The sequence below is a fragment of the Gopherus evgoodei genome, chromosome 7 (assembly GCF_007399415.2).
Source record: "Gopherus evgoodei ecotype Sinaloan lineage chromosome 7, rGopEvg1_v1.p, whole genome shotgun sequence".
Taxonomy (NCBI): Eukaryota; Metazoa; Chordata; order Testudines; family Testudinidae; genus Gopherus; species Gopherus evgoodei.
In genome coordinates this window covers 4,151,347-4,381,324 of record NC_044328.1, presented here as the reverse complement: position 1 = coordinate 4,381,324, position 229,978 = coordinate 4,151,347, and the positions used below count along the sequence as shown (strand labels likewise).

At 46.3% G+C, this 229,978-nt stretch overlaps 3 protein-coding genes across 4 annotated transcripts; 1 reads left to right on the top strand and 2 right to left on the bottom strand.

The window, feature by feature from the left end:
* Positions 1 to 56,490: 56,490 nt before the first annotated feature.
* On the bottom strand, positions 56,491 to 174,694 carry SUFU (SUFU negative regulator of hedgehog signaling). Its single transcript, XM_030568507.1, is given in 13 exon segments — positions 56,491 to 61,906; positions 65,699 to 65,767; positions 75,543 to 75,681; positions 77,556 to 77,690; positions 93,472 to 93,539; positions 93,541 to 93,584; positions 100,478 to 100,634; positions 108,602 to 108,674; positions 111,830 to 111,915; positions 113,641 to 113,783; positions 141,510 to 141,646; positions 169,515 to 169,649; positions 174,537 to 174,694. Coding segments are annotated over 13 exon segments (1,434 nt in total). The 3' UTR covers positions 56,491 to 61,816.
* Positions 174,695 to 179,980: 5,286 nt separating this feature from the next.
* Positions 179,981 to 199,324, top strand: ACTR1A (actin related protein 1A). The gene is made up of 11 exons (XM_030569060.1): positions 179,981 to 180,110; positions 186,634 to 186,698; positions 187,431 to 187,506; positions 188,960 to 189,085; positions 190,040 to 190,164; positions 191,680 to 191,896; positions 194,424 to 194,516; positions 195,479 to 195,653; positions 197,359 to 197,420; positions 197,830 to 197,870; positions 198,691 to 199,324. Exons 1-11 carry the CDS (start codon positions 180,063 to 180,065, stop codon positions 198,791 to 198,793), a joined length of 1,131 nt encoding a protein of 376 aa, XP_030424920.1. The 5' UTR covers positions 179,981 to 180,062; the 3' UTR covers positions 198,794 to 199,324.
* An 8,600-nt stretch (positions 199,325 to 207,924) lies between these two features.
* MFSD13A (major facilitator superfamily domain containing 13A) lies at positions 207,925 to 227,638 on the bottom strand. Of its 2 annotated transcripts, none has more exons than XM_030569238.1 (9): positions 227,536 to 227,638; positions 218,585 to 218,857; positions 217,757 to 217,836; positions 216,566 to 217,009; positions 214,871 to 214,988; positions 213,789 to 213,885; positions 212,724 to 212,895; positions 211,597 to 211,790; positions 207,925 to 210,934 (listed from the first exon to the last, which is right to left on the bottom strand). In XM_030569238.1, the coding sequence occupies exons 2-9, from the start codon at positions 218,747 to 218,749 to the stop codon at positions 210,681 to 210,683; spliced, it is 1,524 nt and encodes a 507-aa protein (XP_030425098.1). In that variant the 5' UTR covers positions 218,750 to 218,857; positions 227,536 to 227,638; the 3' UTR covers positions 207,925 to 210,680. The 2 variants fall into 2 exon arrangements, with proteins under 2 accessions (XP_030425098.1, XP_030425099.1); XM_030569239.1 differs by lacking the exon at positions 227,536 to 227,638 and adding an exon at positions 219,785 to 220,633.
* Between the last annotated feature and the right edge of the window lie 2,340 nt (positions 227,639 to 229,978).

Genomic DNA, 229,978 nt, shown 5'->3' with positions numbered 1-229,978 from the left:
TCCAATGTAAACATGTTTCCCATAAGGAGAACTGAAAAGGCAGAACTCAAGAGTGGCTTAAAAACAGAACATTTAGATTAAAAAATCCATGTAGTGCTTTCTGCCGAATCAAGATACTGCTGTAATGCATGTTAACAGAAGGAAGCACTACCTTGTGGTTAAAGCCCAGGACTGGGAGCCAGGACTCCTGAGTTCTATTCCTGACTCACTGTGTGACCTCAGGTAGGCCATGTGACCTCTCGTTGCCCATCTGTAAGATGGAGATACCAGTGATTTACCTCTCAGTGGGTTGTGAGATTTAATTTGTCACTGTTTGTAAAAATGCTTTGAGCTCCTTGGAGAGAGGAAACTAGAGCACAGCAAAGCAAAGTACACTCATTATTATAGTGCCCTGCTAGCTTCTTTAGCATCACAAAACACAGCCATCAGGCTGGCAGATGGCCCAGCACAATATAAATACAACCGGACCAAGTGCTCATCTGCCCCGACGGACGTGTAATTCAGTGCTGAATTCACTCCAATGGCAGTGCGGGATGTGAAATCTTCTGCCTTTGCTAACTTGACTGTCTTTGGAAGTGCCTGCAAGTCATTGCAACCTTGCCCCTTGCGTTGTGCACTGGTCGGGCTGAATCCAATCCCTAGTGGACAGGAGTCTGCACTGCAGAAGCCACCAAAACCCCTGGCCCCATTGCTGGCAATTTGGGCACAGAAGCCAAGCTCTGAATAAACCCTGCAGACTGACCCCTCTTTACACTTCTAGAAATGGTCAAGCCAGAATGGGCAGCGCTGTCACTGCCACCCTACCTGGTCTGTGGATAAACAGGAGACGCTGGTCCCCAGCACTGTCAAACTGGCACAAAATGACTGAATATATTTCCAAATTCACTGAATGCAGCTGGCAGATGAAACTCTTGCCCAAGACTTACAGGGTCCGTCTACACTTGCAGCTGGGAGTGTGCTTCCCAGTGTGGGTCAACAGACTCGCGCTGTGCTCAAAACATCACGGCAGCAGCTTGGGCTAGCCACCCAAGCCCAAAGCTGCCCAAGCCCCTGAGTATGTACTCAGGAGGCTTGCCTGGGATGCATTCACTCGAGCAGAGTTGGCGTGTGTCGGTCTGGGGGGCCTGCAACCCATGCTCCCAGCTGCTGTGTAGGCACCCCCAAAGATCCACACCATCCACACCTCTTTTTTAGCTGGGTTAAGTAAATACGGTATGTAATCTAGTTATACTTCCCATCCAAAGATCTCAAAGTACTTTGCACATATCAGTGAAGCAGGTAATTATTCCTGTTTTACAGATGAGGAAAATGAAACCCAGCGAGTCTGGCTGGCATTTTCAAGAGCAGTCCCTGCTTTTGTGTACCTGGCTTGCGACACCTGATTTCCAGAATGGCTGAGCGCTTACACCTCCTGTTGAAACCAGTGGCTCAGTCCCTCTGCAAAATCCAGCCCGAGGTGTCCACCTGAAAATCAGTGACCCCTCTGGAAACTTGACTTTAGCTGAGTTTCCCAAGGTCAGGGAGGATCAAATCTGACCTGCCTGACCTCCAGTCATGTGCCTGAACCACAAGACCAACTTTCCTCTTTAAGCAGAGTCTATTTGGGCAGCAAAGACACTCGGGCTCCGTGAGCCGTAGTTGAAGCTGTACTTGAGTTCAATCATTCGTGAATGAAATTGGTTTGCTGGGTTCTTTCCACACTTCCCCATTTCATAACTTTATGTAAAACTTCGGTGCGGTTGTGTGAGAGCCAGCGAGCAGGGGCTAAAACCCAGTCAGGACGTCCCTCTGTGGGCCTGAGACAAACAGCCTGTTTCCTTCCCAAAGAGCCCCTTCTGTAACAGGATCCCCAGACATAGGGTAACATCACCGAAGATTTGTATGCACCATGAGGTTCTGAGAACCAAGCTCATGGTTAATGAGAAGAATCTCACTATTTGCCTAGCAAATAATGACCGAAAGAAGAGCTCTGTGTAGCTCAAAGGCTTGTCTCTCTCAGCATCAGAAGTTTGTCCAATAAAAGATATTACCTCATCCACCTTCTCTCTCGAATATCCTGGGACCTACCCAGCTACACCACCGCTGCATACATATTTACCTAGCAGTCATTTATGCTACAGATCTACCCTAATGCAAACTCTCTCCTGCTTCCCACCCAAGCTCGTTAAAATCGGGAATGACTGAGGATGGTTCGGATTTTTTTTCAGGTAAATCAGGAGGGGATTGAGTGGAAACAAATAAAACAAATTTTATTTTTTAAAACAAATAAAAGGAAGTTCTTCTTCACGCAGCGCACATTCAACTTGTGGAAATCCTTGCCTGAGGAGGTTGTGAAGGCTGGACTATAACAGCGTTTAAAAGAGAACAGGATAAATTCATGGTGGTGAAGTCCATAAATGGCTATTAGCCAGGATGGGTAAAGAATGGTGTCCCTAGCCTCTGTTCACTAGAGGATGGAGATGGATGGCAGGAGAGAGATCACTTGATCATTGCCTGTTAGGTTCACTCCCTCTGGGGCACCTGGCATTGGCCACTGTCGGTAGACAGATACTGGGCTAGATGGACCCTTTGGTCTGACCCGGTACGGCCGTTCTTATGTTCTTATGAAAGGCAAGGTGAGGAAACCCAGCTTGGATGGCCCCCGAATGGGAGTCACTAGAAGTGGCAGAGTCAGTCCAGACAGCTGCTCATGCAGTTCACGCCTTTCCCAGGTGGAAATCTGACGTAAGGGATGATGCTGTCCTTAAGAAGGGACTTATGAACATGGTGAAGAATAGCTGAGACTTTACCGTGGCGTGCAACCACTCTCACTCTTTATGTTCCTCCCCAAAGAGCTCTCTGCCCTAAGCTCCCTGCACCTCAATGCAGCTCTCAAGGGGCGGATCTGGTGCTCTCGTTACCCTTGTAAATACCAATCCTCCTTGCACGGCTCTCGCCCAGGGGGCTGGCAATAGGGTTGCCAACTTTCTAATCCCAGGAAACCAAACACCCTTGCCCCACCTCCTGCCCCACCCCTCCCCCAATGCCCTGCCCAGGCTCAGGGCTGAGGCAGAGGATTGAGATGCGGGAGGAGGTGTGGGCTCCGGGAAGGGGCTCCAGGAAGGGGCAGGGGGTTGGGGTGCAGGCTCTGGGAAGGAGTTCGAGTGCAGGAGGGAGTTCTGATCTGGGACTGGGGGTTGGGGTACGGGAGGTGGTTTGGGGTGCAGAAGGGAGTGCAGGCTCTGGGAGGGAGTTTGGATGTGGGAGGGAGCTCAGGGCTGAGGCAAAGGGTTGAGATGCGGGAGGAGGTGTGAGCTCCGAGAAGGGGCTTCAGGAAGGGGGAGGGGGCTGGGGTGCAGGCTTTGGGAGGGAGTTAGAGTGCAGGATGGGGTTCTGATCTGGGACTGGGGGTTGGGGTACGGGAGGTGGTTTGGGGTGCAGAAGGGAGTGCAGGCTCGGGGAGGGAGTTTGGATGTGGGAGGGAGCTCAGGGTTGAGGCAGAGGGTTGAGATGCGGGAGGAGGTGTGGGCTCTGAGAAGGGGCTCCAGGAAGGGGGAGGGGGTTGGGGTGCAGGCTCTGGGAGGGAGTTAGAGTGCAGGATGGGGTTCTGATCTGGGACTGGGGGTTGGGGTACGGGAGGTGGTTTGGGGTGCAGAAGGGAGTGCAAGCTCGGGGAGGGTGTTTGGGTGCAGAAGGGAGCTCAGGGCTGGGAGCTGGAATGTGGCAGGGGGTGAGGGGTGCAGGCTCTGGGAGGGTGTTTGGGTGCAGGAGGGAGCTTGGGGATGGGCAGGGAGTTGGAATGCAGGAGGGAGTGAGGGGTGCAGGCTCCAGCCGGGCAGCACTGACCTCAGGCGGCTCCCAGTTGGCAGCACAGCAGATCTAAGGCAGGCTCCCTACATGCCCTGGCTCTCTTGGCTCCTAGAAGTGGCTGGCATGTCCAGCCCAGTTCCTAGGTGCAGGGGCGGCCAGGCAGCTCTGTGCCCACAGGTGCCGCCCCTGCAACTCCCATTGGCTACTGTTACTGGTCAATGGGAGCTGTGGAGCCGGTGCTCGGGGCGGGGGCAGCATGCAGAGCTTCCCTGATCACCCCTGTGGCTAAGGGCCTCAGGGAAATGCCAGCTGCTTCTGGGAGCTGCACAGACCCAGGGCAGGCAGGGAGCTTGCCTTAGCCTCGCTGCACCATTGATCTTTCTGACCAGGGGTTCCAGTCGAAAACCGGATGCCTGGCAACCCTAGGCTAGGCCAGAGGTTGGAGAAGCAGCTGCAGCACATAAGCCTTTGCACCAGTTCCCTTGATGAGCAGCAAGAAAACAAACATTGATGGATTTCTGACTGTGCTACAAGACACGCTCCAACATGCATGTATTTGCTTTGCCCAGGCTATTGAAACAGGCAGGCAGACTCCTTGAGCACACAGAAGACACATTATCCAGAAGGCCCAGCTGGGACCGTGACCCAGCAAGAGCTCACGATGAACTAGTAAATCTAGTTGCAGCAGAAAACTAGATAAAGTGGGTAGCAGTTGAATTGGCATCGTTCTAACAAGCCTGGCACACATTTAACCTCTGTGCTCTGGGAAGCTCTGGTGTGCAATGAAGCTAGTCTATGGGCAGACTCTATTAGGCCTTGTGTTGGGTGTGGCCCCCTAACGATCTCTTATCCCATCTTAAATGAAGGGCGTGTTCACATATCAGTTTGAACAAGATTTTGTCTCCACCCACGACAAGGATTCACCTGGTCAGGAGCGGTGCAAGCACCCTAAAGGTGGGGGGCCAGAAGTGAAAATCAGTGACCCCTCTGGAAACCTCCTAGAGCCCAAACTGTGGCCCTACCCCGTTCCGGCACCCCTGCACTCAGTTCATAACAATATCTTTAAACATGAGGACAGATTCTTGGCCCTCTGCCACTCAGGCACTATAGAAACAGGTTGCAAACCATGTTGGAGCATAGAATCATAGGACTGGAAGGGACCTCGAGAGGTCATCTAGTCCAGTCCCTGCACTCAAGGCAGGACTAAGTATTATCTAGATTATCCCTGACAGGTGTTTGTCCAACCTGCTCTTAAAAATCCCCAATGATGGACATTCCACAACCCCCCTAGGCAATTTATTCCAGTGCTTAACCACTCTGACAGTTAGGAAATTTTTCCTAATGTCCAACCTAAACTGCCTTGATGCAATTTAAGCCCATTGCTTCTTGCCCCATCTTCAGGAGGTAAAGAAGAACAATTTTTCTCCTTCCTCCTTGTAACAACATTTTATGTACTTGAAAACTGTTATTATGTCCCCTCTCAGTCTTCTCTTCTCCAGTCTAAACAAACCCAGTTTTTTCAATTTTCCCTCACAGGTCATGTTTTCTAGACCTTTAACCATTTTTGTTGCTCTTCTCTGGACTTTGTCCAATTTTGTCCACATCTTTCCTGAAATGTAGTGCCCAGAACTGCACACAATCCTCCAGCTGAGGCCTAATCAGCATGGAGTAGAGCAGAAGAATTACTTCTCGTGTCTTGCTTACAACACTCCTGCTAATACAGCCATGTTCACTTTTTTTTGCAACAGTGTTACACTGTTTACTCATATTTAGCTTGTGATCCACTATGACCCCCAGATCCCTTTCTGCAGTACTCCTTTCTAGGCCATCGTTTCCCTTTCTGTATGTATGCAACGGATTGTTCCTTCCTAAGTGGAGCACTTTGCATTTGTCCTTATTGAATTTCATCCTATTTACTTCAGACCATTTCTCCAGTTTGTCCAGATCAATTTGAATTTTAATCCTATCCTCCGAAGCACTTGCAACTCCTCCCAGCTTGGTATCATCCGCAGACTTTATAAGTGTACTCTCTCTGCCATTATCTAAATCATTGATTAAGATATTTAACAGAACCAGACCCGGAACCGATCCCTGCGGGACCCCACTCGTTATGCCTTTCCAGCATGACTGTGAACCACTGAAAACTACTCTCTGGGAATGATTTTCCAACCAGTTATGCACCCACCTTATAGTAGCCCCATCTAGGTTGTATTTCCCTAGTTTGTTTATGAGAAGGTCATACAAGACAGTATGAAAAGCCTTATTAAAGTCAAGATATACCACATCTACCTCTTCCCTCCATCCACAAGGCTTGTTACCCTGTCAAAGAAAGCCATCAGGTTGGTTTGAAATGATTTGTTCTTCACAAATCCATGCTGACTGTTAATTATCACCTCATTATCTTCAAATGTTTGCAAATTGATTTCTTAATTATTTGCTCTATTATCTTTTCAGGTACAGAAGTTAAGCTGACTGGTCTGTAATTCCCCAGGTTGTCCTTATTTCCCTTTTTATAGATAGGCACTAGATTTCCCCTTTTCCAGTCTTCTGGAACGTCTCCCATCTTCCATGACTTTTCAAAGATAATTGCTAATAGCTCAGATTATCCTCAGTCAGCTCCTTGAATATTCTAGGATGCATTTCATCAGGCCCTGGTGATTTGAACACATCTAACTTGTCTTTAATTTAATAATAACTGGAGCTATATCTATCTCCTAGAATTGAAAGGTCATTGAGTCCAGCCCCCTGCCTTCACTAGCAGAACTGAGTACTGATTTCTGCCCCAGATCCCTAAGTGGCCCCCTCAAGGATTGAACTCACAACCCTGGGTTTAGCAAGCTAATGCTCAAACCACTGAGCTATCCCTCCCTCCTAAGTAATGTTTGACTTGTTCTTTCCCTATTTTAGACTCTGATCCTACCTCATTTTTCACTGGCATTCACTATGTTAGACATCCAATCGCCACCAAACTTCTTGGTGAAAACCAAAACAAAGAAGTCATTAAGCACCTCTGCCCTTTCCACATTTTCTGTTATTGTCTTTCCCCCCTCATTGAGTAACAGGCCTACTCTGTCCTTGGTCTTCCTCTTGCTTCTAATGTATTTGTAGAATGTTTTCTTGTTACCCTTTATGTCTCTAGCTAGTTTGATCTTGTTTTGGGCCTTGGCCTTTCTAATTTTGTCCCTTCGTACTTGTGTTATTTGTTTATATTCATCCTTTGCAATTTGACCAAGTTTCCACTTTTTGTAGGACTTTTTTTTTGAGTTTTAGATCATTGAAGATCTCCTGGTTAAGCCAGGATGGTCTCTTGCCAGACTTCCTATCTTTCCTATGCAGTGGGATAGTTTGCTCTTGTACCCTTAATAATGTCTCTTTGAAAAGCTGCCACCTGTCTTCAATTGGTTTTCCCCTTAGACTTGCCTCCTGTGGGATTTTACCTACCAACTCCCTGAGTTTGCTAAAGTCGCCTTCTTGAAATCCATGGTCTTTATTGTGCTGGTCTTCCGCCTACCATTCCTTAGAATCATGAACTCTACCATTTCGTGATCACTCTCACTCAAGCTGCCTTCCGCTTTCAAATTCTCAACCAGTTCCTCCCTATTTGTCAAAATCAGATCTAGAACAGCCTTTCCCCTAGTAACTTTCTCCACCTTCTGAAATAAAAAATTGTCTCCAATACATTCCAAGAACTTGTTGGATAATCTGTGCTCTGCTGTTATTTTCCCAGCAGATGTCTGGTTGGTTGAAGACCCCATCACCACCAAGTCCTGTGCTTTGGATGATTTTGTTGGTTGTTTAAAAAAAGCCTCATCCTCCTCTTCTTCCTGGCTAGGTGGTCTGTAGTAGACCCCCTACCATGACATCACCCTTGTTTTTTATCCCTTTTATCCATACACAGAGACTTTCAACAAGTCTGTCTCCTATTTCCATCTCAACCTCAGTCCAAGAGTGTACATTTTTAATATATAAGGCAACACCTCTTCCCTTTTTTCCCCTGCCTGTTCTTCCTGAGCAAGCTGTATCCTTCTATACCAATATTCCAGACGTGTGTGTTTTCCCACCTAGTCTCCATGATGCCAACTATGTCATAGTTGTGTTTATTTACTAGCATTTCGAGTTCTTCCTGCTTATTCTCCATACTTCTCACATTAATATACAGACATCTAAGATACTGATTTGATCCCCCCACGAATTCTGTCTTGTCTCTCCCTTATTTCTGCTATAACAGCCCATGCTCCCGCCACATTCTGACCCTTCTCCCAGGTCTCCATGTTTCTGACTTACCTGTGGGCTTTAATCTCTTGCCCCAGTTGAACCTACTTTAAAGCCCTCCTCACGAAATTAGCCAGTCTGTAGCCAAATATGCTCTTCTCCTTCCTCGATAGGTGGACTCCATCTCTGCTTAGCAGTCCTTCTTCCTGGAACAGCATCCCACGGTCAAAGAAGCCAAAGACCTCCTGGCGACACCATCCTCACAGCCAAGCATTCACCTCCAGGATAGTTCCAGAGGAATGCGTTCTACTTATAAAACCCATAGGACCATTCCAGGATTTCATTGGAGGGCTCTTACCCAAGAACTGACCAGGCCAGAAGCTGCTGAGAGCTCACTGCTTGAGATCCGGGGCTGAAAGGCACTGTAGAAAGCGGAAGTGCACTTGTTATTATTAAGACAGATACCAACTGCCATTTAGAATCTCGTTGCTGGGCCTCTGAAGAGGGTGTTAACTCTCTTTTGCAATGCTAGATACCAACTGCCAGTTAGAATTTCTTTGCAGGGCATCTGAAGTGGGAGTTAACTCTCCTTTGCCATGATGGCTACAGAAAAATTGACAAGGATTAGGCAGTGAGATGGCTCAGACCACTGCCTGTCATGCGGACCAATATTGTCTCATTGTGCTCCCCCCTTCTGTCTGTCTGTCTCTCTCTGTTGTCTCCTACTTTGATTGTAAATTCCTTAGTGCAGGGACTGTCTTTTTGTTTTGTGTTTGTACAGTGCCTAGCACAATGGGGTCCTGGCCCTTGATCCATGTAATGACGAGTAGAAATACAGAAGTTATTTTCCCTCTGCATTTGGCACCGGTGTGACCGCTGCTGGAATAATATGTGCCACAATTCAAGAAGGATGTTGATCAGTTGGAGAGGGTTCAGAGAAGAGCCAGGAGAATGGTTAAAGGATTAGAAAACCTGCCTTACAGTGATCGACTCAAGGAGCTCAATCTAGTTAGCTTAACAAGGAGACGGTTAAGGGGTGACTCGCTCCCCGTCTGTAAATACCGTCATGGAGAACAAATATTGGATAATGGGCTCTTCAGAGAAAGGGAGATCCACAGCCTAGAAGTTGAAGTTAGACAAATTCAGACTGGAATTAAATAAGATGTAAATTTTTAACAGTGAAAGTAATTAACCATTGGAACAATTTACCAAGGAGAGTGGTGGATTCTCCATCACTGGCAGTTTTTAAATCAAGATGGGATGTTTTTTGAAAAGTTCTGCTCTAGGAATTATTTGGGAGAAGTTGTCTGGCCTGTTAGGCAGGGGGTCAGTCTGGATGATCACAGTGGTCCCTTCTGGCCTTGGAATCGCTGAAGCTACAACTTGGAATCCTGTGCGTTACGGTAACACAAATAATTCATAGTAATGATGTTAGGATTCTAGCACATACCTGGTACAGTAGCTAGCTGTCGGGAGGCTGACTGGCTGAGCTGGCTACCACACGTTAAGGCTGTAAGCTCTGTCACCTCGCCCCTCTTTGCAGCCAAAATCTACACCTGGAAGGGGGATGCTGGACGATGCTTGGTTAAGAATTCCTCTGGACTGAGTGATGAAGTTTTTGTTCTGTATGTTAAAAACACATCTAACCATATACACCCCATTTCAGATGAGGCAAAGCAGATGACCTGACTACTTGTGGTTAGTAAGGGCCTGATTTTTACCCCAGCATCCATTTCTGAGGGTGCAAAATTATACCCAGAAACAACTGTGCCTTCATTGTTGTGGACACAACTGTAATAATAATACTTGTTTGTACATTCGCTAGGGTAGCGAGTGTCATCTTTGTTAGTGGTCTGTACAGCACCTGATACAACAGGGCCTTGATCCTTGACTGGGGACCCTCTCACTGCTATTAAACAGCCCCTTAGCCCAAGCCCTGCCAGGCTGAGTCACTCAGCAAGCACGGACCAGCCATGGGTTTTTAATAGAAATTATAAGAAGCAGAGGGTAGAAGCAACCCTGAGCCAGCTAAAATTTCATCGCTGTTGAGTAGGTTCAATCTTTGGATAAGGAGCTCTGATTGCTGCTCACCCTCTACTCCATACATACCAGTCAGGCTGTTTAAAGGGCCATTAATACAGATCATGACAGGGCTCCATGTCAGAATTTCACAGCCTTACTCATTCCATACGGCACTCACTACCTACACTCTGTGGACACCGTTCCCTGAGAATCCTCTGTGCCAGTCCCTCTAGCACGTCCAAGAAGAAGCCACAAGTATTGACCCATGGGTTCCTGGTACTTGGGGTAGCTGGTGACTGAGTAAAGATCAGAAATGGACAAGAGGGCACAGGATCACCTCTGTGGTGTATTGAAAATTCTGTTAAAATTGTCATCTGACACTTTAAATTGCAGGGGGTTTTCCTGGTCCTGCTTGCAGTCTAGGTGGCTCTGTACAGATGTGTGCAATTTGGACCTAGCAGCAATCACTCTGCAGAGAACCAGTCTCGAAAAAGGAAGGGTGAGTTGTGTCACTCCATTTTTAGGGAGCAGCCTGCTTTCTCTCTCTCTGTTTTTCAGTTCTTGTGTGTTATTGTTCCAAATTCTAAGATATAAAGTCATGTTACATTACAACCTTCCAGCAAGAGTATTTTGTTTTTATCTAACTTCTGTGTGTGTGTGGGCCTGTGAACCAAACAACTTCCTGGCAGAAAACTGCTGTGATCCCTTAAGAGGTCATGCCCCAACAGCACAGAGTTGCTGCTCTGTGTGTGGTACATCATTCGTCTTTAGCATTAGAATGCAGGAAAACAAGGTGTGGCTGCAACCAGACTCCTTTTACTGAGAACTTTTCAGTGCACAGGCTGTGCAGAATTTGGCTTCGTCTACAGGTGGATGAGACCCCGTAAGAAAACCCATGATAGTACAGGAAAGGATGCTAGCAATGCAGTAGATCGCACTCGTCCCTCTGAATGCAACATGGTATTAAAGGGTGCTGAGGTTCTGCCAGCTAAATAATACTTAAAGCCAAAGTTCTGCGACTTTGCTTTCATTACATTTTTCTTTCTTTTTTTTTTTTTTTTTTTTTTTTGAAAAAGTAAGGGTACTGCCCAAGTGTGCTGGCCAAATCTTAACTCCAGTATTGCCTTCCTGGGCACCTTAAATTTAGCCCTGCTGTTTGACTTGGATATGGCATTTTTCACTTCTTGTCCTGAACGCCTGCATAATGTTGCTTTGTGGCATTAAACAGCTGCCATGTACCACCTCAGAGGTGGCTGCATTCCAGTGATGGATGACATGATCCCTCTCTAGTACCTTTACTTACTTCTCAGGGTGGTGTGAGACTTAATTAAGGTCTCTAAAGTTCTTTGAGCCCCTTGGATGATTTTTGTTTTATTTTAAAGGGAGCAGGCCGACTGAAAGAATCCGTCTATTTAAACAGCGGAAAGTAATTTCTTGTACAGCACTGGAAGCCTGGGGCTGTACTCCTCCTCCTGGATTTTACAAGCTTTCTTAAGACTCAGATCTGTGGGAGCTGGGCAGGGTGGAGGGTGCTGTGTCACAGGCTCTGTCAGCCAGACAGATTATTAATAAGGAAAACCTCCCCTTGGAAAAGCTCAGCTCAAAACTATTCATGACTCTTGCTTCTATATAAACTCCTGCACTCCCTGGCAATCGTGAGTGACAGCCGACCGGCTCCACCCTGGAAACCGCACAAGTCACTCCCCGGCAATCCCCACTGTGTCCAGAGGGCATGGGGCTGCGTCAGTGGCTTGCAGAAGAAAATGCTCAACCTTGATTCTAGCTTTGAAAGTGCAGGGCGTTCATTCTGGGGGAGGGGAACCTACAGGGAGGGCTTGTAAAAGTGATAGGCGAATAGCACTGGTGTAAGGGAAGCGCTGAGCAAGCGTCTTCCACGCAGGTCTGCCAATGCTGACCGGATTAGCCCATCCTCGGCACAGCGCTGCATGTGCATTTCAGCTTGGGCCTGCCCTGCAGCCCCTCCCACTAGTCCTTATGAAGTTCTACCAAATACGTCAACCTTGACACGCAGCCCCACTGTTGTTCCAGTCCTGGGCCTCCCGCTCTGTAACACAGATCAGTCCACTGCAGTTTTGTCTTGGGGCCACTCCTCTCTCCAGCTCTTCCTATGCACCACTCCCCAACACACAGCAACCCTGCTATCTAATATAACTTTCCAGAGTGCGCTGCTTTAAATGTAAGGCCGTAAGTACCTAGATCCTGTGTGTCACCTTATAAATACCTACGGTGAGACACAGACAAACAGGCCATGGCAGCATCCATGTGTGTGTTTCAGGAACAGTTGGTGCTAAGTCATTAGATATGTGCTTTGACCCATGTTATATTTTAGACTGGTAACAAGAATGTTAATTATCTCAGCATGTATGAACAAGGAGTAAACTGGAGTCTGTGAAATCTGCTGCTTTCTTATTGGCTACAGGTGCTGCAGACAAAAAAAAATCATCATTGTTTCAACAAATGTTCTAGCCGGCACCTGCTGCGTTTGTGTACTTAGTCTGAAGACACAGCTCTGTGTACAACAGCAACTGAGAGTGGGGGCTGCAGCTTCTGGAAGCTGGTTAAAGGGCTGCTTTGATCAATCTCACACATCAGAAAAATGTGTGCGTAATACAAGCAAAATATTTTCATAAGGAAATTCAAGCGGGTCATTGTCATTCTTCAACCACACAACATGGCCCTTCCTTGGATTTTTATATGAAGAAGTGGCTTGTTCTTTCTTACTGCTCCCACCTAGACACCACTGTAAGTTGTGCTCACAGCTCCGCGCCCATGGGCTAGTAGAGATGGACCAGACTCAGTACTGAGAGGAGAGAGCTCAGAAAAGAAAAGAACCCAGCATGCAGCAGAAAGTGGTGCTCATGATTTGGGGGTGGGGGCGCTCTGCCCTCTGATTCAGTATTAAACCCAGTATCCCACCATGGTGCTGGGGGTGCTAAGCTGCTACAGAGGCTATCTTTGGGCAAGAGTCCCAATTTAACCACAGGCATGTCACTGAGCTGCTCCGTGCCTCAGTTTCCCCATATGCAAAAAGAGGACATTAGCAGCTCCCAAACTCCCATGGGATGCTGTAGAGCCAAAAGTATTACCCTTTGTAGAGTGCTTTGTGAGCCTGAGTTAGGACTGCAGAATTAATTGGTAACAAATGGTGTCCACTTGGGCATTCATGGGTGTCATTATGTGGCACACATGGAATGTCCCAGCAGCAGTGGTAACCAACTCTGATCCTGCTCAAAGGGGATGTGGATACAGAGCTGGGAGTGGGGGTGGGATTTTCAGCTCCAGGAGACACTCTAGCAGCCAGGGCTAACTGCATCCAGTACGTGCCAGTATTTCGCCTCAAGTTGGGAATCTCACCCTCAGCTCCAAGTGTACCTGCACTGTAAAGCACTGGCACCCATCCACTTCAACTAAAGGAGAATCCCCATGTGCTAGCAACAGTATAGGGCCATGACACATGGGACAGCTGTTCTGATTTCACACAGTGGGAGGCAGTAGTAAATACACACACTCACAGCTATGAGTTTGATCCCAAATGAAGTTGCGACTCACAGGATTTAGAGGCTGGGGCTCAAGAGGCTAACACAATAGTCTCATTCCTGAGAGGCAGCCTGCAGCTGTGCTCTCTAATGTCTTGACATCCTGGGTCTGTCTACACAGAAGACAGCTGGTTCAGGATTCCATTCTACACAGGTCTAGATTGCCTTCCTCGCCGCCCCCTTGGGAGCAGGGAGACTACAAATAGCAACCAGGAAATGGCGCAAACAGAAGCCAAAAATGACCCCACTCTGCAATCGTTAAATAGCTTGTAAGGCTATAAGAGACTATGAGGATCACCTAGTCTGAGCTTTGCTTAACACAGGCCAGAGAGCCTCACTCAGTAACTGCTCCCTCAAGCCAAGACCTTCTGTTTGCGCATGTAGCATCTCTCTTAAAAAGGCACCTACACAATTGCAGTGTAGAGGTTCTGGCTGCAGCCCCCAAGCTCTGGGACCCTGCCACCTCCCCGGGTCCTAGAGGGACTTAAAATCTTCCAGTGATGAAGGATCCACTCCACCCTTACGTCAATCTGGCTGCTTTGTGGGAAGAGATGCTTTAGCCAAATCCCAGAGGCTGGGCTCAATACAGGGGGAACCGGGTGAAATCCTCTGGCCTGTGATACATAGGACGGCAGTATTCCATCAGACAGTCCCTTCCGGCCTTAAAAGCTGTCCTGATGGTTAATTACCCTCACTGTTAACATAAGAATAATATTAGAAAAGCTTTAAAAACAAACAGACAACTCAATTTGTTCACTGAACTTGAAGCCTTTCGTATGTTTAATTGCTGATAACTCTTTTTACTGGGGCTTCCTAGCCAGCTGAATTAGAATTCCCCTCTCACCCTCGATTCCTTTCCTACACAAGGAGCAAGGACTATAAAGGATAGAAAGGGTTAATCTGTGTCTGGGAGCCTCTAAAACTTCATGGCTCCAGTGTGTGGAACGCAAAGTCCTTTACCATCATTCAGAGTGGTAGCCGTGTTCGTCTGTATCAATGAGGAGTGCTTCTGGCACCTTTGAGACTAACATTTATTTGGGCCTAAGTCCACAAAAGCTTATCCCAAATAAATGTGTTAGTCTCTAAGGTGCCACGAGGACTCCTCCTTGTTTTTACAATAATTAATGGCCATTGCCGCACACGGGGAATCCAAAAGATAGCGATCAAGTTGCACATGGCAAGGCCCCCAGTATAGAACTCAGATCCTTCCAACTAAACAAGGAAGTGCTCTCACCCTCTCCTTGCGGCCCCTCAGTGCCACACTTCATGTTCAGGATGCTGCAGAAAAGGATTTATTTATACTAAACAGAGGTGTGGTTAAAGGCAGTAGGTCAGGGCGGCTTTGCTATGCATGTGGCACTATATGCATCAGGGGATATAACCCTAACCCTGGTTGCATGCAACAGGCCGTGCATCAGAGCTTGAGGGGTCACTGCACCTGTCTGCTTCCTAATTTCCCCTGCAGTGACAGATGATCTTAAAGGCACCCGGCTCGCTGATAAATTGACCACTCTCACCTATGTCCTGCTGCCCTGCCACTGGGAGCCACCTTGCCGCTTTCAGTTCTGATGGGGAGGGACCACCACAGAGATAAGAAAGGAATTCAGTCTCTATGGCCCTTTAAATCATTGGCTTCTCCGCTGAGGCGGCCAGTTAGAGCTATTGGCTCTGGGAGGTATTGGATACCTGCCCATTTCGAACCGATGGGAGTCCAGCAGTTTATTTCACTTACAGTCACAGGCCACCAAAATGCCCATCGGCCAGTAACAGCTTTCTTCACTAATGACCTATTTTGGACTCAAACAGGCATCCTAGCAGCAAAAGGTTCCACAGCCCAAGGCATCTCAATCCCCCAAACCAGCTTTTATGTGCTGTAAACGTCTCCGGCACTGTAGGAAAAAATTGCTTCACATCCAGGAAGCGAAGGTCGCTTTGTCACTTGGCATGCATGAAAATGCTGTTTCATGCTGTCTACAAAGAAGGCTGATGTACTTGTGCCTGGTGGATCGCATTAAGAACTTGCCTCTGCTTCCCACAGCTACTTGACTATATTTCATCAGCCCACAGAGGTACAGAGCCGATGTTTGCTATGTAGGGCCGCAGACCCTTATAATCTGATTGGAGAATGGAGCTGTTTGCACAGATTTATTGAGTGACGGTTTATTAAAGCGACAGATCCCTTCACCACCACTGCCCAGGACGATGGTCACTGGCTCTGAGCAGAGGGTTCACTTTAGTTTGCCAGAAATCTACTCTTGTAAAAATCTGTGGCCTTTTGAAAAAAGGTTTATAACTAAACTAAACAGGCCGGGGCAAGGCTGACAGCCCTGACTCAGACCTGGCTCCCACGGCTAAACCCCCGTTAAAGCCAAAGCGGATGGCTACTGTGGAACAAACTTCTCCCCCTGTGGCAAGTAATACGGTCAAGGCTTCAACTGAAGTTTTAAGACTGGGTTGAAGGTTTATGGATTAAGTGAACTCACAGGGTGGTAGGATCCAGGATTCAAATGGTTGCAGCCATAAATACATCTGCTTAATGGCAGCCCCTGGAACATGCTATGAGAGAGTGTCATAGACTAGAAATGACTTAACACTTGTCATTTCACAGCCCCGGCCTGGAGGGGGTACACACATCTCTTTGTCCCTCACAAACACACCCCCCCACAACAATCACACAGATATACACCATGTAGACATACAGGTCTACACATACATCACAGAGACACACTGCAGTACACCATACCGACACACACACACACACCACTCATGCTGACACACATATTTAGACAGTCACACACTTGACACACATATACACACACACACCACACAGACATACACCCCAGTCACACACCAGTTACCTTCCAGACACACACCAACATGCACCATACAGACTCATACATACACCCCCCAAGACATACATGTGTGCACACACCACTTTCCCATGATCACACACGCACACCCACACACCCCAATCTGTGTCTCACACCCCAATCACACAGACACGCACAATTCACCCTCATGCACAACTGCACCAGTGCACAGAAGTGTGTATGCCTTCCTGCTGGCGAAGGTTTGTGCCATGTACATGTGTGCTACACACACAGGCCAATCTAGTGGGTTTCTCTCCAGCAGCCTCCCACCTGCCCTGGTGCCTGAGGCATGGGTGGCTTTGCCCTTTTAAGAGCCAGCGCTGCCATTTGAAGGGACAGGCGCCTGTCCTTAATGATTAATAAAAGCTAGCAATCCACCCGCTACCAACATCTAAACACACAAAGCGAGCCCCTTACCCCTCCTGTTCCCCCCAGCCCCGTCCCCACTGCTGGCTGGGTCCAGCGCAAGAGACAAATAAATCCCTTTGCAGCTAGGAACCGGTGCAGACAATGGCTCTGATGCTGAACCAGTTATGTCTGTATCATCCCCTCAGTAGAGCTTTGTCCTTGTGCAACGAGCAGGCCAGCGGGGCTTAGCAGGGCCCCCAACAACTTCCCCCTGGCCTGGCCCGGCCCAAACTGGGGCACAAGGGGCCAGAGCCTTTCCTGCCCTAGCAAAGGGGTTGCTTTGGTTTGGCTTTAAATAGAGGCTGCTGTGTTGACATGGTAGGAGGTCTTCCCCTCCCCCCAAGCTTGGAGAAACAATCAAGGATGGACAGATGGATCCAGCTAGATAACCCCCTTGCACCTCAGACTGAGTTAAAGCTCCAAGGGATGGTGTCAATTTCCCCTTAGCTGGTGAGGTTTCTTTCTATGCAAATGCCTGCCTGAGAGCAGAGCAGCTGCCCCAGTGGAGTGACTCATTTCCTGCTCTTGTGTCACGTTCTGGTCAGGCCAGTTTGGCAAAATCTTTGCTCGTTTTCCCCAGCTCTCTGCTCCTCCTCCGAGATCAGGGGGCTGCGTTCGCTCAGGCCCTGGCAGAATGAGGCAGGGTTTTCAGGAAACTGTGTCAAAGCCGCACACAGAAGAAGAAGGGGAAAAAAGTACAATCAAGTGTGTTGTTGGAAGAGAGAGACAAGTTCAAACTCCTCCTCTTCCACGCACCTTCTGTTTCTCCAGGGGAGATGAGCCAATCCAGAGGCAATGGGGGAGCCCAAGGGCTAGGAGGACAAGAACAGGAAAAGTTCACTGCACTGGCTCCTGCACAACACTAGAAAATCCAAAACTACAGATAAAAAGCAACAGAGTCCTGTGGCACCTTTAAGTTTAACAGATGTATTGGAGCATGAGCTTTCGTGGGTGAAGACAGACAGCTGTGACTCTGGTGCTTATTGTAACGCCTGTCTCCCGCAGTCCAGATATTTAACAGTAGTACTGTTGCTTGTCTCCACTAGGATTTGGATGGTGTTTGCCGACATGCGTCAGCAGCCCAGTATAGTCAAGCCAGCGTTCCTTTAACATGCATTAAACTGGTCAAGTTAAAGCCTAGACCACCTCAGCCTTAGCACCTGTTAAACTGGCTGAGTTGATTTGTCTAAGGCAGTGGTTCTTGCCACCGAGTCAGCACACAGCTATGGCCCATGTGACGTCCTCAGGGCCATGCAGGTAGTGTATATACTGTGTTAGTCTACACTCTGAAACCTGACACTGTATATATTGTGTGGACGCAGCCCACAAAACACAGAGAGAGCTGCACATACAGCCCACAATGGTCAATAGGTTGAGAACCACTGATCTACACGAATAGATGTTAATCGCTTAGCAAACACCTTCCAAACCCGAGTGCAGACAAGGCCTGTGTAATACACTCCGGCGTGGTGTGAAAGCTCCGATATCTCGCAACCCTTGAGGGCTAGAAGTGGGCTCTTTATACTGTTGGAAAGAGAAGATTTTCTATCGCCCAGGCCGGTCCAGCTGTATCAGCTCAGAAAGCTGAGATAAGTAGAGATAAGTTACACCTCTACCTCGGTATAATGCTGTCCTCGGGAGCCAAAAAATCTTACCGTGTTATAGGTAAAACCGCATTATATTGCACTTGCTTTGATCCGCCAGAGTGCGCAGCCCTGCCCCCCCGGAGCGCTGCTTTACCGCGTTATATCCGAATTCGTGTTATAGCGGGTCGTTTTATATCAGGTAGAGGTGTATTTGAGGGATATTTCCTCAAATGTCATTAGTTCAGTTTTCCTCTCCCTTCCAGGCCTGCCTCTGCAGGTGGAGCAATTAAAAATGGGTTTAATCATTAGATAGGGAGTGCGGTTTATTTGAACGGTTTTTCTATTCGATGTGGCATTTCTAGAAAGTGTGTTGGAGCTGGGGGAAGGGAAGGGGATAAAGGTTTTATCAGCACCTGTTTGGCAGGATTTGCCTAATTCACTCATGCTGACAGAACCACATCATTCTGGATCTGCACACGGCCCTAGATGCCTAGACACCATGGGGATGTGAACGTGGGAAATACTGAGAGGCCTTCTTCGCTGCTTTACTCCCCACGGGATCCTGCCAGCAGCAGGGGGCACAGCAGGCACCCCCTCGTGCTGGGGTGTCTAGAGTGTATTGGGAGTGTGTGAGGCAGTCAAAGCTGTGATTACAGGGCCATGGTCCAATTCCAGCCCTCCTGAACTCTGTTCCCAGGGGCTGTCCATGCTCGCCTGGATGAGCCTGAACTTTTTGTCTGAGCTGTTTATGACATCTCAGCACTTTTTGGGTACGGAGGTTTGTTGAGGAACAGCATGTTCAGTTAGCAATATACCCTCACAATAGTACTCTGATGAATTTGGTGCCTTGCATATATAACAACTCATATTTCTAGAGGGCTTAAACTACATACTCAGGGATCACTTCATCCACCAGTGAAATGCAGCCACTTCTGGGCAGAACACAGCAGCCATTGAACAGCACATGGCAATGCTGCACAAATCTTTAGAACGTGGAAGTAATGGCTTCTTGCTGGCTGCCTCAGCTGAGAGCTGACTGGACCATGGAAAATGAACTCTCCTTTTGGTCAAAACGGGTCTAGCTGTTACAATGGTAGCTGTGTCTGAGCCTGCTAATGGGCTCATTCTCACCAGGGGATGCACCAGGGTTAGTGCAGTGGGGAGAGGTTTGCTAGCGCAGACCATACTCTTTCCAGGGTCAAAGTCACAGCTCCTTCAAAGCCAAAGGTGCATCAGGATTGATGATTTAGTTGGGAATTGGTCCTGCTTTGAGCAGGGGGTTGGACTCGATACCTTCTGAGGTCCCTTCCAACTAGGGTGACCAGATGTCCTGATTTTACAGGGACAATCCCGATTTTTGGGTCTTTTTATTATATAGGCTCCTATTACCCCCCACCCTGATTCCAATTTTTCACCTTTGCTGTCTGGTCACACTATTTCCAACACTGAGATTCTATGGTTCAGGATGATGCTGTTAAGGCATGTCTGTTTCATAACCAAAGGGACACAAGAGAGTGGCCAGCACTGATTACCTTCGAGTGTCCTAACCTGGTGGCTCGGGTACCCATTTTACAGCTGGGGGAACTAGAGGCAGCCTTTCAGCGTGAGATCAAATGAGATTCAAACCCACAGCCTTCAGGGTTGTAGTCAAGTCTTAACCACTCATGGTACGTCTATATATACAGCAGTTAAACACCCACCGCTGGCACAGGTCAGCCAACCTGGGTTTGCGGGTCTCAGGCTGCAGGGCTGTAAAATTGTTGTATAGACATTCAGGCTCAGACTGGGCTCTGGAACTTGCATCCGGGGAGGGTCCCAGAGCCTGGCCTCCAGCCCAAGCCAGCTAACCCAGCCCAGCCACGACAGGCCCCCACATCTTTTATCCCAGTGTAAATGTGCCTTAGCCATAGCACCTCAGGTCTCTCCAGCCTGGGAGATAGCGGGAGAATGTGTATGTGCAGAAGTCATCCACAACGTACCTGTTCTGAGGGCACAGAGAAGCCTTCAGTCTGCAAAGCTCCTGATCGATCCATCCATCACTCTTCACCTGCACCCAATTTACTGAAAAGAAACCAAGCAAAGACGCTGTCAGTTTCTCTGGCATTTGAAATCCTCAGCAGTTCAGTCACCTTATCATGAGAGTGACTTTTGGAGGCTGTGACAGTCTGTGCCTGGTCGAGACATTCTGTAACCTTTGCAACCTGTATTTATGCTTTTTAAGGATCTATTTCTCTGCTGTTCCTTCCTCTTCTATGTGTGTCACACAGTTAAACCCTGCTGCATCCAAACAACCAGGGCCGGCTTTAGGAAGTGCGAGGCCCAATTCGAACAGTTTCGACGGGGCCCCGACAGGGATGACTTAAAAAAACAACAACAACAAAAAACACCTGTAAAAAAAAAAAAAAAACACGTGGGGATTGTATTCACTGGGCGGTGCTCTGAGTCTTCAGTGGCACTTCGGCAGTGGGTCCTTCACTTGCTCCAGGTCTTTGGCGGCACTGAAGGACCCGCCACCGAAGACCCAGAGCAAGCAAAGGACCCGCCGCCGAAGTGCCACTGGAGACCCGAAGCGCCGCCAGGTGAGTAAAAATTAAAAAGGCGCCTCTAGCCGGGGAAGGGATTCTCAGTGGGTGCGGGGCCCTCTTAGGCACAGGGCCTGATTCGGGGGAATTGGTGGAATTGGCCTAAAGCCAGCCCTGCAAACAACTAGCATCATGTGCTTGTTAATCAACCCACCGCCCAGGAAGTTACTGAATGCTCCAACAAAATACTATTAATGCTTCAGACTTATAGAGCACCTTCCACCTACCCATCCCAGCACGCTTTGCAAACATCCATTTAGCCTCACAGCACCCCTGCGTGGTAGAGAAGTGAAGCTACTTCCCCCTGCCCTTTTACAGATAGGGAAACTGAGACATGGAAAGGTGAGGTAACTTGCCCAAAGGAGTAGAGCTGGGAATAGAATCCAGACCCCCTGATTGCCAGTCCAGCGCCCTAACCACAAAATCAACTCTCCTCGCCAAAGACCAAAAGTTTTGTTTGCCCAAAAGCAATGTGAAAAGCCCTTTAAAAGCACAAAGCTATCGATGTAAAATAGGCCAGGAATGCCTGTTAGTCAAATGTCAGTGCTGGTTGTGTACCGGGAGCAATTATACATCTGGACCTCTGTATATTTGGAAAGGACATGACCAAAAAACTCTGTCCTTTCAGGGCAACTCCTTGAGATCAAAGACAGAGGATGGTCTACTGACAGAGGGCCAAGCAATGTCTCTTACCACCTTCAGCTTGCTAGGAGATTCAGACCAGCGTTGAAGCACGTGCCAGGTGATTTATGCACATATGTAAGCGCCTTTTCTGAATAGGGATGCTTTCCTGACGCCAGCCCTTTGCCAGCTGAGCCACTATTCCACTCTCGGGATGGGTCCCACAGCCAGAACCTACGCCCTTCCTTCTCCTGCAACACAGCAGGCAGCCAGCAGGGGCGCTGCAGAGCAGTTGCCGTAGGACAGTAGTTGTTTTCTGCTCTTGGCTCACAGCTTTAACATTGCGGGGTCTGCCTTAGGGACACATTTTCTATTCATAATCCAACACACTTTTTCCTAATACAGTCACTCCCCCACCGCACCCCACCCCAGGAGGTCACAACATTGGCTCCAAGGTTTTGTTTTTTTTAAATTAATGGAGATATCCTATCTCCTAGAACTGGAAGGGACCTTGAAAGGTCATTAAGTCAAGCCCCCTTCCTTCACTAGCAGGACCAAGTACTCATTTTGCCCCAGATCCCTAAGTGGCTCCCTCAAGGATTGAACTCTCAACTCTGGGTTTAGCAGGCCAATGCTCAAACCACTGAGCTATCCCTCCCACCCTTGGGTGTCACCATTCTATAATGTCCACTGTATTAATCTGATTAATGCGCTCTCTTCCTATATGAGGGATCAGACTGAAATCTACCCTTGGGTCAAGTGTTTCTAAGGTGCCCATCACCTTGGTATCTGACACCTGCAGCACAAGCATTTATTCCTTAGCTATAGTCAGGGTGGCCAAATCAACATTCCCCAGTTGGGCCCCCTGCCACCACTAACGCCTCTGAGCCCCACCCAGCCGACTTCCCCTCAGCCACCTGCCCCCGTTTCCCTTCAGTATCCTAAGACTTACATTCTCTCTCCCTACCCATTTTCCTGGCCCCCATCTGCCCCACACCCACATTTCTCTGGTCCCCCTTTACCTCCTGCATTGCCTCGCAGTCTGCCCCTCCAGTCCCCAGATTTCCCACTCATCCCCTCAGTCTACCCTGCCCTCCCCAAATCCTTTGCAAACCTTCCCACAAGGCTGCTCCCAGTCTCCCTTGCATTTTCCTTGCCAGTTTTCTAACCACTGAACCCAGAGGGCAGCCTGGCTTCAGTCCCATTGGGAGATAATGGGAGATGGCAGCCATCTTGAGTAGGAGCAGTTTGCGTCCACAGGCCTGAGGAGAAATGGTAGCCATCTCCGCCGAGGGCAGCTTGCCGTCATTTTGGATGAGAGCAAAAATCCACACAAAAGGCTGGGTTAGAGCTCAGCTAAAAAACAACCTCCTCTCGGAGAGAGAGCATGTGGAATTAACTTCGGCGGAGCCAGGGGGACTCCCCTGTACTTGACTGTATGGGACAGACTTAGTCAGGTCTTTGGGAGACACACTATTGTATCCTCCCTCCAACCTGAAGCCAACAGCTGATGGTCAAAGTACATGCGGAGCCTAACAGCGCAAGGAAAGATTCCCTCAACGCTTCTACTGACAAACAAAAGCCAGATGGGGCCCTTTGTGGGTCGCGTCTCGCAGATCATTGAGTGCTGGCCCATTGGTGCTCTCCAGAGGACAGAATCCTGAACGCTGGCAGGAAAGCCAAAGAGACACTGATTTCTAAACAGCTGGCTTTGCAAGTGGCCTTGTAGACTCCCTTGTTGGCTGCTTCAGCAGAACGGCCAAGGACTGAATGGAGACCGAATGCAATGAGCGACTGGAATTCTGACGCAGAATTTCCTGGCGTGGGTGTGGGTTTGGTCCCCTTACAGCCGAATAAGATAGCTTTCCTCTTGTAATCACTTGATCCAGGCCAGGCCCTGGGGGCTCTGAGTCAGGCTCGTCAGATACCAAATCCGCATATCGCAGCAGGGTGTGTGACATGCTGGCTATTTTGCTGGGGCGTGACTTACTAAGGGGAAAACACATGACCATCGGAAGCCACAAAATGGTCCCATTGTTCTCAGCTGCCTTTTAAAAATCATCCACAGGTTAACCCAGCCATTAAATACCAAACACCCCGCTAACGGACCAGAAAAGTGACAAACGGGCCCGAACTGGAACACTGGAACCTTGTGGAATTTGAATCTGGGTCCATCTTGTGCAGTCGGCCCCATTCACCATCACAGGACACCTCAAAACCTGGATCCAAACACATTGCGAGTCACAGATCGGGGTCATCTCTAGGAGCAAACATCTCTCATTTTAAATAGGTCCCAACCAGGAGCAGGGTGCTGTACAACACATGCAGCAACACAAAGCACACAAGTGACATATGAAGGGCGGTAAGATGGTGATACAAGATGGGCCACATGTGTATAATTTTCTTTTAGGGTGCGTCACTTAGCCCCATCTCCCCGCAATGGAGCCATGATGAATGGGCTGGTGTCCTAGGAAGAGGTGGTCCTAGGCACCGACTCTGTGGGTGCTCTGGGGCTGAAGCACCCACAGAAAAATTGCTTGGGGGAAGGCAGAGAGAAGTGAGCAGCTGGCATTCAGGGGCCTTGGAGAGAGGGTGGAGCAGGGGCAGGAAGAGGTGGAGCAAGGGCATGGCCTTGGGGAGGGGTGGAGTGGGGCAGGGCTTTGGGGCAGTGCAGGGAGCAGAGCACCCCTGGGAAAAGCAAAACTCAGCGCCTATGGCGGATGGGTCTTGAGATAGGGTTTGAAGGCGACGTACAGCTGATGTCTGGAGCAGTGCTCTGTGTATAAAGGGCAGCAGAGAAAAATGGGGTGATACAACTGTGATGAACTGATGGACAGGCAGGCTTGTAGTTGCTGTCTGAGATGCATAGGGCCAAAGGCATCATTTCAGATCTGCGCTCACATGCGCTCTTGCCCCCATGACTGTCATACTGGCGCATCTCACAATCTTTAGTGTATCTAGACTCATGGCACCGCGGTGAGGGAGGGCTGTGTCCTCATCTGCGTTGGACAGGCAGAGAACCAAGACGCAACCAGACTAAGGCTCAAATCCTCAAAGGTCTCGCAGTTCCTGCTTAATGGAAGTTAGAAGCCTAAATACATCTGTGGAGCTGAGCTTAAGTCACTTGCCCCCAATCACACAAGAAGTCAGGTGTGGGGCCAGGAACCAAACCCTGGTCACTTGAGTCCTACGTTAGCGCCCCAACCATTGACCCAGACTTTCTTTTCTGAAAGCAAAAATGCAGAAAGAAGGAAAATTCTTGTGGTTTTAATTTAAAAAAGTCTCACTTTAGATAAAGTTCCAATGATAGTTTATAAAGAGTTAATATTAGATGTTTTAATAGATGGTTGATCAAATACAGTCCAGACAACAGGTGTCTTATTGCCAATTCTCCACCAATACACTTCTAATCCTCCATGACACATCATGTGCATGGACGTGACACGCTTATCACCTCTGTGAATTGTGTATTAACTCTTTACAAGCCATTTATGAATGGAACCTTGACAGCAAATGTGATAAAAATACAAGGGTCAACGTTTAAAGAGAGTCTGGGCGGATGGGCAGTTGGGACTTTCCCTATGGAAATCTCTGTCTCACTCTCTCTCATCAGGAAACGTGTGTCTCATCATCCATGTCCGTGTTAACCACCTGCAGTCTAGCCATGTCGGGTCCCTCAAAGCGAGGAGTCATTGCACCGGTTGGAAGCCAGACAACGCCAAACAGAAATCAAACACGTTTTTAACCACTGGAACAAACTACCAAGGGAAGTGCTGGATTTATCACCTCCTGAAGTCTTCTTCTCAAGACTTTCTGGACCATATGCTTGAGTCAAACATCATTTATTGGGCTGAAACACAGGTGTGACTGGATGAAATTCTCTGGTCTGTGCTATACAGAAGGTCAAACTAGATGATCACAATGGTCCCTTCCGACCTTAAATGCTATGACTCTCTGAAAACATCCTCTGCCACTGTTTTGAAGTCTGTCGGGTGCCTCCCTAAAGCCCTCTTGTCGAGTTTCATCTTGTTATTTGCAACCCAATTTCCAATCAAAGCACCCTGCTGGCTCCTTTGAAGGCAATGACTGGAATTCCCATTGCTGATCACATTCTCAGTGCCTCTTGTTCCTGCTCCATTGCCTGTAAATCATCAAGGCAGCCTCCCATGCATCAGAGAAGACCAAGCAGCGACTCGTTGGCTGGCTCAGAGGCCTAGGACGCAGCTATTTGCCAGGCGTCTACGAATTCATTCTGGTTTTGATTATTTTCCTTTTGCTCTTTAAAGGACTCTCAAGGTATTCTTCATATTAAAACAAGTCTTCTCCCAGCTCATTTCATGGGAAATGCCGGACTGGATCAGCCCCAGAGTCCATATAGTCCAGTGGCCTGGCTCTGGCTGGAGTCAGCGATGTTTCACAGGAAAGTGAAAGGATTTCTGACGCACACAATTATGGAAGAAACTGCTCATAGGAGAAGCTTCATCCAAACCCCAACCAATTAATGACTGGTTTAGGCTCTGCTGTAGGAGGTTTCAATATCCCTGTTATTCATTTTAATCCAGTCTGGTTAATCTCATTCTCCAGATAAAAAGATTATTCGCTTCTGAACCCTAGCAAGCTCTTGACTTCAGCATCCAGTAGCAATGAGTTCCACAGGTCAGCTGTAAGATTTCCCCATACTCATTTGCTAGGGTTGCCCACGAGGACTGAATTACATGCTTTGGATTGTTATTGTAGAATCTCTCACAAGCACTGGGTTTTACACAACTGTTTGTTGTACAGTGGCTCACAAATGCACAGTTGAGCACGCAGTGTGTCACTGGAGGGTGTTTCATGTGGGCTAGGCCTGCACACTCCAGGGTGTTATCAGCAGGTCACTCCTGCATACTGGGCTGCTGGCCCTGGGGTACGGGAGGAAAAAAAATGGTTTTAGTTTTCTAAAAACCACCAGCTACATGAAATTTGCAAACTAATCTAAGAACAAATATGAAGCACGTTACCATTTAAAGTGCCCGCTCCAGCTCAGAAATACCTCACCCCAAAGATGTCTTTGTGAACCCTGGCACTTCTCCTCCAATTTGTATTTGCAGAATTTTTTTGTCCGTGTGTTGATTAGCGTTTTCCTCCATCATGAGGTGTCCTGACTCCGAGCTGCCCTTCCAAGCCGTCGTCCAGAAGGCAAGCGGAGATAAAGCAGGAGCAATTGGAACGGCCTTTGAGTTTCAGTTTGTGTGTGGCAGTGGAGGGGGTGGGGTGAGGCTTAATTAGCTGCCGTTTGTCTGAAAAAAAATGTCAGGCACTACATGAATGCCGAGGAGTGTAACAAACACGCACACTGTTCGCTTGGAACGTCATTGCAGGAAGGGGGCTGGAACACCAATCGTCTTGTTCCAAAATCCCAAGCTACTGCTATTTGAGCCATAGGAAAATCTCCATGAATGTCTACCAGTATGGAGCTTACGAGACACAGCTGAGTAAAAAAAATATATATATATAAATGGAAATATATCTATCTCCTAGAACTGGAAGGGACTTTGAAAGGTCATGGAGTCCAGCCCCCCTGCCTTCACTAGCAGGACCAAGTACTAATTTTTGCCCCAGATCCTTAAGTGGCCCCCTCAAGGATTGAACTCACAACCCTGGCTTTAGCAGGCCAGTGCTTAAACCACTGAACTATCCCTCCCACTTGTACCCAGCACCAAGCTGTGCCACAGATGCAAGTGCATTATCATGTTATCTTAACTACTATTAGGACAATTCCCCTTTATAAACTGGTTGTCGGCTAAATCTACAGGAGCGAGTTGGGCAAAGGAGGGAGCACATGCCAGGAGAGAACCAACGTTTTTATCAGGTGTCCTGGACGCTGAGAGATTATGGGAAGAACGATATACCACAGCATGCTGCTCTTCCCCTTAGTCTGGGTCTGAGATCTGGGCAAGGGGTTTTCATAAGAAGAATTCCTTGTCCCTCACCATGTGCAGTGGAACTGCTGAATTTAACGGCCGCTCCCCCGAATCCTCTGGTTTGCTGTGCAGCTCCCACCAGGACAATGAGATTTCGCCTTTAACCGTTTATTTTCATTGCTGGTTGTACTTAGTAGCAGTGATGTATTGGCCCAAAAGCCGCAGTAGGCACCGAGCAGCTCTAACTTCACCGAACAACATACCTCGGCCCTGACCCGAAGGGACCAGCTCCAAGGAGGAGAAAATAGTTTTCTGCTTGGCAGATCTGCCTGAAAGTGACAAGTCTGGAACAAGCAGGAGAGGGTGATGAGGACAGCTGCTCACTAGGATCTGGACTGAGGAACGACCAGCCACCTTCCCACAAAAATACTCTGATTTAGTCTATTGAAATAAACATAGATTCCCCCCGCCGTCTGAGTAGGGACCAACAGGAGATGTTTGTAGCTATTAGTTTCTCTCTAAAGTATGAAATACACTTGGGTCTCAGCAGTGTATTAAGCAGTGAGTTGTAAAGTTTTCAGAGCAGTAATCATGCTAATGGGGCTCACGACTGCTCTAAAAATAGATAAAATGGTGGCAATTGAAGTGCACTGGGATATGGCATGCAATGCCTCTGGATGATATCACATCTATTAGTACAGCGCGGTGAACTCTGTACGCTACACGTCGCAACCTGCGGAGTGGGAGGATTTTCTTCCTGCAGGTGAGGCAGACAAGGTAGATGAGATCAGAGAAATTTGAGAGAGAAAAACAAAAATCTTCCAGTTCACCATCTGCACCCTCTCTCCGTTGGGTCAGGATTGTTCCCTCCGGTTCAGAGGCAGTGTCATCTCCGCTAGACAGAGACTCGGGAGACCAGGGTGCTATGCCGAGCTGTGCAAACATTGACCTTCAACCTTTCTTCTGCCGCTCCTTTCCTTGTCTTGCGCAGAGCAGGCCTCTAGCAGTATAAATAATCACACAGTCTCTTCTCCAGTGCTTTGATCAGTCTACGTTTAAATGACTCAAGCCGCTTGCTTTAGGCAGCTGTTCAGCAGCCTAAGAGATCTCACTGCTAGGAATTATCCCTAAGCGTCACCCTTCATTTTTCATTTTGTTCCTCTTGTTCCCTTTGAGCTGCCTTTGGACCAATTCCTGGCTGGGATGTTCAGACTGTATTGGCAGAGCCGTTTCTATGTCACGCTCCCGTATACACCTGCTCTCACCCACTCACCTTTTGGCCTCGGCGTCCGCCCCAAGGTGAATGATTTGTGGTTCGGGTGTGGTAAGTTTGAGAAAGCGAGAGTTATGGGAAAGCAAATTACAAATACTGTTCCCACACGGCGAAAAGATGATCACCTCTTTTGGAAAACGGTTGCAGCACAGACAGCTGCCGTTTGAAATCCGAGGCAGTTAGTGTTGTCCTCGGGCACAGCTGGAATGGGACAAGGAGGATGTGTTATCTTCTACTGGGCCACCCCCACTTGATTTACCGGAAACTGTAGCATAAACAGACACAAGCGTTTTCATCCCCATATCTTCTAAGCCGGGCTTTCTCACACTGGGGGATATGAGGTTATTATGGGAGAGTCGCAAGCTGTCAGCCCCCATGCATGCCGGGGCTCCAGCTGTCAGCCATGCATAGGGCTGACAGCCGGAACCTTTCAGAGCTGGGCAGCTGGAGAGCAGCAACTGCTGGTCAGCTCTGAACGCAGCGCTGCCCTAGCAGCAGCACAGAAGTAAGTGTGGCCTGGTATGGGGGGATCGTCACTTTGGGGGGGCGGTCCTCACAGCCTGACATATTTTCAAAATGGGGTCCCAGCAAAAAAAGTTTGAGAGCCCCCGTTCAAAGAATAGTAAGAGAGGAAGCTGCACAGGCTAACAGATAGTGCATTGAGCTGGGACTCTGGAGATCTGGGTTTGGTTTCTGGTTCTGTACCCTTGGGCGAGTCATTTCCCTCTCCTTGCCTCTGCCTAGCTTGGAATCCCTTCAGACGCAGAGACCATCGCTCATGACAAATGTACAGTCCTAGCACAACAGGGCCTCTAAGAGCTACTGTCGAACACATTCATAATATAAACAAAACCACTTTCCCCCTCTTTATATTATAGCTTCTACCTTTGGTAGCACAGAGTGCTGCCCTGGTGCACAAATATGCATCCAAGTTTCTCTTGTGTCAACAGGGCCTTTGAGGCCGAGTGTCTCAGTTTGGTTGGAAAAAAAACTGGTTTTGATTTCATAAAAGCTATGAGTGTTTGTGAATGACTTTTTACTTTACTTTTGCAAGTAAAAAGTTCCATGAAATCTACAACGAGGCCCTTAACAATGGACGGCGGGCACACGCCTTCTCACCTCGCTGCACGCATGCTGCTTAGATCGTGGAATGACAAACTCCCCTGATCAAAGGCCCCTACATTTCAGATAGTAAGATCTGCAAATGTATTTTCTCTTTTGTTTTTAAAGCTAAGAAATCAGATGCAAAATACTGTATTAATGGAATGCCACCAGCTGCACAATTAAAACGAGAAATTTATTCTGGAAAGACCAAAGATAATTCATAAGCTGACAGATTTTAAGGCCAGACAGGATCATTAAATCATCTGGTCCAGGGATAGTCCATAGGCAGACTGTGGGCAGTCCAGACCACCAGACACTTTTGAACGGATCTCAAAATCTTTTTATTCACTTATTATCATCATGATTGTTCTTTGTTAATTATTCTTTTCTCCAGAGTCTGGACCTTGACTAAAAAATAATTAACTACCCTGATCTCCCGCATAACACAGGCCCAAGAATTTCACTGAGTCACCCCTGACTTGAGTCCAATAACTTGGGTTTGACTCAAGCATATATTTCGGAAAGGCATCCAGTCTGATCTCTCTGAAGGACAATCCACCCCTGCAATGGTAAATCACCTATACACAGGAAGCAATTTTATTTGTTTTCCTCATTAACTGGGTAAAATAGATTCACAGATTCATCTACTACCAGTGAGTTTGTTAAATCAGCCGCAGTAACTCATGAAAGGAGATGTCAGATAAGAAACAAAGCTAACGCTATTTGGCATTTCTGTAGCGTCAAAGGCTCACAAAGTGGTTTACAACAAAGACACACAAGAATGGCCTCACCCACCTCTGAAATGCAGCCAGCTCTAGGGTGGATCATTGCAGCTGTTTCAAAGCACACAGACACCACAGGTGAGTGAAGAATACATTCTCCGGTGACTAGTGCTGGATGAATTTGAGAGAGGAACAATATTGAGCTCTTATATTGGATTGTCTATCTGGAAAGCTCAAAGAGCTTTAAAGCGGGTAAAGAAGAATGAGAAACAAAGGATACAGAAAAACAAGGGGACCTGCTCAAAGTCACAGAGCAAGTCAGTGGTAAAACCCAGCTCTCTCGTTTCCCAGTTCAGTATCTTCTCTGCTGCCTCTAGGTTTAATGCTGCTTAAAGGCCCGAATCAAAGTCCTGGATCCAAAGAGCCTCAAAAGTTTGGTGAAATATTAATCTCCCCACTCAGACTACCCTGGAAGAATGGTGAATTTGACCTCTGGCTACCAACATGGCAATATGGACCATGTGTAGACTTGGCAGAATTAATTGTTTTAAACATTAGGACCAATAATATTGATGGTTAGTTTGAAGCATTTTTTTTCAATTTTTATCGATTTAAATGTTCACGGTTGTGGGCAATTATGGGGGAGTCAGACACCAGGGCAGATCAGGCAATAATTATTCCATGACAATAACGCCTTTGAGCAGGGGGGTGGACTAGATGACTACCTGAGGTCCCTTCCAGCCCTGATATTCTATGATTCTATGACAGCAGAAACTGATTTCAAAAAGGGAAAGCTTCAGAACCGTTACAGCACAAATCGCCGCCACCACATGTCAAAATATACAAAGTAAATATCCTTAAATCAAACTCTACTAAGTTCTCAAGCAGCAGTTCTCTTACTTTGCCTCTCTGTATATTTTGATTATTATCGATGGAAATATTTTTCGTCAGTTTTTGCATGGGCAGTGAAATCAATGTTTACCAATAAAAATCCAAGCCTTTGTGTATGCATCACCTGTGGAGGGTGAGAGAGGAGTGCGTCTGGTGAACTAACCCCAAGGTAGGTTTTCAGTGAGGTATTACATTTTTCGTATGAAGTATCAGAGGGGGAGTCGTGTTAGTCTGGATCTGTAAAAGCTTTTACAGATCCAGACTAACACGGCTAGCCCTCTGACACTTGACACCATGCAAGGCACTGCAATTAGCCGTATGGAGTGGAAGTCCATCAACCTCATGAAGAAACTTGCAAAAGCACAGACTAATACGTCTGTTAGTCTATAAGGTGCCACTGGACATTTTTCGTATGGTATCTTTAGACAAATTCTGAACAGCAATACACTAACTAAGGGCTAGTTCAGGGGCATAGCCCTTCATAGCACATGACAGCTGAGCCGTGATACTATCAACCCCCAAAAGCTACTATTGGTCAGAAGTTTGGAACACACAATGAGAATCCCTTGACTGACAAGCCCTTCTGACCAATCATTGCCAGAACTCGGACTATAGCCACTAAATTGTTTATTTTTTCATTGTGGAAAAATGAGCATATCAAGAGAAGAAAACAATGCAATTTACTCAAGGGGCAGCATGGCCTCATGGCCTATGCAAGGGGCACTGGGCCTGTGGAAGGCCTGGATTCTAATCCCACTTCTGCCTCTCACTCCTGCAACCTCAGCCAACACTGTGCCACAGGACCTTTCTAAACGTAACCCGTGCTCCCACGACCAGTCAAGCTGCAGGATTCATCAAGACTTATGCAGCGAAAGAGGCAGCAGCCGGTATATTTCAATCCACACTTGGTGAAACTCACCCTGATCTGCCTCCAGCCCAAAAGCCAGGCAGCAGTTGCTGCTGCCTGCCTGCTTTCCGTTTCCCTCTTCCTTAGGCTACTGATATGGGCGAGGTCAGCAGGTGCCTGACCCTGTTTTCATAACAGTCTAATCAATTCAAACTACTGTCCTCATCCAAGCTGGGACCTTTCAGGAGTGGATCAATTACAAGTCAAGTTAAATCGTTAATCATCTGTGTTTGCATATGCTCAGAGGCAGGCTATATGCTGGCATGGGTAGGAAGGCGTGGTTAAGGAGATGGGCTCCTGTTTCATGAGGCGTGCAAAGCTCTGGGATTTGGTGCTGTCAGAAATGGAATTAACATAATCATTTTGTTCATTACTATCAGCAGCATTTCTGGCTCCGTATCACGCAGTGGATACTCACAGGGCACAGGCGATTGGAATAGACAGCTCCCAGGGATGGGGGCCATGCTGGAACGTGCCACATTTCAGTCTCGTATAAAGCGAGATCTCCCAAATTATCAAATGCAACGCTCGAGAGTATTAAGGGCGAATAATCCTGATTGCCATTGCATAAACCTCGGCTGGGATGCCACCTTCAGTTCTGGCTGCCTCACCTCAAAAAGAATAGAGCAGAAAGCAAAAGGCTATTAAAATTACTAAGGGGCTCAGAAATGTTTCCATCAGAGCAGAGAGTGAAAAGATTAGGTTAGTGAGACAAATAATGAATGGGAAAGATTGAAGGCTCCTCTTCAGTCCCTCATCAGGTTAGAAAAAAGGAGACTGCCAGCCAGTTACATTAAAAGGTAACACATGTAAAAGACAGCACACTGTGAGCCTGTGGAACTCACTGCCACAAGAAGGCAATAATGTAGTATTGGATTAAGACTGCTGAGATGCGCAGGAATCACTGGCTGAAAATCTCTGGCCTTCAGTACACCAGAGGTGAGAGAGTGGGTAAACACAATGGTCGCTTCTGGCCTCACAGTCAATGTACAGGGATACCAAGAATAGCTCCGGTTGTACTAGCTGGAATAAAAACATAAAATAAATACAAACCTCATGCTTCAGGGCACAAAATAAGCCCTGGCAGGAGTAAGGAAGGCAGGTGCTTTCCCAGACTGCATAACCCTCCATTGGGGTGCTCGCACACTTCCTCTCGTTCCATAGCGCTACTGGGGACAGGACACTGGACTCTGATCCACGAGCTGCACCAGGGGCCTGACGTTCACTCAAATCTCTCTGGCTGATGTTTGCTCTTCTCTTCTCTCCTTGGTTTCCTGCCCTGCCGCCTGTGCATGGCCAGCTGGCTGGAGAAGGGCTGCACTGGTTGGAGCGTGGCTCTGGCAAAGCCGGCGTTTGACGCTATCCAGCACTGCACCCCAGGGCTAGCAGGTCACTAGGGAAGATGCACTGCAGGGGAGGGAAACCAGCATGCAGTAAGAAAAGAATGCAAGCAGGCCCGGGGCAAGCAGTGCGGCCTAGTGGCCAGGCTGCGTGCAGTGCAGTCAAGAAACCCCATACTGAGCAGTGGCAGAAGCGGGAGGGGAGCCTCTCCTGCCTACAGGCAAGCAGCCTGGCCACACCCCTGTGCAGCTGCCAATCATGGAGGCAGGCACTCACAGGGGCAGCCAATAGGGGAAAACAAGGCCTGCTATAAAAGGAGAGGGCTCAAAGCCAGAAGAGATGGAGAAAGGCCTGGGAGAGCAAAGGGGTAACACTCCAGCACCAGGCTGCCTCCAGAAACAGCCCAAGGGGACTGACACACACCACTAGGCCTAATTAGGGGCCTGGGCCAAGAACTGTTCTGACCAGGGGCTTACCAGAGAAAGCCAGTCGGGGGTAATAGATACCCCCTGAAAGACCACATCAAGGACCAGTGTCACTGCTGAATTAGGCCTCAGGAGACCTGGGGTTGTAGTTCTAGCTGTGCGCCCTTGAGCAAGACACATCTTCTGTGCCTCAGTTTCCCTGCCAACTTTTGTCTGTCTAGTTGATTTTGCTTGGAAGCTCTTTGGGGCAGAGACCCTGGATCACACTCTGTGTAATGCACCTAGCCCAATGGGTCCCGGGAGCTCTTTTGGGATTTCTACGCCCTCCTTTAACACAAACCATCATCCGCTCAAGTGCCAAGTTCAGACCGCAAGGCCTGCTGATGCTCCTGGCTGGATTTTCAAGAGAATTTGGCATCCACTGTGCAGAGCTATTCTGCAAATCTAACCGTGTACTCTGGTGCTCTTGAAAGGCGGGTGCCTAGTGTGGGTGTCAAGCTCAACCAAACATCCTGGTCGATGTGTGTCTGTTCTGTTCAGAGCAAGGTGGGAATTCCCCTTACTTCCAGGCCAGGTATGGAATGGACCAGAGAACCTGAAATCAAGGAGCGGGGAATCTCTCCCATGTGACACACTCTTTGTCAAGGCTTCAGCCTTCGGGCCTATCCAAGCAGCTCCTGAACTGAGCTAAAATCACCCCTTGCCCCGCGCCCCAGCTGATTTTGTGCAAATCTTGAAGTGTGGCAGCCCACTCCTGCTTTCTGAAGTATTGTCCTTGGGATGAGGCAGGTGAACTGAAGCGGGCTGGGGCCAGGAGGTAAATAACAGGAAACAAAGAAAGCATTGGAGCTGACCCCAGCAGCTCAGCCTTCGCCTGTCTCTCGCGCTGTTTGAGTTAGAGTGACTGATGAGGTGTTGTGGCAAGACAGAGCCATTTTTTATCCAACACAAACTTTGCTGGACAGATGGAGCCGTTGTTATGAAAGATATTTGGAGAATTCGTAATTGCTCTAGCTTTTGGGCATATCGACGTCTCCAGGAAAGGTTTCAGTGCCTCGGCAGCAGAGCAGGGGGGAAGGGCACCAAGCCCTCGGTTCAGGAGGGCGGCTTTGTATGGTTGTTTCATATGCAAAGCCAACGGTCAGGCCAGGGCTCGGTCTGGGTTCCAGGTGCCCCCCCCGGGTCACTCCCTTTCAGAGGCGATTGGCCCTGCAGAAAGGAAGGAGAGGGATCCCGCATTCAGCAGTCACAACACAGGCCCTGACTTCTGTATTTGCAGGTGGGTGCTCCTCTCTGCCCCCCCCCCCGTACTATGTGAGCAGTGGATGTGGTCTCAGGGAAAAGCAGCCACGTGGGGGTGAGGCCTCAGGGCAGAACATGGGCAGGGCCTTGGGTGGGTGGGGGAGGCTGAGCATGGGAAGGGCGGGGTGCAGGGGGCGGGGCCACGGTCCAGGCACTGGGGCACACAAAAGATTAATCCAGCCCTGTGGGTGCGGAGCACCCTCTATTTTTTTTCAGTGGGTGCTTGAGGCCCAGAGCACCCAGAGAGTCAGCGCCGATGGTCAAAAGAGAGAGAATAGGGCAAAGGGGCTCGGTGCAAGAAGCAGGGGCCTAACGAGATTGTCCCCACCCTTCAGTCACTTTGGTCCCCTACCTTCAGTGGGTCTAATCCTGCAAGGTGCAGGACACCCCCCATTGGTGACTGAGTCCCACTGAGTCCATAGGAGTTGAGGACGCCGGGCGCCTCAATTCCTATGGACTCAGTCACCAATAGGAGGGATCCTGCCCTACAAGCAGGATTGGATCCCAAGATTGTAATATTTACTGAGCAGGGACTTGGACTTCTTCATGTCCATACAGCGCCTGGCACCCTGCTGGGGCTACATGGACACGCCGGGGACTCAGACTGTGGGCTGCATAACCCTGGCTGGTGATCCCACAGGCAGTTGGCTCTTCCTCCTCCTCGTTCCCAGCTGCTTCATCGCTAAAACTGCACGAACACCTTTCTCAACAAACGGCTGCCATGCAAGCAGTTACTGCAGCTGGCACGGGGACGTGATACGACGGGGTGCCCACGAAACAGACTCCCACATTAAAACGTGGCCAGGCTGTGAGATAAAGATTCCCTTGCAAAGACGACGTGGCTGCTACTTCGGCCTCCCGCTGATTTACCCCGGGACGGACGATGGGCCAAAGGGATGGGGATCTGCACTGGGATTTTCCTAGGAGAATTAAATGCCCAGCTCCTTAACAGGCAATCCTAGGCCTTCTCTAGCACCTCCTGTCTGAGACCGCTCTCCTAAGAGGAGAGATGAAAGGGACGTAAAGGGAGGGGCGAGCTCTGTGTAATGGGGAGGAGCTCTGGGTTTATTTGATCCGATTGGTGTGGAGCAGTTTGGGGCCAAACGTGACCAGCTGTCCTGATATTAGGGGGGTTGTATTATATAGGCCCCTATTCCCCCCACCCTCCATCCCAATTTTTCACACTTGCTACCTGGTCACCCTAGCACCCACAGCAAGATGTGGGAGCATTTTTAGAACATGGGGCGAAAAGAAATGTAATATGCACTTTGCAAAGCTCTGCACAAACCTTGGCTGACCCTCCCCATGGCAGGGAGCATAAGCCCCACCAAGCAGAGTAGACGGGGGGTGTGTGATGTGCCCCAGGCCACATACTGAGCCAGGGGGTGGGCCAGATTTAAAACTCAGGAGGCCCTGGGCTTCCAGCCTTGTGCTGTGGTCACTACACCGTGACCAAGCTGCCTTTAGACACAGAACAAGGGCAAGTTAGGAAGCACTGCCCAGCGCACGTGTCCCAGCCCTTACCTGGACAGATCTGGGGATGAGAGCTTGGTCCACGTGTGAGGAGCAGCAGAGGGGGAGGCCGTGAGGTGAAAGCTGAGCGTGGGGTGGGTGGGACGTCTCGAGGGAGGGGGTTTGGAGCCCCGAAAGCAGGCAGAGAGATCCTGGGATCTGTATGGCAGTTTTAAGGCCCTGTACATGCCTCCTTTGCCTGCAGAGAGACCCTGGGAGGTTTCCTGTCTCTTCTTCCCAGAGACCATAATGTCACCTGCAAAACAAGCGAGTGGAAAAGGGGGCCAGGGCAGAGGCCAGGGTGAAAGCAGAACAAATGAGTGAGAACGGGCATCCCACAGAGGTCACCTGACAGGGAAATAAATTCGGTAGAAGCCTGCACTTGTCCTGAGCAAACCCAGCAAGGACTAGAGCTGCCGGGGGCGAGTAACCAGGATTTCAGGAGTGGTTCCCCAGGAGCTGCTTGGCCACAGGGACGTTGAAAACTCTCTGTGCTCAGGGACAGCGACAGGACACCCTGAATCCTCTGCACCAGCCTGGGTCACACCGCTACTTCTACACATGTTCAAACAGGAGCCCGCAAGTGCTCACAGACAGCACATGGGTGCCGGTGCGTACACCCAGGGCCATGGCCATGTGCACACAAGCAGGTGTGAAGGTAGCCTGGTGCAAACAAACACACACAGAACGGTACACACAAGAATGTATCAGTGACCAAAGCAAGGCCTCGCACGCTGAGATCCAGCCACAAAGAGGCACGGGCATGTGACAGCAGCCATGTTGGATGACACACCAAGGACCTGCTGCAGCTGGAGCTAAAAATGCCAGGCTGCTTAGCCAAGGTGGGACCAGGCTCATCTCTTCTGTGGGTCAGTCACAGAGAGGCCCCCATCACACAGACCCCAGCGGAGGCAGACGGTATCATCTCCCTCTCACACACAGGGTTTTGCAGCCTCCTGTAGGCCGGCCGGTGATTTACCCATCACCTCTGCAGGATCCTGCAGCTTCCAGCACCGCCTGGGATGACAGTTCAGAGCAAACCCAAGTCAGGTTATTTCTAGGTTCCAAGGTCCCAATCATCATGTTCTTCCTTAAGGCAAACCAAGGGAAACTCCACCTCCCTGGACAGCGAACAGCCTCCTGGCGCTGCCAGTCCTGCCTTTATCCGCCACATGGCCAGAGATCTCCTGTCCCGGTGGGCAATATCTGCCCCAAACATAACCCGCTGTGTACCTGTCGGATCCTGGTCGGGAAATACCATCTTGGCTGGAAATAGCAGCCGTTCCTCCCTCTTCCAGCCACCTCCTCCTCCCCCGTTTCTCCCCCCAGGACCGCCCCCCAGGCCTCCCATGACTGTCACCATCTTGCCATGGACGGGATGGGTATCTACGTTTGGAGCCAAGGTTGTTCTGCCAGCCAGCTAAGGGATCGCACTGAGTGACAGGACAGAGGACTCCCTTCCCCCACCAAGTCCCAAGGCTCGGAGGTACGATCGGCGAGCCCTGTGGCATCAGTGAATCAGAGCTAGGGAGGGGGACTTGAAAGAGGCTCTTCAAAGCACACGTCAGACAGTAAGCTCTTCGGGGCAGGGAACTGCACCTTCCTTCGGTTTGTGCAGCACCTGGCACATTGCGGGCACTGCCAGAAATGAATAACAAAGCCAAACTAAGCCCAGAGCTCGACCTCCTAAGCTACTCCACAGTCCTGTCATGAGCGTTTAACAAACAAACGCTGACGTTTACATAGGGCCTACACCAAATCAGTGTCTCCAGAAGCAAAGAGCTAGTTGTCTGCTGAGGCCGGTGATCACTTGGATCACTTCAGGATGACCAGGAAACCAGCCCAGCTTGTTCGTTAGTGTCAGAAGTTCATCTCTGGTGAAGGGGCCCTGGAGATCTCAGGAACTCTGGAATATCCTTAGAGGAGGAACAACGGCAGGACAAGCCTTTCCTGCCACACCATGCCGCAGCCCTGGGCCGGAGGGGCCATGGATCAGATCTGGGAGAAGTCGGTCTCCGTGGCCTATTCAAATCCATGCTGAGGCTGCCAGCAAAGGGGCTGGTTAGCGAAAGCTCCTCAGACACCGAACCACCATCACACTCTGGCTCTGGGCTGGGAACCGGCAGCCTGCAGGGGAAACGCTCCCTATGCCATGGCCAGTCCCTGGACCAGCCCGATGCCCCACCCTCTTCTGTTCTTTCCAAGGCAATCTTGGGGGGAGAGAGGGGAGCAAAAATCCCATAGCCTGGGGCCAGTCAGAGAAGGGAGATGGCTCACTGCTATCCCTCCGCCCTGTGGGCTGGGAGAGCTGCTGAGAAACCGGGAGGGCCCCTCCTTTGGCACCAGTGCCAGGGTGGGGAAGGAGCGCTGCCCTGTTCCCAGCTGGGTGACTCTGCATCTCCTGTTATGGTGGCGATGGTGTGACTCAGAGCCCTGCAGGAGTTCAGGGTGTTAATGTGTCAGCTCCTGCACGGGCGGGGAGGCATTCCTGAGAGCTGAGCCGCCGCCAGGGCAGACCCTGATGCAGGCCTCTCACGGTCATAAAAAGCACAGCACACCAACTGCGCAGCAGAGCCAGCAAGGCCTCCACCACCTGCGCTGAGCAGCACATCACCTGTCCTGGGCCGAGGGCTGGCGTGTGGCCCCAGGACACCACAGAGCGAGTCCGACTACCTCTTCTGCCCGCCTCTGGCCCCAGTTACGTCCAAGCCTGAATTTCGATCTCTGACCCAGGACAACAGCCGGACTCCTCAGAGACAGTACAGACCTCAAAGCCCAGGACGAAGTGGGTGAGAGCTGGGGACAAAGGGTCTTCCGTCGAGGGGCTCCAGCTACAGGACAACCTTCCAGAGGAGATCAGGCCTATTCAGAGCCTGACCCTACTTAGGAAGTATTGCCTTCCCACCATAGCAAGAATGACACTCAGCACTGGCACCCTCCTCCCCAAAACCGAAACAAACAAATCCACCAACAATCCCCACCCTGCCCCAACAGGAGAAGAGCCAGAGACAGGACTATGTCCTCTAGGGACTTGGCTACTCTTCTTATCCCATCACCTGGCTTGGGGTCCTCATGCCAGCGTCCACTATCTTTGCCTGACGTGGCGATAAGACCCACCTGTTTGCCATCCTTTTTGGTGCAATCCATCCATCACTTCCTCTGCTTTCCGCAGGGTCTCTTCCTTAACACTAGTCTCCTGCCATGCTGTCTTCACCAGGTCCCCTCTATTCACCTTCTGCCTGTGTCCAAATCAGAAAAGTCAGGCTTCTTGGATTTTGCCAGCCACATCACAGACTTTGGACGTCCCTCCCAATGCACCAGGGCCTTTGCTATTGCTGTTGATTTGATATGGAGGGTGCACATACTCTACAACAATGGGTGATTTCCAGCTCCTGACTCCTGCTCCCACCATGAGGCACGACTGCCCACCTCCCAGTCACTGACACGGGTGGGGCTTGGCCTGGCCCGCCCCCTCCCCAGCCTGACTGCGGTGGCGCTGGGGCAGTTGTGCGGCAGGATTCTGCCCGCACACCCCCGAAGAGAGGCCTGGGGATCCCTGTGCGCAGGGCCGAGAGGCTGGTGTAGATTCACTGGCTATTCCCTATGCCCACACCAGGAGGATAAGCGGGGCAGGGGGGAATGCAGGAGCAGCATGGGGGGTGCCTGCCCACTGAGCTCCCTTCCAGCACACAGCCCTTGTCATTCAGGCCTCAGCCTGTCCTATGGGGCAGGGAATAAAGCGCCGGCTGGTCTGTTTGCCAGTCAATCTAGTTCCTTCTTCTCCTCCTCCGCTCCCTGCTGTCTCCCATGCTTCAGCGGGGCAGCCCCATAGCACGAGGGGCAGTTCAGAGCAGGCCTCTAACGTCCAGCACCAGAGCAGCCGGTGGAGGGTTTCCTGCCATGAAAATGGGGGAAGCGGACAGCCCCCTCCCCGCTCTAAAAAAGTACACAGCCCCCAGGGAGCCAACTCTTAATTCCGCCCCATAGGTGGCTTATCCCAGCCCATTGCTATTTACATTCCACAGATAGGAATATTTATTTTGCTGATTTAAAAAAAAAATGAGTCACATGGCGGGGGGCTGGGGAGGAGGAGAAGGACCTCTCCATCCCAGCTTGGCAGCTGCTCTGAGCCATTATTAATTAGAAGGGCCCAACCGCTCCTAATGAAGATCAGAGCCAGGAGGGGATCTCAGACTCCTTTGTTAGAAACCTTAATTAAATTCGCAGCCCAGAGGTGGCTGTCTCTGGCCAGAGGAGCCCCTCAGGAAGGCAGCGGGCAGCTTAGACTGACTCAGAGAAAGGGAACTTTTCACTCAGGGAGGGGAGGGGAAACCCTCAAATTCATTCTGGTTTGGGGGTGGGATTCCTCCCTCGGCATCGGACCTCCTGCCGAGGCAATGCCAGCTGTGAACCTCCTGGTGGCGAAGGCTAGCACTTAAGCGACTCATCGGGGAACACGTGCTAATGCAGAGGAATCTACGAGGTTGCAGCAGGGCCTTCCACAGGACGCCAACGAATGGGCGAGACCCCCCCATCTATGCTGGGACAATGGTTGTCATCAACGGGCCCTCCCCTCCCCATCCAGGATCGCACTCATGCTTTGTAGGGTGGCACAGGAAATATTCTGGACCAGGGCAGTGAGGGGGTGGGGCAGAGGCAGCCATCTGCCAGCGGTCCACTTCCTAGCATGGATGGATGCTTGTGCGTGGACGAGGATTGTGGCCACTGCAGGACCGGAGATGCTTGGTAGGTCCCCCAGGGTTAGTGCAGGGTGGAGTCAGCTCAGCCAGGCTTCCTGCCGTGGGGCTGGGAAGGGTTTGGGCCAATTGCCAGGCCATGACCCTATGTTACGACAGGAAAGGGCCCCGTTATTCCCCTCCCAAAGAGGTAGGACATGACCCCTGAGCTAGACAGAAGGCGAGGGAGGGTGGTCCCAACCCTGGGGGCATGGGATGCCAAGGCTTGAGAACTCTATGGGTTAAACTAATCACATTAGTTGTGAAGGGTCTAATGATCATTATCAGTAATATGTTCATTTCTTTCCCTAGTCAAGGTAAAGAGAAAGGGGGATTAAATAGCCAGGGATCGCAGAAATCTTCATTTCCCCGCCTCTTAGTCGCTGCTGTTAACAAAATTCCTTGCTCCCTTCCCATATCTTCACTGTGGGGCTGTGTAAGGGGAAGCCCATAATAGAAGATGTTTTCAATAAGCATTGAGTGTTTGTGCTTTTAAGCCACATACTGCGGCCAAGATTTTGGAAATAAACTCTGGTGGCGAATGATGCAGTAGCAAGGTATAGGGCAGATAAAACTAATAAACTAGGAGTTGTGTAAGAAAGATTATTAGATGGCCCCAAGCCCCACAGTTCCTGAATCAAGATTAAAAAAAGGCTTTAGAGGGTTAAAAAAAAACACACACACTCTGATTAAGATGGGAAGTGAAAGCAGCAATAAAAAAACATTTAAATCAATGAATAAAGGAGGACATTTATAAAAATGGCTAAATTAGCAGTCATAAAATGCAGACAATTGATAAGGGAAGCTAAATTTATTAATGAAAAAAAACTAAGGCCAGTAAGTTTGAGGAGGAGAGCTAATGTGCCAGCATTTTAAAAAAGTTAACAAGATAACCTGGGTAACCCTGGCCCAGTTGCCTGACATCAGTCTCAGACAAAATAATTGGAAAGGTACCACAGGATTCAATGCGTGAAGAATGAAAGGATGAAGCATAAATAATTCCAATCAATGTGGTTTCATGGAATAAAGTTCTTCTCAAGTAAACTTGATAAAGTATTCAGATGAGATCACAAGTTTGGTTGACAAAAGGTAACTGTGTTGACATAATATACTTGAATAGTGTGTCCAGTTCTGGTTGCCCCATCTCAAAAAAGATATATTAGAACTGGAAAAAGTACAGAAGGTGGCAACAAAAATGATAAGGGGTATGGAACAGCTTCTGTATTAGGAGAGATTAAAAAGACAAACTGTTCAGCTTAGAAAAGTGACAATTTGGGGGGACTATGAGAGAGATCTATAGAATCATGACTGGTGTGGAGAAAGTGAATAAGGAAGTGTTATTTATCCTTCACATAAAAACAAGAACCAAGGGTCAACCAGTGACATTAGTAGGCAGCAAGTTTAAAAAAATAAACATAAGGAAGTACCTTCCTCACACAATGCACAGTCACCCTGTGGAACTCTTTGCCAGGGGATGTTGTGAAGGCCAAAAGTATGACTAGATTAAAACAAATTAGTTGAGTTCATGGAGGATAGGTCCATCAACAGCTATTAGCCAGGATGGTCAGGGATGCAACCCCATGCTGTGGCTATCCCTGAACCTCCCAGAAGCTAGGACTGGAGATCAGACAGGACTAACCTGAAAGAAGTGAAACCTCCTTTGTTCAGCCTGGGCAATAATTTGCCCTATTCTGTTCATTCCCTCTGAAGCATCTGGCACTGGCCACTGGTGGAAAACAGGATACCAGGCTAGATGGACCATTGGTCTGATCCAGTATGTTCCTACGTGTCGGGAAGTGTGATTACTACTGTATACGGCATTACTGAGATGATAACTAAGAGACTGCGGCCAGTTCTGGTGTCCATGCTTCTAAACGGAGGTTGACAAATTGGAAAGAGTTCAGAAAAGAGCTACAAAAATGATGAAAGCACGGGAAGACGTGAGAGGCTAAAGAAACTCAATCTATTTAATTTAACAAAGAGAAGGTTAAGAGGTGACTTGATCACAGTTGGCAAGTACCGATCTGGGGAGAATATTCTGATAGTAGAGACGAGAGCACTACTCTACAGCTACCCTCATCTTTTCAAATGAGCAGGGGCAGGGCTTAGTCTAATGCCTGTTGACACGCTCACGGTTGAGGCACAGTAGGTGTCAGGCATCTGTACTCACGTGAACACAGCCCACAAAATCCAGCGTGAGAGAGCAAGGAAGGTATTTGTAAATGTACGTGTTACTGCAGTGGTGGTGTATCCGTGCTGGTCCCAGGATATAGGAGCGATCACGTCACTGAAGAAGAGCTTGAAAGCTCGTCTCTTTCACCAACAGAAGTTGGGCCAATAAAAGGTATCACCTCCCCCGCCTTGCTCTCTCATGTACATTAGGCAGTTCACCACCTATGTATGGTGCACAGCTGGATTAGATCAGAGCAGAGTCGGCGCATGCACCTCTCGGAGAACATCTGTACGTTACAAGGCCATTCACTGATTCACAGATAAGAGCAGTCCCCACAGAACACGGGATCTTCTCTGTAGGCACCTCCCTCTCACCTTTCTTAGCTGAAGTCATCAGACAAGCTCACTGGCCAAAGTCATGTGGCTGCTTCTCCCCATCACGTCTCTATAGCCTTCACATGGTTGTCTGGCTGTGCAGAACTGGGTTTTAACTGTGTATTTTGCAGAAGCAATAGGGGATCCAGGCACCCTGGGGTGGGAGATGGGAGGCTCTCTTGTTCTCCAGTTTGCTCTGTTACTCTACTGGTCACTTCCAAGCAGAGGAGACACTTGGGACTGAAATTCAAAGGGATCATATGAGACCCCCACAACTCAGTGGAGAGGCACAATGGCTGGGGAAAGATGACAACAGAAAAGTAAACAAGGGGGAAATATGCATCCAATTAAATTTCCAGCAGGATACAGCAGCCAGCGGTGCCCAGTGCAGTTAAATGTACCCAGGCCAGGCTGATGAAGAACCCACCATCCATGAAGCATGTGGCTGGGTATGTCCTATTAAATGCTCTCTGTGGATATTTACATACACAAGGAGAAGGCAGAGAGCTGCAGGATTCATGACAATAGGACTCAGCATCCCCAGGGCCTGCAGCTCAAGGAGGAACCACAGGTCCATTGGGCTGGGCGCCTGTGCTGATATTGTTAATTAGCCTACTGACCCGTTGTGTTTGGAGATCAGACAGAACTAACCTGAAAGAAGTGAAACCTCCTTTGTTCAGCCTGGGCAATTAAGGGAGCTGTTTTTTCTCCCCAATTTTACTAACAGAAACCATCCAAGTCCAAACTGAGCCTCGCAGTACAGCCTCCAATCTGAATACCAAGGCGAGCGACCTCTGCGAGGATTTCCTCTCCTACATTTTTGAGATGCCTTGTCCAATGATCCACCTCTTCCCAGGCACAGGGCATCACCATCAATGGTTCCTTCCTCTTTCTCAGTGGATCTTGGCTTACGGCTTGAATTTCTTCTCTCTTGGCAGGGGCTGGAGCTGGAATTGGTGTCCCAGTTTAACAGTTTGTTTTCTCTTTAAGGATCTTACCAAAACAGGCTTTCTACCCATAACTAACCAACCACAGCAAGCTATTCGAGACAGCAAAGCTCCTGCTTTTCAGCATCACCAGGCATTTTCATTCACTGAAATAAGTGAATGATCAGCTTCTGGCTTCTCGACGGGGGGTTGCAAGCAGGTTCCATCAGCTTGCCACAACCCTCTTTATCTTGATGACTAGATGGGAGGGAAAAGGATCTCAAAACATCTGTTGTATCAAGGCCAAGAATCACTGGACTAGCTCATTCATCTGGTCCACTCCTGGCAAACCCGGATCGAGCATGCTGCCTCCGGATGGAAGTGGGATTGCGTTCCCTACCTTCTGTCAACGTGATGTAGCAAGCCAGTTGCTACATGAGACTCCCTTAGGATCCTTGGGGATAAGGTGTTCTGTGGCTGCTACGTATAATGGCATATTCCGCCTTAATTTGGGAACTCAGTCTACATACAATTGATTAATTCTGTTTATTATGAGCTCTCTGTAGGTTTAAGCTCTTATGAGTCTGTCCTGTGTTCTCGCCTCGTTTTCCTTGTGCTAAGGAGACAGGCAACGGTGCTTGTGTGTCTCTTGGGTGTGGACTGAATCATCCCAGTTATGATCCACATGGTTGAGTGTCGTTGTGTGTCACCCAATTTGAAGTGAGATGATTGGAACCAGACCAGAGGACAGTGGTCTGCTGCAGAGTACCAGAGGGCTAATGGCTGGCGAGTTTGAGTGTTTGCTCCCCGTGAAGTCCCAGGCAATTTGCGTAGAAGGTTGTGACACAACCTCACCTTAGCTGCTGTTTTCCTCAGTTGGTTAAGATATATGAATGATCTATCGACGGCAATGGTTTTCAACTTTTTTTTCCATTTGCAGACTCCTAAAAAATGTCAAATGGAGGTGTAGGTCCCTTTGGAAATCTGCGTCCACAGACCCCCAGGGTTGAAAGCCACTGGTCTAGGGTTACTCCAAGGTAGGCTGGGTGGGATTTGTGTTTCAAGTGATATCTATTGAGAAAGATACTCAGCTCGTGGGCTGTTCTGGCACTGTCAGATACTCAAAACCATCTTGGTCACGTTTGGTTTTATATACCACTGACTACAGTTTTCAGCCATCTTAATCAAGTCAGCGTTTTTGTGTGTAGCCTCTGAAAAGGGGTGGCCAATCTGAGCCTTAGAAGGAGCCAGAATTTAAATTAAAAAAATTAAATTAAAAATAAGGCACAAAAATGCGAGTGGATAACCACTGCAATAAACTACCCAGGGAAGTGGTGGATTCTTCATCTCATGATGTCTTCCGATCAAGACCGGGTGCCTTTCATAGAATCATAAAATCACAGGACTGGAAGGGACCTTGAGAGGTCATCTGGCCCAGCCCCATGGCAGGACTAAGTATTATCTAGACCAGGGGTGGCCAACCTGACCCTGAGAAAGAGCCAAAATTTACCAATGTACATTGGCAAAGAGCCACAGTAATAAGTCACAGCAGCCCCTCATCAGCTCTCTGCCTCCCCCAATCCCAGAGCCTCACACCCACCGGCAGCTCCAGTCATCAGCACCTCCCCTTCTCTCCTCGCAACTCCCGATCAGCTGTTTCATGGCATGCAGGAGGCGGGGGGGGGGAAGGGGGAGGAGCGAGGGCATAGCAGGGTCAGGGTCAGGGGTGGAAAGGGGTGGAGTGGGGGCAGGGCCCGTGGCAGAGCCAGGTGTTGAGCAGTGAGCCCCACCCCCAGCACACTGGAAAGTTGGTGCCTTTCGCTCCAGCCCTGGAGTCGGTGCCTGTACAAGGAGCCGCATATTAACTTCTGAAGAGCCACATGTGGCTCTGGAGCCCCACGTTGGCCACCCCTGGTTTAGGGCATCTTCAAGTTCTGGGCATGTCCATGCTTGGATCCCTAACCAAATGTCTTCTGCAGACGTGAATTTGCAAGACTGGATGAGAGGAAGGTTGTTTGTGTACAGGTTGAGAATCGCCTGTACAGAGCCTTGGGATAGATTGGTGGCTTGTCTTTTCCATGCACGGTCTCCCACGTACGCTCGGAAAGGTCTGTTGCAGAGGAGATGGTCAACCACGTTGACTACCCAGGCTGAGTGCTCCTGACAATTTAACTCAGAGCCCCGTGCGCCAGTCCATGTCATATCCTGCTGCCAGGACCAGAATACGGCTCCCTTCTTCAAGTTTGTGTGAAAACCTTTTTTCGATGAATGCTGTCAAATCTAGCACTGATTGACGGTGCTCTGAGCTCTCTGAAAGCCTGCTTACTCAATGCTGAGTATTGACTCCAGTTCTGAGGAGATGCACTGAAGGACCCCTCTCCAGCACCTTAAATAGCACAGACAACAGGGAAATCGGTGGATAGCTTGCAACATTATATAGGTCTTTCTCCAGTGTCAGGAGAACAAGGAGTTTTGACATTCGCCATGTCTTCGGAAGTCATTCTTCATCGACCACTTGCGTGAAGAACCGTGCCAGCCATTAATGAGCACAAGTTCCAAGGTGCTTCAAGAGCTCTGGTGATATGTTGTCATAGCTAGCAGCAGCACCGCTCCTATCATCACTCAGAATTTTGTCTAACGCTGCGGCTGTGAACAGCTCTCGGAGTGGCGTTTCTCTGATGGAACCGACGCATTTGTCATGGACATTTTCGTCTGACATGTTACTCATTGGGGGCCTTTGACACATTCAGCAGACAGCTGGCCGCTTGGCTTGGCATGACAGGTGGTCGGTTTAGGACTGATGGTTGCTGAGCTGTGCCGAGATGATGAATCAAATCCCAGCATTTCCTGCTTTCCATTGTGCCCATCTAGCAGCATCTAGCACAGGGGTTCTCAAACTGGGGGTTGGGAGGTTATTACATGGGGGTCGTGAGCTGTCGGCCTCCACCCCAAATCCCGCTTTACCTCCAGCATATATAACGGTGTTAGAGATATAAAAAAGTGTTTTTAGTGTATAAGAAGATCACACTCAGAGGCTTGCTGTGTGAAACGGGTCACCAGTACAAAAGTTTGAGAACCACTGAGCTAGCGACTCGATTAGGTGATCAGCAATGTCTGGATCACCAGAGGATTCAGACTGGCTGAGCAGTTTAGCACGTTCACCATCAAGGCCCAGCGTGTAGACCGGATGGTGGCTGCGCAGTATGGATGCAGAGACAGCTTTGAAGATGGCTCCAAACGCAGCATCACCATCAACAAAGAGACGAGATGTGGGGGCGGCCCTTGAAAAACACAAAGCCTGGGTCGGTCAGATGGACAAAATAAGCTTGGGGCAGTGGACACAAGGTTTTGTCGCAGAGGGGACCTTTTGACTGCTGAACCAGCCAGGAAGTGGAGGATACTGACCGCTGGAGTCAAATAAAGAGACTCCCTATTCCCGAGGAAAAGCTCTTAATAAGATGGTGTCGTGGGGTAGAAACACTCCATTGTGGGATGCCAGGTTGAGGCAGGCAAAGGGGTAGCTACAGCTCAAGCAGCCAGAGTCTGCAGGGCCCGCCCTTGCCCTTGCCCTTGGGGTGGTGCAGCCTAGAGACCAGAGTCCTTAGAGCTGCCCTTGAGAAGTTGTGTCCACCGTACGGGAAGTGACTGCACCTAGTGGTAGGTGCAGAGGTGGGTAGGGGGCCCGGGCCCACCCTACTCCACTAGGTCCCCACCCAGGGCCTTGTTCAACCAGGAGTTCTGGGTTCAGGCTCCGTTTCCTGTTTCAATCTTCGTGTTCCCCGGGCCGCTTTCTATCCTCAATTCCTGCTCTGTCAGTTCCCTTGCGGGTAGCTCCTGTCGCTCTCGGCCTCCGCGGCAAGGGGAGTTCCGGCTTAGATTCCTTCAGCCTCAGCAGTCTGCAGCTCCAGCAGCTCCCTGGTAGGAGCCTGCAGTGTACATCCACTCTCCTCCTCAGTCAGTCCAGACTGAGCTGAGCAGCGGCTCTCAACCAGGAGTACGCGTACCAGTGGGGGCACATCATCTCATCTAGGTATTTGCCGAGTTTTACAACAGGATACAGGAAAAGCAGTAGTGAAATCTGTACAGACTAAAATGTCATGCAGACACTGACTTGTCTATACAACTCTATATACTACAGACTGAAAAGTAAGCACAATATTAATATTCCAATTCATTTATTTTATAATTATATGGTAGAAATGAGAAAGTCAGCAATTTCTCAGTAATTGCGTGCTGGGACATTTTTGTATTTTTATGTCCAATTTTGCAAGCAAGTCATTTTGAAGTGAGGTAAAACTTGGGGGTACACAAGACAAATCAGACTCCTGAAAGGGGGACAGTTGTCCAGAAAGGTTGAGAACCACTGAGTTGAAGCATGCCCAGCAGGGACGAGGGGACGTGGTCTCTTCAGCTGACAGTGTGTGGTCAATCTTAGGTAGGCCAGTGGGGGGTAGATACACCCTGTCGCAGATGGCTAAGAATTGTCATTATTAAATGTAAAGGAACCCAGGTCAGAGGAGGGTGTAAAGTGACCAGAATGACCAACCAGAGGGCAGCATCAAGCATAAAGATTCTTGTCAGGATGAATCACAAGGAATTTTTCTAGCCCCTCTTTAAGGGCAGCAAGGCTCTACCAGACTGAGCACAGGGCTGGATGGAAGTCAGGAGACCCAAGCTATCTTCCCAAATCTGTCACTGATTTACTACAGCCTTGGACAATTGTTTAATTCTCCCCTGAAGAAATGGGATGGTGATGTTCACCCCATCTCTGTGTTGTGCTTTGAGGTCTATAGATAAAAGGTCGGATTGTCAGTTCCAAGCCGTAGTAGAGCAGGAAGGTTGGAGTGAAGGGGATTAATCAGGGAATCCGTGTGACCTCTTCCATCTTTTGAATCCTTTGTTACCACCTGAGGAACATAAGAACAGCCAGACTGGGTCAGACCAAAGTTCCATCTAGCCCAGTATCCTGTCTTCCAACAGTGGCCAGTGCCAGGTGCCCCATAGGGAATGAACAGAACATGGAATCATCAAGTGATCCATCCCATCACCCATTCCCAGCTTCTGGCAAACAGAGGCTAGGGACACCATCCCTGCCCATTCTGGCTAATAGCCACCGATGGACCTCTCCTCCATGAATTTATCTAGTTCTTTTTTTGAACCTTGTTATAGTCTTGGCCTTCACAACATCCTCTGGCAAAGAGTGCCACTAGTTGACTGGGCGTTGTGTGAAGAAATACTGCCTTCTGTTTGTTTTAAACCTGCTGCCTATTCATTTCATTTGGTAGCCCCTAGTTCTTGAGTTATGAAAAGGAGTAATACTTCCCTTATTTACTTTCTCCACACCAGTCATGATTTTATATCCTATCCCCCCCTCAGTCGTCTCTTTTCCAAGCTGAAAAATCCCAGTCTTATTAATCTCTCCTAATACGGCAGCCATTCCATACCCCTAACCATTTTTGTTGCCCTTTTCTGAACCTTTTCCAAGTCCAATGTATCTTTTCTGACATGGGCCGACCACATCTGCACACAGTATTCAAGCTGTGGGCGTATCATGGATTTATGTAGAGGCAATATGATATTTTCTGTCTTATCTACCCATTATCTATCTAACATGCCACGGTTGGGCCTTACTGAGGGGTTAATAGGAAGCAGCAGATCTGTTGCTTCTGGCTTGTCTTCACTGGAGGCCGCCCAGAAGCAGCAGTTGCGTTTCCTCGCAGCACAGAGAGGTTTCTCCCTTAAAACATCCAGTTGGCAGCAAGGCAATGAGGGCCCTCTCCCACCTCCCCGAGGAGCCGAATGTCATGCCAGATGCTAACCTCGTCGGAAGGAGACCAGGCCAAATTCTCTGTGCTGCCCAGAGCAGTTTATATGTAATTAATTAGTCTATGGCACTGGCTGAGCTTTGCTAACAAGGCAGCAGAGGGTAAACGGCCATCGAACAAGTGACTTGCTCGTCAGCTCTAGGGTGCCAATGGTCTTTAGCCGCACCACCCGAGTGCTCCACAGACAGTGGCTCCTGGAGGGCAGCACTTTGTACAAAATAGATCCCAAAGGGGCAAAAAGACTCCGGCTCCCTATGTCTTGGGAGACAGAAACCCCGCCCCGTGGAGGAACCCGAGCCCAGCAGCTTGGTTTTAGTTAATCGACATGTAAACTCCTACTGGGTTTAAAACGAGCCTAAGCAGGAAACCAAAGAATGTGTGGGGGCCCAGCAGTGCTTGTCATAGGTTCCAGGAAGTGTTACTGACTAATCTGGTTAAGTCCACACTCAAACAAAACTTGTGTAGGCAGAGTTCAGCGAGCAGCTGAAAGGGAAGAAAGCAGCTGCTGCCGCTGCCTGGCTCAGAGGCCGTCCCAAAAGCTAGAACACAAGTGGGTGTGGAGATGATCTTGACAATTCCTCCCTGCCCCCCCAAGAAGCCAAGTCAGAGGCTTGGGGTTTTTCGGGCTTGATCTAAGGCTGCAACCAAAGCAGCACATGGATGGCCTCCCCTATGCCAACTCCCCCCATCCAAAGGCAGGTTTTGGTGACACAGGCAGGCTTTCCCTTTCTGGCCTGCTACCTTCCGCCAGTGTTTGCACCTTCCCCACTCGCTGCTATGGAAGGGTAGATCATAGCGTCACCTCCACCATGCTACCAACCCATCGTTGCTCTTACCTTGTCTTATATTTAAGCAGAAAACTCTGAGGCAGGGCGCATCTTGTCACGTGCCTACACCCACACTGGACTGAGCACAAGGGAGCCCTGAATGCTGCTTCGGGCCTCTGGGTGCCCCCCAATACCAGTAACTTCCTTGGGGTCCCCAGTTTATTGGCAGGGCTCTCCAACAGAAACAAAACCCAGGCATGCCTCCGGGCACATCCTCTCCTGCAGCGTCTCAGCCTGAAATCCAGCCAACCTGATAGGAGCCAGACTAGTCGCAAGTCTTCAGAGCCACCTGCCCTGGCTTCTGGTCAGCACCTCGTTCTCTCCCAGATTAGCCCAGCTCCATGAAAGCTGAGGCTTTGCGGTGCTCAGCGCTACCTTATACCCCAGCTCACAGACATTAACCACTGGGGCATCAAACCCCGATCGGATTAAACCCCCAAATCCTAATACCATTCAGGATGAGCAGTGGAAAGAGTGTAGTCAATTTCAGTTTCACTTGCTGGTTTCTCTCCCAGTAGCAGGATGCTGTACTGTTTATAGGACGAAGGTTATTCCTGTGGAAATGAATGGTTTCCAAGCTCAGACTTCAAAAATAACCTCATGGAACCATTTCTGCTGACAACAGGATATTTGTTTCCATTTAAATTAAAGAGTGGGTGGGAGGTGGGGGGGATGATGTGACCCAACGGTATCTCTCCAAGGAGAGAGAGAGAGAGAGAGAGAGAGAGAATATCTAGACCGAAAGTGGATTTCTTCTCCTCATCCATCTTTCTCCCTTCTTTTGTAGGCTGTCATTTCCCCTCTCCCAGCTCAGATATTCCACCCTCCCTTGCTCTGACCTTAAAAGAATTTATTACTGAAGAGTGTAAAAAGATGACGACTGCAAAATCATTCTGCATTACTGGGAAATCATTGCAACATTAGCTCAGTAATATGTTTTTCATAAGTGTTCTCTGTGCTGCCTCTGCTGTGCTCCCCCGCCCTCGATTTACTTGTTCCCTGCAAGCATACCTGCAAATTCCCCCTGCAGCCAAGGGGCTGACGTCCCTGAGGACAGAAACTGGCCCTGAAGTACTTAAGTTCTCTTCTCCTTTCTAACTTCTGAGCTGCCCTAGCAGTTCAGAACAGGAGCCCCCCCCCCCACGTAAGACCTATAGTCTAGCTAATTGTAAGACTAAGGAGAGACTGGTTGATAAGCAAGGATCGAACTGCAGCTCTGATAACGAACATGAATCAATCCATCCCACTTTCTTTTGCAACCACGCACAAAAGAACACAACCAATTATGCCAATATGTTTAATGCACTTAGAATACACGTGAGAAAAACTGTTTAGTGATTCACAAAAATATTACAAAAGTCACGTGCAGGTGGACTGCACTGGTACTCCAATAACAAAGTAAGAATTTACATTAGGAACTAATATAAAATATTTAAAAACCTCTGCTAGTTTAGCTTTCCATTTTTAATTTTTTTTTTTTTTTTTTGGTTAAAAAAAGTCCAACTACAAAGTACTGACAGACTGACTGCAGGAACCCAGGCTCCTTGCAGATCGATTCTGTAGTGTCCTTAGAATTCTAATAAGAAAAATACACACACACACACGCAAAAGAAAACAGATGAACTACAGAAATGCTCACCTCTGCTGATGGCTGCAAAAGCAACCACAGCAGTCAGGGTTCTGTCCATTTTATGTAACTCACAGATAAATGCTTATTTTCTCCTAGGTTATCCAGCTCAACAGCCTTCCAACAGTTAGTGTCGTCAACAACAGAAACAAAAGTTCTATCTCTTTACAAAAATATTTATAGGTAAGGAAAAGGACTTGGTACCCAACCCTGGCCCTGTGGATATAAAAGAGTTTTGAAAAAGCAAGTAAATCCCTTCGTTGTGAATATGGCTAATCATTCCTTTAAACATCTCCTCCTCTGCTTCTGACTACAGCTGAATCCAAGCCCACTGGGACTTTAAGGGAGGGCGGGAGCTGGATTTGAATGCATTTGGGCCAGTTAAGAATCCTGCATTTGAAATGGCAGGTTCCTAAGCACAGGAAACAGTCTGGTGCCATTGAGCTGTAAATTGCTGCTTCAAGGAAAGGCAAAAGGACAAAATCCTCAGATTCTGTGATCAGTCACTGCTTGAAGGACACAGTCGTTTAAACTCACTTCCCCTGTCTTCTGTCCCCAGTGGGCTTGACATTCTGTAAGGCAGGTGGTATCTTGAAATTCTGTATGTTGTTACAGAGGAAACCGGCAAAGGCATCTTGGGCCTAATCTGGACCTACTGGTACCAAGAGACTATTATACTGTGGAATATTCCCTGGATTCTAAACCACTCCATTGTCAAGAAACAACCAACAGCCACAACTGTTTATGTAGGACCTTCATCGAGGCAACGTTTTGCCCCCTCCACTGGTTCTGCAGAAGAGCATTTACAGAGCCGTGCTGTAGTTGGGCCTTGGGGAAGAGAACAAAAACCATGTTGCTTTAACAGCCCCCTTAGCAGAGAAGTGCAGAGAAGGGAAAAAAAAAAATCAGTGTTTGCAAAATAGAACAATCAGCGACAAAGGAAATTTTACTCCTGCTTTTAAGAGGGTGTTGAAAAAAAAAAGGAGAAAAAATTATTTAAGTCATTTAAAAAATAAAAAAGCATTTGACAGTGTCCTTTTACCATCTACCACATAGTGATTTCTATATTTGTGTAACAGTTATCAGGGACCTAAAATTTCAACCGTGAATAATGAGGCACACAAGATTATTTAACACTTTTACCATCTCCCATTATCTCATGGAGGGAAGGAAATAGGCACCTTTATGGCAGACTTGAAATGACATTTCTAAGCTAATATGCCACTTTTTATGATTTTATGGTCTGTGAGCAATTTTAGGCGAACTAGAATGGTACTAGAAATGAATAAGTGGTGACGTGTATTACACGACAGGTTAATTGCCTGAGAGATACAGGTCAATATGGGGGCTCGGTTTAAAACACACTGCCTGCCACAGGCTTATTCTCGGTTTGAAATTTTGGACTCGCACGGAACGGAAGCTTTCCAAAAAAGGAAAGAACGAGCATATCCCATTATGCTATGGAAGTGTCACAAAAATAACAAGCTGCTACAGATCTCGCTGGAAACTGCAATAGTATCAGAGACCTAAATTAGGCTTAAAACGTTAGGACGTGATGACTCGGAACAAAAACGTGCAATCCGGATAGATTCCTATTCAAACATTTGCTCACCACTCATCCCTCACGTCCCTTGCTTTTATTAAGCAGGGAGGAGATCTCTGCTGCTTAACAATTAGTCTGCTCCTGTCGTTTAACAAACTAGAAATAAGGTGCATTATATACAAGTGAGGGTGATTAGCCATTGCAAAATCTACCAAGGGAACGAGCGGATTCTCCATCTAACGTCATCCGGCTAAAAGATGCTTTAGACAAATTCAGGTTATTGGGCTCAGTCATGGGTGACTGGGTGAAATTCTGTGGCCTGGGTTATACATGAAGGCAGACTAGAGCAGGGGTGGCCAACCTATGGCCCTGGAGCCACGTGTGGCTCTTCAGAAGTTAATACGTGGTTCCTTGTACGGGCACCGACTCTGGGGCTGGAGTGACAGGCGCCAACTTTCCAGTGTGCTGGGAGGAAGGGGGGGGACTCACTGCTCACACCCGGCTCTGCTGCGGGTCCTGCCACCACTCCACCCCTTTCCGCCCCTGACCCTGCCGTGCCCTTGCTCCTCCCCCCAAGCCTCCTGCATGCCACGGGAGCAGGGGTGAAAGTAGAAATAGGGACTCTCCAGTATGGGGCTGGGTTGGGGCCGTCTCTGGCCCCCAGAAGGGGTGGGGATGGGGGGGGAGGGGTCAGAGCCAGCTCCAGCCTGCTCTGTACCAGTAAGTGCCCTCCCCTCCCCCACCGGGGTAGCAGCAGCAGCAGCCGGGGGCTCCAGCAGCAGTTTAAAGGGCCCAAGGCTCAGCCGCCCGTACCGCCCCAGGCCCTTTAAACCACTGCCGGTGCCCCCGGCTGCCGCTGCTACCCCAGGGCTCCGGCAGCAGTGCTCTGGGGACTATTTAAAGGGTCCACAGGACTCCCCTGCTTCGACCGCCCTGGCCCTTTAAAGAGCCCCCAGAGCCCTGGGGTACCAGCAGCAGGACTCTGGGGGCTCTTTAAAGGGCCCAGGGCAGTAGAAGCAGTGGGAGCCCCGGCCCTTTAGATAACCCCTGGAGCCTCGCTGCTGCTACCCCAGGGCTCCAGTAATGGGGCTCTGGCAGCAATTAAAAAGGCTTGGGGCTCCACTCACTGCTGGGAGCTCCAGGCCCTTTAAATTGCCACCTGGGGAAGCCGGGCTGCCCTGGTACAGTGCACTGGCTCTTGCCGGTACGACGCACCGGGGTGCACCAGCTTACTTTCACCTCTGCACGGGAGGTGTGGGGAGGGAGGGGCAGGTGCTGATTGGTGGGGCTGCCAGTGTGTGGGAGGTGCTGGGAGCGGCGGGGCTGCTGATGTATGACTGTGGCTCTGTGGCAATGTACATTAGTAAATTCTGGCTCCTTCTCAGACTCAGGTTGGCCACCCTTGGGCTAGATGACCTAACAGCCTGTACTATTTCCCGCCCCTGAAGTTGCAAGAGCAATCCTTGCTAGCAGCTAGTTACAAGGCAACAAAACTGGGGTTACGACTTTGGACGTGAACATGTGAGGCAGGAATAACCAGCAGCTGCAGGACGAGCTGTTAAGCAACAAAGATTCCTTTTCCACATAGGCCTTTCGTAGTAATAAAAAGGCCAGAGAGAAGGAAGAGACGATGTCGCTCGTGCCCACCACCGGAGAAAAATGTGAGCAGCAGCCATGTTTTTCTAGATGGAGCATCTGAAAGCGTTTTCCTTGGAGGTGCTGCTGACTAGTCTCGTAAATGCACAGCACATGAGTAATGATAACGCAGCTCATTCAATTAAAGTCACACAAGGGGATTGAGAGAGAAGCAGCAGTAACTTCTGTAAACTGTTAATGATTAAAACAGAATAAGAAGCAGCCACGTCATAATTTCACCTTCCATTTGCTAACAAGACAGCCATTTGTGGACAATGTCAGAGAAAACAAATATGACCTTTTGCTCTCTCTATTATAAATGACACTATTGTAGATTTAAACATTCTCAACTTGCTGTTTATGTCAAGTGGTTACGCTTTGCGCGGACAATCAGCACGGACCGAGGGCCAGTCTCCATGTGAGCAGATCCTGTGTGCCTCACTCACGTCAGCAGGACTGAGCACTGGAACGAGGATTTGCTCACACGAATCCCTTCGCAGAACTGGGTCCTAAGTCAGATTCATTTTCGTTTTAGTGAATTTCACCGCCAGGTTTGCTTGCAATAGCGCAATTTGCAACACTTGGGTCACGGACACTGCAGGTCAATGTCTAACAAACTATGCATCAATTCATTATGATGTTTAAATTCCATCCTCTAGTACTTCTACTGGTATCAAGTTTTGTAAGAAAAAAAAAGTTTATTTCCTCAAAGACAATCGTGTACCCTGTGACCATTCAGGGGCTACAGATTATTTAAAATGTAGGGCTTTAGCATGTTATCTCAAATCATTCTTGGCAAATCTGTGTACAATCAAACCAACCTACCGCTGTTCTCAAAGCCATTACACAGCAGATATCCTAGATCTAAGCCACAGAAAATATTACAATAGGTCATACCAGTTGCAAGGGCTCTCTGGTTTGCTGAGAGCTTAGTTTCTTTAATACTGTAACTTTTTTTTAAACAGTGTGTGAGGGGAAGAGTGTTTACAGCTCTTGTTTGAAGGTGGCTGTCCCCATGATAGACTTTCAAGTCATCACAGGTCTGCCATAAGGAAGTATTCCTATCTATCTGCATTGGGAGATTTCTCTCTTTTTGGAGGAGTAGGGGGAAGAGAACCGTCTACACACTTCTTTTAAAGTACAATTTACATTCAGACCGCAGCTTCCAGCCAACGCAAATTGCATGGCTTGTGTTTTTGTATAATCCCTGTTCAAATCTCCGCCAGCCTGAACAAATCTAAAAGCAGCATGAGTGGAACTGCCATTCTCAGCAAGACTGGCCTGGAAAACCACCTTGGAATTAACACTTATGCATTTCCCTTTTCAAGCCATTTACTCATTTAAAAATATATATATATTCAAAAGTTCTCTTTTTTCCATGTCACCCCTCCTCCCAAGACAAAAACAACTAGAAAAGTATCAAAACTCAAGATCTCGTTTAGCTGCCAACTGAATAGTCTTCGGCACGACTACAAACTTCAACTGCATGCAGGGAAAAATGTTACGGGAGACGAGTTCTCTAAATATTGATTAATGTGCAACTTTCTTGTTCTAAAAGAACGGAGACAGGAGTGGGACAGAGTCAATAGGTTTCCTTTCACCAGTGAATCCCTTGCAGAGAGGCTGGTAATAAGCCGGAGATTGCTATTTTAGCAGTGATTTGTTTAATTGGTTTTTTATTTATTTTACTTGCTAAACTAATTAGGAAGACCTGACTTCCTTTCCTTGACACAAACTGTAATCTGGCAGCCTGCAAGGCTTTAAGAATAGGGTTTGTGAAAAAGTGTCTTACAAATAAAAGGTACCTATCTTGCCAACTGTTCATAACTCAAATACTGATGACTGTATATAAATACATGACATATAAACAAAAACACATGGATAACAGCTGGGATTTCCAAAGCACTCAGGTCACGTCTACACTACAAAATTATGTCAACCTAATTTTTTACGACATACAGCCACCGGAGTTATTAAATCGCTCGTGCACTTGGCTCCTTGTGTTGGCAGCACACATCCTCCCCAGGAGTGCCTGTATAGATTGTATTGTCAGCGTTGGCCATTGCAGGATGGCTCCTGAAAGCCAATAACAGTCGACATAAGCATCATAGTGTCTACACTGACATTAGGTCAACCTAATTACATTGACTGTGACGCTACCCTGCTTGGGGAGGTGGCATTACTAAATGGGTGGAGACAGGCACTTACGTCGTCAGGAGCCAAACTGGACAGAAGACACTTCCACAGCTAGGTTGACACAAGGCAGCTTACATTGACCTAACCATGTAGTGTAGGCCAAGCCTCAGTGTGCTCCCTTCCTATCCCCCTCTGAAGCCAATGAACATCCAACCCACAGCATCAAACAGGCGTGAATGCAGAACGGAAGAACAAACGTGGGAGAGGCAGATTTGGAAAATCCTGCAGAGAGAAGGTATTTTACCTACAATCCAGTACTCGCTCACGTGTCTCGTGGAAAGGTTTCAAAGAGTCTCAATTCGAGTTAGGGCAGAGACACAGAACTCAGAGATGGCCTCCTGGTCTCTGCCCCTTTGTGACTTCTGTGGGAACAGCAGCAATTGCTGACATGGACAAATCACCCTAGGAAAGTCCTGTTCTTTCAGCTTCTCTTAATGAGACTTTGCAGCTGGAAAGACGGAGGAGGAGCCAGCCCTGTGGCAATCAGCCAGTTCTCCAAACACCACTGGCAAGTGTTTGCCATTCTACAATGGTTCATGGGCCACTTTTTGAAATCTGTGGATTTAAGGCAAAGTCTTCATTGTCCACTTTCCCTCTTTTCTGATTGGTATGATGCCACTATTTCTTCACAGTGAGGTGGGGAGGGGAGTCTATTTTGTGCCTGGGTTGGTAGATTTGCATGTCAATTTTCAGTCTCTCTCTAGTCCACTGGCCCCTGGAAATGCATCTACAGCTCCCACTAACGTTAAGGAACAGAACAAACCGGCACCGCGTACACATTTCATACTAAATGAGACGCTGAAAGCCAGCCCAAGATTCTCCTGGATAAATGCAGACTGCCACAACACAAAAATCACTCTGACTGGCCCTGAGATTCGAAACGCTGCTCTTTAAAAATATGATTTCAAGATGACCCTTTGAATTCAGACAAAATTACAGACTCATTTACATCTAAATTGCTTTCATAGATTTGTAAAAAGGAAGCTGATAAGCAACGTAGGATCTGGATTTGGCTTGACTTAAATAATGATAAAAATAATGGTACTTGTACCTCCCTCTGAGAATCTTGGTCCACTTCACAGATGCTAATGGTCTAGGCATCCCAAACCCCCCAGGAATATTATCCTCATTTGCAGAGGAGGAAGTGAAGTGATTTGCCTACACTCACACAGGAAATCCAGAGCAGAGCCAGACCCCTCGGCTCCTAGATACAGGCCTCCACCACAGGACTATACATCCAACAGCAACCAGCTCCAAAATATATTTTTAAAATGTTGACAAAATCCCAGTTTGTTGGGAAGAAATTAAGACAACCACCACCACCAGCTTCTGTGAGGTATGGGCCAGTTTTAGCCATTGTGGTTTGATCAAAGGCAGTCAGTTGTTAAAAGTTGTTGCCACAGCCATGTTAAGACCACTGTATTATGTACAACCAGAGACAAAGAAACGGCCATGTTAGCTTGTGAGTGAAAAAGGGTGGGGGAGAAATCTGCACCCACAGAATTAGAAGTGACTGTATTCCAGTGTGAATCTGCTTTAGAGAACAATCCAGGATTGGCAGGGGAAGGACTCAAGCATAGGGTAGCCTGCAGCCCATCTGTAATGCACCCACCAACGGCCTGCTCTTTGGTACCAGGATGCAACCTGCAGAGACAAAAGCTCTCAGCACGCATGCTCCATCTTGGTCTAAGGGAGGCCGCTGGGACCAAGAGGGAGTTGCATGTTGGAAGCAGAGCTTGAAGCTTATACTACAATACAGCTGGGGGGGGGGCCTGGATACAGCCTGCTCGTCCCCCAATCGTTAAAGCAAGGTTTAAGGCCTTAACACATGGCTACGGTCCCATGTGCACCAAGAAAAAGCAGCAGGTAGTCAGAGTCTGGTAAGATAGAACTGCGCTAAGGACAACTGTGCTGTAAGCGAGTCCCTAGCAGGGTTTATTTTGTGGTGCAGGTAGGGCTTTCTTCCAGGACTCCGCTGGTGGCTGCTCTCTGTTGATGGGGAGGGTGGACAATTTAGAGCAGCCCCCTGGTTCCTGGAGCGTGGCCCCTCTGAACACACAGGTCCTTTCCCACTTCTAGGATTCAAAGGGATTCTGTACAATAGCAAGGAAGAAGTACTTGACAGCATCCCTTGAAAGATAAACATTCTGTAAACAGGAGATCTCCTCCTCTGCCCCGGTAGTCTCTCTTCCTCCTGCTCGTGCAAAAGCAGAGGTCACAACCTTCTCTGGGGCTCATGCATACATTCATACACTAGGACAGGATGTGCAAGAAGAAAGTTCCCTCTGTTTGCAGCGATACCAGAGCTAATCAGACTGAGCTCAATGCTCAGACCTTTCCTAATTCTAGCAGCAGGGAGGGTTTCAGTTTGTTTTTTGACTAAATTTGATTTAAATGAAGCATGCGAGCTTCTGGCCTCGTTAACACCATTCTGTTTCTGAAAAGACAAAACAGCCCCTGGAGGAACAGTTCTGCAGTCAGTAAAAGTTTGGCTAACCAAAAGGATTCTAAAGTCACGTAGAGAACATTTAATCCATGTGCTTGCACCTGGCAGAGCGCGTATGTAAATAAAGGCGTACAAGGTATCGACACCCTGGGCGAAGACTGCAGGTATATTTGTAGCCCCAGCTAGAACAGGGAAAAAATTCTTACCACTACTTTTCATAGTTAAATATTTCTCACTTGCACTCAAACACACGCAGGTTGTTCCTGGAGAGCTCAGCCCAGGAAAGGATGGGAAGAAAGGGCCCAGCACTGTCCAGTTCTGTCTGGGTTGGTGTTGTGTAACTCCTCTTCTGTTTGCAGCGGTTGTGCAGCAATCTCCTTTATTTGAAGGCCTAGTTCTTACTGCATTAATTATCCTGTGAGTCACTGAGCAATGTACAGTCACTCGGCTCTCCCAGATGTCAGAAGGGTGTAATTCGGCTCTAATGCAGAGGGTTGTCAAACACAGCATCTGGTAAGATGGAGACTTTCAGTTTCTTTTCAGGCCAGCTGTACTCTTTTGGAAGTTTAAACTACGAGGCAATAAAGGGACTCAGTTAATGTATTTCCCTGCAGCCTAAACCGCATTCACCCAAAGCTATTCTGAAAGCAGGCAGCCCTCCGTTTAGGAGCTACGTTTTATTTTATTTTAAAGCAAAGGGCCACTAAGAAAACGTTCCTTCCTCCCCCATCAGTATGTTTTGGACAGCAGTGGACATTAGATAATGTGGTTTGTGTCTCTGCTGCCAAAATAAAGTTACGAGATTCCAGCCCAAGCGTTGTTCATTTCATTCGGTGAATTCTGCCAGGGTTCCTGTTCCCACCACCATTTTCCCTCCCCTCCCGCATCTCAGTGAAAGTCTGCAACTTGCAAGAGTATTTCCCTTTCCACTTCACTGTTTCCTCCAACTACCCCCAGGCCCCACGAGCCCCCTTTGTTTGCTTTAAAGCAAGAATCGGACAGCAGCTTTAAGATTCTCTGTGTCATGTGATATACGTGAGGCTGTATGGTTCTGTATGTAGCAGGCAGAAAGTGGCGCAATGATTCACATGGCCAGCAGCTAGTCATGCTGTCCTGGCGGAGGAGAGCCAGTGTTTCTGAATACCGTCTTTGGGCCACTTTATTTATGGCAAAAAAACCTCAAACCAAACCTCTGGAACAAACCCCTTGACTTTGCAGTGACTGTACCCTGGCTCATGTCCACACACACAGCTGCCCTGACTATTAAGAAAGTGTTGGTTGCAATACCCAGCATAGGAACTTGAGCTCAAGTCTGATTTTACATACCACTGCTTCCAATGGCTACTTCTTCATGTGGAAGGGAAGCCACAAATATTGCAGCTGCTCTGGTTCATCCAGTCCTAGCTCCACCCCACCACAAAGACCCTCCTGTTGGAAAGCAACCCCAAAACTCCTGCTCCCAGAACCGGCGTTGGGCAATCTTGGACAGCTGTCTGAGTAGTCCTTAGAATGTACTGGTCTGACCGTGACTAACATGCACGTGCCAGAACAGCTCCGTCAAAAACAGTTTTTCTGTGGGATGTACTGAACTGCCGGCCCGCTCAGAGAAACAAGATGACTGGCCCGCTCAGAGAGTCAGTGCCCCTGCATCAGTTCGTTTGAGCAGGAAGCAAATGGAAGGGTGTCTGCACTAAGGGTAAGCCCAGGCATAGCCATGCTGGGTGGCAACAGGGTTTGGGGCTATCATGGAGTTACAGGATAAGCGTCTCAGAGGAGGAAAAAGATCCTAACTCCATTTCATTTTTGCTTCCCGCTGCTGGTTCTGCAGAGGAAAGTCAGAGTGGAAAAAGATGTCAAGAATAGAAGCGGGGGGGGGGGGGGGGGGGGGAGAGATGCAGGGCTGATTAACATGATAAATTCCTAGATGTGTACAATGGCAGCCTATTTATTTAAAGCTGGCTCTAGTGTTTTAGGGCTTGTCCAGACTACACATTTGCCCCATTCATAAACATGCAATGAGCTGATCTTGAAAGCTGTTCCAGGGAATAGGATTGTCCCAGTCACCCCCAGCTTGTGCAGACAAAGCACGGGAATTTCTGGAAAATGAATTGCTTTGTTTTTAAAATTTTGCTGCATGCACAGCCTAGCCCCAGCTGACAGAAGGATTTTACCTGGTATTTGAACAGGGGCCTCTACCCAGGATTCTGCCTTGACTAAGGAGGACCATCTAAACGAGAGATGCTAAATTCAGAACTAGTGCAGTGAGTTCCTTTCCCACGAAAGTTCTTGGGCCAAATTCAGAGGGGACACAGGCGCCCATGTAAACTATGGCTGTGTCTACACTGCAGCCAGGTGTGAGTGGTGGCTCCCACAGATGTACCCACAGTAGCTGTACTTCTGCTAGCCCGCGACAATGAGATGCAAGAACGCCGTGGAGTGAGCTTCAGCGTCAGCTGCACAAGCAATTGCTTGTCTATGAAAACATGAGCTGCCATTCACCCCACCACCACAGCGTAGACTTGCCTCTGTTTGGTACAAGGGTGTTGGAGAGTGGGCATAAGCAGTAAAGCACCCCAAAATTAACCTTCCACCATTCCAGTAATTGTATTTTTGGGGCTATCTGCCCTCTCAGTTCCTAAGTGGACACTCAAATTCACTCCTCTAGTGAATAAAAACTGGTACAAGTTACACTACTTGGCCAACCATTTTACAAACCTCTGTATAACCTGCACCCTTATTTTTGGTCACTATCTGATTTCGCCTATGGGCCCCTGTTCCAGCTCTAACTTCTCATGCACTTAACAGACAACCATTCTAACGTTAACAAAGAGACACAAAGACACAGCATGAGTTTCTGAGGTGCTCAGCCAGACTTGTGTGGTGTTGCAGTTGGTATTCATTTCACTTTCACCTGGCTCATTACACCATGAAGGAGAGGTTCTTTTCCTAGAACCCCAAATTGGATTTTCATTCTACCTGGTTGGATACCGGCAACAGCCAAAGGCTTATGAAATCTGGTGGGATTTTGGGTGATGAAAGATCATAACAACCTAAAGTATCCCCCACCCCTTTTCTTTTAAGCTGGCAAGGTTCCAAAATGATAATGTCAGAGAAGAATATGTCAGAAAACATTTTAAAATGAGTAATGTCAAAGCAATGTGGAAGCCAGTGTCTCATCCTTTGTCTGGCACTACAGAACCACCCTACGTACAGCATTAGCTTCCCAGTAAAGCTAGGGAACACTAGCCCTAGCAAAGGGACTCCAAAATGGTCACTTCTGTGCTAGCAAGTCCCTGGCACAAATGATCTTTGGCTTAGGTTTAAATGGATAAGAGCTGGCCTGGTAATTCACTACACTGCTAGCGAGGTGCTTGATCCACTGCTGCGCTCGTTCACAGGGCATATATAACCCTGGCATTACGTCAGCTCAGGGTTAAACAACTAGAGCACTGAGGTTTTTCTGGGAGGAGAAGCAGGGAGGGACAGAGGGACAGGAGGGCTACTTTACAAGCCTAGAAAAGTTTCTTTAGAGTCCGCAGGGAGCTGTAAAAAATGGGATAAAAATATTACATGTCATTGCTGCCACTGCTCTTTGAAGGGAGGCAGGATATTTATGTGGAGTGCAGGGAAGAGCTGGTGTTAAATGCTCTTGAAGACTGGGTCACACGATAGGGAAAGTCCGTCACCGTGGTGCGTCCCCTGCTGCTGCAGCTCAGCACTGCTGGCTGGCCGTGTGTGTCTGTGCGCCACACGCAAACTTCACAGAGTTTGGGAGGGAAGGGAACTAATGAGGGACAAGCAGCAGGTATTAAATAGCCCCTCCCTCCCCACCCATAAGAGGTTCTGAAGTGCAATATGAAGTGGCAGCAAATATGCTGGGTGTTCCGCATTGCTCTGCAGGCCCCAGCACGAAGTGTAGTTAGCGCCACAGCTGCACAGAGAACGTACAAAGGGGTCATTCAGCCATGCTGCTGCAGGGGTGCAGTGGCCAGGGCTGCCACACAGCTCTGCTCCATTGGGGCTTTGGCTGGGGGACGGCAGCATCCCAACTGCTGTCGGGACCCCTGCCAGTGAAGGCTACCTGGGGAAGCGTGCCGAATCAGTGCATTTTGCAGCAGCGGTGGCCATGGCCTCGCTAGCCAACACCCCCCACTTTTGGGGCGGTGTTGGATGAGCTGCAGGTCCCCAATTGCCTCCGCAGTGCCTCCTCTTCCGGGTGGCCTGGTTTATGCCAGCAGGTTCAAAGGGTGGCTGAGCCCTGAAGCTGTGGGAAGGGCTGGAAGCTGCCAGACTCCAAAACTAACAAAACAAGCGAACTGGGCAGCTTTTCTCTCGGCCAGATATGGGAGCAACGCAGCCTTACTTCCTCTGGAGAAGTCAGATCTTCTAAGTCTTCCAGCATTCTTTCCACGAACTCTTCAGTCAACAGGATCTGCAAGGGGAAGACACTAGTTTACTCTTTTACACTCCAAGCTTTATGTAATTGCCAAGCAACAGACGCCTTTCTTCTGCACAGAGGGGAGACTGTACATACTTTTCTTTGGCGACACAAAGGTTTGAGGTCTCTAGCTCCTGGCTTTACTCCCCCCCGACAACCCCAACCACTGCAAAAAATGCTAAGATTACAAGGCAATCTTTTGCTACCATCAATTATCTCCCTATGTCTAAAATTAGAGGCTCAGCTTCAGAGAGGAAGGGGGGAGGGAGGCAGGGGAGGGCAAAAAGGGGTCAAGCGAACAATTGCAAAGGAAGGCAGTGGGAAACAGAGACATTTTCATTGTCACAGTGGAGTTAAGTCTCTAGTATAATTGGGCTACAGCTGGTGGAGGGGGACAGCCTGGAACCTGCACAGAGTCTGCATTTTGGGCACCTCGAGGACTCTGATCTGGAGACCTGGCTTGTTAAATGGTGTATCATTTAGAAAAAACACAGATTCAGCAGGGGAGGCATTCAGAGAGGTGCCCAAGCCAGGAGCGGGAGAGTGCGGGATACGCAGCCTGGCTCTCGGACTTGGCTCAGAAAACCAGTCCTTGGTCCTTCCCAAATGTGCAACTCCCCTGACTCCCAGTCAGAATTGCTCCCCTCTCCCCCCAGCCGTGCTAGTCTGTGTGAGAGTTTAGGGGAGTGGTAGAAGGAGGAAGGCTCAGGCTTTTTCCAGGAGAGGACTAGCAAATGTGAAGTTCCTTGGACAATAACTTCTGACTACACGCCCCCAAAAACAGAAGGCCAGACCCTAGCGGGTGTAAGTCAACATAGCTCCACTGAAGTCAGATATGCTCACTGATATCAGTGGGTCCCGAGCAGTAAGTGCGGAACCAGGACCCTCCCTCGCCCTTTTCTTAAAAAGAAACAGGCTGTATCAGAAGGTGCCCGCACACACAGCTTCTCTTCAGCATGGCTTCTGGAGGGCCAGAGCTGCTGATGTGGGGTAGCATGAAGGAGAAGGAAATCACCACCACACCTGGGTCCGGTGAGGGGTGCTGGGTGTGGTGCTGCAGGGTTTGGGTATACAGCAGACTATTCATTTTGCAACTTGCAGCTCACAGCTCTGTTCTTTCTCTGCTTCTCCTTGTGTTCCTTTTTCCTCCCTTCATTCCACCCTTTCCTTTTACAGTCTGTCTCCAGCACCTCTCCATCCTGTAGTGACCAGCATTCCCGCTTCGCTTCTCTGCTATGCCTGTATTGCACTGCATTGCATTCTCCCTCCTCCTCTGCTCACTCCTTACTCATCCTCTCCAAATCCACTCATGGGTCCCCCACTTCCTTCCCTCTGGCCCCTCAGCTCTGCATTCCCTGTCCAAGAGCTCAGGCAACTCTCCCCAGCTCCCAGTGCTGAAAGGGAGCAAGGCCCACCCCCAGTTCCACCCCTTTTCTGCTCCCCTCCAGCTCCAAACTGGAGATCATCTCAGTGCTGGGTGCTGACAGCCTCCCTTGCAGCACGGAGTTCGCTAGGGGAAGTGCGTAACAGCGCTGATGCTGCAGATTCCCTCGTAAGTTCTGATCTATATACTAGGAGCCCAAGGCCCACACTCTGAGAACCCCTGAATCGGCTAGATGGACAGAAAAGGCACTGGCCACTCAAGCTACTATCATACATGGCAGTGGCACTGGACAAAAAGGAAGACCTTGTCTCTGCTCCAAAGAGCTTTCAGTTCAACTTAGAGTTTAGATTCAGTACCCAGTTTGTGGTGTGGTGTGGAGCCACTCCTGAAGCCCAGTGGAAGCTGTGGCAACAGAGTCAGCGGCATCACATCACAGACCCACATGCTCCATGAGGCTTTTTGGCTACAATCAGATGATTCCGTGTCTATTATTGTCTGTGCTGGGCCTTAGACGGTCATCTCTTTGGTTGGCACACTAAACCCAAACATCTATGAGCACTATAGCAGGGCTGGTTTATACTGCTGTGGGCAAGTTCTTTGGTGGAGATGGTAGCCCTGGCGCACGCTGAACTGGAAATACCTGCACATCCCAAATTCCCCCCACTCCCTCTTCTCATGCCACTACCTCCTCCCACCAATCCCCAATTCCCCCACCTCACCTTATATGTGCGTCTTCTCCAGAGTCCAGGCACCTAATTAGTGAAGCCATGCCTACGCAGTTCCACTAAATAGGTGGGTGCCCTTCATTCTCTTGTGTGCGACCATCCAGGCACGCACTTTAGAGGAAACTATCCGCGGACCACCTGAATGGAGCTTGCGGACCACAGATGGTCCACAGACCAGCCTGAGAACCTCTGCTTTAGAGGTTAGCCTCAGCAACTATAATAGTCTGCTACTTACTAAACTAATGGAATTACTCCCATAGCTCAGGTGGGAGGAGGTTTGTACTCTCCATACTGAATGTCCAAGGGTTGATCCCCACTGATGACAGACACCTACACTGTTAGCATGATTTTTTTGTACTTAACCAGTGATGGTATGCACAAACTGTATATAGTGTGTGTGACTTGGTGCCCAATATCAAGATTCAGTCTATTAACCACATCTGTCAAGTTGTAGATCAACCTACATATTACGATGACTGGCACTCAAAAACCACATCAGGCTAATCTAAGGCTATGATTTTAAGTCTACAGGTGCAACTGCACGACTAATGCACGATCTCTCACTTCTGGGGTTCAAAGCTATTGAAAGGGCTTGAAATTCTTAACTTGAAACAGGCTGGCTCTGACCCCAGGCTACAATAGTACATTTCACACAGCTGTTTATAGTCTGCCACAGTTGGTAAATCTCCGATCAGGAAAGAGTCCCCCAAATTCAGCTGGCAAGCAGACCACAGCACCTTTCATCTTCAGAATGCCTGGCTTGTAAAATGGTATAATATACCCCAAAGTAAGTTATACAGCAAGCCCTTAAGAAATCCTCCATCCATAAAGCTGATGCTTCTAGACTGGATGAGCCAGCAGATCCAAAGTTTGTGACCTGCTTCCTTTCATCAACAACATGTCTAATTTCCTGCAACTCTTGGGAGCAGATAGCACGGAAAGTGTTCCTGCTGAATTCCTGCCGTTAATACTGTACAGCAGAAGAAGGAATTCCTTTAATTCAAAATGCACCTAATCAAACTCCTTGTAAATAGTGCTCTGTGCCATGAGCAGACCCCCCTGCTCTCTCATCTACCCTCCCCGTTTCATTGTGTTGTCTCTCATTTAGATTGCAAGCAGCTCAGGACGGAAGCCTTGTCATTTTCTGTGATGCAACGGCACTATGTGAAAAAGGACATGAGTTCTAAACAGACACCCTGCTGTATGATTTCCACGATAGTTTTCACCAGCGTGTCACACATACAAGTACTGTGAACAAACAAGGGGGGCGTTTCTCTGGGGGGGTGGAATCCCATTGCTATACTCCAAGGAAACTACCAGACCTTCCTTGTAAAGGAGAAGATAATTACACCTGCCTCAGGCACCATATTGCAGCATTCAGGGATCTTACATGAGGATTCGAAATGCTATCTACCAGGAGGGTCTCTATGTGCACTAAGGAACTGCTAGGACTCCCCAACTCTGTTTCATCAGTTTTAAAACTCCACCTGGACTGGCCCTGGGGAAGGGTACTTTTTGGAGCCTGTAAACATTGTTCTACTGCTCTTCTGGATAGGATCACTGCTGTGTGACTATGTACAGCTTGGCTCAGCGCTGACAAGGGTCTGAAGGGAGACAAGCTAACAGTGCATGGATTTTAAGGGGGCAAGTGTTAAGGAGGGAGAGGACTTCTCTAGGGTGCTACCAGAGGCTGGGAGTAAAGCTAGGCAGTAAAGATCGGACCTTAATGGATAATTTAGACTGATTAGCAGGAAAAGCTTCCCGACAGTAAGATGCATTACGCTAAGGGATAGTCAGTTTCTCAGGAAGCGGTAGAAGCATTTGAGTCATCCAAAATGAGACTGGATGAAGCACTAGAAAATGTATCATTGGCCTCTAGGGGAGGATCTAGATCAGTGGTTCTCAAACTTTTGTACTGGTGACCCCTTTCAAATAGCAAGCCTCTGAGTGTGACCCACTCTCCCATAAATTAAATACACATTTAACACCATTATAAATGCTGGATGCAAAGCAGGGTTTGGGGTGGAGGCTGACAGCTTGTGACCCCCCCCCCACGTAATAACCTCGCTGACTCCGAGGGGTCCCGACCCCCAGTTTGAGAACCCCTGGACTAGATGACCTAATAGCTTCTTCCATCTTTAATGTACGATCTTAACACAGTCTCATTAAACAACGGGAGGTGATAATACAATGTGCTTCCTGGTTTGCTTGTACGATGTTATCACTTCTATAGTACTAGCATGATGGATGCTCTAGCCACAGTGCTATATTACAGATACAGCTGGTAGCCGTGCTGAGGGTTAAGGTTTCCTAATACTCATAAAGACCCTGTTTTCACCTGTTTATAACTTGGCCACTCTAAACATTCAGACTGAAATTTCCCATGCCAGTATCTGTGCCTCACTGGAAAGGTTCCAGTAAGAATGATGCCGTCATTCCAGAGAACAAAGTTTAGGAAAAATATTTTTTGACAAAAGTTAAAAAATTCTTACCCTCGTTATGCTGAGAAGCCCTACTGATTCCACGCTTTGGAGGAAGGACTAGAAATTTAGCAGAAGGTCTCAATGGGTTCAAGGATGTGCCTTTGCTGACCCCATGAAGATGAACCCAAATTGGTGGCTTTATAAGCCTCTGAAAATTGCCATATGCATGTTTCAAAGAAGTTTATTAGTCGCTAGTAACAAAATTCTCTGAAGATTCCATCTTCACTTAGCATGTTCCAGCCCCACAGATCATGCTTCAGCCCAAGGATACTGGGGCTGAGCAGTACTTTTCTTGCCATTATACCTCCCTGCTGTGGGGGCCACGGTGGCACCAGAGTTGCCCACACAATATTAATTCGGACCTCTTTTGCGTACACATTATGACGCTGTCTTCAATTACAGCAGAACCTCAGAGTTATGAACTCACTGGTCAACTATGTAATCATCAGCAGCAGAGAGACAAACAAAAAAGCAAATACAGTACAGTACTGTGTTTAATGTAAACCTAACAACAAAATAAGGCGAAAGTTTAAAGAAAGATGTGACAAGGTAAGGAAACCGTTTCTGTGCTTGTTCCATTTAAATTAAGATCATTAAAAGCAACATTTTTCTTCTGCACAGTAAAGTTTCAAAGCTGTATTAAATCAATGCTCAGCTGTAAACGTTTGAAAGAAAGAACCACCATAATATTTTGGTTTGGTGCGTTGCCTGGCCCTTTATTTTTTACTGCACACCATCTAAACCTTGCACTGAATCTCTCTCTTAGACAAGCAGATAGCCCCTAGCACCAAAGCACTGCAGCACCTCACCATCCGATGCATTTATCCTATGAAGTAGGGCAGTGTTGTTATTCCCCCTTTTACAGATGGGAAACTGAAGCACGGAGGTACTAAGGCCAAAATTGTCAGAAGTGTCCACTAATTTTAGGTGCCCAACTTGAGAATCTTTTAGGACCTGATTTTCCAAAGAACTTAGCATTATATAGCACTTTATATATTCAGAGGACAGCTCCCATGGACCTCAGGTGCAGGCTGGGATGCTAAGTGCTTTTGCAAATCAGATCCCAAGAAAATTAGGAACATATAATTAGTGACCACATGTGAAGGTTTTAGTTTAAGTGACTCGCCCAGCACCACACAGGAAGTCTTTGGCAGAGGTAGGGACAGACTCCAATTCTCCAGGGCAGTGTTCATCTGCCTTCACCATGAGACCATCCTCTCTCTCTGCCTGCAACCCTGCTTCATTCACTACATACCTTCCAATTTGCGGAAACAAATGCTGCACAGGTCCTATAGAAAACAGCTGCCTTCACAACACAGCCCTACTTCATTCCCAGAGCCTGGTCCACGAGGTGCAGTGAGTGAGATGTAGTCCAGTGGAGAAAACCTGATCATGTAATTGAAGATTGTAGCATAGTGTACATGCATAAGGGAGTCAAATTAAGGTTGTACAGGCAGTCTTCAGGCAATTCCTAACTTCCGGGTGCTTGACTGTGCAACCTAATGGACAATTGTACCATATAGTTGTTTTTTTTTTTAAATGTGCTACGTAGATTGGCTTGTATGTTTAACAGATACTGCAGTAAACACTGATGGGTAACATCTACAACGTGCACAATCAAAGCCTCCCACCTCTCTTTCCTAGAACAATGACTGCCCAGAGCAGCAGGAGCAGAAATTATCCCCATCACTCACCATCTCTCTGGAGAGAGTAAGTGCTCCAAGTAAGCAAGATGGGGTCAGGAAGAGTGTGCCTTGTGTTGGGCAGGTAGGGAATGCCACGTTAAAGCAGAAATGTTTTGCATAAGCTAGTCCTGACTCCCAGCGTTTGAGAGCTAAAGATGGCAATTCCCAGCGGCTGACGCATGCATGTTAACTACCTTTGACACAAGCTACCCTAGGATAACATTAATATGTAGTAAAGGTTTGGCCAAACGTTATTGGGACAGATTAATTTCAACGGTAAATCTCCACACATACTGTCTAAACATGCTCAAGTAAAGGGTTGGGGGGAGCATATGTCACTCTCACTCACCTTGAGCAGGTTTAAAGATAGACAAGTGAGATTTCCAATGAGAGGTTCAGCACATCCAGACAATTTGTCCCAAGAACTTTTAATATATATCAACACCATCCCACATTAATTGTGTTGAAGCCGTTGGGAATTACCAGCCTTAACTCTCTAACCCTGGCAGTCAGGATGGGCACCTCTTCCTTATCGTTTCTTTGCTTACCTGGAGCATTTACTCTCCCCAGAAGGGGAAGAGAGGTTTTGCTCAGCATTGTGGTCAGGCTGTTGCCTGGGGACAGCCAGTGTTCTGGGGAAAGGGGAAGGGTCAAAAGCCTTGTGGAAGTCTTTGGTCATGCACAATGTTAGAGACTGGCACAGTAGTTAACACATAGCCAAAACTCTAGTGTTAACAAGTAGGACTTCGGGAATATGTCTGTACCTTTGTGAATCAAAGTAATTTTTGTATTCAATAATACAAGAGAGAGTGCAAGAAGCTAAGAAATAACCCAGCCTGACATGACAGACCTTTATGAGAATTTAGCTTTTATAAATAATTAAAAAGTTACTTTCAGGACAAATATGCCAAGTATTTGGGAAAGGTTCCAGTTCGACAGCTTGGGGAGAATGAAATAACCTCAACATCCCCAGAGTGTGGACAGCAGCAGGGCAAGCTTCCTCATGTATGCCTTCGCTACTATGCCTTAAACCTGAGCTGGAAGGACGACTTATAGGAATGGGGTGTTCTGTCTCCATGGTCTGTAGTCAGTCCTTGATCCGTCTGCTGAGACTGCAAAAAATGATACCGAATAGTGCCAGCTGCGGTGGTGTTTTGGTGGTATGAACACCTATCTATTAGGAATGGCACTAGGACTGGACCTACCAAACTCAAGCCATATAAGCTAAACATCCATCAGATGCTAGTGACTTTCAGTCTGCTGTGGAGGTAGGCAAGCCAGAGCCAGAAGTCCATATAGCATACTACTTTGCCAATCCCACCTTTGAAACCTGGTGCCAGAGCACTCCACTCTGGCCATATCTGTAAACAGTGGATGCTGCGTTTAGTCTGCAGCTTTGGGTTTTCACTGTAGCAAGGCTCTGCATCAATAGAAGCTAGTAGTCTGGGGCTACTGCACAGACTCGTAATCAGGGCTTCTCAAGACTCTCATAAACTGTTCCTTCCCCATGGTATGGAAAAAAGTCTACATCAGCAGAGGCTTGCAGCTTCCCTTCCTCTGCACAACTGCCCAGTTTATACGCCTTCACAACAAGCCGTCACACCACAGTGATCTGCTTTCAGCCAGGGAACGATCCCCTCTGGAGCCCATCAATGCCTTTGTGTGGCTGGGGTCTTGGCAGAGTGATGTGAGGATTCCCTTCCAGGCTTTACTTTGATGACACCAGTGCTCACAGGCCCTGCTACTCCAAAAGCTAAGAGGAGAAACCAGACTTGGGAATTGCCACTACATCTCTTGCATACCACAACTTCTCTTGCCCCTTAGGCTGAAGCCGATGGACTTGGCTTTAGGACCTCGCATCTTCAATCCCAACCCCTCAGCTGCTGCTCATTCAAAAAGTGATCCCTCCTTCTTTACATTAAGGCAAGAGTCTCAGGCACCCCACCAGCTCTACACAATGTTGGTGCGCCTGCTAGTGTTCTCTGCTGGGCCCTGCCTATCTGCAGTCTGAGCACCTTACCTCTGCTGGCACTAAACTAAGAGACAGGGCAATGGCCAGCAGCAAGAGGAGCAGGTCCCAGAAGAAGTGAAGACCAAAGAAGTTCCCCAGTGTAAGAAGCAAGGTGGGGACTTGCTTCTGCAAAGAGCTGCATCCTACCTCCCAGCCACCAGAAACCTTTCTTCCTTCCCAGCAACCCCATGTGGCCCCAGTAAATCTGCAGATCCTAGTAACAGATGTTTGGGAATTAGCTCATTCCATAAGGGTTAATATTAGTTATATGCCTGAATGAAGGCATAATTATTGCCGTTCTCTACCCTTTAGAGGCTACCCGGCAGCTCTACACATTAATACATTTCAGGAAGTGGTGTAAACTCAAACAAACAAATACTGTTATGTTTGGAGTTAACACAGTCACAAGATCTTGTGTGTCATGTGTTGGTGAGCACAAATACCAAACAGTGAATGATCCACCCTTAAACCGACTGTTCCCTGTCAACCATTGTAAGAGTGCTGTGCTACACAATCAGCTCCTTTAGGAGTTACAGATTTGCATGTATGGTTTCCTGCACATTTGTGAACATACACACTGTGATGCCTTGAATACTAGCCATGGCCAACTTAATGGTGATACTGGAACAGTGGGATTCTAAATAGTGTTCAAACAATAGTGCACCTTGGAGGAACAGTGTACAATAGAGAGAGATAGAGCGCGTGCACCACGCGTCTAATTCTTTAGAAATCGAGCTTTCCTCCCAAAGCTATTTTATTGTTGCTTGGCCATAAACAAGACTAGGAAATGGCTATGACATCCCACCATTGGTGGTCTTAAGCTAACCAGGGTTGACCCTTGTTAACATGTGGATGGGGAAACTCCAAGGGAAATCCAGGGTGCTGGTGCAGGAAGTTGTGTGGTGATCTGAGGTGGTGATGGTGCTATAGGATGACGTGCAGCGGTTAGTGCCCTGTTTTGGGGTCAACACAAGACAGGGTTCCTGAACACTTCCAATCACTAAAGAGCCCATAACTTTTCCCAAGGATTAAGCTGTTAACCCTGATGGCCCCGGCTAACTATTAGTTTAGGTAACTCCATTCTGCCTCCCTAAATTCCCCTATTAGGTTTCACCCCTAAGGTATTTACACTGTAGTGGCAGGAGGCAGGAACCAAAATATGTAGAATTTCTAAAGGGATCCAGGCCTCTGAGAGATGAAAATTGCTGTATTCATTTAAGATATTAGAAAATGCCAACCAATGTTTTATATTTCAAATTCCATTCACCTAATGAGGAATAGTTCTACATTTTTAATAATTTCTGGAACTACTGAGAGTATCATATAACAACCAGGTGTTGGTTGTCAGAGAAGCTGCAGCAGGATGTATAGCTTTGTTATAAGATTTGTAGGTCAGAGAAACCTGCACACAGGGACTGCTTTTTGAAGGAACTGAAAAGGAAGGAGGTAAAAGAGGAAGAAGGAAAAAAAGAGGCTCTTACTTGTAACCAAGGCCCATGTGCTGCATAAGGATGCTCCTCTGTAGCAAAGGCTCCTTCTACTCCTGTCGATACAAATGTGATTGCTGTATCCCCTGTAATACTTTTATATGTAAAGTGCCGTCCATGTAACAGCCTGCCCCTGGAGAATAGAACAAACATATATATACGGAGGTCATAAGCAGGTCAGTACAGACCCACTCACAAGATATACACTGGAGCATCTGTGATCACTTTTAGGAATACATCACACTCCAGTAACCACTAATTCTCAGTGAATGTACGAAGAACTTTCACAGCCTTGTCCCTTAGTGCAGGTCACAAGTCTCTTCTGGAACTCTGGAAGTGCACATGTGCTCTCACATCCTCAGACCCAAAGCCCCACTTCCCAATGCTTCTAGCCCAGGAAGACTGAATGGGACTTTATTCACATCCCATTTGCACCAGTCCCTGCCACTGATGCATAAGGCACAGTACTCCCAACTCCATCATCTCAGAGAACACTAGCAGAACCGACTCCAGAATTCACATCTCTTCTGTGATGGTGCAAAGCAGTTCCACTAGGATAACTCCTACACATTAATAGCTCATGTTATATATTAATCCATTACCTTGTAACTTATTAAATTTAGTCTGTGCCAGTTGAGTCATGTTAAATAAAATGTTTAGGAGAAGAGATACATGTTTGTTCATCTATAATAAATAATACTTAATTACGACGGTGCTTTCCGTGTGGGAATCTCAAGTCACACCAAAGGCATTAAAGTTCACAACCTCAGGGAGATGTGAATATGTTATCCCCATTTTACAGATGGAGCTAATTAAGGCACAGAGGAGTTAAGTGACTTCCCATGTGACCTGGTATAAACAACTAGGGATAGAATCCAGATACTATTCCCAGCCCTGTGAATTAGCCACAAGTCTATCTTTTCTGGAAATCCAGGAAAAATAACCTGAATTAACAAAAGGTGTGAATTTGAAGTGGATTAGTTAAATTGTATTAAATCCCTGCATGGATGCTATTAATTAGAATTAAAATGGCCTTAATTCTGAATGAGGGTGTTCACACAGGTATTTAATGCGGTTTAACTAATCCTCTGCAAATTCACACTTTTTGTCATTTGGATTAACCTTCCTGGATGCACCCATGTAGACAAGCCCTTAATTTATGATGTTGCACAATTCAAATCATAAATATCTAGTGATATCCGGCTGACCAGTACATCTGAGAGAAAAGAGTTAAGAGGCAAGTTACTGCATCCTTCATTGCATTTTTAATTTTAAAGTACTCCACAAAAATTATTATTGGTAACTCAATAAGAATTAGTGGCCTTCAGTTTATTCAAAGATCAGAACTCTCTTACAATTTCTGTCAAAAGCATTTAAACAAAAAGGTCATTAGCTGAATTTTCTGGAGATTTAGACAGGTCATTAACTGGCCAAAACCCTGATCCCCTCCTTAGGTGCAACTTCTCAAGATACAACCTTTACAGTGTATGTGCAGTGCAACATGTGCATTTAGGGATACAAATGACACAATTTACATATATAAAACTGTGTGCACAACTGATGGCAAATGTTTAACTTTAGCTTGTGCAGTTATAGGCAATGTCTTAAGGGATTTATGTGACAGGACCGTAGGAGCCATCCCTTAGTTTGATAAGATACTTAGCAGCATTGGTCTGATCAAAAAACTCTGTTGTTTCAAACCCCAACATAAAACATGGGAAACACTTTTGGCATGATGAACTTATGTGCACAACAGAAAGACAAGGTGGATGAAGTAATATCTTTCACTGGACCAACTTCTGTTGATGAAAGAGACAAGCTTTTGAGCTACACAGAGCTCTTCCTCAGGTCTGTGGATAGTGTCATCGGTTTCTAATGTTTCTGGCAAAGTATCTCAGCTGTTGTTTTTTTTAAATCTATACAGGATCATCTGTAGGAAGAAACAAGGCCACAAGGCAGAATTGCAGCCATTAAAGCAGAGCTCAGAAAGAAACCATCTCCTCTCACCTTAGACAAAGTGGAATCAGTGCTCCAGACTCCTGATTGAATTTCAGGTGCACGCTCTCAAGCTGTCTTGTGCGGATCAGCTCATGAGGAATGATAGCTGCTGAGCTCTCACTCTCTAAACTATCCTTACGGCTTCTAAGAGAAAAAACAGAGTGTACCTATTTAGAACCTGAGACCCACATTCCAACTATTGTCAGCCTTGTGAAAAGATAGCAGAAAAATTCAATGATTATTTAGAGCAGTTCCATGACAGCTGTCTAATGGAAGGACACAACAGCAGCTTGCCAGAAGGACACAGCTAATTTGCAAGTCACCTGTGTCTGCATTTTACAAGTGTGACCCACAGACTACTGATCCTACATGCAATGCTTCATCTTGATCTAGTGACCTTAAAAGTTCTGGAAATAAAGTTTAATAAAGAATGGGAGTAAAATTATACCGTGAAGCCAGAAGCACGACAAAATGTTCTGTAAGGTACAATGCTGTATGGGCAGAGACAAAGCCTGTGGGATCTAGCAGGTCACCCCACACCCCATTTCTAGTATTCTTGAAGAAACGGTGCTATCTGGAAAGCTCTGTGCTGTCCCGACTCACTGCTATAGAAGCTTAGCGTTAAGAGACCTATGGTAAAGAGACAATCTGAATCAACCCAACCCTTTTCCTTTATCAGACCAACCAAAGGCTTTAGATGTTGCATAACCAGTTCTTAAACACTCTTAACTTCTGCTAGTATTAAGTACAATATTCAAAGTACAAAAGCCACACACAATTTACAGAATATTTGTAGACCGTTTTCCCTTTGAAGTAGAGCTGCTTTAAAACAATGCAGTCTTTATACTATAGTTTACAAGGGCAGTACATTACACAAGGTAATGTTGTTTAACTTAGAGGTTACCTTCTGCAATTACGAACTTCACAAGCCAGAATCTTCAGTACAATCAGGAAGATATCTCAAAATATCGGATCATAAACTAAAATACTTTATAAGTTCAAACAGTAGCATTATAATTCCTTGTGTGTTTGTAGAGAACACAGGAAAAGATGGTGCTTCATCCAACAATCTTACATGCAATAGGAAAACCCCTCCCTCCAAAACACATCAAACGAAAAGCACTGAGTGATCAGAAGGACTGGAGACAGCAAAGAGGCCAACTGGCTGGAAAGGGAGGCACATATAGAATGCCATCAACATATATGATGTCAGAAGAGACAGGGTTTACATTTCTCTAATCTGTCAATCTTGGTTTAATAGAGGTAACACATTGCTAGGGTCTCATCTACACTACACAATCATTGTATTTGGTTGGGGAGAGGAGAGGAGAGAGGAAGGAGCCTGGCTGACAACACTCCAAGCACCTGTCCCCTGACAGTTAAAACATGCTTCTAATTTCATTCTGCAGGGCAGACCAAACAAACCATGTTACCATGTCACAGCACAGTTCAGGATCATCATTAAAATATGACTTGACCCCTTCTATGTTGCAAGATGGAGCCTTGTCTCAGATGCACAGTGTGAGAATCATGATGTAACAGCTTGTCCACCACTGTTGATTCAGGGTGTGTCTTCACTGCAGAGTTCCCCAGGGCTCTCACTCCCCTCCCCATCCACATCCCTCTCACCTGAGTTTGATGATACTTTAAACTAGGGCTAGCTGGCTTAACTAAGGCTATCAGCTAAAACCTAAGTGAGGCTTTCAGGAGGGCTGGTTCTGCAGTGAGGAAACAAGCTAACCCACTCGAGTGCTGACAATCTTCCAATGCCTTTCCAAAATTCCAACCCGCCCTCTTGTGCCCAGAAGGGCAGACATGTTCTCCCAGTTGATTGGAAAACAAGCAGAGCAGCACAAGAGACCATGGTATGTGTCCCCTGCAGCCCTAGTGACACACATGGCTGAGTGCAGAACTGGTGAGGACACACTGGTGAGGACACACAGTAACTCCCATCTGGGCTAGGCTAACCCGGGTGCTGAGCACCTGAATGCCAGTCACCAGGTTAACTCTACAGCGAAGACAAATCCCTTTGTAGTCTACCTGGCATCTAAACCTGGGAGTTTAAACTGGTTCAGCAAACACATTTTACAGCTCCACATAGGTGGGGCCTTAAAGCAGTGGAATGGGCCAGACACTGAAGAAAATATTTTACAGTTTGATTACCCAAGAAGTGCATGGTTGATTAATGATCAATTGACCTTAACCTAAGGTTTACCTGAACTCCCTTATCAGATCTTATATACACATGACGCTGTGGGAACGTTAGGCTTTGTCTACATTGCCAATTGAACCACAAAACTTTTGTCATTCACAGGTGCTTTAAAAAGCACTCCCCCATGCCCCCAAAAGAAAAGTTTTGCTGTAGCAAATGGCAGTATAAATAGCTCGTTGTGCACAGGAGAGTGCTCCTGCCCACAACGTGAACCCCGCATGGGCGGTGGGGGGAACAACTTTTGTTTACACTGCCTGACAAAGCCTTAGCCTGTCACCTAGAGTTCCCAATTATTCGTTACCAAGCCCCCCAACGGGATGTCAGCCACCAGAAACATTAGAGATGTTAGACTTTAAGTTTATCAACTAATATGTGCAAACTGCAGAATTTGTGTATATGTGGGCATATCCAGAGTTATTCAGCAATTTAGTTAGTAAAGATGAGAGATTGGATATTGGCCCTTTTCTACTCAGACTGGTTAATGTTTTGAGCAGCTTCTGCCAGGAAATTTGAGTTTAGACTAGGTAAGCATTTACAGAATCGAATTCCATAGCATTTGCCACAAACCTAAAGCATGCAAGCTCTCTGGGGTTGGGGCCGTTTTTTTGTTTTGTTTTTAATTCACTAGTCTGTACAATGCCTAGCACAATGGGACTCGGATTCCTGATTAGCCCCCACAGGCTCCAATATAACAAACATCACAACACTGTGAAGGCAAGGGCTGGGCTTTGTAGGTCATATTAAAAAACTCTTGTTTTTAAATGGCAAATGCTGCTTGTGCTTTATGTGCTCACCAGATGACACTAACGCACGCAGGGGTCGGCAACCTTTCAGCAGTGCCGAGTCTTCATTCATTCACTTTAATTTAAGGTTCTGCGTGCCGGTAATACATTTTAATGTTCTTAGAAGGTCTCTTTCTATAAGTCTATAACATATAACTAAACTATTGTTGTATGTAAAGTAAATAAGGTTTTAAAAATGTTTTACGATGCTTCATTTAAAATTAATAAAAATGCAGAGCCCCCCGGACTAGTGGCCAGGACTCAGGCAGTGTGAGTGCCACTAAAAATTAGCTCACGGGCTGTCTTCAGCACCTGTGCCATAGGTTGCCTACCCTGAACTAACGTATAACTTTGAAATACAACGAACAGGTTTTGTCAGACCCTAAATAGTTAAGACTTTACATTAATCAGTAACCAGCCATTCCATTAAAAAGGTGAAGGTGTGAAGCAATATGGCAGTTAACACTTAAGTAATATCAAATAATCAGCAATCCCTTCAGCTAAAAACCTTTCCCAAATAGTTAACACCCCCATGTTTATTGTTGTTGTTTTTTTTTAAATGTGGGTTGTTCCTCTGATTGTGGTCTGGGGTGGGATCTGTTTATGTGAACAAGAGTAAAGCTGGGGTAGCTGAATCGAGGTTTAGGCCCTGTCTACACTGAAACTTTCTGAACACTTTGTGACATAGGTCGTTCTAGACATGTGTGTCCACACATGATGTAGTTAATACAAGTCACTAGCCACAGTAGCTATGTAGCCTACATCACTGTATTCCTATAATCAGGTTGTAACATGCCTTTTGCTGTCTAGATGTAAACCCACAATTATGAATGTGTAGCAGAGCTGGCCTATTCCCATCCTTGCATAATAGGCACCCCCAAGTGCATTGCCCCCAGTGTGGATACTGCTGTGGCTCTGTGCACACATCCCCAGGGCACATGCTCCTCTGCTGAGGTAATGGGGACAGTCGCCCAGGTTTTCCCAAAATGCATGGATATGAACACAGGTAGGCAGCATGATGGGTGCAGACATTGTGGGGGCTGGGTGACAAGACAGCTACACTGAGGACACAACTCAACCACAGTTTGTTGTAACTGGGTCAGATGAAAGTCACAGCCTGTTTACAACGCACTGGGCCTCTACACTAGGAAGACCATATGCATTTCTAGCAACGGTGCAGCTGCCCCAATGTAGTGCTTCTAATGTAGACCTGCCTGCAGTTCTCTCAGTGTGAAAACCTAGCGGATGCACAAGTAGTTTTTACCTTGATAATAGCTAGTAGGAGTAAAAAACTATCCATGTCTCATCTCTGCTAGGATTTTACCTCGACATAGCTAACTCGAGGTACAAAACACCTCACCTTTTTTTGCAGTGAAAACAAAGCCTTGGACTTCTTTTTAAATTCTGTCTCGGTTTTCCCATCTGAGAAGTGGAGCTACTTCCCTCGATTGCAATAATTAACAGAGTGGCGTTTATAAAGTGTTTTGAGATGCTCCGATGGAAGGCGCTACAGAAAAGCCAAGAATTAGATCTGACTTTCAGATTATCGCGTGTGCACTGGACACAACTCTGCAAGAGACATTAACATTCTTTCAGCAGGAATGGAAATCTTTGTTCTGGCCTGTAGAAAGGGTGACGGTCCAGATGAGGGGTTGATGGAATTGCTGGGGCGTTATTAATCAGAAGCTGACGGTGTGGCTTTCCCTGCCATGTCTAGCTTGTAGTTTCAATTTTAAAGGAGAGTTAGAAACACTTTGGTTTCTAGCACCAAGATATCCATTTTATGATTTTGTTTACCCATAACCTTTCATTTCCCCACCCATCACCAAATAAATCAGGAGCAAAGGCTGGTGTAATTTTTAGTGTTATGACTTAGATCAAGCTGACTATGAGGTACATCGTTGCAAACTTTGTCTATTCCAGATTTAATACTTCATCCAGCCCACATAAATAATTCTTGTTTCTCTTTGTCCAGAAAAAACAAGTTGGCAAAAGCCAGGGCTGCAGTGTTTGGAAAGGCAGTACATTTAAATGTAAGCAGGATACCGGAAATGCCCCAGTTTGAGGACTGCACATCTAGCATTTTATAAAATTGGAGGGGAGTTGGAGGAGATTAAAGCACATTTCCAAGTGATTGAAGACTTGTGGGAGGTGTAAGTGTGGGCAGTTGTCAGATTAATTCTTTAGATGATTAAATTCTTTTTGTTTCTTTAAAGCTGTTTGTAGCTGGGTTTGATGTCTCCTTGTTCTGGGCAAGTGCATTGCAGCAGTTACCAAGGTGACTTTAGCTGCTTTTAACTATTTTTTTTCCTCCAGCTTCAGTTTCTAGCAACAGCCTGAATCTGTTTTTTTCTTTTTAAATCTTGTGAATGAAGATTAACAGCAATAGTTGGCCAAAGCCACATCAGATTTCTAAAGCTGGGCTTCTATAGCACGAGTGGCCATACATGGATTGCAGCCTCATCCTGCTTCAAGCAGGGAGAAGAGGCCTTGGGGAGACTATAGGCTCCATCTTGATCTGAGTGGCCAAGAGCTGGGAACTGTAGTCGCCCCAGGCCCTCAGTCCAAATTAAAAGGTGAGGGTGACTGCAATCTGCTTCAATTTATGCCAATTAGCAACTGCTCTTCAGGCTCCCAGAAAATTGCCAGTATAATGTTGGTTGCACAAGTTGGACATCTCTTCTTTATGAAACAAGTCATGTTTACAGCAACCTCTTCCAAAGCTGTCCAAATAGCTATTTTATAGGTTTGGTTGGGGTAAGGGGACTTTCTCTGTGAACAGCAATGCCAGTGGATAGGGTGCTGACCCAGGACTCATTTGTGACTCTGTTACTGACCTATTCTCTGACCTTGGGTATGTCCCCTCAGCTCTGGGCTTCCAGTGCCCCTCCAACCCTTTGTATGTCTTGTCTATTTACACTAAGCTCCAGGACTGGGACTACCTTAGTATGGCTTTGCATAGTTCCTAGCATAGTGGGGCCCTGAGGACATCAACTGAATGCAGCACAAGTAGCAACAAGCCACCCCAGCCCCCAAATCCATTTTGAAAATTGTATGATAACTTAATACACTGAGGGTCACTGATTCTTCCTGTAGCTAAAACTGGATTGGAATCAGGAGATCCGAGTTGTATTCCTGGTTCTGCCACTGACTCCCTGAGGGTTCCTGAGCAAATCACACAACTTCTGTATGCCTCAGTTTCCCCATCTGTATAACTGAGATAGTGCTTCCCACACACGGATGTCATAAGGATTGGCTACTTAACGCTTGACAAGCAGTTTTTGATTCTCAGATGGAGTGAGCTACAGAAGAACAAACTATTATATCAGTGACAGCAATATAGTACAAAAGGCAGTGCATTTCCAGGTGTTCGCTACACTATGTTGCTGACTAGTCAGTCAATCTTCAGGCCTATGCCTGATGAGATCCCTGAAATGTATTAACACCCTAAAATGCACCTGCTTCTGATCTGCACTGCATTTGTTACTCAGGCAAGACTCCCACTGAAACTGATGGGAGTTGGCTTATGTAAGATAGTAGATTGAGAAATAAGCTGGGAGATCATGGAGGACTTCAATCTGAGTGACGTGCTAGAGGATTCATATTGCCAATACTAAAACATCCTTGGAATGCTTAAATATCAGAGATGACAGTTTCCTAACTCAAAAATGTTCCAGCCAACATAGGGGAATCCTGTATTAGATCTCCCATGGACAACCAAAGAGGAACTGATCACAGCACTAAAACACTAATGGTAGTGTAGGTACAAGCGATTACAACTTGATCACATTGATAACGTGCAAACAGAACGGAGTCCAGACCAGTAAATTCACACACAAACAGTGCTGTAAAAATTCCACAAAGCTGAAAACAATCAGCTGGAGGGACAATTTAATCAGAAAAATATGAATGGTGATTGGGTATTGTTTAATAACACTTTATTAGAAGCACCAAAAGTCTCAAGCAAGGGAAAAGGTCATGCTAGTTAAAAAAAAGTGCAGGTTACCAGCTGTAACTGGAAGTTCTTAGGGCTGTTGGGTCCCTATCCATATTCCACACATGCATGCCATGCGCCAAAGTCCAGAAATTCTTCAAAGCAGTGTCCATTGTCCCGCACATGCACAGTAGCTCCCCTCATGCTCCCAACCCAGGCTAGAGGAGGCAGTGTGGGTCAACACTGCTCCAGTTCCTTCTATCACTGCAAATCCAACGGATCTGAAGTATAGGGATGGAAGGCAGGTAGTGGATAGATATAGGGATGATATCTTGAAAAACCTCCACTTCTTTGAGTGCTGGCCCCTAGGTGTATTCCACACATGGGTGACTGGATTGGCAAGCACTGTTCAGATTGGAAGTGGGCATGTGGAAGATGGCAATAAAAAGGTATTTGCAATACTGCCATTCCTATCACTGCATCCACAGCCAATGTTGCAAACGTGTGGACAGAACTCCAACTTGCTGCCTTGAAAATGTCCCGCGGTGGGTGTCAGATAGCGATACCATGCAGGCAGCCTCTGCTCATGTGGCGTAAACTGTGATACCTGCAGGGGGAAAGATTCTTGCTATTTTCTAGCTCTCTGGGGCCTACTCTACACTAAGACTGGGGGGAGGGGAGAATATAAATTACACAACTTCAGTTCTGTGAATAATGTCGCTGAAATCAACACACCGTAGGGTCTTCACTGCAGGGAGTTGACTGCTGCCGCTCCCCTGCCGACTCCGCCTGCACCTCTCGTGGCAGTGGAGTACGGGAATCAATGGGAGAGCACTCAGAGCTGGACGTATCAGGTCTAGTGTAGACGTGATAATAGACCCCCACTGGATCGATCGCTGCCTGCCAATCCAGCAGGTAGTGTAGACATACCTAAGATGCACCCCGAAACCCATTCAGAAATCCTCTGGGAGGATAGGGCTTGCCCACCTGACCTTTCTGCTATGGCAATAGAAAGTCTCAGATCTCCTAATGGGATTGGTTCTTTGCAGGTAGAATGCCAGGGCACCGGACGTCAAGGGAGTGAAGCCTCTTGTCTTTGGAGGAAGCACAGGGTTTCAAGAAACACACAAGTAAGTATCATTTGATTGATGTGGAACTCAAAACATCCTCGGGTGAAATTGGGGATGTAAAATGAAGATAAAACTCTTTGTGGAATACTATACAGTGGGTCTGCCCTGAGGGCACCTAGCTCACTAAACCCTCCTAGAAGAAGTGACGGCCACTAAGAATGAAACCTTCATGGATAGGTGGGCCATGTCACATGTCACCATATGTTCAAAAGGTGGACCTATGAGTGTTGACAGAACAAGGGTAAGGTCCCATTGAGGCATAGGTATAAGGATTGGCGGGAAGGTCCCAATCAAGCCTTTCATAAACCATACAGTAGTTAGGTGGATAAAGATGGAATGTCTTTCCACTAGAGGAAGGAAGGCATTAATCACTGCTAGGTGTACCCATAGCGAACTAAGAGTGAGACCTGAAGCCTTCAGGGACAAGAGATAGTCTGCAGAATATGGAGAATGTTGGTGGAGTCGTGCCCAGGCCAAAAATCATCTCCATGTGGTTGGGCAGCAGATTCTAGTAGAATCCTTTCTAACTTGGTTAAGGTTTCCTAAATAGGAACAGAACATGAGCATTCTAGTTCTGATGCCCATCCAAACACCAGGTCCCGAGGTGGAGTAAGCCCAGACTGGGATGTTTGATTTTACCCCCGTCCTGGGTTAGGAGATCCAGAAATGGCCAGATCCTGATTGGTGGGTGGGCAGACATTGTTAGTCATTCCATGAACCAGATCTGTCTGGACCAGAGGGGTAAGCAATGTAATGATGAGTAAGTGAATATACAAACGGTTTTTCAAAGTCAAAGATACATGAAGAGCGTACTTTTCCTGCTGCAGGGAGTACTGCTGCTCTAATTCTTTATGCTATTTAAGGTCTCTGGGTGAAGAGAGCTAACCCCAATACTAAGGAGTAGTACAGTCAGTCAATATTGTATTTTGCCAAAGTAATTCAGTCTCAGTAACAGGAGGCCTCACTCAGTTGCTTACACTTTTTCTGAGAAAAGGGTCAGATCACTGGGGAATTGGGTGAAAGGTATTGGAGCACTGGCACAGAAAGTTGTAGCCAGCAGTATTTTTAATCTTAGTTTGTACATTTCACGAGCTGTAGATTTATATTCTATCCCTTAGTTGATGACTTCAGCCAGTTTACTGATATAGTGTTTACAAATACCATTGCCCTCTGTGATGAGATGTTCATCCCACACTAGCCCTGGAAGGGTTAATATAGGCAAGAGGTGCCAATTAGCTGTTGGCTGCACCTGGAGGGAAGCTAGGATGAAATGAGGCTTAATTGGGGATGAAGCTCATCTGGTCACAAACAGGTGGGAGCTTCTATCAAGCCAGGGAGCTGGCAACAGAGAGGGCTGCAGTGGGAAACCCTGCAGACATTCCCTGATATATGAGGGGGCGGGGGAGAAGAGCAGGAAGCAGTCCAGGGATGGAGCAGAAAGGACTGGGAGAATAGACCTGAACTGCTGGTTCAGGTGTCTCTGAACTGGAACCTGGAGTAGGAGGAGACCGGTAGGAGTGTTGAAGTCAGCGCAGGAGACAGGGAGACTGCCTGACACTGTGTGGAGAGTGACTCTGGTGAGACCCCAGAAGGGGAAAATGATTGTGGCTCAGGAGAGGAGCGAGAGAGGGGCCGCAGAACGAGTGATTGAGGCCAGGGGCTGAGTGACCCCTGGACAGGGCACAGACAGCAGTGAGTGAATTCCCCAGAGGAGCCACAAGAAGGTGCTGCCGAGCAGTGAGTAGCTGACCCTGTTACACCCTCACAGAAGGAGAGTTTTCTAGAGGGTTCAGGAAGGGGGCTAGGAATTAACAACTCCCAGGTTCCAATTTTGGCTCTGCTTAGAACTTCTGGCCTTGGGCAAGTTAGTTACCCTCCATTTCCTCATCTGTAAAGTGGAGAGAACACTTACCTACCTTCAGGTGGTGGTGTGAGGATTAATTGCCAGTGCTGTGAAGATCTCTGCCCAGGATCTATTACATTAAGAAATTAAAATAGAGAACAAAGCTTGACTCTACGAGTGCCACTGATCTTTTACATCAGGAGTCTGAACAGTATCTGGCTCCAACACGGATTCCTTGCAGCTTAGACTGCGAGCTTCATGGTGCGGGGACCATCCCTTATCTGTCTGGAAAGCACTTTCGATGCTGCAGGTCCTACCCAGCAAATAATGCACACTAATGAATATATTTATGCATATAAGCCTCATTTTCCCCAAGCAGTGAAGCAGAGTATTATGTTTTCATGGTCCAAATGACAAAACATTTCCAAAGATTACCAGACATGTTTTTATTTAATTTCTATGAACTGATTAATAGGTGTTTATGAATGGAACGAACAGTCATTCTGAGAAACAATTGTCCAATGCACTTTTAAACCTCGGGAGTGTTTTCAGTCATATCTTCAGAAGAGGAACTGCACTGTCTACAGTAGTAACTACAAAAGAAAGTCCAGTCTTGTGACTCGTGCTACAGCTGCTCTGAAGAGTTTAGACCGAAAACAATTTTCCTCAAGGAAGCTTTTCTTAGGACTTGGGACAAACTGAACTGGTATTAAATCAGTGGAATTACTTACATACTTACAATTAAGCACGTGCTGTGCTGGACTAGGGCCAGAGTGCTGAGCACACTGCAGGACTGAGCCCTCTCAGCAACCAAAAAAAAGGTTACTGTTTCTGTAACTGGTGTTCTTCAAGATGTGCTGCTCACGTCCATTCTGTAATAAGCGTGTGCACTCGCACACATGCACCGGTGCCGGAAGTTTTTCCCTCAACCGTATCCGCAGCGGCTAGCTCTGGCGCCCCCTAGACTGGCACACGCATGGTGCGGTACAAGGGACACCGCTGGCTCCTCCCACCCTCAATTCCTTCTTGCCACTTACACACTGGGGCTGGGACAGACCCCCCCAGGGTTTTTAGGGTGGTGTAGGAGTCCTTGAGACCATGCAACTTGCTGTCTGTTTGCTCCTCAATAGGGCCCCACTGTCGAAGGGCAGGTCCTGCAAAGACTGCTGGGCCCTCGGTGGATGGATGGTACCAGGAGACCAGGATTGGGCTGAGTGGTGGCTCTTGTCTGACTGGTGACTGTCACTGCAACCCAAAGCCAACCTGTCCGAGCAAGATCGTCTTGGTTGGGCTCTCGGGGAACGACAGCGTTCAGTAGATCTGGTCAGATACAGCTACTTGGACCGGTACCAGGACATTGAATAGGACCGGGAGTTACTACAGGCTGGTTACCGGGAGGATCGTCCTAAGCAGGGCAATGACAGCCCCGGCGATCAGCAGTCTCTGGCATCGGTACTGGGCCCTTGGAGATGGTCGGGGGCTGGTCTCGGAGCTCTTGCTGGGTGGCACATGCCCCAGAGGGTCTGCACCAATCTACTGGCAAATTACGCCTCCAGTTCCTCGATTGGTGCCCCTGTGCAGGAACTGAAGAGGGCTCAGCTGAGCCTGCCTCCTAGTCCTGAGGCATGATGGCTTCAGGCGAGTGAGCAATGGCAGGATGTCCCTCTCGATGGAGAATGGTACCACTGAGACTGGGACACACAAATAGGTCCCAACGCAGGTTTCCTCGAGACCGGGTTACTGCTGAAACTGGTGTGGGTGGCACCGGGAGTGTCAGGATCTCCTGAGCTGCTAGAAGGGCATTGTGCATTTACGGCACCTGATGCTGGCCTGGCCCGCACCACTATCCAGGGTCACAGGCAAACCATTGGATGGGCTGCACCACTCGACCAAATTCCCAATGGGGGCGTTGTGCTGCCCGGCACAGGTCATGGCTCACCCCTAATCCTCTCCTTTTCCTTGCACGAGGTAGGAGATCTTCCTCTCTGTCTTTTTTGGCTTCTCCAGAGCCGTGGCAGGGGACCGGTGCTGGCTCGTGGACTGCGCCGGCGGAGCACTGCGCACAGAGGCCATGGTGCTCGGTGAGAAGTCGGATTGCTGCTCCGGTGCCGAAGTGAGTGCCGACTCCATCAAGAGCGCTTTCAGATGGATATTGCGCTCCTTCCTCATCTTAGGTTTGAAGGACTTGCAGATACAGCATTTGTCACGTGTGTCCTTTGCCTAAGCACCTTAGGCAGCTGGTATGTGGATCACTGACGGGCACAGGCTGTTTGCAGCAATCACAGGGCTTAAAGCTTGGGGATAGGAGCATGCCCCATCCCCTGGCTGAGTCCCGTCCAGGACTAACGCAGAGTTGAGAACTACTGCTAAGAACTACTAACTATATACAACTCTATTACAGGTTTTCAAAGTTTGCATGAACTGAGCATGAAACAACGCTAGCCGAAGCAGCAGAAGTTCAGCACCATCACTGGCGGCAAGAAGGAACTGAGGGTGTGGGGAGTCAGTGGCACCCCTTATACCGCACCATGTGGGCGCCATTCCAGGGGGCACCACAGCTGGTCCCCTACAGATATTGCTGAGGGAAAAACTTCCAGCACCAGTTCATGTGGTGAGCACACACACCTCATGTGGAATGGACATGAGCAAGCACTCAAAGAAGAAATATGGGTCTTAGAATACAAATGCTTCAGTTGCAATGATGCAGGGTTAGCAAATTACACCCAGGTCTGCATCCCTTCTGCACAGTTTTATGCATAGAACTATTAGAAAACTATGTTTTGCTGATTTAAACACTGACGGATTATTGAAGGAAGGAAAGACAGTGGTCAGCAACTGCAAGTCTTTGGAATAAACAGCACACACTTTTTAACTGCATAAGCTATTGGAGTTTGCCTGTGTGTCAGATTTTAATATTTTACTCTCAGCTAGGTGCAAATGTTATAATCTTAAATTCTGTGGACTTCCAACATGCAAAGTGGATGAGATATACTTTACCCTGGCTGAGAGAATACTTCTGTCATGTTCCTGAATAGCCCCCCTAAAGCACTTATTCACACGGCTTTCAAAAATAGCCACAACTTGATATTTTACGGTCTGGAATAAACAGTGCAGTGTATGATCACACACTAGGTCACATCAGTGTAGTTTTTGAGGACTCTCACAATAGTCAATATATCTAGCCTCACAACACCTTGCAAGGGAGGGCAGAGCTACTATTCCCATTTTACAGATGTGGAAACTGAGGCACTGAGAGGCTAAGGGTATATCTACATAGAAAAAAACCTGCAGCTGGCCTGGGCCAGCCAACTCAGGGCTGTGGGGCTGTTTCATTGCTGCGTAGACCTTCTGAGAGGAGGCTCTCCCACTCTGCAGGGTCCTAGAACCCATGCTTCCAGCCTGAGCCTGGAAGTCTATATGCAATGAAACAGCCCCGGACCCTGAGCCCCACAAGCCCAAGGCAACTGGTGTCTAGTTGCTGCATAGACATACCATAAGTGACCTGCCCAAGGTCACACAGGAAATCTGCAGAGACCCATGCACCCTGTCTTTCAACCTTGCTGTTTGTCACTTTAGATACTTGCATAAAGACTGGAGATTTGATTTCATCTAGACATGCTAAAAATGCCACCAGTTGTAGCAGTTTTATATCAGTGGTGCTGAAGCTCTTCCCCCATTTGATCTAACACGCTCAGAGTCCAAGGATACTTTGTGATGGTCTCTTAGGGCAGGAAGCTGCTTAATCAGGTTGAATTCTTTAGCCTTGTCTATACTGGGAAAATGCGTTAACTAATACGTTTTAACTAGCACACACAACTGCCCATGTCTTAAATGAGATTACCGTGGCACTAGTTAAAATGTATTAGTTAACACATTTTCCAGCATGAGTCATTTTCCCAGGACAGAGAAGGCCTAGTCGAGATTTCACTGCACTTTCTTCCATGAACATGGTGATTCGGGAAAAGGCATCAGCATGAAGTGAAAGCTTCTCTTATAAACCAACGTCTAAGGTAGCAGAAAGAACGCAAGACATGGGGGGAGCATATGGCTGTTTGATTTCAGGGGTGGAGAGCTCTTTTAGCACTAGAGGGGTGCTAGCTATCAGAGTGACTTCCAGGAAAAGACACAGCCTTGTAGACGCTGTCTTCCCCTATGAGATCTGCTATTATGGAGAAACAGGGTAGCTATCTGTTTCCAAAGTGGTAAACCGTAGACTGAGCAAAGCAACTTATTGATCTTTCAGCAAGCAAATACTGGGAAGCAATCATTCCCCATCTTTTTCGCTTAGGGGAATACTGATAAGATAAGGAAATGAGATATGTTCATTACAATAGGCACTGTCAAGGTCAGGAGGGTTCCATATTTGATTCACCTTCCTCCTTGCCTTGAGCTGTTAAAAAAACAGACATGTCAATATTTATGCAGGTGTTCTGCCTTTCACCCTTGCTGAAGTCTCCCTCCAACGCTTCAGTGCTCTGTCTTCAGTAGAGACCTGTTTATCTGATCCCTGAATGCCTGTCTTGTCTGAATTATAGCTGCCGTTCCGGTACTAGTGCTTGTATGTCAAACTGACAGTGACCCCAAATGTTTTGCTGTCCCTGAAAAGTTGTGAACATAGGAGATGTACTGCCTATTTAATTCCACACCAGTAGCACAGTACTCAGGAGCAATCCTGTAACAGATCAGCAGACATGCATCATAAAAAAAAGATTTTGGGTAAATTTCAACCTTCCAAGGAACAGATGTGATAGCCAAATAGTATCTTAGCCAACAAGCAGTTTTTTAAAAAAATTAAAATTTCCATGGGACCACCCTTCATGGAGCAAGATGTTACTCAATATCAATAGAGATGTCAGAATCTGGCCCCACAGTATTATTATACTGAATCTAAGAATGATTTTTAAAATGATGAAAAAATCTCAAGTGCCTTTTTAAATACAGCCACGCCACATCTATTTCATGTTACTTGATATTTATATAGCATCATGAATTAAGAGACCCTGTGACCCAAAAGATTTGACCAGCCGAACAGTGAACAGAGAGGAAGAAACAGGAGAAAGGATGAGAGGACTATAACAAGTACTAAGAATGATATTTCTTGGCTATGATGTGTCAGTTACGAATGAACTAGCACAGGAAAGGCAGCGAACAGTGGGAGGTGAAGGGAAAGGAGCAGTTTGAAGGACAGCGAGCATTTCTGACCACTGAAAAAAGGAAGAATTTCACGCTGACCTCTACTCTTTGGACAAAAGCACAAGGCTGAAGGAGAAGGAAAAAAAAAATTGTAGCAAAAAGATGAGAACCGTGCAGTAAAGATTAAGTGTAGATGACAATCCCCTCCCATATTTACTGCTTTTAATAGCTGCTTTAGAAATCCACCGCCCACCAGCCATGCCCTGTCGCCATCCCCCTAAGAGAAAACATGCACTGGGTCCAGAAAGCGAGACGCTCCAGATACAACCATTCAAGGTAGGTAAACTGTGGTGCTGACAGCATTGCTCAACAGTCTTCCTCCACTGCTCTCTCTCAGGGCAAAACAGTGCCACTGGTAACTGAAAATGAGGTCTCACGTTCAGTGGGTGGGGAAGCCCTCAAAGGAAAAAATGATCAGACATGTGCGCATGTGCAAGTAGGCCATTTGCCATGCACTCACCAACTCAGAAGTTACGTAGGAAAAAGATCTACATTGTCATCTAGTCCAGCTAACTCTCTGGATGATACTGGCAGCTATTTTCCCTACAATACATTCTCCAGTGCTTTTTCCATTCCAACTTCAAACAACTTAAGCGAAGGGGCTTCTTTTGGAACACTATCGCACAGTACAAGATCGATCTCTATTTACTATTGCCATTAAACCACCCTGAAAATTCATCTCCCTCTGTGTTTCCTAGACAGCAAGTACCCACTGTACCCTTTCCCCTACTCCCCATGCAATGGTCCCGCCAAGCCATAATCTCATTTTCACTCTCAACTCTTCTACTCTTTCCCTTTCCCCAAATCTGAAGAGCATGGGATCCTACTTACGGTGCTCGATCATAGTTCAACCCATTCTGTCTTTGGGCGTTTATTGGAGGTAGAACCGGTTTGCTGTATAATCTCAAGCCCTCTCCGCAAAGTCTCCCTGATTTGCTCTGTATCTGCAAAAGAGAGTTTGTTTGAACGTGATTTATACACACACATCCCCCAGCCCCGCAACATCTGCTAATGAGAACCTGAGGAGGTCAGCTTCTTTTGGCGTCTGTTTCCATAACAGGTATTCAACTGAGCCTCACCCCTTTTGCCTGGGTGCAGAAAGAGGTGCTCTCCATGACACCTAAGGCTTATGAAGTTATTTCACTGCAGTTCATTTCAGTTTCGTCCATTTTGGTGCCCCCAATGTATATCCAACCTTCCAGCAAGGAAGGATGGAGCCTTTGGTAAGAAGTCATCCAGAGGGGGCAAATATTAAGCAATTAGGTATCTCATCCACCCCTTTTCATAGGGGAAAAAGTTCTCCCTGAACCGCCTGAATTCAAGACATATCCATGTCTATACTATGAAATTAGGTCGAATTTACAGAAGTCGAATTTTTAGAAATCGATTTTATACAGTCGATTGTGTGTGGTCCCCACTTAAGACCATTAAGAACATTTACTCAGCGGAGTGTCCCACAGTACTGAGGCTAGCATTGACTTCTGGAGCATTGCACCTGTGGGTAGCTATCCCACAGTTCCCGCAGTCTCCGCAGCCTACTGGAATTCTGGGTTGAGTTCCCAATGCCTGATGGGGCAAAAAACATTGTTGCAGGTGGTTCTGGGTAAATGTCATCAGGCCTCCCCCATGAAAGCAACGGCAATAAATAGTTCTTCCTCCGCCTTTTTTCCTGGGTTACCTGTGCAACCACATACCATGGCAAGCATGGAGCCCTGCTCAGCTTCATCACCGTATGTCGCCTGGGTGCTGCCAGACATGGTACTGCATTGCTAGCACAGCAGCAGCTGATTTGCCTTTTGGCAGCAGAGAGTGCATTACGACTGGTAGCCTTCGTCATCGTCTCCTGAGTGCTCTTTTAGCTGATCTCGGTGAGGTCGGTTGGGGGCGCCTGGGCAGATATGCGTGCTCCTGGCAGGCCTCGGTGAGGTCGGCCGGGGACGCCTGGACATAAATGGGAGACGACGATGCCAGCAGTCATACTGCACCGTCTTCTGGCAAGCAGCCAGGAGACGACAGTGGCTAGCAATTGTACTGCACCGTCTGTATAAGAGAGATGGAATGGATCAAAACAATAAAGAGATCAGATTTGTTTTGTATTCATTTGCTCCCTCCTCCCTCTGTGAATAGTGGGGGGAGGGATCGCTCAATGGTTTGAGCATTGGCCTGCTAAACTCAGGGTTGTGAGTTTAATACTTGAGGGGGCCATTCTGTGTGACAACCCTGTAAGCCAAGTCATCATTCACCCCTCCCTCCGTCAGAGCAACAGCAGACAATCGTTTCACGCCTTTTTTCAGCGCAGATGCCATAGCACGGCAAGCATGGAGCTCACTCAGATCACCACTGCAATTATGAGCACTATAAACACCACACACATTATCCTGCAGTATATGCAGAACCATAACCTGCAAAAACAAAACCAGGAGAGGAGGCGACGGCAGTGCGGTGAGGAGAGTGATGAGGACATGGACACAGACTTCTCTCAAATTACAGGCCCTGGCAGCGTGGACATCATGGTGTTAATGGGGCAGGCTCATGCTGTGGAACGCCGATTCTGGGCCTGGGAAACAAGCACAGACTGGTGGGACCGCATAGTGTTGCAGGTCTGGGATGATTCCCAGTGGCTGCAAAACTTTCGCATGCGTAAGGGCACTTTCATGGAACTTTGTGACATGCTTTCCTCTTCCCTGAACTGCAAGAATATCACAATGAGCAGCCTCACAGTTCACAAGCGAGTGGTGATAGCCCTGTGGAAACTTGCAACACCAGACAGCTGCTGGTCAGTTGGGCATCAATTTGGAGAGGGCAAATCTACTGTGGGGGCTGCTGTGATCCAAGGAGCCAACACAATCAAAGAGCTGCTGCTATCAAGGGTAATGACTGAGAAATGTGCAGGTCATAGTGGATGGTTTTGCTGCAATGGGATTCTCTAACTGTGGTGGGGCAATAGACAGAACCCATATCCCTATCTTGGCACCCTATCTTGGCACCGGAGCACCAAGCCACCAAGTACATAAACCGAAAGGGGTACTTTTCCATGGTGCTGCAAGCACTGGTGGATCACAAGGGACATTTCATCAACATCAGTGTGGGATGGCTGGGAAAGGAATATGATGCTTGCACCTTCAGGAACTCTGGTCTGTTTCAAAAGCTGCAGCAAGGGCCTTTCTTTCCAGACCAGAAAATAACCACTGGGGAAGTTGAAAAGCCTATGGTTATCCTGGGGGACCCAGCCTACCCCTCAATGCCATGGCTCATGAAGCCGTACACAGGCAGCCTGGACAGTGGTCAGGAGCTGTTCAACGACAGGCTGAGCAAGTGCAGAATGGTAATAGAATGTGCATTTGGATGTTTAAAAGCACGTTGGCGCAGTTTACTGACTCGGATAGACCTCAGCGAAACCAATATTCCCATTATTATTACTGCTTGCTGTGCGCTCCACAATATCTGCAAGAGTGAGGGGCAGATGTTTATGGCAAGGTGGGAAGCTGAGGCAAATCGCCTGGCCACTGATTATGCATAGCCAGACACCAGGGCGGTTAGCAGCGTACAGGAGGGTGCGCTGCGCATCAGAGAAGCTTTGAAAATCAGTTTCATGACTGGACAGGCTACGGTGTGAAAGTTCTGTTTGTTTCTCCTTGATGAACCCCTTCCCCCCTTGGTTCACTCTACTTCCTTGTAAGCTAACCACCCTCTCCTCCCCCCTTCGACCACCGCTTGCAGAGGCAATAAAGTCATTGCTGTTTCACATTCATGCATTCTTTATTAATTCATCACACAAATGGGGGATAACTGCCAAGGTAGCCTGGGGCGGGGGAGGAGGGAAGGACAAGGCCACACTGCACTTCAAAAATTATTGAATGCCAGCTTTCTGTTGCATGGGTAGTGCTCTGGGGTGGAGTGGTTGGCTGCCTGGAGGCCCGCCCACTGTGTTCTTGGGCATCTGGGTGAGGCTATGGAACTTGGGGAGGAGGGTGGTTGGTTATACAGGGACTGTAGCGGCGGTCTGTGCTCAAGCTGCCTTTCCTGAACCTCAACCATACCCCGGAGCATATCAGTTTGTTTCTCCAGCAGCCTCAGCATTGCCTCTTGCCTTCTGTCAGCAAGCTGATGCCACCTATCATCTTCAGCCCATCACCTGTCCTCGCATTCATATTGTGCTTTCTTGGACTGACATTGTCTGCCTCCATGCATTCTGCTGGGCTCTCTCAGTGTGGGAGGACTGCATGAGCGCAGAGAACATTTCATTGTGAGTACGTTTTTTTAGCCTTCTAATCTTCACTAGCCTCTGGGAAGGAGAAGATAGTGTGAGCGTTGAAACATTTGCAGCTGGTGGAGGAAAAAAAAAGGAGAGTAGTGTCTTTTTAATTACATTTTAGAGAAAAATGGGCAGACTTTCAGGGTAAACCTTGCTGTTAACATTACATAGCACATGTGCTTTCACTACAAGGTCACATTTTGACTCTAATTGAGAGTATGCTGGTTTGGTGTGAGAGATCTTTCACGCAGGGCCAGGCAACAGAATTTGACTTGCAGGCACCCATGGTAAGACACAGTCTTTTGGCTTCTTTAACCTTCATAACATGTGGGAATGGTTTCAAACAGCAGTGCTCTCATTTCCCATACCAAGCAGCCATTGGATTGGCCATTTAAAAGGAGGAGGGGCTGCGGTTTTCAGGTTAGAGTGCAGCAAAATCCAACTTACCCCCTCACACACCCAATTCTCTGGGATGATCGCTTCACCCTTCCCCCCACCGCGTGGCTAACAGCAGAGGACATTTCTGTTCAGCCACAGGAAAACAGCCAAGCAGGAACAGCTACCTCTGAATGTCCCCTTAATAAAATCACCCTATTTCAACTAAGTGACCAGGAATGATATCACTCTCCTGAGGATAACAGAGAAAAATAAGGAACGGGATGCTGTTTGAATGCCAGAAAACACCGGGACCACACACTGCCATGCTGTTATGAAATGATTCCAGACCACATGCTACTGGCCTGGGGTGGTAAAGTGTCCTACCATGGAGGACGGAATAAGGCTGCCCTGCCCAGAAACCTTCTGCAAAGGTTTTGGGAGTACATCCAGGAGAGCTTTATGGAGATGTCCCTGGAGGATTTCCGCTCCATCCCCAGACATGTTAACAGACTTTTCCAGTAGCTGTATTGGCCGTAAATGCCAGGGCAAATTAATCATTGAACACATTTGCTTTTAAATCATGTATAATATTTACAAGGGTACACTCACCAGAGGTCCCTTCTCCGCCTGGTGGGTCCAGGAGGCAGAAACAGTTCCTGGCTGTCGGGGAGAATGGCTTCTCTGCTTCCTTGCTGTGAGCGATCTTCCTCGTTCTCAAAACCCGCATCCCCGTTGCGTGCTACTCCACTGACGGAGTTAAAGCACACGGGTGGGGCAGTGGCGGCTGCACCTCCTAGAATGGCATGCAGCTCATCATAGGAGTGGCATGTCTGGGGCTCTGACCTGGAGCAGCCATTTGCCTCTCTGTTTTTTTGATAGGCTTGCCTCAGCTCCTTAAGTTTCACGTGGCACTGCTGTGGGTCCCCTTATAGACTCTGTCCGTCATGCCCTTTGAGATTTTTTCAAATGTCTGGGCATTTCGTCTTTTGGAACAGAGTTCTGATAGCACTGATTCATCTCCCCATACAGCGATCAGATCCCGTGCCTCCCGTTTGGTCCATGCTGGAGCTCTTTTGCTATTCTGGGACTCCATCATGGTCAACTCTGCTGATGAGATGTGCACTCACCTGCAGATCGCCATGCTGGCCAAACAGGAAATGAGATTCAAAAGTTCACAGGCCTTTCCCTGTCTACCTGGCCAGTGTATCGGAGTTGAGAGCACTGTCCACAGCGGTCACAATGGACCACTCTGGGATAGCTCCCGGAGGCCAAAACCATAGAATTGAGACCACATTACCCCAAATTCGACCCAGCAGGGTCGATTTCAGCGCTAATCCCCTCGTCGGGGGGAGAAGTACCAAAATCTATTTGAACAGCCCTTTAAGTCGAAAATAACAGCTTCATGGTGTGGATGAGTGCAAGTTAAACTGATCTAACGCTGCTAAATTTGACCTAAATTCATAGTATAGACCAGGGCTAACCCTTTGACGCTGTAAAAGCAGCAAAGAGTCCTGTGGCACCTTATAGACTAACAGACGTTTTGGAGCATGAGCTTTCGTGGGTGAATACACACTTCCTCAGATGCATGTAGTGGAAATTTCCAGGGGCAGGTATAAACATGCTAGCAAGCTAGAGATAACGAGGTTAGTTCAATCAGGGAGGATGAGGCCCTGTTCTAGCAGTTGAGGTGTGAAAACCAAGAGAGAAGAAACTGGTTTTGTAGTTGGCAAGCCATTCACAGTCTTTGTTTTATCCTTTGATGCTGAGAATCAGGGCCGGCTCCAGGGGTTTTGCCTCCCTAAGCAGCCATAAATAAATAAATAAATAAATAAAAAAGCCGCGATCGCGATCTGCAGCAATTCAGTGGGAGGTCCTTCGCTCTGAGTGGGAGTGAGGGACCCTCCGCTGAATTGCCATTGAATACCTTAAAGTGCTGCCCTGCTCCAGAGTTGCCGCCTCAAGCACCTGCTTGGTAAGCTGGTGCCTGGAGCCGGCCCTGCTGAGAATTTTCCAAACCAGGTGACACAATGGAACTTTGTCCCTTTATCAGATTAAAAATGACTCCCTAAACTTCTACACTTGGCTTTGCAAGTCTGTCAGTTAATTTAAACACATTCATGTGAGTGCGCTCCACGAAAGAAAGGAACTGAACAGAATTTTACATAGGGCAAAAGTTCATCCTGAAACTTAATTTTCACATTTAGCTTCAAATACACATTCAATGCAGTCCTTAACCTTTTTTCAATAATGTCTGATAGACAAATATATTACAGGGAAATTTGCATGCAAGCCTTCCTAAGAAGCTCCCTCTACTTTTGTGAAAGGTTGGAGTGAAATATTCTATATAAAGCATTTCAGAATCATTGGAAGGGCATAACAAATATGACTTTGTATAGATCTTCTAGATTTTTCATTTGGGAGAGCGGGGGGAGAGGCGGGAATTGGTGTCTTATGTACTATGACTTACATGTCCCCAAGACTTCATTTCTCAGTTAAAAAGAAAGGAAGACAAGAAAAATATTAATTGATTATCTACAAAAATCATCATTACTTGTTTTTAATGTCAACTCCTCCTATAAATCAGACTTCCACACATTTTATTGTAATAAATCTACAAATGAGATCTTTCAAATCCATAAACAGGACTTAAATTACACATACTCATGTGTGCACCACATCCACCCCATGTGTAACCCAAAATGCCACTCACTATAAGGTCTCCAGTGTTCTCAGCCTGTTCTCCAGAGCCCCTTATTTACAGGTATCATTTGAGTTATTGTTGCAACAAGCAATGTCAGTCCAAGTTGACAGCCAATACTTGGAAATATTATATTAGAATTAGAGCCGGGTGGGGGAAACAACTATTGTGCACAGGTGTCTGATGAACCTTTTTGGTTTCACATCACATGGGCTTGCTTCCTAAGTTTTACTCTGGACCTTCCGATTGGCATTAACCCCAAACAAAGCTAAACTCGGACAGTCACCTGAAACAATAAATTCCCTCCTTCCCTGAAGAGGGTGAAGTTGAGCAGGGTTGGGCTTTGCAATGAACCCCAAGATTGGGCACAACTTTAATGTGAACTTTCAAGCTCTATAGAACAGTCCTAAGGCTATGCAAACCAAATGCTTCAAATACATGGGGAATATCTCTGGGAAGGAGGATGGGGGAAGAGAAGGGGACTGACTCAGTCAAGTCCCTCTTACCTTTCCCAGACAGCCGTCGTGGCTGCGTTCCAATGCAAATGCTTCTACTATCTTCGTCATCCTCTGGGGGCCGGCTCAGATCATCCCAGGCACATTTGGCGCTCACTCCACTCAGGTTCGAACCATCTGTCTCAATCCCTTTATCGACTCTCTCCTGCTTGAAAAGATCCCAAGAGCCATGACTTTTTTGGGTGTGGTTTGGATCTAAGCAGCTGTCAGAAGCACAATCTTGCAGTGCACCTGTTACCAGCTGAGTGTAAAACAGCTGCTTTCCAAATCAGCTCCTGGGTGACCAAAGCTATGATCTCTGACATGCTTCTAAAAGACCCAAAGCACAAGAAGCATGAATATACTATCTCTGCAAAATGACCAGATTACTTCCGCTCTTCATTCAATTCTTAACCGTGTATCAATGTTACAAACCACAGATAAACTCAATGAATGTAGCAATGAGCAATTACTGTTTGTGCAATGTTCTGAGGTTTTGCGTAACACTCCCTTTAATTACAAGCACATGAATGTCTTGCACCTCTGGAGTTAGAATTTCCCAGCATACAAGAGACTACTCTGGTGAGGCTTACACCATGGGTATGTCCACACCTGACTTTTTGGACATCAGATAATAAGTGCTGACTAACACTACTGTATGTTCTTAGACACCACAAGTTTTCCAGGACACACACATTTGTTGCTAGCAACGTTCAGACTTTGAGCCGCAGCCAAAAATTTAAGTGCAGGCCTACCTAGTGAAGGAACTATTTTTAGTCTGGATTTCCAGCTTTTACCACTAGGAGATGCTGTTGAGCCCAAACCACTTGAGGTTTCAGAGTGGTAGCCGTGTAGCAAAAACAACAAGCAGTCCTTGTGGCACCTTAGAGACTAACAAATTTATTGAATTGGCCTCATTAGCCCTGACCTCCCACTTGGTAAGGCAACACCCATCTTTTTATGTACTGTATACACACACACACACACACACACACACTGCCTACTGTATTTGTCACTCCAGGCATCTGATGAAGTGGGCTTTAGCCTGCAAAAGCTTATGCCCAAATAAATGTGTTAGTCTCTAAGGTGCCACATGGACTCTTCGCTGTTTTCATTTTAAGGTTGAAATACAGAGATGAACTCAGCTTCTATTCATTGTATGCATTTGAATGCAAGTGTGGAACTTTCTTCCTGGTTTCAATTTGTACATAGTAAACAAAGTGACCGTTTTGTCAGCACCACCCACATTTTAAATAGAGTTCTTGCTTCAGTGTACTGACTCAAGCATGCTTGCATGTTAGATGCTCTGAACTTTGTTTTTCAGCCATCAGATTTTAATGGAAACTTACACGCAGTACTTGTATCCTCAGAGTTTCCAGATTGCCAGTGCAAGCCTAACTGCAGTGGTTTAAAAGGGGCTGGTTTTGTTCAATAACTTTATTAATGATTTGGATGATGGGATTAATTGCACCCTCAGCAAGTTTGCAGATGACACTAAACTGCGGGGAGAGGTAGATATGCTGGAGGGTACTGATAGGATCCAAAGTGACCTAGACAAATTGGAGGACTGGGCCAAAAGAAATCTGATGAGGTTCAACAAGGAGAAGTGCAGAGTCCTGCACTTAGGATGGAAGAATCCCATTACTGCTACAGGCTGGGGACCGACTGGCTAAACAGCAGTTCTGCAGAAAAGGACCTGGGGATTACAGTGGAAGAGAAGCTGGATATGAATCAGCAGTGTGCCCTTGTTGCCGGGAAGGCTAATGGCACATTGGGCTGTATTAATAGGGGCACTGCCAGCAGATCGCGGGAAGTGATTATTCCCCTCCATTTGGCACTGGTGAGGCCACACCTGGAGTACTGCATCCAGTTTTGGCCCCTCACTACAGAAGGGATGTGGACAAATTGGAGAGAGTCCAGCGGAGGGAAACGGAAATGATTAGGGGTCTGGAGCACATGATTTATGAGGAGAGGCTGAGGGAACTGGGGTTATTTAGTCTGCAGAAGAGAAGAGTGAAGGGGGATTTGATAGGAGCCTTCAACTACCTGAAGGGGGGTTCCAGAGAGGATGGAGCTTGGCTGTTCTCAGTGGTGGCAGATGACAGAACACAAAGCGATGGTCTCAAGTTGCAGTGGGGGAGGTTTAGGCTGGATATTAGGAAACACTATTTCCCTAGGAGGTGGTGAAGCACTGGAATGGGTTACCTAGGGGAGGTGGTGGAATCTCCATCCTTAGAGGTTTTTAAGGTCAGGCTTGACAAAGCCCTGGCTGGGATGATTTAGTTGGGATTGGTCCTGCTTTGAGCAGGGGGTTGGACTAGATGACCTCCTGAGCTCTCTTCCAACCCTGATATTCTACGATTCTATGAAAAGGCTGACTCCAAGCTAAAGTAAACATCAACCACAAGCGTTTCTATCCAGTTTTACATTGCTTTACTTATGTACCCCATGCTCACCTTCAGAGGTATCTCAAGTTCAATGTCTGCAATTACCAAATTTGTGCTTATGTTGCGAGGTCCCTGCATGCTCTGGACTGGTGACATAAGGATCAGGGCTACGAGTCAGCTCAATAGGGGGAAACTCATTCTATTTATAGGCAAAACTGAAGCCATCTCTAAAAGTTCCACTAAACTAGTACAAATTACTCAGCACTGAATAAAGTCAGGTTCCCCCTTCCCTTGCTAGCATCCTTCAGTGGTCTATGCTTCTATGCATTCCTCAAGGACATCTCAATAAGAGCAAGAAGCCTAGCAAACTGTGAAGCAGCAACTTCAGGCATTCAGTTAAAGAATGGTTCTTCAAGTGGTACATACACACTCCAGTATCAGCAATGACGATTCCTTATCTCTACCTTAGAGCTCTACCCTACTAGGTGCTTAGCGTACTCATCTCCCATTGACTTCCGTGGGAAACTTGGAAGCACTCAGCATTTTGCAAGATCAGTCCCATAACAAGAAGCATCTCTGCTAATCCCTGATGTACCTCTGTCACCCACACTCAGCTGCATATGCTGTAACCCACAAAGCAGCGTGGACTGTTCTGGTGATTGTGAGATGGATTCAGAGCAGTCCAAGATCCACACAACTCAGTTGGAGGCAACCAACGCTGCTGAGTATATATATAGCTGTCCTCTTAGGACCTAAGTTCAGCCCTGGCTTACCTGGGCACAATTCTCAATAATTTCAGACATGCTTGCTGTTTTGCTTATGCCCGGGCTGCATTTGGTCCCAAGCCTGGCTAACACATAGTTGTATGGAAGAGGTTGGGAACCACTGTGCTGAAGACAAACCTCCCCTTCCACACAAGACAATGCAATCTAAACACAGGCTAGACCCCTCATTAGTTACTGGGCAGCTGGGCATTACCAGCTCTCAGGAAAGTGGCGAGGTTTTCTCCTGAGAAACATTTCCAATCACTGTCAACACCCAATGCAACTTCAGCCTCCACACCCCCATTCTGAGCATGCAGCTCACTAAGGCCCACCACTTGCTGTATGTGTCATAGAATCATAAAATATCAGGGTTGGAAGGGACCTCAGGAAGTCATCTAGTCCAATCCCCTGCTCAAAGCAGGGCCAACACCAACTAAATTCCCAGCCAGGGCTTTGTCAAGCCTGACCTTAAAAAACTCTAAGGAAGGAGATTCTATTACCTCCCTAGGTAACCCATTCCAGTGCTTCACCACACTCCTTGTAAAAAAGTTTTTCCTAATATCCAACCTAAACCTCCCCCACTGCAACTTGAGACCATTGCTCCTTGTTCTGTCATCTGGTACCACTGAGAACAGTCTAGATCCATCCTCTTTGGAACCCCCTTTCAAGTAGTTGAAAGCAGCTATCAAATCCCCCCTCATTCTTCTCATCTGTAGATTAAACAATCCAAGTTCCCTCAGCCTCTCCTCATAAGTCATGTGCTCCAGCCCCCTATCATTTTTGTTGCCCTCTAATTTTTCCACATCCTTCTTGTAGTGTGGGGCCCAAAACTGGACACAATACTTCAGATGAGGTCTCACCAATGTTGAATAGAGGGGAATGATCACATCCCTCGATCTGCTAGCAATGCCCCTACTTATACAACCCAAAATGCCGTTAGCCTTCTTGGCAACAAGGGCACCTGTTGACTCATATCCAGCTTCTCGTCCACTGTAACCCCTAGGTCCTTTTCTGCAGAACTGCTGCCCAGCCATTTGGTCCCTAGTCTGTGGCAGTGCATGGGATTCTTCCATCCTAAGTGCAGGGCTCTGCACTTCTCCTTGTTGAACCTTATCAGATTTCTTTTGGCTCAACCCTCGAATTTGTCTAAGTCCCTCTGTAACCTATCCCTACTCTCTGGCATATCCTACCATTCCTCCCAATTTAGTGTTATCTGCAAATTTGCTGAGGATGCAGTCCACGTCACCCACCAGATCATTAATAAGATATTGAACAAAAACGGCCCCAGGACTGACCCTTGGGCACTCCACTTGATACCTGCTGCCAACAAGACATGGAGTCATTGATCACAACCCGTTGAGCCTAAAAATCTAGCCAGCTTTCTATCCACCTTATAGTCCATACTTCTTTAACTTGACACACATTAAACATGGGCCTGGCACGGTACTCAACACAGCAGCAGCCGCTTATGCCTGCACAGCCCTCTGCTGAGTCTCTGTTCTGCAGCACGGCAGGAAACATACATTCATCTGCTTCTGTATGCACCTGGACAGGACAGGGGCAGGAAATGCCGAGGATGTAGACTGTTTATACCCAAATAGATCAATGACCCAAACAGATAAGGGAAAGCACAGTTAGAGCCTGATGGGAAAAAAGTAGTACTTCTACACCTCAGCTTGTCATGGCTGACTTGCGTGTCAGGAAGTTTGGTTCCCACCCCGAGACACACTTTTACTTTGAACCTCTATGAACAAAAATGTGGGCACTAGGGGGCACCATTGTGCAAAGAACAGTCTAGCACTGTCTCGGCATGGAAAGCACTGAGAGGCAGAAACTAAATATTACAGACAATCTTTTAAAAGTAGTAATCAAATCTTGCTAGCTGGAGTGGAAGAACAAAAACAATACCGAGGTAGAACTACACTCCCATACCTCAGGCTGTGACCTTTTCAGATCTTGTCAGCCCTGATCAGCACTTCATGGGAGGCCAGGATAAAAGGGTGCTGGGAGAAGCTGAGCTTGTGACTCAGTAAAGTGGCATCCTACCCCTCACCCTACCAAGTTAATACTGAACCAACACTCCAGCTTGGGGTTAACCATGATGAGCTGCTGGTAGTGCTGTGGAATATACAAAATGTAAAACTGAAGTTCACTTGGGCTCATTCAACATCCTATGGCATTTCCCGTATGAGTAGGGGTGTTAATCAGGCCCGATTCCTGTTCGGTTCATTTCATCCTGCCTCTATTCTCTATAGATTCTAACGAAAAGGATTCTTTACAATCTGCCATAAGCTTCTGTGTAGTGTTGCTTCCACTGTTAAACATCCATGTTTCAGCCATGCATTTCCATGGTAGGAGATCATGTATCTTTCAAGGTTTTGTATTAGTGCCTACTACTGTCAAATCTGAGCACAAAACCCCCACACATTTGTTGGATTTGTGGAACTACGTTTCTGTCAGGTTTTGATTAGGGTTTTCAATGTACATGCCCCGGGGAAAAAAAAAAGGAATATAATTTGGTTTTAATATACAAGCTTTCACATTAAAGATATTCAATAGCTACGTAGGACAATTAGACACAGATGTATGGACCATAAGACAGATGGAATAGCTAACGTAAAACTTGTTACATTGGGCCAAATCTGGAGTTCTTTACTAAGACAAAATTCTTACTGATGTCAGAGAAGCACATAATTGTTATAATGAATCTTATCTATGGCGCAGCTAGTCCAGTATCATGTCTCTGACAATGGCCAGTAACAGATGCTCCAGAGGAAGGTGCATCAGGGTCTTTTCCTGATCTTTAGTAGTTAGACTGGCTTAAACCCTAACGCCTGAGGTTTAATATCCTTTCAAATTTTGTTTTATAACAAACTTTCTTGATAGCCTTGAAATCCATGCATCAGAGGGGTAGCTATGTTAGTCTGTATCCACAAAACCAATGAGAAGTCCAGTGGCACCTTAAAAGACTAACAGATTTATTTGGTCATAAGCTTTCGTGAGTAAAAAACCCACTTCTTCAGCTGCATGGAGTGAAAATTGGAGATACAGGCACAAATATATATTGGCACATGAAGAGAAGGGAGTTACCTTACAAGTGGAGAACCAGTGTTGAAGGCCAATTTGGTCAGGGTGGATGTGGTCCACTTCCAATAATTGATGAGGAGGTGTCAATACCAAGAGAGGGAAAACTGCTTTTGTAATGAGCCAGCTACTCCCAGTCCCTATTCAAGCCCAAATTAATGGTGTTAAGTTTGCAAATGAATTGTAACTCTGCAGTATCTCTTTGAAGTCTGTTTTTGAAGTTTTTGTTTTTGAAGAATAGCAGGATTTTGAAAGTAGCTATTGAATGTCCAGGGAGATTAAAATGTTCTCCTACTTCCTATTGTATGTTACCATTCCTGATGTCTGATTCATGTCCATTAATCCTTTTATGTAGAGACTGTCCAATGTACATGGCAGAGGGACATTGCTGGCACATGATGGCATATATCACATTAGTAGATGTGCAGGTGAATGAGCCCCTGATGGTGTGGCTGGGTCCTATGACGGTGTCGCTAGAGTAGATATGGGGACAGAGAAGGCAATGGGGTTTGTTACAGGGATGGGTTCCTGGGTTAGTATTTCTGTGGTGTGTAGTTGTTGGTGAGTATTTGCTTCAGGTTGGGGAGCTGTCTGTAAGCGAGGACTGGCCTGCCTCCCAAGGTCTGTGAGAGCGAGGGATCGTTTTTCAGGATCGGTTATATATCACTGATGATGTACTGGAGAGGTTTTAGCTGGGGGCTATACATGATGGCCAGTGTTCTGTTATTTTCCTTGTTGGGCCTGTCCTGTAGTAGGTGACTTCTGGGGACCCGTCTTGCTCTGTCAATCTGTTTCCTCACTTCCCCAGGTGAGTACTGTAGTTCTAAGAATGCTTGAAATCCACATCCAGTTTTGTTTTGAATCTTTCTAAATTCTCAATGACTTCCTGCAGCGATGAGTTCCACAACCAATCACACGTGTGAGAGAGTTTTTTTAATTGGTTTTGAATGTCTGACATTGAAACGTAATTGAACATCCCCTTGTTCTTGAGTTACAAAACAGAGATAAGTTCCCCATCCATGTTCTCTATACCACGTGGATTATATACCTAGATCCCCTCGTATCATCCCCTTACTAAGATAAAAAGCCCCAATTTTTCAATTTCTTCACATACGAGTTTCTCTACGCCCTTGATCTCTCTTATCTTTCTTTGAACCCTTTTCTAGCTCTGCAATACCCTTTCTGAGATGGGATGACAGTACTATCCACTCTATTCCAGACAAGTCCACACCATTGATTCACATCAAGGCATTGTAAAATTGTCCACTCTTTTCCTTAGGTACCCTAACATCTTGCTCGCTCTTCCCTCTAAAAAAAGCTGTACATGCAGCAGAGGACTTCAATGAGCTGTCTACAATGACACCCTTTCCTCAGCTGACAACTTAATTTAAAATCCTGTAAGGTGGGAGAAATTTTTACCAAGACAGTATTTGGACAAACTGAGTAAGGACTTCAGGATTTGGCCCTTCATCAACAACTGTAGCACCCTTTATCTTGAAGGATCCTAGAGCAGTGTTTCTCAACAACCAGCCCGTGAAGCAGCACTGGTCTCTGAGATCTCCCTGATACAGTTTAGGAAGGTAGCAAGCCGGTCCCTGGTATCAAAAAGAAACACCGTCCTAGAGCATTTTACAGCAATACTTAAAGGAATCAATCCATTCATGGCTGAAATGCAGACATCTCTAACGTGGAATGCAGTAGTTCAACAATGCACAGCAACAGTAAACAGATATATTCAATTTTGTGCCTGGCAACAGTTGATCATGAGAACTACTCTTCCTCAGAGAGAATGTTAATGGAGGACACAGGAATTATCCCTAACCAGGAAGGGCTGTGGGAGGATCCACTTGAACGAGTAGTTCAACTTCACAGAAAATGGGAGGGGCTAACTAAAGACATACTTGCAGATGCGGATCAATCTCAAATATGGTCTCTCCTCTTCGCATATCTGTTATCAGCCACAGGCCTCCAGCACTACAAAGAAAGAAAGGCAGTGAACCAAAGTTACTCATCCTGACCAGGAGCTCCCACCATTATGGTGCTTAATCAGAACAGGTGCCTGGACAAAACAGGTAATGGACGGACTTCTTGTAAGACCCAGAGTGCCCCGTGACCCTTTAAATCCACGATTACATAATGAAAGTGCATTATACTGCATGGTTGTGCTCAACACTACTCAGCCTTGCATTGGAGACTCTCTCCTATTCTTGAATCCTGCTTAAGTTTTCCAAAGTTCAGAGCTGCTGCACAGCTCAGGAAGACAGTTCATATGGTTTGATCCCATTTACTTTGCAAGACTGAATTAAGTTTTAGCCTTGCTAGGCACTGAGCTGTAACCAAAGTAAAATTTCAGAGTTTACATTTAGGCTAAATTTAATAAGATCATTGCCCATATTGACAAAAATATTTAGGTTAAATACCTTTGTCAATCCATCCTAGATCAGCAGAGTCACATTCAGTATCATAACTAGCTTTCTATCATGGCTAATGTTCTTACATTTTGCCTGGTTAGTATCCACAGTGCACATAAATGGTTCAGAGCAGCCTCAGCTTTTGTTAGAAATGAGGGTTGAAAGGCTCAACACCTCTCCTAGCAGAGGTGAAGGGAGAGTTTATTGCAAAAAGAGGAATCCTGAATTTTCACTTTGGGTCACAAGCAGCATAGATAGTCTACGTCAGTTTAGAGCTGTATTTTTGAACTGATTTACTAGAATTGCTGCGAAAGCTCATTTGCTCATCGAATATGTTATTGAAATCAAACACCTCTTCTTGCCTTAAATGTTCACCTTACACTTTCCTTCTACACTAGATGTTAAAATGGTAAAAATTAGTATTCCATATTTTCTGATATGTATTCATGATCACTGGTTTATCATATCATTTTGGGATTGGCAATTGTTAACTACAAGATGCTATTCACTGCAATCTCTGAAAAATGCAATACTACAGATGCAATTCCTGGTTACCTAAAATCAAGGCAGCTTTTGGCTTCAAAACACAGGTATTTCTTGGTTTTTGGCCTATCCCTGGAGATACAGTTGAAAGAAATGCCCATTCTAGTAGAGCTGGTCAAAGAATTGCACTCTTTGTTTTGTCTTTTTGAGCATTTAACAAGGAGAATGAAATGGCTCTACACAGACTTTAAGCAGTCAGGGTCAGACACTGTTTCAGTGTCTTGGGGTCATAGGAAAAAGGCTTGCATCCATGCTAAAGTTTTCCTCCCTGGGGCATCCTCAAGGACTGTCTGCCCTTGTGCTGAGAGGAAAGGTTCAGAGTGAAACAGAGATATCAGCTTAAATCTGGACTGTCCCAGATATCTAGCCTGGACTTTTGAAAATAAAGCACTTTGTTGGGGCTAGAAAAGCCTGAGAAGTTTAATGGAGCCTTGGCATGTGCATGCAAAAACATTTAATATAAAACCTTTTGATCTATTACTGTACCACAACACCTTCCTCACCTTTAAAGATATGAAAAAAACATGTGAATAAAATGTCCAATGATGTGTAGCCTAGCCAGCAAATACGGTAACAGTGACCTGCTGCTAATTCTTATATCTTTAAAACCACATCTTTCTTTGCCCAACACTGACTTGGATTTTTGCAAGATGGAAATTACACAAAACCAGTCTTACTAGGAAATAAGTACCATTCCTCATGTGAATTAGCCCACCTGATCGGACTCAATAGTTCATTTATAGAGATGCGGTCCAAACTTTGCTAGTACTCTAACAAACTAGGCTCCTTCCCTCTTATTTTGAGCTGTATTGAAAGGTCACCTCAGTAAATTATTCTGGCTTAGCATCTGGTTCCTTTAGGAAGAACTCATGAGAAAATGCCACAGGCATAAGACGAAGGAAATTAAAAGTCGAATGTCTAATTCTACAGTAACTCTCCACTTAACGTCCTCTCGCTTAACGTTGTTTCGATCTTATGCCCCTGCTCAGTTACAGAACATGCTCCATTTAAAGTTGTGCAATGCTTTGCTATAACATCGTTTGACTGCCTGCTTTGTACACAGTTGGCAACCCCTCTATCAGCTCCCCCACGCCTAGGGTGACCAGACAGCAAATGTGAAAAATTGGGATGGGGGTGGTGGGTAATAGGAGCCTATATAAGAAAAAGACCGAAAAATCAGGACTGTCCCTATAAAATCGGGATGTCTGGTCACCCTACCTATGCCCCCCTCATAGCACCTCCCAACCGCCGGCAGACTCCATGGATCAGCGCCTTCTCCCTCTGCAATCAGCTGTGGCAATCAGCTGGCTTGCCACGTTCAGGAGGGAGGGGGAAGGAGAGAGGACTTGGCGCGAAGGCTCCCACTCCCTCTCCGCCTATCAAACGCCGCATACCACCTGATTGCTGTGGGCAGGAGGCAGGGGGGAGAAGTGAGGACTTGGCGCACCTCCCCTCTCCCTCCTCTTCCTCCTGCCCCTGGCAAGCAGCTGGCTTGCAGTGTTCAGGAGGCAGGGGAGTGAAGGGGGGAGGAGCAAGGACACAGCATGCAGAGTAAAGGGGAGGGGGAGGCGAAGAAGAGATGGGTTAAGGGTGGGGGTTTGGGGGAAGGGGTAGCGTGGATGGGCCAAGGATTGAGTCTCCTGCCCCTGGTGCTTGCAGAGCAGGGGAAGCTGCCGCTGCTGCTGTGCAACATGCTTCTCCTAACCTACAGCACCTTCAGCCTCCTTGTCTGCCTCATTGTCTCCAGTGCCAGTGGACTGTCCCTGTGTGGGGTAAGGCAGGGGCACCTCCCAACTATAGTACTGTATGGGAAAAAATATTTCCCTGGAACCTAAGCCCCCCATTTACATTCATTCTTATGGGAAATTGGATTCGCTTAACATTGTTTCACTTAAAGTCGCATTTTTCAGGAACAGAACTACAACGTCAAGTGAGGAGTTACTGTACTCTATTCTGAACAAGTGGATTCCCACATCTCAGTCTCTGTAGGTAAGGAAAGAGTTGCAGTGAGCTCCCACCTTCCACAAAGCAAGTTTAAATAAACAATCTACACATTACAAATAAAAAACAAATGACAACATTGCCTCCTGTTAGGCACCATTTCTGCCAGGCTGCTTGGGGTGATAAGCATTTATGAGCACTTGCTTCAGAAGTCAGGTGGGGTGCTGTACTTACACGGGCACAGTCCGAAGCAGCTCCAAGATCCCCTGTCCGTTCCACTGCTGTGCTGCATGCAGCTCCTCAGTGCAAACCCCAACGATCTACAGCAAGAACAAATGGACTAAACACAACGCAACAGGTGCAAACGTACCGAGTGCCAATGGAGTGAGTGTTGGCTGGGTAAGATTCGGGGGCGCGAGGCTGTTCCTTTAAGCTAGTTGGAGATATAAAACAAGCCTGGGCTTGTGCAGAAGAGCTATTATCCAGCCTTCAAGCTGTCGTTCACATGAACCCTCATGGCCCCCGCCCCTCTGTTTCAACTTGCCCCTCCTACATGCCCTACAACAATCAAACTTTAAAATAGGAAAGTATCTCATTAATTTCTTCATTTTCATGATAATTTTTTCTTAGGGATCAAAACAAAACCACAACAATAAACCATCATACAAATGAAGAGGAAAAATAAATGTTCTCCCTGGGAATAGGGTTGGAGGGCTAGGATCCATGAACGCAGGGAGGTGGGCTATGCACAACAGAGGGATAGGGGCTGCAGAGTTGTGAAGAGCAGGGAGTCAGCTAGGAGCTCTATTGCTTAGCCTTGCTCCCCGGTCCCCATCTCACCCAGGACCACCTTACTGATCCCCCCATTATCTATCCCTTCCCCAGTCAGTCTTCCTCTTATACAGTAAAGCCCAAAAGTCAAGTTTTAATCTGACAGACTTCCTCAGGCCCACCACATGGGGACTCCCTGCTGATGAACTTTGCAGCAGAGTTGCAAGCTGTGGGTCTCTGATTACATGGGCTTCAACTTTAGGCTTCGCTTGGTCTCATCCCTGACCCCCTCCCCATTAGTAGCAGGGGATATGGACAGGAAGGAAAAGAGCTGTTCCTACAGGAGAAGCTGCTCCCTGTAGCATGGGAAAAATCAAAGCAGCTGGTGGATCCAAGCAGCAGCTAGTTTTACTGGCATAGCTCAGTTAGGATCTCCTGAATAAGGGGAAGAACCGTTTCAATTTAAAAAATTTAATAAGTGACCTAAGATGTGAGCGAGAGACGTTTGCTGAAGGGGGAAGACAGTCGATTAGCTAGAACCCAAAGAAATGAGATTCAGGGCTATGTTTCAAGGAGTCTTTTTAAAAAAAAATGTTTCTTTTGGACATTAATACTTTTCTTAAACATTAGCTTGTTAGATGGAAAATTTCACTGGCCTCCGAAGAGTTTTTTGGATCAAATTTGCAGACTAAAATTCAACCATTAAATATGCAATTAAAATTCAACCAATAAGTGTTTCCTGCTCTAGGTGCAAATCTCAATGCAACCTTAACTATGGTGCCACCTACTGATGCTCCTATAATATTTTAGATATAATTTAGGTCAACAGCATAAGTATTTTTGCTCACTGTATTTTATTTTCCCACTGATTATCCAAGTTTTATTGGACCAAATACATATTATAGTTCGTTAAATACCTGGCTGCATATTTCAGTGGGTCAAATTACTTTTCTGTCAGCCCCAGAAAGGATACAGCTCCATTCCTGATCTGAGAACTAGAGCGCAGGGGATGATACCTCCTGGTTATAAGCAAAAGAAGAGTGAAAACCCAGGTAAATCCCATCTAAAAACCTGCTGTGACTCCTCAGTGACAAAACCTCTTGATCATCAAAAAAGCTGCAGGAAGAAAGGTGGAAATCAGACAAATAATTATTAAGCCGAAAATGCTGCAGAATGCTGCTATTTATCATCAGGGAAGAATGTGATGTCAGCTCTGTACGGTAAGTATTACTTCCCAGAAAACGATGACCAGCCCAGCCATTACTTTTCTATACCTGTAGGAAATTAACAATCCCAAAAGGGGTCTGTACTGGTTGCATTTGAGGATCTTCAGTCAGCAGCATATGCTGGATTCTGGATTCACTGTTGTCCAAAGGACTGTGCCAGGATACATGGTCGCCACTACAGAAGGTATTTTCTGTGAAAGAGGAAAAAAACAAAGATATTTAGCAATAAAACTGCAGCCAGTATCCACCCATGCTGGGTCTTTGAATTGTCTGCAGGAACTCATCCTTAGAGAAGGAAGGTTATCTAGCTAACATTAAGACACTTGAATTTACACTTAAAATGCATCTGTTTCTGATCACAGACCTGCTATAAGCACAGAGCTCTGGACTGACCACCACCACCACTGGAAGCCAGGCTAAGAGCATTTGTCTTGCTTCCATCTATTATTATAACCCATTTAATTTCTCTTGGAGGGACATGCTAATGAGACTATAATGAGACAAAGGCATCTAGCTATATTGTATGATTACTGAATTGCAAATCATGGCCATAATGAACAAAAAGATGCCAAGTGGCAGATGAAGTTTATCATCTGCAGAAGTTCATAGCTAGGCTTTTACAAGTCTGGCAAGAAAGCTAAAATCATTTTCTCCTGCAACTACATGTTTTAACTACTCTGGTACTGCAATTTGAATTGCAGAGTGCCCTCTCATCTCACTCCACAATGATGGAAAAGCCTCTCGATGGCTATAAACGTCACTGTATGCTGGGATAACTGCAACAGATTAGGATCCAGAAATTCCTCCTTACACTTCCCTGCTATGAGTGTGTGACAATTTCTCTCCTCTCCTGCTCAGACAGAAGAGGAGGAAGAGAGAAGATTAGCTCCATGCACTGTATCTGATGGCTGTTAGGCAAGGTATTCAGGGGAGTGGCACAATGGAACCTGTTTATATAGGAGAGAAAACTTCACAGTAAAGATATGACGCTTGCTACAATCAGAGTGAAGTATCCTGAAACGCAATGACACAACTCAGACATTTTCACTTCAATATAAGCAGGTTCCCCTGTGAATGCCACCAGAGTTAATTCTGTACATTTTGTAAATTGAGAACCCTGTGTTTGGTTCTCATCCCATGCTTGTAGTTCTTGGTACTTTGACAGTAGGTACTAATTAACATTCCAGAGACCAAGTTCCGTCCTCTAACGCAAATTTGGGGTTTCCAATCTAGTCAGTGGATATGGGCACTGTGTGCATGCCTGTGAAATCACAGTCCATCACACTGCCTTCCCTTTCTCTAGGAATGTTTTATAAAGCCAGCAGTGTCTCAAAGGTAGGGAGCCTGCTGTCCTCACAATGGAATGTTCTAATGTCACAGTTGTACCAGAGGTGAGAGGAAACATTTTCCTTTAAAATTAAAAATCACCCAGAACACTATCCTGGCATGTGAATGGTTACTTTAAAGTACTGTTCCATCTGGAATACTGCCTATGGGATCAGAGCATGAGCCCGTTCAGAATAGGGACGTTGTCTGCTCTGAAGTTCTCTCACCCTCACTATTCACACACACATACCCCCACACCTTTTTGTACCATTAGTGGTATCCCTTCCCTACAGCACCCTCCAGCTGCATGACCACCATTCTGAACATTTCCTTTGAAATAAATATCTGCGTGGCTGACCTCTCAGTTCTTATTCACTGAGCAGTCCTGCCGACTTCTATGGCACTCTTTGGGTGGGCATGAATTAATCCTGTTGAGTAAAGGATGTTTGCCTGTAATTGTGTCATCAGCTAACATTAGACAATGATGGATTAAAGAGCTCTGGACTAATTTACTGTGGCAATTCTTAGTTTCTCCACTAGATGTCCCCACTGTTTATTCAAAAGTTTAGAAGTCATCTTTTACAGTTGCGTTTATTGGAGAGCTGATTTATTTATTTTTTTTTAATCAAATCAAAGTGAACTCCAAGTACCAAAGGCAACTTGGCCAGAGAGGTTGGGTGTGGAACAGAAGTGTTGTCATAAGTAAGGGAAAAGATTTCACATGTTCAAACTAGAGAAGAAAAAAAGCATCAGATAAGAGCTGCTTAAAACAGTTTAACCACTGTACATAATAAATTAAATGCCCTGAACTCTTCAACTGAAGGGAATGAGGGATACACATTTTAGTGCACGGCTCTCTCACCCCTTTCTTTTAGGGTTACTGAGACAACAACAAGATTGTAAAATAAAATTAAGTAAGATTTCCAAGTATCAAAATTCAATACATTTATTTTTAACTACAGCTTGAAATAGTGTTTACAATTTCATGAAAGATCCTTCCAATATTTTCCAGTGAGCCAGACGATTAACTGAGATCTGGCCGATTAACAATTTTTTTTAATGATAAAAGCCTTTTAGTCACAGTTTTCAGGCATTAAACAAAGCCACAAAAGAGCTCATTCTTGGGCCCTGTCTTTATGCCACAGATTTTGCACATCAAATGCTCACTCAATTCTATGCTGATCGGATCGCTAAGTTTCACTGCTGGTACTGCTTCTCCTGGGAAATCCCAGTCCATTTAGAGCAGGTTTTCAAATGCAAATGTCTCTGCTGGAAACCCACCTGTTTATGTCTATTCGAACTCTGAACACTTGGAAAATGTTTTTCTCTTTCTCTTCCCCCTCACCCCCTACCACAAAATTCACACTGACTGCTTAATTAAACCACAAAAAACCTAATGTGCAAATAACATGATCCCCAATTTAAACCCACAAGAGCCAGGAAATTCAGAGTTCAGCCTTGAAACTCCGCTCTTAATTTACTGCACTGTAATTGTAGCCCATGCAAGACGAACTCTTGTACAGAAACCATCGCTATACCTACTCAAGTCTGAATTAGAGAAGTTTCAACAGCGTGAGCCAAGAAATTATAGGAACAAAAGAGGGCCAGATACATCATCTAGGTCCATTTCCTTGTGTGGAGGTAACAGCTGACATGACCGACCGTCTTCCCTGGCTGGCCCCCTTCAAACTTACCACATTATGAAAAAAGTGCAAGAACAATGGAAGTCTTTATTTGTGAGAGTTTAAGATGGAGAAGATTAAAAAAAAAAAAAAAAAGCCCCACACCACACCTAGAAACTCCAAAGCTTGATTCTCCAATCAAAAGTTAAATTAGAGTCAAACAAACAAAGTTTTGGCACAGTCACAGTCGCATCAGAGCGCTCCCTACCACCCAAACCTTAAAAGTATGGAAATAAGAAGTTAAAGGAAAAGCCCCCTGCATCGTTTGCCCCCTTCAAATGGCCTATACCACCACTGATGAGACACTCCAACACTTCATAAACCTTCTCTCCCCTCTCCAAAGGCATGCCAAAAATGTGGTATGTACGCCAGCTTCACGAAGTGCGCATACTCACACAAACCCAAGCAGGAATAGGCCACGGGCACTACATCAGGTAAATGGGAAACACATGAGGTGCGGTGGGAGAAATACCTTTCCTGCCCAAACGTGAAGTGTTGCATGCTCGAGGGGTCTGCCTCACAGAATCAGAAACCTTCAGGAAGGGACCTTGGAAAGGTCATCTACTCCAGCCTCCCGCACTGAGGCAGGACCAAGTAAAAGTGTAAGGGAGCTGACCAGATACCTGCTCCTTTGGACCAAACAGCATTTTTCTGTTACAGTGCACTTCCATTGTTCCCATACTATGGGAATCATCGTAAAGATGCAGCAATTCATCATCTCCAAACTCATTTTTACAATCTTTGCTTTGTACTCAACTACATCTCTAAGATTGTTTCTCAAGCTGGCTCTCACTAGACTCTGCCAATTTTTGTGATTTTGCAGCCACCACTTCCTATTCTTCACACATTTCTCTCCATAATAGTGTGTGACAGAGTTACAGAGCGGGACACCAGCTATATAGGAAGCTCTGACAGATGTATAGAATAATACTGCAAGAGAAAGATTTTCATAGGTGTTAGATGCGACAGCAGGCAAATTTTCAGAAATATGCGAGTTGTTTGGTAAAGCATTGATACCTCTTAGGCAGGGGTTGCCACTCCTTGCAGCTTTTCTGGAAGCTTCCATAGGGTCGAAATAGTGATTATACTGCACCCACTGGCATGATATCTAGCCCCTCTAATGTCCTCTGTCATGGCTCCCTCTTAGTCATTGACAGGCTATGCAGATTAGCATTACTTAGATCAGCGGTTCTCACACTTTTGTATTGGTGACCCCTTTCACATAGCAAGCCTCTGAGTGCAACCCCCCTTATAAATTGAAAACATTTTAATATATTTAACAACATTATAAATGCTGGATGCAAAGCGGGGCTTAGGGTGGAGGCTGACAGCTCATGAACCCCCCCCCGATGTAATAACCTTGTGACCCCCAATTTGAGAACCCCTGATTTAGATATACTTTTTCCTATTTGGGTGGTTTCACATTTTTTTTGCAACTGCTGACTACAACATACCCTAAGGGGTTCTTTCTTGCATCTTGCAGTTTTGTTTACACATGCTTCCTAACAACGCAAAATGTAAGAAATATTTATATGGGGCTGGAACCTAAATGATAGATGGTGGGGTTTATAATAAAAGTGGAGAGATGCCATTAGTTACCACAAAGCAAACACCTCCTTGACTACCACCACAAGAGAGGAAGCCACCAATCACAGGACAGTCATGCTAGGATCATGATGGGATTGAAAGCTAGGATCATGATGGGATTGCCCTTTCTTCTTCCATCTTCCACTTTAACTCTCTCCCTACACGAAGCTAGCAGGAGCCCGTTTTGCCCAGAGGAAATAATTTTATATAGCAGGTGAGGAATTTAATCTGCACTTGCAGTAAGGGGGCGGGGGAGAAATAGTTCAGTGGTTTGAGCATTGGCCTACTAAACCCAGGGTTGTGAGTTCAATCCTTGAGGGGGCCACTTAGGGATCTGGGGCAAAAATCTGTCTGGGGATTGGTCCTGCTTTGAGCAGGGGGTTGGACTAGATGCCCTTCAGAGGTCCCTTCCAACCCTGACATTCTATGATTGTCCTGGCAGTTGGGAAGAAGCCAGTTGGGGTGTTTGTGCCCCAGGAGATTTTATGGAGGTTTTTTTGGGGGGGAGGGGGGAGGTTAAATGGAGGAAAGCATCATTGGTTGGCACAACAGTGTGAGGTGTGCCAATTGTGTGGAATGGGAGGTATGAGACACAGATGGGAAGGAGGGCAGGGGGATGGGACTCAAAACAGATCAAGCTTTAAAGCAAGGGGCTTTTGCTCTCAGTAATTCAAATTGTACATGCAACACACCAGAGATTTACCTTGGGTACAAGTAAAGAAGGATGGGGATGGAGGAGTGTTCCAAATGCTCTGTTCTCTGCCAGCACTAAATGTTTTAAGCATGTTATACAACTCCACCGACACATCAAAAACAGCTACTTTACAAAAGAAAATTTAACTTAAAAAAAATAAAATAAAGCCAAGTAACTAGAAAAAGTTAGAAGCGTCTCTTTAAGGACGTATCAAATCTGCGCACTTAGAACAAAGCACAGAAAGGGTGCTGGGAGTTGGCTAAATGGAAAGCTGTGGTGAAGACCCAAAATACTTTGCACTGGCAGGTGGATTTGAATAATGAATGGGGACTGGAAAGAAAACATTTGTTTAAAACTGAAAACCAACATTTAATGTTGTGCTTTGGGGAATCTTGGAAATTCCTGAGAAACCATTTAACATAATTTTTATACCAAACTGGAATGTGCTCAATTTCTATTAGGTATTTGTATTGACTAGAGCTGGTTGAAAGCGTTTGATGCAACATTTACTCTGACAAAAAACATTGATTCTATGGAGATCAAAACACTTTCTATCAATTCCAAAATTTTTGATGGGAAATTACCAAAACATTTCATTTCAATAAGGTCAAAACATTTCATTTCAACTTTATAATACAAAAATCAAACCATTTTCATTACATTATAGCTTGAATGTTTCAATTTTTTTTTTATCATCAATATTGACAAGTTAGAAACATTTCAATATGGTAGAAACAAACTATTTCATTTCACAAAAAATTCAGATACACCTCTACCCCGCTAAAAACATCCTTACAGCATTATAGCTGAAACCCTGTTATATCGGGGTAGGGGTGGCAGGGCTCCAGCGGCGATTTAACGGGCCCGGGGCTCCCCACAGCAGCCAGAGCCCTGGACCCTTTAAAGCACTGCTGGAGCCCCGCTGCTACCACACTATGCATGAACCCGTGCTATATCAGGTCGCATTATAGCGGGGTAGAAGTGTAATTCTACTTTTCATCCCAACTGGGAAATAACAACATTTTTGAAATCTCTATTTCCTGTGAGATGGGAATTCCCTTTTTTGACCAGCTCAGTGTTCATGTTTTGCAATGTCTTTAAGACAGTAATACCAGATCTACCCCACTTTTCTCTATATCAGCGGTTTTAACTTATCAGTACCAAACTTGGTTTTACAGCCCACATTAAGCAACTGAGCCCCCTTTTTTGGAACGGGGTCATAATTCAGGGGCTTGGTCTGTCATAGTGACACCATCCAACAGCTCCACAACTAGAGCTGGGAACATAATTCACAGTGATGTTCCACACCTTTGTTTTTTGCCTTTGGTCATTAGTTGTCCTTGAAGAAAATTGTGATTTTTCTCCAATATATGTTACTTGCAATTAGCCACAATTTTACAGGCAATATTAATGCCAGGAGAAACAATAATTCAAAGTCACAACTGTGGCCTGGTGATATTTTGCCAACAGTTTGTTGAACATATTCAACATTTAACAGGTGCCAGTTCTAAATAAGAAACAGGTCACGTCATTTCAAGTTTGCTTTTCCACACCCATTCTTCAAGATCTGCTTTAAAAACCTGCCATTTCCACAAACATTCCAGTTAGTAAACCTTTTTCACTAGAATATTCACATGAAGTAAGTAAAAAAGGAGAACAAACTCAGCTGGTGCAAAACAAGTGAATAGAAAACTTTTCAGCCTAATTTAACAAAAAGCTTTAGAACAAGTGTGGTGCTTTACACAGAGAAAGTTTCAATCCAGGGAAATAGATTTCTACCCTGCCCTCCCTCCCACTCTCTTCTCAACCGCCACCTCTTAGGAGTTTTAGACTGAGAGCTGCAACATGATTAGTAGCTAGGCACTAAGGATATACAAAATCTCTCACTGCAATTAGATGAGCTGTCCGTTGCATTCAAATCAGTACCTCCCTCCTGCCAAGTCAATGTAATAATGCCAGCCTTGTAGTACTGCTTGTCATCAGGTGATACTACTGCAAGGAGACTAAAAAGTTCCCTTTACACAAGTGTAATTGGCAGTTAGATCTTGGAAAAGCTGCTGGGATAGTTTATAACATAGTTCTTTTAAGCAGCTGGTGCTCAGACGCAAGTCAAATGTTTGTCCGCTACCTGAACTTTTTTCACCGCAATAACTTTTCTGGTCAAAGCTACTGCTTATCAGATATAAAATAGAAATGTCACATTCTGCATTTTCTTGTTCCTCTATGACAGTCCTCTGTTGTGGGGCTGATACACCCCGTCACTCTCTGTGGGCGGGGGAGAGGTGCATTACAGCCCCCGGTCTCGGGCTGCATGGCCCTTTGGCCTTAGTTCGTGACCTGGCCCTTGCACTCAGAGCAGTGCAGCCCAGTGGCCAGAATCAATAGTGCAGGGGAGCTGGGCCGCCACCCCCCCGGGGTGGGCAGTGACCAGAATAGGGGGACCCGGAACTACCCTCTCCACCAGGTCCCAACCCATGGCCTTGTCGGTGGCAGGGTTGCCCACCACCAGCCGGAAGGGGATCCTACTGAAATGTGCAGAGCCTATCTCCAGTTCTGCAACCGTTTCCTCACAGTTTCCCTGGGTCGCTTCCTACCCGATTCTTTGCAGTTTGCCACCTCCAGGTCTCCACAGTCTTTCCCCTCTCTGCAGTGTCCCGAGCCTGTAGTTGGGGTCTGTCTCTGGCAGGCTGGCCTCTGCGTCCTGCAGTGCAGATGTTCCTTCCCAAGGAGTCAGCAGTGCACCTCCTTCCTCACCAGTGGCCAGCCCAGACTGAGCTGCTCTGCTGCTTTTTATATCCTGTGTCCAGTTGGAGCATGCCCAGCAGAGCCGAGGAGGCGTGGCCTCCTTGGCTAAGAGAGAAGGGTTAATCTGTGCTGTACCAGTGTGGGTCTGATACACCCTGTTACTCCCCCACACCTGCATGCCCCTCAGTATCACCACTGCCTAATCTCTTCTAGTCTCCTGCGCTCATATCCTTCATTCACCATGGGCATGTTTCACAAAGACATGAGAAGAATGGAGAAAGTTTAATTTAAATTTAAAACTTTAAAACTACAAACAAAGTGTATACAAACCAGAGACATCAAGGTGAAAACCAGTTACCCAACTGCACAATCTTACACTGCTCTTTAGACTCCTTTCTCCCTTCCGCCGTTCTCTCTCATCATGCTTACTCTAAATGTAGACTAAATTCTGCAGGACAGTGTATCTTTCATTAGTCTAGAAAGTCCTGTGCACAGTTTTGGTGCTGAATAGGTGTTGCTCAATTAGTCACTCTTTGCTTTTATTCAAAATTGATGGAAGTTGGTTGAAGGGCAAAAACATTCCCATCCCTTTTCTACAGGCAGCGAGTCGTTTCTCCATGTACTTGACAGGGTTAAGGATTGTCTATTCTCCTTCTACTTTCCTTTTTCAAACTCTGTATAGGGTCTTGGTCATAGTTGTGATGGATGGGACTTTTTTGAAAATAATCAAACCACACTTAGAGTTTCATAGGGACTGTCGCTGAGTTGCACAGAACATGATCGCTCGTCAGGTCCTGAAAATCTTTGAATTTTCAGCAACACAGGCCAATGATAAATTTGTCTTTTATATTTTGATCCCTAGATCGAATATTACTTAGGTAGAGTTTAGTATCCTGCATTTCTTGGTTGTCTTAATCTTGGTATAAGACATTTATAATAAAAATATGTGATGGGATGTGGTAGCGATGGTTACAAGATTACCACATTCCTCCCAGGGGCCAGATAAACACTGTCTGTATCACAGGAAAGTCTGGAATCTCATCTCTCCAAAGTGGAAAAAAACAACAACAAAAAACCACGTTTCTAGTTCTGAGTTGGGACATTTCACTGGGGACTAGTCAGGAACCTGAAGCCAATGTCACTTTGGGAGAAAGTCCATCTTTAGGGAGTGTGGAGGAGGAAGTATTGTGGCAAGATTTTACGTAGTCTGAGGCTAAGATATTGTGGAATGTGAGATGGATCCCTGATAAATTACAGAGCAGAATGCAGATGATGCAGCCAAAACTTTAAATTAAATGCAGTTTATCATATAGTTGCAGAAATAAAGGAATTTTTCACATTGATCTCACCACCACTACCACCCAGTATGTGTAATTTATCTCCATATAAATAGCTTTTCTTCAGCATGGTTTTAATATTCAGGCTTTTTTTGTTTTGTTTTTAAATGTGGCAGTTCATCTATAAAGTAGATTTATTGTAGATTTTCAGTAGCGATTTGCCGTTTTGAACAGCTACCACCATTTGGGAAGAATTAAGTACAGATGAAGGGCGCAACTCTGTAATATGTTAGCCATAATTTTTTTTTAAAAACCCTCACTGTATTTCCAAGTATGATCACTAATAGATTAAGGATAGTCTTATGACCACACCTGATATATGAATTAGGCACCCAAAATTAAGTCTAAAACACTTTAGCAAATAGTCATAAGAAACTGTTACTCAAAGGTAAATAAAACCGTAGAATAAAGAATAAAATCTCTTTCAAATCCATCTGATGGCCACACTAATTTAAAATAATCTAAGGATGACGAAATTACCATAATTAGGGTAACAATGTATACGAGGCTGTCCAGCATTTAACAGATGGACTGCAAAGAGGGAAAGCAACAATGATGTCATCTGCAGGGTTTGCTGGCAGCATTGGTCTAATTCCATTTTCAGCTTGAGTTGAATGTATTTTGGGAACAGCTCCCACAAGGAATTAATAGAATTTAAAAAACACGATATATGTGCATTACGTAAAAAATAATTAGAGCTCTCCTTCCTGTGTTTCTCTTCTGCAGTTTGGTTTTGCACTCACTTACCTTCTGTCTGGAAAATGGAAACAGTAGGGAACTGCCATAGCCTCGGGAATATAAAGTGGTACAAAACTGCAGAATACGTCACATTGTGCTGCCCGCCAAAGACATGCACCGTAGACAAGATGCCTTAGGAAGAATTAAATCCCAGGAGCACAATTAAACAATGCCTCCGCTGCAGGGATTCAAATTGGGCTCTTAGAAAGAAGGGGGCCTAGACAGAAGGTTCTCTAAGAAAAATGTGTGAAAAAACTGATCAGCAGTACCATAAGTACTGCTGGGCCTTTGTGGTTTGAAAACTGAGTTCCTAAGGACAGAACAGTGACCGATCTTGTATTTTCAATCTGCCAGTCAACTGAAAAAAAAAAAAAAAAGTTCTTTATTGCACAGCTCAAGCTTAATGACTTCAAAAGTCCAGTCTGTTTTTACATCCAAATTATTTTAAATGAGCCTTTCAATAGAATCCAACCAATTCATACAAGTTAAAGATTATAAAGACCTTGCTGATCATCCAGTTCACCCTGACAGCAGGCTCAGGGGGCAATGGGTGTGGCCTGTAATACTCTACCAGCAGAAAGAGGATTCAGGCTTTCCCTCAGCATTAAACACTGTCATTCAATTCTACTCAGAGTAGGGTTAGACAACATGGGAAAGCGACCGAGGCCGATTTATATTATAGCTTCCATGGGCAGACAATTAAAGATACTAGTTTTTTTTAGTGCAGAGTAAGCTCTAGATAATACGACGAATAGCAGCGATAAGAGTGCAGCTAATATATTCCAGCATTCACATCTATTTTATTGTAGAATTTTAACTATTTCCTAAATATATTAAAAGTAACTGTCTTTGCCTCTGTACCTCCTTTACCCCTTCTCCTGCCTGTCAGATTGTTTATTTCTTTGTTTGGCATCTTGGTCTCTTTGCTGGTTCCTTCAACCCTGTTTCTCTTTCCTGGCTTGTGTTTTCTTCCTCTTTCTATGCATGGTCTATCTAGGGGCTTCTACAATCCTACATCACTGTAGCATCTGAGCACCTCTCATTTCTGGATTTATCTTCACAACACCCAAGTGAGGGAAGAAAGCATTACCTCGTTTTACAGATGAGGAAACTGAGGCACTGAGAAGGGTAATGGCTTGCCTGAAATCTCAGAGCAAGTGTGACAGAGCCTGGAACAGAACTGGTGGCTAGGCTGGAAACCAGAAACTGAAGACTGTTACAGGAATACCAAACATCTGCTGACTGGAACACTGCAACGTCCCTACAAGAGCCACTGAATTTACCGTGCCATCAAAGATGGATTGACATAGTGGAAACTGTGGACTTTACTCACTCACGTATGTATTGGCTATTATTGTGACAGCTTGGGGCTGCTAACCCAGTGAGACACTGAAACCATCAAGTCTCAGCTGAGACGACTGCAAGAGCACTTTATATGAACTCAACAGCATCACCCCACTAACCTTCCTTCACCTTCTGCCCTGTTCCCAATCACCACCTCCATGCTCTGTCTTCTACCACAAGCCTCAAACGCCACTCAGCTTTACTCCTACAGGTGCCTCTGAGTTTGTCTGCTCAAGTGTCCTTTGCGTCCTACCATCCAGGCTTGGAGATATTCTCTTATCACACAGCTCTCCCTAAAATAATCAGGTGAAAGGGGTTGCAGAAACACCAGCCACTCTCCTTTCCATGGACAGAAAGCAAGGAGTCTGGCATGGCAGCAGTTAATAGGAGTCCTACTAAGGTCTCAGACTCAGACAGCACTTGGCTCCACACTCTCAGGCAGTGCTAGTCATGCTTATTTGACTATGTGTCCTGCAGTGCATCAGCACTACAGCAGATCCATAGGATTTCCCACAGGAAAGCCTACAGAAAACAGCTGCGCATTGTACAGTTAACAAGGCAATATACTGTGGTAATGCCATTGCTTTTTGTATACCACTTTACCTAACACTGGACCTAGCACCCACTGACCAGCTATGTAGCTGCAGGCATTTTGCATCTGCACTATTTGGAGAAAGAATGGAACATGTTTTAGAGAGTTACCCCTAAAAGGATAGTATTTTAATGTACTAATTAAGACGTAATGACTAAACCGCCTCAGCTGGGGTGGGAGAAAAAAGGGTAATCCCACATGAATCCCCTTAAAAGACTATTCAAGTTTAAATTTTTTTTCTAGTTTTTTAAATAGATTTCTTTGGATCACACGGATCAGTCTCTCTTATGTCTGCAGCTTAGATCTGAAGGAACATTCACCTTTTTTCTGAGCTAGGGTAGCCAGTGTTGAAAGTTATGAAGCGAGTTATAAAGCAGGCTGCCTGGACACTTTCCAAAGACACCATAACTGAGGCACAATTTAAATGTATACCCCAAATTAAAAAACACAGTAAAAGACCTAAAAAAGAGCCATGGTGGCTTAACAACCATGTAAAAGAAGCAGTGGGAGATAAAAAGGCATCTTTTAAAAAGTGGAAGTCAAATCCTAGTGAGGTAAATAGAAAGGAGCATAAACACCGCCAAATTTAAAGTGTAAAAATGTAATTAGAAAAGCCAAAAAGGAGTTTGAAGAACAGCTAGCCAAAAACTCAGAAAGGTAATAACAAAATACATCCATACATTGGAAGCAGGAAGCCTGCTAAAACAACCAGTGGGACCCCCGGACGATCGAGATACAAAAGGAGCTCTTAAAGACGATAAAGTCATTGCGGAGAAACTGAATTCTTTGCTTCAGTCTTCACAGCTGAAGATGTTAGGGAAATTCCCAAACCTGAGCCAGCCTTTGTAGGTGACAAATCTGAGGATGTGTCACAAATTGAGGTGTCACTAGAGGTTTTAGAATTGATAAACTTAACAGTAACAAGTCACCAGGACCAGATGGCATTCACACAAGTTCTAAAAACTCAAATGTGAAATTGCGGAACAACTAACTATGGTTTGTAACCTTTCCTTTAAATCAGCTTCTGTACCCAATGACTGGAAGATCGCTAATGTAACCCCAATATTTAAAAAGGGCTCTAGAGCTGATCCCGGCAATTACAGACCAGTAAATCTAATGTCAGTACCAGGCAAATTAGTTGAAACAACCATAAAGAATAAAATTGTCAGATACATAGAAGAACAAATTGTTGGGCAAAAGTCAACATGGTTTCTGTAAAGGGAAATCGTGTCTTACTAATCTATTAGAGTTCTTTGAAGGGGTCAAACAAACATGTGGACAAGGGGGATCCAGTGGACATAGTGTACTTAGATTTCCAGAAAGCCTTTGATAAGGTCCCTCAAAGGCTCTTACTTAAAGTTGTCATGGGTTAAGAGGGAAGATCCTTTCATGGACTGAGAACTGGTTAAAACACAGGGAACATCTATTCTTATAGATAAACTAGGAAAGTACAATTTAGATGGGGCTACTACAAGGTGGGTGCATAACTGGCTGGATAACTGTACTCAGAGAGTAGTTGTTAATGGCTCCCAATCCTGCTGGAAAGGTATAACAAGTGGGGTTCCGCAGGGGTCTGTTTTGGGACCGGTTCTGTTCAATATCTTCATCAACGATTTAGATGTTGGCATAGAAAGTATGCTTATTAAGTTTGCGGACAATACCAAACTGGGAGGGATTGCAACTGCTTTGGAGGACAGGGTCAAAATTCAAAACGATCTGGACAAATTGGAGAAATGGTCTGAGGTAAACAGGATGAAGTTCAATAAAAGATAAATGCAAAGTGCTCCACCTAGGAAGGAACAATCAGTTTCACACATACAGAATGGGAAGAGACAGTCTAGGAAGGAGTATGGCAGAAAGAGATCTAGGGGTCATAGTAGACCACAAGCTTAATGTGAGTCAACAGTGTGATACTGTTGCAAAAAAAGCAAACATGATTCTGGGATGCATTGACAGGTGTGTTGTAAACAAGACATGAGAAGTCATTCTTCCGCTTTACTCTGTGCTGGTCAGGCCTCAGCTGGAGTATTGTGTCCAGTTCTGGGCACCGCATTTCAAGAAAGATGTGGAGAAATTGGAGAGGGTCCAGAGAAGAGCAACGAGAATGATTAAAGGTCTTGAGAACATGACCTATGAAGGAAGGCTGAAGGAATTGGGTTTGTTTAGTTTGGAAAAGAGAAGACAGAGGGGACATGATAGCAGTTTTCAGGTATCTAAAAGGGTGTCATCATGAGGAGGGAGAAAACTTGTTCACCTTAGCCTCCAATGATAGAACAAGAAGCAATGGGCTTAAACTGCAGCAAGGGAGATTTAGGTTGGACATTAGGAAAAAGTTTCTAACTGTCAGGGTAGTTAAACACTGGAATAGATTGCCTAGGGAAGTTGTGGAATCTTCATCTCTGGAGATATTTAAGAGTAGGTTAGATAAATGTCTATTAGGGATGGTCTAGACAATATTTGGTCCTTCCATGAGGGGACTGGACTGGCAGGGGACTGGACTCGATGACTTCTCGAGGTCCCTTCCAATCCTAGAGTCTATGAATCTATGAACAAAGGATAGGAATAAATGGCAAATTTTCAGAATGGAGAGGAGTAACTAGTGGTATTCCCCAAGGGTCAGTCCTAGGACCAATCCTATTTAATGTATTCATAAATGATCTGGAGAAAGGGGTAAAAAGTGAGGCGGCAAAGTTTGCAGATGATACTAAACTGCTCAAGATAGTTAGGACCAAAGCAGACTGTGAAGAACTTTAAGATCTCTCAAAACTAAGTGATTGGGAAACAAAATGGCAAATGAAATTTAAAAGTGGATAAATGTAAAGTAATGCACATTGGGAAAAATAACCCCAATGATGGGGGCTAATTTAGCTACAACTAATCAGGAAAGATCTTGGAGTCATCATGGATAGTTCTCTGAAGATGTCCACGCAGTGTGCAGCGGCAGTCAAAAAAGCAAACAGAATGTTAGGAATCATTAAAAAGGGCACAGAGAATAAGATGGAGAATATCTTATTGCCCTTCTATAAATCCATAGTACACCCACATCTTGAATACTGCATACAGATGTGGTCTCCTCATCTCAAAAAGGATATACTGGCATTAGAAAAGATTCAGAGAAGGGCAACTAAAATGATTTGGGGTTTGGAACGGGTCCCACAGGAGGAGAGATTAAAGAGGCTAGGACTTAGTTTGGAAAAGAGGAGACTAAGGGGGGCTATAACAGACGTATATAAAACCATGAGTGATGTGGAGAAAGTGAATAAGGAAAAGTTATTTACTGGTTCCCTTAATATAAGAAGTAGGGGCCACCAAAATAAATTAATGGACAGCAAGTTTAAAAACAAACAAAAGGAAGTTCTTCACACATCGCACAGTCAACTTGTGGAACTCCTTGCCTGAGGAGGTTGTGAAGGTTAGGACTAACAGGGTTTAAAAGAGAACTGGATACATTCATGGAGGTTAAGTCCATTAATGGCTATTAGCCAGGATGGGTAAGGAATGGTGTCCCTAGGCTCTGTTTGTCAAAGAGTGGAGATGCATGGCAGGAGAGAGATCACTTGATCATTACCTGTTAGGTTCACTCCCTCTGGGGCACCTGGCATTGGTCACTGTCGGCAGACAGGATACTGGGCTGCATGGACCTTTGGTCTGACCCAGGATGACCATTCTGCTCCCTTATTAACATTAAGAAAGGCCTGAGAGCCCCCAGAAGCGGCATCAAACATGTTCAATCCACTTCTGTTCCCTTTGCACATGATGCCTCTTCAGTTTCAGCTTTGCTGTTACAGATCCAGGGAAGAACACACACAAACTGAGCATGAGACAGGAAGTGCGAGTGACTCAACTAGGGCTGGTTAACAAAATTAGGTTTTCAATTAAAATAAAATATTTTGACCCAAAATCCAAAGTATTTTTATGTGGAAATGCTTCCCTGGCCCATCATGGGAGCTGTAGTTTGGTTACCAAATGTCCCTACTCTCCACTGTGTGTCAGGCTTCCCAGATTGAGAACATTTTCCATGATGTACCATGGCAAGACACTCCCACTATATACTGTGGAAGTAGAACAAGAACTGAAAGGGATTTCAATGCATGACAGTCTCTGTTAGCAAGAGTCAGGCCAGCTGTAACCCTAACAATGCAAGATTTGTAGAAGCGAGGATTGTGTGAGGCAAGTGGGAAAGAACTGTGTGAGAAGTTGTTGCGACCTTGTGTCGATATAAGGAATACAGACTGGTGTCTAAATAGAAGTGAGAAAAATAAGATATCAGGATGGCCTATGTATAAACAAAATGCAGCTGTTATTATTGTATGTAACAAAAAGTATAAATGCTTGCTGTAATTGTTTACCTGGAGAGAGACCTGCCTAGGACTGGGGAAACCCTGTGTCCTAGGGCACTCCCTCCCTCTATACAATTGTAAAAAGAGAAAAAGTATCTGACTCTGCTGCACCAACCACAAAGTGAGAACTAAGTTTTTCTCCGACAATATGAATTGCCCTTTCTAAGAGGGGAGACCATGGTGCATCATGGGAACTATAGCGCAACCAGGGACTGCAGGGGAACATGGCCTGACACACCCAAACTACAACTCTTACAAGGCATCACAGCAGCCTTTCCAAAAAAATAAATATTTTTGGTTTGGGCCAAAATGTTTGTGATTTCAAGTTTCCACAGAAAAATTGAAGACTTCCAAGGGAAGACAACAAAAACATTTTTTAACCAGCTCTATCATCAAACCAGAGTGTAGCTGTCTTCACATCAAATTCTGTCAAAAAAAATTCTAAATATTCGAGATAAATTTTTCTAACTTTTAGTCAGAAATGTTTTTAAAATGGCACACGGTGAAGGTTCATTACTGCAGAAATCAAAAGAAATAATTCTTGAGCCTCCCTTGAAGAGTAATCGAGCAGATTTAGGATTTTGCTCATTGTTAAAGTCAATAAAGATGTTTGCATGCAATTATAAACGTTAAATGAAGACAGATTTAAACAATTCTGTGCAACAATGTTCTGCCATTAGGCTTGTGCATAAAAACCTGAAGTTACCTAAGGAATGAGAAACTATAAACAAAGGTGCAAGTGTAAGAGGAAATACAAGAAGTCAGTAGATGTGTCAGTGAGATCTAATTTTTTCCTGTTAATCTAGTTGATATGTAAAAATGATTAACCTGACCACAAAGTGTCCTTTGAGAGTCTGTCCCAAGTGTCCTAAAATTATGTCCACAAGTCCCCATTAAAAAAGAAAGCAGAAAAGTCCAGTTTCATTAACTCTGTGGTTATAACCTCAGAAGACAAACTATTGCAGTTTCTCTCTGGATGACCAAAAAGAACAGGAGTACTTGTGACACCTTAGAGACTAACACATTTATTTGAGCACATTTATTTTGTGGGCTAAAACCCACTTCATCGGCTGCATGAGGCTGGAGAAAGGGTGTCAATGCAGACGAGCAGTTTTTCAGAGCTGCTGCTGCTGCCACCATTTGTTCAGTCCCTCAGTTTCCTGGTGTCCCGGAGTCACCGGGCAATGTTCTGGAACTACTCCATACGAAGCAAGTCAGGACTCTGGGGAAAGCATGCCTCCTCTCTGTGAGCAGGGCAAGAAGCTTACACAGTCAACCTTCCTTGGCCTGACCTCGGAGCATTCAGCGCTGCCTCCTCACACTGTGCGCTTCCCACAGTGAGTCCGCACAGGCAGGGCTCCTGGGGAAGCCAGCGGGCCCTGCGCCCCCAACTCTGCAGTCAGATGTGACTCTCAGCCAGACAGGAAAAGAGGTTTATTAGACCAGTGGTCTCCAAACATTTTAGACCGCACACCCCATCAGTAAAAATATTTTGAGTACGTGCCCCCTGCTCCTGGCCAAACTGTCGAAGCAAAAAAAACCAAAAACAAAACAAAAAAAGCCGCTCAGACTCCCGGCCGTACTGCCGCCGGGAGGGGGGGGGGCGGGGGAATAAGGGGATGTGACTGTTGCAGAGGGCTAGTGTGTCGGCCATTTTCCATGCAGATACCACCTAGATACTTAAGAAAGGCATAGGGGAAACTGAGGCACCCACACAGTATTCAGAGAAAACATTAAGAACATTCCCACTTCGTCACACCTGGCTTCTTGCTTCCTGATGGAAGGAAAATTCTTCCTTGGATAAAGGCTCTGTCCTTCCTTGGGTTGCAGGAAACAGGCCTCTACAATGTCCTCTGGCATTATCTGCAGTTCAGACTGTCTGGGCCTTTGCTATTAAAGCTGGCTGCTCCTGCTTCCTGGAGGGCAAAGCTAGCTGGACAAAGGACACAGGCCCCAGACAGCCTGAGCTGCAGATAATACCAGAGCACGTTGCAGAGGCTGGTTTCCAGTAACCCATGTCCCTCTTCAAATCAAGGGACAGAGTCTTTATCCAAGGCAGAGTGAGCTTCTGCAACATTCTCTTCCACTTCCTTATCCTAATAGAAGGGCTACAGAGGCCTCTGAGGTACTCATCCAGTGAGTGGAGGAAAGGAGAAAGGGTTTAAACTAAGGCTGTCGATTAATTGCAGTTAACTCACATAATTAACTAAAAAAAATTAATCACAATTTAAAAACTTAATCGCAATTAATTGCAGTTTTAATTGCACTGTTAAACAATAGACTATCAATTGAAATGTATTAACTATTTTTGGATATTTTTCCTACATTTTCAAATATATTGATTTAAATTACAACACAGACTACCAAGTATACAGTGCTCACTTTATATTATTTATTAGAAATATTTGCACTGAAAAAACAAACTAAAGAAATAATATTTTTCAATTCACCTCATACAAGTATCGTAGTGCAATCTCTTTATTGTGAAAGTGCAACTTAAAAAAAAAATCTACATTCGTGTTACATAACCACATTCAAAACCAAAACAATGTAAAACTTTAGAGCATACAAGTCCACTCAGTCCTACTTCTTATTCGGCCAGTTGCGAAGACAAACAAGTTAGTTTACATTTGCAGGAGATAATGCTGCCCGCTTCTTGTTTATGTCACCTGAAAGTGAGAACAGGTGTTCGCATGGCACTTTCATAGCCGCCATTGCAAGGTATTTACATGTCAGATATGCTAAACATTTGTATGCCCCTTCATGCTTCGACTTCCATTCCAGAGAACATGCTCCCATGCTGATGACACTCGTTAAAAAAACAATGCATTAATTACATTTTGACTTAACTCCTTGGGGGAGAATAATATGTCTCCTCCTCTGTTCTACCTGCATTCTGCCATGTATTTCATATTACAGCAGTCTCAGACGATGACTCAGCAGATGATCTTTTTAAGAATACTTTCACAGCAGATTTGACAAAAAATGCAAAGATGGTACCAATGTGAGATTTCTAAAGATAGCTACAGCACTCAACTGAAGGTTTAAGAATCTGAAGTGCCTTCCAAAATCTGAGAGGGACAAGGCATGGAGAAGGCTTTCAGAAGTCTTAAAAGAGCAACACTCCAATGCAGAAACTACAGAACCCAAATCATTAAAAAAGAAAATCAACCTTCTGCTAGTGGCATCTGACTCAGATGATGAAAGGGAACATGCATCAGTCCTCATTGCTTTCGATTGTTATTGAGCAAAACCCATCATCAGCATGTACGATGTCCTCTGGAATGATGATTGAAGATGAAGGGACACATGAATCTTATAGCGCATCTGGCATTTAAATATCTTGCAATGCTAGCTACAACAGTGCCATGCAAATGTCTGTTCTCACTGTCAGGTGACATTGTAAACAAGAAGCAGGCAGAATTATCTCCGCAAAAGTAAACAAACTTGTTCCGCTGAGTGACTGGCTGAACAAGAAGTAGAACTGAGTGGACTTGTAGGCTCTAAAGTTCTACATTGTTTTATTTTTGAATGCAGTTTTTTTTGTACATAGTTCTACATTTGTATGCTCAACTTTCATGATAATGAGCTTGCATTACATTATTTGTATGAAGTGAATTGAAAAACACTATCTCTTGTTTTTGATAGCACAAATATTTGTAATCAAAAATATAAAGTGAGCACTGCACACTGTATTCTGTGTTGTAACCGAAATCAATATATTTGAAAATGTGGAAAACATCCAAAAATATTTAAATAAATTGTAGTCTATTAGAAAAATTAATGGCGCGATTAAACAGTATTCACTTGCCAGCCCTAGTTTAAACCCTGTTTTTACACAGCTCACTCATTAACAATATGATCTATTCTACACCCTTAAGAAGGGTAGAAGTGCTTGCTTTTTTTGGACCTGCGGCTTTTGGAGTTTGCTACATTTACCCCAAGCAGGCTGTGAGCGGTTCTTATCTGCTTGGGAACCATTATGCTCCTAGTCAATCCTTCCCACAGCTGAGTTGTGGATTTGAGTGGCTGGCAAAGCCTCAACACACCAGTTCAACTCAAAGTCCCATGTACTGACAGAATGAAGGTCGGTAGCTTGTGGCAACAATGCTCAATTCACTCAATAATGCTCCTGAAAAGCTGATCCTACTGCCTCTTGGACTTGCCTTTATGCTTGCAGGGCTTCTCTACTGTTGAGGCAGAGAGAACTCCCTAGAAAGGTGCGGTAGTGGAGGACCCAGAGGGTCGGAGCTTCAATGCTCAGCTGATTCCTGAGGTGAGAATGGGAGGGGCAGAGCCAGAAGATGACAGGACGTTGCTACTGCACAAAAACAAATAAAAGTTAAAGCTATAAAACCAAGTGGTCAAGAGAAGCTTAACTGCCAACTTGTTCTACCAATGGAGGTAGAACTACTGGTTTTCTGAGCTGAAAGGTGGGTTTAGAGTCTTGGATCTTCAGGCAACAAGACTGGTGCCCCCTGGGTGACAGGCATTACCCACTTACTAGGAACGAGAGAAGCTGTGCAGCAGAAAGTGAACTTAACAATCCAAAATTCTTGATAGTTTAATTCAGAGGTCCCTAAACTGTGGGGCACACCCCCATAGGAGGGCACTGAGGAGTGTTGGGGGGTGGCACGCAGTAGGGCCCGGGCGCTCCACTCCCAGCTCTGCTTTGGCCCCACCCCCAACTCAGTCCCCCGCCTCAGCCCCAGATCGTGACCCAGCCATGGCTCTGCACCTATCCCTGGCCTGGTCCCAGCCCCACCTCCAGCCTAGGCCATGGCTCTGTTCCCGGCCCAGGCCCAATCCCAGTTGTGGTCCCAGCCTCGTCCCCCTTACTCCTGTCCATGTCCTGTCCTGCCCCACCCCCCACGAGCCATGGCCCCGCTACCGGCATGGTGTGGACAGGGGTGAGAAGGCACGTGAGCCTGAAAATTTCCAGGACCACTGGTTTAATTGCATTTATGCTCTCAAGAACAGCAAAAGTGGTAATATTGCATGAATTTCAAAATTCTGTGAAGCAACATTTTCTGTGTAATCTTACACAGTGTTTAAATTTATGCTTGTTTGTGATTTCCTGATTAGCTCTGACTAAAGTCTTTGAGATGTATCATCAAAAATCAATATGCTGCTGCAAAGTAGTCATACTAAATGAAACAAGGAGGACGGCCCAGCGGCTAGGGCGCTAACCTGGACTTGTGGGTCCTGGGTTCTAAGTCTCAGCTCCACCACAGTCTGAGACCCCTTTGACAAATTGCTTAGTGTCTCTCTGCCTCAGTGCCCCATCTGCAAAATTGGGGATCAGCATTTCTTTACCGCCCGCGGCGTTCAGACGATAATTACAGATTGGGATGTCTTCAGAGAGTGAATTGCTTCATGTATCTTATCTAGCGATAACTCAGAAGCAGTTCCTGATATTGTATTTGCAGTTCCATGCATGACCGTTACTATTGCCTGTATTATGGTAGTGCCCAGAATGTGCTATGTGCTGGCTGCACAAAGAAACAGTCTTTACCCTGAAGAGTTCACAGACTAGGAAGGAAATCTGACAGTTGTCACTGCCATTTGCACCTTCTTATCTGCCTTCTCTTCATCGACAATGAGACCAAAAAAAGCTAGAAGAGTACAATTGCATGAGGAAAGGGAGAGGGGAAAAAAATAAAAAGCAAGCAGAGCTGTAATAAAAACCCCTTCGGTGCGCTCTGCCCAGAAAATTCACAATGTCAAAACAGTAGAGAAAAGTGTTTGATAAGTGTTGATCAAAGACTAAACGCAACAGCAATAACGCTTCATGAGAGCCCTTTAGTAATTATATCAGGGAAGCAGATAAGTGTTTAGCCCCCTCCCCAACTCGGATCATTAGTTAGTCAGTTAGTAAGTAAATAAATAAGGTATGCAGAACTGAATCCTGAGACCAAAATAGACACCCTACGGCTTTACCTACTCTCAACTTCCTGTTTCCCCATCATTACTTCTGCAGGGCCAGCTCCGCTGGTGGGAATATTAACGTAGCTAAGCCTGTGGTGTTTTGACCACCATCTCATCTAGACTACCTTGAGCAGGGTTAGATGTTAGTTAAAATGCCAACAGGTAGTCTAGAGTTACGTTTTCATCCCTGGAGCTTCATGGGTAGTTGAACCAGTGGGAAATTAAGAGAAAAAGCTTAGCACAGACCTAGTGTAAGTGTATTGCGTGTGTAACTCTTGGAATCGTTTATTTCAAGAGTGCATATATCCATCCCTACAAAATTTAGACTCGGAATCATTCTACATATAGCCAAATAATTTTTCTTTAGTCTTTTTAATGCTGACTGTCTGACTGAACTCTGGAGGCAGAAACGCTCTATTCTAGATCACTGGCAACATTAGCACAAGCTTCTCCTATACTACCACACAAGCGTTCTCTCATATATGCAGGGAGTGAGAGGGTAGTTCTATCTGCACACAATCAGTGTTTGGCCATCTCTCCTGCGAGTCTGGACAATGATGTCAATACAGGGCTTTGGGGGGGGGGGTGTAAAATGATCCCTCTTACAGGAACTGGGCTTAGACCCAAATGATTTCACATGGACCACTACACAGCTAATCATTAGGGCAGCCTATGCAGGGGTTCCAGTCCCCACTCCCCACCCAATAGTCAGCAGGGGCACAGAAGTAGCTCTCTCGCTCTTCGCGATGCAGCCAAGTCCTTGTGCATACATTTGTTGAGATGGCTCCACGGCCCATGGTTTTTAACTGAAATGGTGAGTGTACTGCTGTTTACTTCTATGCATATGACGTGATGCATGTGCGAGTGTTGATATGGTTTAATGTGTATTGTGTGTAGTGTGTGTGTACACACATGTACCATGCCCCTCCAAAAGCAGTCAAATTTAAATTCCTGTGCACGCTCCTTGATCATGATCGGTTTTGGCCATCACCACCTTGGCCTAAATTGGAAACAGGGACTTGAACTTAGGTTTCCACACCCCTTCACAGAACTGAACCATGCAGTCTACTTACACAGCTGAACGCTACTCACCTAAGGCAAACAACTGGCCCACAGTATATTTTATAAGCACTTCACTGTGTAGAAGTTCCAATGTTTACATGCAGCAAAGTTAACTGCATAACTGGTTTGTTAAAACAAATTTATGAAGTAAATTTATTCTTTTGTGGAGTTGAAACGCAGCTAATCCCCTCCATTTCTAATCTAAAATACTGCAGGGAATCCAGGGCCAGTTCTACACTGGAAACGGAACACATGTTTCAGAACCATAGCAACCAGTAAAAAAAAAAAATAATAATAATGATAAATGAGTCTGGGATTTAAAAACAAAGCATATATAGAGTCAGAAAAATAATATGAACAACTAGGCAACTCTTTGGCTTTATTCATCCTACTGGGAGGAAATAAGGAACATTTTATACAAGCTAGACAAAACTCATTTGTATTCAGGGAAGCACCATTTTACAGAAGAAGATGCCTACATAAAAAAGCATTTACAAACATGCATGTAAGGACACAGTCATTTGGACAGAGCACAGACTTGTAGATACTAGTGACTATGAGGGGACGTGTCTAGTGATTAGAGCAGGACTCTAGGAGTCAAGAACTTATGAAGTCTGACTGCTTTAGGTTGTATGACCTTAGTCAAAATTACTTAACCTAAATGAGTCTCTCTTTCAACAGTAAAAATTAACATGCTCACCATAAAGCAGGTTGAGATAGTCAAGTGCTGTTACTACTCATTGGAATTGGGATGAAGATGAATTTGGGCAATCCTCGTTTTAGTTGTGTTTGTTGTTTTTAAAGAGATACTGAAACAGCTCCCATTGACTTTAACACAGTTGTTCGAGTTCTGCACCTCTGGGGAAAAAAGAGCACCTTACATTATGCCTAAATAGTCACTATATTCAGATCCAAGTAACAGTGATAACGTCTTAAATCAGTTACAGGCACAGAAGCAAAATTCTCCAACTTGCTAGTATGAAGCATGTTCTGCCAGGCAGGTAAGTGCCATGGAAGCTCTGTCAGTTCCTCACATCGCAACATTTGTTACCCGCAGCTCAGAGACACTCAAAGCTGTGAAATTCTTTCCTACGGTCACTTTGGAAAAGGAGAATCTAATAAGTTATTTCTTAATCTTTAAAAAAAACAAAAAACAAAACACTAAAAAAGATGAACTTCTCACTGATCACTAGAAACAAGGGCCAAGACGTGTCAATAGGGTTTTCTGAATCTGAATGTCTTTGCATTAATTTTTGTGGTAGTCCGGATGACACTTATTGACGTGTGTGAATGGTACTGGTAAAATCATGTACTATGTAGTACATTTTAAGAAATGTGACAGTTTAATACATATCAAAGAATAATTCAGTAACAATAATCTAAGAGACTTGAGCTCTACTTACAAAAGCAACTTCCCTCCATGCGGTAAAGTAACAACCAAAATCCACATTAAGCTTCAGCACAGGAGCACAGGCTGCCCTACTTAATCAAAGTCTTCCTTTTTATCTTCACTTGTATTAGCCTAGGAGCCCCATGCATGGGCCAGGGCTGCAAAGTGCTAGCCATTGTACAAACGCAGAAAAGACGGTCCCTGTCCCAAAGACTTACAACCTAGTGTTTATTGCAACGAAGAGCTTGTACAAAGAGGGATACTTTGTCCATCACATGAATGACTAGACACATTACAAGTCTTAAATACTAGCGTTCAATATTTAAAATAATTATTTTAAAACGGTCATTTACAGATATCAATTTTCAAACAATTTGCAAGTAGGAAAACTACAGGGAAAGTTTAAGTGTGCTTAATCCATAGCAGGTCTCCCTTCTAAAAACCTGATTTCCTGCTAATATTTTTGAAGTCAGTGTTTGATTTAAGAAACTGACAAACATTCATTGTTATAAGCTTCACAGACAACTAGTATGATGCATGCTCTCCCTTGCTGTTTTTGTGTTGTGTTTATCATGTACCATTTACTAGCAAATCTCTCCAAAATCCAACTGCTTGCATGCTGTAGGACTATCAATGGTTTTCTCAAGCCAAGAAACATGGAAACTGTACAAGTTCTCAGATACCCAATAGGTTAATCTTTGTGCTACACAAATACAGTGCTACATGAATACAGTACTACTTTCATGTGGCAATTAGGTAGATTATTGAAAACAATTAGACTTGAGAATGAAGGTATTGCATAGTTTCATTTAAAAAACAAAAACTTTCAAAACTGGTAAACTATTTTATAACTGCAGCACAGAGTTAACCACAAACCTGAAAGGCCTTGAACAGATTTTCCATTGGAGCAGTGTTCCCTCCCCTACACCCCCTCAGCTTGGACTGAGGCATAAATCTGTTCTACCATGAGATATTCCCAATGAAGCCATGAACCATGGCAAGTTAAGGTCACCTAATGGTGAACAGTTTCATTTAAAAAACAAAAAATCGTAGAAACTTTGAAACTAAAAATAACAGAGTTGGAATTTGTGGTCATGGTCAAACAGTGATAAAATCAAGAACAGATAAAGCTACAAACAAAACAAAGATTTGCAGACTTGGTTTTGTTGAAGCACAGGAGCCAGTGCTATTTAATCAAAAGCACAAAGCATCAAGTGTTTGTTACAGTGAACAGAAAAGCCAAAGCTTGAAGAATTCTAAAATTCAGTGCAGAAGAGAGATTGTCTAAAGTAAAGCAGCAACGCAGAAAAAGTAAGAGAAACAGAGAAGTGCGACACTTGTGTGCTTAAAAGTGTTCATCACAAAATCTAATGCAACTGGGGTGAGAGCACAGGTACCACCTGTGATACGCGTTCTAGAATCATGGGTAATGTGGTACTGCAATTTTAAACAGTAGTTGGTTGAATTTTGCCCCCACTCTCCTTCATATGAAACTACTCAGTAACAGTGAGGGTATAACATCATCCCACGCCCCCACCACTATAGGATGTGGTAAATACCTAACACAACAAAAAAATGACTTATTCACAGGTACGATTTAGAGTTGTGCACTAACAGGCCCGTGGGGATCCTATTGGGATCCACAAAGTTCCCTAGTGTGGGTCTGAAACATGACTACGTGCACAAGGGCCAGTTAGCGTGCACTAAAATTTACATCCCTCTAGTGCAGACTAGTGCACTGTGTAGACAAGCCCTAATTCATTAACTGGACCAATAGATTTGGAGCCCATTACCAGATGTGGCTTTGAGACCACCATCAATACCCTGGGCCAGTTTTATCTTTTCTACTTGTTCAGAGTGTGAAGGACGGAGCATTAATCAAGTTGTTTTGGTTCAGCAAATGCTTTAAAGATCTTTTGTAAATAGTAAAACCTCCATAGGTTTACAAAGTACTATTGATTTGATATCCAGGTCCTTACCCATGCTGATTGCAGTGGTATTTAACAGCCACACCATGCAACTGGGTGGGCAAAGAGTTCTGAGTAGGAAACATCTGAGCATAAAATAAAATGCTGTTAGTACCATAACGTGCCTTGGGCAGATTGTGTTTCAAGGAGAAAGAACCTACTTTCTTTCTGAGCCTCCCCACTCTCCCGCCCCCCCCCCCCAACATGCTATAAAAACTCCACAGCCCACCTGTACTACAATAACTGTTTTTCTCATATCCAGTAGATTAAAAGACAGTGCCGGCATTAGGGGCAGCGAACAGGGAATTGATGGGGGCCCCACAAAGCTAAGTTGGTTGGGCTTTGGCTTTCTACCCAGGGCACCAGTAAGTCTGATGCCAGTCCTGCTTTCTTGTTTATTTTGGTGGACCTCCTGAAACCTGCTTGCGGCTCCACAGGGGCCATGGACCCCCTGGTTGAGAATCGGTAATCTAGACCATCCCTGACAGATGTTTGTCTAACCTACTCTTAAAAATCGCCAATGATGGAGATTCTACAACCTCCTGAGGCAATTTATTCCAGTGCTTAATCACTTCAACCATTGGGAACCATGTGCAACCTACACCGCCCTTGCTACAATTTAAGCCCATTGCCTCTTGTCCTATCCTCAGAGGATAAGGAGAACAATTTTTCTCCCTCCACCTTGTAACCACCTTTTATGTTAAGTTCAGTTATATTGTACAACATGGGAAAGTTGACATTTCCTCGGAGATCTTCTATATCACTGACACAACCCTGAGGCTTTCCATTTGTCTCAGCTTTAACCCCTCCTCCGTAAGATCTCATATCACAGCCATCTTCTTCCACCACTGAGCAGCTCCTCATTTGTCTAGAGGAGTAACTAACAGGTAATCTCAAAGACTCCCTTTCCTATCGAGGCCTAACCATTCTGTACCTTCAAGCAGCTTACGGTAGGGGGAACCTAGATCACCTATATAGTAGCACAGAGATCTACCAATAGGCTGGCGAAAGCAACACATTTATTTTGACCAAACAGCATTTTCACACAAGACAGATCTCAAGACTAAAACAGCAGAGATTTAATTGAATAAATACAAGATTCAAATCCAGCACTTTGACATTCACGTAACCCATCAGAGTTAGACTGATAGAAAACAAGGCAGCAATTGTTTAATGTTACAGTACCTGACTGGAAGACGTATCTGGCTAAGCCTTGCATTAACTCTGCCGGCCACGTAGGTGGTGCTGACTCCCCCGTTTCTCTCTTTAGTCGAAACGTCAACTCGAATCCAAAACCACTTGGCCCATCCGTTCCTGTAAATCTGGAGGGAAGGAAAAGCAAAAAGATCACATATTTCACCTTAACAAGGGTGGACCTAAGGATTATGTAGATGTGAGCAGCAGCAGTTATGCTTGGCATTGGTTTTCAAGAGGTTATGCCTTTTCTTCCTTGGACGAATGAGGAGTTCAGAGTTTCTCTAGTTGTGTTTAAATCTACGTGCATCCAAATGGCACAGAATCATTAGGTTAGCTAGCTAGTTTCTGCATAAAACTAATACAGTAATTCAGAAATTAAAAAAATCTAAACACAGTTTTCTGGGATATGGCATGGAATATTCTGTACTGGAGACAGGTCAATGGAAAAAGGTGAAAAAGTCTTACTATAAGCACTGATTTAATCCCTTCAGCTACTTCAGTGTGTGTTGTGGATGTTAGCAGTCCACTGGAACTAGCATTACAGGACCATTTTGTCCAGAGTATCCAGGTAAGGTAGGCAGCACTAAAAGTGTTAAACAAGAAACTGACTACAGAAGAAACAGGGTGAATGCTTGGTTAACTACTTTAGTAGAAATTAGGCGGCAGGTTTATTGGATTGTATTTTGCAAGCTCTACTCAGGAGAGTAAGGCCACATTGGCAGAGGTGGGGAGATCAAGTCTGAAATGTAGGCAAGACTGTCCAGTGGAAAATTAGTAAGGCTTCTGATATTGTCTCACATGACCTTCTCAGAAACAAACTGGGGAAATACAACCTAGACGGAGCTACTATGAGGTGGGTGCATAACTGGTTGGAAAAAACTGTTCCACAAAGGTAGTTATCAGTGGTTCACAGTCAAGCTGGAAGGGTATATTGAGTGGGGTCCTGCATGGAGAAGTTCTGGGTCCAGTTCTGTTCAATATCTTCATCAATTGTTTAGATAATGGCATAGAGAGTACACTTATAAAGTTTGTGGACAATACCAAGCTGGAGGGTGTTGCAAGTGCTTTGGAGGATAGGATTAAAATTCAGAATGATCTGGACAAACAGGAGAAACATTTTGACATAAACAGGATGAAATCCAATAAAGGACAAATGCAAACTACTCCACTTGGGAAGGAACAATCAGTTGTACATATACAAAATGGAAAATGACTTCCTAGGAAGGAGTACTGCAGAAAGGATTCTAGGGTCAGTGGATCACAAGCTAAATATGAGTCAGTAACACTGTTGGCAACAAACAAACAAACAAACAAACAAAAAGCAAGCAAACAAAACATTCTGTGACATATTAGTAGGAGTGCTGTAAGCAAGACAAGAAGTAATTCTTCCACTCTACTCTACGCTGATTAGGCCTCAACTTGAATATTGTGTCCAGTTGTGGGCACTACATTTCAGGAAAGATGTGGACAAACTGGAGAGTCTCCAAAGGAGAGCACAAAAATGATTAAAGGTCTAAAAATCATGACCTATAAGGAAAGACTGAAAAAACTGGATTTGTTCAGTCTGGAGAAGAGACGACTGAGGGGGGCAAAATGATAACGGTTTTCAAGTACATAAAAAGTTGTTATAAGGAGGAAGGGAAAAAAATCGTTCTCCTTAACCTCTGAGCATAGGACAAGCAATGGGCTTAAATTGCAGCAAGTGTGGTTTAGGCTGTGGAATTTCCATCATCGGAGGTTTTTAAGAGCGGTTATAAAAAACCTGTCATGGATGGTCTAGATAATATTTAGCCCTGCCTTGAGTGCAGGGGACTGGACTGGGAGACCTCTCCTTGTCCCTTCCAGTCCTATGATTTCTGGCTTTAATATCATTAGTCCTTCATTCTGAGTTCTACATTTCACTCACACAGAAAGGAAAATGTCTGCTCTCACAGATGCCGAAGACTGACAAAACGTCAGACTTGCTCTGAAATTTCTAAGTCAGACGTACAAATATTTAAGTCCACAAAATTTGAGACTAGTTAGTGACTCTAGCCTCCTTCATACTAATGCCATTACATCTTTTATTTGCTTGTTATGGCTGTGCCAGGAAGTTCAAAGCAGGCATATCACAGAAACAACCCTTCATAAGCCAATACCATTCTGTAAAATGAATAAATTTGCAAGAAACTTTAACTGGCAAAGTTCACGGAAAAAGTGAATTTTTTGGATCCAGGTCCCTTGCTGACATCTATGAAAGACAGAATGTTAACACCTTCTGCATTATATTTATACTAAAAACACACAAACAGGGCAGTTAAAAAGCTGACCAGAGTATTTCCCAGTTGTGGTGCAGGGACCACCCGTGATGTTCAGAGCACTTCCAGGTGCCATAATGGCAAAGAATGTGTCCCTTCACATAGAGATACTTCCCAGAAATTCTGGGATGGACAACAGCTCTCAGGATTTTGAGACTAACAAAAAACCCCAAAACTCAAGTACTACTGTGTACTCTTTAGAGCTGCTGCATCATCATTAGGCTTGGCAGAATTTTTGTTTGTTTGTTAGTTTTGTAATTGCAACAGATTGATTTTTTATTACTAAGCCCTTTTTTAATTTTTATCAATTTAAATTTACAGTTGTAGGAAATTACAGGGGAGTCAAACAGTAGAGTATCAGAAAATTTAATGATAGCAGATGGTTATAAAGCTTTAACTTTTTGAATCTAAACATTAAAAACAAATTGTCAACATCACATCAAAATATACAACATGAATATCCTTAAACCACACTAAGTTCTTAAGCAGCCTTAAATTTCTTTCCTTGCCTATCTGTAAAGTTCGATTATTGATAGAAATATTTTTCATGGGTTTGTTGTACAGTGAAATCGATATTTACCAACATTTACAGATAAAAGTCAAATCATGCCAAGCCTAATCATAACGATCTTTGTCGGGGTTTCTTTGATGCAAGTTTCATCCAATTTGCAGATGATAAAAATGGAGAGGAAGCAATATACCCAAGGACAGGGCCAAGCTATGAAATAACTTGGAGATTAGAGTAGCTGTAACTGTAATGAGAGACTAAGCACAGGGGAGAAAAGAAACAGAAAAGAAAAATGTGATATCTAACTAATCGGCTCTACTCTCCACATTCAAGCATGTTCGTTTTCATCTTGACTACTTAATACACTCCATCACTGGCATAGAGAAAAAGCATATCTGCTACAAACAAGACAGATCTGGTATTCAAGAATGGCTAGTCAAGGGGTGCAAATACATAATTCCAAGAAACTAATGTAGCTTGCAGTAAGCCACAATAAACGCACAATTACAGACTGTGCATAAACCATGGAAGTGCTTATTGGTTACCCAGACAGATTGGGTGTGGAATTGAATTTTGATTAGCAGAGCCTGTCTGAAGTGAGCACTTATGAGGACCAACCAAAAAGGCTGCTTTAGGGAAAGTGGGCGAGGTAATATCTTCTATTAGACCTATTTTTGTTGATGAGCTAGAGAAACTTTGGAGCCAAAAAAAGCTCGTCTTTAGGTCCGGGAAAGGAACTCACAGGTCACAGCAAAATGCAAGGTGGAACAGATTGCTTAGCATCGGGGCCGGCTCCAGCTTTTTTTCGGGGGGGGGGGGGCGTGAAGGGAGAGAAAAACCCGATTGACCTGTCACCAAATTGCCGCTGACGAGGAAGACAGGGATTGAAGGACTCGCTGCCGAATTCCCGCGGAACATTGAAGTAGGCAGATTGACATGCTGCCCCAATAACAGATGGCTGCCACCCCTTTCTATTGCCCACCCTAGGCACCTGCTTCCTTCGCTGGTGCCTGGAGCAGGCCCTGCTTAGCATAAGTAGTTAACACATACTGTAAGAGACCATTCAAAGCAGAGTGGCCCATTAATACCTCTGCAGTCATAGGGCAAAAAGAAGAGGTTAGAGGATTACAGACTGTTGTAATAAACCATAAACCTGGTGTCCCTATTCAGCTTATGATCTTTGGTGTCTAGCAGAGAAATGAATTTAAGCTCCCAGGCTCGCCCTTTGAAAGTGCTGTGCAGGTATCCTTTGAGGATGAGGCACCATTTGGGAGCAGTAAATCTGTGAATACTGCGAGAGCTCAGTGGACCAGGCCAGGGGTTCAACACTCCAGGGAGATGCTCGCAGGGCTCAGGTGCGCTGTGCTAACCTGCAGAGTGTCAGCGGGGCACCGACTTGCATTGCCCATGGCTAGTGCAGGTGCTGATGCAGGGCAGACACAGACAAAGCTTCTTCACACTAATGGCAGGGGGTAGTGAGGTGTCTTGCATCTCTGAGTATCCCCAGGAAGCATTACACTGTCCTAGCTATGAAGGATGTTCTCTTCAAGGCCACTTCCAAACCTTACATCAACTATCATGTTCAATCACTTGAAGCTACCATATAATGTCATCATCTGAATTAACATACACCTTTACCTCGATAAAACGCTGTCCTTGGGAGCCAAAAAATCTTACCACGTTATAGGTGAAACCGTGTTACATTGAACTTGATTTGATCTGCCGGAGTGCGCAGCCTCTCCCCTCCCCCAGAGCACTGCTTTACCACATTATATCCAAATTCATATTATATCGGGTGGCGTTCTATCAAGGTAGCAGTGTATTTATTGTTTTAGGGCCAGATGCACAACCCTCTCTCAAACTGGTGAGCACTTAGTTGCAAGGTGTGTTTCAGATTTACAGTAACATTGAAATTCCAGTCTGACCAACATTTAGAAATTAAACACTGCAGATGGGGAAGGGGGAGGGAGGAAACAGGGTGGGAACACAGAACTATCTATCCATAGACCCCAGGTACATAAACTGAGAGCTCCAATACAGGATTAAGTTTCTATACTAACAGACCCCGAATACCTCACCTAGTTTGGTTTATGCCTTGTTACTGCTGAACTATGCATTATTGAGTGAAAGACATTTTACCAGAAAATAAAACTGCGAGAAAGAAGGAATATTCATACTTGTCCCAAATTCCAGAGACACTAGATAGGAAAAACCCTCTAGGTACATCCCGTTATTTCTGCCTCTTCCAATAAAGGAAGCTTGTTATGGTTACAACTATCCTGATTCTTAAGCATTCCGCTAGCCATATTTTCACAAAAACAGACATTGATGGGGGAAATCTGGGCTTGCCACATGTCAACTGGCTAGCACCAGTGACATACATCAGGCACTTTCATATTTTAACTACAGCAGTAATGGAAGATTCTTATGTCTGCCAAGTCAAATCCAACCCCATATTTAATAGTCAAAATTATTTTGTCATATGAATAAAAATAAACCTTTTGAAAGCCAGAACCATATACTACATGCCATTCTTTGGTTAAGAAATCCCTTTATCTGTTCAGCAAATCAGAGCAATGGAACGAACAGACCACATTTTGCACATACACTGCAGAAGTCTGGCGTGTTCTTTTAATGAGGTAAGAGTTTCACTGATCATGACATTTAGTTCCAGCAAAGGAATCCAAAGAAAGAGAGGCCTCTTTATTTATGATCAGCATAGCCAGCTTCCTTGAGCCCCCTGCCACTCAGTGCTCTGCCAGGACCTCTCCAGAAGCCACACACAGAGAACTAAAAAGCTGCTCCTCTCCTCAGCAGAGTATCCAGGGTGTTTTTCACATCAAATAACCCAGCTTTAAGAGGATCAAAAGCCAAACTAGCACTCTGCATTAAATCAGCTCTAAAAACTAGAGCCTTTTAGTTTAAAGCAAAGCTGCTTCCCAAAGTGCGTATGTTCTCACTGTAGCAAGAAACAAGAAAAGGTTCTTTTCATTCCAGTGCAAAGATGGCAGTATTTCAGTTTGCTTCTAAAAGCCATGTGAGAAAGATACACACTCCTGGACAAGTAGCGGAGTGTACTAGGTGTTTACTTTTGAGAGTGAGTGTATAAACATATCTGGTACATGAATCCCTGAAAATGGGCATTTACAACTGGAAACACTGACCCTTAGCTATAGCCACGCCAGCTAGCAAATGAGAAGCACTTCAGAATGTTTAATTTAATCATAGCTTCACTTTCACAAGTTACAGAACAGGTCTAAACAACCATTTCTGGCCCCAATAATATGATCCGTCTTTCACAAGAAAGCTAGGCTAGCAGACAGGGCAATGACCATTGACTCAGAAACCCTGAGTTCAGTTTTCAGCTTGGCCATGTACTTCCTGTCTGACCTTGGGCAAGTCATTTCAGATATTCTGTGCCTCTGTTTCCCTCTGTAAAATAGTGACAGCACTTTCCTACCTCACAGGGATGTTACAAGGACTAAATCTTACTATTACTTGTGAAGCATTTGGATACTATGGCAGTGGTCCCCAACCTTTTTTGTCTGACGAGTAGCGGAGGACCATGGCGGCAGATGAGCATCCACCGAAATTCCGCCGACAGGGGGCAACGTCAACAGGCGTCGCCACTGAAATGCCAACAAATAGCATCATCCAGCAGCGTTGCCGCCGAAATACCGCTGATTTTCAATGGTATTTCAGCAGCAATGCCTCTGGATGACGCAGCTTGTCGGCGGCATTTCAGCAGATGCTCGTCCGCCGGCCAGTACGCAGGCACACTTAGACACTTCAGCGGGCACCATGGCGCCCATGGGCACCGCGTTCGGGGACCCCTGTACTGTGCCATTGAGGGCTATATAAATTACCTAGACAGAGCTCCCATGAGTTTGACATCAGCAACAGCTACTGCTCCTTCCTGTGCAGAGACAAAAGTTTTCCAAAAACTCTGCCCTACAAGTGATCTGTAATTGTCTATCTACCCTTTTGCCTTTGTAAGTATTAATTACTATTAGTCTGTCATTTTCAAAGGATTTTAGTTATTCATTGAAGATAGCAGCTAAGGTACAAGGCCATTGACAGGGAGTTCAGTTCACCTCCCACTTAAGTCAATAAAAGCAGAACCGGGCCCAAGTATTTTAGACTCCAAATTCTAGTTATGTGAATAAGTCTTACAAAAGATAAATATGACATTAAAATGGAGATTTTTTTTCTGTGCCAGTGTAGGTCTACAACCCACCCCCCAAAAAAAGTGTTGTGCTAGTGCACGGGAATCAGAAAGCAACACTAACCTGTCTAGATTCACAGTCCCAAACTGTGTGAAGTTTAACGTTTTAGAGATCTCATTTACATTTCACCATTTCTGCCAAGTTAATACTACTACTACCACTATTAAGAAGGCTATTTAAAAAAATTTGAGAGACCCCCGTAGGCCATGTACCAGTATCTCAGTTAAAAGACGGTCCTATAGTCTTCATTCTCAGCAAAATATTGGTCAAGAGCTTATTTGCTAGCACAGGGGCTCAGATTCAGAGGGTCACCCTCCTAAAATAAAACCACAGAGGCACTCTATATGGAAGTGATATATATTAAAATAAATACACATTCCAAAGGTAAAAAGCTACCCCATCTTGCTTAAATCAGGAAGTGAAATTTTGTTTTAAAAATACAGCTGTAGAAACTGTGCAGAAAACTGATTTGAGAAACTTGTCAAGATTCTAAGCAGCACAGCCTTCCCCTTGCAAATAGATTTCTTAACACACACCACAACCCCTACCCCAAAGACTGAAGCATCCAGAAGAAAATCGCTAACATGCCAAACAATTTATTTGCACAACACAATTCTCGAACTGCCCCTAAATGCATCAGTATTTTTTTTTTAAACATAGAAGTTGCATTTATTTTCTGAATGCACAACTGGCTGCACTTGTAATGTGCAGATAAATTTCATATTCTAAGGAAATCTTTTCATAACCTTCAATAGGAAATTCCCCAAAGTCATGCAAACAAGAATCTATGAATTTTAACTACACTAATAGCAGCAGAAACTTCATAGCTAAGCAGAGAGAAAATAAGAGTGCTAAAATCCACTCATAAGGATTTGGTTTAACATAAATCATACTGTTGCAAAGATCAGATGACAAACACTGCCTTACATTTAAACTTTTCCTGCTACACTAGTCTGTGCCTAAGAAACGGCTTCAAAGAGAAAGGTCACACCTGAAGTCACTAAAAACACTCTTGAATATTATGCATTTGCAATCAAATATCAGGGAAGTCTTTTGTAAACAGCCTTGCTGCAAGTTAAATAGTTTTCATAAAATTATTCCAACAGCTAAAGCTAAACATGCAGAAGCATCCAAAAAAGCTTTTTATTTTTATTATATATATATATTATTAGAGAAGAACCTACTTAATAAATTGACAGCCAGCTACCCTCCCTCCCCACCCCCAATTCAGACAGCAATAGAACAAGATTAAGAAATTGTTTCAATTCAAACCAATGTGCAAAGGGTATTTCTGGTTACAGCAAACTACCATTTAGGGAGGGAAGTTATTCCATGGAAAAAAGACTTCAGTGCAAGTTCCACTCTGTTGTATACGTTTATTGATTACACACATTTCATGGCTGAGTTTTCCCCCAAAACTCATCTGGTAGCAATCTTGCACGGAAGGTTGTAGATTCTTATGCCCAAATAAATGGGCTAGTCTTTAAGATGTCACTGAACTCCTCTTTGTTTTTGTAGATACAGACAAACACAGCTACCCCGATACGTTTTCTACTAACACTCGGAAAACAGGATACTAAATGAGGATACAATGGATAAAGCAGGGGTGAGCCCGATAAGGGGAAGGTACCTTGGGTAAGTGTGTAAATGTATTTCCCATCACATTTATTTAGTCGCACTAGAAGAGGCAGCGCTACAACAAAAAGAGGTAGAGTTATCCGCTTTTCGTTCCCCTATACAGTTAAGTGGGGGCGGAGGAGCAGTTTGTTTATATATACAGGGATATCCTTTTAATCCTCCTGAGAGATCTTGAGGAAACTTTCAGGGAAGTTCTCCGCAATCCTCTTCCAAAGGTTTCTAGGGAGGGCAGCTTTATTTCTTCCTCCACGGTAGGACACTTTCCCGTGCTAACTGGTGATAACTTCAGCAGGGACCACTGCAGTAAACAAGTTAACGGCATACCGGCGTGGACAGATTCAGGTCTCCAGCAGCAGAGGTGCTCTCTCTGTGCCCTTGTTCCCCTTGAGTGATATATCAGCTAAAATCACCATCACCTGTGGAAAACAGGGCGAGCATCCAGTGTCATTGCTTGACGCTCTTCAAGTCTTGCTACACGTGAAATTCCCCCCTCATTCCCCTCGCCTCTGGTGGACCATACTCACCATGGCCAGTACCGTGAGTGGTGCCGTGCACAAGCCTTCTGAAGCAGAAGCATCAATAAGCAGGTCTTGTTTAAAACTTTAAGGGAGTAAGAGAAAGCAGTTCTGAACACTAACTTTCACTTTCCCTTGTGACTATAGTAATAGTGGTACCTCTGGGTGCTTTATCTATAGCTGCTGCCATTGCAGCCTTGAGTGGTTCCTTCTCCACACCCATGGAACACCTGAGCCAGATGATCAGAAGAAAGAAAAAGGACTTGAGGTGACACATTAAGTGAGACCCTACAAGCCAGTGCTGCACCAGATCACGAACAAAGGGCAGGAGGGTGAATTAACAGACAGAAGAAAGGCCCAGGAGTCCCAACAGGACAAGGACCAGGACACAATGGGGCTTCTCCACCAGCAAACACAGATGCTGCAGACTCTTGGGATCTCCATATTCAACAATCCTGGGCTCAACTCCTATTGCAGCATTCCACACAGCCTCAGGGCCCACACGCCTACTCCTACCAACCCAAACTAAGAGAAAGCACACACAGCTTCACATACAGCAACTATGGCTGTCACAGGTCAGTGTAAGCGTAGGCTAAATGGACGTGAGTGTTCTTTCCCCTTGTTAACTTTGTAAATTGCACAGATTTTTTTTTTTTGCCCTGGTTGTGTTACCCAAAATTCTATTATTTGGAAAATAATTCTTTATTCATTCTCAACGTATGCTGCAAAGAGCAATGAAAGCACCCACTTCAGTACTTGTTACTGTGCAGTGTGACAACTCAGAGTATTAGAGACAGTAATAATCATAAATGTATAGCAAGAACAACAAAATTGTGATGCATTGACAGTGTTATATTCATACATGTACACCAAGCACCCCACAATTCTTAACAAGCCCCAAAACATCCAACGCCAGGTACAGCAGAGTCCATCACAATGCATTACTGTGGCTCACTGTTAAAATGCTCTTGCAAAGCCTCCCTGAACTGTATCACTCGGTGTCAAGTTCTTCTAATAGCCCTTATGTCTGACTGTTCAAACTCAGCCAATAGCCACTCTACCCCTTCCCTATCCCCCAGGGGCAAGTTTCGCCCCTTTGCTTCACAGATATTATGCAGGACACAGCAAGCTGCTATAACCATTGGATTTTTTTCCCCACTGAGATCCAATCTTGTGAGTATACAATGCCAGCGTCCCTTCAGTCGACCAAAAGCACATTCAGCTGTCTTTCTGCACCTGCTGAGCTGGTAGCTGAATCTTTCCTCGATGCTGCTGAGGTGGCCAGTATGCGATTCCATGAGCCAGGGGAGAAAGGGTTTGGCTGCGTCCCCCAGGACCATTATTGGCAGTTCAACATCGCCAATGGTAATCCGCCGGTCAGGACAGAAGGTCTCTGCTTGTAGCATTCTGAACAGTCCTGTGTTCTTAAAGATGCAAGTGTCATGCACCCTCCCTGATCAGCCAAGGTTCGTGTCAGTGAAGCATCCCTGGTGATCCACCAGAGCCTGCACAATCATGGAAAAGTAGCCCTTTCTGTTGACATACTCTGTGCAAGGTGGACCAGTTCTAAAATAGGCACGTGAATGCCTATTTGCAATAGGCATTGCTGCAAATCCATCGACTATGTCCAACACATTGCTGAGACTCTCAGTCTGGCATAACAGGTGGTGATTAATGGCTCCAGGTGCTTGCATGACAATGGCCCCCATAGTGGATTTTCCAACTCCAAAATGATTCCCACTGACGGGCAGCAATCCAACGTTATAAGTGTCCACAGTACGATTGCCCCTTGCTTCTCCACTGTCAGTACAGCTCTCGTTCTGATGCCCCTGTGCTGGAGGGCTGAAGTGAACTTGGGACACAGATCCAGGAACACGGCCTCCCACTGCCAAAAGTTCTGCGGCCACCGTTCATCATCCCAAGCGTACATTACGGTGCAATCCCAGTCACTGCTCATTTCTCAGGCCTAGAACTGGTGGCCCACAATGTGCTGCTGATCTGTGAATGCCATCAACAACCTCGAATAGGTTCTCGGTCTGTCCCCCAGCAATCTGTCCTCTAAGCAATCATCATGTTCTGCGCTGATTCGATTCTTATCGTGGCTCTGTAAATACTGGAGGATTGTGTAGGAGGAAGGATGGACAAATAATCCAAAATGAAGAGCTGATCTAATAACTAATTAGTTTATTACAACAAAGAGTCCTGTGGAACCTTATAGACTAACAAGATGCCAAATGACTCTTTGTTGCTTTTTACAGATTCAGACTAACATGGCTACCCCTCTGATACTTAGTTTATTACAGTAATGCCTAGAGGTCTCAGACAGTGATCAGGACTCTATCATACCATGTACTGTACAAATAATGGTGTCTGCTATTAGTTTCCCCATGCCCCCATCAGCTACATTATGTAGGTAAAATAAATCTTATAGGAAGCATCTTTAGTGTACCACTTGGATTCAACCTAAATTCTTAATTATCACGAAGAAAAATTTCTTCAAAAGTAAGGAAAGTCTTGTTAAGGCACTGACTGGAACTCAGATTTAGGCTTTAGTCTCTAGTCTCAGCCATACTATATGCTTCCTGAATCCTGAGTGATTATGGTCAAGCCACTTAATCTGAGAGCTGTTTCCCTATCTGTAAAGGTTGGGATAATACTCCTTTGTCACCCAGGATGATGGCAAGGTTTGCTCAGAAAACGTAGCTATGAGCACCATAGAAGAGTCTATACATTAAACAAGAAAAGAAACCCCAGGCTTAGCCTGGATCTCATTAGAGCAGGGAAAGGAAAAGAATTAGACCAATAGTGACAGTAGAATACCAGAAGGGAAATTCAGATAGCTGAGCTACATTTTATCCTTAAAATTTAAATTTCTCTTGAAAGTTTATCCTTCTTTAACTCTTAAGCTTTCAGGGGCATGGATTCTGCAGTGTATTTACTGCTTTCGAAAAGCTGTCCATAGTCCATTATTTGTGCCACAACCTTAAGAGAGAGTTTTTACACAAAAGGTAAAATCCTGGCCACTCAAAGTCAATAGAAAAATTTCCAATGGAGTCAGGATTTCCTCCAAAGATTTTAGTCAAGACCAAATAGCCTTGTCTCTTTGCCAAGCAGTATTAGTTTTGGAGTGAGTCAGTTTCTTGCTGAAAGAGAAAAAGAGAGGTTTCATGGACATGCACATCAAACAGCTATGTATATTTATAGCGCATTTCAGTATCACCTTCATCATAATAATATAATCATAACTGCACTAATCCAGAGTGTGTTTACCTCAGGGAGACAAACTATACTGCAAAATATGGCAACCTAACATATAGCTCTTCACACCCATTTTGCTAAACAGAACTCCCTATCCATCTTTCAACAGTAAATTCTCCATTACCCATAAAAAAAGATTTTAAATAGAGAAGTGAAGCATAGCCAAAAACATACAGATGTAAGTAACGTATGAAACATCAATTTAGGGGTTATTCACAAGGCAATTTACTAGCATTAGTATCATTATGTCAAATAAGCTAAATTGAAGAAAGTCCACTGTGATTCCAAATAAGAGTGGCTACACAGGGGGTAACATCAAGATAGCTATGGCAGGGTAGTTATACTGGTACAGTAGTGCTGGTAAGTTTTCCTGTGTAGACAAGCCTTTAGTCACTGCAAAAAAGGAAGAGTAACTGGAAAGTTAAACTGAAGTTCAATACAGACCTCTTTCAAAGCAATTTATAAACCAGGTTTATGCCACAGAATAAGCAGTAACAGAACATCTATCATGGCATGGGATCTAGATGGAAAATTGTGTTTCTACCATACCACTGTGACAGGAAAACAAAAACAAAAAGAACAAAACCCCCACACACAGGTGTGAATCAAGACATGCATACCTTGCATTATTTACTTTGTCAGTATCATTATTAAGGCATGAAATAGATAACAAAATATATTCCCCCTTTGATATTGGAGCAGGAGTGTACACACAACTAGAAAAGCTGAAGTAACAGCAAGAACTGGGGGGGGGGGGTGTTAATTACACCAACAGGAGAGCTCTCTCCCATCAGTTCAGAGCAGCTAGAGGAGAGCTTACAGAGGCCCACCTTCGTCTGGGCAGGTGCACCACAGTAAGCCCTCTAGTGTAGACATTGCCTAAAATGGGGCCTTGCATCACATTGACAGTGCCTGCATTCTATTCACCACAATTTATCCTTTTGAGAGGGTTCCTAGAGTGCCTGTGATCCAACACATCCAGAGGCGGAATCTCTGTTACTACACAAATTATAGGATCTTTTTCACCAGAGCAAAGTGAGCGTAACACAACTGATCAGATATGGTAGACTGTGCATTCACTTTACACAGGTATAAATAACTTAAGGCAAAGGGCAACAGAAAAATCAGGCCTTCAATGTCTAATAGAGTGTAATCTACCCGCACCAGAGTAAATACAAAATTTGATGACGTGGGTTCTGTAATTTTTATGGTAATGTTCAGCAAGTATACTGTTGGGAGCAGCAAGTTTTCAAGCCATCCCAGACTTATTTACGTTGGGATTACAAAGAAAGCATTTGAATAGTGAAACCACTGACAAGAATGAAGTCATACTTTGGGGAGCTGGAAGAGAAAACTATTCCCACCTGCAACAAATGCCCCTTCCTTATGAGCAATGGTGGATATTTTCACAAGACCTCTGTTTTTAAAATTTGAACTACAAAGAAAAACTAAGCAGCAGCAATAACCTCAGAAGTCTATGTAAATTATTGCCACAAAGCAGATAGAGGCATTTAGAAGAGATTTGAGGTAAGTGGATTTTTCCTTTGCACTTTAATGAAAATTTCTTACTTCCTCCTCTATAATTAAAAGACTTTCCTTCCTGTCTGGCGCATGCGTGTATATATATATCGAATCAAGCCCATCCACACAACTGGAGAGTTTAATATGAGCCACTGTCCAGCAATGGAAGCTGAGCATCTTGTTAGGTCCACTTTACCTTTTAAACTCCTATAAACCTTCTTATTCAGTTAGTATTATTCTTGTTCCTCCATCAACATCCAAGAGTATCCAGCTTTACAAGTCATGGGTATGACTGGGTCTCATCTTTAGAGATTACTCATTGTGTTCCACTATTAGTGCTATTTGTCTACTAGTATACCTAGTGCTTCCTCCATCTCCACTCCTCACTGCCAAAAAATTCCCTTCGCATGTTTTCATGGAAATCGAGCCATCCCCTAAGTATTCTTTTCTCAAACATGTGTCAAATCTACTAGACTTTTTCTAGTTGACATGGACTTGGGTCCTACAGCGCCAAGCTGTCATTTGAAGAAGTTAGATTCCCAATCTCGTCCCCTGGGCTGACAGACGGAGCATGCTGAACGAGACGGGACAGCTCTGCCTCTCTGCACCAGTGACCCATCAGATAGGTTCTGAAGGAAACCCTGCCTCTCTCAGAGAGGAAAGCATTTTGGATGAACACACATAGGCAGAGAATCTGCTGACAAACATTCAAGTCGAATTTTAAGGAGAGGAAAAAAAAACAATTTGCCAGCGTGCGGTCTTTCTTCAGCCCCCTTCACTGTGTGTCAGGAAAATGTTTTTGCATGGTAGAGAAGATGCTTATCCTATGAGGATGCACATGCAGATGTGCTGCTGACTGAGAAGCTGGCTTTGCCTCCAGCAATGCACAGCTATAAACCTAGTTACATTCATTTTATTGAAAACAGACCACCTTATAAATTCAGTGACTGGGCTGTAAATGTTAAAATTTCCCTCCACACTTCAAAAAAGTCTAATTTCCAAATCCAACACAAGAAGAATGTGCTTTGGTTCCAGCCTCTGCACGCACACATACAACAGCACAAGGCAGACTTCTCTGTAGGTGGCCCAAGACGTCTGCATTATTAATGGAGCTAGTTACCTCAAACAAATGAGGTTTCAAAACCAAATATGCTTGGGGGGAAGGGGGATGTTTCCACATGGTGACCACAGCTTCAAGGGAGGTCTACCGCCAACACAGAATCAGAAGGCTTAAACAGCCCTAGTGCATTACCTCAATGAGGTATCTGAAAAAGTTACCTCCGAAGCCTGCGTGATGGTAGGTGTGATGCTTGGTTTAAATTATTCTTTCAGATGTATCAGATTTGCTTAACTAAACAAACATACAAAGAACAAAAATGACAATTCATTAGGTATATGGATTCTGCCAACCCTTGTCCCCCCCCTCAGGCAAAAGGCTGAATGAAAAGAGGAGCATTACCTTGAAGGTCAATATATTTCATCTCTGATAAACAAGCAGGAGAGGAAGGCAGAGGGGGGAGTTCCAGGGTAAAATGCCCTCCTCCATAAACTCAGACTCCTTGCCTTAAGTCCCATTAACTTGGATGTAGGACAATTGACTCAAGCTCCTCTCTCTCAGCTGAGCTTAATACTCATCTCTACATTTCCCCCTCCTCTGTAGCAGATGCTGTCTCAGGTGAGGATGCCCAGAAGAAATACATTTTTGGATGTACTGGCTAAAGCTCCATTCATGACAAGACAAAGTGATGGTGGTAGAAAGTGGGAAGCATTTGAGAACGGGCAGAAATCTGTCAGAGCAATACTGACCCTCCAGAATTTTACTGGACTTATTGCTGCTCTTTAACATGCACATCTCAACACAATGGTCAGAAACACCTTCCATTTTTTGCCAGCCAAACAACTGCAGCTTCCTCAGATATGGACCCAGTCATGACAACTCATGCTTTCGTCATCTCAAGGTTCTCTACTGCAGAGTGGTATACCTTGGCCTGGCTGTGATCATCACAGGGTAAACTGGAGTCTTGACAATTTAAGCAAAATTGCTGACTTATCTTTTCCAATGCCTTGCTATAATAATGGAGGCCATCAACCAGCCTAATTTTTTTTTATTATTATTATTATATCCCTGCTATCAATGGAAAGGAGCAGAGAATTTGGTTCCACAATGGCTACAAAAGGTGCTATTCTTTTAATGGACGCCCAGAAATTCTGTGAGCACATTATGAAACCATAGATCAGGAGTGTCAAATCCATTAACTGGGGAGCACAGAATTTAAGGTTTTCATTATGGGGTAAGCTGGAACATACGTTCAGGACTCTATGCCACCTTAAATCCCCAACAGATTTCCCACCAATGTGAACAGCACATTGGCACACAGATCAAGGACAGATTATGGTATGGACTTCATTTAGTAACCACAATGAATTATTTGGCCAGTACTTTATACGTTACAGTTCTGGGCAACTGCACTTATATTTCCTTCCACAGTCCCTCCAGGGCACTCATTCTAGGCTCCCAGCTCCTCAGCCGTCACCTCCCTTGGTTAGAGACCTGCTGCACAGCTCCCCATCTATATTGTGATATCCCGAGCAAGCCAGACTGCCTAAAAGACCAGCCAGTATCTGTGCATTGCTTTCTCTCCAGAGGTTATAAACAGGATAATGCATGCAGTTGCAAGTTACCATAGCTCTTCATCAGCAAGAGGATTTATCCTCAAGGTGAAAGCATTTCAGAGAAATGCCTTAAAAACCAATACAAGAACCTACACACATGCCTTAGATCATACAAACTCAAACCTCAGGCGGCTCTGGTAGGTGTCAGCCTCCCTGAGGGTTTTTTCACCTTCCACTGCAGATGGAACATGGGTCACTTGCAGGTTTAAGCCAGGGTTATCAAGCTATTAAAATTAATCACACTGTTAATAATAAAAAAACATTTATTTAAATTTTTTTTATGTTTTCTACATTGTCAAATATTTTTATTTCAATTACAACACAGAATACGAAGTGTACAATGCTCACTTTATATTTATTTTATTACAAATATTTGCATTGTAAAAAAGAAATAGTATTTTTCAATTCACCTAATACAAGTACCATAGTGAAATCTCCATCATGAAAGTGGAACTTACAAATGCAGAATTATGTACAAAAAATAACTGCATTCAAAAAAAAAAAACAATGGAGAACTTTAGAGCCTAGAAAGTCTGCTCAGTCCTACTTCTTGTACAGCCAATTGCTCAGACAAACAAGTTCGTTTACATTTGCAGTAGATAGTTCTGCCCATTTCTTGTTTACAATGTCATCTGAAAGTGAGAGCGGGCATTCATATGGCACTGTTATAACCAGTGTTGCAGGATATTTACATGTCGATATGCTAAAAATTCGTATGCCCCTTCATGATTCAACCACCATTCCAGAAGACATGCATCCATACTGATCATGGGCTCTGCTAGATAACTATCCAAAGCAGTGCAGACTGACGCATGTTCATTTTCATCATTTGAGTCAGATGTCACCAGAATGTTGATTTTCCTTTTTGGTGGTTTGGATTCTGTAGTTACCACATCGGAGTGTTGCGCTTTTAAGACTTTTGAAGGCATGCTGCACACTTCATCCATCTCAGATTTCAGAAGGCACTTCAGGTTCTTAAACCCTGGGTCAAGTGCTGTAACTGTCTTTAGAAATTTCACATTTGACAAAATGCAAAGAAGGTATCAATCTTCAGTGAAAGTGTTCTTAAAAATCAACAACGTGCTGGGTCATCATCTGATACTACTATACATGAAATATATGGAAGAATGCAAGTAAAACAGCAGGAAACATACATTCTCCCCCAAGGAGTTCAGTTAAATTTAATTAATGCTTTTAAAAAAAAAAAAAAGAGCATTGTCAGCTTGGAAGCATGGCCTATGGAATGGTGGCCGAAGCATGAAGAGGCATACGAACGTTTAGCATATCTGGCATGTACATACCTTGCAATGCCGGCTACAAAAGTGCCACACGAATGCCTGTTCTCACTTTCACGTGACATTGTAAATAAGAAGCAGACAGCATTATCTCTTGCAAATGTAAACAAACTTGTTTCTCTTAGCAACTGGCTGAACAAGAAATAAGACTGAGTGGACTTCTAGACTCTAAAGTTCTGCATTGTTTTGTTTTTGAGTGCAGTTATATAACAAAAAAATGTACATTTGTAAGTTGCACTTTTATGATAAAGATTGCACTACAGTACTTGTATGAGGTGAACTGAAAACTTATTTTTACAGTGCAAATATTTGTAATCATAAATATAAAGTGAGCACTGTACACTTTGCATTCTGTGTTATAACTGAAATATATTTGAAAAATGTAGAAAGACATCCAAAAATATTTAATACATTTCAATTGGTATTCTGTTTAACAGTGCAATTAAAACTGCCATTAATATAATTTTTTTAATTGCAATTAATTTGAGTTAATCACGAGACTTAACTGTGATTAAACTAGGGCTGTCGATTAAACTAGTGTAAATGATGGATTCTCTAACTTGAAGTCTTTAAATCATGATTAGAGGGCATCAGTAACTTAGACAGAGGTTCCGGGGATCTATTACAGGAGTGGATGGGTGAGGTTCTGTGGCCTGCAACGTGCAGGAGGCCAGACTAGAGCAGGGGTAGCCAACCCATGGCACGTGTGCCGTAGGCAGCACGCAAGCAGATTTTCAGTGGCACTCACTCTGCCTGGGTCCTGGCCACTGGTTCGGTAGGGCTCTGGCTTTTTAATTTATTTTTAAATGAAACTTCTTAAACATTTTAAAAACCTTATTTACTTTACATACAACAATAGTTTAGTTATATATTACAGACTTATAGAAAGAGACCTCTAAAAACGTTAACATGTATTACTGGCACGTGAAACCTTACATCAGAGTGAATAAATGAAGACTTGGCACACCACTTCTGAAAGGTTCCGACCCCTGGACTAGAGGATCAGGATGGCCCTTTCAGAACTTGACGTCTATAAAACCCGACACTGGGTTTTCCCCATGGTTTCAAGTTCATAACTGTTTCTGATTCAGAACTAGAACTAAGAATAATTCAGTCTTTCCTTCATACAACTTGGCCCTTTGATCTTGACCTCATGCAGCAGATGATCAGCAGACAATGGCCCATGCCTCAGGGCATGGCTTCAAAAGGCTGGGGTTTTTTACATAACCAGAGGTGGCACATTTGCCTTCACCTGCCCATAGATATTCCTAGGCAAACCACTCAACGCAAAGTCCATTCTTGGCTGGCACATTGTTCAATATAGTCCTTGAAGTCTCACATGTTTTATCTTCCCCCTCAAGAGGTTACATACAAGCCCAGCCCACAATAATACATAAAACATTCACTTAATACAATGAACTCTAAAGATTATTGAATTAATTTTAAGTAAGTCCCAAAAGATATTGCTGGCAATTGCCACATCTATCACACTTAATTGTTGCATTCAGCAAGGGAAGAGTGACCAACTTTAGAACCAGCAACATTTCTATCCTGCTCCCCCCGCCCCGCCTGGCCAATAATCTGTATTTCCTCCCCTAGCAACACCTGGCTCTTTACTCAAACCACTTTCCTTATTCAATCCACTACAATGGTTACCAAAGAGTTAATCTTTAAGTGTCATTTGACTTGAGAGCTAACAACCTAGTGAAATGAGATGAAGGCAGGTTGCACCTCTGGACTATTGTTTTAAGGCAAACTGAGGCAGATGTGTCTGCATTGGTTAAGCTCAGTTCACACATTTGCACATCTTCACAGCCATGGAAGCTAGAAATTTATTGCTTATACACATTTTCCTGGAATCACAGGCTTGAATCCAAACCAGACTAACTTCATTTTTCATGATTTCAAGGCAAATACTGTACAATGAATTTCATTAAGTTTGTGGGCAGATCTTTCAAATGTCAAACAAAAAAAATTCCAGTGTCTTATCTGCTCTAAATGGACATTTCTCTAACATCACTTTTCATGGAAGAAACGAGAGACTCTGGGTTAAGCCTGCCTCCAGGGGTGGCTCCAGGTACCAGCACACTAAGCGCGTGCTTGAGGCGGCAAGCCACTGGGGGCGCTCTGCCAGTCGCTGTGAGGGCGGCAGGCAGGCAGCCTTCAGTGGCGTCCCTGCGGAGGGTCCACTGGTCCTGCGCTTTCGGCGGACCTCCTGCAGGCATGCTGCCGAAGGCAGCCTGCCTGCTGTGCTTGGGGCGGCAAAATGCCTAGAGCCGCCCCTGCCTATCTCACTACCTTTCAGTGTCCTAGCTGTCAGATTTTGAATGGCATCGTTTAGCCAGAACACAATGGAACAGTATTCTGGTTCCACTACACCACTATGCCCCACCCTCTGAAGTATGGGGGTGGGGTGGAGTGCCATGCTGGTGGGGGCTGACACTGCACTTTAAGACTACATCACTGCATAGTCTCACCTCAGTTATTTTATTTCAGTGGTGCTTTATGTAGTTTGTAAAGCACTTGGGGACTCTTTAGGATCTAAGGCCATGTCTACATCTAAAATTTTGCAGCGCTGGTTGTTACAGCTGTATTAGTACAGCTGTATAGGGCCAGCGCTGCAGAGTGGCCACACTTACAGCAACCAGCGCTGCAAGTGGTGTTAGATGTGGCCACACTGCAGCGCTGTTGGGCGGCTTCAAGGGGGCTTCGGGGAACGCGAGAGCAAACCGGGAAAGGAGATCAGCTTCGCCGCGGTTTGCTCTCGCGTTCCCCGAACCCCCCTGCAAACCGCAGGGAAGGAGACCTGCTTGCTCGGGGGTTCGGGGAACGAGAGAGCAAACCGGGAAAGGAGACCAGCTTCGCCGCGGTTTGCTCTCGCGTTCCCCGAACCACTCTGCAAACCGCAGGGAAGGAGACCTGCTTGTTCGGGGAACGCGAGAGCAAACCGGGAAAGGAGACCAGCTTCGCCGCGGTTTGCTCTCGCGTTCCCCGAACCAACCTGCAAACCGCAGGGAAGGAGACCTGCTTGCTCGGGGGTTCGGGGAACGCGAGAGCAAACCGGGAAAGGAGACCAGCTTCGCCGCGGTTTGCTCTCGCGTTCCCCGAACCACTCTGCAAACCGCAGGGAAGGAGACCTGCTTGTTCGGGGAACGCGAGAGCAAACCGGGAAAGGAGACCAGCTTCGCCGCGGTTTGCTCTCGCGTTCCCCGAACCATCCTGCAAACCGCAGGGAAGGAGACCTGCTTGCTCGGGGGTTCGGGGAACGCGAGAGCAAACCGGGAAAGGAGACCAGCTTCGCCGCGGTTTGCTCTCGCGTTCCCCGAACCACGCTGCAAACCGCAGGGAAGGAGACCTGCTTGTTCGGGGAACGCGAGAGCAAACCGGGAAAGGAGACCAGCTTCGCCGCGGTTTGCTCTCGCGTTCCCCGAACCCTCCTGCAAACCGCAGGGAAGGAGACCTGCTTGCTCGGGGGTTCGGGGAACGCGAGAGCAAACCGGGAAAGGAGACCAGCTTCGCCGCGGTTTGCTCTCGCGTTCCCCGAACCACTCTGCAAACCGCAGGGAAGGAGACCTGCTTGTTCGGGGAACGCGAGAGCAAACCGGGAAAGGAGACCAGCTTCGCCGCGGTTTGCTCTCGCGTTCCCCGAACCATCCTGCAAACCGCAGGGAAGGAGACCTGCTTGCTCGGGGGTTCGGGGAACGCGAGAGCAAACCGGGAAAGGAGACCAGCTTCGCCGCGGTTTGCTCTCGCGTTCCCGGAACCACCCAGCAAACCTCAGGGAAGGAGACCTGCTTGCTCGGGGTTCGGGGAACGCGAGAGCAAGCTGGGGAAGGAGACCAGTTTGATTACCAGAGGCTTCCTCAGGTATGCTGGGATACCTGCTTATTCCACGGAGGTCAAGAAAAGCGCTGGTAAGTGTCTATACTTGATTACCAGCGCTGGATCACCAGCGCTGGATCCTCTACACCCGAGACAAAACGGGAGTACGGCCAGCGCTGCAAACAGGGAGTTGCAGCGCTGGTGGTGCCCTGCAGATGTGTACACCTCCTAAGTTGCAGCGCTGTAACTCCCTCACCAGCGCTGCAACTTTCTGATGTAGACAAGCCCTAAATTTCAGACTCTGGGCTGCCAAATTGAGGTCAGAGGAGTTATATGAGGGGTTACAGAACTAAGAGGCCCACTAAAGAGACACCTGTCAGCACTATCATAATCTACATTCAGACAAAATCAGAAGAGGAAGACAGTTCTCACTGACAGGAGAGTGTACTGATTGCAACTTTCAAAATACTAAAATCCCAATACCAAAACAAAAACCATCAAATTCAATAACAGCTTTAAAGAAAATTCTTCTCCTCCTCAATCCCATATTTGTTACCCTTTCCAGTTTTTGCACCTTTAATAGCCATAACTAATATCCTATCAATTCACTTGGTCTGTATGAGCAACTAGTGCACGCCATGGAGTTCTTGGAAGTTTGCACGTACTGTTATCTTTAGTAGGGAGGTGCCACGCAGAGAGACAACATGTTGTCTCAGCATGCAATGCTCCTTTTTGATAAGAGTGGAGAACAGCTCAAATCAAAAGGAGCGTTGCCAACTGGTACCTGTTGTCTCAGCAGGTGGTGCTGTGCATCTGTATTAGAGCTGATTGCAGCTGCCTTCATCTCTGTTTTATGCAAATTTGCTGCAGCAATTAGGCTTCTGTCAAGCTGCCAGAACAGTCAACCATCTGTGTGTAGATCAGGACACAAACTTCATCGTTTAGGAACTTGTATTAAAAACACCTGAACATAATTTATGAGCAGTATTGGAGTTCTCTCCTCTGAAGAGAGCAAATGTTAAATTAAAAAAGCCACACACCCACAGTCCTGATATAAGTTGTGTTTTCTGCTGTGACTTGATACTATTTCTTTGCAGATTTCAATACCACTGAAGTTATTCAACTCAGTCAGGGTTTTTACAGCCCGCAGGTCTCTAGAGGGGATAGCAACATACCCCCAGTAGTTTAACAAGCACTTGAAAAGAGGGTAAGGGGAATCTTGTGCTGAACTGCAGGCCTGGGAAGTGGGATATGGCTCTGCAACAGACTCACTTTGTGACCTTGGGCAAGTCACCTCCCCCTTTGTAAAATCATGATCATCTTTTCTTTTTTCCACCCTTTGTCTGTTTTGAACATTTAGATTATAAACTTTTGGGGGGCAGGGACTCTCTCCTATTGTGTATATACAGGGCCCTAAACTCAGCCAGGTCTTTAGGTGTTGTTATAAAAAAACAAAAATAATCCATGTGGAAAGAAGGCAGTGTATTACAAAAAGGTAGATGAATTATTGGAATAGAGGTTATTCCTCTTTGAGCAGGAAGTTGATTTGTGTGGCCTTGCATAGACTTAGAACGTGATTTAAATAAAAAATAATAATATACAGATAATGCCAATGTCTATTTATGCATTTTTATGTATTTAAATTTTCATAGCTGCAGGAAATTATGGAGGGAATCAGACAACAAGTGACAGACAATTTAATGACAACAGATACGGAGATTCAAAAAGTTAAAGCTTTAGAACTGTTAAAGCACAAGTTTCAGCATCACATCAATATACAAAATAAATATCCTTAAATCAAAATCTCATAAGTCCTCCAGCAGCAGTTTTCTTACTTAGCCTTTGTAAATTTCAATTATTATTGATGAGGAAATGTCCACTGCGCCATACACACACAAACCAATGAAAAAAACATTTACCAGCATTTACCAATACAAGACTAATCCTTCCAGGCTATCTTTAAGAGCGTTTCAGATACCTTTGACAGGTTGAATCTTATACATTTATAAATACACTACCACCATGCCATATATAGACTTCACAAAGTTACACATCCAAAAGGACTGTACTCTCCAACACTCTATGGCAGCGGTCCCCAACCTTAGGACCGTGGCGGCGGTTCAGCATCTGCCGAAATGCCACTGAAATTCAGCGGCATTTCAGCGGCAACGCCTCTGGATGATGTCACTTGTCAGCGGCAAGCAGCGTCATCCACAGGCGTCGCTGCAGAAATGCCGCCAAATTTTGGTGGCGTTTCAGCGGATGCTCGACGGCCGGCCAGGACGCAGGCACATTTAGATGCCCCCGCGGGCGCCATGGAGTCTGCAAGCACCATGTTGGGGACCTCTGCTTTATGGATTCACTGCTTTCTACAGCAGTGGGGTCCTCTCCTGAAACAAGCTACAAACAAGTCTGAATTTTAAAGGCAGAGAAGTTAAAGAAAGAGGAGAAACTTTTTCAAAAGATTAGGAAGGGGATCTCTGCTGCCACTTAGGTAGTTGTGCGTGAAGTCCCAATCAAAGACCTCTGGTTCCATAACACTGTCATGATGTAATGATTTAGGACAGTGAGGACAATCAAGCCACCACAGTTGGTGTCATGGCTGCCATTATACTATGAAACACTGATTGCTTTTTAAATGAAAAAAGTTCTCCCACTTGAAATTCTTAAAATTTCTTCCATGTTATTCTGTGGCTCCTAAAAACAGACCTGTTTTCTAAGCAGAGCATAACCAATATTTAAACAGTACAGGAAATAGTGCTATTTTAACTGAAAATAAATCTGTCAGCAAGGAGTCACAGGGAGAGCTACACTTCAGACTTTTCAGGTTCTTATTAAAAAATATAAATTAAAGTCAACATGTTCACTTCATTTGCAACATCTGTTTGCTATTTCATTATTAACACACATACAGGGGGCCCCCCAATTCAGGCTGGGTTCACTCCTAAAAACCTTTCAGCTATATTGCATTATAATTGGTCTAAATTGTACAGAATAACAGAAGTATTACCAAAAGAGTCTGAGTGCGCTAGGTCACAAGCAGAGAGATTTAAAGGCTTGCAGAGCTTTTGGACTGGGGTACATTTTGTGTAGGAAGAAGACAGTGTATTTTATAACAGGTTAAGCAGGGAGAAGTTATGAAAATACACACTTCTTAAAAACCTTACAGACTGCTGTGATCTGGTCAGGTTCAGTACCATTTGATTTCAGTGGGTTTTGGATTTGATCTATAGTGTAGTACCGCAGGCTCCACCTTAAGAGAGGTCTATGATTGTGTGGCAACAGTGAAAGTCATCCAAAACAACTTTAGTTCTACTTTATACCACTGCCAACCTCTTCCATGTGACCTTTTTACCTTCTTTAAGGACTCTGAACCGAATTTTGTTGAAGATATTTTCATAAGGACTTCAATAAGTTCACTCCCAAAGAATGAGAGGCTCTTTAAGACAGGGAAGCCACTATATTTGTTCAGATTGCACCCAGACTGAACTACAGCACACCAGGTTTATATGTTTGTCGAGACACTAAAAGATTTTCAACACCCAGCAGAAGCCACTGAAAGCTACTTGGTGCTGATCTCTTTTTAAAATCTGGCTATATATGTGGTCTTTTGCACTTAACTCCACCATGCTCTTACCATGAAAATCTCATAAGGTTCTGTGTGTAGGCAATATGTATCTTTGATATAGTTACTGTATTTCTAACAAAAGGTATGTTTGGACAGGTGTACCAGTAATGGCCTTTGTGCATCCACGAGAATTAACACAAAGGTGGAGTTTGGTTTAAATGATATTGCAGTGTCCGATTAAGCGTAAGGGAGATTAGTAAACTGTTTTGGAGTTGGTGATTACCCCATGTTCTTTGGGGAGAAGACTGACAGTTTCTGGCTCTTCTTAGTGAGACACTGAATTGTTAATATTAGAATCATTAGGTCTTTCATCTATGGATTGTGAAGTGCTTCACAGAGGACAGCAAGTATTATCCCCATTTTACAGACAGGTAAACTAAGGTACAAAGGTGAAGTGACTTGCCAGGTAGGGTTGCTTGAGGGTTCTTGACTGTGCATGTCCCCGCTCTGTAGTGTTTGGAAGGTTGGGTTTAAACTGAACCTTAAACCTTGAAAATCTGAAGTTAGGAATTGAGGGGGTTGGTCCCCAAAGGGCACATAATATTAAGGATTTTTCAACCAAAAAAGAAAAGCTAGCTCTCAAATCAATTTGAGAGATGGGGGGGGGGAGGAAATTGCTCAGAAGTCTTAGTGGAGTGTGCACGCTCCATAAAGAGAGAAATACTGCTCCTCCAGTGCACAACACACACCTCACCAGACATGGCTCTCTATCACCCTTCATTTGAGCCACAAGAGCTGAATATGTCAATAATCCCCCTGCGCCACAATCAGCAAAATATCTCTCTCCACTGAGATCAACCAATTTGGAATTTCTAGGCCAAGTCATTTGACCAGATAAAAAGTTAGAAGGTTTAATTTTTGGAAAATTCTACTTCAGATTCTGAACACTATTTACTAGGTTGCTTCTGGAAAGTTTAGCCCACAGTAGATATCTTGTCCTAAGAATGACACTTAATGTTTCAGGTACATCAGCTTGGTTTAGGTAAAGATAGGGTACATGTTAAAGTCAGGTTGAAGGCTGAAGAAAGTAGTGTCCTTACATAATGTACTTTTTGATGGATAAATGCATTTATCCAACACAGATATCTTTAGGAGGGACGCCAACTCCATACCCTACTCATTACCATTCCTTTCAGGCAGGAGTTTGAGCAAATTGATAAGCATTACACTGGGTTCTGAAGGTCAGACCTGGGCTCTGACAAGATAACACGCAGCAGCAAGACACCTCTCTGCATAACACGCTAAGGTTTGTGTGTCCAGGATAGAGTCTCTTCTGTCCGGAGAGAAAGAAGTCTCTACCTCACCCTCCCTTTCTCCTGATTTGCCCCTGCTTTCTTCTTGGCCTACATTGTTACTGAGTAGCTAGTAGAGTGGGGTCAATTGGGTCAGTACCAGGCTGGTCAAGGTTTCCTGCCAGGTCTCAGAGATGCAGACGTTTTGTCTAATCAGCTTGTGAAAGATACTAGCTTAGCTGACAAGCAACTTTGCATTCCTCAGCAAGACCTTAAAGTGTCTGGCTGTGGATACCTACTCACTTTGCCTGCTGCATTGTGGATGTGGGGGGAAGTTAAACGAGCTGGCTGTGTGCCTGCGAGACAAAGCACCTGAGAGAAAAACAGCTGGCTGGAGCTTAACCCAGGCAAGAAAGAGGTGGTAAGCTTAGATTAGCTAATTTAGACCCCCACAACCATACCAACAATCAGGGGTATTTGCCCTTCAACTGCAAAACACTACAATTCCAAGATTCACTAGATCAGCTGTCTCTGCTCCATAAAAGCTAGGTAACAACAGGAAGGTCTCTCCACTCCTGGCTAGTTAGAAGACTAGACACACTACTCTGAGAAGGCTTGGCAACCACAGCCCATATGTTTATCAGCTACTGTTGCTTGCTCTACCTCTAATTAATGGTCAAGATCAGTAGAAAAGACCAGAATAAGATCTAGCCTGACTTTTCTTAGCCTGATGCAACATAACCTGACAGAAGCCTATTCACCATATCAGAAACTAAAAAAGAGGAAGGAGAAGGAAGAAAGTAGCAGGGAGAGAGGAACCATCTCCATGTGTGAGCAGCCCAACACTAGGGGAGTGAGAACAGAGACCAAATGATTATTTTCTTATGCTTCTATTTCTGTATCTTGGCACCTTTATATTGAGTGGCATGGGGTCCCAGAATCTACAAATGCCTCCTATGCCCACACTGATATTAAATGTTGCCTTCCCAGCTCAAGGAAAGGTGCTCCAATGGCATTTTAAGGAGGTGGTTCTTAACAGGTGATTGGTGAGGGTTTAAGAGGACCACAGCGGAACAGTTTAAATATCAATAAAGTATCAAGCAGAAGAAAAATAAGAATTTTATCAGAAGTTAAAATCATTAAAAAAATAAGTTAACCAATCACATTCTAAAGTAGGCCCTGGTCTTGCAAGGAGAACTGTACGGTAGACTCCTACACCCATGAGGAGTTGCAGTTCCCTTTGCACGATCTTGGTCTACAAAGCAAAAAATATGCATGTTTGACCCACAAACAAGATGCTGTTTTACTGTCCCTCACTCCTTCTCATCCACAATCTACACAAAGCACAACATGCAGCAATAGAATCCATAAGACACTCACTCGTGAACTCTGTTGTCTCCATACAAGTCACTTAACCCAAAGCTGACATAATGCCAGTGCTCAGGAACATTCAACGCTGGGTTTCCCAAGTTCCTGTACATGCTAACGTAGTCCAGAGGATCTGGTCCCCCCAACCTGTAAAAAAACACAAAAGGAAGCTCAGTATAATATTGGAGAAAGACAATTTTAACTGTTTTACATGCTCAGTATCATTAGTCCCATATATATTTTTTTTAAAAAGAAAGTTATGCAGACAAAGGTGAATTTTTCCATGTATTATCACAACTGTCTTGTTATGACACTTTCAGCTGTGCTTTTTATTTTCATGGGAGTCTTGAAAGGCTGTCTTATGCTAAATGAATATGCAGTCTGCACAGATGCTGGTATGAGCCTTTCAGACAAAGGCCTGCTTCAAATCACTGCAAGTGACAAAAATGAAATTAGCATACTCGAATTCCCTCTGGAGAAAATAAAGAATAAGGCCAAGTTAAATCCAGAGTTTTAAACATAGCAAGACAGGGTGCTTGCATCTCATATGCTGAGTGTTTTTAAAGTTAAAGCATGAAACTGTCTGGAGGACCATTACTAAAAAAAGTTTCTACAAAACACTCAAAATGATTGAAAAATAATAGAAAAGTGGTGGTAGCAATACTCACACTGCAAATCTTTAACTCAGTTCAGAAATGTATACTCCCACTTTTTCTAAGTCATTCTGTTTCTTAAAGTAGAATTAGAAAAGATTGAGTTTTAAGAGAATATTGCATATGTTTGAAAACAAACAAAATGTGAATACCGGAGACAAAAGTCATTCTCTCTGCAAAGTTATGTTATTAATGTCCTCTAAGTACACTAAGAATGTCAATTTAGAATGACTTAAAAACATATACCGCAGCATCAAGCTAAATATTAGAATTGGTTGCATAGTGGAACACTACTTACAGTCAGAATATAGCAACTAGCAGACTATTTAATGGAATAATCCATTTTATATAAAAATGGAATTTGCAGAATTTTACTGCTGTAAGATGAAAAAGAAATTTGGTTGACATTAGCAAAGTTAGTAGCCTCATTATCAATTTGTAGTCACATCTGGCTGTGCAGAGAGAAAGGTAACTCCCCCGTTCACATGAGAAAACGTGTTAAACTGTTTTCCTTGCTATTTACACTATCATAAAACAGAAAGGACAGATGAAGACAAGAAGTAACAAGATGTCAGCCAAGTTTATGGAACAGAGCAAATAGCTGTTTAACCATTTCCTGTCTGATCTACCTGTAAAAAGATCCAAACAAAAAAGAGGCAAGAAACTAAAATGGCCACATACAACCATCTCTCTTCTTATACCCTAGCCCCTAACTCTTTGTATGTTGTCCGGTCAGGCCTCAATCCTGTAATTTACTGCTCACAGGCATATCAGGGCCCTAGACTGTAATTGCATCAGGGCAGAAGCTTGTCTGTAAGCACACTTAAGTACACTCTGCATGCTATACAAATAATTCACCAGAACAATCCATATGTTGCATAAATATCTGAATCATCATTATTTTCGGCCTTCCAAATACCTCTTCAAATACTGTCCTCGGCAGGAGTATGCTATAATGCACGCTTTGCAATTATACTATAATCTTCATTTCTCCATATAAAGGTTCCGACAAAAAGTTGTGATAAATGGAAGTGTTTAGAATTTTTTTGAAAATTCTAATTGCATAAAGTTAACACGTTAGCATAGGAAATAAATGTGTTACACCACGTTCAGTTGGATAAGGGATGTGAGCAATAAGATTAGCCTCAGGGAGAAACTGTACTTGCATGAAGAATTCCCTGTTGACCAATGTTAAACTTCCTGGGCTTCTGTCATGGAGAAATACCTGAAAAATGTATTCAGCTAGAGCAGTGTTTCTCAAACTATTTACTATTGGAGGCCCTCAATGTGTTATGTGGGCTGCATCCAATATTACCTGTATGGCTCTGAGGATGTCATATAGGCCGCACCTCTGTGCTGACTGGGCCGCAAGTTGAGAACCACTGAGCTAGAGCCTCCTAAGGGATGATTAGTGAAAGGAGGTAACATGATACATTCATTAGAATAGGAACTAATATAGCACTACTAGAAAAATGCCTTGAAACGATAAAATATGGCAGGAAACAGACTAGTGAAAGAGTGAAGCTGAAACAGTCACCCTCAATTCTACAAAAACTTTGAACACTTTTCTACTAAAGCAAGGAATACAACTAACAATGCTGCTCTATTGCCTGCAATTTTATGTTCTGAAGGAATGTTACTTTGGAAATATTTAACCACTTCTCTTAATAAGGGCAATCATCTGAAGATTACAAAGAAGAAATTTCCACTCACATAGGTACAGGAGTGCTTCCAAAAGCTCTGAGAGCTATCTGGATTAATTTCCAAAAATATGCAAATGAAACATGTTAAAAGGACACACCTGTCGCATGAAGTATTTTTCATCCATCAGTTTTTTCCCCCCTCAAGAGGTAACATGTCACTTGGTTTTGCTGGATGTTTACATAGATACTTGCCTTGCTTTGCAAGCCAGAAAACCCTTTAAATACTGCAATACTCTTTAAAAAAAAAAAGTTGTGAATTTTTTTGTTTAAAAAGAGACTATGTATAATTAAAAACTGATTAGCTTTCCAATATTATTCCTGAGGCACTGAGCTATTTCTTCTTTTAATCTAAACCAGTGATACTCAGACCTCAGTGGTTCAGGAGCTAAGTTAGAGATCAACATTACCCAAAAGAACCACAATGCTGTGAATTCATTGTTCCATTACTATATAAAAATAAAATGTAAATGAAACAATTATTCTCACAGCAAAACTGACCAAATAATCTTTTATAAACTATAATTGGTTAATAACATAGTAAAAGCATCCTGATTTATTAATAACTTAAGCTGGTTAATAATTACATCACACCATGTTTTAATATCATGTGCACATTAAAGAGCCACTTCCAGCTCACAAGCCTCAATCTGACTATCACTGATCTAGCTTACGGCCCAGAGGGATGAGGGCAGAAGACAACATATGCACGAGTGAACAGCAGCAGTGAATTCAGCAAAGTTTCCACAAATGTTTAAAGACGCCCATGAATAGGTCATCTCCCCTTCATTACACTAGGTCTACTCTAGCCCTTGTGCCAAAATCTCCTCTGGGAGGCAGCTGTGGAGTATACATTTGCACCACTGGTGCTCTGTTAGTGCTAGAGGAACTCCCACTATTATAATGATCACCAATTAAACCGCACACATGGTAACAATGGTGATAAACATTAGAGCCCACCTCAGATCTGACCACAGAAAAGCAACAGTATCATCCCTGCCATTAGCTCCTTTCCCAGGATCTAGGAGGTTAGTGCACACAGATCTCATTCAATCAGCACCTTGGTATTTATTTATTCCCAAAAACCAAAGAGGGCTTCATCATCATCATCACAGATCCAAATCTATCTTCGTCTCACACAAATCTTGAGTCATTCCAGTCGACATTGGCATAAACTGATGCCAGAAGAGAAATACTGACTCCTAAACAGAAGTGACTGGAAATTCTTGTCGCACTTGAATGCTTAAAAGGAAGGCATCTAAATCTATATTGCAGCAACTGTAGTGACCTGATCTGCTCACTTACGTTAGGTATCAAACTTGGACAATGTTAGCCTGCACTCACACGGGAAAAAAACCCAACCATTTTTATTCCAAGCTTCCTCAGATATTCCACAATTTTAGATCTACATCCCCGATTTGGATTAGCAGCCAATGAACCTACAAGAATCAGACTCTTCTCCAAAAAGCACTGGTCTAGATTCTCACAAGAGCAGCACATCTTTCCAAGAGTACCAGTCACTGCCTGGTTCTGTCAGAGATGGGTACAGGAAGAACCACTTTTCTATTTCTACCTAGCCAGAGGAAGATCTGATGAAATTAAAGGGAAAAATGCCAGAATGCAGAGAGCCTTAATTAAACTTTTTCAAAGCACCAGAAAAAGTTCTGCAGGGAAAAATCCTAAACCTGCACCAGCCAGGATGACCCACTACAGATTTCCAAACCGGGGTCTGTGGCCCGCAGCTGTTCGCAGAGAAGGGACAGTGTGCCTCGGCCTGGCTCTCCTTGGTGCCAAGTGAGGGCAGATTAAAATGAAGAACAAGAGTAGATCACAGAATTAACTCCCCTCAGAACAATGCACCACCTCATGACATGCCCCGATCCTCTCTCACAGGCCCAGGCAACTCTTCCCACTCAAGGAACCTCCCCCAGCATCTCCCTTTCCCACTCAGGGAGCCCCCCATTCAAGGCCCCCTAACCTGGTCCAGCCCCCCATTCACCCAGGGCCCCTCTGGCCCAGCCCCCCCAACCAGGATCCCCTTCAGGGAGCCTGCCCTCCGAGACAAGACCCTCCCCATCCTTCCCCCCAAACAGGGAGCCCAGCCCTGCCACTCAGTATACCCCCCATCCCACCGCTCCCAACCAGGGCCCCCCACTCAAGATCACCCCCTCCCACTCAAGGCCCCCTAGCATGGCCCAGCCCCCTACTCACCCAGAGCTCCCCCCTCTAGATCCCCACCGTCCCGGCCGCCCAGCCCCCCCTAACGCTCAGGGAGCCCCCCCGCAGGATCCCCCCCATCCCGTCCCTGCCCCCTCACGCTCAGTGCGACCCCCCAGCAGGATCCCCCCCGTCCCGGCCCCCCCCACGCTCAGTGCGACCCCCCCCCGCAGGATCCCCCCATCCCGTCCCGGCCCCCCCACGCTCAGTGCGACCCCCCAGCAGGATCCCCCCCGTCCCGGCCCCCCCACGCTCAGGGAGCCCCCCCGCAGGATCCCCCCATCCCGTCCCGGCCCCCCCACGCTCAGTGCGACCCCCCCGCTCAGGATCCCCCCCATCCCGTCCCTGCCCCCTCACGCTCAGTGCGACCCCCAGCAGGATCCCCCCCGTCCCTGCCCCCTCACGCTCAGTGCGACCCCCCCGCAGGATCCCCCCCAGCCGCCCCGCCCCCCCCCCGCTCTCACCAGTACTTGAGGATGGCGGTGACCTGCAGCGGGTTGGGCTGCTCGGGGTAGAGGCGGCGGCACTCGCCGTAGATGCCGTGCAGCCCCGGGGGGAAGAGCGCGGGGAAGGAGCCGGGCCCGGCCCCGGGGGGGGCCCCGCCAGGCCGCGCGCCCTCCATGGGGCCGCCGCTCCGAGCGGGACGGGCTGGGGGGGGGGTCCCTGCGCCGCGCTCCGGGGGGAACCGGCCCGCCCGGCCCAGGCGGCTGCTCCGGGCTCCGGCTCGCCACACGCCCGGCCCAGGCGGCTCCGTCCACCGGCGGCTCCCGAGGAGGCGGCGCCGGGCGGGCCTGGCTGTCCGCACTTTGACTGGCGGGCGGCCCCGCCAATAGCAGCGCAGGAGGCCAGGCCTCCTCGCCCAGCCGGGCTCCACCCCCTGCTGAGGCGGGGGGAGGCGCGTGCGCGACCCCTAGCGGCGGCGGCCTGCGGCTGCAGCAGCGGGAGGGAGGAGAGTGAAGCCCTCTAGGGGCGGGGCTATGGGAGCAACTGGGGGAGATGGGGCGCTATGGAGCCCTGTGTGGAGGAGGGAGCTATAGGGGCCCTGTTGCAGAGGAGGAGAGTGATGAGGGCCCTATGGAGACAAAGAGGGGAGGAGAGAAGTTATGAGAGTTGGACCTATGGAGGGAGAAGAATGGGGGCCCAATAGGGCAGGAGGGGAGCTATGGGGACTCTTTGGGGGAACACTGGAGCCCTATAGAGGAGGAGGAGAGGTGTGGGGGCCCTATGGGGGGGTGATTAGGAGGAAGGGGAAGAATACACCCTATAGGGAAGAATAGGGCAGGAGTGGGAATTATAGGAGCCACATGCTGGAAGAATGGGGCCCTATAGGATGTGAGTAGAGGAGTGGGTGGGGAAGCTATAGGGACCATTTGGGAAGAGGAATGGACCCTAGGATTGGAGAACCCCCTAAGACTGGTAATATGTTCCCATAGAGCAGTGGTTCCCAAACTTTAACAAACCACAAACCCCTTTCACTAAAATATCATATTTCGTGAAACCCTCCCCCAAAATGAATACTTCGATGGATTTTCTCCTTTACCTGAGCATAAATTATAGAAGCAGTGATCCTGGAAATAACTTGTGTTTTTTATGACATGCTTATTACACACTATTTATTATTACATGATTATTTTTCATTACATTGTCAATTTTATTACATAATGAAAACAGCAACATTCTTCCAAGATTTTGTAGCTCATATCACTTCAATTAAGCCTCCTATATGTTTCATCAATGAGTACCAGACATGAAACAACATGAAGGTATTTAAGAAGACAACTCAAATAAAGAGTTCTTCCGACATGCATTTGGGTCTTCCAGTCCAGGCAAACAACACACAATTACAAGAAAGCTTAAACTTCTTGTGCTAGGAAGTCATGGTCACAGGGCTCAGGCTGCCAGCCCCCAAAGATGGCTCCATGTCCCGAGGGATGACTCCACCATTACAGAATTTTTTTCTGAGAACTCCCTGATACATTTCACGAACCCTCAAGGGTTCACGAACCTCAGTTTGGGAACCACTGCCTTAGAGACTATGAGGTCCTAGGCAATTCTGGTGGCTACTAGACTCCAAGCACAACTAAGAGACTGTATTAAGGCTATAGGAGACCAACTCATAGTTTTCAGTGGTGGCCCATTTTTCCCCCTAATCCCACATGGTGACCTACACTAACAGCAGCTGGACCAGGGCCAGTACAACCATTTAGGGCACTGGCATTTGGGGAAGCGCCATTTTCTTTGGCAGCGACCACAGCAGCCGGATCTCTGGCCGCTCGGTCGCTGCCGGTATTTAGGCGGAGGGAGCTGGGGCAGGGGAGCGCGGCGAGGGCCGCCTACAGCAAATAAGGGGAGGGGGGTGACACGCAGGGGAACTCCCTGCCCCGCCTCCTCGCCAAACATGCCGTGGCCGCTTCACTTCTCCCGCCTCCCAGGCTTGCGGTGCCAATCAGCTTAAGTGCTGCAAGCCTGGGAGGCGGGAGAAGTGAAGCAGCAACGGCATGTTTGAGGTGCTCATGCTCGTGCGCGGAGCAGGGGTGAGCTGCGGCGGGGGGGTGCCTCAGGGCGGAGGGTAGGGGGTGGGGAGCTGCCGCAAGGGGAGCGCCTCAAGGCAGAGGGGGGGAGCTGCCACGGGGGGAGGTGCCTCAGGGCAGGGGTGTGGGGGGGGAGGGCACAAGGTGGAAGTTTCGCCTAGGGCACGAAACATCCTTGCACCGGCCCTGAGCTGGGAAATTTGTGACACACACCCTGCTCTTTTGCCATGTACATTCAGAGTGGGAGGAAAATACCCAATGATCCCTGATCAGGTGTTAATTTGGGTGTCTGCTACAGAGTAGCACAGGCAAAGACTTCATCTTGGCGACCCATAGCCCAGGGGTCCTAAGTGAAGCTACATGGCATCCTACACATCCTCCTCCCCATTCTCCCTCATAGAACCCCATTCTTTCCCCAAAGGGCCCAGATAACTCCCCTCCTCCTCTCTTAGGGCCCCATTGCATGCTGAGATCAGAGCCTGCATCTCTATATTAAAGTTGAGGGCAGTTACAAACTGCTCTTGGAACTCTGCCCAGTGTGCACCAAGTTGGTAACTCTTGCCATAGATGAACCGAGGCAGTGTCTCTCTGAGAACCTTCCTCTCTGCTGTCAGAACTCACTTGATAATTGACACACCCATAGAGATTATTGTCCCTCAAAGAAGTTGTAGACTCCCAGACTGCTGCACTGGGCAATACAGTATGGGGAGGAGGTGAGCAGCCCTCAGTGGTAAAAGAACAGGCTAAACACTATTTAGAAAAGCTGGACATGCACAAGTCCATGAGTCCAGATATAATGCATCCAAGGGTGCAGAGGGAGTTGGCTGATGTGATTGCAAAGCCATTGGTCATTATCTTTGAAAATATGTGGCAACTGTGGGAGGTCCCATATGAAGGTGGATAGAAAACTGGCTAGATTGTCGGGCTCAACGGGTAGTGATCAATGACTTGATGTCTGGTTGGCAGCCAGTATCAAGCAGAGTGCCCCATGGGTCAGTCCTGAGGCTGGTTTTGTTCAACATTTTTATTAATGATCTGGATGATGGGATGGATTGCACCCTCAGCAAGTTTGCAGATGACACTAAGCTGCAGGGAGAGGTAGATACGATAGAGGGTAGGGATAGGGTCCTGAGTGACCTAGACAAGTTGAAGGATTGGGCCAAAAAGAAATCTGATGAGGTTCAACAAGGACATGTGCAGAGTCCTGTGCTTAGGAAGGAAGAATCCCATGCACCACTACAGGCTGGGGACCGACTGGCTAAGCAGCAGTTCTGCAGAAAAAGACCTGGGGATTACAGTAGACAAGAAACTGGAAATGAGTCAGCAGTGTGCCCTTGTTGCAAAGAAGGCTAATGGCATTTTGGGCTGTATTAGTAGGACAATTGCCAGCAGATTGAGGGAAGTGATTATTCCCCTCTATTCAGCACTGTTGAGGCCACACCTGGAGTATTGCGTCCAGTTTTGGTCCCCTCACTACAGAAGGGATGTGGACAAATTGGAAAGAGTCCAGAGGAGGACAACGGAAATGATTAGGGGGCTGGGGCACATGACTTATGAGGAAAGGCTGAGGGAACTGAGGTTATTTAGTCTGCAGAAGAGAAGAGTGAGGTGGGATTTGACAGGAGCCTTCAACTACCTGAAGGGGGGTTCCAAGAGGATGGAGCTCAGCTGTTCTCAGTGGTGGCAGATGACAGAACAAGAAGCAATGGTCTCAAGTTACAGTGTGGGAGGTCTATATTAGGAAACACTATTTCACTAGGAGGGTGGTGAAGCACTGGAATGGGTTACCTAGGGAGGTGGTGGAATCTCCTTCCTTAGAGATTTTTAAGGCCCAGTTTGACAAAGCCCTGGCTGGGATGATTTAGTTGGTGTTGGTCCTGCTTTGAGCAGGGGTTGGATTAGATGACCTCCTGAGGTCTCTTCCAACCCTAATATTCTCTGATTGTAAGACCAGCTCAGTCAGGGTGGATAGTATTAGAACATCAGCAGCCTCAGCAGCAGAGGATTTTGTCTTAAGCCCCTGCCTGCACACTCAACTTCTCCCATGTCTCAGTCTTAGGCCGAGCAAATATGAACAGGTTGTAGGTATTCAGGATTGGGAACAGAACACAGGAACCTTATTGTCACTTAGCAACCTTAATGGTTTTTGTTGTTTTAGAATTCCCCACCTTTAATTACATTGCTCCTATTTTTCCTTTGCATAATTAAATCAGACATTTTTAAAACTGTGATTTATCAACTGTCTAACCAAGGCTTTTGCCTGCATACAACACAAAGTGAAGTACCAGTCTACACTAGAAACTGGAGTCAGGGCTCTGATCCTGCAAAGTCTTGTGCATGTGCTTAAGTTTATACACTTATGAATAGTCCCATAAGTAGGGCTCTACCAAATTCACAGCCACGAAAAACACGTCATGGACCATGAAATCTGGTCTTTTGTGTGGTTTTACACTATACTACACAGATTTCACAGAGAAGACCAGGGTTTCCAAAACTGGGGTCCTGACCCAAAAGGGAATTGGTTCATGGGGTTACCAGGTTATTTTAGGGGGAGTTGCAGTATTGCCACCCTTACGTCTGCGCTGCCTTCAGAGCTGGGCATCCAGCCAACAGCTGTTGCTCTTCAGCCTCCCAGCTCTGAAGGCAGCACCCTGCCAGCAGCAGTGCAGACGAAGGGGTGGCAGTACCATACCATGCCACCCTTACTTCTGTGCTGCTGCCTTCAGAGCTGGGTGGCTGGAAAGTGGCAGCTGCTGACTGAGGGCCCAGATCTGCAGGCAGAAGCGCAAAAGTAAGGGTGGCAATACCATACCAGGCCATCCTTACTTCTGTGCTGCTGCTGGAGGTGGCTCAGCTTTCAGAGCTGGGCTCCTGGCTAGCAGTCACCACTCTCTAGTGAATTTTTTTGAGTTAATCATGTAAGGTAACTGCAATTAGTCAACAGCTCTAATTATTAGCAAATAAAAAACAGTTGCTAAGAGATTAGACGATGATACTATGAAGCACTGACTAAGGCTATGTCTACACTAGCACTTTTGTCGGCAAAACTTTTGTCATCAGGGTGTGAAAAAAACCACACCTGCGTGGCAAAAATTTCATCAACAAAAGCACCAGTGTGGACAGCGCTGTGTCGGTGGGAGAAGCTCTTAGTTTTGCCTATATAAGTGGTAGTGTAGATGTGGCCTAAGTCTCTCTGGTCACTTATCTGGGTGAACACAACTCTTGGTCTACACTACAGCCTATGTCAGGCAAAACAGACCCCGCCCCCACGCACCAGAACCCACCCACAGACTACAATTCCCAAGATGCCCTGGGCCCCCTCACGTACAGACTACAGTTCCCAGCATGCAGCGCTCATAAAGCGCACAGCGCCCAAGCTGCCCTGCGCTCCCTCTCCGCGCATGCGCCCCGCAGCCCGGGCTGTCGCTCCCTGGCTGGCGGCTGCGGCGAGTCCCCGCTATGGAGTCCTACGATGTGATCGCGAACCAGCCCGTGGTGATAGATAACGTGAGTCCGGGCCCGGACCCCTCAGGCTGGCACCAGGGAAGGGGAGGCGGGAAAGACACGGCCAGCAGGATCCCTTTGTCACTGGGCCCCGCCCTGCTGCTCCCCCCTCCCCCCCGGGCGAGTCCCCTCAGCCCCGCCCCGTCGTGATTTGGGGCCCGCCCAGACACAGCAACGTGTCAACCGAACTCAATGAACTCTCTCATTCCCGCTTTTTCATTGGCTCTGGCGCCTGTCAGTCACCGCAGGAGAGATCACCCTAACCTGCTGGTTCGACCGGTCTTACCTCCGCGGAGGTTCTCGGCACGGGAGTGCTTTGATGACCTGATTGGCTCTCTCTGCTGTCACTCACATGGGATGCCCTGTCCCTTAGCTAAACCTGACGAGCCCGCCACTGTGTAATGTACATGCAGTGATTGGCTACCATGGCCGTCTATCATAGGTATAGGCTGGGACCCCTCAAGTTCCATGGTCCGTTGCCCTGCCAGGACATCTGACCAGACTGGGCAGGTTTAGGGTGAGGGGCTTGGAGAGGCTCTGCCCTGACCAGGCACCCAGCAGGCACCGCTGACGTACCCAGGAGGAGTGGACCCTCTCAGAGACACAGCTCCCAGCATGCACTGCTCCATGTTGAGCGCAGAGGAGCATGGCATCTTCATGGGGATAACTGCTCCCAGTGTGCGCCCTGTGGGGACAGCTCCCAGCATGCACTGCTCCATGTTGAGCGCAGAGGAGTATGGCATCTTCATGGGGATAACTGCGCCCTGTGGGGACAGCTCCCAGCATGCACTGCTCCATGTTGAGCGCAGAGGAGTATGGCATCTTCATGGAGATAACTGCGCCCTGTGGGGACAGCTCCCAGCATGCACTGCTGCATGTTGAGCGCAGAAGAGTATGGCATCTTCATGGAGATAACGGCTCCCAGTGTGCACCCTGTGGGGACAGCTCCCAGCATGCACTGCTCCATGTTGAGCACAAAGGAGTATGGCATCTTCATGGGGATAACGGCTCCCAGTGTGCACCCTGTGGGGACAGCTCCCAGCATGCACTGCTCCATGTTGAGCGCAGAGGAGTATGGCATCTTCATGGGGATAACTGCGCCCTGTGGGGACAGCTCCCAGCATGCACTGCTCCATCTCCAGACCAGTCAGAAGGGAGGCTTATGGGGATGATTGCTCCCAGGACACACTGCACTGCCGTGAGTTTAACAGTCAGGGCATGGCCTGCGGAGATGATAGGTTCTAGCCCATGGCCCTTCTCATTGATTCAAGCCAGAACTGTAATTTCTATGAGACACACCTCAGGATTATAGATGAGGTTGGCTCCATGCCTTAGTGATGTACTTTAGAGTCCCATGCGGACAGCGGTTTCGTTAGCTCTGATCCAAGAGGCTTCTCAACAGCAAGGACTATCCAGTAAAGAGCGAGAGAAGGAGGGGGATGATTTAGAGAGAACCTCTTTTGTTACAATGGGTCACACGCTCAGTCTCCTCCCTTCAGCCCCTTGATGCCAATATTCCAAACAAATTTTACTGTTCACATGTCAAATGAGGGGATCCTACCTGTGCTCGCATACTTTTCCATCACCTTTGACAAAAGGATTTAGGAGTAATAAATGGGCTTGCTTGCCTTGCAGCTCTGAACACACTCCCTGTTTTCTTGTACCTTGCAACTTTAGACCTTTTAGGCTCACTCTAGACATCCTAGCATGTCTGCCCTTATATGGGTGATTCCTAATTTCCCCTTATTCCATTTTTACTGTCCCTCCCAATTGCCATCTGGAAATCCACCCATCTCTTGAACTCTTTCATACCTCTTTGCCAATGTGCCTTTCCCAGTAACTAATTCCAAATATGTTTCAGTGTTGTGACTTGTATATGTCAGAATGGAAGGGGTGACTCTTGTTTCACTCTGCAGGGTTTGACTTGGTAGGCCTGGCTTTTTTTCCTTGTAGAGAGATTTTTCTGAACTGGAATACCATATCTTAATCCTTCAAACTTTGAAACCTGATCCAGACAGTTTGGTCCCCTCATGCCCTATTCTCCCACTAAGTCTGTGTGACCTTGGGCAGGCTGCTTAACCTCTCAGTGCTTTTGTTTTTCCATCAATAAAATGGGAATAGTGGTGCTTACTCACCTTGGCAAAAGGCTTTTGAGCTCCTAGGATGAGAGATGTGGGAGAAATGCAAAGGAAATATTATTAGAACTGAGTGCTAATAATATGCAGATGCTACTAGGAGTCGAGCAAGGTATAAAGAGGCATATTAGCATATCTGGTTTCACTTTGTCCCTGACTAGTTAAACTGAGATTTTTTGCGGTATATGTGAGAGAAATAATCGAACAGTTTATGTTGTGAGATCAGCATTTTTCACTGGCGAGGCTCCTAGATCAGGATCTTACAGTGACACTGCACTTTTGGGGCTGTCCATGAGTGATACAGGACAGTGCTAGGAGAGAGAGAGAGAGAGAGAGAGTGTGGAAATAATACAGACAATATACTACTGTTCTGCACTTCTTTGTAGTGCCTTTCATCAGAGAGTCTCGAAGGGCCTTACAGAGTTGGGTGTTATCTGTTTTAGGCATGTAAAATGAGGCAGTGAGGATAGAGAACAGACCCAGAGAGTCCCGATTCCAGTCCTGCTGTTAACACTAGTAATACCTACTTTTACCTATTACTGTTCTTTATTGCCAGCTGTATACTCATGTTTCCAGCACCGGGCTTTTGTTGTACAAAGCTGGAGGTTGGGGTTGCTGCACAATACTGGCTTAACACTCCCTCTTTTTCCCATAAGTAAATTGTATATTACTTGAGTCCTCATTCTGCGATGAGTGCCATGTGAGCAGATTGCTGCACCCCCATGGAGCCTCGCTGAAATCAATGGATGGGTGGCCTTGGTGAACATAAATGAAACCAATCGAGGTGAAGGGTCAGATTCAGCCCTGACTCCACTGACCTCCGTGTAGTCATCCCTGCTTACATGAGGCCTGGCCTGAGAGAGGGGAATCAATGTGTCTTTGTGATCTGAATGTTGTTTTTTTCCACTGCTGATACAGCACTACTGGATATTGTTTCTTTGAGTGAATGGTTTTTTATGCTCTTGATGTTGTCAAAAGAATATCTACCCAAATGGAAGTGAAAGAGGAAGTGTTATTTCCATCAAGAGTGAGACCAGAGTAGATTTAATCTGTCAATGAATTCCATGTTTATTCAGATCATAAACCCCCTTCAAGATTAGTGAATCAGGCCATGGCTACACTGGTGTTTTACAGCGCTGCAACTTTCGCGCTCAGGGGTGTGAAAAAACACCCCCCTGAGCGCTGCAAGATACAGCGCTGTAAAGCCTCAGTGTAATCAAGGCAGCAGCGCTGGGAGCGCGGCTCCCAGCGCTGCAAGCTACACCCGTAAGGGATGTGGTTTACATGCAGCGCTGGGAGAGCTCTCTCCCAGCGCTGCCGCTCCGACCACACTCACACTTCAAAGCGCTGCCGTGGCAGCGCTCCCGCAGCAGCGCTTTGAAATGTCAGATGTAGCCATACCCTTAGTTTTGTAGTCCACTACAAAGCTGGTGAAAGGGCTGTGCTTGGGTAGCACGCTCCCAAAGTTTAGGTATTGTAAACAAAATATATTTTCACTGACTTCAAAACAATCTTTAGGGTTTTTTTCCATATTTAAAATGCAAAACCAATCAGGATAACTGAAGAAGGAAGAGAGAGATAAAAATCTATCAGCCTTAATAAATGTAATATGCTTTTGGTGTGGAGTGTTGTTGTAGCCAGAGGGGAGGTCACATGTTTTTGCTGTACTTAAAATTGCTTCCGCCACATTCCTTAAAATGAACTTCACTCCAGGACAACAAAATCCCACAAAATACATATTTTAAAATCATGATTCTTAACCTGTCAGTGTCCTTTTAACCACTTACATTCTTTTCTGTGTGCATCTACCGGGACAGTGAGCAAAGATTAAATAGATCCACCTACCCAGTGCGCACAAGTGTAGCTTTGTTTAGAAAGATTAAAGCATTTACAGGGAAGCTAAATAGACTGGAAAGCATTGTCAACTCTCATAATAGAGAGATGGCTAACAATTGCAGTTGGATTAGTACCTGGTGCTACTGCATTTGGGCCCGGTCCTGCAGGCTCTTGTGTTCCGCGGAAGTCCAGTTTATGTTTTTGAGGGATAAATAATCTCAACTGATTTTGAACTTTAATAAGTAAGTTAAAAATGCATCCCTTGCTGGGAACCTCTCAGTGTAAAATAGAAGCATCATTGTTCTCCTGCAACTCCTTCCCTGAAGCCAAGCATGCTGGCAGTGTAGTGAGTTATCATCTAGACTCAAATATTAAATAAGAACTGTCTTTGGAGGAGGTTGCCTTACTGTATTTATTTGTCCTGCTCTTTGCTACGGTGAAATTGTGAATTACCAAGTATATATTAAAGCTATTGCCTAGGAAACTCAGGACTGTGTTTTGTAGACTAGAATAATGGCTTTGCTCTAAAATGGATGGTCAGAAAAGAGTCCACGTCACGCTGACCCCATCTCTTATTTCACAGATCATTTCTGAGTGTGAGTAGGTTAGTGCAGCAATCCGACAAAATTGGGGGCCACCAAGCAGGAGTCTACTCTGGGTCACGCAGAACGTCTGCTGGCAGGATGGGGGTGACTCACAGTGCTCCAGCATGATTCAGCGGGTAGGGCACTGGCCTAGGAGGCAGGATCCGAGTATTAATCCTAGTCTGCCACTGATTCGCTGAGTGGTTTTGGGTGAATCAATTTGTCGGCCTTCCTGTCTGTAAGGTGACGACAGAGATACTAACCTGCTTTTTGGGGGTGCTTTGAGATCTGTGGGTGAAGAGCACCTAAGGGGTTACCAGATATCCCGATTTTTGGGTCTTTTTCTTATATAGGCTCCTATTATCCCCCACCCCCTGTCCTGATTTTTCACATTTGCTGTCTGGCCACCCTAAGAGCACCATTGGTTGTCTCAGATCCTGTGTGGCCGATAGAACAATCCTCTTGACTTGTAAACCAAGAAATCATGCTTTGGAGTCATTGAAGGTGACTAGAGAACCCCATTATTAGAATCACTTGGCGTCAGCATGTGTCACATGCCTCACTCCACTCTCTTCTTTATTTGCATGCCTTTCCACGAAGGTGCTCCTTTGCAGCGTCCTGAGTGAGCAAACCTTGATTATCTGACTACATGGTTTTCTCCAGTCGGCTCTTTATACTAAAAACCTGGGAGCTTCCCTGAGGTCACTTTGTTTCAAGCTGGCGCTCCTACAGAAAGGGGAAGAGGAAGTGGAGGAGGGGAGAGGATCCGCAGTGATTGTGGTAGGGAGCTACGTTCCCAGGATGTATCTTGAAAATATCCATGAGGAGAAGTGCACTTTGCTGTTTGGTCTGAGAGATTTCTGCAGCTCCAGGAGGTCAGCCGCCTGGCACAATTGTTACCGAAGATTCAAAGTGCTCAATTTTTAGCTACTCTACATGCTCCTGTGGGGTTTTGCTGCTTTGAATAGTGCCTCCTTGCACAAAAAAAAATCCACCATCCTTGCCGTACCCAGCCTCTTCTCACTGGCTTCCTCTTGAATCTGATTCAAGTTCCTTGTCGCATCCAAAGCCCTGTGCAACTTAGCTCCCACGTTCCTCTCTGCTCTTGTTTCCTTTTGCTCCCTACTTGTCCCCTTAGCTCTGCCGATTATTATTAGCCCCAGTCATGGCCCAGGACCCCACCGTGCTGAGCGCTGTAGGGACACAGAACTACAAGTCTGTCCCTGCCCCAGAGTGCACCCTCTTAGCGTCTTCCCCTGGCCTCAACTCCAGTCTGTTTTCCACGGGGTTGCTCGCCCCTTAAAACTCCTCCTTGACTCAGTCCCTCCCTCCAAACCTCATCCTAAGGCATGCTTCTTCTGAAAGCCTGTGAACCCTCCGCCTTCCCTTCTAAGAAATGAAACTGGCATGGTTTTTGCTAAACTCTACCCTTTAATTATTTGCTCTGTGTTGCCCTCTCTGCCATCTGTCTATTGTTTAGATTAGACGGGCAGCCTGTTGAGGCTGAGGCCTCTTTTTCTGTGTCTGTTGAGCCCGTAGCTTGCTTCTGATGCTAAACAGGTGACAGTGTTTGGGTCTAAAATAATCTGCTATATGAAGCAGACTGTATGTTGTGGGATTGCTCTGTGCACCAGGGTGACGGCCGAGAGGGGCGGATGCTTTTTGCTGATGTCCCTCAGCTTTCACACTCCAGGTCTGCCCAGCAAGGTGTTGTCGGTGGAGGGTGGAAATTACTCCCTTAGCACACTGCAAAGCACATCTTCTGGAGGCAGAACTTGTCTGGATTTGGATTGCCTGTGTAGGGGGCTTTCTTTATGCTGGGTCGAAATGATCCGGGGAGGGCTGCTCGTGCTGCATTTAACATGCTGCTTGTATTTAAGTTGTTGTGAGCACAAGTGCCACGTGACTGACATGCAGCATTAGTCAGTATTATTTACTTGTTTTTCACATACTTCTCTGTTCCTCCCGCAGGGCTCGGGTGTGATCAAGGCAGGTTTTGCAGGTGACCAGATACCGAAGTACTGTTTTCCAAACTAGTAAGTACCCTAGTAACTCTGGTGCAGGGGTTCAGTTGCTCTGAGTATCCCAGACTATTTGCAGTCTACATAGAGGGAGGAACGGTCTTGTGGTTTAAGCAGTGTTGGGAATCTGAGGAAGTAGGTTTTATCTCTGGCTCTGCCACTGAGATAGTAACTCACCTTCCAGAGGGGTCCTGGAGCTGAGTTCAGGAATGTGAAATGCTCTGAGACTGCCTGAAGTTGCTAAAAAAACATGCAAAGGGTAATTCTGTGCGGCTTTGAGTCAAGTCCTGTGGGCTCCCAGTAACTGGTTGTAGTTGTAGAATTAGAGAGAGACCAAAGGTGGAATTAATTTAACCCCAGTACAAACATTGGTCATCCTGCTATTAGACACCTGAGGTACTCTGGAAACCTGAGAAAACAAGAACAGGGTGGGTAAAAAATACCTTTATTTATTTATCCTGAGCCCAGTTCTACCATCTTGACTCATGTCAAATGGCTGTGGAAGTTAATGGGAGCTCTAGCGGAGAAAGGACTCCGGGGTCTGGCTGCCTGGGCACTGCTGACAGCTGTTAGCTCACCAGACTGACTCTTTCCTGGGGGGGTATGTGTGCTCACCCAGGTGAAGTAGTCCCTCCCACCATTGCTAGCAATAGCTTCTCAGGGAATAGAGAAGCGCTGACTAGTTAGTGCTCGGGAACGTCTCCTGTCTTGCATGAGACTCTCTAATACTTGCAACTTCCATTGTAGTGTGGGCAGACCAAAGCACGTTCGTGTCATGGCTGGTGCTTTAGAAGGGGACATTTTCATTGGGCCAAAAGCAGAGGTAAGAGCGTCTGTTTGTCATGGATCCCCATGTGTCTGGGGGTAGGCTCCCCGGGGAGGTCATGGCTCCCAGCTGAGAAGGTTGCAGCAGTAGTGGAGGGCAGTGTTTCCACTGGAAGAGGAAGAACTGCGAAGGGGAGTAGTCTAGACCTTCCAGTGCAGGGTGCTGCCTGCAGCAAGCTGAGGTTTGTGCCCTGCCCGTGGGTGGTAGCGTTAGTGGTTTCAGCTAAACACGTTTTATATTAGCTCAGAAACTACGGAGTCTTTCTGTGCTCTCCCTGTTCTCTGGGCCCGTAGGAGGATAGTGTTTTTTTAGATGATATCCCTGTCAAAAGGGACATAAAACTAATGCCCTGATCATAGGAATCGTATCTGGAGTCCATAGCCCTTTCCTGGAGTGGGATTTCCACCCCCCAGTGTCCTGGCTCGATTCCAATTGGACAATTACATCCTCCCTCCCTAATCTCCCCTGCCGTTTTGATTTGGATACAACATTCGTTGACTGCTGTGGGGTGTTAAACATCTGCTGTCTTTCTCCCCAGCGGTAGCGGCATTTCAGTGGAGAGTGATGGGAGTCGATAGCAGGTTCCTCTCTCTCTGTCACTGAATATAGTTGTGCCTCAGTTTCCACTCCAGATCTGTGTTTCAGCCTCTGGTGCTGATCTGCAGTCTCTCTCTTTTTGTAGGCCAGTTGGTTTTGTTTTTTTTAATAAGTTCTTTGACCCTCTGGCCGAAGCAAGAGAGTCTTCCTTGGGCTCAACGCTTACATCCTTCACACATCCAACTTCACCCCCTATAGATGCAGGGCTGATCAGTACCAATAGTAGTCCTTTCCTCCAGCATCTGCCCCTGTTTATGCACAGGGTGGAGGTGGATTTCTTTCTACCCTACCTGGACACCCCTGTTGCGGGCCCAGAAAGAGGAAGCTTGCCCACAGCCTCCTCCATCATGTACTTCACTCCTCCCTGGGTCCTCCTATTTTTGGCCTTTCTCTAGCCAACTCGCAGTTCCTTCTCACGCTGCACCCCCATCTCTCATGGTCGAGAACCTTAAATACCAGATCTTGCTTCACTTCTGGTTTCCATAGCCTGAGCAAGAAGATTGCCGTATGTAGTCCTTTCTTGCACATCACACTCCAGACTACAGCCCCCTTAACGACCTTGTTGGGGCTGAACTTGGCCTATAGACTCTCCTAAAAGGTCAGTGCACACCCCATTAGAGCTTCCCATCGTGCATACTAGAGAAACAAAACATACCAGTTTCTGGATATTTGTATATTGGTTGATTATATTCTATCCTTTATAATTAAATACGGACATTCAGTGTTATTCCTTGGCACTTACAGCAAGCAGATGCCTCTGTAAGAGGAGCAGTGTCACTATTAATGGGCAGTGAGGAGTATGTTTGGAAATCTCACTCAAAGGCGTGCTACGTTGTCTTTTCTGTGTGGCTAGGAGCACAGAGGTCTGCTCTCGATCAGATATCCCATGGAACATGGGATAGTGAAGGACTGGAATGACATGGAGCGCATCTGGCACTATGTGTATTCGAAAGACCAGCTTCAGACTTTCTCAGAAGAGGTGAGATTTCATGCAGGCCCAGTGCTTTGTTGCTAAGTGTGTGTAAGTTGTAAGCTTTGCTTTTCCTTGCAGAAGCTCTAAATGTACCTGTTCATTCATCAAAAATTATTGCTTCGCTTTAGACCTCCGCCAGAAGTATGCAAGCAAAATGACCTAGTGGCTAATATGATACTGTAGCTTTACTGCTGATCCAGCATTCAGCCCTTGCGCACACATTCTCCCCAGTGCAGCATCCCATTATTTCTGAGCTAGGCTGGGTGCTTCTAATCGTTCCTGTCCTGCTTTGTCCGCTCACCAAATGTTTACTAATGAAATTGTTTGAAAGGAAGGAAGCGTAAACCCCGTGCACCCAACATGGAGAGACAGAAAAATAAAATAGGGCAGCGTCAGCGAGATGTTCTGCGAAATGGCTCTGGAAGTGGCTTAGAAGTGTTTCCGCTCTATGGTGATGAACGAAGCCTGCAGCCCCTTGTCAGGGCCTGTGTTTTAAAGGCAGCCCTGCCGGAAACTTAATGATGTGACTTCTGAGTGGACAGCTGGAAAAAGATCCATTCGGTCACAGCAGGATAGTCCCCTATAGTCTGTTCCCCAGCGCTCTGTCTAATTTAGCTTGAAATGGCCCAGGTCCTGAGGATTCTCCAGCCCTTCCAGTGGGAGATTATTCCACAGCCTCTGAGATCTCACTGGATGCCAGTGTTCCCTCATTCCTTAACTTCATCCCATGTTGCTATTTATATCCCCGTGGTTCCTAAAGTGTGCGAGTAAACAGAGTTATTCTGGAACACGTTCCCAATCACGCCAGCCAACCCCCAGTCCGTATGGACACTCGCAGCCTGTGGTGGGGACAGAGCCCCCCTCCTCCGTCTAGCTGTGATAGAGCATTCCCAGCTGCAGCGGGTCAGAGCTGCAGAACGAACCCCTCTGCTGAGTTCTGTTTTGTCTCTATTAAACCAGCATCCTGTGCTCCTGACGGAGGCTCCCCTGAACCCACGTAAGAACCGAGAGCGAGCCGCTGAGGTTTTCTTTGAGACCTTTAATGTGCCTGCGCTTTTTATCTCCATGCAAGCGGTGCTCAGCCTGTAAGTATCTTCCCCTTCCTCTGCACAGCCTGAGCAGAAGGGCAGAAATAAAACTTCAGTGAGATTGTCCTGCAAACCAGCCATTCCTTTGGAGAATGACTATTGAAATGGAGACAGATCTGCCCATCCCAAAACCACGGGGGCGTTTGGGTCTTGCTTGATGTTTGCAGCTTTGTCCCATGTCTAATTCTGACCTTAACCTCCTGGAAGGAAGTAGAAATGTACAGGCTATGAGGCTTTTTTTGAACAATCTCTCCAGTCATTGCTAGTGTAACAAGGTCCACCACGCTCAAATCCCTGTAGAGGCCACAGTCTGCAACTTTGCACCCTAGATCAGCAGTGGGGCTTGAACCTGGGGATCTTAAAGCAGGAGCCTCTACTGCCTGAGCTAGAAGACCCAGCTTTGTTAACCAGGGCGGCAGCAGGCTCAACCTCTGTTTGGTCCAGCCATGGCTAGAGGAGGCAGAGTGCCACACTGAGTAGGTGTCAGTTCAGCTCCACTTCTGGGAGTGCTGGTGTAAACAGGGGCAAGGATCTCGCCGCCATTTGTAATTTTACCACCATGTCATCCAGGTCTGCCTGCAGTATTGGGTTGTGGTGGTTAAAATGCTGGTGGCTGCTGGTGCCTTGACTAAATTAGTGCCCGACGGTTGTTGGTGGCAATGGTTGGGGGAAAGGCTAGTGTATCCAAAGTAGTACCTCTCGCCCCATGGCCTTGCATTGAGGCCATATTGTGCTCGCCGTGAAAAGCTCCAGGCTCATGCTTCCAACCAGAAGCTCTCTCTAGGCAATGGGAGGCACCAGAGCTGGCCGACGTAACAATTCCTGCCCCTCTAGCTGCGTTCAAGTGTGGCATTTTGGGAGATGGGGTGAGCAGGGAACTGTGTGTGACTGGCTGGCTTAAAAAAAGATTTGCAGAGTTCATCTGCAAGGACTTCCATTCTGATCTTTACCAAGCCACATTAAACCAACGGAGGCTTTAGAAAATGGTCATATTTTGTGCGCGGTTCAGTTTCAAATGGATTAGCTAGTGACACTGGGATTAATCCTGTTTCTTTTCAAATCCTTCCTTTTTTATTAGTAACCCATTGGATTGTTAAATGCATTTTTTAACTCTAACATGATATTCTTCATTCCAGTCGTTTACTTTCTGCATTTCACTTTCTAATTTTACTAACCTTTACATATATTAATTATAACTACTTATTTTTATCCATATTGCATTCTGTAAAATCTTATTTCAAAACAACCACCCCAGATCCTGCCTCAAGGCCAAAATTAAACAGAGTTCTTCAGAATTGAAAAAACTTTTTACTAAAAACAAAAACAAAAGTAGAAATGCCCATTTCAGAAGTAAGCTGAATTATTCTGCAGTTACTTGCTTCTCTCTCTCTTTGCTTTAGTATTTGTCTGGAGTGTAATCATGGCGTCAGCTGGGCCAGGTAAAAGTCCAGGTAACACTTGTGAAATTTGCTGCCTGTCTCTCAAATACAATCTTTCCCTCCTTTGTTGCAGTTACGCTACAGGGAGAACCACAGGGGTGGTGCTGGACTCCGGAGATGGCGTTACCCATGCAGTTCCTATTTACGAAGGGTTTGCTATGCCTCACTCCATTATGCGGATCGATATCGCTGGCCGCGATGTATCCCGCTTCCTTCGCCTCTATCTGCGGAAAGAAGGCTACGACTTCCACACGTCATCAGAGTTCGAGATCGTCAAAACCATCAAAGAGGTGCCCTGCTGTCTGTGATTGGTCTAGGGGTGATTTCTGCGGCAATGAGCCAAGGAGTCTCTGAAATGGGGTGCAGATCCTTAGTGGCCAGCTCCTTGATGGCAGTCTTGGCGGCAGGGCCCCTAAAAACTGAATAGGCCATTGAGCCAGAACTCCCCTCTGATTCTGACAGAGGATCTCTTCATGTCAGGACCGGTCAGCCTGGGGGACACTTGCATTGCCAGTGCCTGTGCTGTACTGGTTGTGCAGATAAATGCAGAACTCCAGTCCCCAAGGCTGGCAGGGTGACACCTTCCATTTGCACTACAGTAATCTTCTGAGGAAAAAAGACTAGTTAAATCCATGCCGGATCACAATGAGAAGTGTGAAATATTCCATATTGCATTATTCCACTATCCGCAATGATAACATTTAAAATGCAGCACCCAGATTAAAGACCCCTTCTTAGGAGCCCAGTATTTTGTGATTATTAGCATCAAAGTCTCTCACAAATATGCACGCTCAGGGAAGTAAGCAACCCAGAGCCATCTTGGCTACTGTTCTGTTAGAAACGCGGAGGAAGGCAGCTCATTTCTGCCAAAGAAGAGGACAGAATTGGGGGATGGGAGATGAATATTTTAACTACAAGAGTGACTGATTCTTAGCAGTAGCTTTGCTATCTCTTTGGACATGGCCCAGCAGTTTTACACACATAGGACTCCCATTGGTGGATTTCAATGGAAGCTTTGCCTCTCTAGGTGCTGAGTTGTTGCAGTGACTAGCACAGAAATGCTCATAAATACATACAGGCATTCAGATCAGTCCTGTCCTGATTAGAGCCAAAAGCCCCTGAATTTCTGACTGTGGTCGCTGTGTAACGACATCTGGTGGATAACCCCCGTACTGCATAACTGCTGCCTGTACAGTTGGATTAAGACAGATGCATATGCCTGGTCTCAATGAGTTTTTTCACAATCTGTGATCTCCTGCCAGCAAGAGAGAGTGAGAGGAGGTGGAAAAGGTGCTTGTGATTTGGGAGTCCAGTTCCAAGTGCAGCTGCTTAGCATGCTAAGGGAGAGGCACCTGCACTTGGTCACTGCAGTTGCTGGTGACTTCAGAAGGCACAAAGCTCTGGAGGGGTGAGGCTTGTAGATGGTTGGTCTGTTGTTTCTGTTTTGTAAGTGCTGATTACAGGGGAGGAAGGGCTGGTATTTCAGTGGCTAGAGAGAAATATAGAAGATTCTCTTCTGCTCTTCAAAAGTGGATAGAAAACATCCTGTAGCTTCTGTGCCTGGCAAGATGCTGGGCTTGATAGGATGGGGAAAAGCGAGAAACATGCATACGTCCAAATCGGGGTATATTGCACCTTGGAAACGCTCGTACAAATGGCCAGAGTCCTTGGTGTGCTCTGCCGCTTAGAAAATGAAACCGCAGAGCCGCCTGTATTGGAATCTGTGCTCTAGCGATCAGGCTCGCCATCTCCCAGCAAAGGGATGACTTTCTGAACCGTACCCTTACGAAAGCAGAGCTCCAGAAGAAAAATGGAGACGAGCCCAGACTTGCATGCTGAACCTTCTCACTAGTGGGGGCTGCGGGAGTGCAGAGTTAGCACACGCAAGAGCTTTCCCTCCCCACATTGCCCCCCTCATATTTCCTGCTTCACGAAGAGATGCTAGAATTCATCATTCTCCGACAAACACCAGTGATTTCTGCTATTTGTTTTCACCAAGGCAGCAGGCAGTGCTGCCAGCTCACAATTTTACCACGAGCATTACTGTTTGATTTCCTTGAAGACTCAGCTTGTGGAGACAAGGGATAAATATGAGAATCTCTGCTTACTTTTTTTTTTTTTTTAAATGAAAATTTGCACCCCTCCTGGTTGTGGAGAAAAGCTTGAAAATGCACCCAGAGTGTGACCTAAAGGATTAAAACCAGGAGGAAAAATGAAAAAGAAACAGTAATTTATTATTTGTCACATGATATTTAAACCAATAATGAGTTTTTCGGTGCCTGACATGATTTTTGAAGGACTGAGGATTTCAGAGGGAATCATTTTAAAAAGCCTGGTCAGCAGGGACAGTAGCAATGGATTTCTGGGCTTAACGCTTTCATAGTTTATTCTTTGCCTTGTGACTTTCACACTGCTTCCTTCTTAACTAGCTTGTGGAGCTGCCTGGAAAGCATTTCCATCTCTCTGAAACGTGAGTCCCAAACAGGGATCCAGTCAAAATAGCAAAGCTTCTTTCAGAACAAAAAGTTCACAAAACTTCTGTTTGAAAATGTCAGAATGTTTTTGTTTCCCCATGAAGCCCTATAGTGGCTAAGCTGCCAGGAGACTTAGGTGCATCATGGGAGATGTAGTCCAGCTAGCGAGTAGGGACCAGAATGAGACACCTCAGTGGCTCAGAGTAGACTAACAAATGTTTCAGTTCAGATTGATCTGAAAGATTTGTTTGTCCGAACAGAAGGTTCTGCTGAAGATTGCTCTCTTCCCAAAGAAAAATGTTTTGTTCGGAGCCCTGCTCATCTGCCTGCGTTCCCTTTGCAGCGTGCCTGTTACCTGTCAATAAACCCACAGAAGGACGAGACGTTAGAGACCGAGAAAGCCCAGTACTACCTGCCAGATGGAAGCACTATTGAGGTGCGTAAGGACAAATATTAAGTTATTTTTCATAAGAAGTTCATTGTTAGTAGACTGTCATGGCCCTCTCACTGCTCGGGGCTGGGACGTCTTGGTAGAATCTCTTGCTAAAATGTAGCTGCAGTGGGGACAGGATTTCTCTTGTAAAAGGTTAGAATAGTTCCTTATCTATTTCTTTCTAAAGACCTACAGTTATTGAACCAATTGATAAACGGTTTCTGATAAATATAGCTTCCCCCTGAGGATCGCTGTGTACCCGTAACTCATTGAAATCCCAGTGATCCAGAAACACGTGCTGTTCCTGTGACACAAGAGACCTCAAGTCCAGGGGTCTGCACTTGCAGGTTCTGATGCAGGATCAGGGACAGGATGAATGGGTCTCAGCTTACTGCAAATCCAGCAGCAACCTCTAGATGGGGGTTTATCTTCTCTAGCAGCACAGAAACAATCCCTGTGAAGAATGACTTGGAAAGAAACCTAAAGGTGAAACCTTCCAGGTGAGGGCTGAAGGGGAGAAAGTATGGGTTGTTTTGCCCTAGCGCACCAGACTTGGAATTAGGAGCTCTAAGTTTTGTTCCAAGCTCTGTTGCTCATTTGCTGTGGGGCTAGGAGCAAGTTGCTTCCTCAGTTCCCCCTCTCCCCCATCCATAAAGTGGGGGTAAAAATTGACTTAGTACTGTAGTGGCATGTTGAGGCTTGCTTCACGTTCATGAGATCTTTGAAATCTTCGGCTCTGTGAAGCTACATGAGTTATTGTGTGTTAAAGGGAGCAGCCCATCAGCCTTTGTTCCTCATCGGGATGTTAATGATGTCATACAAGCGTCTGGTAGGCCAGAGAGACTCTTTATAACTCACTGATGTTTCGGTCATTGAAGGGTTAAGTGTCTCTGCTATACAGGCATAGGCCACGCTGCTGCTTGTGCCGTACTGGAAGCTAACCTGTTCCCTCGTGGTGTTTGCAGATTGGCCCTGCCCGTTTCCGAGCCCCCGAGTTACTGTTCCGGCCTGACCTGATTGGAGAAGAGTGCGAGGGGCTGCACGAGGTGTTGGTGTTCGCGGTTCAGAAATCGGACATGGACCTGCGGCGAACACTCTTCTCCAATATTGTGCTGTCTGGGGGCTCCACGCTCTTCAAAGGTCTCTTTGCCTTCCACCTGGGCAGGATGCCCTGCACACTACTGGGGGTGGAGTGAGGGGTGAGGTCATGGAATCCTAGGAAAGCCCCGTTAGATCCTCCAGCTGCTCTCAAACGGTCAGGGCAGGAGTGAGGCTTTGTCCAGCTTAGCAATGGGGACTCCACCACTTCCCTGGGAAGATGATGCCACAGCCTGAGACTTTATTCTTTTCTCCAGAACTATTGACATCCAGTGTCATCTCATTACTCCTAGTCACACACACCCCCGTGTCCCCCTAGATAATCCCTCCCCTGCTTGGAATCGCCCCTCAAGCTTCTGTAGACTGAAGTAGAGACTTCTTAAAGGCATCCGGCTCCCACATATGTCACTGATGCTCTCCCCTTGCTCTCTTATCCTTCCCCTTCTCCCATCATCATTTTGTCTAAGAACGGACTGGACAGCCAGGCTCTTTCTGCTCTTCCGTTGCACCGTTTTAGGGCAGGTTCTTTGTTAAATCTGTAGAAGGCTGGTGCACGTCCTGAAGTTCCCTTAGATCTCTGCTTTAGTGGTAGGGATGTCGAAATCCCCTCAGGCATGAGCTGAGCATGTGGAGTGATGGTAGCTACATCACCATCTGGATGTCCCTGCCCACCTCAGAATGGGGGCCATAAGAGAAGGATGTAGAGGGAGAGGTTGTTCTTAAAGCCAGGGTGTGTGTTACACTCTGAGATGGTGCTAATGGAAGAACCAGTTTCTAGTTGTAATAGAAATCCCAAGAACTCTGACACGGCAGCAGGAGTCAAGGTACAAACACTACTCATAAAGATGACTCTTTCCTAGGCCCTCCTGATCTGTGCTTCCTAGGGGTCACCCACAACCACTTCCTCAGTGCAAGCCTCCCTGCAAGTCCCTCAGAAGCAGAGTCTGTGTTATAAAAGCAACAGACTCCTTCCACTTCCCAGCATGCTTTGCAGTGAAATGAGTGACAGACAGGCTTGCCTTTCCCCCACTCTGCTGTCATTGGGACTCAGACAGGCTCATGGGGCTCACTCCTTCTACTATGTGGCAGGGCTGTTCTGCACCACGGTGTGAGTCCATCCTTCTGGTAAGAGGATGAAACTCTCCAGGACCCACTTCCTGGTCTTCCACCCCCATGTGGTAGCACTGGAGGGACAGGAGTTGAGGGGAGAAGGGTGGACCTACCCACCCTTCTTTGAGCTTTGTAGTTGGGAGACTCAACCAGATAGAAACAGGAGGCCAAGCCTACCAGGCTCTTCTGAGACTTCTCCTTTCTCCTCAGGGACAGCTTGTCTTCTCATTTGTCCAGATAAAGCCTTTCCACCGATCCCGACAAGGAATGGTTATCTTTGGAGGGAGCAGGTTGGCTAGGAGGGTGAATCCAGTTATTATTAGCACGAATCTTGGTTGGTGCTTAGGGACCAACCAAGATCTGGGTCCAGTGTACTAGATGCTGTAAAAATACAGAGTGGGTCAGCTCTGTAAATTATACCCCTACATCCACTGTATCAGGATCTTCTTTCTGGTTATGCTCTGTGGGCTCCCCGAGCCTGCTCAGGACTCTGGGAAGGGACTTTACAGGCATGAGCTCAATGGTCAGGTAGGGCTGTCACCCCGCAGTATTTTGCGCAGAGCGTCGCTGCATCTGCAAAAACTGGTCGGGGTCCGTGCTCGGGCCCAAATTAAAGCAAGTTTCCTTTTCTGTGCAGGCTTTGGAGACAGGCTCTTGAGCGAAGTGAAGAAACTAGCACCCAAGGACGTCAAAATAAGGGTAGGAGTGCTTGCCTCTCGAGGCTTCCTGGCCTGCCTTTCCCCTGCGGTGGACGGGCGAGGTTCAGCAGCCTTGAGTCCCTTGGAGACACTAGGCTGAGGTGGCCGCTGCCCTGCCCTTCAAACCAACTCCAACTTTTCTGGAACAGCCCGGGCACCCCTGTGGTGGCTGCTCTTAGAACTGAAACCCATTTGGGTTCTGGAGAGGGGCATTCTGCTGGCAATGCAGCCCACCTTCGGGATCTCTGACCATGACCATGGTCATCCCCTGGCAGCGCAGCTTGAAGGCAGAAGCAGTCCCAATACATGTGTCTACTGGATGGGAGTGACTTGGGGGAGGAGGGTGTAACTAGGGAGCAGCTTGTATCCTGGGGACAATATTAATCTGAGTTCCCTGCCTCTCCTTTCAGATATCTGCTCCTCAGGAGAGATTATATTCCACGTGGATCGGGTACGTACTGCACAGCAACCCCGTAAAGCCCTTTGGCCTCCAAGCCTGGCTTTAACCGTGTAGCTCAACCCTGAGCCCTGCCCCTACCACAGTTAGACCCAGGGTAGCCCCGACCAGATTGGTCATGTTTGTTGCGAGCAGGGTTCTGGTCTCGTCCCTAATCCTCGGCATGGTCTGTTCCATCATAAAGCTGTGCTGGATTCTGTCCAGTCATAAGTGCAGCCTCTGCCAAGGAAACACTGCTAACCATGTTATCCTGTTGCTGTACCCAGTGGTCTCCTCTTGTCCTCCCATTCTCATCTCATCCTGCACCCTCCCGGTCAGTGGGAGCAGGCCCTTGGATGGTAGAGTTTGGGGCCGGATTCCCCTCATTGATACCGTTACTTCAGTGGAGTTACTGCTGATTTAGACCAGTAAGTGAGAAGGGAATCAGGACTGTAGGCTCCTATCTGACTGTGCCCATTTAAGGTGTTGTTGAAATAAGAAAATCCACTTTGCTGGCAACGCGTGTGTTTTGCAACTTGCTGGCTGTTGGTGCAGTTTCAGGTCCCCCTGCACCCCCTGGACAAAGCATGGATGATGGCGGCTGAAAGCTCAGCATAACCAGCCTGGGCCTGAAGCTAATGGGGATTTGGTTTGTAAGGTCTTTTGGGCAGGAACTCTCCCTGTGTTTGCACAGGGGTTAGCACTCTGGGGTTCTGGCCCCTGGCAGCAGCCTGAAGGTGCCACCTCAGTCCAGATAACACCTGAGGGAACAAGACCCACACGAGAACCACTGGCTTGTCCCGGTCTGCTAACACACTCACTTGTTCTCCCCCAGTGGTTCTATTCTGGCCTCGTTGGACACCTTTAAGAAAATGTGGGTTTCAAAGAAGGAATACGAAGAAGATGGAGCCCGTGCCATCCACCGGAAAACCTTCTAGCCCTGGGACCCGTCCTACACTCGCTTTTCTGAGTCCGAGTGTCTGTGAGGAGCTGCGTGTGTGTGTATGTGTGTGCAGAGCATGGCCCCGGAATGTCATGGAGCAAAGAGGAGAAGGATTAGATCACTTTTTTTTTTTTTTTTTTTTTTAATTTATTTTAAACTGTATGAGGAAAAATAACCAGGCCCCATTTCTCCGGTCGGCCCCATTCCTTTTACCTTCACTCCTCTCGCAGCCACGTCTGTCACTCTAGAGAAAGGGGATGGCTTAGAAATGGAACAGCTGGACAGAAGGGATCAGACCACTGCAAGGCAACCAGTCAGGGTGTTGTCACGTAGCCGAAGACTCCAAACCCTCCGGCACGCCACAGTACTGGCTGCTTCACCCTGCGGGGGTGCCCAGCAGTGTCTCTCTCACTGGCCAGTTCGGCTTTTTTTTTGTTTTTTTTTAATATATTTTTATACAGAAAAAACACATTAGGAGAAGTTACAACCCCCCCTTTTTTTGTTGTGTGTGTGTGTGTGTGTGTGTGTGTGTGTGTGTGTGTGTGTGTGTGTGTGTGTGTGTGTGTGTGTGTGTGTGTAAACTCTTAGCCTGCTCTGTGGCTATGGACCATGACTGCACAGCTGGAGCAACTGCTGACAGGACTTAGTTTGTATTGCATGGTGTAGGTCACAACCACCCCTCCGCCGCTCTGATTGTAGTAGACGGTTATGATCTTAGGCTCTTGTTCGCTGACATTCTTCCTCCCTGGGAAGCAGGTGCCCAGGGTGGGTACAAAGGCACTGGTGTGTTTTGCTCTGATTTTGTTTGGAGAGGTTTACAGAGCTGTAAGAGAGGAGGCTGCATTTCCCCCTTTCTCCTAGAGCAGGGTCAAGGAACCATCCATTTTCAGCCAGACAAAACCTCTTCCATTTGATCCATCCTTGGGCAAAAAAGCACATTGTAACTTTTGAATTATTTTATTTATTGAAATGTTTAATATCTAAGTTACTAACAGGGCTGCTGGTTCCAGGGGCAGCGGCTGCCCCTCTCCTTCCAACACCCTTGTATTGAATTTTCCATTGTTTAATGCGAACACTAATGTTTACAGCACGCATGCTTAGCATAGTAGCCAGCTACTCAATCCCGCAGTGCTCCTTGGTTACGGTTAGCGAGTCAGCGTTCTCTAGGAATGCACCAAATGAGAGGACAATAAACTTAGTACGCTGGCATTATCAGCGGGTTCCTGAGCACTAGTTCTTCATTGCACTGGAGTGTTACACCAGGCTAACCCTTCTGCCATGACACTGCTACCGCGGCTGTAAGGCCACGGACCTGCTCTGGGGGCGTGTTCTGTTGGGAGGAAGCAGCTGGTGCTTTTTACGTCTCAGTGTTTTTGGTTTTTAAATGAGGTTGCTGCTGAGAACCAAATATTTTGCCTGGTTTAGCCACTTAAGTATTAGAAGAGAACTCACCAGAGTTGTGGAGTCAGGGTAGTAATCGTATCTCTATATAGAGCCAAGTCTCGGTCTTCGAAAAGAACAAGATTGAAGTAGGAGGAAATCATCCTGGGGAAACCCAGAGCTTTTCCTATCGCCTAACAGATTTGCACCTCTAGCGGCATGGAGGGAGTATAGACCCTTCCAAAACTTTTTTTTTTTTTTAAACCACCTGTTTTTATTTTAGATACTACATGGATGGTTGGAGATTCAATCCCTGGATTTAGAATGTGCAGTTAGCTTTATACTATAACAGCCAGCTGCCTCCATCAGACATGCGAAGATGCAAATGCAGCCGTTGTGCTTATCATTAAACGGAAAAAAGTGTTAAAGCCTGCGCAGTTAAAAGACGAGACAGTCTGCATAGTGTTTGTGTTTTTTAAAGTAACATGCCTGTGGTAAATCCCTGCTTTGGGGCTTGAAAAGGAAGCAGTAAACGGCAGTAATTCCTACATGTACTTTTGCTTCACAAGCTACCCCTCCCGTTAATATCCCTGTGCTGCATCATGCCTGCAGCTGTGGTACTGACAGGCTCCAGGACAACTTCTGCGTGTGCAGAACAGAATCTGGTCATGGCAGCTCTGCAGTGGAGTGATACTGTGTGTTTGGAGAGAGAGAATTTTCTTCTTAGCCTGCCTAGGAATAAATTCCAGGAGGAGGCTGCTCTCAGCTGGATCCCGGTGCCTCTCCGAGTGCTTTTGGCAGGGCATTGTCTGTTTACACCAGCAAGAACATGAGTGGGAGTCAGTCTCCCCTTCCACCCCCACTAAAACGAGCGAGGCTGGCAGTGCCACGCTCTGAATACAACTGGGTGAGACTGCAGCTGCTTTCAAGTGTCTTAAAATCCAGGCAGGGCAAAACAAGAGCAGATTTGACACCCATTTAAGAACAGTGAAGATAGACAGGAAGGGGTGCAAGATAGGACCTTTCCATGGCAGTACTCCTGCACCGCTGATTTAATCTGATATACTGCACCAAAAACAGTGCAGCTAAGTGCCCTTAGTACCACCTTTTAAAAATGCACAGAGGCCCAGTATGCCTAAGCCAGACCTTAATGCAGCTGGGGTGTTGACTCAAGTAAGATCAGGGCCTCCTATTGCAACACATGGTCCTCACTGGTGTAAACTGATAATGCCTTAATGGACAGCCTGCCACTATGCCTCATTAACACCAATTAGTGCTTACTGTCCAGGGGTGAGATGTTCAGGCTCCTGGCCTTAGCAAAATCTCCTGCTAGAGAAACCCCGGGGGGTGGCAAGATGCAATTTCATTTTGGAGTGAGACTTTGGTGACATTACGAGTTATAGGCTAGCAGCAGATGGACTACAGAGAATTTTCTATGGAAGGTCTCACTCAGAGGTCAGGTGATTTAGCAGTAGCAGGGGGACAGTGGGCAGTAGTCTATAAAATGTTACTAGGAGCTGTGTAGGCTGCAGCTACGCTGTAGTTTGTTATAAAAGCAACATAGCCTAAAGCAGACAGCAGGAGAGAGAGAGCTCTGCAATGAGGGTCTATTCTCTAGTCAGCTGATAAAGTCCTTCCCCTGCTTCCCCCATCCACCAAGGTAAAAGTGACCTAGGTTATAACTGTAGCACAGGAGTTAGTATGATCATCTTTTCACAGCCTTGTACGTCAGTTGCTTGTTGATTCCCTTTCCATAGCCCATCAATACACTCCCCACTCAAGCCTGCCTGCACCAGGTGGATGTCGATTTGTTCTTAATTCACCTTTGAGCTGTACCAGTCTCCTTCCCTTGCAACTCTGGCTAACTAGCCTTGCCTCTTGAAGGTTGGCACACTCCCTAAATGGGATTTAAATGGTTGCTTTGGAATAGGCCAAGGAGCTGGAGGAGGGTCCCCCTCAGCTGAAAGCAGCTAGTGCCACCCATGGAGCCTGCCCCCTTTGCCAATCTACTGCCTCTCCAGAGAGCTAAACATGAGTTTAAAATCTTTGCTGCATCATCAAAAATGAGCCTAAGAAATTACTGTAGCTTTTCCAGCCACACAAGGAAGAAATCAGCTTATATCATTCCCACGAGTCTTAGCTGCTCATGTTTTGATCACCACTTCTAGCAAATGCTACACACTTCTTACAGCTTCAGTGGTTGGCAGTTGCTGGTGAAGAGAAAAGGGAAATGAGGATTTAGACCCCAGACTAATTTGCATGTAGGCAAATCCTTGGCCCGCATCCATTTGTTTGCATGACTTGCAGCACATTCACTTTCTAAAGTGGCAGCAGATTCAGCCATGCAGGCTGCACCTGGGCCCAGAACTAACCTACTTAAGCTGCAAAGCACCAGAAGAGGCCTCTGGCTTTGGCAAAAGCTGCCAGATGTGGTTGGAGAAAGCAATGGGATGCAACAGTCCACATAGGGAGAGGGCAGTTTGGGAACATACTTCCATTCAGTGCCCTGTCTTCTGCACAGTGCCGGCTTTGCACCTGGACAAGGCAGGGAGGTCAGCTACCCCATGGGCAGTGCACGTTAGGTACCCAGAGCACAATTCAAGCAGTAGCAGGTAGTATAAAGGCTTAACCACTACAGCAGGTGTTGCAAAAGCTCCATCGTTTTCCCTCCCCTCCCCACTACCGAATTCATTTCCCCTGCAAACGAACAGTGGGAAACTGGGCTGCTGTTTAGCTTCCTGCTAATCCCAGTCCTAAGAACAAAGTAACTGGTTTGAAGTAAGAGAACCTGTAACAGCCCATTGCTGAGGGAGAGCTGCTAACAATGAAGAGCCTGTTCCATTGGAAAAGAAGCTGTACTGTGTTCTTGTTGGACAGTATCAGATTGCAGGTGGTGCATGGAAAAAGGGAATGACTGTGTTAAGGACAGTTGCCTGTTCTCTTGCCTGACCCCGTGTTCCTCAGCCTGACTTGGAGCTAGCAGGAGCAGCAGCTCGGGGCAGGGTTCTGGTGTAAGCCCCATTGACCAGCCAGAGGCGCTGTCTGCAATCTAGCATTTGTTCTATCAGCCCAACGCTGTTCCTCGCACACCTCTTCCTCCCCCATGATGCCTGCTGGCGCCCAACATACCTAAATAAAGTTGTTCATATACAAACCTGCATCTCTGTGTCTGCAGAGGGGGGCTGGATGGGCTCTTACAGCAATTGCTCTGGAGACAATTTCTTCCCCTGGAATGCTGGTGGTCATCGGAGAAGTTACTGTTGTGGGCTGTACACTTACACTCCACAGCATTCCAAGTGGGTAAGACAAAGGGACCGAACAGACAATGGCTCCATGTCTAGTTGGCAGCCAGTATCAAGCGGAGTGCCCCAAGGGCCAGTCCTGTGGCTGGTTTTGTTCAATATCTTCATTAATGATCCGGTGGGTGGCGTGGACTGCACTTAGCATGTTTGCAGATGACACTAAACTGGGAGGAGTGGTAGATACGCTGGAGGGTAGGGATAGGATACAGAGGGACCTAGACAAATTGGAGGGTTGGGCTAAAAAAATCTGATGAGGTTCAGCAAGGACAAGTGAAGAGTCCTGCACTTAGGATGGAAGAATCCCATGCACTGCTACGACTAGGGACCGAGTGCCTAGGCAGCAGTTCTGTAGAAAACGACCTAGGGGTTACAGTGGATGAGAAGCTGGATATGAGTTGATAGTGTTCCCTTGTTGCCAAGAAGGCTAATGGCATTTTGGGCTGTATAGGGGCATTGCCAGCAGATCGAGGGACGTGATCATTCCCCTGTATTTGACATTGGTGAGGCCTCATCTGGAGTACTGTGTAGTGTGGGGCCCAAAACTGGACAAGAAGGATGTGGAAAAATTTTAGAGTCCCACGGAGGGCAACAAAAATGATAGGGGGCTGGAGCACATGACTTATGAGGAGTGGCTGAGGGAACTGGGATTGTTTAGTCTGCAGAAGAGAAGAGTGAGGCGGGATTTGATAGCTGCTTTCAACTACCTGAAAGGGGGTTCCAAAGAGGATGGATCTCGGCTGTTCTCAGTGGTAGCAGATGACAGAACAAGGAGTAATGGTCTCAAGTTGCAGTGGGGGAGGTTTAGGTTGGATATTAGGGAAATCAGTTTCACTAGGAGGGTGGTGAAGCACTGCAATGGGTTACCTAGGGAGGTGGTGGAATCTCCTTCCTTAGAGGTTTTTAAGGTCAGGCTTGACAAAACCCTGGCTGGGATGATTTATTGAGAATTGGTCCTGCTTTGAGCAGAGGTTGGACTTGATACCTCCTGAGGTCTCTTCCAACCCTGATAGTCTATGATTCTAAGTTGAGGGGGAATAGGTTAACTGACAGATGTTTTGTTTTTTTTAAGTCTCCATCTGCCCTCACCCCAAGCAGCTGGGTAATTTACCGTAGCCAGCACGGTAGAAGTGGGGCACTTAGGAGGAATCTAACTCCAGAGAAGGTAACAGCCTGGTGGAACCGTTCACAACAGGCTACTCCACATGGAGCAATAGGCTGAAAGGAAGGGGGCAGATTCCTGTCAGAGCCAACAAATGAGTCTGCAGTTGGACATTTAAGACTTCATTTCACAGCATGATGGTTAGCAAGGATTATTGAACAACCTAGCTGCTGACAGGAAAGAGGTGACCTATGGTTTGAAAGTAGTAAAGGTGTAGTCCCAGTAATCACAGCTGGAAGACAGGCCAGAACAAGTACAAGACCATGTTTTACAAGGGACCTATGAACCGGACTGCATCCGGCGCCTGCTCCTATTCTGTGGAGCAGAAGACTGCCAAAGACAAGCCCCGTAGGTGTTCGTGTGAGGCTGAAGGCCAATGGTTCTAGAGCAGAACACACGAGCCAGACCAAAAGTTACTTCGGAGGATCCCAGCCCAGCTTCCCCAGCCCTTGCTTTGCATTTTCATTTCTTGTTTTGTCTGAAGCATCATGGTTGGGGCAGTCACATGTGGAGCATGTCCTGAAAATGCCAGCCATGGACTGTATTGAATTCAGTCAGCTTCCTGCCTTGGAGCTGGGTGTGAACCACTGCCCAGGGTTACTCAGGCACCTGTGGCTAGTTTTAGCTCAGCTGCTCATGCACTGACTTATTTAGAAACTGTTGCTTTTCAGCTAGTCGTTCCATAGGGGGCTGCCCCCTTCCTCCCCTGTCCCAAGGTGGCTTTGAGAGGAAAGGAAGCAGTTCCTGTCTGTGTAGAGCAGAGATTATCAAACTTTTGTACTGCTGACCCCTTTCACATTGCAAGCCTCTTGAGTGCAAGCCCCTCCCCCCATTGAAAACACTCAAATATATTTAACACTGTTATAAATGCTGGAGGCAAAATGGGGTTTGGGGTGGAGGCTGATAGCTCACGCCCCCCCATGTAATAACCTCATGACCCTGAGGGGTCCTGACCCCTAGTTTGAGAACCCCTGGCAGTAGGGTGCTGAACAGAGGAAAGCTATAGCCCAGGGCGATTACCTAGCTGATGGTAGAATGGCTAGGCTCAGGGGTTACCCTTTGCCACAGGGGCCCACTAGTGTTCACACCAATTTTGCTGCAATAGGTCAGGCAATGCTGCCCTGAAGGCATTTGTGCCTGAAGCTTTAAGATGGTGTCCAGGCGCGACAGCTTTCCCAGAGAATAGAGTGCTGCAGCAACGGAGGTGAAGGTGGCCGTGACTTGTTCAATGCCAGCTGAAGACCAATGTCTGAGGGTTGTTTTTTTGGAAGAACAGACCACTGAGGGGGTGAGGGAGGGAAGTCCAGCAGGAAGGGGAAGTGGTAAAATATCTGAGTAAGTCCTAGTCCCCCCCGTGTCAAATTGACAGCACTGCACTCCCCCTCCATGGGAGAAGTACACATGCTCAAACAACGGATTCAGCTACTTTCCAGCGGGAGAAGAGAACTGGTCCAGGGGGGTAGCTGCTCCCTCACTTCCAGGTATACAGGAGAGCAGAAAAGCCACCACGAGAGCTGGCTGGTAGCAGAACCACGCTGGAAGGGGCAGCACTGGCTCCAGCCACTAAGTGTTTATTAGCTAAGGGGAATCGGGGGAGATGGAAGAGCCATCTGATGGGGCAGGAGCAGTCAACAGAACGTTACCTCTAATTGTATTTGTGGGAAGGAGGTTTGTGCACAGATGGGGCTGCGAGTTCACTCGTGCTCAGAGCCAACAGACGAACGTGAAATGAGGGGAGCCAGACACCAGATCCAACACTGTTGAATTCTCTCACTTCCCCCGGGGCCCTCGTCCCATGTAAAATTGATAGCCCCTGCGAAGAAGGGAACCACCACCAGAGGGATGCAGAGGGACTGTGAACCTCAAACAGATACAAACCAAGGCAAAAATGTTCCCAGGGCCGACGTCTGCAGAGTGCTCTCAGTGACAGTCACACAATCCGGTTTCTCTGGAAATGGAGGCCAACTCTCAGCAGCTGAAGTTCCTTAACAGAACCTTGGAACGGAGGAATTGCCAGACTGGCTCCAGGTCCTGTCTCCAGCAGAGGCCAGAAACAGAGGCAGGTGTAAGAACCCCACAGTAGCAGATGTAGGATATTTGCTCTCCACATTAGGTCTCCTGGTCTCATAGCTACCAATCAGCATAAACCCTGCAGCATGAAAACAAAGGAACTTGTTTGTTTGCCATGGTGTTTGGGACAAAATTAAGGTCCCATAATTTCCAGTCTGCCATCAGGGCTTGCCCAGGATTTGGGCATGGGACCTCTGGCCCCAAAAGTGAATCCTACCCCTACACCACTGATGAGAACTTACTGATCTTCCAACAGTGCATAACCCCCTCCCTGCTCAGCACATGCTTCCCACTTCCACCCAACTCCTGAGTTGTTACAGCGAATACAAATAATGCCTCACCTCAAAACAATTCCTTTTGAGCCCTGGCACAGGCAGTGTGGCTAACGGTCTCTTGAGAAGCAGAATTACAGGCAGTTCATTATTGCTTTGAAGAGTCCCTCACTACAGGGCAGCAAGTAGCTCAAGCAATGCCCCAAATCATTAACACTGGCACCTGCAAGTGCACACACAGGCCCAAATCCAACCAGCTGGATTTCATTCCTCCGAACAACAGGAACAGAGCAGAACTCCAGTAACAGAACCCTAAGGAGAGGGAAAGCCTAGGTTCCCCTGTTCCAGCACCAGGGTCTTCAGGCCAGAGAACCAAGTGGGATGTGCCCTGCTGGGCTGAATTGAAGCAACAGTACTGTAGGCATTTGGAGCAGGGACCATATGGCTGCCTTGCCTATGTCCAAGACTGAAAAGTGTGCAGTTTACAGTCCACAGCAGCACCTGTGGGGTGATGTTGCCCAAGGAAATGGGCTTGGAAAGAGACTGATGCTCCCAGCCCGGCAGAACCTGGAACAGGTAATATACCAAGGATACAAAAACCCAGTCACACAAGCAAAACCAAAATTGGCACTGGCTGCCCCAAGGGCTGCAGTTCGGATAGGGAGCGCCTGCCCAGGCTGCAGGTAAACGAACTTGAGGGGAGCATTTGGGAGGACACTGGTATTTGGTTTGTGTGCAACAGCTACTGGTGATGCAAAGGGCCAAAACCTCAGGAACTACAGATCCCACTTGGCTCATCCTGGGAGCCTGAGATCCAAGAGGAGCAATCTAGTCCAGAACTGTGCAGACCGAGCTTAGCAAATTTAAAAAGTGATTCTTCAGCGCTAGCTGGTTTGTAAAGCACTCCAGAAACTGACCCCAAACTGAACCGCAGAACAGCAACACACAAAAAAAGGTCATTTTTAATCAGCTCATTAGGAAATGAAGAATCTGTCAAAGTTTGTTAAAAATTACATAAATAAGTTATGATTTAACCATCAAAAGATACAGACGCCTCCAGGCGGTAACTATTACAGCTTTGTTACATCTTGGTCTGAAACCCGAGGCGGCTGGGTCCTGAGGTGAAACGGTAATTTGGTTGGCTCCACCTTTAACAGCAGAACAAGAGGAAGCCCCAAAGCGGGCACCTAGCTGGTGTGTGTCTGAATACACAGCAAATGCATGATGGGGGAGTTTGGCCTTCACATGCTCCCGATGCTTTCCTCGTTCCCCTGCAGCTGTGAGAGTAGGTAGGTGCTTGTCCACCTCCAGCTAAAACTGAGACCAAATCCCAAAGTGCTTTGGCATGATGCATCTTGGTCATGAGCCAGTTTTGCCGACCAGCATAAACCATTCCGAGACAAACCAGTTAGGGGATGTCACAGATCAATGGCCCCTGCATGCAACCCGGATCAGAGCTGTGCTAGCTACACATGCATGCTTGTTCTGACCCCAGCGTGATCAAGATGTTCTATAGATTTCAACCCCTCAAGCTATCTCGCTCCAGAACTTCTGTTTGGCTGCTGAGTTAGTCAGTCAGTCAGTCAACCACTAGGATATGGTTTAAAACAAGACATGACAAAAAATCTAAGCAGTTTATCATCAGAGCTGGCATTCTCACTGGTTTAGATACTGCTCTAAAGTCTCAGCACGTGTACTCTCTGATGACACAAAACTAACGTCTGTTTACACAGATGGGGTGAAATCCTGCCCCCACTGCAGACAGTGGGAGTTTTACCGTAAACTTCAGCGGGGCCTGAATTTCACTAATGGTAGAAGAGAAGAACTAGGAGTACAAGAACCAGCTGGTAGCAGGGCTGTGTTGGGCTTCCCCTCCCCAGCTGTGGAGAGGGATGGGCTCAGTCTTAAGCTCATAATCAGGTTTGTCAAGATGATTTAAAATAGAGGCTCCACTGCCCCCAGACTGGGAGAGAAACAAAACTATTCTCCTTACTAGGTACAGTTTGGTTCCATGGAGCTCAATCCTACAGCTCCAGGCTGAGGCAGTTCTGTTATTTCAGGGGGATTACTTGTGCTGCAGGGATGAATGCTTGTGTGGTAAGGCCCTGTGCCGTCTTGCTTACAGGCTGCAAAGAGGAGGGGTTACGGTGCTCAGCAATCTCACTGGGCCTGGGTCTTGCTGGTAGACAGGTCCCCAACAAAGCTGGTGTTGCTGTATCAATTCCCTTTGGGGTGGGGGTGGCTCTAAAGCCCCCTCCCCACAGCAGGAGGTCCTAAACTCTGTTTAAAAATGGGCTTCAAGAACCAGGAGCCATTTAGCAGAGAAAGAAGCAGATAAGCAACCCCCAGATGAAAGGCAGTAACACAGGGAAGGTGGGCTCTCCCCCACCCTGCCCGTTCACTGCAGGGACTCCAGCATCACATTCACACAAGCCTCTGCAGGTTGCGTGAAAGCAATTAGCATTGGGACTTTGAGCAGAGAGTTCCCCTCATTTGGGCTCCCAGCTCAATGGGCAAGTCCACCCAGCTTCTCTGGGCTGTTGAATGACTTCAAGAACTGTCGCATTTAGCAACATCCCAGGAGAGACTTCTGCAGCAGCGACACGAGCGTTGATCTTGCTAAAGGAATTCTGCTTCACATTAAATGATTCTGGGGAACAGACTTGTCCTGAACCCAACAGAATGGGCTTGATCTAAGAACTGTGTCACTTCTCTGCAGTCAATTAGGTGTCAGGCATTATGGCAGCAGGGAGTAGCTACATTGAAGAGTCTCAAATCCCAATTCCCAAACACCTAGAAGATTCCCCCATCCCAACTTTTCATCCTGTAAACCCCCTTCTAACTCCAGAGCCCTGCCTCAGAGTCACCACTTCTTCCAGTTGGAGAATGTCACTGTAACTGGCTGCATGAGGAACAGCATCCATTCCCCGAAGGAGATGACCACAATGCCTCTGCAATCCTACCTGCTCCTGCTGACCCAGGGAGCGAGAGCAGGGCAGGAGAGAAAGGCCTAGCCCACACTAGAAAGGACTGCAGGTCAGGCTAGGCAGAGATGCAGCTTATAGCCTCACAAGAGTGCTTTTGCCTGTGTGGCTTATACCAGTTCCCTGAACCAAATAAGCCTTATTCACAAAAGCTTTATTTTGCTGGTATAACCGCATCTATACTGGGACTTTTGCAGTAAAAAATAAAACAAGTTAGCCCCTTAACTAGCACACTGGTAAAATTTCTAGTGCAGAGCTGCTCTGAGCCCAGGACTCCTGGACAGCACTGCACAAAACCACCCTGAGGCTGGCCCAACAGCATCTCCCATCGATGCGCCACAGGGTGAGATACTGCACTAGAGACCGTGTTAGAATGTCTGTCTCCTTTACGCTATGCCACTGTCACCCACCCTCCCTTGAGATCAGCAGCACCTCAGAAAGTGCAAGAGCGAAGACTCCATCTGATTGCCTGAGCAAACGCCCCCACTCTGAGCACACACCAGTCACCCCTGTCTCTGGCGCACCTGCCTTCCAAACCGAGTGCCCCCTGGAGCGAGGAAACGTCTGCATTGTGAGCATTTCACAGTTGAATTGTAAACACTTCCAGTTCTTAGCCAGCAAGCCCCCTCGCCTCAGTCTGCATCCCCTGGACTGCAGAGAGGCGTAACCACACCCACAGCACAGAGTCAGTGAGAGCCGAAGGGCTCAGGCACATCTAGATCATTTTGATCTCTCGTGATCGACTCTGAGTCAGGCTCTGGCGCTGGGACTTGACCGTCTGGAGGCGCCTTCCATGCAGGCTGAACTGCGACCAGCTGAGGAGCTGCAGTAATGCACATGTGATGGGGATGAAGACGAGGAGGTAAAAGCAGCCCTGGCGCAGAGTTGGTTCCCAGGCTGCATTGGACATCAGCTTCGGTTGGGCGCTCACCACGTTGCTCAGAGGGGCCCGCTGGAAAATGTCATAACCTGAGACCAAACAGTGTGTAAGACTCAGCTAGAAATCATAAAAAATTCCATGCACCCTCAATCACCATTGTAACACGGAGCCCACCACACCTCCCTCAGGAGTCTGTGCACAGGCTTCATAGCCACCAAACACAACGTCCCATAGCCCAAGCAACTCGCAGTGCAATTCAGATACAATGTCCCTGGGATAACGATGCACAGACAGAGGGGGGCAGACCTTGCTAGGGAGGAGTTCAGCACAGGAGCGGGGAGATGGATTAGCATCAGAGCTCGATCCCACAGGCCTGGGTTCAAATCGCACGTCTCCCCACACGAGAGGTAGGCGGTGGTGTCAAGCTAATCCGTCGCGGAATGCAACACATAGAGCCTCACTGGGACATGGGTCCAGTACGAACATCCACAGTGAATCGCTACAGCCACTTCCCACTGCCCAGACCTCCCCCGTGGAGGTTATTAGCTCTGACAGTCACCGCCCCAGGTGGCATGGATGCAAAAGTACAAGGAGTGTTAACTTAGACAACCTGTTAAGTAATAAAACATCCTGCAATCTATGTTGCCAGTGGACCTTGTCCAAGTATTTCACATCACAAAAGCCAGCAGAGGCACTCATCTCAGCCCCCCCCCGGCTGCTGTCCCCAGAGAACATGTCCTACGTCACGTACCAGTATAAGTACAGAGCAACCAGGTGCCAATCAGGGGGGCAAAGGTCTGGCCAGGCTTGGTTACCAAGGCAACCATCCCAAACAACAGCGCCGAGGCGGCCTGCTTCCTGCGGTTCAAGACAAAATCCTCATCCACCAGGTCAGTGACAACCAGGTTCAGCAGCTTGCAGGTTCCTTCCGTGAACACCCGGTTACTGCGGAGCATAGCAGACAGGGTACGACTCAGCAGCACACGAAAACGGAGAGCACATCAATACAGAGAGGGCGAATACAGAACAATGCCTCTTGCCCTTCCCTAGCACCTGCCAGCCACTTTACATGAAGTTTAACATGAAACACGCCACTGAGGCGGGTACCACCCCCATTTACAGATGGGGAAACAGGCACAGAGAAAGGGGAAGAGACTTGCCCAAGGTCACATCACAGAGCTGGGAGCACTGGTTTCAGTTCCCGAGTATCAGGCTAGTGCCTTAGCCACAAGCCCAGCCTCCCTCCCACCCACCCAGAACTACCAAAATGCAGTTGATCCAGAGAACCACCATCTGTCTCGCCTTGAACACGAGTCCATTGTACAGCCTGCTGCCTTAAGGAGGGTCACTTGGTCCAGGGACAGTCCTGCTAGGAACAGGTCACATGGCAAAGGCTACAAGTTGAGTTCACACACCAGGTGACAGTATGTTTGAAAGCAGCTGCCTGTAGTCACCCTGCTTGCGTGAGGACAGTCCCACACGCCAGAGCCAAGCCTGCATTTGCAGACATAGCCTGATTTTTGTGAAGAGCGTGTTATTTCCTCATTTGTTCTTAAACAAGGTTTGTAGGAAGTGTGGTGTAATCATGGATTGTTCCGTTCATCTTGCTCAGTCCATTGGAGGTGAGGGAGTTCTTCACTAGAAGGGACAACATGATCTAGTGGTTGGAGCACTTGGTCAAGAGTCAGGTCTTCTGGGTTCCACTCTCAGCTCTGACAGTGACTTGGTGCATGACCATGTCTCACCTGTATGCCTGAGATTCACCAGCTGTAAACTGGAGATGCCTCATGGCCTCGCTAAGGTGGCTAACCACCAGGACTGCTCCACCAGCTCACCCACAGGCACAGAGGTCAATGAAACCCTAGATAAGCAACATACCTGGCTACGAAGATGCAGAGAAGATGCACCTGGTCGGGTCCAGCTAGAAGCATGATGATGCTGAGAGCTAGCTTCAGGAAGAAGAGCCCTCGCACCACCGCGTAAACCCCACATCTTTGACAGAGAGACAGAAAATAGAGGTTGTTGAGATGAGGGGCGATGTAAGAAATACCTGTGAAGAGAGGCACAGACAGTTCAAGGGAGTTTCAGCATCTAACAGTGCCTAGAGACCAAGCAGAGACAAGACAAGGCTCAATTCATCCAGCAGCGCATTAGGAAGAAAACCTCAGAACAGCTATACACATTTAAACAGTGAAATACTCAGCCCTTACATGGCACTTTCTACGTTCAAGCACTGCACAACAATCTCCACAACTCTCCTGCAGAGGACGCGAGTGCTATCCCCATTTCACAGATGGGAGCGTTGGGAGGTAAGTAACTTGTCCAGTGACACACAGGCAGTTAGCATTAGAACCAGGATTGAAGCTGCAAACTCCCAATTCTGTGCTTTCCCGACCAGATTCCACACAGAAGCTGCTTGACTTGGTGGAAGTCAGACAACATGGCAGTGCCAACGCGTCTCAGCCCTGACCCAGAGACAACCCTCGGATTCCAGAGCTGAGGCTCCATTGAACCTTGCATGGCCAATCAGGCAGATCTGGATGGCAGCTTGGGCATGGTCCAACACCAGCTAAAGTTTGCAGAGCTGACCAGAGCTAGGTGTCTCTCTCACACACACACACACACACACACTCTTACATCTGTGAAACCCAGGTCAGAGATCCAATGCCTGCCTCTCCCCCTCTGGCCCCTGAAAAATGTTAAAGATTATTTGTTGTGTGTCTGGGAAGGGAGGGGAAAGTCTAAGATCCAAGATGCTTGCAGCAATGGTCCCATCTGGGGATAGGTGGGCCAAGTGCCACTCCTGGAGGCCGGAGAAAAAAGTGCACCTTTCTCCCAAGTCTCAGTGCTTTCAGCGTTTGTAAAGAAAGAACTCAGGGCTAAGCCAAGTACCAACCAGCAGCTCTGGGGTGCTGCTCACTCCAGTTCCCCACGCAGGCTCACCTAGTAGGAAGGATCCTGTAGAGAGAGAGATCCGATCTGACAGCAAGTGTTCCAAGAAGAGAGGGAAGAAGTTGCTGTTAAAGTGGCAGTGAAAAACCTGTGACAAAACAGCACGAAGATTAACTGAGCAGCAATACTCAGAGCAAGAAGAGGAAGGCTAAGCCAATTGCATGCTAGGCTCCGCTCCACTAGGAGTCCAGTGCCAGGGTAACATGCAATTCTTACAGGTAGGATCTGTGAAGCAGAGAAGTTGGTTCTGCAGACGGTGTGCTTTGTTTACACAAGTGCTCCGATGCCATCTGCACTCACCTCTGAGAGCCATCAGTTACATCCTTGTGCCCCAGCAGACATATGGGCACCAGGAGCGGCCCGTAGCCAGGCCAACCCAGCAGCTTGTCTGTGCGTTACTGTGTGGAGAACCAAACACTCAGAGGCAATTGAGGCTGCACGTGCTGCAGCGATGGTGTGAAGAGTATTGTGTTGTGTTGTTTGGCAGTTACCTCTGTGGGCACCTAGCTGAGGAACCAAGCACTAGCTCTGAGCAGAGCCCAGTGGCTGTGACATGAACCTCAGGAATGTGTGGGGAAGGGGAGGATTCAGCACTCGCACAGGAAGGCTGGAAAAAAAAAAAAAAAGGTTTCCAAGCTGTTCTCAAAGGCGTTTGATGACAGGAACTAGGATTTCTCTGGCCATTGCTTTTGCACTAGTAATTCTCCCCAACAGCCATGATAAGGCATTAAACTGCAGCATCCTTGTTAAACTACACATGATGGTCTCTGCAGGGCTGAGAGTTTTCACTCTTTAGTAAAGCAGGAGCTCAGCCTACACTGAATCACCCCTCCTGGCTGTAGATGGAAGAGTAAGACCCCCAGACTCCGCAGGGAGTCCCCACATAACAGAACAGCTGGCTGGTGCAAAGCCACACAAGCAGGTGCAGAAAGCACCAAGAGGAGTTATGGCATTACTCAGACACAACTACTTTCCTTATAAGGAAGCAATATCCTGTTGAATCAATTTCAGACTGGCTTGGCTAACAGCTCATTGTCTGAATCACTGGGTTAGAGCGTCCATGCTAGACCTACCTGTACTAGGTTCATACAGACGAACCAGAGGAAGTTGTGGTGCCGGGACAGCTGTTTGAGGTATTCGCCCAGTGTAATCCTCGTCTCCAGCCGGGCAGATGGTTGCTCAATGTACAATCTACAGGGACAAAGAAACCACTCTAATCGTTTCTGCACATGTGAGAATTTCTGTTATCCCCCCTTCCTCTGCACTCCCAAGAGGCTTGTAAACTCAGCGCTCCCTGCTCGGCTCAGAAGTGCATGCACTGATGCAATGCTGGCTACTTTCCTCATCCTACCAGTTCCTACTATTCATCTTCTCTGTTCACGGAGCAAGTCAGAAGCTGGCATGATATCTGTTCCCTAATGGAACCAACCACCAGAACCAGGGTCATCAAAAAAAACTTGAAATATTTGCCTAGTGCGTCAGCAACTCAAATCTGCACCAGCATCCCTCCCCCGGGCAGCTGTTACACTCCAATGCAGATTCCTACTACTCTAGTCCCAATCTTTATAGTTAGTTTTATTGTGGGAACACCTACAGGATGCGAGACACTGCACAAACAAAGACAGTCCCTGCCCCAAAGGGCACTTACAATCTAAGTTTGAGAGATGAGACAAGTGGATACAACAGAGGGGGCAGTCCGAGGGCACAGTGAGTTATGAACACTGGAATGAGCAGCATGCACAGATGCCACCTGCTTAGCCAGCGTCAGGCAGTAAGATGAACAAGATCAATACATTTACTTTTTCCATCCTCATGGTAAAGGGAGAGCAAGTACATTTCTATGACAATGCCGTGTTGACATTTTAACAGGTACAGGCCTTCTACTATTAGTGTATATTCTTGAAATTAAGGGATGGAAGCTACAGGTAACTTTTTGTCCATCAGCCACCAAAAACAGGATTACTGTCAGCAATACATTCTCTAGTGCTATGCCCCAGTCTAGTTTCAGATGTCCCACGAGATGGGGGTTGCACAACCCTTCCCTTAGGAGCCTATTCACGGCCCAGGAGATCTCAGCATTAGGATACCTTCCTTGGTCCTCAGCCTAAATCTTCCTTCTCTTAAATTCATCTCATAATTCCCAGTTATACACAATCTAAGTAATTCCCCTTTTCCTCACTAGTATTCACACTTAGATACTTGTAGGGAGACGTGAAAACCACCTACTAGTTGTCAGCTTGCCAAGCTAGACACAAAGAGCCTATTTTTCAGTGAGCCAGTCACAGCTGTGTGCAGAAAGACACATGCCACTACTGAAGGTCTGTGTACATGGGCTCTTGGGCACTTGTAAGCAGGATACTCCCACCACCACCTGCACTCAGATTAAAGTTGCTTTCTGGCATGTGCAATGGCACGTCTGACTTTAAGGGACTAGTTAGTGTGGGCCAGTTTTCTGAGTCTTGCCTCAGCTTGTTTGATTTTGGCTACTCAATTTTGAAGGGAGAAAGCTACAGCTGTCAGCTAACTTTTTCAAAAATGCCTACGTGACTTGGGCTTCTTAGGTTCCCATTTTCAAAAGTGATGTAGGAGACTAAGGGTATATCTACAATTGGAGCTGCAGGTCCGAGCCCCAGCTGATTGAGCCAGCACGCTAAAAACAGTGTAGCCATAGCAGCAGCAGGGACTAGCCACCCTACGTACGAACCCATCCAAGACCCACAGCATCAGATGGGCATTTCTCTGATGCTATGTAGTTTGGTGCCACTTACTCTTTTAAAGTCGACTCTTGGTCCCATTTCACTTCAGTCTCAAATCGTTGTCTTAGCAACCACGTTGCCAGAGTAAACCCAGCAACAGAGCAGAGAGCTAGCACCACACAAAATATCCGGAAAGAAAAAAAGTCTTCTTTGTTCCACACTGCATAGGACATGAAGACTGAGAGGGAACCAATGGCACTAAAAAGCGAACAGTAGAAATTTAGGCTAGTCCTGTCCTTTGCAGAAACAGCAAGGTCTGCGAGCAAGGCATTGTGGTTGAGATCCACCACGGTAAGAAAGCTGTCATAGAGGCAGAGGCAGAGGAGGAACTGGAGACCTGGATGGGCCCATGAAACCCAGAAAGCCAGGAAAGAGATGGCAAAAAGGGGCCCATTGCGGCTCAGTGCCTTAAGTCTCTTAAGAATGACTTCTGGTGAGGAGATCTCCACCCCTGACCTGCAAGAGAAGAGAAAAACTTTGATCACAATCCCTGGGAAGTGTCCCTGCCACACCCTCTATTCCCTGATAGGGAAAGCTCAGAGGGCAGTGGAAGTGATCTCAACAATGCATTTGTCAGGGGAGTAAGTGTCTTTGTTCAACTCCCGTCTCACTCTGCTAATATGAGGAGATAACAGGCCCCAGACACACAGGAGTGAACAGAGCCCATCTTGGCAGGCTAGCATTGTCTGCTTCCCAATCCCACGGTAAATCTGCGGCAATGCAGATTGTTCAGTTGGTTATAAGAGTGTAGCTCTGTCTCCCTTTAGTGGATGGACCACGTATAGCGGTTAGTACATCAGCTATTGTCTCCAAGTTTAATGGGACTTAAATAAATATAATCATAATAATAAATGACTTAAGCAGCAGAGGCTTGTGCTTTTAAATCCGGGAGTTCCAGACTCAGTCCCGCAAGGTGACTTGACTGGGGGCATTAGTATAACTACACCTGTGGATGACCTCCTCCTCTATACACTCCAGACACTGAAATGATGGACAAGTAGCACCCAACCCTGAAGCCACAACAGCAACATCCAACTTTTTAGGATACCATGAGCAGGGAAGTTTAAGATTTTCATACCCAGGGAATATTCGTCTTCTAACAATCAGTCTTTTTAAGGTGACATTTTCACAATCTTTTCCAGCCTACTCTGAAGATATTAACTTTTCAGCATTTAACAGAGGATACGAATGGCACAAACTCACTGTTGTGTGCTAAGAAATACCCGGTCGCTCAACCAGCCGAAGAGAGGGTCATTGAGGCTGTTCCAAATTAAAAACACTGTCTAGAAACGAGAGATACAATAGTGAGACAAGCCACAGTGGATCACTCCAGCAGTCGAGTCTTGTTACTGAGGTAACCAGCATCCAGATGGGGACCCATTACAATTCCTTGGGATAATAACCAGTTGGTACTGGATAGTGATAACGTACCACCTAACACATATGCCATGGCACTATACTGCAAAACCTCCTTTCTGTGCCCGTACTGCGCCTTTCCAGGCTGAGAGTCATACTGTTTAATGGCTTTATGTTGTATAAAAAAATATCTACTGCCAAGTAGGGTTACACCACCCATTTTCATACATGACTCAAAGTCATTTTTGAACTCATGCTTTGGGAGGTGATGGAATAACGCACAGAGGCCAACATTTTCAAACTTGGGTGCCTAATGTCAGGTACCTAAATCTAGACACAGGCACTCAGGAAGTCTGATTTTCAGACTCATTCAGTGCTGTGCTTCATTGCTGCTGTGTGTAGTTTGAAATGTGCTGGGATTCTCCAAGAGGAAAGGCACTCTTTAAAATGTACGTTGCTGGTGTTTAAACCGCTGACTCACTATCTTTGTATATTTGTACGAGTGAGGAGAGCTAGGTCACCCAATTTAAACCTAATAGACTAGCTCCTTTATCATTTCCTGCCAAAAAAGAAATTAAGTTACCAAAATGTTCTCCTGTATTCTAACATGATGCTTTGGTTTCAGATCCTACTGCATATCTTGAGAACGGTAGGAAAAAAATCTCAGAAATTTACCTCCCCAATCCAGAAGGACAGTTTATCAATCTTGTAAACAGAAACAAAGGTGTCCACGTAATATAGGAGGAACACATTGTGCAAAATGGAAACAAAGAGCGACAGGGACCCATAGATCACAGCAGTGGGTAAATTAAAGAGACAGCCCAACACTCGCAAACCCATGTTGGTTCATTCAGAGTGCTTCAGCTTTCCGGATCATCTCCATTTCAGGTGGGATACCTCCCCCCAGCATCTGTTGACTCTTTGTTGGGGGCCAGTCCATTGTTCCTCCTGTTGAAAAAGAGATTACAGAATTAAGTCAATTTCTTTAAAAAACCAAACAAACCACAAAACCCACCCACCCACAGGACTGTAAGCTTTGCCAGCTGATACAAATCAAGTCAGAATTAGATTGCTTTGCTCTGTTGTCCAAAAGTGGATTTAATGGGATTTAAAATGCTAAAGGCCATCTGCTGTGGTAAAGCCATTCCCTTAAGCTGAGTTATCATTTGACCCAAACTATTGGACTAGATCAAGGGCTCTCCTCGGTTCAGCTGTTCACTAGTAGGAATACTGACAGTTTTTATGGTCTGTACTTTAATGCTCTTTGTTATCTGGCATAGAGTAGATTAGCTATTTCCATACTTCAAGGCAAGAACACAAGAGGAAACATGATTTATGGTTGCATACAGAAACAGTCTTCAAAAGACAGAACTAATCGCAGATATTTTCAGATAGTCAAATGAAAGGAGAAGAGTTACTAGGGTGAATTTTAGACTCAAAAACAAATGCCAGGAAACCAGCAGGAATAAGCAGGTGGGATACAGCCTGACACATGCACACTCCTTCCACAAAGCACCTCAGTCAGCACTTGCTGCAGCTGGTCTCTCTCAGACAGAAGTTACCGAATTTTGAGTTAGATTGTAGTTTTGTGATGTGGAAAGTCAATACCAAACCATTGTAATACCTAGTTGATACCACAATGTTACATGACATAAGCCACTTTGGAATCCAGGTCCCCAGAAGTAGGAAACAGAAGTTTCTGTTTCTCACACAGTGGGGCCTTGAATAACTACTGCGATACAACTAAACCCACTGGCAGGTCCTCATTCCCTTCCAAAAGGAAGTGAAACATATTGACAGTTAAGAGAACTGCATCTTCAGCACAAAAAGTTGAGTCCCAAGGATTGCCTGACGGCACTTATAGAAAGAACTCACATTTTATTAAGCTAACTTGCAGATGAACACAGGCACTGTCAATTCTGCAATATTAGCAGCGTAAGAAGTCCCCTAACAAACAGTGAAAGTAACTCATTTAAAGGCCAGGCCAGCTCTCACTGGAGTCTGGTATCTTCCTGTTGACTTCACTAGAAGTTGCATCAAGCCTAGATCAAGGGAGGAAGAGGGGAAAAAAAAAAAAAAAAAGTCAAGGGCCAGAATGAAACTTGATGGCAAAATTCCAGATCCATTCAACATTTACCAGAAGTCAGGAGTACAAGTACTTTATGGCAAATGTAAGAATAGCTCTCTGCCCAGCCCAAGGAATGCTCAGTCACTTCCTTCTAACTCAGTCATCGTAAGCAGCGTTTATTCTCTCATGAAAGTACTCCTGGGCGAATTCTGCACCACTGCATGTGCGCAGAACTCATATCCCCCGCAAATTTCTTTGCTTCCCCACAGAAAAACGACTCTGTGATGGGGAAACAAAGGGAAGCCACAAAAGTGATCATGTGCTGCTCCCCAGCAGTGTGAGTCTGTTGTTTCGGGCATCCAAAGCAGCAAGCGAAGCAGTAAATCACTGGGGGAGCCAGTGGCTCCTACCCTGTGCCAGGCTCAGCTGCTAGTCCCAGCAGGTCTGGGGAAGATGGGACTTCCTCTTCCCCTGCAAGAAGCGGCCAGGGCTGGTCAGACCCCCCTTGTCGAAACCTCTTCAGCTGCAGGAAGCTTCGCACCATCCTCCTTCCTGTCTCCATTGCTCCTCAGCCATGTGGGGGATAGGTCACTGCACAGGGAGCTGCTCCCCCGTCCGCCCAACCCCTGTGCATCCAGATCCACTTCATACCCAGATTGCCCCACCAAGCCTCACTCCCTGCAGAACCCTCCCACTGAGCCCCCTGAACCCAAAGCCACACCCCAACAAGCCTCACTCTCTGTGGCTGGAGATCCCTTGCACCCACACACCCCTGCATCTGGACCCCACCCCTGCATCCAGACTGCCCCACAGCACTTCAACTCCCACCTCAACAAGCCCTACCTCATCTGCACCTGGACCACCCTGACTAGCCCTCCACACCCAGACCCCTCACCCCACTGAACCCCACCAAGACAGCACCCCATCTAGCCAGCACTCAGACCCCCACCCTGCTGAGCCCGCCACACCCAGACCCCCCCCCCCCCGCTGAGCCCCACACACCTTCACCTGGACCCCCCTGCAGAGTCCCATTGCCTCTGCACCAAAACTCCCCAAAATAAGCCCTTGTTCATCCAGATGCCACCTGGACCCCCTCCTCCCCCACCAAACTGCTCGCAACCAGATTCCCCCCCACAAACCCTATCACCCCACAATAAGCCCCTCCAAACTTGGATCCTGCTGGGCTGATCCTGCCTGTCTACATCTAGTGAGGCAGGCCTGGCCTTTGTGGTGTGTGCAGCTCACTGGTGAGTCTATGTCACCGTGTGGGGGCTGCAGGGTGATCTTTACCTCTGTGCAGACAGTGGCCTGTGCTCCCCACTGCCATGCTGGAGCCTCCACATTTAATTATTGACAAAATCTTCAGAATTTTAAAATGTTGTGTGCAGAATTTTTAAATTTTTGACACAATTCTCTCAGGAGTAATGAAAGGGAAACAGTTTGTCAAATGGAAAAGGAGAGAATCTGGAGGGAAAACATGGGCTGCTACCGTGTGCAGAGTAAAAAAACAAAACAAACTGTGCTTGTTTCTGATCTCATTCACATTAGTTCTATACTGGGGCAATTCCACTGAAGTCATCCTAGTTACTCCTGATTTACCAATGCAAGAATAGAACCAGAGCTATTTTCTCTGGCTATGCAGGATATCCACACTGAGCCCCAAAAGATGCTGTCCACCATACTAAGCTTAACCCCATGTATTCTCAGACTAAAAGATCTCCCTACTACTTTGACTCACTATAAGGCAGTACTAAATCATAAACATTTAGTGAGAAAACAGAGGATCTAAAGGCTCCAGCGCTGTCAGCATCTTTCACAAGCACTGACAGAACTGCGTATCTTGAGAAGCGAAGCCCTGACCCAAAGCCTGTATCAGAGCAAAGAGTCAATCTAACACTGTACATCACCCTGAATTTGTAAAGGCAACAGAGCTCCTGGAGCTTCCGCAGACATTCCATTTTGCCATTTACATACCATACTGTTGATTTAAATAAGAGTAAAAGAAGCTTTGGTTTTTCCCTGTGACTCCATCACAGATGTATAATCTCTCACAGAAGGTTAAAGCATTGACATCTGTAAGCAATTAAAGTTTGTTTGCGTAGTCATGAGGTCATTCAATTTTTCCATTTGTAAATGTGTGGATGAAAGGAACAACATTATAAAGAACTTGCATGTAAAGAACTTAATTGTCCTCCAAGAGCCATAAAAGCACTATGTTTAAATTTGCCACACTGCTATTTTTATAGACTTTTCCCTTGGGTGAAGTTACGTGTGACATATTTCAGAACTTTTCAATATTCAGCATCAAGAAATATGGGACAGAAGAGTTTCAAGAGAGGTATATCTGTCAGTTAGTTATTCTGAATCTCAGAAGTGCAACCACCGAGCTGGAATTTTAAGTTCAAAAGCAATATACACAGCAATTTCAGTTTCAGAAACTTTAACTTCTGCAAAGTTTGCATGTAGTACATATGTTTCACTCCTGCCAGTTACAGTCTACTCTCTCAGAAGGTGATGTTCATACATAAGACACCTGGAAGGCACTGCCTTTGTTACAAAGGATGTTAAGCAGACTGTAGCTGGCTTTGCATTTTAGGATTCCTGCAACATCTGGCATAGTTCTCCAGCCAGTCACAGCCAGAGCGTGAACAGGTAACAAACATTCCATAAACCCCGTTCCTACCCCCCACACTCTTACCTTGGGACTCTCCAGAGCATGGAAGGCCTCATACAAGCTTTCCATAAAGGGCAATTTTCATCTTTTACTATAAATTTACCTTTATCGTATTAAATGACTTGTTCCTCACTGAGTAGCAGTTTATACTTTTTCTAAAATGTATGGAGATTTCTAGGCAAAAAAACCCAAATCTTTAAACTCTGCATTAAGATTGAAAGAATCAATCGGATCAGTCAAAAAAGCCTTGTTCTCCCTTCTTGTGAGAAAGATACAAGGTTAAAATCCCCCAAGAAGTCCACAGCAAAGTTCCTCCTTTACCCAAAAAACTCACGACATTTAATAGTTAAGTTCACCCAAACAACCTTAGCTCTTTCCTTCAAGCACCACCCCCAGAACAAAACAAAACTCCAAGACAGTCTGGTCCATCTTCCACAAAACCATAAATATCTTATTCTTAATCTTCATGAGCCCATGACATGGATGGATAAAGTTGTTGCAGAGTTTCTAATTGTTCTCAAGGGGGCACTAGGGGTCAAGTTCCAGGACCGTGGATTTAGTTGCAAGTCATCTGAGAAATCTTAACTCCTCTATGTTTCTTCAGGAGTCCATTGGGGAGTCATTGCTAACACAGGTAGAATTACAGACACGTACTGATGGGATACCAACTGACAATACTAACAAACTCTCAGAACATGGATTCGTACTATAATTATATTTTTATAAAGCAATGGAATGTGTGCGCAGTAATGTGATACCAACTGGCTCAGACAAGGAACACCACAAATAAGGAAACATATCACATGCCCTTTAATTGCTAAGCACAACAGGGAGGCGCCCAGCTGGTTTATTTAGCCAGACATATGACACCCAGATACTGGAGGAAATTGAACGTCTCTTTTCTTTTATAAACTATCCAATCGTGCTTCTGTCAAACTGGTTCACACCCTTAATGATGTTCATTGGTGCATACACGCAAATATAACTTTGGGCTACACAGATGATATAATTCACACGATTTATATTAGTTGATGCTCTGCATTAACATGGTTTTATGGAAAACAGGGCTTGTCAAACAAACCCATTTCCTTATTTGAAGGGATCACAAGTTTGCTTGATAAAGGGATCACAAGTTTGCATAGACACAAAATACTTAGATTTTTGTAAGGCATTTGACTTCGCACCACACGACAGCTTGATTAAAATTAGTACTACATGACAAAAAGCACATGTTAAATGGATTAAGAACTGGCTAACTGACAGATCTCAAAAAGTAGATGTCAATACAGAATCCCCACTGAATGGGTGCGTTTCTAGTGATGTTCCACAAGAATCAGTACTTGGCCATGTTTTTAAAACGATGTTGAAAAGCTGGACAGGATGCAAAAATGATTCAAGGGCCGGAGAAAATGTCTTGCAGTGAGCAATTTAAAGATCCTGATCTGTTTAAGTTACCAAAAAGATTGAGCACTGCCTTGATTATAGTATATCGGTAGCGTCATCGGGAGAAAAAAAAAAAGGTGCTGCTAATGCAGAGAAAGGCATAACAAGGCATTATCTGGCAAAGAAAGGCATAACAAGAACAAGTGGCTGGAAGCTGGCACCAGAAATTTTCAAATTAGAAACAAGACACAAGTTTTTAAATAGTGAAAGCGATTAAGCTTTGGAACCAACTACCAAGGGAAGTGGTGAATTCTCATCTCTTGATGTCTTCATAAAAGATGGAGTCTTTCTGGAAGATTCGCTTTAGCCAAATAAATTATTGGGCTGAATAAAGAGTAACTGGGTGAAATGTAATGACCTGTGATGTACAGGTCAGACTGGATAATCTAACAGTCCCTTCTGGCTCTAAATTCTGTAAATGTATGATTTTTCTATCAGAGACAGAGCAGGTGAGGTAATATCTTTTACTGGACCAACTTCTGCGGTGAAAGGGACAAGATTTTGAGATCCCCAGAGCTCTTCTTTAGGCCCGAAGAAGCTGACAGACATTCAGGCCCAAAGAAGAGCTCTGTGGAGTTCAAAAGCTTGTTCCTTTCACCAGCAGAAGTTGGTCCACTAAAAGAGGTTACCTCACCCACCTTGTCTCTCTTGTATCCTGAGACCAACACAGCTACAACACTGCAAACAATGAAGCTTATTTTGACTGCCGCAACCAAGGGTTTGAGAATGTCTTTAACACATCCAGGTGTGCCTATGTCATACAAAATTAATTCACTATTTGAGGAACACGTGAGCTACTGTAATACTGGGAAGGTTAAAGGGACACAGTCATCTTGAAAACCATTTATGTTTGACTTTTGTACCTCTTGTTATTACAACAACTAGACTTTCTAAAATAAAGCAGCAAAAGCCTCCTGGGGATCCAGTTTGTTTACTTTGTGCATTTGACAGCAGTTGGTGCATAGTCAGTTTCACTGTTTCCCTATATAATCAGTTAGCAAAGGAGAAACTGATTGCAACTTGTCAGTGAGAGAACAGGGGAAAACCATTTTAAGAGAGTAATTGGTATCAAAAGATTGATGTTGACAGTGCGCCTTTAAAGATGAGTTTATGGCACAGAGTCACATATCTCAGTCTATCTTCAAATCAGTCAGTGGCCTGGGCCCAGCATATCTAAAAGACTGCCTCATGAAGATCCTTCTAGGCAGCTTTGCTCCTCAGGCAGAATGGAACTTTTTACCAGAAGGGAAAGCTCATCTGTGCAAAAGTCTGAGATTTCTTGGAGGCCTGCCCCAGACATTAGGACAACCAACCCAGGAACTAATGACCATCACAAGCACCACCTTCTGCTCCAACTGCAAGGTGCTTGTCTTCTCTGGCAAACACTCAGCAATGTGTACATGTTAAAAATATTAAATCAATCCCCTACAGAGACATAACTGCACACAAAATTCTTCCTTACAGAGAAGACGAGAAAGAGAACGACCCACACCTGACAGATGTTAGTCTCCTGGCTCAGATACTAGTGATAAGGGTGGTATAAGAATCTGAACAAAACATCAAGTTGACAGGTTCACTCACAAGCCAGATATTTAACATTACTTTGATTTTGTTTTGTGTTCAGGTTTAAAACAAAACTCAACTACTCTTGTGCTGAAACCCTGGAGATACAGCACTTCAGTACCTGCCCACTATTCTCATTAGCATTAGCAGGAAGCGTACAGCAAGCTGAGATGCATTCGTGCCACTTTTCATGCTGTTAAAGAGAACATCTCTGTCTAGGCAGTTCTTCTCCACTCATCATCATGGTATCGGAGCAGGATTCCCCCACAGAACTCATTTCAGTATGGACTGGTCAGCGAGGGTTTTTTTGTTTTTGCTTACAATCTTTTGAAAACTGCAGTCATTCTCTCTCTCCCACCCTAGGGCTTCAATCACCAGATCATAAGGTGTTTCCTGAAAGGCTTATTGAAGTCTGTCACAGGGCCCAAAATTGAGGCAGTCAGGAACCTTTGTAATGATTCAATCCTGAAAGATACCACTGGACCAGTTTAAGCAGATTTTCCTACACTGCTATGAGCATTTCCCCATGCAAGAAAGAACTTCCCAATACGGAACAATGCAAGTTCTCCTTTACCCACTACTCACACTATTTGTGCAGCATTTGGATACAGGTTTCAGAGTAGCAGCCGTGTTAGTCTGTATCCGCAAAAAGAATAGGAGTACTTGTGGCACCTTAGAGACTAATAGAGGAATTGTTTGCTTTGTCACAAAGGGGGATGGTTCAAGAAGTGGTGACAGCATCATCTCCACCTGAAGTCCTAGTTCAGATCAAGTTTTCACCTGGTCATTCAGACATCCTTGAAACTGAATATTGAGAAGAGATTAGTAACTGGAGTAGGGGGATGGAGAAGCAGGACTCCTGGGTTCTAGTCACAAGCTCTACCACGGACTTCTTGTGTGATCGTTGTCAAGTCACTTCCCTGCTCCACACCTCCATTTCCTGATCTGTGAAATGAGGATAACACACACCTACACCCCCCCAGGGGCAGGAAATGGAGTTTCTGCTTGTGAAATACTTTGAGGTGTTCAGATAAAAGTCACTAGAGAAGTGCAAATTACAATGGAAACTGCTACCAGACTGTGAAGAGGAATGGGGATAGAGACCCTACTCCCCCCTCCCCACAGGACAGATCCCTATGATGGGGGGGAGGGGGGACAGACATTCTCCCCACAGCACTTTACCCAGGACAGACCCGTATGTTGGGAGGGGGGGTACAACCCCACCCCCTCCACGCTTTACCTAGGACAGACCCCTATGATGGGGGGGAGGGGACAGACATTCTCCCCACAGCACTTTACCCAGGACAGACCCCTATGATGGGGGGGGCAGACACTCTCCCCACAGTACTTTACCCAGGACAGACCCCTATGATGGGGGGAGGGGATAGAACCCCAAGCCCTCCACGCTTTACCCAGGACAGATCCCTATGATGGGGGGGAGGGGACAGACACTCTCCCCACAGCACTTTACCCAGGACAGACCCCTATGTTGGGGGGAGGGGAGTACAACCCCACCCCCTCCATGCTTTACCTAGGACAGACCCCTATGATGGGGGGGGCAGACACTCTCCCCACAGCGCTTTACCCAGGACAGACCCCTAAGATGAGGGGGGAGGGCGGGACAGACACTCTCCCCACAGCGCTTTACCCAGGACAGACCCCTAAGATGGGGGGCAGGGGGACGGAGCCCTGGGGGCACCCCCGGGCCGGGCACGGCACGGCAGAGACACAGCGAAGGGGCACTCGGGGGTGCAGCTCCCCCCGGGAGGGAGGGAGGGTTAGAACCGGGCACCCATCCCCCACACCTCCCGTGAGGGGGGGGGGGGAGCGCGCAGGCCCCGCCCCGCGCACCCCCCCAGAGCGCGCGGCGCCTCCTACCTGCATCGGATCCCGGCCCCGGTGCTTCCCCCTCAGCCCCAGGCGCGCGTGCGCAGCGAACTGCCGCCACTCCAGAAGGGGGCGGGGAGGCCCGGCGGCCCTGAGGCGGAGCCCGCGGAGGCCATCTTCGCTCCGGGCAGACGAAGCCAGGGAGCCCCACCCTTCCGGCCATCTTGGGTGAGCGCTGATCTTGAAGGGGGGTTCTCAGATGAGTGACATAGCGACGAGCCAGTCAGAAAGCAGAACATCTAATTTACATATTCACGCTGCTCAGGCCGCAAAGCGCGAAGATCCGGATTCGGAATGGGGAGGGGATACGACAGGGGCCCTTCTAGCCGGGCCGCTCCGCAGCTCTATGGCCCGGGCACTTGAGGGCCGCGAGCCTGACCCGGGCCGGCGGTGCGCTGCCCCCCCCCCCCCGTGTGGCTCAGAGTGTGGGGCCCGGCTCAGGGGTCGGGACCCTGCGGCTGTGTGAGATCCCCGCCCCCAGGCGGTGTGCGGGCCGCACCCCAAAGTGGTGTTCAGCGGTGACGCTCCCCAGCGCCGGCGGCGACCAGGGGGAGTCCCTCGGCCCCGGGGCGCCCTGTCCCCAGGGCGGGGGGAGGAACGGGCTCCCTTGACGCCTTCGAGGAGCAGCGGGCGCTGTCCGGGGTTCCCTGCTCGGTGCCCCGTCAGGTTCCCTCCTTCTGACCCTTTGACCTCACTCCTGTCCCTGTTCTTTTATTACTTGTCCCCCGCACTTCTGTGGCCCTGTGGGTCCCCCCCTTAGGCTGGGGGGGGATCCTTTAGCAGCCCGCCCACTTCCCAGACACCCAAAGTCTTCTACTCTCCTTGATGTTCCACAATCCTACATCTGGTGACAAGGGAGGAGGAGGGGGCAGGACTTAACACCTTTGGTTGGAGATCTCCACCTTACGCTAATTAATGTTTCTCTCCTGTCTGATTGATGACACAGTCACAGAGGCTTATTACTCAGATGCTTAAACATTACCGTACAGTGTGGGATACAGATGTTACAAGTGAGATTAATGAATGCAGCAATTTATAAGCATTCAATAAAGTCTAAACACTAAGCACATTTTTATAATTCTAATACTTATTGTAACAATACTGACACACAGGTCAGACTGGTTCCAGCTATGTATTTGTCACTGTTCCACAAAGGCCTGGGGTCCTTGGCATGAGCTGGCACCTGGTCTGCCAGTATCACATCTTCTACTGTGGGGAGCCCTGCTGGGGACCTTGTTCCCCTGAGACTCTATGTGAGATCCCTCAACCCCAATGCCTGTCTCTTCTACCTCTGGGGCCATGTCTCCTTACGACTGTGATCCCTAGCCCCCACCCCTTCCACCCCCAGGAAACCCAATTATGGCCCAAGTACCCATGAGACTCTGTGCAGGACCCACAGCCCCTGCCTTCTCTTTTCAAAGATTTTCCTAATGCTTTTTGGATTTATATCTCCAGAACAAGATCAGCAGACAGATGGCCCAGCTGTGGACTGCAGGCCATTGGCGGTCTATGGAGCACATGCCAGCAGTCAGCAGAGATCTGGCTGGTCACATTGTGCTGAGTCCAGCTCCTAGCTGAGAAAGACAGAATAGATGGGAGACAGGTTGAAATGAAGAGCAAACACTGACGCCATGACCAGTTTTTCTGAGAGGTCAAAACACGTGCTGCATTAAAGACAGCTAAATACATTACCATTCTTACGGACATCACTTATTTTCCCATGCACTATCAGGGGAGTCTCATGGGATTACAGTCTTGAGATGAATCAAGACTGGACACCTTTCTGAAAGAGATGCTTGTACCACATAGGAGTTATGCATTAGTCAAATGTAAGTTATCACTCCCAATACAGGGATAACTGGATGAAGTTTAATGGTCTGTGTCATAAAGCAGGTCAAACTAGATGATCATAATGGTCTTTTCTGGCCTTTAATTCTATGAACTACATTTTTAAAACCTTCACAGAAACACTATACAGTTTCAAAATCATAAAGCAAATGTCAGAAAGTCTGGAAATGGGCTGTTAAGGTATTCATCAACATCACCAGCTTCAACCAACCATAGTTCTCACATCACATATGGAAATTTACCTTTCCTCCTAAACTAGATCCATAAAATACACCAGTGTCTAATATATATCAGCTACTTACCCTTTGCTCTAGAGATAGCTAGTCTGACCTATTTTTCTCATTAGCTACCCCAAATAGCCCATGAAAGCTTATGCCCAAATACATTTGTTAGTCTCTTAAGGTTCCACAAGTACTCCTCATTCTTTTTCCCAAATACTAAGACATTACTGTACATTAGAGTGACTAGATGTTCCAATTTTATAGGGGCAGTCCTGAGTTTTGGGTCTTTTTCTTATATAGGCTCCTATTACCCCCCCACCCCCATCCCGATTTTTCACACTTGCTGTCTGGTCACCCTACTGTAC

Bases quoted from the DNA above. Each gene is read 5' to 3' on its own strand.
- ACTR1A (XM_030569060.1), top strand. From the start codon at position 180,063: ATGGAGTCCTACGATGTGATCGCGAACCAGCCCGTGGTGATAGATAAC. The intron at 187,507-188,959 runs GTAAGAGCGTCT...CTGTGTGGCTAG, and splicing joins TCATTGGGCCAAAAGCAGAG to GAGCACAGAGGTCTGCTCTC. The intron at 197,421-197,829 runs GTAGGAGTGCTT...CTCTCCTTTCAG, and splicing joins CCAAGGACGTCAAAATAAGG to ATATCTGCTCCTCAGGAGAG.
- MFSD13A (XM_030569238.1), bottom strand. From the start codon at position 218,749: ATGGGTTTGCGAGTGTTGGGCTGTCTCTTTAATTTACCCACTGCTGTG. The intron at 217,837-218,584 runs GTAAATTTCTGA...TCTCGTTTCTAG, and splicing joins TGTCCTTCTGGATTGGGGAG to ACAGTGTTTTTAATTTGGAA. The intron at 214,989-216,565 runs GTAAGTGGCACC...TTGTCCCTGTAG, and splicing joins CAAGAGTCGACTTTAAAAGA to ATTGTACATTGAGCAACCAT.